At 45.7% G+C, this 288,358-nt stretch overlaps 3 protein-coding genes and 3 long non-coding RNA genes across 31 annotated transcripts; 4 read left to right on the forward strand and 2 right to left on the reverse strand.

Annotated features, from left to right (window-relative positions):
- Positions 1 to 14,349: 14,349 nt before the first annotated feature.
- Positions 14,350 to 22,035, reverse strand: vtg3 (vitellogenin 3, phosvitinless). The gene is made up of 28 exons (XM_011614957.2): positions 21,961 to 22,035; positions 21,721 to 21,741; positions 21,483 to 21,634; positions 21,097 to 21,348; positions 20,868 to 21,029; positions 20,642 to 20,790; positions 20,413 to 20,563; positions 20,105 to 20,262; positions 19,629 to 19,794; positions 19,431 to 19,556; positions 19,140 to 19,358; positions 18,841 to 19,058; positions 18,650 to 18,747; positions 18,446 to 18,570; positions 18,279 to 18,371; positions 18,089 to 18,208; positions 17,829 to 18,018; positions 17,629 to 17,716; positions 17,315 to 17,500; positions 17,111 to 17,231; positions 16,873 to 17,041; positions 16,578 to 16,684; positions 16,444 to 16,509; positions 16,145 to 16,345; positions 15,137 to 15,282; positions 14,907 to 15,045; positions 14,712 to 14,833; positions 14,350 to 14,578 (listed from the first exon to the last, which is right to left on the reverse strand). Exons 1-27 carry the CDS (start codon positions 21,998 to 22,000, stop codon positions 14,738 to 14,740), a joined length of 3,759 nt encoding a protein of 1,252 aa, XP_011613259.2. The 5' UTR covers positions 22,001 to 22,035; the 3' UTR covers positions 14,350 to 14,578; positions 14,712 to 14,737.
- Positions 22,036 to 22,868: 833 nt separating this feature from the next.
- adgrl4 (adhesion G protein-coupled receptor L4) lies at positions 22,869 to 31,009 on the reverse strand. The gene is made up of 16 exons (XM_003974271.3): positions 30,838 to 31,009; positions 30,451 to 30,600; positions 28,602 to 28,751; positions 28,143 to 28,292; positions 27,802 to 27,872; positions 27,239 to 27,418; positions 26,888 to 27,071; positions 26,677 to 26,790; positions 26,220 to 26,419; positions 25,050 to 25,229; positions 24,358 to 24,561; positions 24,057 to 24,277; positions 23,828 to 23,894; positions 23,617 to 23,708; positions 23,338 to 23,506; positions 22,869 to 23,256 (listed from the first exon to the last, which is right to left on the reverse strand). Exons 1-16 carry the CDS (start codon positions 30,881 to 30,883, stop codon positions 23,194 to 23,196), a joined length of 2,241 nt encoding a protein of 746 aa, XP_003974320.1. The 5' UTR covers positions 30,884 to 31,009; the 3' UTR covers positions 22,869 to 23,193.
- Positions 31,010 to 67,986: 36,977 nt separating this feature from the next.
- On the forward strand, positions 67,987 to 98,113 carry LOC105417949 (uncharacterized). Of its 2 annotated transcripts, none has more exons than XR_003886240.1 (4): positions 67,987 to 68,108; positions 83,692 to 83,957; positions 96,141 to 96,297; positions 96,379 to 98,113. It is a non-coding gene; the product is annotated as an uncharacterized lncRNA (long non-coding RNA). The 2 variants fall into 2 exon arrangements; XR_965392.2 differs by lacking the exons at positions 67,987 to 68,108; positions 83,692 to 83,957 and adding exons at positions 93,045 to 93,129; positions 93,333 to 93,444.
- Positions 98,114 to 114,644: 16,531 nt separating this feature from the next.
- On the forward strand, positions 114,645 to 191,597 carry adgrl2a (adhesion G protein-coupled receptor L2a). Of its 24 annotated transcripts, none has more exons than XM_029827956.1 (27): positions 114,645 to 115,287; positions 131,850 to 132,026; positions 145,929 to 146,142; positions 154,331 to 154,440; positions 159,129 to 159,143; positions 160,229 to 161,029; positions 169,459 to 169,758; positions 170,328 to 170,431; positions 170,602 to 170,787; positions 171,332 to 171,370; positions 173,380 to 173,563; positions 174,223 to 174,345; positions 174,612 to 174,817; positions 175,445 to 175,618; positions 175,693 to 175,902; positions 176,603 to 176,823; positions 177,322 to 177,388; positions 181,825 to 181,916; positions 182,915 to 182,959; positions 183,224 to 183,250; positions 183,979 to 184,147; positions 184,336 to 184,464; positions 184,890 to 184,986; positions 186,413 to 186,541; positions 187,273 to 187,324; positions 188,427 to 188,465; positions 189,047 to 189,123. In XM_029827956.1, the coding sequence occupies exons 2-26, from the start codon at positions 131,951 to 131,953 to the stop codon at positions 188,434 to 188,436; spliced, it is 3,780 nt and encodes a 1,259-aa protein (XP_029683816.1). In that variant the 5' UTR covers positions 114,645 to 115,287; positions 131,850 to 131,950; the 3' UTR covers positions 188,437 to 188,465; positions 189,047 to 189,123. The 24 variants fall into 24 exon arrangements, with proteins under 24 accessions (XP_029683816.1, XP_029683815.1, XP_029683817.1 ...); XM_029827957.1 differs by having other exon boundaries at positions 114,646 to 115,287; positions 187,273 to 187,290; positions 189,047 to 189,183; XM_029827955.1 differs by lacking the exon at positions 188,427 to 188,465 and having other exon boundaries at positions 189,047 to 189,254.
- Positions 191,598 to 195,591: 3,994 nt separating this feature from the next.
- On the forward strand, positions 195,592 to 221,054 carry LOC115247224 (uncharacterized). The gene is made up of 4 exons (XR_003886285.1): positions 195,592 to 195,647; positions 201,754 to 201,876; positions 202,019 to 202,115; positions 220,248 to 221,054. It is a non-coding gene; the product is annotated as an uncharacterized lncRNA (long non-coding RNA).
- A 23,026-nt stretch (positions 221,055 to 244,080) lies between these two features.
- Positions 244,081 to 246,597, forward strand: LOC115247355 (uncharacterized). 2 transcript variants are annotated; one of them, XR_003886427.1, is made up of 3 exons: positions 244,081 to 244,125; positions 246,110 to 246,272; positions 246,392 to 246,597. It is a non-coding gene; the product is annotated as an uncharacterized lncRNA (long non-coding RNA). The 2 variants fall into 2 exon arrangements; XR_003886428.1 differs by lacking the exon at positions 244,081 to 244,125 and adding an exon at positions 244,657 to 244,781.
- Positions 246,598 to 288,358: the final 41,761 nt, after the last annotated feature.

The raw sequence follows: 288,358 nt of genomic DNA on the forward strand, positions 1-288,358 counted from the left end.
AAAATGAAAGAAATGGAAAAAATGCGCGTGAAAGGAAACCAAATGAAGGAACGCTAAAAAAGAAAAAGCCGTTTCCCCGAGGACAAAAGGATAAAGCGCAAATAATTTACACATCAATGTTGCTTCCCACACCCTCTAATGTTGCATTTATGTCTCAAACTGGAAATCTATAAAAGCTATATTTATCTTCCCTATACAAGGCAAACGTGAAAGCTGCTGACGAATTATTCAAAGATCAAGTTATGTCTCAATGTAATCACTTCGAGAGGAAGAAATACTTTACGGAAACATGCCTGAGTCTTGACAGTTTATGGATTCAAAACAGTTCCTTAACTTTACTGCAGCCTCAACCGAGGTTGGTTGGTTGTTGGTTGGTGTCAATTATGTGAGACGGATCAATTTGGCACTGGTGAACCAGGGATGTCTGAGTAAATATATTTCAATATAAATTCTCCGAGCATTACCATTCTAACGTCTGCTGTGGATTGTATTGGGAAAATGGTTCTTGACTGGTGTCATCATTCCTCCAGGCATAAATTGCGTGCATGATGGCCTCCCAAATATTGATGAAATATTGGTACGTAAAGGCCACGGCTCAGGCAGGACCGCAGCCACTTTTTCTTTATTCTCCGCACAAAGCAATTTCAACTGAGTACACATCTAATAAATAATTGTGGAGTGGAGTGTGCCGGACCCACATCCCCATCTTTGGAAGGCAATTTGTAGCAGAGTGATTCAAGACAACGTGGGGCCAGAAGAAATCAATAATAAAAAAGGTAGAGTATAATGGTAAAGCTCCTCAAAACTTTTACATTGTGCTACGCTCTCTTGACGGTGCCAGACCCTGACACGCAGAATGAAAAGCTCCAGTTGTCTTCTCTGCTGGTGCTGAGATCACAGCAGCTCGTGTGCCCACATCATTTGCAAACAAATGCTGCTTTTCTTGTGTTTCTTCTGTGTTCTTCTACATGTTACACAGTGAGCACCAGCGTTCAACTCTTAGCTGGCCCTCACAACCTCAAAGATCTGTTTGAAAATAACACTTAATTTGAAGTTCATGGACAGAATTGTGCAGGGGAGTCCACCAGGCAGAAACTGCTTCCTCCGAGGATTGTGGGATCCCAGGTGAACCCGGCTCGAGTGTGACCCTTAAGGACTGGATTTGGTTCCCCTTAATGTAGAGTAAGAGGCAGTAGTTGCATCCTTTCAAGGATATAAATACAAGTGTGTGTGTGTGTGTGTCCTGTCCTCGCTTTCTCCATACCCTTCATATCGTGCTGCCTGTTTGCTGATGTAGCACCTTTGCACCCAGCAAAGCAGTGTCATCCACACATGCGGCCAGCATGTGCAGGAGAGAGCCAGGCCAGGGGAGGAGAAGATGGAGATTTGCTACTCCCTCCTCATCTCTAGGTGACACAGATTCTCCTCTGCACCTCCACATTCGACTAATGAGGTGATAAAGTGAAGGTTCGGAGCTTGAAAGCAGACGTGCAGCTGAGGCTCGCGTGCTCCCGTGACGCCGCTCCTCAAACCATAACCTTTTGCTTCACTGTGTCTTGAAAACAGGAGAGAAAGATGAGGCAATTTCTGCAACGCGGCTGCAATGTTTTTATCTGTCCTGGGTGGCGCAGCCGGCATACCGCCTATACCTTACATTTGCGAAGGAACTGGGAAATCTTTACCTCAATAAGCTCCAGAAAAATTCTAAATGAAACATGACTTCAATCAGTAGAGCACTTTTAGTGCTTTTGCTGCACGACTCCTGGAAGTAAAAGAGTGGGTTTCACTTTGACGTCCTTGTAATTTGAGATTCTTCTGTCTCTTTGTCTCCCGAGGTGTTAGTTCTGAGCAGCGTGTGAATTGGCAGGAGAGGCGCCAGCCAAGTAGATTTATCAGGTGAAATTCAATTCAGACAAGTTATGCTGCAGCCAAAATGACTTTTCTTTAGCAGACGCTTTGAACACTTTCAAAGCTGGGATAATTTCCGAGTCTTTCCCACTGCGGGCCGGAGATTCAGCTCCATGCTGAGACTGAGGAAATTTCAAAGTGAGCACGTTTGCAATATTCTAGTGAGAGCCGCACTTTTAATTAGAGTAAAACTTTGTAGCGCTGAATTGTGCTGTAAAGTGATGATCCGCTGTCCAAAACATAAAACAGACTAAATGCTCTGCGTTGTGCAACAGTTACGCTCTGTAATTTAGACAATGTCATTTCTGTCATGTCTCTCATTCACAACGTAGCTTCTCAAAGAATATCATGTAGCCGGAGGGTAAGGAAAGGTGTGGGATCTGGACAGCCAGTCCAGATTAGGGCGCTTTGTGTAAATAATGACTTTGTGCTAACAAGCTAATCTGTCAGTTGCTGGAAAAGCTCCGCGTTTCACCTTTCAGCGAACAGCTCGGCAGATTGCGTGCGGTGGTGACAGACAGCGGATCATATCCTCGTGGTTCCACCAGGGAGCAGGCTCGAGCATGTTAACCAAATCCTGGTATTAACAACAAGTAAGGTTGTTTAGAATTTGGCTACCGTGCGACAGAACCTACAGGCTGTGAATAACGTCAGCTAAACCTTAATGTGAAGCTGACTCGAAACAGGAAGAAGAAATCCAAGTGCTAAGACGTGTAGGTGGGCCTGGGCGCAGGAACCGAGATGACCTCGATTGATATTCCAGTTTCAGTTCCATCCCCAAAGGCAAGACCTCATAAATAATATGATAATACTATATTTGCAGTGCAGGTGAGAAACAAAGCTGGGTGACGCACGTTGAGCTGATTGTGTGTCCCATGTGTCCGGCACCATTTGGAAGCCAGGCGGCGTAGAACCGACAACAAGGTGGAGCGAGGAAAACTTGACAAGGGCAAGACGGGGGCTCAGAATTTCTGACAGAGACCAATGTTTCAACAGGAAGCAGACAAATGCAGAGACAGATTACCGAGGACTTGCGATCTGTCAGAGGATCACCTGTACCTCCCCTTCTTTCTGAAACGTCTTAAGCTGCTGCTGTCTTCAGCCAGCCTTTAAAAAAACAGCCCTGCTCCCTCCAGACAGGTATAAATGTGGCAACACTTAATTTGATATCTCTGCAAAGTGCCTGGATGCGAAAATGGTTTCTTCTCGCAGCAGCATGACTCCTGTGTGAGCGAAACGTAAGTGCTCATCTGGCTGTTTCTGCCGAACAGCCACAGCGGCATATTTTTGACATCTGTGTATCTATGCAGAGCAGATTTCCACCGTAATGGCATCTCATCCCATCGGGTTCACCGTAGGAGTGATGTAGATATCAACAGTATGTCAGAGACTGTTTCTTTTTTCACCCCGTGTCCTCTCTTTCACACTCACTCATGTCTTCCTCCTCCTTTCTCCAAATGTCACATTCACAGCTGGGGATATTTTTAGCAAGTCCTTCCATTTGCTGTCTTCAGAGATTTGGTTTTATCACCACGGCACAATACAGTGAGGCAATATCTATTTCTGAGCGCATAAAGTAGCATGAGCTGTAACATGATTAACATTTCTTAGTGGTATTTTTAACCTTATGGCTTCATGTATTTTTATATTATGGATTTCATTCATTTAAAAAACTACCAAACTTGGATCGTAGCACATTTTAGGATGGGAGTTAAAGTGGTGGTGTCTGCACTGGAGCTACTGAAACGGGATGCCCAGCGCTCCATGTGACCATCTGTTTGTTGTCATTGGTGTTTCAGCAAGAGGTTTATGACCTTTCTTTAAAGCTCAGTGTGCAGGCACATGGTCTTATGAACTCCTTAAGTGCATACTTGCTGTTGTTGACAGCTGTTGTTGTGATATAACTAGCTGCCTAAAGTCCCCACAACTCGTGTCTAATAGATACTTGATAAAATGGGCGGAGCCACAACACTTAAGGTAAACTTGGAGCATACTTGACCATCAGGCACACCTTCCCCCTTTTGGCAGCTCCTATCCAGTTTGGCACTCCTGATAGTTGGAACCGTGCAACAAAATTAGAATCTTTCACCTCCATCAGCTCCTTCCGACTTGCTGTAACAGTCTCTCCTAATGCTCATCTTAAGCAGCTCATCTTTCCTCTGCTGCTGAGTAGAGCTCAATGTAAACATGTTTTAACTAGATGTTCTGTGATTATCTATATCAATTATTGCTACTTGCGTATCTGCGCTCTTATCCACTTCCAACCTGTATTGCTACCTGTGTTTGTGTACCGTTATCTCTCTCTCTTTGTTATCTCTATATCTCTTATACCTCCATTCTTCCACCCCTTAGGAGGTATCTCTGTGCTTCCTAACAGGCTATTGCTAAGATAGGAATGCACTTTCTTGATGCTGATTTTTTGACAGATTGTGAACTTAGAATTGGAGCAGAACTCTGGAGGTGATTGGTGATATTTCATGAGAGACTGAGTATGCAGGGACTGAGCTGTTGAGAAAAACGGCATTTGCCTTTTGACCTACCCACCAAAGTTTATGGGATAGAGCCTGTGGGTGGAGCCTTCAAACACGGAGAAAAAGAGGGTGGCAAATCTCCATTTGATGACAATTGTTTGCTGCTGTGGCCTAATCAAATGCATTTGAAAGCTGCAGCTGCTTAAAGGAAGCCCAGCTAATTAGACATGTGGCCCACATCTCCACGCAACAATTAGCCGTCTGCTAACATGGTAACCCCCTTGATTAAAGACGAGAGACGTGCTCATAAGAGATTTCCAAGAGTACCTTCCTGCAGTCAAGATGGCCGACAAGAGGAAGATGGGAATCTAGCGGAAGTTCGCCAATTGTTGCTTGATCACTGAAATATGACCAAACTTCGACAAAAATAAAAGCAAAAAAGAAAACCCATGTATATTTTTAAATAACATAATTTTATGCATTTAAATGTTTATCGAAACGGTATAAAAATGTTAACTGTGTCGCCTCAGCTTTATAGGCCACTGTATAACTATGATTAAATACTGCAAATCATTGATGGTAGAACAGGTATTTGCTGGGTCTAAAGACATGTTCATTAGCAGGTTTAGCTCTTTAATGAATGCCATAATTACATTTTCCTATTGCCACTCTATTTTCAATTGTTTTTTTTATTTGTGGAACCCAATTAAACACAATTTCACACTATCATACTGGCAGTTATAACCTGACTCGCAGTTCTCTGATAATGTAAACGGCTGCACTGAGTCCAATCTCAAATCCAAAATTCTCAATCAAAAACAAGGGAAAAGCAGAGAACAAACAAATACATGAACACGCAACAATTAAAAACAAATAAATGAGGCCACCAGGCTCCCACTGGCTATTGTGACCTCATGATGGTGTGTGCTAGCGGGTGGTGGAGGGGGGGGCAAAAAAGGAACTGCTACTCTGGTGCTGCTACTCCTTCAGCCTCATCAGGACTTGTTCTGCAATGATTTTAGTCAATATCTGAAAAATAATCCTACCTTGTGATGTTGTCAAGACTGCACTTGTTTGTTTCATTTTTAAAAAACTAAATTGGTTTGCTTTCTTTGGGTAAGCTAACATTGGCCCGGACTATCGAGCCAAGAACAGAAACAGCCTCCACACAACACATTCATCAGTGCATCATGTTTGTAAATAGCACAATTTACATCTTAAAGACTGTTCCACATGAAATATAAGACTCATTCTCTCGCTCTCTGAACACAACATGCTCGTCGGCATGGATGCAGAATAATTCCCAAATAATAAACTTCAGCTTGGGACTTCTGGTATGGATTGGACATATGGTGGCACCCTTGTCGGCATCTTTACTGCAGTTGGGTCCCTCTCCAAATTTCAGTCCAAGCAGCTCTTCACAAATCCCCAGCTAGCATAAAACATTTTCACCAGCTGCCGGTTGTAGCGAGTGTTAATAGTTGCATGACAACTTGGGCTTAACTCAAACCTTTTAATAATAATAATAATAATAATAATAATAATAATAGCATGTATGAATCAACTGTTGGTCTTATTTCCTATTACATCGTAGTTTTAGTGATCAAAAGGTGCCCGCCATCTGTCGCTTCTCCCGGTAAGAGGGTGAATCAAGGCTGGATCCACTGCGTCATCTGATTTCTGCCAGCGTGTTGGGAATCTGCCTCGTTGTGTTGGTTATTATTGTCTGTCTCAGGTTCCTGATCACAACACACCTGTTCTGCCTCTGCTATCAGCACACCTGGCCCACATCAACTCCAAGAACTGCAGCATAAAAGCCTGGTCCTCCGCTACCTCCTTCACCAGTTGGTTGTTGAAGTCTCCTGGTAATTTTCTACTCATCTTTCAAGAACATTCTATGTGCTTTTGTCCTCTGGTTTATGGACTATAAGCCTTTAGCTCATGGATTATGTACTCTTGCCCCTTCTTACCTGCCATATTGTCATTCCACAGCCATCCATTCAGCCATTCTGTTGAGAATAGAACTGCTGTACGTGTGCAGTAGTCGTAGTACTATAGAATAAGACGCCGAGTTTCTGACCCAGCTCATCTCCACTTCCCATATTTAACTTTATTAACTGTAATAGTTCATTGTCAGGTCAGCAAAGGTGGTGGAAACTTTTATTCAATGAATTCCTGGTGCAACTTTTTTGACCCACTGAATCGGAGGGATTTTGGTGTAATTGCAACTGCAAGCAGAAGACACGGTTTTATTATATCTTGATATTTGTTAGATGTAAACACTATAGGCTTCTCTGGTAGTATTTCAGAGCACAAAAACAGTATATTTACACACATTTATTTATTGCCTCATAACTCCAGGGTGTTTGCGGCTTCTTAACTTAGAAGATGCCCTTCCGTCAACAAAAAGCAACACCAACGTTATTAAATGCTTAACACATTAGAGAGGCTGCTGTTTATCGCATAAATTTAGCCATAGACTTACAAAGAGCCATGACAACCGGGAAATCATTCTAACTACACGGTGCACACCAGTAGATGCACAATAGGCTCCCCGTGTACTGTCTGATATTATGACCGTTGGTGTTATCATCTAAAAGGGAATCATTTGATTCCTCTGAGGACCTCCAGGAGCCATGGAGCATGACAGGGCCTTGATATCCTCCATTGTGACAGCATTGGTCACATTGCCTGGCTTCGACTTCTCAATTCAGGTCAGTGCCGATGTGGCGCTTCGGTGTGAGAACACTGAGTACCCATCAGTATGCCTCACTTACTCCAGAGGTGGGTTGAGCAGCCCCGTAGACCCGGAGGAAAGAGGGAGAGTGTGTTATTGCAGGAAAAAGATACAGTCTGTCAATGACAAGTCTCAGAGAGGTACGAGGACGTATTGCCAGAGAGACATACTCTTGAAGCCTCCTGCCAAGTCTGTGATGTTTTTACTCTGGTGGCCTTCAACATGACTTCCTTCTCCTTAACCCAGACCTTCATTTTTGTTATCTACGTTTACAGGCAGCCTTTGCCAAGACAGGTAGTCTAACTCAGCCCAGCACCCTCAGATCGGCAGAGAGCAGAATTGAACCTTTTCATTTTTGGTTAAGAGCCTGGAACACACCCTGGACAGCTCACCAGTCTGTTACAGGATGCGCAAACTGACCCAGGAGAATTTTGAGTCTCCAATCAACCTGTTGTTCATGTCTTCAGAGCTCTAAAACCTTGCTAACCTCTAAGCAACAATGGTACAGCTACATTAAGAGCTACAGTGGGAGTTTTTCTATCCATTTTCACCAATTTAATAACATTCACTTACAGAGAAGTGTTGCGTTCAAGTGTCGGTTTTCATCTTCTGTTCTCCGACACCGTCATCATGAACATCATCTGTGTTTCCTGAATTGGATTGTGTTTCCCGAGACTTAAGAGTCATTAACTTTGTCTTTCCTTGCGTTTGGTTTCATTCGTTTATTTTTCACCCACAATGCAGCAGTTTTACAGCATTACAGAGTTCCTCATCCTTTCAGTAACCTCTTCCCCAAGAAATCTGCTCAGATCTCTGAGGTTGCACTGAAATTTCCATGTTGCGTCATTATGCAAACAGGAGATCAAAGGAAGGAGCGCTGTAAAATACAGCTGGATGGATTAGCATTCTAACGGCGAGGGCTCATTCGCTTAGAACTGGAGGGGCAGCGGGTTCCATGCATGCACAAGATGCAAAATTATACATTTGGAGGTCATGAACACCATCGCTATGAGGGGCGCATGCACTGAAATTAAATTGTAATTATCACGGTTATTTCCGCAGCAGTTACGGAAGAAGTGGTCGTGCTCCAGCGCTTGGTTCCAAGCGGCGTTAGACTCCCTTGAAGAGACATAAACTCTAATCAGCGAGGGTCAAAAGTGGAGCGCATGAGGCATTAAGCAAGAAATCCCCACGGGTCGGCTTTGCATACTTGAATAAACAGACCACTCAATTGAATAACTTTCCACCTTTGACTGATGCTTAAGTGTCACTCTTTCTTCCTCCGAGTGGGAACAAGTAGTTGACCCAGTGGTGAAACAAGAATGTTCCAGAAAAGTGACGTACCAACACGCAGATGTAAGGAAGAGAGTCCCACTCCACCTGTCTTCCCAGAAAATCTCTGCAAATTCCTCAGAGATCACATGAAGGCATCAAGCTGCCTGTTCGTTTGGAACTTTTCATTCCAGGATTACCTCAACAGAAAGGTATCAAACCAGCAACCTTCCGATCGTGGGAAAATTAAATCAAAGAGACCTTTTTGGGGTCAAACTCAATGTTCTGTGAGGGACAACAGCTTTTTTTCCCAGCAGCCTCCAATAAAGCTGGAAACCCACTGGCTGCTTGGCAACAGCACCACGTGACTTACTCCTGCGTTATCCATCTTTATGTACGGCCTATACCTCGCCGGCACGCAACCATGACAACATTCACCATAAATCTAAATTAGAGAGCTCACAACTGGCGGTGGAGCGACCGAGGTGTCCCCTTAAACTGGTATTATTCAGGTGCCCTGCGGTTGGGTTCCTCCATCACAGGCTAGAGGCGGATATGACAAGGTTACCATGTTGTAACCACCGTTTAGCAGAGAGAAATATTCCTGTTGTGAAGAAACCTTGACATTTCCTCTTCATCTTAACAACTGGAGGCGGGCAGGTAGCCACACGGCTATCATGTATGGCGTGGAGCACTCTTTGACACTTGAACGGGCGAGAGAAATGGATGAATAACAGGAGATTGCGCACGTCGGCCGTCCCCGTGGGAAGAGCACGGAGGGCATGTGGATAGCAGGGTGTGGAAGAACTGTGACATGCATGATAACAGCAGCACAAGCCAGGCTAGCTTTCACAACAAAGGGCTCTAATAAATAAACAGGATTTGAAGCAAAAATCAAAGTCTTTTGGTTTACAGCAGTTAGTACGTAAGTAAGAACGGTAACAACCAGAACAATCAATACGCTCAGTCAATATGTCCAGCCGACAGCAGGCGGGAGAAATATTCGCTGTGAAGGTTTAGACGTAAGGATGTTCTGAATGCTCTTGGATTCAATCTCAACCAGGAAGGGCTAGAAAAAAGCTTTGTTTTCTTTTATTCTGCTCAACGATGCCAAAGACATCCGTTTCAGGGCATCCTGTGACCTTCCAGCTGGGGCCGTCAGCATCAGCACACACACAACATACGGAAGACTTCTTCTTAGCTAACTTTCATTTCTATAAAGGGCATTTAAAGGGAACGAGATCAGAACAGATTATTGAGATCAATCCATCAATTTAAATAATCCATCTGATGCATTTACATGCTCTTCATTGATCCCTTGTCTGGAAAAACCTCATTTACTTGATTGGGTTAGTGTTCGGAATGTGCTCGGACCGGTGCTTTCAGTTGTCGGGAGGAGATTCGTTATCGTCAGGGACACAAGTGCAACCTCACTTCTCCTTCAAATGAGGAGCAGGCGGTCTCAGCTTCCCCTGCTTCATCATATACGTGGCTGGCTGCTAAGCGAGGATTGGTGGGAGAGAGTTGCTCCTTGCTGGGGCTGTGTGACGCATCTGAATAATTGGGAGAAGAAACTGTAGCTACCCAATAAAAATCATCCGATTATTGTGCGTGTAAACGCAGTCACTGATGAGACCCTGTAGATCAGTGGCAGGCGCCTCCTGCTGGGTGAATGCTGGAAGACACCAGACAAAGAATAAACCTCTTTGAATTAGGCACATTTAAAATCAGAGCTTCGATACAAAAAGGGAGCCTTTAAAACAGCTTCGATTCACACCGAAGAAATGTAGCCCAGACGTTTCAGGAAGTTTCGTCATGGTGGCAAAAACGTAATCAGTGGAAGAACATGCAGGAGCCACAGCGCGCTAGCTTGAGTATTTGTCAACAGACAAACATTTCATGAACTGCTGACGGCAACGGGTGAACTGTTTGGATTAGGCGAGTGGATTAGACGGCAAACAGCCCTTTATTCAGCTGGGGCCTGCATTTGCACATTTGCGTGCAGGATCCTTCGTAGTTTCCCACGTGACTGTTCTGTTTGCCCGGAGGCATTTAGGAAGATGAGGAGACACCCCCCCTCGCCGAGGCTATTAGCAACAAGTCTGCTCTTATGGAACATGAATCTACAGAATGATGTCAAATTAGATGAGTTTGTGCTCATCACGTTGCTGTGATCTCTGTTTAAGCGCCGACGGCAAAATGGAAGCAATACGAGCGCTAAGATTTAAAAAAAAGTGCCTGAAATGGACCTGAATTTCAAATGATTACGTAACTATCCATTCCACCGCTGGGATAACCACATATTAGCTAACCAAGAGCGTGAACATCAAACCCGTGTCACCTGTATGCGATAGAAACTGGGTGTTTATTCACGCCTCTGTGCGTATTTGTGTCGCGGTTTCTCGGCTTAATCCAGTTTCTGCGTGTGGCGCCCGTCCACCGCTGCTTCTGACCTCACGCCAGGAGTGACGTGGCAGCGAGGGCCACAGATTGAGTGCATCCTTCAGGATGTTGGAGAATTTTTGGCTGTATCAGAATGAAAACGCCGTCATTGCTTTTACATGGTGACAAAATGATTCCTTCTGCTGCTTCCTGCTGGAGCGGCGTTGTAAATGGAGCTGACGGTTGGAGGACCAGCTTGTGAGCGCATGAATACATTATATCATATATGCTTTATCAGTTTCAACTATAAATATTTACTGAAAGGTGCATATTGGTACAGCTTATAGCCGAGCCACAAGTGGAGCTGGCGGTTAGCCATCGATGACGCACGCCACATAGAGAGCACAATAGCTAATATTAGCAAGGAGACAGCCAGCAAAACAGTTTATCAGTATTTTTAGAGTTGCTAATGGGCTTTAAAACACTGTAATTCCTACCCATTACCTCCATTTGAACATGGGAAATGAGAAGAAAGAGTGCAGTTCCTCACCAAGGACCACTCTCCCTCAGTTTCATAGGTAATTGAAAATGTCATTTGAAACGGGGGAAGAAAAAAAGAAGGTGGATTCATTCCACGCAGGTTTCAAAGTAAACTCTCTGCAGAACTACGCTGCCGAGGAGAGCTGCGCGATTATTTAGAGATGAGCTCCTCTGCCGTGGAGATGTTTCAGTCACAGCTCCTTCGTGCATTTGGCGATCATTTATTCATTATGGACATGATGCTGTGAGCCGCATTAACGCGATCCACCATGAATATTTATTAGGACAAAGTAAGTTGGAGGAAGTCGCTAACTTTCAATTACAACTATGTGAACTATGTGTGCCTGTTACAGGGTTGGGGCTTTGACATTTATCGCATTTTTAGCATAACTTTTAGCATTCCCTGGGCTAAAAACGAGTCGAACTTGCGTCATGCTACATAAAACTGATGCTAAAGCTAGCAAAAACCGTTTGACTTTGTGATACATAAATACGAGGGATTAAATATTCCTACAGTTGCAGTTTTTCTATTTTTACTCCATCACACCTCCAATTTGCAAATGAGAAGCAAACGAATAACATGCCAACAAGTTAGCACTAGCGCCGTGTCATGTCATATGAGTATATTATGGTATTTGATCCACATAATAAAGATTCTTGCCTAAAGGGAGGAGAATAATGTGTTCGGAAACAATTTGGATAAATGTTGGACGTCTTTGAAAATAAGGAGGATTGTAAAAATCGAAACAATGACAACAGTGTCGTTGTGCCATCCCAATTCGAATAAACATAAATGGTGCCATTTCTCTGCTCCTGTCATGACTGAATACTGCAGATTTAACGACTTGCCTTTATAAATCTGTGTGGGAGCAGCTGAGCTGCGGGCAGTTAAACACTGAAAATGTGGCAGCTGCATGAGGAAGGAAGTGATGCCTGAGTTCAGCTTTAATAGCCGCGGACACAAATACACATTTAATGATGGTTGAGGAGGACGAGGAAGAGCGCAGGTTTTTAAACTTGTGATGTGTTTGGGTACAGTAAATCACAGTTAGTCTACACTCATGCCTCCTAAGTACACCCCATGCTTCTTTGCTACCCAGGGCCTTGACAAGCGTGGGGTTGCCATGGTGACCACTCGGCTTGGCCTGAAGGATCTTTGCCCTTCTGTTGACTACTTGTGGTGAACACAGTACGGTCTTTTTTATACATGGGCTGTGGAGATGATCCCAGCAGCACTTTCCTTCATTCATTTCCTGTACAGGATCAATAGCACCACCACCCCCTCCCCAGAAAATGTCTCGAGTGGCTTTTAAAAGACACTGGGATGTAGATATCAGCTGTGTTTTCACATTTTCATCAGTCTGGGACAATGCAACGGGCATTTTGTTCTTTGTAACTGAATTTCTGGGTAAAACGGATGGAGGGGGGGAGGAGCACGCCCCCCCCCCCGTCCGTACGGTCCCGGGAAGAGCAAGAGCGCCCCCTGCTGGCCCAAGACACACATGCTCTGTTACGCTGCCTCTGAATATTCTACACCCCCCATCGTGCTGAGCCACTGAGGCTAATTCAAACCACAACAAGGTGTTACCCCCACCCGCAACCGCCTAACCACAGTGTCTGCTGATCAAAACATTGAGTTCTGTTTTCCAGGGAAGTGTTTATCCCATCTGTTGCACAATGTTGCACAGTGGGACGCCACCAGCAACGCAGACACATTTGGGAAATGTCCCAACTCATGAATAAGCAGGCAAACACTCGGGTTCATTAATGCTCAGCCCATTTAGAAAAAGACAAAAGTAACGCATAAATCTACAATCTGAACCTTCGAGTACCATTGAAACCTTCTGAAAGTTGGCTGAGCAACACAAGTGGAGAATTAGCATGAATTAGCCAAAAGATACTGTGCAGGAAATGCATATTTAATGCTCCTCCCCTCTTGTTTTCCTGTTGGTGCAGCCGTTAGTGAGCCATTGTTGTGCCCTTTGTAATTAATTGAATATTCTTTCTTATATTTGGCTAAAATTAGCGGCACGAGAGAAGGGACAGTTGGCAACAGATATTAGCTCGTCAAAATGTCAATGACCCCTCGAACGACAGTGATGCCGGCTTTTCAACCTCCTGCCAAACACAACTAAGGCCCCCTACTGGCCACATGCAGAAATGCTGTTTTTCGGACCCTGCAGTGACCTTTTGTTTTGTGGCTCTGATGAGTTAAAAAAAAAAAATCACATATCTGCAGAATTGCTGCCATTATCTGTGCAGGGCCTGTGATCTGCCTAATGACCCCCGGTCACAGTCACAGAGGGGGAGGGGGCGGTAGGCTGTTCCTCCTCCTGATTACCTGATCAATTACTGAGTAATGTCTAAAACCTGCAGACGTCAGCCATCAACACAAGGTCAGAGAGTCCTGTTTCCTCCGTGACAGGGAGCCTGTCGGGGCTCTGGGTGGACGTGCCTGTCGGAGGCAGCAGGATATTAAACATAATGGTTCCGTTGTGATGGCGCTCATCCTGCTCAGCCTCTGGAGGCACTGACTTTCCTCTGCTATTCGACGCCAACTAGCTAAAAAAAATACACCCAGCCTGGCAGCGCAGAGGCCAGCTCCTGTTTCGGCAGGTTATCAGAGGGCACCCGGCGTGGCGGAGGCGCTGAACTTTACAGCGGCGTGTTTACTCTGTCCCCTGAAATCCGCAAACAGTTCTATCCAATGAGTCCAGCTAGCAAACACGGCAGGTCGCGCAGACCTTGTAAACAAAGGTGCGCCTACATTCAGCTGTCAATCATTTGTGTCCAGCCCTCCAGAGTCCTCCCTCCGTTTCTTCCACATTAGAGAAAATTAGATTTTGGTCAAGATAATGAGATGCAAATTGCTTCCTTCATATTTTCCAGTGTTATGAGATGATTTTGAAATGACTCCATCACCAGCTTTAATTATAGTGACGCTCTTCTGTGCTTCCTGCTCACATTTTCACAAACTGTGAAACCTCGTCACCACCGAATGAACCACGAAGAGCGGAACACAAAGGAAGTACAAATCACATGCTTCAACAGAGTGTTTATAGGAACAAATGATTTAGACAGGGCCGAACCACAGTCTTGCATTATGGGGGGGTATTAACATTCTTTCTGATGAATAAATCAAGGTTTCATCGGCTAATAACAATCTGGCCGTATCTGCTGGACAGGTGATGCCTGTTTCATGACGCTTTCTTTCATCGTAGATGAGGGGTTTAGGGTGCTCCGCTCCCATCTGGGCCCCGCTTTCTCCCTGCACGCACAAATCATGTTTCATGAGGCAAAACTTTCGCTGTTTTTCACCCGCCATCTGTTTCGCAGAAAAAGACGTGCGGGAAATTGCAAATTCTGAAAAAAAAGAAAAAAAGGAGGGAAACTGCACTGACCTTCGGCTGAGGCGGCTTGAATGTCGTCACGAGTCTTGGGTGCCATTTACAGACGCGTTTCTGAAGGTGCAGAAGTTGGAAGGCAGCAGAGGAAACGGAATAGCCTGGCGGAACACCGTGTACTGAAAGAAACAAGCCGGATTAGACCAGGTTGAACAGATCTGGTAGAAAGTTGGAGGCTGACTCATTTGGTACCTCTGGGAATTTAACTTTCACATCAACGCTGTCTGCCGAGGCAACCACCACCGAGGCGGACACTTCCTTTTGGGGATTCATCTCATTTTGTTGGGAGAATCCATAAAGGAATGTGATGCCGGGGATGTAGCTTCTTATCCTGCAAAAGGTTAAAAAAAAGGATTTACAAGGATGGAATTGTTGCGTTCCCTCAAATGGTTCTCTCCTCCGCTGTTCCGAGTCCTGCTCACCTCCTGCCCAACTCCGCCATGCTTACAGGGATCTCGCTCCAGTCCAAGCTGGCCTTGACGGTCGGCTTGGCGCCAGGCAGATGTGCAGTTTCAGCTGTCACTGACATTTTGTAGGACTGACATTCGGCGCCCCATCTAATGTTTGCCTAGGCCAAACGAATATCAACCGGGATCGATAACAAAGAGAGCCAGGCTTGTTTTTTAGCCTCAGCATGCAGGAGTTCATACAGCAAAGTCCCTTGCTGGTTTGTAGCTTCGTGGAGTCACGCAGTCGTTAAGAATTATGGCCTTTAGCCAAATGAACAATCAATTCAGGCTTCCTGTATTCACTTTACACACTTACTTGTACCTAAACTTCAAAGGAGCAAGCAACACTAGCTAAAACTGTGTGAGCAAAAAGTTTTGACTGGCTATAGCTGTATTAGCTCAGTTAGCTACTGAGGTTTATGAGCAGACAATGTGACAAAATTAAATCAAGACGTCATCACGATGACTATATTTTTAACCACACATTTAAAAGTAATCAAATATTCAAAAAATGCCATCAAATATTCAAGAACTGATCAAATCAGTCATTTCAGGAAAAGTTGACTTATGGTATAACAAATATAACATGGTGTAAAAGGCTCCATGCTAACGCACAACTGATGTTAATATTTAACATCAATCCCAAGCTAAGCTCTCCTTAATACAATGTGTAAGGATTTCCATCTCCGGTGAGTGAACAAAGCTTTGAAATTCTGGGCGTTTTCATGGTTGATTAATATGTTGTGTTGTTCATCTTGAAGAATAAGTGTTGTGTGATTAAAGCCCCTTTAACAGCTCTTCTCAGAGTCGCTCCTGCTGAGTTGATTGGCCCAGCTGGAAGCTGGAGCCTTTTAACCAATTGAACTAATTTGAAATAAAAGCAACTGCAGTCCAACAAACTTGGCGAAGTGAGACAAATATTATATTTCTGAAAACAAAACTATGTGAATGGCGTAATTCTGTCCGGCGGTGCTTCTTTACCTTTGTCTGGGAGGGAAGCCTCATGGTGGAGTCCATGCATACCCTCCAGTTGGCATTTTCTCCCACCTGAGACACGTTGAGCTGCATGTTGGGAAGGCTAGCCTCTGGGCGGTAGTAGAGGGCGGCCTCGTAACCCTCGGGCCTCTGACTGCCGCTCATAGCTAAAGCTTTGAAACTAAACAGCGGTTGGGGGGCTGCGTCCTGAAGGAGATGGAAAGAAGTCCGTCAACCTCAGTCAAGGAAATTGTGTATTTGATGGACTCTTGGGCGTTCCTCAGGAGCAGCTAATAGCGTACTACCGTTGGGACGTCAAGGGGGCTGCTGTGAGATCCTTGCTCCCTGGAAGAGGGCAATGTGGGGATTTCCTGAGAAGTACGAGGAGGGACTTTAATCACAGTTATAGCAACATTAAATTTAAAGGCTGAGGACGTACCCTGGAGTTCCTCACAGTGTCCAACACCTGGTGGGTACTCATTGACAATTTACTAGAGTGGAGGTCAAACTCAAGGTGGATTTTCTCAACAGGTTTCACGGCTTGAACTAATGAAAGAGCAGAAATGGTGACAGAAGAAGTACCGATATGGACATCTCCTCAGGGCAGAATAAGCTCAAATCTGATTATCAGCTAAACCTCACAATATCTGATTACAACTCGGGATGCCAAACGGTGCAGCTGCGCTATCAGAAGACCCAAATCAAAGTCTCGTGTTCAACACCGCCTTACGTACTTGGCACAGCTTTGATGGCCATGTGGGTGAATCCCAGGAAGTAGTACAGAGGGTATTCCTCGTGATAATATTGCCTCCTTAACTCCGAAACTGCGCACAGACCTAGCCCATAAACTTTGCTCTCAGCGCAGTATTTGTGGCTGGAATGCCAAGAGTTTGCTTTGAGCATCTATAGGGATGGAGAAAAAAGAAAATCACTAGATGATCAGCATCAATGTCCTAAACGTTGAGGCCGCACCTGCTCGTCCTCAGCCTCCAGCACCGTAGGGACCTCCTTGTTGGGCTCCAGAGCTACAGGGAAGAAGGGCGTCATTTGAGCTGGATCCTCAATGTTCCGGCTCACTGCATACACGTTCGAGCTGTGGACGTGACATGAAACAAGGATTTTCAGCATAAAATGAATGAATTGAATTTACAGTTTCAACTATCATTTTAAAAAAACCTTATTGAAGCGACTTCAAATTCTTCTTTGAAAAGAGGGAAGTCGATTTCGAACTTCTTCTTTTTGATGTTGACCTTAGCGGTAAACCTCCATGGGATGGAAACCGGAATTTTGCTCTTTAACTCGGAACCACACTGGAAAAGTTCTGTACTGATCCCATAGAAGAGCCAGAAATCTTTTGTGACCCTGTTAAAAAAGCAAAACAAAAAAACCCAAGTATGAATAAAAGAGAAAACATGCTAAAAAACAACAAACCAGCTGGTCGCTGTCAGCAAACATGTTTGTAGCATATTTAAAGGACAAACGGCCTTTACCCAATGAAACCGTCACTTTCCAGAGACACTTCAGAACTTAGAAGTTGGCCCAGGGTCTCTGTCAGGGGTGGGTTCACCACAGCCTTGGCTACAACAACACAACAGATATATCAGATTTAAGCTCAGCTTTTGGTTTGACCACAAACTCCTCAGCCTGTTTTTTAACCTGAATTCAAGAATTGTGCGATTGGGCTGCTCACCATTAACAGTGACTGCACTGACGGATTGATAGTATTTGCTGATCTCCAGCGGTAAACCCAGACTGGTCGCTTGAAAGTAGCGAGCCTCGAAGGTTAGGAAAGGCTTCACACGGTGCCAGGACCACCCCTCAAGTAACCTGTGGATCAGGTCCCATAGTGGGCTCTCTTTCCCCGCAGAAGGCTCTAAGGCCTACAGGAGCAAGGACAGGGAGTTAAGGGACTGTTTGATCCTCTGGGCGTGTCCCTCCCTCCCCCCTGACCTTGATGACTTTCAAGATTAAGTCTTTGTTAATGTTGAGGAAGAACCACTCTTGTCCGGACAGTCGAGAATAGGCAGTCAGGACGGGCTTGTCGGTGGGCAGATTCTCCAGGTTTTTAAGCTGACAACGGAAAAAACAACAATGGAAATTTAACTGTGTTCCAACGTTTTGAGCTTTCATGGATACTCACCACATTGAAAACGGATTTGAAGTCATTGAAGCCAAAATCTGCATGAGCATCGCTCCTGATCACCTCCATGATCCCTTCAGCCCGGACACCCAACTAGGAGGGAAAAGAAACATTCCGAGATTGGGCATCGAATGATTTCCATGAAGTGGCGACACGGGACAACGCACCTCCAGAAGCTCTAGAATTCTTCCGATGAATAAAAATTTGGATTTCATGATGATTTCGGTGGGGAAAACATTAGCGGCTCTTCGTAGCATGAACATCTCTGTAGCGGTGCCGATAAGGAAATCATCTGAATTCGTGACAAAAAGAGTTGTAATCGTTACAAACAGTCCTTCAAGACAAGTCCAAGAATTCCTGCAGGAGCACACCGTTGAACCAGTCCAGTCGCACCACCTTGCTGTAGCGATAGCTGAGGCGGCCAAATTTAGGTCCCAGGATTTTCACAGCCACATTGCAGACACTGGAACTAACATGGAAGTAACATAAATAAGTTTTATTTGGGACAAACGAAGGAACAAACCACAGCAAACTACAGCGATGGTGGCTAGCTCCTGCTCACAGGAAGTGGTTTTCTGGTGTGGTGGATGTTGCGAGGCTTTTCAAGTAGGAGTATGCTGGGCTGATGATGTTGAGGTTTCCCTCCTCCATCAGACGTGTGGTCACCGTGGACACCAGAGCCATCGACGGCTTGGTCTCAAACAGAATGACAAAAGCCAGCATTCGGATCTCGGCAGGGATGGTCTTGTCCAGGAACAGTTTCAAGGTGACATCCCGGACCTGAGCACAAGCACAGTACCGATTCATCTTCTCTTTATTTGTGATATAGCCTCATTTCACAGATACTCTCCGTTCTCTTACACTGTGAGGGTCCCTGACGGCGATGAGCCTCAGCGACTGCACAGCCGCGCTCAGCACGGAGGGGGGAAGCTCCACGGGGGAGGCCGCCACGCTGGGAAGGAAGCGCATGATGGTTTTGACGCTGCCTGGGTGACCCGCGTTCCCGAGAGCTTTGAGGACAGTGACCATTTTGTTCTCGTCGCCGCTCCTCAGGCTCTCCACGGCAACGTCGATCAGCGGCTGGTGCAAAAAATAAGAGTTGAGTTTCAATCCCTTCAATCCCCATACGTGTGAAGGGAGTTGCTCGTTTACCTGAACGGTGTTGATTGGACAAGATGTGACATAGGCACAATTTCTGTACACCAGAGAGCCGTAGGTGAGCATCGCAGTTTGCCAGAGAAAATCGCTGGATTTGCTGAAGGTCATATTCAGGAAGATCTAGTGGAGAGAGAAGGTGTCACAGAAGGTGGCATTTCTTAATGATACCGTCTATGCTTTACACTAGCTTACTTTGGCCATCTCTACCAGCTCAGGACTCGGCTGGAGATGGTTGATCGACAACAAAAGGGCCTGCACGGCTTCTGCTGTGCTTATATCCTGAGCGTGGAATCGATTTTGGAGGAACTTGAGGATCCTGGCATCATTGACCTCAGGGACAATGTCCAAAAACCAGTTTCTGATGGACAGAAACCAAAATTAGCACTGGAGACAGAGGGTGTCATCTTTACGCTTCGATTACAACCTTTCCTGAAAGCCATCAAAAAACAAATATTTTCATTATTTCATTTAAACGGATTCAAATGTTTATGGGGCACAACACATAATCCCACACACGCTGCTGGTCATTTCACAGGACGAGTCAAATGGACTCAAGGTCCCGCCCATGCAGTGATACATGAGCAGTACAGTAATGTGTAGTGTGCATGTGACCTCATGCATCGGTCCATCTGTGTTTTCATATCAACTAACGGACAAGCACTGCTGACCTTTGCAGAGTGTTTCCTGAAAACTGCTTCCACATAGTTTCTAGTCCTTCATACGGCATCACTCTGAGGAGTTGATAGAGCTTTATGTTGTTCTCCGTGGTCGCGCTGTTAATGGTGTATTTGTTCGCTTCAGCCAGCTGTTTGATCAACTCGATGGCCTGTTAGGAGGAAAAACTGCTTTAAAAGTTTATGTTTGGCATTTTGAATGACCCTGGGAAAAGAATTCAGCGGAAACTGATTGATATGACATCTTTCTGGGCTCATCCGGTTAAAATGTCCCTGCCACATGTGCTCGTTAGCTACGTCACCTTGGGTATCGGGTCGTTCAGGTTCTGCATGATCATGGGGAAGGTGGCTCCAGCGTCAACAAACTTGTACTTGAGGTCGCCCTTATGTTCCATCGGCCCCAGCGTGAATTCTCTCCCTTCATCGGTCACACCGAGCAATACCATCTCCTTCCTGTAGAGGGAGCCATTTAAAGCCGTTGTTAGTGGAGCCTCTGGAGCGACACGGTATGCAGATCTTTCCTGCTCTTACACTGCCTGCATCTTGAAATTGCCACCCTTGACGTTAAAAGGGGTGAAGAACTGTCGCTCCAGGCTGTGAGCTTTGGTAATGATTCCGCCGTCTGCTGTCGGCTTGACTGAGTAAAGATATCTCACTGTTGACATGACAGATTCTCCTTTCTGGATGAGAGCACACAGAGAAACAGCAGTGACGAAAACGCGCATGAGAGTTCAGCTCTGCGGTAGGATGAGCAGACCTGTTTGGAGACGTTGTCGAGCACAGCCATCGCTACCCCCGTGTACTTTGCTGCCTTGTCCCTGCAGTTATCGATGTCCACCACCTGGGTGACGCTCAGCTCTTTCGTCTCGTCGTTCATCTCAGTGACGTAGGTGCTTTGACACGTGCCGTGAATGCTGACCTGTCAAATTTGGCGACATCTTTAGACTTTTAATTATTGATAAAAAAGACTACTGTCGAGGACTCGCCTCCTCCAGCTGATAGATCCTCTCTTTGGTCTTGAGGGTCATGTGGAAGAAGCTCAGGATGCCCCTCACGATGTTTACCGCCATGTCAGACACCTCCGAAGAAGCGCGGATGTTGCTGATGTGCCCTCCAACGTAGTCGAACATGAAGGGCGTGGCGAGCTGAGCGCTGAGGTGCTGGGTGAGCTTTGAGGAGGCCGCAAAGTTGTTTTTGCCCGGGAAGCCGTTGAACTCCTCAAAGGCCAGCTTTGAGACCTGCGAAGGAAGATGTAAAGGTACCGTAGGATGACCTGGAGGTGCCAAAAGGTGGAGCACAGCAGGTCTCGGGTCGGGTCGTGAGCTTTTAAAAAGCCTTTCAAATCACAAGGAGGTTCGTGCGACCAAAGTACCTGAAGGACAAAGGTTTGTTCGGACGACCCTCTGATCCTCAGGTTGCATGTCAAGCGCATGCCAGACTCTGCCGTGTTCGACAAGCCGAGTCCAAATTTCACCGACCCCTCATATCTGTACTCGTAGATTTTCTTTGGGTTCAGACGGAGCGCTGCAAAATAGTCCCAGAATGAGGCGCTGGTAAATCGTTGCTTTGGGAAGGTTTCGAAAACGCTAATATGTGAAAGACGGACTCACCGTATGGGGCAGGTTGACAAGCTGAAAGACATAAAAAACAGGAAACAGGCTTCAGAATTTATAATAACACTGGCAACAGAGGAGTGATACTTATGCCCATTCCTGCAGACATTTTGGCCCAAACGGCTTAAAATCATTGCTACCGATTTAATTTCAATCGTACAGATCAATTCTGATCACAAAAACACACCAGTAATGTGTGAGAGACCCTCTGACTCTAGTAGGGAAGCAAAAACTTACTGGCCAAAGCCACCAGGCAGCACAGGAGGAGTCCCCTCATGGTGAAACTGAGAGGCTGATACCTCTGCGTTTGCCGTTTTTTAAGCTGCGTTCTGCTTGTTTGTTTGTTTAGGTAATCATTAGGGAAACAGATTACATCGATGGGACGGTTAAAGAATAAACATGTTCCCACTGAACCCAGTGGCAATGTTACCGCGACATTGTCACCGCGACAATGTCACCAAATGTGAGAGACAGCAAATGCTTTGTGAAGGGTCGAGGGCCACTTTGGAGCGCACAGAGAGCTGCATTCAGGGCTTGTTTGTTCCACGTTAAAACTAATTTCCATCCACTCAGAAAATGGTGGTAACACGTTTTGCGCAGCCGGATGAGAGGACGAGCCGAGGGGATTCACATTTGCTCTGCCAGCGAGAGTCAGTCCTGTGGACTCGAGGAAGAAGAAGGCAGCAGGCGTCTTCCCTGCTTCGGTTCTGCATGACATCGGATCAACGTCAATTCTTGAGGCCTTTTTGGTGTTTGATTGAATTTCGTATCATCTTTATTTTCCATACTGGAAAAGGATCAGGTTGTAACATCATACGTTGTCATTGCCAAACAATTATTTTTATTTTGTTTGTTTCTAATCATCAGTTTTGGATTAAATGGAGTTCATCTATGTGTCAACAGATCTGGACACAAACGTGCGTGATATGAATAAAAAGTCTATAGAAATTATGAGAATTTGTATTTTACATATTTACAGTCGCAGCTTCCTTGTCTGATTAATTTTAAACATGCGGTTCTCAAATCGACCACGAGATGGAGACATTTGTCCATGTATCTAAGAGAACCAGCAGAATAACTTTGAGTTCATTCTTCCTAAACTGAGATGTTGACAGAAATGTGCCAAAAATAAACCTGACGCCTTGTTTGATACATTTATTTTAATAATTTACAAATTAATTTTGAACACAAAAGGAAAAGAAGTACAGGCTTCGGAGCAGTTAGAATATCTGGCGTGTTAAATTGGAAATGCACACGTTCTGAATCTGCTGATGTTGACGCGGAACATAAAACAGACAGAACGTCTGAGCGCTGGCAGGCTTTGAGAAGGGAAACATGACAGTTAGGTGTTGTGTTTCAGAAGATTTCTGTACTAAACAATTCCTCCCGCACCTCCCAGAAATGAAAGCATGAGTCACTGGATGCTGCAGAAATCTGACGTGAAGATGTTCCGGCTCCGGCTGCGTTCATTCATCTCAGGCATTCAAAACAACACGGCACATTTTTGAAAAGCCTGTAGTACTCCTCCTGAATCTGGAACGACAGACGCAACAGCGAAGTTTAGCTGAAAAGGAATAAGTACAGGGGCCTGAGCAGAGCCTGGCTTGGTGTTACCTTTCTGGACAGCACGCAGAGGAAGATGAAGATGAACATCCCCTGGAAGGTGTTGCTGATGGTGAACAGGTAGGCGGTGAGGGTGGTCTCATGGAGGATGTGCAGCACTCCGAAGGTCCATGTGGCTCCCAGCACGAAGAGCAGGGCCATGGCACCGCGGGCGCACGACCTGCCGGGCGACCAGAAACAGCCAGGTAACGAAGATCCGCGCCCCCCACACGGCGCTGATCCACCTTTCCCTCCCTTTGACCTTCTCCAGAGGTGCATATCTAATCCTACCTGATGTTTTCGTAATGGCTGATTTCGGGTTTTTTCACAGCGGTGTGTCGGTACACTTTGTAGATGATCACTCCGAAAGCCAAGAGATTAACCTTTGGGGGGGAAACGTGACGAACAGACAACAACAACAGCAAAGGAGCTGATGAATATTAGCCGTCCGTAGTTGGTGATTTCAGTTCAGAATCAAAAGTCAGGAGCAGATAAATCTCACCAGAATGATCAAGCAGGCCGGCCCGATGAAGCTCCATATGAAGTGGTTCTCTGTGCTCAACCAGCAGCTGGAACCAACACAAAGCCTGTTTTTATTTGATGCCACACTTCACCTCCGTCGTTAGGCTAAGCTGACGATAGCTACCGCGACCCTCCCACATGACCATCCTCTCTAACTTTATTCGAAATACAAGTGGGATGAGATTCATCTCATTTATCTTTGCTCTTACACCTTATCGGTGCCATAATACTTGAAGCCGAGCGTCGCCGAGATGGCCACCACGACCGCCGGGCTGCCGTAGCCGAAGACGTAGAAGTTGCGGTGAAGGAAGCCTTTGTTGTAGATGACGCCGACCACGATGAGGTACAGGTGGATGCCCTCGATGCACATCCAGGCGAACGCCGCCAGGAAGAAGTAGTGCAGCAGCCCGGCGATGACCGAGCAGAAGAGCTGTGGAGGAAGAGAGAGCCATGTTCCTCCATGGTTCTTTGGCATCCGTGACCCCCCCCCCCCCCCGGTCGCCGGCTCACCTTGTGCGTGTTCATGTTGATCCCCACCAGGAAGATGAACTCGGCCATGAAGAGGCTGCAGCACAGGTTCTTGTGGATGGTGGTCCGGGTGCTCTGGATCTCGCTGAAGAACCAGAAGGTGAAGATGCACATGGACAGACAGATGAGGGAGATGATCATGCCCAGCTGGGTGATCCGGGTCAGGACCACGCGGTGGGCCCCCAGCTGAGGAGCAAATGGAACAGGAGGCGTTTTTAGCCGGAGGCTTCACGGTTTGCTGAAGGTTGACACAGGTTCTGGTCAGGAGGGGTCAGGAATCAGATTTGTTCCTTTTGTTGTTACGGCCTGATGTTCTGATCAAACCAGATTTTTATCAGGTTTCTGAGCCAAGAACCACCAGAGATGAACGTTCTCTTGGCTTCAGCTGCCTTTTAGAAGACAAAATTTAGCTCGTCGGGCGAATTCAAGTCATTTTTGATCTTATTTATGGTCGAGGACGCTCTAAAGAGTGAGGGAAAAAAGCGGGATAATTCCTGTTCCAGGACATCATCCGTCATCAGAAACTGAAATTAATTTCTGATGGAAGTTCTGAATCGTGGGACTGGACCAGTTTTCCCAGGACAGAACGTTGGATCACAACGTACGTTGGATCACAACGCACGGATAAACGCACGGCTTCAACAACGAGCTCGTCCCAGAGCTGCGTCACTCACGTTGGCTCGGCCGGAGGACATGAGGATGGCGAAGTGCGTGAGGTGGTCGCAGGAGCAGGTGGTGGCGTTGGCGCCCACGTGCATTGTCCGGCAGCCCCGAGTGGACCAGCGGCCCTGCAGGCTGTCGGGCTCGTACTCCCAGAAAGCACATTTGACGGCGTCGTCCTGGGCGTCCACGGGCTTCAGAGGAGAAGGGAAAAAAAGGTGGAGATGCTAATAATGTGCCGTCTTCTGTAACGCGCTGCACATTAGAGCGCCAACAGATGGCGCCGATGAAAAGCAATCAGGTTTAATGGGTCAGAAACGACGTTTTTGACACATTAGCTTCAGAGACGTTATCGTAGTCGCGCTTCTTTGCTATAGTGGCGTCGTGTTGCCGCGTGGGCCGCCCAAAATGTGCCGACACATCAGAAGCTCGCTAAAGAAATGCATCTATCTGTCTGTCTGTCTGTCTGTCTGTCTGTCTGTCTGTCTGTCTGTCTGTCTGTCTGTCTGTCTGTCTGTCTATCATTGTTGAAGGAGTCTAATTACAAGGCCTTACTGTGTATTAAGTATTAAATAAATCATATTAAGGACTTTAAATTTTAGTCTTGGTTGACTGAACGTGCAGTAATTTATAATTCTAAAGAATTTTATTCTGCGTCATTAATATTTAGAAAAAAATCCAAATCAACTTTTTGTCCTGACGTCGTCAGAAAAGGCGTCCACGTGGTGGAGCGGCCCGATATTTTCATGTTGTCTGAACATAACTCAACACCTCCTCGCTGGGCTGCGGCCTCCAGGGCCCAACAAAAATAATGATTTTGGGCTTCCTCATCCACTTTAATTGTCTCCAGCAGCGCATTAATTTCTCGGGTTATTTCTCGCTTTACTTGCTTTGCCATCCCTCCAACCTTCCGTCCGTTACCCTAAACGGGGAGGTCAGTCACAGACTCAAAATTTCCCCCCTGAAAACCCACAAAAAGCACTTAAAGCTCCTCCCAAGTGGATTTTAACCAAATTTGCCCCAAATGGAAATGCTAGCATGGAGTTTTGGCAAAGTCACCCTGGGAATAGAGTTTCCCTACAGTGAACGAGGCGGGAACGATGGGCTCGTTTTCCACGGAAAGACGATCTTGGGGAGGGCTTAATAACGTGATCCGGCCGGTCAGCGCTTTGTGTGATCTTTACCTCGCTGTGCCTCAGAGTGAAGGTGACATGGTCGAGCTGGTAGCTGTCAGCAGGTTTGACGGCGGCGGCCACCACGCGGGAGTTGACAGTGATTTCCCCTGTTCCCGCGTAGCGCGAGTAGTCGGTGACACCCGGGTCAGAGCTCGGCTTCAGGATGTCGCCGACGCTGTCATAGCGCACAAACACCACGGACACGCTCCCTGACGGACACGGGGAAGTTAGCCAAAGTCAGGCTTTACATACTTCAATGGAACTTTATTTAAAGTCAAACTTTGTCATTGACGATGCGCCCGTGACGCTAAATCTAAAGCAGAGTCCATCTACTTGCTTGGCCACTGCGTTTTCCACGGCCATGAGCACATGTCGCCAACGGCAACATATGGCTAAACAGAATCCGCCGTCCCGCCAAGCGCGCAGATGGTCGCGGCATTTGAAAAGGCTAATAAGGCCACTTTACCATTGCTGTCCTCTGCCGCTCGCAGTTTTGGACTTAGATTTATATGATCTCCTGCCATCGACGCAGACAGTTTGGCTTTGGGTTGGCGGGCATCAAACGTGTAGAGTTTCACTTCTGCGCTCGAAAACAGAGAGAAGAAACCCACAATTACCCAAAGGGTGACGCACAGGTGGGGGACAGGGTCGCACAAACGACTGGATTACTGTCTCACCCATGTCGGTGGCTTTGATTTGCAGCTCGGTTGGAGTTTTGTAGTTGTTGGCAAGCGTCAGCGCGCTCTCTTCGACAGCGTGCAGCAGCTTGGTGATGGTATGTTCCCGACGCTCCGCTTTCATTCGGTTCCAGGCCACCAGCTCATCCTTCTCCACCAAGTTGTTTACGGCGTTCACTAAATTCTGTCCAAAAGTCGGAGTGTGCATTGAAAAATACTCTGTGCCCAACAATACCGTGTGATTATTGCTAATTATATGGGTATTATGTGTTAATTACATGATAATTACATGGACTTGGCACTTTAAAAGGGTCTAAGTGGGATTACAACAAAGGGAGGAATAAAGATTACTGTGAGAGAGGTGTTGGTGGAAGATGGTTCCATGCTGGAGTCCGATCCCGTGGAGGCTAGCATCGCAGTGGATCGACTCAAGGCCTCGACGTACGCGATGACCTCCACCGAGGAGAGCTCGCTGTACGTCTGCTCGGCGATTTCCTTCAGGAGTCTCTGCGGTTCAGTGAAGTTTCTCATCTAAAGAATGTAAAAAATGTTGGTGTCACAGAAGGCGCTAGTACCATCCTGCAGCTATTAGCATCAGCAGCAGCACTATTCGTGAATACTACAGTTAGCATAAGGGGGTGGGCGACTGATGACATTCAAAGGAAATAAAGAACTTTTCCTCTTGTTTCCAGCTGCTCCTGGATCTCTGAACGAGCGTCTCCTTTGAAGAAAGTCCCTTTTCTCGGTGTTGCTACTTTCTACAATTAACACATTCTTTTGTCTTTACAGTCAAGAGGAGCCGCTTTAGTCCACTGCTCTCTCCATCCAACAGGGGGCAGCATCATCACATCTATTTTTACCTTCCCCAGTTTGAGTTGGGGGGATAGGGGACGGGGGGGACGGGGGTTACTCACATGCTCAAGTGTTCTGTCGATTGTCTCCGTGATGCAGCCGATGTTGTCGTGGCAGTATTTCTGCGGATTCTCTGGAAACAGCAATTAACAAAAGTTTCTGATTGCTCGGTTTATTTCCATAACTCCAGCAGGGGAAAGTATGCGACATTAAAGCCTCCGAGGTTGCAGAGGCGTAACATCACAATTTCCTTTCACAACGTGTCAGAATTCCAGATTGCACCTTGACGCGGAGTATTGCGTGATAGATTCTCCCCCGCAAAATGTCCAAAAAAAAAAAAAAAAAAGCAATAAAGAGCAATGTGTGAACGCGAGCGTGCGCTCTTCGCTATCCTCACACTGACCTTTACATCTTACGTCTGTGGTGGGAGAAAAGTGCTGAGTGCCTGAAGTTGGGATGTAATCACGCTGACAGGTGCAATAGAAGGATCCATTCGTATTGTGGCAGTGTGAGTTGGGTCCGCAGGGCGCCCCCAACTGGCATTCATCGATATCTGCAAGACGAAAAGTGAAAGTTCCCCTCTGATTAAATAAAAGTTGTTATCAAACCGGCACTCGGAAATAGATTCAAGCTTCAATCCTGGACTTAGTTTGCAATTAAAAGTCCCTTTGATGACCTACAGGCCCTTGAAGGCCCCTATAGTGAACCAGATGGTACTGCCCTGCGTAACCGAGCAACACAATGCTACTGTAGGTCACAATCAGGTAGGATACAGGAATACTGAGTGTAAATTATCCCGGGAGACTCACAGCAGTCACAGCTTGGGAGGTTTGGATGCTAAAGTGTGAGATGCTAACATTACCGATGCATTCGGTGCCGTCGTTGGGCTGGAACGAGCCCGTTCCCGTCGACACGTAGCCGGACACGCACGTGCAGAAGTAGCTCCCCTCGGTGTTGGTGCAGTTGCCCCGCTCCCCGCAGATATTCGTCACATTCTGACACTCGTTGTCGTCTGGTTGCACAAAAACCCAAAACAGTTAGCTTACGGAAGAAAAACACAGTGGAGCAAACGCTGGTCTTCCTCGGGGGACGTATTTCCAGTTCGGACGTATCTGTACTTATAGTTTAGAATTTAAATGTAACATTTAGTGTTACTCATGTAAAAACATAAATAACAAATGAATGCTAAAGGCCGTTTTTAAGTGTGTTTGTCCACTCTGTAGCATCATTCCAGCAGAAATAGAGGGGGGCATTTTTGAGGATGCACTTTAAAAATGTTACACACAGAACCTCCAATACCAAGAAAAGAAATAATTATTGCATATTTAACAGGCTAAATTGCAAAGACGGTGCTACAGAAGAGTTGCAGAACGGTTGCTTCAGTTGTTGTAACTTGGATAAAATTTGGAGCTTTGACTTTGCACGGATATTGACTGGATGTCGCCTCCAAGCTCAAACTAGGGTTTAAATATTCCTTAAGTTAGTATTGATCCTCGTGTGAACTTTAGCCGGCGCCGCTGGATCCTCTCTTGATTAAAAGCGTTTGATTTTGAACCTACTCCAAACACTTTTCCGGCTAACACGTAGCGGCTGTGAAGCAACCCTAGTTAACCCTAGCCACCAGTGGAGGTGACTCGCTACAGCGAAGGCTCTGTCTCCCAACACAGCTTCCGTCTCCGGCCTCTCCCTTTATCGGGAATGACCTATTAAGATTTTCCACTGTTTTGCTTTCTCACTTGCCGACGTCTGACAAACACTGTGTTCTTCCTCTGCGCAGTACCTTTAGCACAAAAGCTGTCTGGGAAGGGAAATCCTCCTCTGTGATGAGGGAGTGGGCTGCATCTGAAGGGGAAATACCTCCAGAACAAACAGCCTCTTCAACTGTCACAAACATCACACCCACTTTAACATCAGCTTAGATAGCTTGTTTGTAGCTAAGCTAACCACCCAAGCCATCTTTGGACATTGCGTGGTTTCTTCCAGGGGGAGTATCATAAGTTGGTCGTGATTTTGATTCTTTAGCTTTTAAAAACATTTACCAGCAGGATTGTTTTACTCTTGACGTCGCAGGAGATTTTAGCTGCGCTGCTAATGTGATAAGGATTAGTCAGGAAGCAAGGAGGGTTCCAGGAATTCAAAACAGCTCAGAAACACGACAGGAGGAACAATGCAGGCTGCAGGACAGACCGCTGCAAACGAAGTGTCCAGGCCAACCACAACAACCAATCACTACATGGCAAAATAACACAACTTTTATTCATTGGTTGTTTAACGGCTATATACGCTACTTTCTTCAGCAACGGCGATCCCGTAACAAAACGCTGTATTTCTGTATATTCTAATTTGATCAGTTTAACTTAGTTCTAGACTTTATAGACATGAAGATGTGTTGAATCTACATGATCAATTAAATATAAAACAGTCGGTATAGATTTTTTTTTTTTTTTAAAAGGGAGATTTAGGGCAATTGAATCCAGATCCAAAACAGAATTTTCAAGTAATTTTACTGACATTCACAGGCAAAAACACCATCGATTTAGTTGAATTGGTTGTTTAGGCCCCTCATGGGCTGAAATAGATCTCTTTTAAATATAATATAATAATATAATAATCAGTCTGATTAAAACGTGGGAGCAGCACATTTATTTAAGCTAAAACAGCCCAAATCTGGCAATGATCTTCACAGGCAGGTTTGTGGCGTTAATATTCACCGTTGCAAAACGTGGTGCCGTCGCCGGTGTAGCCGCGCCTGCAGAAGCAGGCGTCTTTGGATCCATTCTGGGCCTTGCATGTGGCGAGTTGGTGGCAGGAATCGCAAATGTCAGAGAGTGTGCACGGATCCATGAGACTGGAGAGCCATGCTGCGGGGACACACAAAGACAGCGCTTTTGTGACGCTAGCGTGACTAAACAGCTGCGCCTCCACAGAAAAACCACAGCTTTCATTCTGGGCTTGAGTGGACAAGCACATCAACCAATCACAGATTAGCTGTAAATATCTGCACTCGTAAATATATAATAACAATCGTCGTACGAAGAATTCCTTTGGGAACTAGAAGGCAGCCATGCTAGCGCGAGAGGACGGACGAGGTCACGTACCTGTTAAAAGTACAAGTTTCATTGGCGACTTGAGTAGAGACTCCATACTGGCGCTGTGTCGGGCTCACTTTTAGCCCGGAGCTGTGGGGGCCGGTTGCTGACGCGGGCCACTTCCTCGCATCACTTCTTCCTGTTTGCCTGGACCTGTCCCTTCCTGTCTGGATCTTTAATCTTCTTTCAAAGTCACGCAGCCGGGCCCACACCAGGACCCGGCCCTTCGTTTGCTGTGGTGATAAACCCCCCTACCTCCCCCACAAAAATGAACCTTTCAACAGAATCCACCCTCTTTTTTTGTGTTGAAAAGGCAAAAAAGTTACCTTGTTCCCGCTGTGATTTATGGCGCCATTTTGGAAGTCTCGGCACCATTGTTCTCACGGGGCACATAGAGTGGGCCAAATAAACAACCCAGACCCGCTCCGTGGAAGGATGACCCCCCTCCCTTCCGCAAAAGGACTCACACATTCCAGAGCTGTGCATCTTCGCCTGCTCCTGCAAACAATCCCTGATTATTCCACCTTGAAAGACTGAATCAAGTCCCTGAATCCCTGTTTTACAACCCTGATTCAAGGTTAAAGATGAACCACAAAGCATCACGGCCTCGTTCTTCCTGACTTTCGGTCCTTTCTGGTTTCACCTGCGACAGTCCGAAACTTCTAGTTTGTCTTCTATTATCGTCTCCAAACCTCAAAATAGGAGAATTAGTGAACGGGACGATTCAGATGTTCAGGGTGACAACACGAAAGGAGACGCCTCCATTATTTCTGTTCAAATTGGCCCCCGGTTCTGTGGAACGACCAGGCCGGTGAAGATTTTGCCTTTTTCCGGCTCTGCGATCTGTGGCGACGGCCTGAATTGCTCAGGCTAGGCATCTACCGGGATGCGTTGCGTTTAATAGCACGTTCGAATCGCGCTGTCCTGGGAAAGTGGCGTGAATATCTGGCTGTGACACTCTCCCAACAGTGGGAAGGAAGTGATGCTGTCAGGAACAAACCTGGACTGATTGCAGCCTCCTTAAAGATCAGGAAATCTTTGAGTTAGCGAGAAATTTCAAAGGCTTTTATTGTAACAAAACAAACCAAGCAAAAAAAAAAGAACCCAAAGGAAGAAGAGCTCTGCTGCTTTGGGGAAGTCGTTTTATGGAAATGTTCCCCTCCTTTTCTTTTCCTCTCTCATGGAGATGGAAATTCCGACTCTGCAGCAGAGAGAAGTTCCTGAACATCTCATCGGATGTCAAGAAGTGTTGCCAAGCTGTTCACGCAATCTCGGGATTTGCAGCCCGGTGTTACGGCTATTTTGAGCTCCGCCGCCTCTCTTTGTTCGGTCCTTCGGTCCCGTAAATGGTCCATGGTAGCAGCGCGCCGACTCTGCCCGGCCTGTAGGGGGCGATGTAGCGACGGGTCAGGAAGCTACAACAGCTGCACAAGTTCAATTTTGGTTGAAAATGAGTTTTTTTCTGGTTTTGTTTGTCAGCATTTGGTCACGGGAAGATAAGAGGATCAGGAATATCCTCTTATAACGTTGACAAACACCTCCGTTTCTTTCCCTGAAAATAAACATTCACTTGCAGGCAGAGAGAATAAAGTTTGTCCCGTTTGATTCACGTTCAGATATTATGTTTATGACGAGTAGAACAAACCAGGGAGAGAGAGAGAGAGAGAGAGAGAGAGAGAGAGAGAGAGAGAGAGAGAGAGAGAGAGAGAGAGATTAACACAATCAATAAAACCTCCAAAACAACTTTGCAGCTGAATCGGAATATTGGGGGTCTGACCCCCCCCCCCCCCCCCCCCCCCCAACTCTGAGCCGGTTTGGTGCGTTCGAACCCGAAACCCTGAGTCTTCCTCCACGTTGGTCCGCTGTGTCCTAAAAGCTCCCCCCAAAAAGTCCATCTTTGCCTTTTTATTCAATCAAACCTGGACCTGGACAACAAGTTCAGGAGGAGACTGAGCGTAAACAAGCTCATCAATCACACACCCCCCCACAACGCTAGACTGCAGCCTCTACCTACATAATCTGTGATGTAGTTAATGTGCTATGCTAATTGTGTTCTGCTGTTAGATTATAATAAAGATAGAGAGCCGGATTATTAGCTTTAGCTCCCCTGATCCAGGCTCAGAGCTGCAAACAAAAATAAAAAAAGGATCTCTTACAAATAACTGACAAAAGGAAAGATTAGAGAAGCGTTCATGTTTCTGTCAATGCTATTTGGCTGTGGGACGCTGTGAAGATTCCACAGTTCTTTTATGGGGAAGTCTTCGATGGTGATACATCTAGAAATCCAATCAGGGCGCCGTGATCAACGGCGGCTCTCCCCCTAACCTCGAAATCGATTCATAATTTTAAGTAGAACTTTGAAGTTTTGAGGGCAAACTGGGGAAAAGTCCTCAATTTGCAGATGAAAAGGTATTCTGGTCCTCCCCATGTTACACGTGCAGCACACACACACACACACACACACACACACACACACACACACTCTTTCAGAGGAACCCTTAAGCCAGTCAGGTTCTCCAACTATCTCGAGAGCCCGCAGCTCCGGGCGCCGTTGCGTGAAGAGATTTGTGGAACGCGGACGAACGTCCAATTCGACTGGAAAGAGAGACAGGGAGACACATTTCGAGGACGGTTTTTTTATTGACATCGGCAACAGCGTTTACGTCAGCGAGTCCAGCCGGATGGCAAACAAGCTGTTTATCAACTGAGGATCAATAAGCAGAATCAGCTTCTTCAAAACACCATTTCATCGGCAATAACATCACAACAAGCAAAATAACGAAAGTGGTTGGAAATAATCGTCCAAATTAGTGCACGTTACCTTCGATAAAAGTCTTCCTCTCACATATTAACCAAGCCGTGACGAGTTTCCATGTGAAATTTGTTTTGTTCCGTCTCAAAAGTGCGTCTCCGCTCCCAATCTGTAAAGCAAAAGACGCTATTTCTCCAAAGATCGGCCGCAATTTACAAATGAGTTTCCTTCACGCTCGACTGCCTCACGAAAAGGATCCGCTCCAGACTCCACACAGCCCAACGATCCTATCCATATTCCCGCCTTCTTGTGATTCCCGTCTCCTCCAACACAGATGGCTCAAATCTCCATTTTCTCGAGTGCAACAAGTCTCGCTGATTGGCCCTTTTTCCCTCTCCTCTACTGCAATGACCTCTTGTTAGGTTTCCAGCTGGAACAAAATGACACTGCGAGGAGCGTTTTCGAGCGGAACGGAGCCGGCCGAGGTGGCCGTGACACGTTCCCAACGCCAGACAGTAAATTCACGCCATTTCACTGATTTATTCGGCGGTTTTAAGCTATTTTACATGTGGCTTTGAAGCCGCGGGACTACGAATTACGAATCGCACTGCACGAACGCCGTCGCACATTCCGAAAAACTTTCCTCACCTATGACCTCATCCTCCACATCCCCACAACTGGATGCTAGAATGCTAAAAGCTACTTTGATGCATCCTGGCATGAAGTGATGTAACCTTTGGCATGATTGATTTACACGAAGCTAAAGGTGAAGCCATTAGTTTCAGCTACCAGATCCCTCCGTGGGGGCCCCATTCTGAATTCATAAAATTTCAAAACACCCTGATAATTTAATTTAAAATGCCCTTTTATAGGTTGGGTCACCTGCGGCGCCCCCTTCAAATTGAATAAAGAACAGTAATAGAAAACAGGATGTCAGGTGGGCTCCCCGCTTATAAAATCATTAACAAGAGTGCGCCTTTTCTCATAAAGGAGGCCATTTATTCCGGGCAGGAAATGTTATGAAAGTGAAGGGAGCAACTCAATTTATTTTTCATTAGGAATTAACTCGGGAGAATCACCGAGAGGGTTAATAGCTGCGCGTGTACATCAGCGGTCTGAGCTAATAGGGTGGAGGGACGGCCGCCACGCATGTTTTTAAATAACGCTCTCGCCTCGCGTGCCTCCGCGCGGCCTCGACAATCCAATAAACACTTAACTGAACGTGTGTTTAGGCTACGGATGCGGCAAGAATGCTTCCAACTGCAGCTTTCTACTGAGGTCCAGGAGGCAGGACCCCCCCCCGTCCGTCCGACCCCCCCCGAGTCCCACGCTGATCGCTTTGTTTGGCTAATATCAGAATAATGCAGCAGCCAGGTCAAATCCTCTCCATCTTTTAACAGACTTCCACTGAGCTCCCAGTGCTCCCAGCAGGCCTCCCACCACAGACCGCAGGAGGTAGAGGACCCTGCCTAATCCCTTCAGCGCCTTACCAAAATATCTATATTTCCTCGGCGAGGAGGTCCGAAGATTACAGCGACACGTGTCGGCGCACAATGGCTTATTATTTTACTCTTGAGGTGGAACTCTAATAGAGTCTAGCAGGAGCGGCTGCCAGGGCTACTTTTGATTTTAGGGTAAACATCCTAAACCCTCACTCTGGTGGAGCCACTCTTTCCTAAGAATATTTGGGAAGTCATTTTACACGCAAAACTAATTTATTAATGACTTTCTGGAGACTTTTAAAATAAAATCATTAGAGGTCGACAGTATATTTAACAAATGCTTCTTCTAGGCCTCTATGTCACACGATCAAGGGGGGTGCCCCAATGTGATTGGAGGATTGCTGCAGCCTGTTTCCTGCACTAAGGGTATCCCATAATGCAATGTGAAAAAGAATGTACAACCGATGCTCCCTGCACGACAAAAGGCTTCTGCCTGATTTTGTGTTGCAATGATCTCTGAGTTCAGATTCAGCTCTGCTCACTGCTGTCAAACGCCACCGCTCTTCCTGTCACATGTTGCCAGGCTCGCTCCCGCTCCGCATCGACGTCATCTTTGGAACTCGGAATTTTCACATTTTCTACCGATGTCAGTGGCAAAACGCGGTTTGATCCGACTAAAACATGCCAAAGCTAGAAAACGTGAAAAGCGGCTGTGAGATGACTTCAAAAAGTATCACTGACAGCAACAATGAGGCAGCGATCACGAGGAGGCCACCCGCCCCCCCCCTCCCGTTTACATTATTCACTGTATTTTACACACTGTCATCTGCATACATCACAATATACGATTCGACCGACTGTTAGCATGTTTTAGTCATGATATGTATTCATTAATCCCCATCACCCCCGGGAAGAAAATATACCATTCAGCATTAATAAATAGCATTAGCCGCACATACGGGCTGGTCGAGCGGGTTACCTAGCTTGTTAATTAGCATGCTGCCTCTCTGGTGAGGTTCACTGGGGGCTGGCTGTTTGAAGTGTTTTCCTTTACCAGCAGATGATGATCACGGCATTACAGCCGCTCCCTTCCTCGCTTTCCCCTGGAAGAACACCCACCAGAGAGGTTTCGCTAACAAGTTCCCAGGAATAAGCGCAACCTGTTTTCAGCTTCATTCCCCTCAACGAGGAGACACACTAACGTTAATTTGCTCTCGTGGACTTTCCCGCAGAGCCGCTAATTGTCTTGTGAAAGATTCCTCTTTAAAAATTCAGCATTGCTATCGTTAAGGATTTTCAGGAGGATGAAGAGTTTCTGTCCGTGTGTGATGCAGCGAGCTGCTGAGTAATAACGACTCAGTAAATTCGGATCGTTTGTCACGGTCGGGCCTCGCCGCGGTATAACGCACGGAAATTAACGCTAGTTGTTCAATAGCAACATTATTCCGCCATTACTCTTTATCCAGACAGGGCGAAACACGTTGAGGTTCAGTATTTAAGCCTGAAAGAGTTTACGTTCCGGGCTGCCAGGGAGCCCCGCGCTTCCCTTTGTTCTTTTGTTTTTGGTCGTATTAAACAGCCAACCGGCCTGTCGCGCTAACACAAGATGTCCTTTTCCAGACATTTAATAATTTCTATCTTAATTAGCAACTATTTCTGAGTTATAAAGGTTTTTTTTTCTGCTGAATGGAAAGGCCTTCTTGTGTCACAGTGATGCTTGCTGACACGTATCTGGACAGGACAGAACCTCTTTCAGCAGCAGAATGTGTCAGCACTCTTGGAAAGTTATCACTTTCACCAGATCAAAGACGCCCTCAGCAGATCAAAGACATTTAGCGCATCATTCATGCACGGCTGAGGGGTGAATGCACTCGGGCCAAACTGTACACAGCAAAGTTGCCCTCTGAAACAATTAACTGCTCCTGATTCAGCTCTCTGGGGCAATTTCAGGCTCGACTTGGTGTCCTTTTGTTTCCCTCTTTGCTGCAACAACACTTTGGACCGCGAATCACCGCTGCAATAAAGAAATGACGCCACCATTTTAACAAAACTGGGCAGAAAAATCCACAATATTGTATCGTCAAGACGGAGCAGAAATGAAGAATGAAGACGTCGTCTAATTTGAACAGAAAAACAAAGACACCATGAAAAGCCCACAGTTTAGCTGGTGTCCTCCAGGTTGTAATGATATATAAAACATTCGTTACAGCAACACCGTCGTAAGCCTGAGGCTTTTTACCCCGTCTTTACCCTCACGCCCAAGGCAACAATATCAAGCCACAACTTCCACTGTTTCAGGTTCAGGTGGACTGAAATAACTCTAAAAAAACTATAAAAAAAGAAAAGATCATCTTCTAATTAGCTGCAGCTGTGCACAACCTTGGCATGCTAATGGCTGCTACGCTAATGATATTAATGTTTCACCTTATTATTCAACAGCCGTAATTAAACACTTCCTCGCTATAAAAGCTCATTTTTAGACGTTGTTGCCAGTGTTTAAATATGTCAACAGGCAACATTTGTGGATGCAGTCGTGGAGGAAAAAACATTTTTACCATGAAAATGAAAAAGGGTTTAGTACAGAAACTTAATTTTTATGGTTTGTAATTTCACCTCCGGCTGAATGCTTGCAAAAAGAAACACAATCACGTCCGGATGAATGAAAATAAATGTTCGGATGTGTCTGTTGGGGTCACCTTTCTGGTGGCTGGTTATTTACCCTCATGTGTTTCACCTGTGTGTCCCCAACGCCCCTCCCCCCTCCTCTCCCTGTCAGACAGTCTTTTTGTCTCCCTCCTCTCCTGGTTTTGGAATATCAACGGACTGAATTTAAGATTCCCACCGTTAGCAGCTGTGGAAACTGGATGTGTCGGCTGACCTCTGGACCCCTGGTTTGATCAACTGTGCTTCACGTTCTTTGTTCTTGTCCCTGATCCTGGTCCCGCGTCTCCGGTTCCTGGTGACACTAAACTGGAAAACAGAAAACCCACTTCCCACTTCAGCCTCACAGTAATTATACCTTCTTAAAGTTCTGTTGAAATGGCCCGGAGATTTAAAAAAAGAACCAATGCTGCAGGAGCGTAAAAACCCTCTTTGTGACAAAATGACAACTGTTTTCATTCAGATGAACCCAGACAGGCAGAAAGGCAACCAAACTGGTCAATAATATTAATAATCGCCATTAAAATGTCTGTTTAAGCACCAGTATAAGATGATAAGGGATTTGACAATATTTGTTGTTGGTTTGTTTTAGGTTTTTAAAGCAAATTTGAAACCAAAAATTTGCTTTAGCAGCAGTGAAAAGCATCCTTGTGTGTTAATATGATGTAGAAACCCAATTTAATAGTCAACAACTATTTATAGATTCTAAATTTGAAAAGGCTGATTCACCTCAAGATGATTGTTCACACGGTGCGTTTGTGTGCAACATAACGGAACTAGCCAAAACATTCTGGGCCATGTGTTTATTTCAGTGGATGTTCACTCCCCAGTCAGACCAGCAGCCCCTACTGGTCTTTAATGGTGTTTGATGGTCCGGCACCATTAAAGATCCCGGACGGCTTGAAAAGTTTGGTTTGGCGCAACCACTTTGGCCAGATTTAAGCAGCCCGCTCACTGAGGACTCATTTAGCTCAAAGGTCATCCAGATGGCTTGTTTGTGTGTGTGTGTGTGTGTGTGGTGGTGGTGGTGGTGGTGGTGGTGGGGGGGGGTCGTCATTTTTGAAGGACTAAGTGTTCTGCAGTGAAATAGACCACTGGGAGACTCAAATGACTCAAAAGGCGATATCAGCAGGCACTTGCGGTTGAAGTTATTTATTTATTAATTTGAGGGCTGTATACTGACACATCTGAGTGGTCTAATTGCTGCGAATTGACACCGGTTACTGTCCATAATGGGAGCTCGGGAGTCTTTGCCGACCGCGGCTCGTTCAGACGCCCCCTCGCTGCAACTTAACTGCCCTTAAAATGTCTGATTGCGACGTGGGAGCTGTGGGCCGAGGCGGGATTATCACTCTTTGTTGTGTGACTGCGTCTATTATCCTGACCTCTATTCACAGCGGGCCCCGAGGAGTGTCGCTTCCAGCCACACGGCAAACTATCCCATCCCCGACACACAACAAGTGAGTTGAGATCTCTCCCTGGTCCCAATTCACCGGACGCCCCGGGCTCCGGCTCCAGCGCCCGGCCTGGCGCAGCGCTGCAGGTAAGACGACCGCTGCTTTATTGATTTAACGAAGATGAACTGGAGGCAGGTCCGTCTCCTGTTATGGCAGCGGATGTGATGGATTGTGTGCGTTGGAGGGTGATATTGTCACCTCGCTGGTGAAGTTTGTCAGCAGCTCCAGAGGAGCTATTGGCATGAAGCTGCTGCGTTTGGGCTGGAGTTTGATCCTCGCTGGGCCTGTGGGGAACCGTGTGTCTGCGTGTGTGTCGAGAAGCAAAATACTCCTTCTAGTAGCAAAGTGAGGACTTGTTGTCTGGTTCCCCCAAGTCTGAAGGACTGGTTAAGGGTGAAAACTCGGGGTTAATGCTGAGGTTGGAACTGGGTTTAGGTCAGGGTTCGGGTAGGGAAGTGGGTCAGGCATGATGTCCATGAAAGTTCTCACAAAGGTGTGTGTGTGTGTGTGTGTGTGTGTGTGTGTGGAAACATCTAAACATTTGATGTATTCAGCCACTTAATGATGTTTATCGAATCTTTTATATTATTCACATCATTTTTGGACATTTTTTTCGGGTTTCTTCAGCTTCAGACGTGCCTCTTTACATCATATCCACTTCAGAAATGGGCACCGTCACCCAAATGTAACGTTTCTGAATGAAGAGTCAGAATGTTGCTGCTGGATTGTCCTCCTGCTGCTCCCAGAGGTTGTGGGCTGAGGTCTGCAGGGCTCAGAATCCGGCTGCATAAATACATCTCCTTTCAATCAGGACTGATTAATGCATCGTATTTATTTTGGGGCTGCTCTGCTTACACAAACCTCAAGGTGCGTCTTTCCTGTTTTTCTTTTAGAGCAAAACTAGACAGAAAATGATGCATATGCTGCCTCCGAAGGGAAAGAGTCCTAAATGCTATTAACGGACAAATAAAGTGGACGTTCATTCTTCCAGCCTCTCTTGGCAGAACTTTCAGGCTCATAAATGAGAGAATTCCGTTCCTTTTTCTGTGTGCCCCGATTCACTGCAAATTGCTTAATGGTTTGAAACTCACTCCTGACAGCACCATTAGAGACTTCTGCTGGGATAATTTCCACCGAGGTCCATTAAAGATGTTTTGATGCGGCTTTTGCTGTGAGACGGGGGTCATCCTATGGATGTGCTCTGTCGGACAGACGTGCAGAGGAAATTATATGTGGGGAAAAAAGGTTTCAATTTGAATTTTAATTACAGAAGTACTTTTAGAAGCCTGAGAGATGAGGAATAAAAAACAAAGGTGTGTGTTAAAAGTGAGAAGTGGATGGTGGGGGGGTTGGTCCTGCCTCAGTTTTAGCTAGCTTTTGCACAGCGACCAGCAGTGATGATGCTCTGAGATTCTGAAGGAGATAACCTTTTTAGATTCACGTGGCGTGCTGTTATTGCCGAAGCGACGTACCAGAGCTGCTGCTTGGACTGTCTCATTCCTCCTCCCTCAGCCCACTACATCAGATGGTGATGATAGCAGCCTGCAAATCAATGAAACCACAAACCTCCCCGGTAATATTCCCTCGTACAGCTGGCTGGCTAATGCTGCTGTCACTACTTATTTTTCCATTACGTAAAAAGAAAATCTCAGAAATACGTCAACTGTCTGATTTTAATGTAAAGAGAATATAATCAACTGGGTGGTTTATTTTTGTTTTTAATAGCGTGGCTAAAGCTTGGAAGCTAGGCTAGTTTCGTCAAAAGTACCACATTGTTGCTGTTATAAAACAGATGGGTACAAATAAAAAAGCGGAACAAAAATGAAAATAAAGTAGTAAGTAAGAAGTAAAGCAGCTCCATCCTGGAATCGATTACGACAGGAAAAGCTAATGGCTCGTCCCCGTGTCCCATTGTCACATTTCTATCGCTATTTCTTATTTCAGATAAAGCCAGGGGGGTTGGGAAGTGGAATATTTGTTATATGATCATAAGATCAACAGCTTTTCTTGTTTGTTTTTTTTTGTTTGTTTTTTTTCTCCGTTGAGATGAAAAACTCTGGGACATGAGGACACTTGTGTCCTTCGTGTCTGTGAGACCATTAACCCCCAGACAAGCATCAACGACGGCTAAATGGACAAATCTGACACTCTAAAAGTCTCTGGAGCTCTCAGATTAATCGCCGCTCTCCTCTGCGTTGTTCCCCCGAACAATAAAAGATGCTATCGGATTAATAAGTTGCTGGTCGACAGTCGTCCTTACGGGCCGTCCATCCAGCCAGGGTCAGAGATGTCTCCTCAAAGTTCTGAAAAGAAGACCCGGTTTGTGACGACCACGCCAAAGTGTCACGAGATTAGCGCCGCGGCCGCCCTCTGTGACCTCTAGGCCAAGAGTGCCATTGCAATGTCACGCCGGCCCACTGGAAGATCTTTTTTCCCCTCATTTCGTCAGTATGAATCTTCATGGGTGTCAACTCCCCCCCCCCCCCCCGCTGAAAATCCTCTGCCCCTTCTGCTCTTGTTCCCCAGTCGGGACATCAACTGGATGGATTTTGAGTGTAGAGTTGTTGGGTTTTTTTTAATCACTTTTTGGTGCATTTCGTTGGGTTTTTTCTTGCCGCTGTTAACTTTAGTGGATCAACTTTATTGTTTGATCCGATCCAATATAAGTTTCCGCAAAGTAAAGGTTTTATTGGGTTTCCTGAAACATTTTACATAAAAAAAAAAAACCCAGACAAAAATCACTGAGGTTCTATCTGCTTCGATTTTCAGCATAATTGTCTTTTTAATAAAGGCCCAAACTTTGAGTGTTAATTTACAATCCGTCAGGCAAGATTGATCAAGCCTGATTGATTCTGCTGGGAGCCGATCCTCGCTCATTTTGACTGACAAGACGTTGGTGAAGTAAGACTAGACCAACAGAAGCAGTGTCAAAATGTCTCTCTGAGAACATCAACAGAACGTCTGTATTGAATCCATCTCAGGCCACACTATTCCCTCGCTCAAACCACAGAACTCAATCATAAAAAACAGGCATAAAAAGCCTCGGTCAGAAACTGACATCCCCATTTCTGAAGCTGTCAGGCCTCCTCAAGGTTTCCCCGCTCTGCCATTTGTAAATGGTTCCCCTAAGGAAGTGCGAAGTTTCTCGGAGTACCATGATTTCGCCGTCCGTGTAAGACAGGCCGAAGGCGTGTTTTACCATAGCTGAGGTGTCAAAGTGTACGCGGGTAAAGTGGAAGGGCTGGCGGAATACCACATGTCGACATCAAGTCTGACACAAATACAGAATCCTGGAAAAAAATTAAATCAATTTCTTTTCTTTCTAAACTTCCAGTCATATATTTCACATCACACCTGCATTTTATTCTGCCCGGTTACTATTTATGATATTCTAAAATTAATTTTCAGTGCTTTTCTTCAAGTCTAGGTCATGTTTTTATTCCCTGCATCATCCAGAGTTATATAGAAAATGTAGCTTCTACAAGAAACTAAACTTCACAACTAAAACTGGAAGAAATTGTGTTTAAATGGTTATTTTTAAGCCTCCTGTGATGTGTTGTATTTATTTCACCTGCCGTGGGTGGTAGAGCATAGCAACCGTACACAATAATGCTGTTAGAGTGAAACCCGCCCCTGTGCTGTAGTCAAAACATAAAAAAATGTATTGAGTATTAAGCTTTATAACTGCTCCAACAATCAGGCAGAATATTGTCCACTACAGCAGGTCTAGCACACTATTCAAGGTGTTTTTCTCCAGTTAAGTAGATACTTACATAAATACTGGTTTGGGTCCCCCTCCGTGGGGGTCAGGACGTTGCGCCGCCATGTTTTTACAGTGGCCTTCAGAGCACGAAGAGACCTGAATATAAACTTAAGCAGTAATGAGCTCATGCATTCATTCATTCTGCCACATCAATAAAAAAAAAGAAACTTTAAAATATATTGACGGCAGCAATCTTCTGGACTGGAGGTGGAAAGAATCCACTTTGTTCTGCTGCCGTCGTTGTGAAGGGAGAGAGCGGCGCTTCAGTCTTTCCAGTAATGAATGACAGGACTTTAATGTACATAATAACAGAAAAGGGCGCCCGGATTCTCCGTGTGGTGAACCCCCGTTTGATTCCAGCGATGTAAAGCCATGTTTGAGCTCTAACGCCTTGTCGCCGCTGCCGTGCTTTGCATATCTGAAACCTTCAGGAGAGTGAAAATGAGACGCCTTCCGTCCACCTTCCTGACCTGCTGAGGGCCCGATGGCTCGGATTAATTGTGGAGGTGTCACCAGCAACTGGGGGGACACAGGAAGCATATAATTCAACCTGTCAGACCTTTTCCATGTTTCGATATAGAGGGGTGGCCGTCCATCAAGGGCTGCGGCCCCCCCTTTGAAAAGGCCCTTTTCAGAAGCTCTCTATTCTGACACCTGCTTTCTACGCTTTCATGGCGGATTCCAGTTGGCTGTTTAAGGAGTCTTTAAAAGCATTCCCACCAAGCGTCGTGCTGCCGAGGATGCGGCGCTGCCTCGGTAAGGGCCGGAGCAACATGGCCGCCAGTCAGGAATTAACGATGAGCGTTGAACACGAGGATATTAGCTGCTTAGCGCACAGCCACGTAATATGCTACCTTGGCCCTGAGGCGGAATCGTGTCTGCACCCTGATAGGACCCCGGCTGTGTGTTCCGCAGAGATAGCCAAGCACGGTACCATGACCAAAACGCCGATAATGGAATCTGTGACATTTGATGTGTTAGTTTAATGCCCACTTTAAGACCCCCTCACTTTATTTTTCAATTGTGGATTTGCTCAACCTTGGCAGAGAGGGGCTTGGATTAGCCCCCCCTCGCATGGTTGATAGGTTCACCCGTCCTGAAATATGTCCTGATTCAGTGTTTTAAAAACTTTGAACCCTTCACAGAATTTGGGGGGTTGGGGTGGGATACGATTAACCAGTTATATTACAAAATAAATAAATAAAGAGGGAGCTGCTGCTGCTTTGTCCCTCTGCGGAAGAACCAAATTTGTTGATTGCAGACTGCAGCGAAAGTGTTTTTTATTTTTTTATTTTTTTTCATTGGTTAAAAACTTGCCTCATAAAAGCTGAATTCTAGGAGGTAAAGACACAACCAACAAATAGAACATGGTCAGGCGCCACTCAGGAGTTAAACCAAATCTCCTTTTATTTAGTCTCCTTTAGAAAATAAATGAAATCATGATGATATCGGCTGTGCATCAGGCCAGTCGAGCAGCCTTGATGATCGCAGCCATGAGGCAATGACAGACAACTAAATACAAAACCAAACAGATGAGATGTCTAAACGTTCCCCCGTTGACGGATTTCCTGATTGAAACCTTTTCTTTAGTCCTCAGTCTGGTTCTCTCTGGAGTTTATGAGCAAAGACTTAAAGAACCAAACTACAACCTGGATTCACAGGTTGAACGCGTTAAAATGACGAAAATAGGAAATTAAATTCTGAAACAAAAGGGAAAAATCCCGAAAGAACGCAAACTCAAACCAATCGCGCTGCTGCGCCGTCCTCTGTTCTATTGCGGGGAATGTTGACGCCATTTCCATCACAACTCAAAAACAACTTAAAGCCACCTTTCGTTTGCTTTATAAGACAAAGCAAACGTCAAAAGCGGCGCCTCTGCTGATGAGGAAACCAGCTGAAACGAACACAGGAAACACAAACAGGCCAATAGAAGCACCGTTAATAAACCGGCTCCCAAAACCTGCTGCTGTAGATTTCTGCGCCATTACGCTGCTTTCTTCCCCGAATCAACTTCAGAGCCTCTCCAAGTTCTGCCGCATGCCATGATTAATTCAGACGTAATGTATGTTAATGTATGGTAATCTGTGTTACTGATATGCTAATGATCACCTTACTCCCACAACCCAACTTTGTGGCGGCAACACGTTTATTTAAGGCGACGCTACAGAGACAAAATCATCCAAAGGAAAAAAAAACATGAGATTTCACTTAACGACTTTTGATCTTAAATACGTGGAACTGACGTTATGCTTCTGTTCATTCGACACGCGGCGTTTTCCTTTCCTTCGAAGCCGTGTCCATTATTTTCTCCTTCAAGCAAAGCAAAAAAACCAAACAAACCCTGATCACACAAGCATGTGTAAATACACATTTAAGTTAGGGATTTCAATGTGACCCGGCCTTTGCGCAAGCCAGAACATCCCCGAGCATTATGATCGCTATAGCAACAGCAGGTGGCACCAAGTCATCATAATAGGAGGTTGAGGCGAAAGCGTTCCCCATGAATTTCAGCATGAACAATTTGGTTAGGGAAGAAGGAAAAAGGGAAATCTGAGCAAATACACGGAGCGGATTTCAGTCCGTGTCCGTTTAACACGCTGACGGAGGAAGAGGCGGGGCTAACCGATGCGTTCGGAAGCAGCCGATGCTTCCTGGAATGCTGCGTTCGTTCAATGCAAAGGTGTTTGGAAGTACGGCGAGATGCAATCGCTGTGACTTATGTCTCAGAAGAAATGTCAGGACCGGAGCCAAGGCTTGTGTTTGCCGCAGATAAGATGTTTTGAACCTTGACCCCGGAGGCTCTCCGGGGGCCGCGTTAAGAGGCCCCGACGTTATCTGGTTGACATTCTTCGGCTGGAAGTAGAGTTAAAAAGACAAAACACTTATTGAACACTTATTTCAGTTCAGGGTCAAGTCAGGTTTTCTGAGCAAGGACACCTGCATGTGCGTAAAAAATCCACTTCAGGAATCATAATTATCAGGCCAAACTCTACCGTGAATATTTCATGATTCTATTTCGCCCTATTTGTCTTAGTTTGTGACGAGCGAGCGTCGGAAAACGGTTATCAATTATTCACTTTTGCTCAACAGGCTCATCAGAATTTAGGCGAAGCGGCGGGATGGCTGGTATTACAGGACAGGGCGCTGTTCGACACTTTTTTGTGTTGTCGTAATTAAGTTTTTTCCAGGCAATGAGAAAACACGGGATTTAATGAGGACACGACGCGAGATGTCTGATAACGCTGTTGGATCAGCGGAGCGGGAAGATTACGACAGGGTTCAAGGTGACACGGGCGGAGCTGAGTCTGTCTCGCTTCAGCATTTTGCTGGATGTTTATTAATTCTTGGACACGAAATAACGATTTGGCCCAAAAATCGGTCGCGCGAGAATTTCTTCGAATGAAGCAGTGGCCTAGTTTGAATATGTGGTTACTCTCCCATGTAAAATGCCTCAAATTTGCTTCAGGTTGTCTTGATTTTGCCAAAACTTTCCTCTTTTTTTTTTTTTTTTTCCTTCAAATTCTTGACAAACCGCTAATGATCTGGAAAACGCGAGCTTCCATTTGGACCCATAAACACACTGTGGCCATTGGCTCAGTTGTAAAAGATAATGACATGTTGGAATTAAATGAGCCCACTCACCATCGTGCTTAATCTGCCATCACAGCCCTTCTTGAAACAGGCATTAATCACGCCTGAGTCCGCCGGGTTCTTTTATTTGGAAAGGCCTCGGGAAAGGTGAGTGAGTTTGGACACTTCAGCCAGATTTGACCATAATACACAATGACCGCTAATTGCTAATTATGAAATTCTCTGATGAGCAGGCGTGTGGTAGGTTCTCTCCATTATTGTTTATTCCTCATTAAGGCTAGCTACTACGCTAATGATGCCATTGTATTCGCAGCCGGACAGCTCAGCCTCCGTCACGTGCACTTATACAGCGTGCGCTGAGCTGGATCTGGTGGCTGCACAGAGGTCGAACGCGTTGAAATGAAGCCTTAGTGCCGTTTCATTGTCGTAATTGAATTTAAACGATTGTTTGCTGAGAGGGCCATAAAGTCGCTCGGCAAACTGTCTCTAAAATGGAGCAATAACATCGAGCGAAGTCTGTAAAACAGTCAAGGACGCATAACAACAAATCTCTGAACAGCTCAAGTGGAGAAAAAAAAAAAAGAACCCCCACAAACCTGTTATTGTTTGCATAAAACTCTTTCACGGAGCAATTTGGCTTTAAATCAAGACGAGACCCAAGCAAATTCATGGGATGTGATTTTACAGCTTAGCCGTGTTGCTGCGGTCCCCGAGCGGTCACCCTCCAGGTACGCTAAAGACCGGCGCTCAGCAGGCCCGCTAACAACTTTAATAGTTGGGGTGTGGAAATACTGCTCGGCTACCAGCACTGATCATGATATCTGATGTGACTGCACGCTTAGAGCGCACAAACTGGCCGCCCTGAAGCGCAGAGCGTCACAGCAGGTGGCACGCGTTGTTACCGGGGGAGTCAGGGGGTCAGCTCGCACCCACCGGCCTGAACTCGGCGTTTCCTCTGCCAGACGGCAACTTCTAACCCAGTTATTGATTCAGTTTGCGTCCTTTATTTCATCAGCTTTACGAGCGTTGTGACCTGGGGTCTTCATCACACAGCCTCACCTACCTCCTTAGTGAGCAGCTTGGTTTCCGTGTGTAAAATTGAAACGTTTTATATCTTTTATGCTAAAATGACAACATCTGTTTGCAAAAAAGGGGTTGGAGGGTTTTAAATCCTTCATCAATTTTAGCAAATTGACGTTTCGACTGGAAATGACTTTAAGCAGCAGCTAAGAGGACAAACGTTTGCATCCAGGCATATTTTCAACACTTCCTATATGAGAGAGGTCCTTATCTGTCTAATAGGTGCAATATTTAACTCTTTAGCTCAAGCTTAGCACCATAGCATTTGATTCCCTCCACGGAATTTTCGGTTTTCCTTCCCCTTAACAACTGGTGACAATGGTAATCCTCCAGCCTCTCCTCCGCCATCCTGGCCCCTCACACTGACACCTGCATTGGAAGCCTCTCAAGGCCCGTGCGACACGTTTGATGTGCTGTCATCGGAAAGCGACGCCCGAGGTCCGAGGAAAAATTCTCAAGTGGTGCTCGAGTGGTGAAAGCTCCTCCCCAGGACCGGCTAGGCCAACCGGTGAGCCACGCTGCGTTGTGGCGCCAGCCACGTCTTGTCAGGCTGGTTTGTTGGCCCGAACAGTGGCGGCACCGCAGCAATGGCAGTGCCGTGACTCACAGGAACTTTACTATTATTGCTGAACGTATCTCCATGACGGAGAGTCCCTGAAAAGCAGCCGAGCTGCAGGTTAGTTTGACCCGTCGGTTGATGCTAATCCTGATTGGCTGACCAGAATGCGTGACATCATCTGTCTCTGGGAGGAAATGGGCAGACTGGGGCCCACTGAAGACGCTGAAACAGTTGTGTTTTTGGCCTCCGTGCAGCTTCACAACCTCCTCCCACCTTTAATCCCGCACAAAGCCGGATCAAATGAGGACCTTCTCGGGTCTGGATCTGAATTATATAGAATCCAAATTCAATTAGAGGGCGAATTCCTCTCGGCTTCCTCGCGAGGCACTTTTCACATCGCAGATGTGTGAGGTTCAGGATCGCCTCAATCACTTTAGTTCCCCCTGATCAATTTAATGCCTTCACATATAAGTACGTGAGCCCTGGCCCCTGGTTGTCATGGAAATGTGCGCGTGGCAGCAGTTGCGGGCGGGTCGGAAAGACAACATCAGTTTAACGCGTATCTGCGCAGGTTTTCCTTCACACTTTCTCTGCAAAAGTGAATTAAAGCACTTGGGGGCGTTTTTTGATTGTAACAGAAGTCTGTGTGAATAAAGTTTGATTGAATTGAATTATTAACTGGAGCCACATAGGCCCAATATTTTGTAGTCTGTTTCAAGATCATTTAAATATTAAATAATATATTTTCATTTAAATATAACAGACTTGCTGGAAAGTAGCATCCATCATCCCTCCCTCCATCCCTCCCTCCACCCACCCATCCATCCACCCATTCATCCATCCCTCCCTTCATCCATCATCCATCCCTCCCTCCACCCACTCATCCATCCATCCCTCCATCCATCCATCCACCCATCCATCCATCCATCCATCCATCCATCCACTGATCCATCCCTCCCTCCATCCATCCACCCACCCATCCGTCCATCCCTCCATCCATCCGTAGCTACAAACGTGCAGTTTAATTTTGCGGCTCTGTCATGTTTCCTCTCCATTTTTGTGTCGTCTGGAGTCTGATTGAATTCCTGCCACCAGCTCAACCGTCATAATCCCAAACACCTGCGCTCCGGAATACTTTTTCATTCCTGACATTCTAATTATCAGCGCATCAATCATTAAAATCTATTATTATTTCATGTGTATTTTTTGTGGACTTCCTCCCGCTGAAGGTTTTAGCCGCAGCGTTTGGAGGAGTTCCTGACAGAACCAGAGTTTGTGCCGCTCATTATGTTTCATTTTCCCGGCAGTGGATCACGCAGCATCCAAATGAACCGATACACTCCAGTTTAATCATAATTAAAGCTGTATCAAAGGCTTCTTTTTAGTAAATACGCAGTGCTAATTAAAATGTAAGATGTTTTCCCTCCTTCCAACTTATGTAATTATCAAATAGCATTTGAAAGAAAAACTTTATTGAATTGTGTATCTCACTTTAGGATTTGCAGATATTTTGCTTTTTCTCCTCATTTGAATGATTCTCTATAGAATTATCAATGTGGCTGCTCGAATTATTAGTGCTCGTTTTATCACTTATTCATAGCTTAATACATTAATATCATAGATGCAGCCAGCCGTGCTAAAACATTCATGCCAGGGTATTTCTTAATCATTGTGTGTAACGTTATACCATCTTCTGTCACACACAATGCAAAGATTGTGCGTCCGGGGAATTTTAGACCTCATGGCTTCTTTTCCATAAAAACCTCACGGTGAGATTCCTTACAGCTGGGAGAGCGGATCAGTGATGGATGACCGGCCGGCGGTGGCTTTTAAAGGCGCCTGCCTCCAGAACGACAGCAACCTGAAACGCCGCACCAGCTCCATTAAGACCAGGATTTGGGACGGGCGACACCTCCGCTAAATGAACCCGATAGGTTAATATTTGTTGGAGGGAGGCGACTCAGCTTTCCAGGTTTTCCAGAGTTTTCCATGAAGGTCAAATTTGAGGTGTGACTGGGCAGTTATCCCCCTCCATCAGGCTTAAACTTCAGCCTTACCTCCAGTTCTGGTGCACCTCTGAGTTTACCTAATTAATTCAACTATTAGTCTCTACCAAATAAACACACGTATATTTGCCCTTTTCTTCAGGAAAATGGTGCCAGGGTTCGGTTTCCGCGCGGCAGCACAGCTGGAAATGCAGCGTAGGCCTTACGGGGCTCTTTTCCCTAGCGCAGTGTGACAATAGCTCCTTCTCCTCGGCCATTCTTCTGGGTTGTATTTCATCCTTTCAAATCTATTTTTCCTCCCATTTTAACTACTGTTTAGTTGGCTATAACAGGTCCAAAGTGTTAAACTGGTCAATATCTGCAAGAGTTAGCTGTGATTTCAGTAGCCGCGGTGCCTAAATGTAGCTGAAAGGGCTGATAAATGTCAGGAGCAGCAACAGCTGTTACAGAGACATTTTTAGGGGTGACGGCATTCGCAAAGGGTGATAAAGATCGATCTCGTCCTTCTTTCCCCAAATCTGTCTTTCAGATACTCCAAGAATTGTGGAAAAGCTGCCGCAAGCATAGAACGTTCGGCTCTTTAGCTTTAATGATTTAAGTGGGGGATTTCAACATACTCGCAGTAAACTTATTGCATCAAAGGGTGTGTGTGTGTGTGTGTGTGTGTGTGTGTGTGTGTGTGTGACACACACAACTGATGCACAGGAGAAGATAAAACCTAATTTTCTAATAAAGCTGTTGTTCAGACTTCTGCCAGTGTTGCTTTTGTTAAGAATCGTGCACCTTCGGTCAATTTTAAGTGAAATTACACTTGTAACAGTGTCACTGCGTTCTTAGCTGTCGCTATACATTGTTAAGATATATGTTGTGTCCCGCCGCTGCGTGCGCCGCTGCTTATTGATGTCTGCCGATAACATCAAAACGAGGCTGATAAATCTCAAGTCTGTAAATCTGACAGAGCAACAAAGAGATGACAGAAGCAAATGAGTGACAGTACAACACGGCCCCTCTAAAAATGCAATGTTTTCATGGCAGAAGGCAGAAGTGTCAGTCAAACAGACTGATTTCCATGTTCACTGGGGGGTACGTTTTGGTATCAGTGATGCTGAGATGTGATTTTGATTATGACTGCTGCAGCACCGCCCTACTGAGATGATGTTCCTGGTGTTGCTGCTGCAGATATTTGAAATTAATTCAATAACAAAAGGAAATGACAGACAGACGAGAGCAGTAATTCGCTCATAAAGGTGTGACGCCAATAAAAACAAAAAAAAAAGTGTTAGCTCTTTACTCCTGAAGTAAACTTCTTCTAATAAGGCCGGCGGAGTTTGCTTGTGTGGCGCAGAAGTCGTGTTTATGGGAATAACGAAGGGGCAGTGGCATCCTCAGAGCCTTCCTCTGGATCGCAGCAGAGATCGCTTCTATTGCTACTGCGAAGACGCCCAATTAGCATGAAAAAATATGGCCTCTGAGCCGGGGGTTACTGCTCCCAGTGGCGTTCTCCAAACAACATCTTCACGGACAAATGCCTGTTCGCGGAAACACGTATGCCTCACAGCAAATTCGCCACGCTGCCCTCGCGTTGGCATCGCTCGCAGGTTTCCTCCGATCTTTGCAACGGCAGCATTAATGTAAAATAAAGCTAATAAACCACAATTCAGATGTTTAAAGGGCCGATTCATCGATTTTGGAAAAAAAAAAAAAAAAGGTCACTTTTTAAATCTGCGATGCCGCCGTGATCCCAGCCAGGACGATTCCGGTTGAACGTAGCATAGCATGTGTTCTGTGCGTAAACTGATGGACATTTGGTCTGGGAATGCTTCACACCTTGTATGAATTAGTACAGCTTTGCCTCCGCGCCTGTAATTACTGCCCCCATCTGAATGGGATTAGCAGGCTAGTGCGGAGCCATCCCAGTGGGGCCCAGCATGGGTCCTTTCAGCCGTGTATTTTCCAGCCGTGCCATTTGAGGAAAAAAAAAATGTATTACTGCCTTACAGCTCTGGTAAATGTCATGCCATTCTCTCCTGTGTGGGAGGAATCGCAGCCACAGTGGTGGCCGAGGAAGGACTCCAGCTCTGGAACAGTAGGAGGTCAGACATTGGTGAGAAAAAGAGATGGATGTGCAAACAATACAGAGAGGGATCGACTGTGAACGCAGCACAATCGGACACGGCGCCAAGAAGCAACATTAAAGCAACAGTAAATTCAAAATGAAAAGTCATTCGCCAGATTTCTTTGTCAGGGTCAATGTACAGTCTGACCATCATATTTAATACGTACTGACAATGATAGCGTTACGGGAGGGGTGATGAGCCCCCAGTACAGATGAGCCCCGCTGTCTTTCTTGCTCTCCCAGAACCTAAAAGATGTTACTGAACAGCAGCCGCACGCGTGTGTGTTATTGTTGTTGTCTCCAGGCAACAGATTGAATGTGACTGTTGTGCCATGTTGCTTGTACATCATCCTGAAGCGCGAGGTGCTCCGCAGCAGCCGCCATGAAATATTTCCAAGACATGAATCGCAGGAAGCAACGGTTAAAGAGGTAGCAAACGCAGATGTCTTACAGGAAAAACACATCTGTGTCCAAACGGCACGGCCCGGTACAGGCTGATATTTCAGCACAGGTGGGCGTCCATATGTACGATATCTGATTATTAGATTGGAAAATCCACCAGATTAAAGCTTTTTGAGTCGTGGGGATCATTTTAAAGCTCTTGTTCACGTGTCACGCATGCAGATAAACCCAACGGGGAGCGAACAGGGAAGATTGAGTGGCACCTAGTGGTGGGTGTCATGATTGCAGCCAATACTTGGAATTATTTAACGCTTGTATTCAGGCATGTTTGTCAGGGCTAGCATAGCTAGCTCTTTGTATAAATTTAAGGACTTTATTTGAGATAAACTCAGGTTTCGTCGGGCCAGGGCTGGACGAGCTTTGCTGCGTGGATGATGCACGTGTTTGTCACGCCACGCTGAGCCTGAGGGATGACTCCAGAACCAGAATGAACGAGCTGTTGGGCTTCACAACACGGACGAAAAGCAGCAGATTGCTGGAAAGCATTAACACTCGCTTTGACTGAAACGCAAGAGACGCGCACGCCCCGCCACTGCGCACGGCATCCCTATTGGTCAATCGGAATATGGAGTTGTGCAACCCGTGTTCCAGTTTTGAAGCTTAATCCGGAGACGATCAAATGAATTATCTTTATTCACTGAAGCAATTAGGCGAAGAAGGAGGTCCCCCATCTGTCGAGGGATTCGGAGTGTGTTTTTCCTCAAAAGTGGGCATTCATCATATCGCAGCTTGGTTTCCTGATCAGCTTAAAGTGTCCCCCAGGTGTTTCTTCTTTAAAGGCATTAATCATGGATGCTTATTAGCAACACATGACCTGCTGCTTCTCGCCTCCTCCATTCATCTCTTGTAGGAAGACTCCCCTTTGTGCCTGGTCAAATACTTACACCTGATCCCTGCGAACCCCGGCGATACCACCTAGCCTGCTCATCAGCACCCAAATGAGGCAAAAATGACCATTCTGGGATATGAGAAGTGGTCAAATATGTAACGTGTTTAGGGATCAGGAAAGCACAAACCTCCCTTGTGTTGTTGCTAAACGCAACTAGCCAAGCGCTAACCTGAAGGATTGTTCATTATTCCTAACGGTGTGTTCACTGACACGTTGTGTATTTACCAACCGGGTTATTTATTGCAATTAAAGCAACAACATGTCCCCGCAACAATCCATGAAATCCCTGGTGAGGAAATAATAACAGCCAAGTGTAAATGTTGATAATGTTAAATGTCAGCTTTTGCTCCTACGCTCATATCCTGCTTGATGCTAACCTAACGCCGACCATGGACAAAACCGACAAAAATAATAAAACACTGCAGCTTGAAATCTGCTGGTAGCGCGAGTGAGAAGGAAATAATACCGTCTGTTCTGTTCGGCGGCCTAATGGCTGGCATTGTTTTTTTTGAGCAGTAATCAAGTCGAGTGGAAGCCAAATTAAATCATTTCAGTAGGTGCTGGCTGTGTCGTGCTTTTAATCATTTATTTTTCTTTATATTCCGAACACTGAGCCCGCTGGAGGTGGACAAAAAGGGCTCAATCTCATAGTAACATCGCGCAATCTAATAACAGGTGGAATTAACAGCTCTCCAGCACAACAGACCACCGCAGGGTGGTTATTGCCTGATTTCCTGCAGCGTTCCTGTTTCTCACCTCTGCGATTGCACCTCATGTGATTAAGGAGATATTAAAAGTACTTTTGGTTTTTTATGACTTTTGAAGCGACGCGGCCGGTGAGAAGACGCCGCCGAAGACCTGAGTTCTGCCCCCTGGCCTCCCCCCGCTTTGACATGGAGCCGCCAGCCCGTCTGTTTGAGTCCCTGTTCGGGAGGGTTGAAACAAAGGTTGCGGAGCCTCGTCAATATTTTACAGCGTCCCTCCCTCCCCGGCCATAATTAGATAGATTACCTGTTAGCCACGCTTCCGTGTGCAGACATGGTTTAAAGCTGCTCCGTCCTGCCAGCAGACGGCACAGAAAGTCAGAAGGAATTACACGGTGTAAACGCAACAGCACTATTAGAGGCCGCAGCCGAAGCGGAAGGGGGAAAAAAAAAAAAAAAAAAAAGGAACTTCCTCATGTCAAGAGCTGATGAATTTTTTATTTGGGTGGAGTACAAAAGGTTTTGGTTAAAATTTTAAAGAGCTGACGGCTGACGGTGGCATTCAGATGTCGGAAGCATTCAGTCATTCCCGTTTCGGGCTGTCGCCGCGTACGGGGGCCCCGCCAGTGCCCATCTGCACCTGTCATGTGACGCTGTGACACCCCAGCTACTGTAACCCAGCAACACAGGCCGTGACCCCGCGTCTTCTCCGAATATAAGAGACAGAAAGGCCTAAAACACAGAAAACGGCCACAGAAGAACTGAAGGAACTCTGATTAGGATGCAAATCATGTGTGTTGTCTTTTAAAAGTCTGGAAGCCCTTTAATTTATATATTCACAATAATATTAAAACTAATGATGCTATTTGAATATTTACTCCAGGCTTTCATCCTTTTGAAAGAGGTTTAAATAATGTGTATGGATAACACACACTTCACTTCGTGAGATCAATTTGTTAGAATGCAGCATGAATTATGCACATTTTTGAATATAGTCACAGTTTAACAGTAAATTCCAGCCTTTAAAAGCGTGGCGCTAACCTCTGCAGCAGCCGTGCTCCTGAAGCTGAGCTGAATATGGAATATCCAGGGTTCTTTAAATGCACCACGGCCGGGTGACTGATCACCCTGCTCATCTGTTTCTTTTTATTTTTTATTTTTCGTAAGCGACGCCTAAAACATATTCATATCTCTGGCAGCGTGTAACAGTTACTCATGTTGCGCCGCGGTTTGCGATGCAAAACGTGCACGCTCACCCGTCACATGGGGTGGGGTCTCGGTGAGGTCACAGATTAAAAATTTAAACGTTGTGTGATGGAAATGCATTAACAGAGGAGGTGGAGGACGCTCCACGTTTACGGAGAACATTAATCAATAATCCACATAGTTCACAGATTTAACAAGGATCTGATTAAAAGCAGCTAATTTGCAGATCTTGTGATGCAATAGTTAAGGAGAACGGCCACGTACAGCAGTGGAGGTAATTAATCGCGTCTTGTTTTCCAATTACGCTATATTTAAACCACGTACGTGTGATGGTTCCCCTGTGGACAGAGGAACCATCTGTGTTGTCATTTTTTAAGTACTTATGACACCAGAGTGTCAGTGTTTCTATAGTTGGCCGTGCTGGATTCAGTGCAGCCTGGTTTCATACCGGCTGTCCTCTTTATATCGGACCATAACGGTCCGGCTCCATATGCAGGCCTGGCCATCTGCTGGGCACCTTCAGTGTCTGGGTATTATCTCTGTTTTATGGACATGTGGACGCTGTGCCTGGAGGTGAGCTGGTCCACATGCTGACTGGTCTTGGGTCTGATGGGGTTCCTCCAAGGATGGGAAGATGGGCCAAAGGCCGTCAATGGATAGACAGAGAAGAAATCTGTGTCCTGGAGGTATTCTTTTATTCTCTTAAGCTCTCCAGGACTCCCGGGATGTCCCTTTAGGCCCCTCCCCCTGCAGCACACGTCACGTGCGCTTGCTAATTGATTTTCACGCCAGCAGAAAAAACAACTCTTCTGCTTTTCCACCTGAATCACGTCCTCTGTCACCTTCTGGCACCTTCTTTTTTCTCCTGCAGCCCTGGGAGAAAGTACAAATTCTTCTGTTCTCGTAGACTCTAACAGCCTTAAAAGGGAACAGTTGGAGCTGAGTGTTGCACATCAGATGTTCCCAACCTGCATCACCAAGTAAATCAGAACTTGTTCTACTTTGTGTGCTCCTATCCTTCGGTCTTGGGTGTGCTGAGACAATAAAGACACTCCACTTGAGCATCCCAGTGTGTTTAGCCTGACCAGGTCCATGATGATCCGGTACTGGTAGGGGGCTCTGGACCACTGTGGACCATTACTGTGTTTGACTGCACACATTTCAGGTCACATTCAAGTTTACTGGGAGATCACATGATCAGCTCTGAAGCTCTGCTTTGCCTCGATGTTCTCAGTTTACGCTAACTCACCAACTTACGCGTCCTCCACACGGGCGTGTTGATCCGTATGAATGTGTACAGCACTTTGTCACCACGCGGCACAGAGACGGCGGCGTCCTCCTGCTGAAGGACGCTCCTGCAGATGAGTTGTGAAGGATAAACAGATTGAAGAAAACCAAGAGTGTAAAATGGAGGAAAAGCGTCTGTAGCCTGCAAGTAAAGTGCAGTCTGCTCTGTTCATATATACAGGATCTATTATTTATATTGTGTGTGCTCTTCTCATTTATTCATTCTTTATTTCTGCCTTGTTTGTCCTTGTTGAAATTTTTATCTTGCGGTGAGCGGCCGACCCCTTTCACCGTGGGCAGACGGTGGCAGTGAATGCACCATAAACTTTATCCTAATTGGTGTTTTCTAATGAGCCAGTGAATGATGACAGCGCGTCGCTCCCTGTAAATCCAGACGTGACGGAAAGACCGGAACCATGGATACGGAGCATTTTTTTGCTTGTTTACAAATAAAGAAACTCAAATAATCGACATGCTGACGGGATAAACAGCGATCATGTCAGTAGCCGTAATTAAGTTTTAATCTATAACGCCCCCGGTGGGGTGCGGTGGGGTAAATTAACCCTTGCCAATTAGACTTAGTATAGATAAGGCTCAGATATTTAAATCGCCAATTCCTGTCATCTGGCGTTTATCACGCAGTGACGCCGGACCCCGGCCTCGGGGTCCCCGATTGAATTCGATGGAGGTCAATTGTAAACGACAGGACGGGCGACTTTAAAAATAATGGGACAAGTGAAATCCTGATGCAACATTTCATCTTGCGGGCAGCAGATTAATCCTAATGAAAAAAGACGGCATGGCTGTACACGCCGCTCCCCCAACGAGGAGCGAACGCCTCCACACTTACTCCATCAGCATGCAAAGCAGCGGCGGCGGTCTTGCGGGACTCCGGCACTGAAGGGTGGAGGACAAGTACCTTTCTCAAATGTAGCTTTAGCTAAACCGCTCTCGGAGCGCAGAAGACAACTAAGACCCTGAGATATGCGGTGACACCACCGGGCTATCAGGAGGCTCCTTCTTTTTAATCAAAGGCCCGTCCATAATGTCCACAAGCCTCCGGCCTGATCATTTGCAGCGGTCTGCGCGGAACTGCCGGCGTGCTGAAAGCTCTCTCCCTGCCGCGGTTCTCTCTAGATCATCTTTGATTGACCCAATTAGGCAAGTCCGCCGGGCGATGCTCGCTGCTTGTTAGCGTTTCGCATCGACCTAATCATCGGACAGAGTACGTGAACAAGGTGCAGAGCAACCGTGACACAAGCCTCGCTTTCAAGTGCTAATGAAACTATAGGATGGCGAGTTGTTGGAGTTGCTGCCTTATTCTTCGACATTCTCCAAAGGAAAGACGTCGAGATGCGCTCTCATGGGTCGATTAGTGAGAAGAAATATTCATATATTTTGGCATATAATCTATATGTGATATAGGGAAAAGTCATACTTCTGGGGGGAGCTTTAGGCCGCAGATGAATTCTAACATGCAATACCATTAGTGACCACTGGGGAAACGTGAAGCACGTGAGTATTTTTCTCCATTTCCTGGTTGGAAACTGCATGCACGTCTACTTGCTGTGACATTAATTTAATTTTTCCTCCAACAAACATGCGGGCGCGTCAATCTTAATTTCCCCGGTGGCAGATTTAAGCGCACGTCAGCTCACATTTTTTTGCCACTTTCTTTAGAAAAAAAACTGGCAAAATCTGTGACATTCTCCCAAGATGTAATGAAGCAGTATTTTATGAGATGAGCTGGGAGGAAGTGGCAGCCGAGCGCAGCGCCGCCAACGCAGGTGAACTCCCCTGCGTGAGGGGTGGAGGGGAAAAAGGTAATTTGTGAGGAGACCGACCTGCCAGGGAGATGAAGAGTTCTCCTTTGTTGATTTTCCCCCCGTCAGGTGTCGTGAGAGAGCCGAGCTTACGGTGACACCTTGACTGGCAACTGGGGAGAGTCTCGTCCAATCTTAAAGCTTTGTGTGGGCTTAAAATAAACAATATATCATCACATTTTAAGGCAGCTATTTGTCATTTGAGGTTTTAGTTCCCCTCATCTCGGTGACATCATCGCCTCAGGGTTATCTTATAAAAAAAATAAATTAAGAAACACATGAGGCCTTCAGTAAATGTAATTCATTAACCTAAAACCAAATGTGGCACTTTAGCATTTAGTTTTCAATCATTTGCTTTATTTTTAGAAGTGATGAAGTTAAAAAATTTTAATCGAGCGATATGATCGTCAGGTTAAAGCCAAGAGATTTAATTGTACTAAGAAAAATGTTTTTTAAAGTCTTAAACTGGAATGTGCCACTATTCTCTCATCACTTTTTTATTGTTGGATGAAATTACAAACAAAAGTTTTGATTCCAGCAAATCCTTTGTCTGTTTGTTGTCATTTCTTAGAAACCCTTCGACGATCGGTGGAGATGAATATATTTTTTAGTTTAACCCACGGGGATTTAATCCAGTTGTAGAATTCCGCTGTAAATCTCGTTCCATTAGCGCTCTGGTGGTGTAAAAACTGTGGTCAGACCTCTGATCGTGGTTACGCAGAACGTATAGAAGAATGTTGTGGGTAGAAGGTTGAGCTCACTCCACTTTTCTAATTATTTCCTGTGTCTTTAGATTCCAATAACTCGGGCTTAGCAGCCGCTAACTGAGATGGCGGGAAAACCGGAGGCACCGTTTTATATGAAAGATGTTTGTGTGTAAAGTACTTTAAATACTACCCACGCACGTGCACGGAGGCTTACAGGCACTGTTTTAATACACCGCAGCCCCTCGGTAAGATGCAGTCAGCAGCACATGAGGATCCCCATCTGTCATGGAGACGGAGTCTGGCCGAGAGGTACTCGCACAGGTACAGGCGGTAAAATCAATAATCACAGTCTATATGCATGTTTAATACGCTGTCAGACCCATAATGCTCAGCTGGTCCCGCTCAGACCTAATTACCAGTCATAAAAGGCTTCCAGACGCAGATTCCTCTCACAGATCTGCTTTTTTTCTAGCTTGAACCACCTTTATGCAGCTCAGACTTCTGACAACGCTTCTTTTGTTGTTGTTGTTGTTGCTGCTCATGTGTTTTTCAAGCCTGTCTGCAATTTAAGGGGGTCCTTGTTTTCTCCGCTTGAACTTGGGGAAAATCGAAATTTTCCCGGCTAAACCGGCTCGCTCTTAACGCGCGCACAGTCTAACCAGACAGAAACCGCCACCGCTGTGTCAGTGGAAACATTCATTTCATCGCCGTTCGTCTCCGCCTCAGAGAGAAATTGCTCCATTTAGTACCCATAATGCCTTGTGTCAAATAAGTGACGCCCTCTCACAGTTGTCACAAGCGCTCTGTCTTGTGTCTCCCCTCGGACTGCATTAGTGTCAGCATGCACTCTGCTCTCCTCATTGTGTGTAATCACGGCTTTGTCTCTGGTGCCCTGACACACACCTCACTGCATGCAACTTCCGCACTCCCACCGCCAAATCTCCTGCCGTCCCCTGCGCCACTGAGCTGCGCTCGCCTCGCACCTAAAGGGATTGCTGTCACGGTGAAAAGGCCGGGCTCGCCATGCCTGACAACTCGCGTATTTGTGCGCGGTAATGCAAACGTTTCCCCACTGATATTGTCTTGTCACTTAAGGGTGACCCCCGCCAGCGCCCCATTAAGGGCCGGGCGTTCCCTTGGCCTCGGAGAAACGAGGCATTTCTGCAAACTTGCCCCCGCAGGACACTTTCAATACTTGTCCTTTTTGTTATCTACGCGCTATTGTGCACCGCACAAAGCCATTTTCGGCTTTATTCGTCCCCCGCTGCACCGTGTTGGCGCGACCCCACGAAGGAGGTGGGGAGTCGACCACTTTCTCACTAAAAAACTTAATGCGTTAATACGTTAAGATGATACCTGGGAATAATCTCCTGGGTTGTGTCATGAGTGGAAATGACCGGGATTAAATTGTTATAATAGTGCTCTGACGCCTTAAATCGCTTTAATTTCATTTCATCATTGGTTTTATTTATTTATTTATTTAAATTTTTACAAAATAAAGCCGGATTTTTTTGACTGAAGCCGTAAAAGTGATCAAACCTGAGTAGAAACCTTACTACACATCTATCGCTGTGAAGAAAACACACAAGTACGGCTAATTAATGCTAATACGTGGCCAAAACTGAAACAAGTCATATCTTTTCATTTGCACCGCGGCAACCACCTCGCGTGGTGTATGGCGCACACACACATCACAGGTTTATCTTCTGACGCGAGGGACCGTGTGTGCGCTGCACCCCGTCACCTGTCAACACCTCACCTTTGAAAGACTGTGTGTCAGCAATCACTGTCACCAGTCACATGGTTATGAATAAATTCTGCTGGAAACCATTTGAGCTTTTTCTGTACCATGGGTGGCAAATCTGTCAGGGGGAAAAAAAAAAACTTTTCACTTTTTATTTTTAGAGATGTTAAAAAATTACAGGCTAGCTTCGCCGCCCGCGGACGACGGCAGCCGCCGTTAATATCTGTCACTGCGGCGTTTAAGGCAAAGTGTTTCACAATGTCTTGAAGTTGTTTTTGCCCACCAGTCGAAAGTGCGGCCGGTGCACGAGCACGCTCTCATCACTGTAACACGTTCACCAAAGGTCAGACAGATTAATTGAATGTATTCCACTTTTTTCCCTGTGAGTGCTCTGAAACAGAGGCCTTGTCGCTGTTTTATGCAAAAGTTACGAGGATGTGTCGGATTAGAAAAAAAAAAGAGAAGTACTTCCTTTGAAACCTTGCTGCTTTCAAGGACACGGCGTACATAAAACATAAAATACCTCAGGGATAAGTCTCCCGCCCCGTCAGAACACCTTTTTAACAGTATATACAGTCAAGCATCCTGTTTCCTCCCCTTTATAATTAATTGTGAACACGATGATGCCTGCATACTTATGAGGGCGCAGTTTCAAAATAGGTAGAGGGGAGCGTGGGAGCCATATGGTGTTGTCTGACATGAAGAAATTAGGCCACCAATGCTGTCTGTTCATTGTCATCAACACGGCCACCTGCTTTGCTTCTGCAGCAGGTAAACTCCTCGCTCCTCTTCCCGTCTTCCACCTTCATGGAACAAGGATTAACGGAACGCTGTCACCACGCCGGGAAACCTGTTTTTACACTGAAATTAGCCTGGAAAGCTGAAACCAACGCGAACAGTTGCAGCTTCAGCGTAATGGTGTTTATGTCGGCCTGTCGGGTCCTGTCGGGTCCTGACCTTGTCTGGGCGTCCGCACCAAAACCTACGTAGAATGATGTCGCATTTTAATAAGGCACCCAACCACCTTTTTACCTATTTTAACAGAAGAAATTTAATGAGTTCCAAATCAGATTATTGTATAGTGCTGCCATTAAGACTATGGAATAGAATAGAATAAAATAGAATAGAATAGAATAGAATAGAATAGAATAGAATAGAATCAACCGCAGTGCCAAAATGAACACATAAATTGGCAAAATGTACAATTAAAATGACCAAAAATCAGCACTTTGGTACACTGCTGTTTTTTTAGGATGACTTAATTAGTTTTGTGCATTTAAGGGACTAAATGTACTTTTAAATTATATAATTAAAATTAGAATGGAAACAGTTCCAGGTAAAGTGGAAAAATATATAGTTGAGGTGCTAATTTATGAAATGCGGCTAAATATCCAAAACAAATGGAAAATATCCCAATCAAGTTGCAAAACATACATGTAAAATGGCAACGTATCCATTTAAAATGACAACATATACTTTTTTACATTCACTGATTTAATAACAAGGCCAAAAATACACATTGTAACTTCCAAGAAAGAAATCCAGTACAAATGATCAAATGTCCAGATAAAACAGTAAAATTCCACCATAAAGTGGCAGCAGAAGGTAAAAGTGGCAACATTTACAGTCACCAAAATACCTCCCTCACTCACAAGATCTATTTTTTTGCCTCCCCCTCCCCCCTCCCCCCTTCCTCTCGTAGATTCAATCATTTATTTGAATGGTGGTGGCGAGCGAGGAGACATATGGCGGCGGTAGAGCTCCCCGTCAGCAGACGGTTCCTCTGCTTAGGTCGCATTACAAGCTGCTGGGTTCCACTTAGAGGAGACACATTTAAAGCAGCAGCCCTCAGTGCTGCAGGAGCAACCTCAGGGGACAGACTACACACTCTTCCTCAGGCACTTCATTTCTCTCTCTCCCTCTCTTTTTGGTGTCTGAATTAATTTTTCATCGTTTAGCTGTAGACTCAGCGAGGCTCCGCGGTTTCACAGATTTTCGGGGCAGAGTCGCAGCCATTTGGCAGCGGCGGCGCCCAGCTGCTGCCGCTGGTACCAGATACCGATGTGGTCGATTGTCCGACCGCTTCGCCACAGTGAAAAGAATCAAAAATAAAAGACAGCGAATTTTATTTTCACTGCTGTTTTTTTTTTTGTGTGTGTGTGTGTGTGGTTCCAAAAACCAGTCAATTCATGGATGTTCATATAAACACATGCATCTCCCCCGCCGGGTATTTCCGAACCTCTTCCACCTTTCTTTGAGCCTGCCAAAGGTGAAAAGCCAAAGATGGACATTGACAAACGTCTCCGCCTGGATGAGACGCGTTAAAAGGTTTCCTCAGCTGAATTGGCTCCATCAGCTGTCAACAAGTCTTCCAGGCCTCCGCTTGAACCTTGAATGTGCCGAATTCCGCCCTTGTTCTGGTTTTCAGGGAGGTTTTTACTCGCCCTGCAGAGCCGGAGGAGGGATTAAAGATTGATGAGAGCTCTCAGAATCAGTTTATTGCTCCAGAGCTCCTTGCATGTGTTATGAGTGGGAAGATTGTGTTGCTGTTTTGCCTCATAGAAGTTCATGAAGCTGGCACAGCGCTGAAGTGTTTGACAATCAAGGTTGGATTGTTTATCCTTTATTTTTTCTCCTCTCCCTCTCTCACAAATAGCCTTTGGATTGCAGCAGAGCTGCGAGAAGGCAGCCTGGTATTCTGATGTGAAATCTGATGAAATGCTTGTTGAATCAGACGCTCCTGGATTTCCACAGACTTGCACATTTTGCCCGACTTTAAAATTGATAAGGGCCCAGCTCGCCTCGCTATTGCAGATAATACCTGGATGATCTTGAATAAATTCTCACTTTTGCCCCTCTGCTGGACTACATCTGTCTGAAGAGAACATGAAGCGTATCAGTTCAGCCCCAGTGGAGAAATATAATGCATTTCAATGCTGGATGTGGACCTACTTAGGTTTCAAGACGTCTTTGCTGTTTGGGATCTTTTATGAGAGAATTGGACACATAGAGAAGTTGCTGAGGCCTGACGGACAACTAGTCCAACACTGTCCAACAGTTAAAACGGTTCTGCTGGTTTTATTGAGTTTGTTTTAATTTCGCGCACAAATCATCCGCGCCGGGAATGCCGGGAATTCAATATAACATTGAAAAAGTGGTTGTTTAGCGGGAAAAGTTCTTATATTTAATTTATAAAAAGACAAAACGGGCAGAGACATTTATTTCTTTATTTTTTCGAAGTGGCCAAAATTTTATAGTAACTATAGATACGTTTTGTGCTGCTGCTGGAAATTTTCATTGAAATTAAAGGGTTACTCCCTTCAAAAATGACAAAAAAAAACAATTAAATCAGTTTTTAAAGCATTTCTTAAAAGTGCTCCTATTGATTTATGAGGAAAATGGAGCCGTGTTAATTGACCTCATTGTCAGTTGAGATTATGATCACAACAGCTTGAATTAAAACTAAAAATATTAAAACTTGAATTATCCAAGTTAAGTTTTAGAAACACACACACACACACACACACACACACACACACGCAAACTCATATCCATCACACCTTAATGGACGCACTGGAAGCCGAGCTGAGGTAGTGATTGGAATCTCCGCGGGGACAGATAAGAGGCCGTATTAGAGAGTGTTAATTTTTTGGTGTTGACTTTAATTTTTCAGCCATGTGTCGTAGACGCAGCACGACACCGCACTTCCGCTGATGAACGGTGGCACAAACTGTCATTCCAATTTGGCAACTGCTCACCGGCTACACCCAACTGCATGTATGAAGGGGTGGGGGGGCTGCTAACAACATGGGGGCTTTATTACCTGGGAAATTAATGATGTGGGAGACTAAGATGTAATGGTGGAACCATCTGCAAGAAATCATCTGAGACGCAACTATTTTTTCCTGCGCTTTTATGTTTGGGTGGAAGGTTCTGGCAACATAAATCAGCCACTTAAAGATGTTCAAGGCTTAAAAACAGTGAATGAAACGTTACTTTTCCCTTCGTACATTAATTAGTTGCGTCTTCACACTTTATTGTGTTTGAGGTTCTGGAAGAGAACCACAGTTGATGGTGTTCCTGGTGCGGGCCTGGTTTCTATGGAATGATTGAGCTGGGAGGTGGCTGATTGGCTGAGCGGGCGCGGCCAAGAACCAATGGGATTACCGCGCTCCACAGCCAATGGCGTGCGAGCAGGCACCCCCTGTTGCACAGCTGTAGAATTTGCCCTCCTGGCTCCGTCTCCAGCCGTGCCGGGGCGCTGCACGTTCCGCAGTTTTCAGAGATTAGAACCTGCGCAGCCGGGCCGGCGCGCTCGACTTTCGACGGCAGACTTGCTTCCCGGGCCCAGAGGATCCTGGATCTGGATTTAGCCGCCCGGCTGCTGTTGGCCGTGGTGTCTTTTCCCGGGAAGTCGGCATTGTGAGCTGGGAAAAAAGACCCTGGTGAATAAGATTCGCACGGCTGGAAACAAAAGCTTTGGTCTTTCACGGTGAAATTTGATAGGCTTATACAGATGGTGGCACTATCAGAATGGACACTGACACCAAAATTCGACCATATTTTGGGCTACACTCTATCCAAACAATTGTTAGGCCTTTAGCCGTTTTACTGTATGTCCTCCGGACAGATGATCCAAAGCTGAGAGGCCCTGTTGGAGCTTTCTGTCACGTGTCTCATGAGCGCATCCTCATCCGGACATCCTCGCCCTCTTGAATGGAGCCGCTAGCCCGATCGCTGCTCGACCCCGTAACGCTACTCGTCCCTTTGGCTGACGATGTGCGGAACCAGGAGGTTCCTCACATGAAGAGCTCTGACCTTTCTTTTGTGACACAATCAAATGGGGCCGCCTCGGTTCTGGGCTCTGAATAATTAATTTCTCCCCTCGGTCGGAGTGTTTGCTAAACAGTGGGGTCCTCCGCAGTTCACTTTTTCTGCACCACTGCCACCACACCCAGGGGGAAAGACGAGTGTGTGCTTTAGTCAGACTTAAGATGTGCCTTTCACAGACAGTCAGGAGATATATTTCCATTTTCTTCCCCTTCTTTGTAAGCCAACTGCACACAAAGGAAGGTGGCGAGCTAACTTTGCATAATTCCACGCTCGGATTCACGCTGTTTACAACTGAGGGATGATTTGTAGTCAGAACTAGTTGGAAATAGGCAACTTTTTCCCCTTTCCACCTCCAACACGAGGCTCCGTATCACAGTGGCGGGTGTATTTGTGTGCATGCGCCTGTTCCGATCCACTGAATTTTCTCCGCGATGCCACTTTACGTGCTAATGCTCCATTGACATGAGGTTAATTTTCCTAAATAGCCGTAATATAACGGTCGACTCTGGAGTGGATTGGTTTGCAGCAGGGCCCTAATCCCAACCGTTTGTCACTCTTGCCCCCCCCCTGCAAACCAATCTCCAGGGAGGGAGGGGGTCCTGAGAGAACGCCCCTTGCCACGTTTGCCTCGTAACAGCGCCACCTCCACCCGCTTCACGTGCCCACTTTCATCATCCGAATGGGAATAATATATTTTTGGCAGAGCCGTCCACATGACAGTCGCTTTGATGTTGAAGCTCCTGCAGAAATTATCAATGAGATGGGGAGGGGTGGTGGTGGGGGGGTGGAGTGATATTAATACAGCAGCACTTGTGAATTTCAGGCCTCTCTCTCTGTTTTAACATGAGGACGCAAACAGAAACACTGCGGCTGCTTTTTCCTGCCACCCTGCAGACGTGCGCATGGCCGTGCATGCAAGGGGGGCAGTGCAGGACTTCGTTAGAGGAGACCCCAAATCCTCCCGGCTCAATGGCCGTGAAGGCTTCATTTAGGCTCAGCCCCCCAGTGTTGAAGCATTAGCGGCCGTTCAGCCCCTCGCTGGGTCGGCACAAAAGCTGGCGGATCGCCTCCCAGAATAAATAACAACCTAACCTACTTCTGGCAGGGAACCATCCGATGATCAGACGCGTCTTTGCTGGAAAATGGCTGATTTTTTTGGGGGGGGTTTGGTTTCTCATCACGGGGCGGGAGGAGGATGATGACATCCCGTGGGTTTAATGGTATGGAAGGAAACAGGCCTGAGTGTGGAAATTAATGCAGATTCTGACACATTGTTTTGATTTATGGATAAGATGTTTCACATCCTGACGTGTTTTAAAGGGAGGAGGGGTTGGAGCCCGTGTTCGGGTCGGGCTGACAGAACATTTTTTGACTTGGTTAGTGGAGATTTGAGGAAACAAAAGGGGAGAAGGAGCTCCGGTCGCTTTGATCTGGTCAAACCCGGGGCATTTAAAGGCCTCGCCAGTGTCAAGAGCTGGTTCTGGTAGCCAAAACTAGCTCGCAGGCGGTGATGAACTGATGCAACAGTGAAAAAGCAGATTTTGATTGACCTACTTCTGCCTTTTTGGAAATATAAACACGAATCTCACTAAAAATAAATCAGAATGCTTCAGCAGAGAAAGCAATATGCTCCTTTTTGGCAAAACCAGGAGAGAAAAACTGCACTTGGCACATCTGCATATGAAAAATCGCAGCGTAATGAAGACATATTAGCCTGTAGAAGCGTTATTACGGGCGTGAGGAGGGGTTGGTGGATGTTTCTCATCGCGCTGTCTTCAGCGTTGCTCCCGGTCCTGATCTCATCTCTCTGGCATGAAGGGGGAGCTGTGGCTCCTCCTGTCCGACCAAGGTTACGGCTTCCCCCCCCCCCCACTTCTTCTTCTCTCTCACACTTCTCTCTGGCTCCGCTGTGCCACATTGATTTACGTGTATCTGTTGAGGGGAAAATAATCAATGCAAATTCCCCGGCAGTGCAGCCAACAAATAAGACATGTCTGATTCATCAAGCGGACATTGCTATAAAGACCTCTCTCCCCCCTTTGTCCGGGTTCTCCCTCCGTTCTCTCTCACCTCTGGGTTACTTCTCCTTTTTCTACTTTGTTCACCTTTCTGTGTTGAAAAACTCTTTGCCTGATTAGTTTAAGGAACCGTTCATGCCGTAGCACAACCTGGAACTGCTGCATAGCCGTTAAGCTAAGGTAGGTGCAAATACGGGCTGTATATTAGCTTCTCGGAATGTCCTCGTTTCCTATTTAATACGAAAGAAAAGACAGTTAAATAATATATGTAGCCTGGTGTTGAGAGAGATCCTCTGAATCATGTCTGTAGTGGAACAAAAGTCACCTGACACGTGTTTTTTTTTTTTTTTTTCCTGCCGGCTCCAGCTTGATCTTGGTCAAATGCTGCAGCTCCTAACAAGGGCAGAGGGGAGCCCGTGCATGTAAATGCACTACATGTGTGAGAGAAATAAAGGCAGCAGCTATTTGGAAATTCCTGTGTGATGAAAGGGAAAGAATATACCCCCAAAAAATGATTAATGTGGTGTTCAGGTACAGGGAAGATTGAGTGATGCTGTCATCTGGCCATATGGTACCAATTTATTCTGGCGAGCGCGAGGCAAACTCAGCGGAGGAGCCGTGCCTGCCTGCGCGACCGTGCACCTCCAGAAGTTTTCCAAAAGAGCAGGAAAGAATAACACACACTGTTGTTGTTTAGATTAGGAGCTTTAGCACCAAAGAGATGCCTGCACAGAATCCCTGTTTTTTATTCTAAAGCTGAGAGCTAACTGCTTCTGGCTTTTGTAGAGTGTGTGTGTGTGTGTGTGTGTGTGTGTGCATGTGTGTGTGTGTGTGTGTGTGTGTGTGTGTGTGGTTTCTTTTTTGGATATGAGTTATAGTCTAATCCATGCAGAAATGTGTGTGATTAATTTTAATCTGGCCCAGAACTCTCAGCCCACTATCATAAACACTTATTGTTGGCACATTATCTTATTACTATTTGTTTTTTAGGTTTTTAGAATCCCTGTTTTTTATTCTAAAGTTGAGAACTAACTGCTTCTGGCTTCTGGTGTGTGTGTGTGTGTGTGTGTGTGTGTGTGTGTTAAACTTACAGAGACTGTCCCCAGCACTATCTCTGACAGGATGGGTGGAAAAAAAAAAAAAAAATATATATATATATAAATATAATTGATGCATATCTTTTATTTTGGCAGTCACAAGATTTTTTGTTCATTTATTTATATTTTTTGGTTAAATATAGCCAGGTAGGAGACACAAATGCAGTCTGGATCTGACAAGCCTGTCGAATCAGGCTGGGGGCTGTGATTTGACATGGTTTGTTCATCCTCTGGCACATAAATGGGGTGTTTTTCCACCAGAAATGGTGATTCTACGACGTCTCGAACTAGAACCTGAGCGCATCACCATGTGGAATGCATTCACCACAGGAACCCTAAAACAGCTGCGTCCATTTTGGGATGGAACAGTGCTCTGTTTAATTGCACAATAACTTGTTCGGGTGGTGAGGGTGACACTCGCAGTCGCGTATTTGGAACCTGGACCGTCGCAGGTCGAGTCACGTGACTCCGCCACCTCCTGAAATGGTTCTCAAACCCGACTCGCAACTGCCTAATCTGACATCTCGAGTCAGACCCTAAGTGGAAATGAATGTTTTTGAAAATGCAGATGGCACCGGCAGAAGGGAAACAGGTTAGGGAGCTGGACCGCGGCCATTTTTTCTCCCCCGTTTTCACTACCTTGTTATTTGTTGCCTCACCCCTGCAGGGCATACTGACAGGAACAGATAAACCTCTTTATGGCCTGAACTGAATTGGCTCCTATTATCCAAGGTATGGAGTTGCTCAATGGTTGGAAATAAAAGACTTTATCCACTGCCCATCTGCCCACCTGTCACTCTCGCCGAGTTTCTCGGGATTCCATGCTGCTGTGGCTCATTTGTGCCTGTAATAGCAGCGTTTAGCTAGGCATGAGGGTGGAAAACAATGCTGCTATCTTTGGAGGAAAATACCTTTTTATTTAACCAAATGTGTCATTTGAGAAACAGCCCAAAAGTCACACCTACTGGGGGGGAGGGGAAAAAATGTAGTTAACACTTTATAAATGTTACATTTTCTTTAAAAAAGGATGCAAGCGCGAGTAAACGTAATTAAAAATCATGAGGCCTTCGGGCTGACACATGTCAGTTTGCTAAATGCTAAAGCGACGCACATCATGCTAACGCTGTAGTTTGGGGCTAGTTTTCGTTCAGACGATTCGTTCTCTGTCTTTCTGGAGTGAATTAAATTGTGCTGCCTGAACTGTGAAGACGCTCCCGTCTTGATTACGGCCACCAGAAAATGAATAATTAATTTGATTGGCTAATTTTTCTTTATCTTCATTAAATAGGCGCAAAAATGAAATATTGTGATTACACTAAACACAGATTATTTTCTTCATATTAATTTAGAGATTTTGTTTTAAGGATAAGTATCAATTTTTTCATAAATCAAAGGAAAATCTGTTTCTGAATAATAATACAACAGAAAATTTTGCACCGTTGTGATTTTCATGATTATTTATTGGGTACAAACAGGTGTGTTTATCATTTGTTGGAGACTATGTCTGTCTGTCTGTCTGTCTGTCTGTTAAAGACTAATGGGTCATAGTTAATTACAGCTTCAGAATTTGGATTCTCCGTGCTGCTGGTGTGTGTTGCAGCATGAATTTGGCCACCTTTTATTCCCAGACCAGCCAGTGTCAGCGAGCGCGAGTGTTGAAGAGTCGCTTTACTTTGATGCAGAGGAGGTGATTTTGTCATCAGGTGAAGGCTAAAGTGCCCTCTGATGGAATATCTGCTGAAATAATATTGAAAGTATTTATCAGCCCGAAAAAGGAAAAAATATATTCAAATATATTGAATACTTTTGTAATTTCTATTCAGTAGCTGATACAGTTTAAGCAAAATAAATAAATACATAGAACAACAATAATAATAATTAGACCTTTGATTTATCCAGTAGATTGGTGCATTCCTTCGCTGCAGGTGGTGCAATAATGTCTGAGATGAAGCCTCAGAAGAGTCGTATCTGCTCCAAAGTTGTCGTTTTTGCATTTCTGGGAATTTTTGCTATTTAACAGCATGTCGTAAATATTCCGGGTTTCATTCCGACGGATCTTCCATAAAATCTAAAACATTGAACACGTGGAATTTTTTACCTATGAGGTCATTTAGAGTGGGTACCTATGACCTTTCCTGCCCTCGGGTCACATCAGCAAACATCGATGGCAGTCAGCAGGATTATTGATTATCTGCTGATAAACTCCCAGTAAAGCTTCCCTGTAAACACGAGTAGAAAGAATGTGTGGATTTAGGATGAATAAAATATGAACAAATAAACAAAAATCACTTTCACAAGCTTTGTGAACCACACACACCCACACACACACACACACACGATGGCTGAGACCAGTTAGATTCCAGCTGTGCCAGTCGACTGGTTAGAGAAACATCAACGACGGGGCTCCAGATCCTGAAGAGCGGAGGGTCGGGCGCTGTGACAGGGAATCTCTCCCCTCAGCCAAGTGTATAATCAGCCTGTTTGTAATGGAACAAACGGAGCCAAAGATTACTGTCGTGCTATCTGCGGAGTTTTGGAGCGCTTTAAACAAGTTATCAGAGCCATCTGTTAGAGCCTCCAGGCCCGAACTGATGAATATGGCCGCAGAATGAGAGAGTCACAAGAGGCAACCACAATATTCCTTTTATTGGTTAAAAAAAAAAAAATCCTGCTTTATGGATGTCTAAAAAGCTAGCATGACTTCAGGTTGCGCTGTGTCTCCGTCTCCTCAGAGAAGAAGCCAAATATTTGATTAAAAGCTGCTCTGTATACGATCAGGCTGATATTTGTGAAGCATCTGGTGGCCTGTATGAGCTCTCATGTGAGCGCGCAAACGGCCAAATGTGATGGGTGGGGATGGAAAACAGCCCCCCACCAGGGCAGAAAGTGCTATTCTGCTCCAATCCAAGTTGTAGGGTCGCGTTTAAGACGCCGCAAAGTTACAGTTAGTTCACACTCGATGAATTACTGTATCATTTGTCGCCAGCGATTTTAAAACGCTCTCTAATCTTATTAGCATTTAGATGGGCATGCACCAGGGATATTGCACCAGGACACAATATAAAAGCGACACCCAATTCATTGACTCTGTGCAAAGCGCTCACAAATACGTCAATAAAAACATGGTAGCGTATTCTTATACCGCCCATCCCTGCCATTTGAATTATTTCAATTGAATTTAAGTGCAGTAACCCAGCCTCTAAAGCACCACAACAACATTCAGGGTGCTCACTGACTTTCTATTTTGGACTAATAATCCAGAAAACAGATTTCCCTTTCAGACCAGTAAGCTAAGCGTCATTGATAGTTAAAGGAAGACATTAGCATGAGTCTGTGCTTAATGACATTGTTTAATGGTGTGTTCACTTTGTTAATATGGCTGACAACACAGACACATTATGCCGGCAACTTTGAGTCGAGTGCGAGTTTGATATGAAGAGTCACTTTCTGGGATAAGTTCCCACATTTTAAAGTCAAGTTTCTCAAATGGCTTCCTGCCTGCAGGCTAGTCTAGGGGGCCGGTGGGGAGCGGTTGGCGCTAAACGCACGGGGCTAACTGCGAGGGAGCAATTACGCGGATTGCTCGTTAATTTCTTTCAGTGATGCAAAATCGTTCAAGTCAGCAGCGACACTGAATGATGTTGATGAGACCGTGCATTTGACAGGAAAATAAAAATAAAACCCAGCACCATCACACCTACATTCAGCCACTTTTCCACCACTCTGAACACTTACCCAGGGTAACAAATGCAACTGAAATGACCCACAGAAAAACAAAACTCCCCCACACCCCAAAATGTACCTGATAAAAGCTAGATGGTTGAGAGGTGGGACTTCAGCCCGCTAAATAACCAAAGTTTGATCGCCAAAGTTCCGAGGATGTTGACTTCATGTTCCTGAGCTCCTCCCCTTCTCCTCCTTCACCCAGCCTTTCCCCATCACCAGGAAGGCCCCCCCATGCCTGGTCCTGCTTTGGTTTTGTTTTTGGCGGTCTACATTGTTTCTGGTCAGGCTTTGAAATTCTCTAACGCCCCCTATGGACAAACCTGATTATAACCAGTGTTATTTAAAGTTTACCGGGACTGATGACAAATGAAAAGCTAACAGTAGCTAGCTAGTATCCGCCCTGCCTAAGAGTGAGGAGGTGGCTCTGATCCTATGGCAAACCTTCACGCTAACTCCAGTAATTAGGATAATCTCGGTAGGATGCATGCGCTGCTTATAGTTAATTATAATAAATACCCTCTTGGTCGTCCCCCGTGTGCACAGATCAAGTGTTTTGGACCGCGCTGCTAAGACCGAAGCGCCTCTCCTCGGACGCAGCCGCGGTCACCCTCTCTCCGCTGCTATTGTTTAACGCCTCTCGCTTGCTTATAGCTTCCTCACCGTGAGCCTTCGGACCTTTTTATTCCGAACCCCTTTCACATCGCACCGTGCTGCTCTCAGACTTGCGAGCGCATCAATTATTCACACCAATCGTTCCTCTCATCGTGTAGCTGCAGACTGCCTTTGATTGATAATATTGCACTCCGTCACATCTGCTCAGACGTTACGGGGAACCAGCTCTGCCCAAACTGCGGGTTCTCGCCAGAGAACGCTTCTGTCTCACGAATTGTTGGACTCTTTTCAGGCCTGCTTTTAATTTGAATCCTAATCTGAGACCACTGGTAGAAGCAGGTTCCTTTTTGCCTCACAGCCTTCACAGTTGCTTTAAAGGGTAGAGCATATATGCTTTATTTACAGCTAATTGCATATAATTAAGATAATCTGTGACTGTCAGGCTTGCTTGTGTCACTGCACAATCGCGGCATCGTAACCAGAAAATTGGTCCTGCAGGAAATCGTTCTCAGGGGAGCTTCCGGGCTGATGGTTCTCATGGCTTCATCCCCGCCTCTCATTCCATTGTGATGAGGACGGGCTTCCTCTGCGCCAGCTGTGGTTGAATGTTGAGATTTTCGGGGGAGACGGGCGTCGAGCGCGTTCTCCTCTGTCCTGTTAATGCTATTGCACCAGCACGCCCCGCGGTTGCTATCTGGCTAACGTAAGATTGTCATGTCAGCTCTATTAAATGATTTGCTGGTTGAACTCTAGAGTCTCAATATCAGCTATTTATTGTCCTTTCTTCAGATGAAACAGCAGCAGATTTGACTGGAGCCTCCAAATTACAATTCTTTGTCATCATGGCTGAAAATTAGCAGAAATTTCTCCCGATCAATTTGCCCCCCTCGCTAACTCCTAGCGCAAGATAACCAAACACGGGTAATTGGATATGAGAAATCATTTGCCACCGCTAATCATGGCGGAAGGTTGCCTGTTTGAGTGTGAGCTCGGAATATTCCGCTGGTGTAATGTAATCAGGAATGTCTCGTCTCCCAGACAGTTCAGTTCAATTAGTCCCTGGAACACTCGAGACTGAGCGTTGCGTGAAAAACCTCCTCCTCTGCTCAGCACCTGCAGGGCTTTTTAAGATGCTCTCTCGTAAAGAAATAAGTGGAGGTAAAAGAACAGGAAGTTGAGCGGAACAGCAAACAGGGGTTGAACCCCAAATAATAAATCTGGCCTCAATGGGGAGGATCCGCCCGTCCTTGTCTGTTTGATCACCTTGTTTCGGGTCTTCTTTTGTAAACAGGCATATACAGGAACAGCCAGGGGAGATGTGTGGTGCCTCCCCTGGGCCGGAATGGATGGCGGAGTGAAAAATTGCCCCCGAAATCTGACCAGCGAATCGTTTTACACGTGCTTTAATGTATTTCATAAATAATCCGCCCGAGAAGGTAATTAGTGCAGGTGTTTACACATATTTCTGCCATCGGGGTGCACGGCAGGATCGCAGTTGGCTGAGTGGGTTTTAGGTGATTAAATTAGGCCCAAGGTAACAGGAAGAAGGATGGGCCACAGTCGGGCAGGTACGAGCAACAACGCGTTGCTCAATCCATCATGGAAAAAAAAAAGGTTTGGGGAATTATGCGGGTTGAGACGATCTCCCATTCCTGGGCCCGGATGCCGTGTTTGCGTAATCAGGAAGGTGCGTGGAGGGATGATTTTATATTCAGGAAAGGTCAACGATAAAGAGACGTCTCTCGTGGGGAGGGGGGTCCCAGAGGACGAAAACTACCAATGAACCTGTTACGCAGCAAAATTCTTACAGCCTGTTTTGTCCTGACCTGCAAACAGGAGAGCAAATAATCTGGAGAGTTTTCAGCACGAGTGTGATTCCAGGCTCAGAATATGAGGAGACGATTAAAATCAGCCCTTGCTGCTCGCAGACGTCTGCAGAACCTTTACAGAGTCCATATACTGTCACGCTGACCCGGTTCGCTCAGCTCTTTTCCGGAACCAGTCAGTCCCTCACAGCCAGAACCGTTGTGAGCGGGTCGGTAGTTGAGTCCAGAGGAAGAGTTCCAGCTGATTGCATTGTTTCTGAGGCTGACGTCCATCTGCGTGAGATGTTTATGGGGCGTCCGGCCAAATATAACGACATCATCCAACGTCTGAGTGGAATCAGGGGTCAGATCTGTCAAACCCAGAGAACATTTGTGATACGCTTCTACAGTTTGTCTTGAGTCTTTTGGACCTTGAAGCACCTAGTGTGTGACAGGTTGGTCCAGGTGGACCTCAGGCTCAACTTCTGACCTTCCAGCCACACAACCACCATTTCCTGTGCTCAGATCTTTAGGTTCTAAAGATCATTAAATGGCGGCTGGTGATCGAGTACTGGTCAGTGCAGCAGGCTCGTGGGGCAACAATACGATCCGTCAAACCCTCGTCTCCAGTTCAGCCTCTCTGTGATTAAGTCTGGCAATAACCCACAGATAGCCCCCCCCCTTCCCCTGTTAGAGTTCAGACGCGGCTGGTGATGCCTCCTACGTTTTCCCCAACCGTGACAAAAGTCAGACGTCTGCCGGATGCACCTCGGACGACGTTCCTGAGACACGTTCCATCACTCGTGGTGCAAAAACGAAGCTCCGTTCTCTTACTGAGACCCCTTAAATTACCGCGTCACAAGTGCGGCCAAAGAGCCTCGTCCCTCCTCCCCAGCGGCCGCGGCCGCATCCGAGCAAACCTGCTGTGCTCCAGTCCGCCGGTAAAACTGCGGTGCAGAGCAGCACCTGTAATTCAAACTTATGTGACTCAAAAAGAACCCTCTGTAGTGTTTCACATTATCTCAAGCTGCTCCCCACCAACACACACACACACACACACACACACACACACACATACTAGCACGCCACCATTCTGATGTAGCGGCGATAATGTGAACATGCTCTCAGGGTGTCAAGAGCTGCCTTGCAGCTATGCGGCCTTGGGTTTGATTTGTTGCACAATTAGCTTGCACAATGAATGTTCTCCCTTTAAGTGCTGCGTGGGAGCTCTGAATCCCTTCACCTGGAAAGGGGAGGAAAAAAAAGTGCGAGGTGAAGTGTACACGATTCTACAAAAATAAATAAATAAATAAAATAATAATAATCGAGGCGTCTGGTTGAGATTAGAACAAGTTTTAGGATGGGCAACGACGAGTAGAGGAACGCAAACACTCAGCTGTGACCCGTCTGTGCGGCATGAAAGGAGACGGGGACCTTAATGCGTCTAATTTGGAGAGCGCAGCGACAAAATAGTCCTTAATGTGAAGAGGATTGCGTGGAGGAGATGGTTTAATAGGTAAAAATCAGTACAGGTGGTGGCAGCCAATGGGAAGGTGGAAACAAATGCTAAATAATGGTGCTAACTGTCGTCTCATCCGCGGTTCTGTTTGGCAGAGCTGCTCGCTCGCCCTCGCAGGGTCATTCGTTTCAAACGAAACATTATTTCTTTTCCTTCTTTTCAGGCTACGAGTGTTAGTAGCCGTTTGTTAGACCCAGCCAAACGCTCACACGGACGCCGTTGTTGTGATCTCCGCCGTGGCCGCCTCAGACCTCCGTGCTACAGCGCCTCAAACGGCCGCCGACATCCAGGAGCGCCGCGCGCCAAAATAAACACATTTCACAGCAAACTATCCTCCCGATCATAAACCTCGGCGGGAGTCCCCCGTGTCCGCTCGTCCGTTAATTTAATGTGACAGAACCGGGCCCGGTGAGCCGCGCACGCCTGCGTAAGTCACAGCGTGACGAGGACGGGGGACGGGGGACGGTGAGGTGATGAAGGCCGCGTTCATCCGTCGCTCACTGCAGATAATGAAATTAGGAGGGATGCTTTTCAGATTCAAATATTAACGTCATTGTTCAACTCTATTCAACGCTCCCGCCGGTTTCCTGGCGTCGCTCCTCAAAGCCCCGCCCCCTCCTTCGCTAATACCGACCTTCATGAGACGGATGGCTCTGGTTCTGCTGCTTTGTTTGGTTGAATCTCTTTATTTAAATGCGTCTACTGAAGGTGTCGTCAGTCGTCTGTCTATAGAGGCGTCTGGCAGAAGGTGCCTGAAAACAGACTTTGTGTGGATGACAGTCAGACGAACGGACGACTGCGGCTGTTTACAGGCGTGCGTCTCTGAAAAGAGGTTTTCAGTGAATGCAGTCTGAAGGCCGGCAAGCTTGATGGTTTGGGCTGGAAAACCAGTTTTGTTCTCATTGGGAAAGCCGCTCCCTTCCGACACAAAGGCACCAGGACCAAAGGCATCACCGTTTATCCAGATATGAAAGGTTAGACGTATATTTGCTCTTGATTAACGGAGCTTGAGGACGTCCAGCAGACAACTTTGTCCGTTCGACCTTTTTATCCCAACAACCAGGACACCAACACCCCCTTTTTGTCCATCTTGGTTGATTTTCTCTTTGTTTTTGCAGTTTTTACGGCCTCCTGTCGACACGGTTTGTTGTGAGTGAGACTGCGCGTTTTTGATTTAAAAGTAATTTGAAGTCTGATCAAAATTAAGGATAAATCAAAGTAAATGCGCTAAAACTCAAACGCGTGTCTGCTAGAAATCTGACATTTAACAAAACTCCTTAAATCTGCCGTTAATGCCGGTTGATCCATCGATTCTGCCTCCAGGACTTTAATTAAAATTGATCGCTTTGAAGTTAATCAGTGATTGTGTGACTGACAGGAAGGGAAGGACTTAGGAGGGAAAAATAATATAGATATACTTTGATATCAAACGCTGTTATCAAAGTGATTCCATGTCGTGTTTTCTCCTTTAAATGTGTCCATTTTTGCTTCAATATCGAGTGAAGCCAGTTCAGTGTTATTTTAGACCAACGAAATAATAGAGAATATGTTCTCACATTCATGTCTCAGCTTTCAGAGACTCTTAAATAACAGATCATCATCTGCTCAAAACAATCATTGAAGAAGGAGCAATAATCAAATATGAAATGAGAGAAATCGCCTTGGCGACGGTGGCATTTTCTCAGATCAAAAGTCACGGTTTGAAGAAACCCTCAATTTTCCCACAATCATGACTTTTCCCTCCGCCTGCATCGGTTTCTTCTAAGCAAAAATTACGGCCCAAACGTCTCTGATGATGATGATGATGATGATGGTGGCTGTTTCCTCTGTCTTCCACCGCTGGCACGATTCTAAACAGGCAGAGCTGCCATCCTTCCGAGGGTCTGGGGCTGAGAGAGCCACATTTACCTGGGTTTTCTGATCAATAATTAGCTAGTCTGGCACCACAGACGCCTCCTGCGGCTAACCTGTCCCATCAGTCACAACCGTGCGTGAGGTTGAAACGTACTTCACGAGAGCTGGGTATCAACGTCTTAATCTCTGCCGATCTGCTGCGGGTGGCGAACCGGAAGCGTACAGACGGGCCCCCTCCGGCCATGTGGCGCGGCGTCAGCTTCAGCTGTGCTCTTTATTTACAGGAGGAAGAGCGAGGCAGTCGTCTTCACGCTGCTCCGACAGTAACGTCTCTACATGGGGAGAGCAGCTGTCAGCGGGGATTTCTCTCCCCGGCTCCCCCCTCTCTCTCACACTCTCTTCTGGATCTGCTCTGCGGTGTCGTTAAGCACTTCTCTGAGCAGGCCACCATATTCAAAAATACTCCACAAAAGACGTCTCCACGTTTATCCCGGTCCCAACTGCCGGGGGGAAGATTGAATCGAACTCCAACCAGATTGTTGCGCGAGCTGGGAGATCTAAATATTCATCCTGGACTCAAAAACACAAATCTGGGTCTGGCTTAAATAGAAGAAAGCTGATTGAAGGCAGGTGCAGTGGAGACGGCAGGAGGTTCTGGGTTCTTTTCCAGCTCAGGTCTATACGGGGTTTGCACGTTCTCCCAGTGTCTGCGTGGATTTTCTCAGGAAAAGACCTTGAAACCTTGAGCAGGACCAGGCCCTCGTGTGTGTGTGTGTGTATGTGTGTGTGTCTGCTGATGGCTGGCTGGCTGGATAAGGAGGAAAGGAGGAGAAAGAAAGATGGGACAGAAAGAGGAGAGGAACTGGGATAGACTCCAGCGCCCCCAGTGACCCTGATTAGCAACAGGCACAAGAAGACGAGAACAGGTAGTGATTCCGTAGCTCTTCTGCATGATGGAACCAAGCGGATAGTTTGATTTACACGTGCGCGCCGTCGCTCCGAAGAACAACAACCATCAGAGAAGACGTGCCGGGAAACAGACACGCGGCGTCGTGTTTAAAATGAGATTTTGCTTCCTTCACATCTTCACCGTTTGATGACGATGGCGGAGCTTCCATATATAGAACAGCCAGCTGTGCATTGAAGACCCCCCAAACCCACACAAACCCACACAAACACACACACACACACAGTCGAGCAGGTGTACTTTAGAAATACATAAAAAAAACTTGAAAAAAATGAGCTGCTTCACAGGCAGATAGCTGCGTGTGGCGCTCAGCTGGGTCAGGCTGAGCAGAACAAAGTGCCGCTTAACGTCTCCCCTGCAGCCCTGAAATAATGACCCATCTTTGCACGCACGTGAACTCCAGCGTTCCTCTTTGGGGTTTCTTGTCTCTTTGCCTCGCCCGTTCTCCATCACATCTGTTTGGTGCGCGCCCATAATCTCACCTTTGTTATGTTGCTGTGCTTTGGCCACTCCGTGTGTGTAGCCTAGCTAAGGAGGAGAAAACTAAAAGAACAGTTAGAGTTCGTAACAAGCTTCCAGACGCGTGCAGGAATCATTTTAACCTCTCAATTTTGCGCTGTAACTCTTGTTGTCTGTTTGAAAGCACATTATGGAGCTATTTTCGCCTCGGTTGATGGGTGTGAGAGGAGCGCGTGCAATAGCTGCCACGAATGTCGTGGAAATGCGCGCTCTGTCACTTAGGCGGAGCTTTTACAGAAACACTTTTTTCAAAACATGCTTTTTTTTTGTCTTCTTCCTCCCGCTTGGCACGAACATCTCCATCCTCTTCCTCACTCGGCAGCGAGCTAGCAAATTGCAATTTGCAACTGCAGAGGGAGGCTGCAGCACGGGCTCATTAGATTTCTTTAAACACTCATTTCTTCCCGTGCACGAGCACGTTCTGGCGGACGATAAATATCAGCAGAATCAAAGCAAACATTTTTTCCCGCCTCCGCTGCTAAATACCTGTGAAAAAAAGCGGCCGATGCGTTCAGCTGAGTAAATATTTATTCTTGCTCTCATCAAGATAACGACGCGTTAGCGGTTCTCTTAGAGTCCAGTCGTGGTTTATCTCCATGGCAGGATGGTGCGCCCCCTCCCTCCCCTAAAAAAAACAAAAAAAAAACGTTAGCGTCTGCTTTTACATTCCGAGACTGACGACTGGATAGCCGCCCGCGCTTCATATTATATTACAGCTTCAACAAACCCCGTTTGTCTTTATTACTGGGCCCTAATCTCTCGTGACGGCTAATCGTGTAGCATGTTCCACAGGTCGCTTAAGTTCTTACTGTTGTTTTTGGGTCCCCTCCTCCTAAACATCCACCACTTCCGATCACTGAGTCACATCATTCAATGCAACTCTCCATGGCGGAAGTCGCCACACTCTCCCCCAGCGCTGGTTAGCCGGGCCGTGATTAATGTTTTCACGGTCTGGTCAAACTGTCGATATCTTCAGCAGCTGGGCCCATCTGTCATCTTTTTCCTGTGACACCCCCGAACGTGGCTCAGGTCCTATCAGGGAGGCCATCCATCAAAGCGGTAAACAGAGACGTCTCACATTAGCGGGCCCGAACACTTCTCATCATATACCATAACAGACAAGCAATCATCTGGTATTATGTCACGCCACAGGCTAATGTGAGATATTAAGGGGAATACACAGCACACCAGCTGCCGATCGGTCTGGGCAGCCGCGCTTAGCGTGAATTTAATATCATGGAGGCAGCAGACTTCTTTTTCTTCCCCAACTCCTTTCTTGATCCAAAGCTGCTGAAGAACGATGCCAATATGGATCCAAAATTTCTCCTCCCTCTTTTCTTTCTTAACCACATTTTGTGAATCAAAGGCCATTCGCTCCGAAGGGCTCGCCTGCGTATCGATTGGAGCCGGATGCTCTGCAGCATCAGAGGCGGGGGGGGGGGAGCACAGAGCTAAAGCAGATACCTGCAGCCTAAAAATAAACCCCCACCTCTGGACGCCGTGGCGCTGTTAGTCGATCATCCCGGCCTCGGCAGAGCGGCCTGGATCCCTCGTAGTTTGTGTAATTGATCGCCTTTTTCTGCCGCTCAGGTAAATGTTGGGGAGCTGAGGGCAGGGACTACATTCAGAGGAACACCCCCACCACGATACCACCCCTCCCCAATGCCGCCTCTTCCCTCCCTCCCCTGCGTGCGGCGCCGTGCCCCACTCACTCCTGGCGGGGATTCTGCTGACGCTGTGGAGGGAAGAATATGCGAGATGGAAATCAAGATATGGAGCTTCTGTCACTGCTGTTGTCAAGTGATGGAGATGAATGTTAAATATGTTTTCCACATTTGCTTGGCGAGGCCACGCTCACGTTCCGCTCCTCTGAAAAACCCAAAAACTCTTCTTTTTTTCCCCCTTCCTGGTTTCTTCCAGCAGCGGCGTGTTTTTCTATACCTTGGCCACTGAAGCGTATAATGTTCTCAGCAGTGGGGAATCTCCAGAATGACCTCGTTAAAGTGAGACCGAGGACGTGATAAAGGCAGCCCACCGGTGTCAACATCGACACTGCTGACACCGAGTCCGTTTACACGACCACGAGGATCCCACAACTGGGAGGAATCGGATTATTGTGTTGATGGGATCTGATGGGATTACAGGCACTTCCGAAACGCGTTAGTCAAGCAACCCTGGTGTCCAAGTTTCAGCCGGTTTGTCCGATTTCTTTTGAGGACATCCGTAGACAACGCGCCGCTGCCGTCCTTCGATTGGACGCCATGTTTACTGCCTTTTCTCTTCCTCTCCCTTCATGGTTACGTCATTTTTGTTTTACACGTGCGCAGGTGTGGGAATGGGGAGAATGTTAGTCCCCTTTTAGCCTTCCTTGATTGCTTGAAGAATCTGGTGACTCCCCAGGTTAACCCGTTTGGTGATTCCATTGGTGCTGTTTTAGCGTCACACGCCATCAGGCAAATCCTATAAAACAGATTTTTGGTGTTTCATGATGCATTTTTGATGTCCTAACCCTAACGGTAGGAAGTGAGCCCAAGTTTACTTACATTATTAATGTCGGAATGGCATTAAACCGGCATTAAAAAGCTAGATTGCTGCTTAATGTCAGTCTGTGAAGCCGGAGCGGCACCATTATTTCAGGGTGCGCAGTGTTATGAATAAAAGAACACCTCTGGTTTCCACTCACCCAAACAGGGTTGTGGGGGGTTGTCTCTCCCAGCAGTCACTGGGTGACAGGCAAGAATACACTCTGACAGGTCACCAGTCCATCACAGGACACACACGCATAGACACACACACACACACACACACACACACACACCAAGGAGCAAGTTAGTCTCTCACCAACCTGATGTGCACGTGTTCATCTGTGGGAGGAAACTGGAGCAACTGGAGACGGGCACAAGCCGAGGACCTCCTTATTCATAAATAATATTAACAGAGTATATAAATAAACAGAATTGCCTTATTTAAGATGGAGGACACCGAACTGTCAACAACTCTGGAGGAAAAAGCATTATGAGGCCTTAATGGGAAACAGAACTCTGCTGCAAAGCTGTATTTTTATTATTCCCACATTCCGATGAATCCCATCCGCTGCGGTCAAACCCTCAGTAACAGCAGGAAGCACGTGTATCAAAGGCTGGAGGAGAGGAGGCTGATGAACGGGGCAGTTACATGGAAATAGTTTCATTTCCTTTGGTGTAAACAAGTACCCCGTGAGGGTAATCTGCTGCTCCGGTCCAACACAACATTCCTCCCCGAGCCTCGTGTAACACCTCCTGCTCTCAGCCCTCGGCAGGGTTGTGTCGCCTTGGCTCACTGTTGCGTCCATGTCAAACAAGATTCAATCCGCGTTCGTATGTTAAAGAAACCGCTCCGAAACTCTCCGGGGGAGAGACCTCAGGCCTGGTTTTCAGAAGTTATCCTTCATCAACCTTTCGATGTTTCAGACGTGTCTTAACGGTGCCGACTCCGGCTGGAGCCGCGAGGTTCCCGCCGGAGCCTGAAGAGGATTCCTCGCTGCAGTAAAAATACATCAGCTGGTTTATTTTAATGTCTGTGCGTTCCTGGTTTTTAGGATCGGCCCTTTGTGTTCGGCTGGAGCCGAGGGTAGCGTGAAGCTCGCACCTCACCTGAACGCTTCTTTCTCTCCATCCCATCACAGGAAGACGCGGGAGGCCCTTCTCCACTCCCGCAGGTGGCGCGAATACTATCGCCACGCCTTCTGCCTCCTCCGAGATCCTCCTGCCGCTGATGTTGTTTGTACGACCCAGCGCGCTCGCCTCGCCCATTTGTTTCGCTCAAGTCACCGCGCCGGCTCCGCTCACTCCGCGTTCCTGCGCGTCTCGCTTCATATCTCAGCAGGCAAAGCGGGAGACAGGTCGCTGTGGGGTCCTGCTGCGAGGCCCGCTAAGATAAAGCGCGCTGCAGGTAAAAACATGCATGGACACTCGCCATTAAATCACTCCCCATGCTGTCCCTGAGATGGCGCTCTTAATTAGAAGGTCCTTGGATCTTTCTGTCTAAACTAAGGTTTTACTGCCACATTACGGCAGTAAATAATGCACTTCCCCGCCAGCCGGGGTGAACCATTGCAGGGCCGTGCGGTTTATTATGGATGCGGGCTGTAATTGACGCTATTTTAGTGCGGCTTTATGGCTTAATTTTGAACTTCCGTGTCGGCGATTAGCCCGTTACTTACCTGGACCTCCTCTCCAGACGATGGTCCGCTCTTCTTGGAGCCAAATGAGGTGGCTGCCAATTAGGGAGGACTTCCTGGTGCATTTCGACGTGCACTCACACCAGTCACGGCGCCCTGTGGCGCCTCGTTCAAAGGCTGGAGAACAGGTAGACCTCAAGGAGGCTCGCAAGTGTTTCAATGACCAGAGTAATGAGAGGGATCCCTTCAATCCAGCAGGCATGGGGGATTTTGGAGACTTTGTAATGATGTCTTGCTAAATGTTCTAAGCTGTGAGTTAAATTGATTCCAGTGGGCCTTTTTTTCCCCTTTAAAACTGGAACCTAACATTATATTACGGAGGCGAATATTTACCGCGTTCGTTAAGCTCTTAAGTTTTAACTTGATTTTCAGGTTAAGTGAATGAATGAGGTGGAAAATGAATCGGAATGAATCTCCATGACGATCCAAGAACTTCCTCCCTTTAACAACGTCAGCCATGCGCAGAAACAAAGACGTCCCCGCGATCCTGTGAGCGTGTTTCCCGGATCTGCGAGTGCGCCGCAGCGTATCAAAGTGGGCTTTGAATTCCAAATTTTCCTTATTATTCAAATTAAAATCGAGTCGGGGCAGATGGGAGCTCCACGCCGTAAATCTCGCAGCTCTACCTCTGTGATTGCTCAGGCCACCGTCGAATAAAGATTAGAAGAAAATCGCTAATCACAGCGGATGTCATTAGCATACCACCAATAACTGGGTGTGAAAGGGAAAAGAGGAATCGCCTTATGATGCCGGTTAAAGTAGGAATCAATGCCGTGTATGGATGCACACAGCTGCTTGACAAACAGACATATTCACTTCCAAGCATGGGTAAAGGAAGCGTCTAATAATGATGTTTTTTCCCCCTCCACTGTTTTTGTCTGAGTGACTCGCTGGAGCTCTTGATGCTAATATCACGCTCCCCCTCTCGCTTTTGATCAGCCTTTGCAGCTGGGCTGCCCTCCCTCACTTGGATGCATCAACAAAGCCTGAAGTGGCCACTCTAATCTGGTTAAGTATTGCCTGGTTGGGGAGAAATTAGCGGAATTCTTTTAACTTTTCAAACAAACATAATACAGTCGAACTTGCTGGAAGGGAATCAATTGCGTGAACTGAAAATAGTTTCGGGAGGGGGGGGTGGTTGGTTAGGAAGGGATCATTTCTTCTCTGGTATCTTCTTGTGCATCTATTCACCCGCCTGTGCCTGTGGAGTCACGCCGGAGTTGCATTTTGAGCCCAGAGAGCTGAATGAGGCAGAGGAGGATCTGTTGAAACGGGAAGAGGCTTCTTTTTTAAAATGATTAATTCAGAAACATTGATTCCCGTACATCCATACAATATGACTGAGAGTAATTATGGGAAATTGTGTCATTTCTGTGAGAGTGGTTGGTGCCAAATAAACGTCTGAACATACGTTTCTGTGATATCTGCTGAAATATGAGTTTTGGAACAACACACAGCCGTGTTTATTCGTTTAAGTGGATAAAATATTCATTATGTAGCTCCGCGCCGGATTTCTCGTTTAAAAACGCCCACCGAATATATGAAAAACCTTCAGATTTGTGCCGCTTTGATTTAGAGATCTTTTCAAGAGGACTGAAAAAAGAATTCTTTTCTTATCAGCTTGGCCAACAGATGGTTCGGAGGGACGGGGAGGGAAAAACCAAAATAAGCTGGGAATATGATCACAATGCAAACATTTTTAGTTGCATTGAGCACGTTCTCTCTTTGGATCTTTAGGCCAGATTGTCTCCATTTTTCAATGTGTCTAAACCCTTTGTTTGCGAGGGATCTTTCAGATCTGTCTTTCAGCTAATAAACTGCCGTTAGCCCCCCCGCTCATTAATAATGCTTCTGTCAGATGCTCATTCTCTGCCGTGAAAATAGAAAATACCATTAATTACAGTTGCTGTCACCCCCCTGACAGCTCCTGCAATTGTTCCAAAGCCTGAGTCCTGTTTCATTGTGTCCATACCTAGTGGCCACCTATTCTTTACTGTCTCAATGGGGATGTCCAGCATGCGAGCGTCACAAAAGCGGAGAGCTCCGAGCCTGCATTGCCAAGCTCCCGCCCCAGCAACGCATTTGTCATCCCGAGGAGCCACCGAGTTTGACGGGGATGGCTCAAAACATGGAACCACCTCGCGCTCTTAAGCAGAGATCAGGGAAGGGTATTAGTCAGGATGGAGTCGGGGCGCTTTTCTTCCTGGATTTGTTGCAGTTGTGCAGCACAGAGAAACATCCTCCCGAGGGAAGCGCCGGGATTTTCTTATTCAATTCATCGTCAGAGGGGGAAGAAAGAAAAATACCTGACGCCCGACTCCTCCAGCTGAGTGCGGAAGAATGCCCTCTCGTTTGGAGACATGAGGATCTTGTTACCAGTGAAATGCTTGAAAAATAAAAGTGTGGATGTGAGCAGGCACAGGGCTGGAACGCATCCACAGGCTGTTCCGAGGAGCCTCCAGTGAGCATCAGCAGAAAAGCCCACAATCGCACGCCCACTGTTTTCAGGTCAGACTTGATTTTACTCACGCAAGTCTGCGTAGATCCGCCGCTCAGGTCCAAACACGGAATTTCTTCCATAAAATTCCGATGACTTTGCAACGTGGACCATTGGCTCATCTGTGCCTGCGTTAATGTCAGAATTCTACGGCTGATTATGTCGTCTGTCTGGTCTCACGACAGAATTCCCGATCTAACCCTGATTCAGATTCAGGGGTTTTACATCATTTTTGGATTCTGCCATCAAAAATTCCAGAAATTCATCAACAAACAGGATCTGGATGCGTCTGCCACATCTCATGTTAGCACGATCTCACGCGACTTTGTAGCAAAACGGTATGAGCGGTTCTAAAAGGTGGCGTTTTCCAACCCTCTTCGTAGACTGATATAAGATAAAACTATATCCGGGGCTATAATATGCATGTCCTACCGTATCAGCTCTTTGGAGCAGATGGACCTGAACTACGTCAGACTGTAAATCGGATGCATACGATACTTTTCCTCAAAATACGATCATTTTAATCTGCCAGTGCGATAAATCAACCTTTCCCATCCAGTAACACTTCAGGGAGATAAAAACGGATGAGAATAAACGCAGAGTGTGTTGGGAAGAGGTGAAACTTTAAAGTTTAACTGTGGGGAAAAAAAAGGAAAACCGCTGCTGTTTGAAGACCTCTGTGACAGATAGAAATCTGTTGTACGTTAGCTGTTACAGGAAAAGTTTGACAGATTCATTGACTTCCCCGGCTGCAGCCAACAATAATGGATAAGCCACCGAGCGCTCGCCATAATATCCCCTCACATATTTCGGCGTGTGTGACACGGTAACGCGGACTTTAGTGAAAGTTTCACGTGACAGATCTGTAGATCTCCAGAAAATGGTACCAGGCCCCATGCGTGGATGTAATTAAACGGGGGCAAAGGCTGGGGATGATGCATCGTCCGGGAGAGTGGAGGTCCCGGCTTCCTGCGAACCCACGTTACCGGAGACAAATGACTTGCAGCCGTCGCCGGCGTCGCTTTGAAGTTAACGTGCCTCAGACTCGGGGAGGGGAGTGCGTCCTATCAGTGGTGGCCCGGCTAAGACAAATGGACAGTCATAATGCCCCCCACCCCACCTCTCCTACTGGTGGAGAATGAGCTTTATTAGAATATGATGCAGTGGATGTGAAATCTCGCAGCGTGATTCAGTTTCCAGCTTGTTCCCCACCACGCACACATCATCACTTTTCCCTTTTTCTCAGCCGCTTGGAGAAGTAGCCTGAACGAGTCTGAAGTCCATTATTCTTGGCTCTTTCAGGAGAAAAACAAAAGCCCTAAATTCGCCGATACCCTGCAAGTGCGGAGCACTCCGCGTAATTAAGATGGCCACGGCGCTCAGCGGGTTTAACTGGGAGGAAGACAGCGAGCATTTAGCTTGGCAGGTGGACGGTCTGTTGGGGCCAACGGGCAACAACTGCTGACGAGGAAAGCCTGAAATAGACGGAATTTGATTAAAACACCAATGTGATTGTTTCAAAGTCCGTCCAAATATTCGTCAGTTCCGCTTGACTGCCGATGTTTCTGTCGATGTGTTGAGAGGTAATTCTGAGTAAGGAAATAACAAAGAGCAGCTTTGCAAATATTCTACGTGTGAGTGTGTGTGTGTGTGTGTGTGTGTGTGTAGAACTGTCCTTTATCCAAAAGGACTTTCAGATCCTTCAACATTGCATACCTCTTATACTAAAGTAAAACATTTGTGCTCTACAGCCACACTCCACAGCCCCCCCGACACCCATTCACCCTCCCACCCTCGTCCTCCTCTTTGTCCCCCACTCTCGGGGCTGTAAATATGTTGGCTTTTATCACACACACTCTGGTCATTTTCCTTGAACACCAGTAAAGACCTGCAGAGCAGAGGAAATCGTTTACGGCTCCTCCAGCGGTCCGGGAAGGTCAGCGAAATGTAAACGAATTCATTTCCTTTTTTGACTTTGTCGTCCCCCCAGACCCCCGACGGGAGCTGCTAAAAATGAACAGATGAGCCTTTTGATCAGAGGTGGATAAAAGCCGAAGCTCTCTTTAAAAGCCTCCGTTTCACTCGCCTACGAGGGACGTTTGATACGAACGCTCGGGTATCGACTTCTTGTACCACCTGTCTGCTTTTGTGTCCATGTGCTGCCGAATTTGTCACATTCGAAATGTTTTGTGCAAGAAAAGACATGAAATATTTATATTATAATTACTTGGTAGCACAATTAGCAGCAAACAGTTAATCAGCATAAATCAACACGACAAATAGTGGGGAACGTTAGCTTGATTGGAGGGGAAAAGATGCAATTTCGGTTTTAATGAAAAAAATTGTTTGGGAACATTTTTTTTTGCTGAAACCGTATTCGTCATTTTTCCTGATGAAATGTTTGTCCTCCATCTTAGGGGTGTTTCAGAGTTAGGACTGAGACTACATCTGCTCGTCTGTAATATAACAGATTGTCTTAGCGGTTTACTCGTAAGTATCCCTGGTAATGAATAAAGAAATGGACGAGAGATCGTAAAATTTCAACGCAACACAACCGCTGCTAACGCTAATCTACATTGCTACAAATACATGAAACTCCACCAGCTAAAGTTAAATTTGAGGCGTTTCCTGTTGTGACACACGAATAACACGTTTCTTGAGTGTGTGTGTTTCACTGCTGCCTATAGAAACGTATTAGCCAGATATGATGGAGCATAAGTCCACGGTGTATTTAGAGTCATACACCTCCATCACCTGACAGGAGAATCAGCCTAATCAGCTCCTCTGATTATGTGGATTATGCTGCGCGGGGTCACATTTCCCCTCCTGTGTCAAATGGCCCGATGCTGTAATCCCGCCACATTGTGATGTGTCGGGATTACAGGCAACTTTAATCCAATTCATCCCGCACAGATTATACACTGATCATGTGAAAAGGGTTTAGGAAAATGCTTTCAGACGTAAAAGCCGGCTGCTGTTGGAGGTAGCAGAGGGCGATCTAGAGGCAAACGCTGCCATTTGGAGTCATGGCTATTTCTTTAGAAATAGTCTGACTGGGAAGAAAGTCGACTCTTTGCAGTCTAATTCTTTACATCCTGGAGATAGACCGTCCCCGATGGGTAGGTTGACAGGTGAATTAAGGTTATTACACTGAAAAATCATGAAAAGCCATCGCAGAGGATCGACCTTTGCCCATTTATCGTCTCGGTCACTGGCTGTTCTATCAGAGGTGCGGAACATTTTACCCTTAAAGTTGCAGCGAAGCCCCCAAACAGCAGCTGAGCATGAGATTGGATTTCACTAAGTGGAGATTTCCTCTCGGAGTCAGCCGGAGCTCGGATCAGGCCTCCTCCAAGAGCACGCTTAGTTAGCGCTTCCGTGCTCACATAAGTTTCCGTTACGAGCGACTTCTGAAGGAGGCTGAGCGCTGCGGATTACAAGGCGACGAGCGCCTCAGATATCATGAGTCAGGGGCTCTGAAGGGCCGCCGCGAGCGTCCGCGTCGGGACATCATCCGATATGACAACACTAACCTTTGGACTCAGACCGGTAGGTTCTGCCCTCCAATGCTGATGTCATGGTTTCACGATGCCGCGGCCTTGATACGCTGAGTCATCACCATCACGGGCGATGAAGAAAATGGTGAGTTTCACTTCCTGTTTGGAACTTTACGTATGATGGCCCATAACAGGAAAAAACTCCAGCAAGACCGGATTCAGAGGAGGGAGGGAGAAGAGACTCCGGCCAACAGGAATCGGATCTTTGGCGCTAAATTTCCAACACCCCTGACTGACTTTTGAAGCTGTAGTTCGATTCCTGCAGTCTGGCCACCAGCCGTGTCGATCAGCGTAACATTTTGACGCCATTGTTGACAGTTTCATTCATCATCGCTATATTTGAAGGGGAACGCTGAGGTTTCGTGCTGAAACGCGGTTACTGAAGCAGCGCTTAAAGAAATGACGGAACAAAGGAGCAAAAGCTTTTTTAGGATGAATCTTTAATAAGTGCTTCTCTAATTCCTAATGAAGATCAATAATGAGAAAGAGGTGGACCAGACAAGAACATATGCTAATGAATATGTATTTATATATAGAAACAGACCGTTTTTCTCTCTCTTGAACTAATTTCAGAATGATATGGTAATAAATGCAGTTTGTCTCTTCTGCTTTAAAATCGTCAGTGTTTTCTTTTTCCATTGAAGGGCTCAAACAATGAAGAAAAACAAGAGACATGAAGCAGTTCAAATTAGAATTGTGGTCTCTGTGGACCGAGTGTAAAATTGCTTTCACCTCCTCTGTGTTGACTGGCAGGCCAGGTTATTACCGGCGTTCCACCGTCAAAGCCCTCCTCTGTAAATCAACTTATAAACTGTGCAAATTAACAAATCGGTGCAGGATGGGAAAATTGTGTGGAGATGCTAAAGTGTGTGACGATTAAGCCGAAGCCAGCCAATAATCCAGCAAATAAGGTTAGCCTCAAATTTAATTCCGTGGCTGCTTCATGTTGTTTATTTAACGACACGGTTATCACGGCACAGAGAGCAGCGTGTAAATGCCGCCCGTCCGGTTTCCAAGTTCCGTCTGTCAGGACGTCCAGATGTGCAGCGGCTTCCTCTTGACTGGACAATTAAAATAAAAGTTCCCCATCCATCCCTCTTAGCGTGGCCCTAAACAAGCCGTTGCTCAGAAAATCATTTTGTTCTTATTGGCCTTTTGGGGATCATGTGTTTGGGTTTTAAGTTTCCGAGAGCGCTCTGCTGTGAAATCAGTGGGCGATGATGAATTTTCATAACTGTCTTTTGAAAGAACGCTATTTGTTCTTGTCAAATGTTTGCTTTTTTTGGGGTTTTTTTGCTCGCCAGCCACTGCACATTTGTTAATGACATCTTAGTTAAGAGTGGGCCCTTATTTACTTTTAGAATGTGGTTCTGCTTTGCGCTTCCCGCCGACGGCAAAACGAGAGGTTTGAAATCCGAAACGTTTACGTTTGGCGTCGTGTTGATGCCTGATGTTTGCTTCATTTTACCACTTCCGCTTCACTCCGTGCGCACCAGTTTGCTAAAAACTAAACATCAACCAGCGCGAACAGAGAGCACTTCTAATTGGCGCCGACGCTAACTTGTTAGTGACGGACGTCGGCTAGCGTAGATGAGCTCGATGAGGGACGGAGCAGATGGCGGGTGGATGGTTAGCGTTCTTACCTCCCTGCATGGTTAATTAAAGGCATTTTTATCTCAATCATTTACCAATTGAATGCATCTGGTGGAGACAACTGGGGCACCAGCTATCAAACGCTGAATGATTGAACACTGACTTGTTAAAAACATATAAAACAGTAACTCGCTAATAGCAGATTAAGTGACTTTAAAAAAATCAAAGAAACATTTAATTTATTAATTTTTTCCATGGTGTGGCGAACTGGTGGCTAATGCTATCACTAGCATTAACCTAAGCACTAATGCTACAATGCGCTACGTAGCTGATGGTATTGTTTAAGAGGGATTTCCAATTCATGTGCTGAAAATCCCGCGAATGTGCGCGGAGCTCAGCCTGCGACCGTCACTGTCGGCTGGAGTCATCACAGGTCACGTCATGTTTATCTCTCACAGGAAGCTGAGAAGTAATTAAGTCTTGGGAGGTGGAGATAATGTAAAAGAGCACGGGACAGGGGGTGGGGGGGGTCAATGCCTCATTGGATCGTTTGTTTTTGGTCAAGAAGTGACCCTCGTCCTGCTGAAATACGACCTGGATGGTTCGGGGGACTAACAGCTTGTCACCGTTATCCTCCAGGTCCTGTTCCTCCAGGATTAGTGGTTTTGGAGAAGCTGCTGCAGAAGTTGTGTCTCAGACTTTGTCCAATCAAGAGAGTCACAGGAAGGGAAGAAACCACTTGGCCAATCCTTTATCAGCCCATCAGCTCCACCGCGTGACAGAGGAAGACAGCCAGACGTTCCTCTTGGCGGTTATCAGTTTCTGGGCTCGGTCTGCGTCTAAGTGGCACTTTTTAGCCACTGATAGTGACCCGTGTGGCAGCCAGACGTGACTCGGCTGTCTCCGAGCTCTGTCGTTGTAGCGAGCAGCTTTAAACTGCCCAGCCCCAGTTTCACGGAGGAGTTAAGAGTTCCTAATTTCCCACCCTCACAAGCATCGTCCGTGTATCTGTACATCATTCTGATTGAAACAGAATGTAGATGTCCTTCACCTGGAGCCATTAAAAAGGGGCTGGGAAACCTGTGCGCTTGTACGGGGGGGAAGGGCTTCAGGTGTTAATGGACCCTCCTATTGGAGCCGTTGCTCTGTCTAGTGAGAGCTGTGTAGGTGTCGACAGCAAAGCGTCGCCTTCAGACCTGGAAATTCAGCAGGTGATGTCCGGCAACCAGCATAAATGTGGGTGCATTTCACACCGACGTTTCACTCTCAAAGTTTGGTCCGTTTAAAAATGGAACACTAAAAGTTAGTTTTGGTGAAAGTGTTTAATAATAATAATAATAATAATAATACATCTGTATTATTGATCCGGTTCACATCAGTCAGTGCGTTTATGTGCACAGCTGCAGTTGTACCCGTTTGATTGTCTCACATGTGCACAGGAGGGTCGTTAAGTGTTGTAATCATGTCACCGGAGGTGCCAGTTAATGTTGGGCTCTTGCTGTTCCTGCTATGACGTCCTGATCCACAATGGCAAGCTAGTACGTTAGCCAGGTGAGACCTTGGTCCCGTTCCAGTCGAGTTGGTCTGATGCAGGAAATAGACAGACTTTCAACCGCTCTAGCTGGGGTAAATTAATTTCAGTCGAGCTAGCATGCTAACATGCAACTGCAATTTCATTTGTAAACCCGCTAATGGTGGTTTTGGTGCAACATCAGACCTCAAACTCGCTCAAAATCTGCCATTTATTACTGGTTTTAATAATAAATTATGGTTTTAATCATTTTTAATAATGTCTTTTATTTAAATACATTTCGGCCCAACAGTTCAAAAATCAAACAAGCGATTTAGTCCCATAAAGGGCGGCAAAGTCAATCTTTTTCAATCCTCACTCTGCAAAAAAACTGCGTTTATTGTCTTTCACGGAGAGTTTGAGAACAACGTGACACCTCTGTGTCACGGACGCATCGTTCACGGTCTGATGAGGACATGACTATGCACAGCAGAGCCTTCAATCATTATTAATCACCTCACATCCACACGGCCAAGGTAGAGCAAGCGACAGCAGTTTCATCTGGGGTAACGCGCGATAACCGTTATGTGGTCATCATCCTCCAGCTCCATTTATACCTCCGACCATCTGCTCCACTGGAGGAGGACGGAGGGGCAGTCAGTAAAGGAAATGACTTGAAAAAGTGAGCCGGTGTCCACAGAACGAGGCTGCAAACCTGCTGGTTGGACACGGAGAAACATTTTTCTGCTTGTTTTTGTGTTTTTTGGGGGTTTTTTTCGTTGCTATGTCACGTCCCGAAGCCGCACGTTGCCAGGAAGCCACAACCCAACGACGTACACGCCGTTTTAACCACGCCGCCATCTTTGCTGCCAGTCAAGAAAGATTGGTTAGTTTTCCTGGGAACGACAGCAGTCTCCTTTGAGGCTTCTGGGAAAGTCGAGCGCAGGGTTTGTTTTAGAATCCGTGGCCGGCCCCTGTTTACATGAGGGTGAGAGCGTTTGTTTGCTCCCGAGGCCAGTCGAAACAAAAGTTTTGTCTTAAACTTTCTCAAAGGCACCAGGTCAAAATCATTGTATTTCTTTGCGAAAAATAGTGAGAAGAATTTTGGAGAGGAGGAAAAATAAGAATTAAACATTCATCCACCATGTCTGCCCAGTCCTGCCTCCCAGGTTTTCCACTTCTCTCTCTGAGAGGTAATTACGGCCACAGCGGTGGGAGAGAGTCGTGGCCCAGGGCCTCAGCCTTGGACCTGCCCTCTGGACCATCACCCAATCCTTCTCTTCCCTTCCTTCTTTAAACAGAACTATCCCATCTTGAGCCAAAGGGCAGCGTTTGTCAATGAAACATAAACGTCCCCCCACTGTTGACATGACACACGAAATCTCGGCCCTCATGGCTCTCGTTTCACTTTATTGCTCTTGACCGTCATATTTTCTTTTCCCCTCTGCATGTTTTCTTTTTAAAGTTGTTGGTAAAATTATACCCAGTTCAATAATGGGAGGTGGTTAGAAGCCCAGTAATATTACTAATGCGCCATTTCCTGATAGGCTGTAACTGAATTTCTTAATGAGATTATCCGTGTTTGTCTGACCACTCAGTGAAATGTAAATGTTATAATTTGCTATATGTTTTGAAGCAGTATGAAAACACTGCATTGATCTTTTCCTTCTGCTGCTTAAATGAACAGTTCTGGTCCTACTTTCTGCAAACCTTTCTTCCTTTTGCATTAAATCAACGAGGAAGGGCAAATAACATAAACAAACAGATTTAGTGACGTGGCGGGCTGCACCAAACCCAACCAGCTGCTCCAGAGGTGAAATAACATTAAAAAATGGCCGTTTTGTCATAATTAGAGTATATCTGAGTTGTAAAAATGACATAATGGAAAGAAATGTTTGCCCGTTTCTGCCCTAATTTAGTTGAAAATCCCTGATATTCTACAATATGCCTCTCCCCACAGAACCCGAGGTGCTATAATGTTGTTCTCCTCTCATGACTAGATCCTGGATCTCCAGATCTTAAACCAATAGATAGCTTATTAATAGAATTTATGTGGCCTATACCATCTTCTTGGGGATAGGCTGCCTAATTATCCTGCAAGCAGGGTGACACTGGTGTGCTTTATTAATGTTCCACTGTATTGCCAGGGACAACCAATAAATATGACACTGGGGATTCCACCAAATGAAAGAGGAATATTTCAGTCTTTTAATGAAGCCCTGTCAGTGAGCACCACATATGCCCTTACTTAAATATGCACACCATCCTTCAAAGACACATTATACAAATGATGGGTAAGCCATGGCAGCTGGCCTGCCTTTCACGCCCCCGTTCTCTGAACCGACTTGGCCCATTCCGAGTTGTAAATCCAACGATAAAACCGTGCATTCCTGCTCTAATATGATGTTATCGTCCAGAGGATGGACTTTGAATGCACCCCCAGATGAATGTGAAAAGTTTACATACGGGCGAAGAAAGTACCAGTGTTGGTTTGTCTCCACTTTCGTAGGTATCTAATGGAAAATCAAACACTATTATCAGTACATCAAACCATAAAAGACAAATGTGTTTGTGTGTGTGTGTGTGTGTGTGTGTGTGTGTGTGTGCGTGCTGCTTGGACTCTGCTTTCCTCGCTGCTTTATGTACTCCCTGAGGAGATGTTAGGCCTGTTGCAGAACGGTCATAAATCCAAAACTTATAGACTCTTTTTTTTTTTCTTTTTTCCTTTATCGCACAGGGACGTTGTCTGGTCGAAGATTGACCACAGCTCGGGGCCGGTCTGGATTGAGACCTCTTTGATGGGATCCACTGAGGACACAATAGACAGCAGCGTGTGACGAACGAGCCGCCTCCCATTCAATCACAATGCTCTCTTGACCGACTGAGACGGGCAAGTATGGTAGCATCTGCGCTATTCTCTACGTACTACTGGTGTCAGGATCGTCAGATCTGACTGCTCTGTCCCCTTTCTGCAGCCATCTTGTCTTGTAATCAGGCTCATTTAGCTCTGAAACACGAGGGAAACCAGCCTGCATCTGTGCCTGCTCACTGATGAGTAGGAGGAAATAACGTCCTTGCGAGCGTTTTCTTTTTTTTTTTTGGAGCATGCACGCTGCACAGGGAGCCCCGAGCACGGGTTGCATTTGCTGTACACTCCACTGCAAAATGAGACTAGTCAAGCCCTAATGTAACCAGCAAAAGCTGGATAAAAATCTATACAAACTCAATTATGAATCAATTTGAGTTTGTGTCAGACAGTCTGGTGCCAACAGAGTGGATTTTTTATTAACTTATGGTCTGGGAAGAATGAAACACTTTTCATTTGTGTACTTCAGTATGTTGCCCCGTGATTCAGAGGAAGGGTGTTCACACTTTGTCTTGCAGGAACTTCTCACTCTGGTCGAGCTGATGGTTCCATGTCCTCCTTGAAATCAAAACATCTTGTTTCCTCTTTCTTTTCTCCGACAGTCATGTTACAAAGATGTGCAGAGACCTCTTCATTTTCTCTTTGCAAGAGAGAAGGCAGCTCAACAGTTGATTGAGTAATTAAAATGAAATCCCACCCACACTGATTCATATTAACACACCGCTGTAGAACATTTGAATTGAGATGGGTTTCCACTGTGCACCCCACTGGCCTGCTCTAGCACGCTAAACTAGGTCAGGCGTTTGAATATTCATGATCCTCTGTGACAACTTCCCGCTATTCCGTGTCAGGACCTATGTTAATTCCCAGATTTGCACATTTGAGTCCACTTGAAACTCTTTACCTTCCCTCCCTAAGATTTGGAATGCTCTGAGAACCAATTAGATGACTGTGGCATGTCAGAAAAGAAAATATTTAGCTCCACGAGGCTCTTTGAAGCCTGCCGTTTGCTGTGCTGAGGTCTTGGCTTTGCCGGCCATATGGCTGCCGTTGCGGACAGTCACTCAGGCTCCAGCTGTGATATTTTAAGATGTTATTGATTTGAACCAAATAGTCAGGTGGCCAGTGGGATGTTTCCCAACATGCCTCGGCATTATGCTCCAGTCCTCGTATATCACCGGATAAGGTCGATGCCTAAATATGCTGAAATGTAGTGGCCAGTTGGACTCACACCTAATCAACATCACAATCCCATCTGTCAATCACAGTCCATCCTGTAGTTCTTATCTGCCAGCTGCCATCATTGTCACAGCGGTGTGAGACCCACTCCAGTGGAAAAAATAGCATAGGTGCATGCACAAGCAAAGTCCCATTGGTTCCATTAAAAGTTGCCCTACAGTCGTCCATCTTCTTTTGTCCCGAAGCCATAGATCTGCCACTCATCAGGAATACCTGGTTTGTCCCCAAAGGTCAACAAAGCACTGAAAAATAGTTGAGAGAACATTCTCCCGATATGTCTGCTAACGGCGCTGACCTCTCATTAGTAGGAAAGTGAGTAATAGCAGATCTAGTTATCAATTGTTATGTGTAAAACAGTTTTACACACTTTATCTTGGGAACCAAAACGAGCCTCTCGGTAGTCACTCGCTACAGTGCTGCCAAGAGCAGCATCATTAATTGGAAATGGTGCAGAATGCTTGGCATGGTCCTTCCCTAACAAGTTGACTGAGAACTGTGGTTTTTGCAGCCAAACTGCAGACGCGTTGTGCACAGAAACAGTCGGAAGGGAAGCAAACATGACGAAAACGTGCAGGGGTAAATGAGAAAGTATATTCAAACAACTGCGGGCCATCGGGAAATAAACTGTTTGCCGGCTCCACTTTCTTTCCTCAGTCTGTTATTTTCAGATTTTTCTTTTTCCCCCTCATTTGTTCAAAATTACAACCCCGCCGTTGATGTATTGCGACGATGATTATCTGCCGAGATTGGGCCTCTGGAGCTAAAAACTCCCGGGGGAGTCTCATCACTCCTGCTCGTAATAGACAAGAACAAAAGCAGCGTAAGGCGACGAGAGGCAAGAGTTCCATCGAGATACAACAAAGGACGCATTCAAACCTTAATCCACGCTACCATCACCACCCGTCTGCCCCTCCACATCGCAGCAGCTGTTGGACCCACTTTGCCGTGAAGATGGCTCGGCGCTCATCTCACTGGGAGAGCATCATTGAGGTGTATTGATCATAGCTTGCTATGCAGCTGTCATTAATGAATCAGGGCCTAATCAGAAGTTTTATGTCTGCTTCGCAGCTCTCTCCTTCCTCAGTTGCAGGAGATGCCCCCACCACCTTAGTGTGACACTGCTGCTCCACCTCCCTCTTGCTGAACGTAACATTAAAAGATTTATCTCTTAAATGAGAACCTGTAGTAAACAGGCTTAACAGTTTGGCAGCGTTCACGGTCATGGATGAATGAAATATTTGACAGCTAAGCCTTCGAATCTTCCTATCGCACTCTGGCAAAAGGCCTCTTGTTGCCTCCTTCAGGGCTCCTTCTTTTGTTAGTTGTACCGATCGCATTCTTCCGGCTTTTTGCCCGTGTTACAGGGGTGTGGCTGGGCTTTTGTCTCGGCCAACAGAGAGTTTATTATGTGATTGGCGAGGAGCTAATGCAATAACGCTCATCACGTGCCGCTACCAGGGCCAAGTCCAGCCACTCGTGCAGCGCTCTTCTTTCTCTCCTCTCTTCCTTTAGTCTCACAGAGGCAGTTTGCCATCTCTCCTGTGGTGACAGGTTCCCTCTGAGGTATTTAACCACTTGTCTTGCAAAACCCCTTTTAATTGAAATTACCCATTGGCTGATAAGCTTCTGGGGCCTTATCATGGAAGAGATATTGGTTAGGGTCTTTTCAAGCTGCTAGGTTTAACTGTGGCTTTCTTTACTCATTCTGTTACTAATTGTCTTCACTTCTCTCCTCCAGTGTGTCTCATTTTTCCCCCAGCTAGCCTACAAGACTCTTCCAAAGCAGAATCATATTTATGGCTCTTGTAAAATGGCCGTGTTGTCTCTTTTATGTACTCCAACAAATATCAAGATTAAGACAAGCTTTCAGTGTTGTGCCTGCGGATTCGTCTTGTAACCCGAAACGACCAGTAAAGATAAGGTGAGGCACTTTGAGACCAGCAGGGGGATGTCCCCTGAGAACAGTAACCAGGAGCCGGGACTGTTTTTCTGATTGTTTTGGGAATAGAAACTGTCAAGTAACCAAATTGGCTGGTGGTGAGGGGAGACATCATTTATTTTGGATGGCACAAAAATGGCACTAACTATAAAGTGCCCAAAAACCATTAGCTGTCATCCACATCCATCTGTGACCAACTAGACTTTAGCTTTTATATATAGAGAAAACATTTATCGCTTTTACTCCCTGTGTTCGTGTTCTGCAAGTGAGAATAAACGCGATGACTCTTTTAGATGGCGTGTAACGGTGTATTGAACGTGTTCTGACAACTAGAGCAGAGAACACATCATAGAAAAGAGGCTAAATGAATCACTACAACTGACATTCCTAGAGGGAACAGCCATTCTTACTGGCTGTAGTGCAGTCGACCCTAAGAAAAGTTCATGTCCTGTAAAAAGCAAGAACTCTGCAACAGTTCCGCAGGTGTAAAAAGTCCAATTCTGTGTTTGAGACAACATGCGCTTTAGCACAAAGGAATCAACAGAAATGCTTTTGGCTGTGATGTAAGGAAATTAGTTCTGTAAAGGTTGTGGGTGTCTGTTTATCTGCTCTGATATGATGTGGCAAGAAAATTTGTTTTTTCCCTCCGATAGGCAGACTGCGACTCCTCCCCTGTTGAGAGCTGTCAAAAGTCAGTTGTTATTGAAGCTAGCGCCTCTCTGCTGTCACTGGTCTTGTGTTTCTTCAAAATTAAATAGCTGTGCAGGGGTCTCGTCAATCAGCAGACCTTCAGATGTTTCAGGCACGCAAGCTAAGGTGCTGAGTGAGTACATTCAGGTAGTTTGTTCTGAAATGAAACCATCGCTGTTTTCTGAGAGAAAAATTCTGTTATCTAGTCAAGGACTTTTACAGTGTGGTGGTTTAAAAGAGGAAAACACATTGTACCACACTACACTGTTGAACAGACTGCTGAAGGAGGCTAATTTGTCTGAAGACAGGACTCCATGCAGTGTAGAGGTCTCATGGCATCATGAAGCTCATGAATACATGAATGTTTAGTAAAAGGTGGTGCAGCAAAGTCAGGAACTATTTTACTGTATGATATTCACATATTTCTGGGAGTAAAATAGGCTGTAGCCTGGGTTTGTTACTGCCTGTGGTAAAGTTATTGCTGAAACTCAGCCTACTGTGCAGTCATGACACGCGTCAGCAATCGAACAGTCGTTTTTGAAGAGTCTGTTTTAATCGCAACTCTTAGTTGATCAAATCAATGTGGCACTGCCGTCTGAATAATTCATCAGCAGTTATTAGACCCTTTCATTTACATGTAATAATTAGAACAACTGCTGCACAGACGCCTGCGTGAGAATAATGACGCTTTAGATGTCAAGTGCACACGATGGCCGGTCGATCTGTCAAACGTCGTGCTTCAAGGTATTCTAGTGCGATTTGCTGGCCAGAATTGTGTCAACAACGTTGACAGTCTTACCATGCCTCTAACATCAGCTAAACATTTACTGAGTCATCTCTAAGGTTGGTTGTACATTTTTATGTTGTCAAAATATTGACAGCAGTTCTAGAGGACGCAAGCACAAGCAGCCATTAAAATAGTTTATCAGGTGCAAGATATGGTAAAACTATCATCTGTTCACCTTTAAAATAAAAGATTTCATTATGCAATAATCATGCAGATCATGTTTCATTAAGTTCAGTGACCAAGGTACACTTTATGATTGGTAAAAGATTGATAATTGTTCATTTGGACTCTTTCTGATGTGTACCCTTACCGTATCAAATACTCTGAGTTGTAGAGAGAATACAGTCATACGAGAGGAGTCATAAAGGGAGGCACTCAAAACATCTATAGATGCAGTCAAAAAGAACATGCACACAATGGTACGACAGCATGAGCACTAATAGAAAAGGATGGCCCTGAAAGTAGTATCCTCGTCTGTGGGACAACGAGGAAGCAAAAATGGGACAGTCAAAATGAACAAGAAAAAAGAGAGCAATAGCTTACAGATGGCGGCGCGTGCGGGAGTCCCAGCAGTCCGGATAGGCGGGTGGGGGGTGACCTGAGAAACACCACATGGAGGCAGAAGGACCCAATGGAGCCACCTGAGCCTCAGCCTCTGGCTGAAACAGGAGCGCTTCACTGACAAGCCGTCACACAGACTCGTCGATGGAGCTTTCAGCAAACTCCTTCTTAACCCCCCCCCAACCCCGACACATGCCCAAACCCCAAACCATCGTGTGTCAGCACAGCCATAAGAGTAATTGCTGATTACACACAATTGTCTCGCCAAACCGGTCCCAGTCATGCATCGATTTGTGGAGTTTAATCCCACGTTTCTGTTTAAACCTTATTGCAAAACTGTCCCTTTCCTCCATCATATTTCCACATTCCTGAGATGAAAACTCACAGCTAATGCTTTCGTCTTGTGATGTGCTGATGGATAAGAGGACAGCATGTCATGGACGGGTTCTGGTGGAAAATTGCCCCTGTTACACCCACAGACAGTCAAGGCATCAGTCAAAGACTTTTCTTTAACAATCTTCCCAACAGAATCTTTTGAAACAATTTATAGTATATAGTATATATTCTACCAGCCAATTTGACCTGCTAGAGACTAGACTCGCCAATCGCCACCCAGGTCTACAGCACTTACATGCAGTAATGTCACAGCTTTCTTTAAAACTGAATTTGCATCCCAATTACTTAAAACCAAGCTTTGGGCCAAAGCTGGAGACACACCGCAGGACTCTGGACTGGTGCTGAGCTGCTCTGGTTTGCACCCATCTGCAGCTGGCACAAACGCCTGAGGGCTGCAATCTTGAACGGGCGAGTGTGTGAAAAGACCGTGAAGGAAACACACACCTCCCAGTCAGAGCCGACCGTGGTACAATTTGGCATCACGTCCAGCGGTCAGTAATGCATCTAGAAAATGTGTCGTGTCAACATGCGAACTACTGGGCCGGATCCGGTTGGATCACAACTGGCAGCTGTTCGTAATGCTGCTCAGACATTTACGGCGTCATGATTCATTATCACAGTAAGGAAAGTTATTTTTACTCACTAAAATACACCAGCAAAATGAGCACGACTTCCTGTCCCCTAACCAAAGTCAGCGTTTATTTTTCATTGTAACGCTAAAAAATGAGCTCATATGACGGGACACCAGCTGCTAACACAGCAGCCAAAACAGGCGTGATGCCTTGATTTCAGGTGACTTTTTAGTTGGATTAAAACTGCCCTTTCTTGTCCCTCGTGTGCGTTTGCAGCGCATATCGATATTTTTCTCTGAGTAAAAAACAGACACGCTTTGACACTCCCCTCAGCTTGAAGCAGATTCGTCTTCTTTGTGTTTTTGTTCGATGTCAGACCTCACAGTGCCACCTCCAGCCTTGGAATGTGGGGGTTGTTAAATCAACAAAAGCCATTCTAATCGTTGTAGTCAACAAACACAGTATAATCTGATGAATGTAAATTACAGCAGTATATAAATTAGTTGTTGCTGAACCTTATAGAAAATGAGTTCATGACACATCCACAATAAGCTTCAAACAATGGTTTTACTTTTGCTACCACACGAAGGGGAAGCGATGACGCGCTTGCACGGCCTTGTGCATTCAGACAGCGTGCGTCTGATTCCCTCATAATGTTGATCGCTCTACGAGTGGCCTTCAAATGTGTGACTTGCGGCTGTTTCTGAACATCACTTGAGAAGAAAATTGCACCTGCTTCACACTCCTGTGTCACTCACTTTCGACAAAAACTGGCAGAGGCGGCGAGGGCAGACGTAGAGAGGTGGGTGTTGAGGTCCTCCATCAGTACCAGGTGATGAGTTTACGCGTCCTCGCTCCCCGGGGGGCCCCCTGGGCCACGACCTCCCATCCATCCCCTTATGCTCTCACTCATTTCACTTTCATAAGGACCAGTAATGACTTCCCTCCAATGAAAGTGAGAGAGGAGCACAATGAGTCACTTGTTGGGGAGAAGTGGAATCTTCATCCTGCAACACCAATTGGACCTACTTTCAGAAAACACTGCAAGGGAAATATATAGCTTTCACCGAGGTCACGCGGGAGAGGTGCGACAACAAATTTTACATATTTTCCTGTCCACGTAGCCTCATACATGGCACTCAAGTGCTCTTGTGCTTTAATGTACTCGTACTGTACTTTCTTATATGCCGTTAGCGCAATGCTAAGAACCAATGGCTGTTTGCATTGTAATGTGCTTCAGAGCCTGTACACGGATTAGCGGCTCATTTCAGTGGTTGCACAGTTGGCCCTCGCGAGATCCCAAAGGACAGAGACAGCTGTGCGGGGGTGCTGTTAAGAGTGCGGTGTGCTCTGACGGGGGAGGGAAGGAGGGAGGCGGGGATGCTTATCTGACACCGAGGGGCAAATTTGAGATGGTCCAATACCAGCTTAAGCAACACACACCACTGCACTTAACTGAAATGGGACTGAGCAGCTGACTCCCGACTGAGGAGGAGTCTTATCGTATCGCTCTTCACTTTAAACAAACTACAAGTTTGCGAGGATTTACAAGGGCGTGATGATGCATGACCACAAGTGCCACTTTAAAAAAAAAATGAAAAGAGAGATGACCCTTGGAGATCCAGGTTACTTTTAAATTAGAATAAGGCTAATTTGAAAAGATAAACACAAATTGCGGTTTCTTTTCCTTCCATTAAGCGCCCAGAGAGTTGAGGCTCTGTTGTAATAAATACTCAAGAAACTGCTTACTTTAATTACATTCTGTCCGGACAAACAGCCTCGTGGTGATGCGATCCAGGTGGACCTTATTAGGAAAAATGTGAGAAAGATCTTGAGTGACATGGGGGGTGGCGGGGATGTATGGAGGTGATCTCACACCAGCCTCATCTGGAAAGAGACAGGAAGTACGCGCAGGGACCCGAATGCAAATAAATATTTCAGGAGAAGTTGGGTCCTCAGTCAAGTGCAGACAAGGTATCTTGACTCACAGCTTCTGAAGTGACAAGGTGTGAGTTCCCTGACTCGATGACCTGCACGTCAGCCTCTTTGGGCTTCCTGCATTTATTCTTTCTATTTGCTTTTAACTTGTCTTTGCAATATTTTTATGTTGTTTTTAAAATCGTGCTGCCGTGAGCTACTGCTGCGTTAGCCCTGAATTTTAATCAACCAATATAACAGCAACTAAAACAAACTTCTACCCAGCTTTAGCCTACATGTCTCTGGCTGCTGTTCCACGAATGTCGAACGATAGCAAATTTTCCCGGCAGAGGGTTAAGGTTTCATGCTAGCTGGTGGGCTGGATTTTGTTATTTCTAAGACGTCAAGTGTCAGCTCCAAAGCAAACACCGCAGACTCCAGGGCGGAAAGGAAAAAAGGAAACAAAGAACAAATCCAGAGTTCCGCGGCACAAGAAAACCTCCAGGAGTAAAACACTAGGGCGTGAGTCAGAGGCCCCCTTCCCTCTGGTGACTTTCCCAGGTGCTTAGAGAGCTTTACAAAAGTGGATTCAAAAGCTAACGGATCCTTGCCAACTGAGGTTATTTGTAATTTTGCAGACAAAGGCACCTGTTGCTGTGTTTTGTCAACTCTTTTATGTTGGACACCGAGAAGTTTTGGGGCATTTGCATTAGAAATAGGACTGGTGGTGAGCCTGGACTCCATCTCACACTAAGATGACTCTCTAATCCTATCTGGTATTATGGTGTCAGTGCTGGCGCTCCAAAGCTGCAGCAGCAGGTGACTCCTTTGTGGGGGAAGAGGGGTGTTTTAATTTTGTAGATCATTAAACCCTACTGAGGTCACCAGCCTCACTTTGTTTTTCTCCTCCGGCTGTGCTGACCTTAAGTTTGGGGGCTAGATTGTTTCAAAGCACTGGGTAGCTTTAGTCTATCATAATGATAAATAAAGCTAAACAGCATTAAGTTGCTGATTATTGCCCACCCACGCACGCATCAACACACACACACACACACACACTCACACTGCAGCACAGCCTCTTGTGATTTAATGCCGGGGAGTTTTGAGAAAAGCTTCATTGTTCTGAGCACAACAGCAAAGGCTTAATGAGTTCATTCCAAAGTGCTCGGCCTTTCTCCAAAATCTGAGCTGCTTCCAACACTGCCGACCTGTTGACCACATGATCATTGTCACCAAGACATTCGCTGGGTCTTAATGGTAAGACACGCAAGAATGTAGCGACGCTGAGCCTTTGCCACCTTGCAATGCTGGTGGGAAAGCCCAGTTCTGAGGGCAGCTTAAGTTTACTATGGCAAACTGGTGACCTGTGGGTTGACTGAAGCAATTTGGGGGGGAAAACTGGATTTAAGGCTTTTAGGGCATTTAGAGTAAAGGGCATCCAGATGCACGCGGGGCTAACGGCTAAAAAAACGAAAAGCTCAAAATCCTCCATCATTTACTTGTGAAATCACATCTTTTTCCATCACATTATCATTTCTCTGAGAGCCTGACTCTCAAGGACCTTTGTGACTTCAGTCTGAAAAAACCCCAGTCTGGAAAGAGAAGTTAGGCAGCGTCATTTGAGAATAAATGTATAAGTAATGTTTTAACTAAATTAAATTTCTTTTAAAGACTTGGCAGTAAGCGACAGGAGGTGGCCATTACACTCAAAGACCATCATTAGACATTTCTTGTGGAACCATGCGGGTAAATTCATTTTACACTTGGCCTTAGATAGGATGACGGGCTATTTTTGCTTTATAAATTAATGGTTCGCACCGATCTGGAGTCAGTAAAGAGTCACAAAGATGCAGATGTGCTCTGGTTGAGAGCCTGTCAGTTGACTGCGCCTGTATATAAAGTAGCATGTTCTTTCATTAGGAGCTATACAAACAAGGCTGTAAGAGCAAAAGGGAGCTGAAGAGAGCGCAGTTACACATCCTTAACCCCCTGAGAGAACAGCATGGAGCTGTCATTTGTGTCAGGTGTCATTATCGCGGCGGGTCTCGCTTCTTAAAGTAAAGTAATTACAAAGGAGGATAACGTCGCGGGAGGTGTGACTCCAATACAAAGCGTTTATTGCAAGCTGGCGCAAGATCATCTCTCGTGTCACTGACACTAAAGACGTACATGTCTTTTAATGTCACTGTGTAAAATCGAAACTAAAGAGTGCTGAGTCAGCGTTTTGTTTGAATCGGTTTTGAGGTTGTTGTTTTTTTTTTATTACTTCCCCTCTACGTTTTTGATCGCATCAATGTCACGGTCATACGATTCATGATCAATTTCAGCCATACGTCCTCCATATATGCAAGAAATTAGTTAGGAATTAGCACGTCTGACCCCAAGAACATGAACCTCAGGGAGAGAAGGAAAACCCAGACGGGCCCAGTTCGCGATAACCTTTCCCCTCCCGAGGGCGACGCTGGAGAGGTGCTCCATCCTTCCTCTTCTTACTCATCTCCTGGACCAGCTCTACAAAGAGATATGATATTAAAGCACTTCCTCATCAAGATTGAAAGGAGCACATTGTCTTTTTTTGTGCCTCCAAGCAGTCAATTATTTGACAAGTACACATAATGAACAATGCAAGACGAGTCAGAATTTAATCAAAAGGCGGGGGCCCGGCGCAGATGGGAAATGATTAACACAGTTAATCAAACATCCCAGTGTTAGGTTAAACACGGCCAGCCCGTCCCATCATCTGCGCAGAAGATGGGAGCTGTTGCGCATTACCATTTTTCCATTTCCTTTAGCCCACCAAGCATTTATTACATTTATTATGTTGACCCTTGTTTATTCTGCTGCTCTCACAAAGACATTTACGTCCGCGGCCTGCTCCTCCCTGATTCATTTCCCCTCTCTTGATGAGACTGTGATGTCGATAAATCTGAAGCGACGGTCAAACGCCGTCTAATCCAGGTGGTATTTATGCAAAGGTTGTTTGATTTTTTCCTCTTGCCGCGTTGCTATTGAGAGGACTTTTGACAAAACGCCCACGCCGAGTTGACAAACAAGGCCTCCGTTGAAAATCCAATACGTCCAGCGGGTCGAAGCGCGATATCTGTGAAATAGCGCCGACGCTGAGGCGCTGGTTTCTGATCTATAATCTGCTTTTGGATCCCGAAAACAGAACTTGGCTTCATTTAACAAAGTATCAAGTCTGACTATAAGCACTATGTACTGGTAAATTAAGACAAATTGTAGCTTCTGTGCTTGATTTCTTCCTTTTTTCAGTAAATAAGATGTAACCCAAAGCCTATATCACCATTTCACACTATATTTATTTCATATTGTAGAGTAAGAAGTGTCACTCTGAGCTGTGCACTAAGCATCCAGCAACCCCCCCCCCAAAAAAAACATAGAAAACAATCTCCAAGATACTTTCACACGTCCTATTTTGCAGACCGGTACAACCGTGCGTGGCAATGTTCGTTCCCCTCTCACGCAACAATAATTACCAGTGATTGCAAAGTATCTCTCGAGAAATTGGGACAGAGCAATTTACTTCATTGTCCTCAGAAATTGGAGCTGCCCCTAGTTTCCTTGTCTCTCTCTCCCCCCCTCACTAGATTCGTCTATTCTGCCTGGTGCCAGAACGAGACACATCACTAATCAGGCAAACTATTTAACCGGCTTGGACAGATTTCACTTGGACTAAACCACTGTGATAAACGGTCGCGCTCAATGTTTTTTTGGGTGCTGTCCCAAACCACCAATGGATAAATGCATGTTAAAGTATAGTAAGCACCTCTAAAGAGACTAAGCAACCTTCAGGAAGAAACTATTTAGTTATAACTCCAATTTTGGACCCTTTAGAACACACGGGAGTTAATAAGTTTAGGCATCAACGGTGATGGTAGCATAAATTTGGTAATTTTTAATGCTTTGGTGAGCAGCCCTCTGTGTTTAGAACCTTCCTGTGTCATAGAAAAAGGCTATATGTATTTAAAACTTATAATTGTGTTCCTTTATGCTGGCACAAAGCAGTTACTTTTAAATTAGAGGAATTAATCAGAACGCAAAATTAAAGGAATGTCCATCCGCAATGATGAATGCTTAAGTGAGATTTTGCTTCAATTAAAATTTCAGGCAATTATTCTGAAAGATTATTGACCTCTAAGTGGAATGGTGGGGTCACATGCTGCATTTTCTTCTGTCTTTGAGGGGTGGTATTCGTCTTCATTAGAGAGAACAATTGAAAGCGTTTTCCTCCCTGGCTGGAGGGTATTAGCACGGGAAGATTAGCCGCGGCACACTTCACTAATACAGCTGATTTCTATTATTGTCCATCCAGGTAAAGGCTGGATGCTTTTTTTCTACACGCTGACCTGCTCGTCTTCAGCCTTTCTCGTCCTTTTTTGGTGGGCGCCACTGCTCTGGTCTCAGAAGTTTCACCAACTTTTTCACGGTGTTTTCTCACCAATCCGATCCATCCTGCACAAACGTTAGCTGCCTTTAATTTTAGCCCCAGAAATGCATCGGTGTTCTGTGTCATTGACTAAAGTACAATAATTATGAATCAGGAGTAAATAAACGGACAAATCTTTGTCGCCATGGGTCAATATGTAATACTTATTGCACGGATCAGCTGATAACCCACAACCTGCCAAGATGTGCTGTCAGTATTTCTCAATATTAACCCCCACTTGGTTAGCTGCTGCATGTAGCAGTAGCATATTTCTTAGCGTGCATTGAAATACTATTGGGATTTACTTTAATTTAATCAATAGGTCTTAGAAAATGCTTTTGTAATTTTAATTGTATTGTAATATTTAATGTAAAAAAGGACCAGGTAAGACTGCATTAACCGGATTTTGTTGGATGGAGGTCCAAAATGGTCCGGATGAATTTTTGATAAGAGCTACTTTTTAAGATGACCAAGTCGATTGGTCAGACAAGCTTACTTTAATGTCATTGGGGGGGGGGGTTGAAGTGAGTGGCAAGTTTTTGAGTTAGTTTCTCGGCTCAGATCTCAGACTAAGACTATGTAGGTAGGTGACTCTTTTGGCTGTAGCGCGCCTGAACAGCAGCATATTAGAAAAGACTGGCAGACCTGTCTGTCAGTCAAGTGGTGAATGAGGTAGAGGACAGATGATTGGCTCAAATCCATCCATCCATCCATCCATCCATCCATCCATCCATCCATCCATCCATCCATCCATCCATCCATCCATCCACATTGCCCTAATGTTTGCCTGGGGATGGACCCCAGCACTCGCTCTGACCCGGATCAGAACTGCTGTGTATTCTTGACTGATCTAACTTAAAATACAACTTTGCCAAAATTCCGCCTACGAGCGACCCTTTTCTGACGCTCCCAGTTGGGTGAGAGCGTGTGGAGTATGTTGACAGGCCCAGGAGGAAACCCGGGCCCCGGGGAGTCTTCTGCTTGATGGGATCGTTTGGGGATGTATCGCCTTCCAATCCGGACAAAACAGATGAAAACAAATGCAGAAAGAAAAACTCTTTCTTGAGGTCTTCTTGGAAAAATGTGGGGAGGAAATATCACAGATGTTCTCCGCTGCTGACTAACAGTGTTTTGGAATAATCATGCATCACGTTGATGGATTACAACAGCGCTAAAATCGAGCCCGTTGTTTGGCGCCTGCTGTAGGACTCAAAAGAGGGATTTTTTTCCTTCAGTCACGTCTTCCACGCCTGCCGGGCTCATACTCGGTTTTACGGCAAACATGCCACATCTTTTCTGTGAGAAATGCGTCCACATTTACAGAACGCAGAACACAGCATGGCAAAGTGAAGCAAATTGGAGCCGTTGGCCTCTGCTGAACCATATTACTGGCGACCATATATCACTTTTTATAGGTCACAAGCAAAGCACATCTGTTTCCACTTGGCTAACTTTTCCCTACGAGATATTTGAATCGGGATTCTTCACCTCCACTCCTTTGCTCCCCCCTCCACCGCGCTTGTTTAAACCAGCTTGTGCCACGTACATCAAAACTCCTTTTTTTGGTGTCTTTCTGGACAGATTTGAGTACAGAATACAATCAGGGTTAGCAGAAAACTCTTGTTTACCCTGAAACACAGTTAGCTTTAAATGACTTGTTTACACAGTGCGGCCCTTTAACACTCAGCTTATTTGACAGTTGTGCAAGCCAGAGCCCTTCCACGCCGGGGCCGGACCCTGCTCGCTTTTTCTAATTTGATCTCAAAGCTCCTCATGTGTTTGACTTCTTTTTAATTGCTTCCTGTCTGCTGGGTCAATTATAAGTCCTGGGACTTTTCTAGCAGGGGACAGAATGCTTTTTTTTTTCTTTTTTATCCCCCTCGACCTGATTAAATAACAGAAATTCGAGGATGATGAGATCACTCATCGGGGGCTCGATCCGATGGCTTTTTCTCGATGGGTAGATATTTTGGTTTACTTTCAGGCCCGAGTTGATTGCCTGGGATTCTGTTCTCAGTTCTACTTAATGGAAAAGCGGGCAGAGACAAAGGCAGTCTTACTCTTTAATCCGCTATTGATTTTGGATCAGGTGCACTCCAGTGTAAACATCCCATTGGTATTGTGTTTAATACAAAATATGAGCTTTGAGGGGAAAAGGCTGGCGCGATTGAGCTGTCAGCAGGCAGTTGATCCCACCTAAAAATGTTCCATCAGCATCCCCGTCCACCACTGATAAAAGCACATGCTGACCCATCTTGACCAGTGTGACACCACCTTTCCATCAGCAACCAAACCTGAAACAAAATGAGGGCTTCAAACTTAAATTAAAAATGTCACTGGCTGGTGTCATTTGCCAAAGATGTGATTTGTTCTCTGACTTCAACATTTCCTTGAAAAGTTGTGTTTAAAATCTCTTTTGAAGGCCATTTATGCTGCTTTTCACTTTTAGATGTGTTTTCTGCTGCTTCAATTAATTTGATGATTAGCTGTTGGTCACTAGGGGTATCCAATAAAAGTTTATGGAATTTTCCACTATAAATAAGATTTTTACAGCCGCCTCTTTTCATGTCATTCACAGCCAGACTCGCATAATTTTTTGGTTCCAAAGATGGTAAGAATGCACTTTCATGGCACTTGACATTGTTTTCTAATTTCTCAAGTGCTGAAGACAGATAATGAATACTCCTGCAAAAGCCTTCAACATTTCAACAACATAAAGCAATAATTCAGATGGCTGTAGATGTTTAGTGAAACTTATACTTGATCTACAGGATCCCCTGGGAAATTGCTAAAAAATTTCCAAAAACCCTCTTTCCATCTTCATTTCCCCTTCCTCAGTTAGTCTTCTTATGTCCTGTTGCTGCCTCAAAATGGTCCAACAGTGTGAGGTCAGAACTTGGTTGCCCAGGGCTACATAAATATTAACCAAGTCTCCGCAGCATCGAGAGGCCAGCTTTGATTATGAGTCCGCTCCTGGAGTTTGATATCCAAGGAGACCAGTGAAGTCAGCTTGACAAAATTGATGAGAGAATACCAAGGGAGTCGGCAGAAGCCTCACTTCATTCGGAACAGATCGGGCTGTGGTGCGGGCGAGCCTCCACTGGTTCGCAGTTCACGTGTTCGAGATGGGCTTTGAACCGCCACTCGTGCGGGTAGGAGGGTCAACAATTAGCAACAAGCAAACTTTTTCGGCATGCTGTTTCTTGTGTTTGCAGGTTTGTCGGCAAAGCACCACTTAATCACGGGAGGGGTGACGACGGTAAACAGTAAACAGAAAGGAACTCCGGTGATGTTTGCGTCTGCAGCTCGGCTGTTAATAAAGGGACAAATGAAGGTCAAACCGGCTTCATGAACGAGTGATTGAGTGATCAGAGGCAGACACGGCTTGGTTAATTGTGCTCTGGAGCAAAACCTCTCCCTGTCATTGTTGAAAAAGGACGCTGATTTCTTGCTCTGACGGCAGTCCCGTGGCCGCTCATGTGTGCCCAAAATGTCAATCATGTGCAAATATTGTGGGAAGGGACCAATAATCTTTGTTAGCTCAACAATTGAAGGTTAAGCGGCAAGCTAGGAGGAAATGGGGAGGCATGTTTGATCTCCCCATGGATGACCGGTGCCTGACTGAAGCATGCGTTCTTCTTTTATCAAAACTGCTACTGACATCTTCACAACTCTGGCCTTTTTGTCCCGTTTTTTTTTTTTTGCACTTGATATTTTTTTTAAATGCCGCCATAGTTTCCGCCTGTGTTTTTGAACTGTCAAGTGTCATCAGGCAGGAGATTCCACTTAGCATTGGCTATTCAGGGAATGACTGCATTACACACACACACACACAGACACACACACACACACACACACACACACACATCCTTGTATTTATGTACTTGTATGGACTTTCATAGGCATAATACATCGTCCAATAAGCCCCGTATTCTACCTGATAACCAGTCCTTCAAAGTTGTGGGCAGCCGCCAAAATGTCCTCTTAATTTTGCTAGTAAAATGCAATATGTAGCAAGAAAAACAGGTGCCCCCAACATGGTCAGTGACACCAAATATGACTTCATCACTGTTGTAAATGATGTCTCTGTTTTCACCTGTTCTGAGATTCATCTCTGAGCTCTCACAGTAACTGTGTTGTGTGTTTAATAAGAAAGTGTTAGGTCAGTCTAATGCCCCCTGTTGACAGTCTGAGGAATCTGATTCAAAGAAATTTTTCCAAAATGGCCGTCGAAGCTGCTCAACGCTGCAGCCACATCACATGTTTTCAGTCCCGGCTTATAAATAAACATTTTTTTCCCAAGATATGGACGCATGCCACTGGGTGACCTTTTATTACATCTGTTTTCCCTTTTTTGTGCCTCAACCCCTCCCCCCAAAAAGCCTGTATTATTATGTAAAATTATGCTTATGAAAACATAAGTTTGCCCCTCTGATGCATTCACCTTCACCTGGATGACTCGGCTACACGTTCCCCCACAGTGGGTGAGAGACGGCTGTGATTGAAGCCAGGTGTGCACCCACGTCCTGCCTGATAATGTTTCGGAACAGAATTCCTCAGCCAGATCATAACACTGCAGCCTTCAGGAATAAACGCTTAACTGTTGGGGCCTGGGAGGTTTTTTTGTTTTTTTTTTCCTCGGATCAAATTAAGAAATCCTGATTGGAGATTTAAATATGGGAAAAACAAGGTTTGGGTTCCAATCTTCATTTGACTATTGGATATTATGGTCACAGTTGTTTTTCCATCAGCAGGGCCGTTCATAAAGATTTCTGGGACCAGCTGCCATGTGGTGGCACAAAGAGGCCAGAATTAATAGTATCTCCAATAATGTTGCATCAAATAAATTAAATAGTCATTTTTTATCAGTCACCATTTACTGGAGGTTAATTAAAACCAGATGTTAAAAAAAAACACCTTTAAGATAATATAAAATTTAGTCCTTTTCAGTTTTGTCTACCCAAAATCTCAAAATTCATGTTTTATTTCTGAATTATTTCTTCTCCCTGATTTTTTTTTTACTGTTTTAAGATTTGACCTTTATTTTATGTTTCTCAAAATTTTTACCCAATGAAAACAATTAATCAAAATTATGAATTCAGATTGAGAATAATGAGAGAAAATATGCACCTTGAATAAAGCAAATTCTTTGAATTATTCCAATCTACAATTATGTGAACTCATTTTTATGTTTAATTACCACACTGTGAACATTAAAGAAGACAAAAAAATAATATTTCAAAACAGAAAAAAAAATATTCTTGGGGCGATTGCAGTATTAATGAAAGAAGTAATCAATCATAAATCTCGAAGGGAAAATATTTGTCCTATTGTCAAATGTCCATATTCGTCAGGCATGTTGTTGCCCTGTGGGGGCAGTTGTGGGAGGGTGGTGGTGGTCTCCCCATGTTCCTTTTGATGATTGCTAGTAGTATTACAGTAGAAAAAGTGCTCTGCCATTGGTTGGATGGGCTGGGCTGCCTACTGTGACAGAGTATGGCTCTATACCCAAAAGGAAGCCAGTCGTGCGTCTCTAAGCAGAAAAGAGGGCAAAAAAAAGAAAAAGACTAGGGAGAAAAAGGGTGGATATCAGACAACTTCCTTCCCTTTTGGGTGACGTAGCCCAACCGTTTGTGGTGGTTAAAAACGTGAAATGAAAAAAGACCTTAACTTATTCCTGCCGGGCAGTAAGCCGACAGTCCGTGTGCGTGATCGGTGTTGCTCTGAGACAGAGTCCGGGTCAGCGCGGATGCGGAGCTCCATGTCGGGTTTTTAGAGGAGTCCGGCGCCCAGACGGGCTCTCGCTGTCAGGCTGCTCTCTCCGCCGCACTCGAGCGACCGAAGCGCCGCGTCGCTCCGCGCCGCCGCCGCCGCTGCTCCCCTCCAACTATCTGAACACAGGACGGGGGATCCTCTCCAGTCCGGGCCGCTGAAACTTGTCCCGGTCAGTCTCATCCAAGGAGATCTTGAGTTCTGAGTGGAGAATCTTCTCCACCACCCCCCACCCCCCATCCCTTCCACCCCCCACCCACCACCACTCACTACACCACCCTCCCCACTTGATGAAGACAGTGAGAGCCCCGCTCCCGTGCGTCCCCCTCAGTCACTCAGTCTGGTTGTGGGCTCCTCGAAGCTCCGCGTCCTTCTCGCTCGCTGTCGCCGCTGCCGAGAGACGCGCACCGGAGAGCGGCGTTATTAGTCGGACCGAGCAGAAGAGCAACAGCTTCACCATGGAAGTGTGTGTCCTGCGCGGGGGTGCGCACGGGCTGATAGCGGGACCGGTCGCCTGATAACCAGCCTTCTGTCCCAGATCAGGAGAGCATGTCTCACGGCTGCAGGAGGTTCGCTGCAGAGGACTTCCAGCCCGACCGTCGTGCAAAAAACTGACATTAAAAATATTCTTCTTTCTCCAAGTCACATCTCTGCTTCACTTCAAACAGCCCGATTTGCGTCACTGCTTCTCCACAAAGGTAAGTGGAGCTTTTTCTTTTATTTTCTTTCCATTGTAACATGAAATCAAACCCTAAAGGGGTGCGCGGACAAGCGTGGCAACTTTTCTTTATTTTCTTTGTTTCTCCAGATCTCGGATTTGCTTTAGAGGGCACAGGCGGACTCAAGTGCGCACTTAAAAAATAAAACTGAGGTTTTTTAGAGGGTAAAAAAAAAACACTTTAAATGTATTTTGTAGTGAAATATCAAAACCTAAAGCGATGCCTCGAAAGTTTTGATTTGGCATAAACCATAAAAAAGTAGTACCACTGAATTTAGCCAGAAGCAGCAAAGCTCAATTTAACTGGAATGTGTGTTTCCAGATTTGATGTGGAGTTGTTAAAGGTGCTGGTCACCGAGGTTCTTTGAAATCCACTGGTTTAAATGGTGATTTATGCTGGGAGCTGTGACCTGAGGAGCGATGTTGGTGTGATTCCTGAGACCATTCACTGGCTAATCCATTATAATTGGGACTTGTGCTGTTGGTCGGGACAAAAGAATAAGAAAAGAAAAGGGGGGGAAATGCCGAAATAGTCAAGCTTCAGCTTCCACTGTAATAATGTAGAGTTGGCCTTTGATGGAGAAATCAGCATTAGTGTCTGTGTGTGTGTGTGTGTGTTTGCATGCATTTATGTGTGTGGGAAACGTGCACAAAAGTAGACGGGTTTGGTTGTTTGTACTTGTAACGTGGTTGGCACAGAGTGGCAGTAAAATTAGATCCTCTTACTGCACATTTATTATTCAGGCCGAGTGTTTGAACGCGTCTCGTCAACCATGCGTTAAAGCGCAACAAGCGCGCACATCGCGCCGCTCCTGTGCTCTCCCGGCCCGGACAGAGCTGCGCGGCGCGGCGGGCGAAGCCTGGAACTCGGGCTGCAATCGGCGGTCGATCACTGGTTGTGATAAATTTATCCTCACGCTTCACCTGAGCTTCACCGCTGCCGCGCCTTTGCGCATCTGTTCTCATAAAATAAACGCTGTTACAAATTCCTGCCTGGATCAGAGTCCGCGAACGCGTCTCCCTCCTCTAACTGACATTTGTTGCGTTTAAATGATGGAGGTTTGAATGGGCTGAGCATTGTCTGATGCTGAGGCTGCGGGTGATAAAAATGCAAATAATCAAACACATTTAAATTGGCTCCATCGCTGTCCCATCATACACGACAATGGCGCGTTCAGGTCCCCTATGAGCGGGGTGCACTTGCTGATAAACACTGAATTTTCTGTAATGAGCAAACACACACTTTCATCATTCTCTAGGAGCTGCAGCCTTGTGTCCAAGCTCTCAATTCTGGTTGGCGCATAAAAAAAAAAAAAAGTTGGAATTATTACAAGTACGAATTCCAGCTGTTTGAAAGGAGTGTATTAGCATATCAAAGTGGTCAGGAGCCTTCCACCATTCAAGGAGCCGTATATTTTTCTCTTCCTCTGTGTTTTTGGCTAAACCTGAAAGGCTCGGGGAAACTGAAAGACTTGTGTGCACTCCCCCCATTCCTTGTAAGCGGCTCCACATCCCGTGTAGAACATCATCTGGTTTTCACAGGAAAGCAGCAACTCTTTAACGCGCGCCTTTGCTATGTTTTTAATTAAATAGCCTAGAGAGGATTAAATATATATATATTCTCTTTTTCTCCCTTCAAAAAAACCCTGAATTCGGATGAAAGAAGGGAACCATCTTCTCGGCTGTGTCAGCTCCAGTGTTCTATTATCATTTTCTTTTTCTTCCCACCTTTTTTCCAGGGCTATTTTCTCATTTTGTCTCATAGTGCCAGTGTGTTCGGCTTCAAAGAAGCATGGCGGCTCTTGATACGGCGGTGCACCGCTGCCCGTTGTGTCTTCTGGCAGATCAGTGCAGCCCAGCACGCTCAGGGTTTGAGCGCCTACATTTCCTCCAACTCCTCGGGCTCGTAATTCTCACAATAAGTGAGCCGGGCAGGGCGGGCGCGAAGGAAAACGCCTGATTTGTTGACACGATGGGCCGCTGCTTCGGCTCCTGCTCGTCCACATCAGACACTTGATAGGGACATTAAACGCGGCGTGGTGCAGCTTTCAGGGCCCCCCCTCAAGTTTTTTAAAATTCTACTAACACACCAGGCACGTCCTCTCCTCCTCTGTGGAGTGACGGTGGCCACGGTTCCTCTTCTGGTGTCTCTCGCTCTGACTGGAGTCTTTGTCTGAGCGCCGACGGACGAGTCCATGGTGGGTTTAAAGGTCGTGGCTAATTCCTTGGTCTTCTGTTACCGCGGCTATCGTCGAACTGATCCGACTATTTGCCCGTTTCCCAACTCCGGCCGCGTTAAAATTGCTGCTAAGGGGGGAAAAAATCTGCGTTTCAGTAGAAATGTCGTTTATATTTACGACCCATCACTTGACTGGAATGTAAACGGTGAGGTCAGACTTTATTTTTTCCTATGCTAGAGCTGCTACGTGAGGCCGCGCTGTGGCGATAACTGCTCGCCATTAGCAGCATGAAACAAGGCCGCAAAGGCGCGTTACGGCCCCCTTTTAAAGCTGATTTTATTTTACGATCAGCAATCAGCGAAATGTTGGGCGCCGCCGCGTGGCCCACCCCACCGTTCTGAAGAAAGGTTCCACTTGCTATAAAGGCCTCTAGACTGGGGGGGGGGGCTGAAAATGGCAGGTGAAACTTTCCGCCTGCCTGAATAATTTCCAAATGTAACGTCGGCAAGGACAGCGACGCAGGAACGTGAGAGCCGCCTGAAAGGCCGGAGGCTAGAAGCAACGCAGATATTAGCCGATGGCTGTCAGAGGATCACGGATCAGCTCCTCGGCAGCGTCTCTGAGCTCATCTGGCGCCTTCTATTCTTCACGTGGCTCTTTTTGTGTCGCAGGAAGAGGAAGGTTCAAGTAGCAACCGTGAAAACGACCGGGAACAGCGATCTGGGTGTTCAATCGCAGCTTCTGCTCGTTACGCCATCTTTGAAAGGGACGGTGTGTGCTGGTGTGTGTTCTCGCCACGTAAATGAGGGGAATGGATTTTTATAAGCACTGCAGTTAAAGGAAAAAAAAAAATCAATGTTACATTGCGAATTTACAGAAATTGCCAGTGCTACGAGTGGCTCTTATTCCTCGGATAATTGTGGAGATTAAAAAAGAAAGTGGAAAAATGTCATTTAAATTTTTAGCTTTGATGATAAAAGCAGGGTTTCTCACTTTGAGGTTTTTCATTTGGTTCTTTTAAGGAAACCTAAGTAAATAACACACACTCACACACACACATACTGACCCCGCCCTGTCCTTGTGCCGTACGTGAACGGGACCCGTCCCTTATCTTTGTGCAGCTGCGAGACTATTTTGGAAAATATTCAATTTCTGTGACAGAGGAGAACCAGGAGGGAAAAGGCTCCCAGCAAACAGCAGTTATTGCTGCTGTTTGCCATAGCAGCCAAGAGCAAGGCCTGGCATGGGGGGGGGTGTCTGAGGACGTCTGCCAGGGGAAGCAGTAATGTCTCAGCTGGATTATAGAAGACAGCAGCACATCCACGCTTAAAGAGCCCTTTTTTCCCCAAGATGGAGCTGTTATTTAAGGATGGTGAAGGAAAACACGTCAATTCCCCTCTTTCGGCTTCTGTTGTCCTTGACCCATTGAAACTGGAATCATTTTGACCCTTTGCATTTTTCTTCTGCTGCTGCTTGTTGTTTGATGTCTGAAGTCGGTGATGTGTTTTCCGTAGATGTGTTTTCCATAGCAAAGCTCTCGTGGTGAATTACCGTCACCCATGAAACGACCAGCTTTCATCGGTGCTAAACCGAAGATACAAATGGAGTCCGCGCAAAATCAAACTTGGGATTCTGCACTCGAACACGTCATCAAAGCGCGCTTTGATCTCTCAGCCTTATGTCATGTGACTGGTAGTTTGGGATGATCAAAGGCTGCGAACAGAAAAGTCAAAGAAAATGCGAGCGGAGCAGATGATCTGCTGTTTAAAGCAGCGTCCACTTGGACCAGATCCAGACAGACGCTCCATCGAATAACTGCGCAAAGCGCGCACGTTCTCGCCCGTTGCGCACGTCAGCCTGTCTGGTCTGGTTTGGACGTGGGAGGCTGGATAAACGCTATTTTATTGTACAGTATTTAGTTGGGCCGTGTGGAAGCTTTGTTCTCGCAGTTTGGCTGCCAAGTCAGATGGAGTCGAGCGTCTGGTCTGGGAGTTTCAGATGAATATCACAGGCATGCTAAGTTGCTAAAAACTAAGCTAATCAACAGAATAACTGTCTGTTCACTTGCTACCGTGCCAGAGACATCAAACGCAGAGCGGCCCGCAAAAAAACAATCAAATTATCTTTTAATGATTGCTCACGCTGACAGATACGCGGGGACGCGTCGGGTTTGTTTGGAGGAGGACGTTTGTGGACTCTGGAGAAAATTCTTCCATTATCTGCGCAGATATCCATCATCATTTGGAATGAAAACAATTTTACCTTTACGTTGTGGTTCTCTGGCTTTGAAGAGAACATTCAGTCCAGCATTATTCTATTATTGTGCCGCAGTTAATCACGAATCCTGCTGCTTTTATCTCCGCGCCATGTGTGGTCCACAAAAAAAAAACAAAAAAAACCCTTGTTCCTTCACAGGCTGAAGTTTTGGTGCGGACATTTGCTCCCCTCCCTCCCGTCTTGCTCTGCATAGATAATGTCTCTGCAAATGATTTAACCGCCCTCGTCGAGGCACCTTCCAGTAATTGAACAAGCAGAAGACTGGGTTCTTTACAGGAAAACAATGGTCATATCGTCTCAGATCTTCCTCTCCGAGACTCGCCCAACTGCCCACCCAGGATTGGACTATGAGGACCGCTTTAATGGTTTTGAGCTGAAGAAAGGAATCAGGTTAGCTTTGTCTTTAAGAAACGAAACAATACAAAACGATAAGTACAGAAGTGATTTTAAAGATGCTGGTGCCTTTCTGTGGGCACGGTTAGCAGAATGTCTTGCACGACTGGCACACGTCTTGCTGTATCCACCAGGGGGGTAAAGTGCTGCCTCGGGGTGCCGTTTGCTTGACTTGTCAAGCATCTAAAAGAGGCTTGCTAATAATTAAGGATAAATCGGTTTGGACAGAAATGCTGCCAGCGCTGCAAAATGTGCAGCAATTATACAAACTACTACAATAATGTTTCGGTTGCGATGTTAATAAGAAATAACTGGCTCAATAACGAAATGTTCTGTTCTGTGCTCGAGACAGCCTGACATGAGATCTCAGCTTGTTGCTTCAGGTGGGAATGTGGTTTGTGTCTACACGGCGGAGCAGGAGCCAGCTCTGATTGTGTTTTTGTTCGGCAGAATTGACCTTGTGTGTCAGAGCGAGGTTTTCTACGCCTTGTTTCATACGGAGCACCATTCCGGCGAATTGGCCTTAGGAGCCACTCTTGACAGAGATGCATTGTTTCAGGCGGCCAATAAAGCGGCACACTGAGTGGATACATCTGTGGACCTCATCCCGACTACTGTGCGGTGCTAGCAACAACACGGCAACTGTCACCGCTGCACCTGCTCCGCGCGGAGCCTTTTCCCCCTTCGGCGCCCACGGAGACTGCATCACTCCGCTCCCTGACAAGCCGTAGGCGCCGAGGCCCAGCTCAGGTCAGCCAGGAAGAGGGGGGAAAAAAACGTGATAACAGGATAAAAAAAATGTCAGACCTTAAAAAGAAACATTAAAATTCCTGCCCAGGGGGATTTTGGGAGCTCGGGTCTGGCATTGCAGATGGGTTCAAAAGTAGAACCTGATGTATGTATTTGTCCGGCCGCACTGACAGCGTGCCAGCAGGTTGTCTCCTCCTAATATTGTGAATGATGAGCAGAGATAAACGGAGCCGGCTCCTCTGGGCACTCAGGCCGACCCTGCTCGTGTATTCAGGCCATTCAGAAGTTGATCTGATCAGCTAAGAAGAGATTCTGGAGCATTAAAGGATTTTACTTCTCGTGGGCTCGCGGCCGCTGCCGAAAGTGATGGGGCGGATGGAGCAGCCGGTTCTATTGGGTTAGAGCGGATGCTGAAAAAGGGTTGTTGGGGGGGAAACAAAAGCGGCGCAACGTGGCCGCGTTCCTGCCCAACTCGACTCGGGGGCGCGAAAAGCAAAGCAGAGGCGGGAGGCGCGGGGCTGAGCGAGGCGAGTGCAGCTAGCCTGGGATTAACGCAGGGGAAGATTGAGCGACTGCGGCCGCTGACGGCTCTTCGCAGCCTGGATTGTACAGCTGTGCCAAGCCTGGCATCCACCTCTCCCTGCTGGATCCAACTCCTCCTCCGCTGCTGGGGCTTAGCTAATGAACATCTTAACTATGGCTGATAAGTAGAGCTCCCTGATCTATATGCACGTGTGTGTGTGTGTGTGTGTGTGTGTGTGTGTGTGTGTGTGTGTGTGGATGGAGACGTCCTATTATTTATGTATGCCCAATGAAAATCTGACACCTTAATGCATCTTTGTATTTGATATTTTTGGCATTTGCGCAGGACAGATACATACACGGCCTGCCATATAATAATAATTCATCACACCTCCCTCCAAATGAGGTGTGAGGCAGTTCCGCTGGTGTGAATTCTGCTGTAAATCACACATGCCTGGGACGCCTTATCCATTAGATCGACTTGTTTTCACGTTAAGGAAGGGGGGGGGGGGGGGGGGGGTGACAGCGGCACATAAAGCTCTTTATCAGTAAATATCAATACCTGATTTTTTTCTCCTTTCAGCCAATCAGTCTTATTCTTAGAGAGGCCTATAAAAGCCACCGGTTTAGTGGTGAGAAAAGGAGCAGGTTTACGCCTACTAGTAGGAAGCTGGAATACCAGGATACCAGGTTAAAGGAACATAAACTTCCTTTTTGGGGTTAGTTGGGTATTTGCACGGTGTTGAGTGGAGCAAATGATTGCAAGGTTAAATGCAGCCCAGCCATAAGGAGCTGGCCTAATGCATAGATCCTCGAATACGGCGCCTGGCAGTGGGCGCCGCGGTTATAGCTTCAGCATCGTCATGCGATGAGTGCTCCTCTTAGGTCATTGACGAAAATTTCGGCAGCGGTAGTGGGAAGGGGGGGGGGGGGGGGGGCTGTAAAGAGGACGGTCAACTGTGTAACGGGATGAAAAAAGCTGCCGCGGGTTTTTTTCTTTTTTTTTTGTCAATGCAGTGGTGCCGGTAGCATTTATCACCCTGAGCTGATTGCTCCTGAACGTGGAGCGAGCTGAGGGGACGCGGCTCCCGCAGCCATTACCATCAGAAACAGGTCCACTAGTGCCTCGCGTGGGCGAAGAGCTGCAGCTCAGAGAGGCCAGGACCTGCCTAAAGGATGGAAAAGATTGTCATTGCCTGCCTGTTAATATCCACTCTGTTTGTGGATGGTGGTGGTGGGGGTATTTGAGATATTTTGGCAGGAGTTAAAAATACCTGCCCACGATGAACCCCCGGGAGGGACGCCTTTAAACGGCGGCGTCCGAATATCGACACCCAAAACTGAGATCATCAGCTGGAGATGATGTTCTCAGGATGTAGCAGACGCCGCGACGCCCACGCGCGCTCTCGCTCCTGCCAGAGAGGGCAGCGTTCTCACCTGAGAAAGGCTCCTGTGCATAATAAAGGCTGAGCAGAGGAAGGTGGGGGGCACACACACTGATACAGCTATCAGCGGAGGTTCAGAAATATTCTGGAAGCAGAGATGGCCTCGCTGCCGCACTACACTTTAACAAAAGTTCAAAATTTTGGCGCCGAGTCGGAGTTGTGTAATGAGGCCGTTATAATGCGAGTCACACAACTGGAGCGTGCGACAATAGCCCCAAACACAGGCGCTAAATGATGCCGGGAAGGCCGCTATTTATAGGACAGACAGGCCTTTTCTTTGATTAGTTTGAAAAAAGGCCTTGGTATCTCCGTATGAGCTGCATTTCTAAATGCGACCCATGCATGACTCAGCTTTTCCTGCAGATCGTTCTAGAATGAAGCGATCGATAACGTTGTAGTCTATCAATTTTTATCAATGCGAGAAATGTTTCCTTGCATGCGGCTTCATGAATTATGTGGCCCTAGGTTCAAAGGTGCGATTGCCCCCCCCCCCCCCCCTCTCTTATTGTAAGACAAATTGGGCAATCTTAGAGTTTGTTCGTGACTCTGGCCTTTGGTATTCAGAGCAGGTGGGACTTATGACAGGCAGATCATTTCCTGGAGTGATTCTTTCTTCACAGCCAGCCTGACAGCCTCCTGTTTTTCCTGTATTTTCTGCAGCTTTCTGTCTCTTCGTGTCTCCAGATTCCCCCGACTTTGGACCCCCCCAACCGTGTTTGGTTATCGCCAAAGAGCAAACACAAATTAAACACACACAAGGTGCAGAGGCGCTGATTGCAGCACATCCTGTCCTGCTGTTGGTGGCGGTGGGCGATAAAATGAGCCATTTACATATTTTTTTAAAAAAAGATCTTTTTTCTTATCCATGCCAGGTAGGGCAGAGCACATCCCTCACAAGCGGCCATTTGTCCTGAAACAAACCCGTTTTTAATCTCGTAATGTAGTCCCTTACACACACTGGTGAAGCCCCTCTGGGCACCTTTTGTTTTTGCTGTAGCATCAAAATTAGCTCTGATATTTTACCAGCAGCGAGCGGCACTTGAGTGTCACTTGCTGTTACAGTAGCTGGTGGGTGTCGTAATAGGCGTGAATGCTGAGTAATGCTTCCGTTAGCTGCTGTAGCCTGCTGCTAACTGCTTTGAGTTGCTCCAAAACTCTGGTGGGTGACACGCTAGATAACACGTTATGGAGTTGTGGCCTGACTACCTTTGCATACTAACTGGCTCTTCTTGCACACAGGGGCTGTAGCAATTCAGCAACCAAGCAGCATCAAAAAAATTGCAAAGGAATAAAATAAATCAGGTGCACTGTCTGTATAGTTCCTAAAATCTCCATGGGGTATCAGTGGTTTTGGTCCCTTTTATTTGTATCGAGTCTACATTGAGAAATATCCTGTTCTTTGTTTTACCTCCTTGTTTGATGTATGCAACTCTGCATATGGACTGACAATTGTTACCCCCAGTTTGGTCTAAGAGGTGACCCCTACATGACTTATGCAGGCACAGCAGGGAAGTAACGGCCCAGGTGGATTGGTCGATTCCCTCACTTCCTTATTTAAACTGAAACTTCTCTCACATAAAAGAAAACCCTCCCGAAAACACCCTCTCTCTCTCTCTCTCTGGGTGTGTGTGCATGTGTATTTCTGTGTGTGTGTGTGTGTGTGTGTGGGTGGGGGGGGGGGGAGCTCATTCTCATCTCAAAGAGGCTGAACCGTTGTGCTGCGAGCTGGTAGGAATGAGATCCTTATGGCACCTTAGTTATTAAGAGAGGGGTGGAATGAGCTAGTCCGAGCTTGTTTGCATCACAATCCCACACAAGGTGCTGATGTTATGCTAATGAGCAGCGTGTAGAAGGCTCAGCCCCAAAACCGTCCTCTCTCTTTCACCGAGCCGGGTGAGGCCAAGGAGGAGTGACACTGAAACTTAATGATGTCGCCTGAAAATCCAGAGACACTCAAACAGCTCTATCTTTTCAGCGGCCCTGGATTAATGTGACATTTAGATACTGGCTGTTTTTGTCCCCTTCCCTCCCTCCTGTCCCTCGTAGGTTTAATTACCAGCAGTCACAGACGTGTTTGCTTTAAAATCCAGCATTCTTCTGGTCAAACTAAGAGTTTCAGGGAGGCTCAGACTTGGGGTTGACGAGTGACGACACCCTGATGTTCCTGATGTTGTTCCATGTTTCAGGTTGAGGCAAGCTTGCTACCCCCCCTCCGTCATCCTTTTTAGATTGAAAGTAGATCCGGCGGCACTGGGATAAAGTCGGCCTGGATGAATCCCACTTGTCGAGATTATACGCATCTGCAGCCTTGGTTTTATTTTTTCCACCAGGAGGCTGAGTCGTCCTTTATTTTGGCTGTGATTGTTATTCCTCCGAGACGCAAACGGGTTAAGAGCCTCAATTAGCCGCCAAGCGGAGGTGCACCAGTGTCTCTAATAGGGAAAATGATCATCCTTCAAATAGCAAAATCCGCTGTTCCAGAAATAGACGGAAAATGGGATCCTGTTGATGCAGAGTTCTGGAAAAACATGTGAAGTTCAGGTGAATCCGGGTCTTTTTGGAACGCTTAACAAAGCAAAGCAAGGAAATGAGCTTCCTTTGACTCACACATTCATCCGCCCCAACACACACTGATTCAGGATCAGTGTGTGCCCCTCATCTTCTCTGTTACCTTCCGTGTTCTGTGTTGCCCGCCTCCCCCCCGCCGCCTAAAAAATTAATCATCCCTGTTTAATAACGGCCGCCGATCACGGTGCATTATTGATGCTGAAGGTCCTTAATAGAAGGTTGGTGCGGGGGTTTTTCAACCATTCAGCTGTTCATTTCGAGGGGGGGGGGGGGGGGGGATGGGTGGAGGGTCACAAAAGCCGCTTACTGGTGCATGTCGAAGTAAATGCAGCAGCCTCTAATCACGCTCCGAAAACATTTGGCTTCTGACGGGCGCTCGGTCCCTTTCAGGCCAAAAAAGGATGTGAAATGCATGATTCCAAAATATTACTTTTGTCATGTAGCAAAGCAAAAGAGACAAATCTTAACTGTTACTTTTCTGTATAGTTGTTTGCATTTTAGGTCAAACTTTGTGAGAAATTCCGCACCTTGGGTAGTAAGAATGAGGAGCCGAGGCCACGGCAGATCAAACCCCCGGTTTGATTTCACCCGTCACGGTAAACTGGATCACGCAGCAGATATTTCTTTTATCGTGTCCTCATTTATTCTCCGAGTGAAAGTATTTGTGTGCACAAACTAATTGGATTGGGATTCAGGACTGGGGAGAGCGAGCACATCCCGCGTTGCATGCAGTCGGTGTGTTCCAAGGTGAACCGCGTCATGTCAAGGACTCCGGACTTGATTGGCAAGCGCTATCGGTGTGATAGTGCCCATATAATGGCAGGTCTCCACTTCCAGACCTTTCTATTTATCTCGCCGTATTAATGTCAGCCTATTAATTCCTAAGCGGTGGAAAAATTTGGCAAAGACCCCGTTTAACGGCCCAGGCCGGACCGTTCTTATCTCGGCGGACCTGAAAGGAATTGTTTCGCGCTATCGGCGGGCGGAAATGACATTTTGAAATTTCATTTGAGATAATCCACTTCACTGTCCAGTAAAACATCAAACTTACAACTGAGGAATATGCGGGGGTCCGGCATTAAAAGTTCCTACTGCAGGTGAAGGCATCTCTCAACGCTAATCGGATTTTTGTTGCATTGCAAAAGTGATTACGAGGATTGGGAGTTAATATACGTCCTGGCGGAAGGCCAGGTACCGTAAAGACAGAAATCACATGGGGGGGGATAAAACATGTTGACATTTTTAAATCCGCGGATGTGCGCCGATAAAACATCTCGTTAAAAAGACACCCGGACACCTTTCTCTGCGCTCCCGTTTCTGCCCCCGTAAACGTGTTGATTAGAGGTTCTGCTCGGGATCGCCTCCTCTGGTCGCCATATGTCTTGACCGTAGGGGAGCGCAGCTATCGATTAATTGGGTGTCCCATAAAAATGATGGGTGGGAGCCCGGCGAGCGGTTCGCTCCTGTAGCAGCATCACTTGCCTTAGAGGGAGGTGGAGACTCTTTTAACCTGACAAAAATATGGTTTTTCCTTTGTTATATAACGTTTTTTTTAATGATTATATAAGCGATCACCAGTGTCCTTCCCACAAACACCGCTCTACCCCCCTTCCCCCTCCCTGAGCAGAGGAGCAGTCCTGTTGTGCAGCATTTGACCGGGATTTTTGGGTGGGGGGGGGAGCTCTTGTCAGGGTCAGGGCTCGGGTTTTGGGGCAGGAACAGTCACGCGGCGTTTGGTCGGGTGTCATTCAGCTCCCCCGGCCCCACCCTCCCTCACGGCCCCGGCGCTGCACTCAATCATTCCCCCAACCGTGGGGTCAGTCTGATTCCACGCTGGCCCATATCTGACTCAGTGGGGGCTCCAGACTCATCCCGTCGACAGCCCAATCTGTCCCCTCTGGAGTGCGAATTTTCTGATTTATGCTTGCAAATTGCACATCTTCAGCGGTGCCGTTTCTGTCGGGAATATATTTCCCGTGCAGCTGACGCCGAGCGTCCTGAGCCCGTCCCCCAGGTACTCCACTATTATCCAATAGAGATAAGAGCTTCCTATATGAATCCATGTGTCAGGGCACTTTTGGGGAAACCATATAGAAACCAACTGTGGACCCCCACCCCTCCCCATTAAACCTGGATGGGTCCAGATTTCCTCATCACATCTGTCCTGTCCTCTCCTTCCTTGTGATGTTCCCTCACAATTAACATCCAAACTCTTTCTTGCAGTTTACTGAAAACTCGGGGGCTAATTCAGGGGTCAAGCAAGACTTGCAAGCTGTCAATCTTTCATTGTAACTAGAGTCTCTCTCCCTCCCCTCCTTGTGCACCCGGGTCCTTTATTCTCCCCTCTGCCCCCCCCACCCCCACCCCCCCACTTCTCCCAGACCTCGTTTATCCAATGGCCCGGCTCTTCTTCTATTCTCCTGTGGCCCTCTAACAGCCAGCGAGGGACAAACGGGACCTTTGTCTGCATTCTTTCACATCTGTCTCTTGTTTTCAGACCTCCAGTGAATTCAAATTTTAAACTGTCGTTTTCAATCACCCCCCCTTCCCCCTCCTCCCCCCTAATAATCCCCAGTGATTAAAAAAAAAAAAATCCTGATCTATTACAATTGTAGAATTAATATTGGACATTTCTGTGGGAAGGAATGGAAATATTCATATCTGACAGAAAAAACTGATGAAAAAAATATGAAAAACTTCCATCGACCTCAGAAACAATCAGATGTGAAGCAATTTTAAAAAAAACTATTCAAACAATGTTGTAGTATACTAGTGCTTTTATTTAGTTCCACTAAATGTGAGCTGGCTGACACTATTTCTTTTACAATATCTTGCGAGCTAGCTGCTTGCTCATCACTGTGACGCTGGGTTATGGGGGGGGGGGGGTTAGGGTTAGGCCATATTTCTTTTATCATACAAGAATGTGGGCTACTGTTGGATGTAGCATGCAGTTTGAGGAGGGTCTTGCATATTTCTATTGGAAAATGCTCGAACGCTTCCTCAAATTTAGTTTTTTTCCCCCTGCCCTCTGCTTTGAACCCAACGAACATTCCCGGCAGGGTTAAATTTTAAAGTCATGTTACAGAATATCTTATTTTGATGCGGTCGGCAGCTCGGAGGGAGACCAGTTTAGCAGGAGCTGCGCAATCAGGCGCAAACGTTGGTTTAGTTTCAACTTTTCTCCTGATCTCACTTGTGAAACCATTAACTTTTGTTCCCGCAGAGCTGCCGTTCACCATTTCAGTCACTCAATTGTCAGTTATAAAGCGTTTTGTTATATCGCGACTCAGGCGAGAGCACATATGCTGGGAGCCTAAGGGCCCACGCCCCTGTGGCTTCCCCATTTCTCTGAGTGCTTCAACATCTGTCTGCGGTGACGTTGCTATTTAGCGAAAACAGTGTGACGCCTGTTGACAATGTTGGCAATCTGTGCTCAATAATCATAGAAAATTGCTTCTGATCGTTTTGTCTCGCGAGTTTGAAGCCCCGCCCCTGTCGACGAGGATACTCTCACACAAGGAAAAGTTCAATCCAAGCCAAACGTCTCGTTTTTTTCCCTTCTCCCTGTGTTTGCTGTGAAAATCCTGCCCAACTCGAGAGCCATTTAAAAATGAAAACAGCTAAGGTGGGGCCGCTATTTCTAGTTGTGAGGCAGGATGAGAGCGGCGGCCCCCTGCCGAGAGGGGAAACCTCAGCACGTTTAATGAGGAGAACGGCAGTCAGGCAGTCTTCCTCCAGTCTGCGCCTTTGGTGTCTCAGCATGATTCCCAGCATGATACAAAATATATTAAAGTATAGGACCGTTATCATCGGTTTGCAGAATGCCCGTCTCCGTGTACGAGGGACCTACCATCGGAATTTTTCCGTGGTAGGGGGTCTCATCTGCCTCGGAGGCAAAACAGTTTAAAGGCGTGTTGTCTTTGTACTCACTGTCTTACAGACTGTCTTCTTTTTATGCTAAGCTACGATGACAGCCGGGCAAGAATAATCGTGTTGATTCAGCACTGTTATGTCAGACTTATAATTTTCTGTTTACATATGTAAACACAAGCACCCGCGGAGGTTTTTGGCCTGGCCCAGATGTACTGTAATTCCCGGTCTTCTGAGATGTCCCGCATTTAATTTGTAAAAGGGAAGAAAAACAGTCATGGGCCTATATGGTGCAGCACTTAGCACAGGAAGTTTGATTCCAGCTAAATTCTTTGTGTGTTTCTGGGTACTCTGGTCCACAAATATACCACTAAAATGTGTAATGTGCCAGCCTGGTGAACTATCCAGGTAGATTCCAGCACTTCCTGTGACCAGAAAAAGCAACAGCTACCAGAAGCCAAACAGATGGATATAATCTTTCTTGATATATTAGGCAGACAATATTTAACCCACTGGATCAGTTTGGACAACTAAATAATTCAATTAAAGTCAGAGTAAGGCGAAACACCAACTGGAAATGTAATTTAAGGAGTGTTTTTCTTTTGAGGTGGTTAGCGGAGCGGCTAGAGCCTCGGTTTTACAGTGGCTCTCGGCATGTCCCACGGTGACTGCGTTTTTGACTCTGCATGCATCACACGGGTCACAATGTGAACCGGAGGCAAAGCGGGTTGATATGTGAGGCTTGAGGGAGGTGGGGGAATAAAAAAACATCACTTCCAACAGCAGAAGCGGCAATAAATTCTAAACAATGTCTCCATCTTCTGACTACAATACCATATATGTATTGTCATTACGTTAATGTACTAAAGGCCTGCTAACATAGCTAATCATCATCAAGTCATCAGCACTCAGATGTCGCCATACTGAAACGTGCGCGTTAGTCGTGTTCAGCTCATTAACTGGGTTGAACAGTAAGACATTTGTGGACGCAGATGAAGATCCTTAAGTCCCACAATGCTGTAATGTGGAGAAAATCTTCTTAAGGCTGCGTTATCCCCTACGAACCTTTGGTGTAGGCCGATTATTTGCGGCTGGTGTCCAATATGTTTGGTCTCAGCGATCCACTTTCATTTGTCCGAGGCCGCGGCTGCACATTATTCCATTGAACCAAGTGCACTGCGGCTGCCTGCGCGCTCCTCCTGTTAACCTCCTCTAAATGGCTCTGAAATTAGAGGTCTCAGGTGAGGCGTAATGTCATAGCAGATGAGCTGATTATGGCAGGCTTAATTATAACTTAGTTGCCCATAATGTGCGCGCTCCGTGCACTTTCTCGGGGAGAGAAATATTGCGCCTGTCTGAGATCCCAGACAGACTAGATCAAAGGGTGTTCAGATGCTGGATTTCCTCTCGCTGAGGCGGACTCGCGCTGCAGAATTCCCCGCCATCTTTCAGTCGACTTCTCTCGTTAGCGGCTAATTCAACAGATAGCATTGCATCCCGTGAATCCTTAGGCTGCGGACAAAAAACACTTTCTAATGGGGTCCTGTGTGTCTTGTTGCCAGAGTGATTCCATATCCCAGGGTGCATGTGCTAATGGTTCATAGGAGTGAGAGTACTCAGCTTAGGCCGGCAGTGTAAACACGCAGACAAAAGGGAGCCGTTAGTTGTGTGAAACACATGCCTGAGCGTGCAGGTAGGCATTAGGTTTCACCCTACACCGTTGTATCGATGACAGGGAGGAGGCCATTTGCTTTTGTAGAGAAAGAGCGAAAACAAACATTCAAACAGACTCGTAGGGGGCAGACAGGTATGGATGAGGTGGGGAGAAGGGAGACCTGTTTTGAAGAGATGCGGTGGGGTTGAGGTGGGGGGGAGATAAAGTGGTTCTTGGTCGGTCACAACACAGAGAAGTGACCATTTGTCGGCGTTTCTTTATTTGTTTTTCTTGGGCCGGGGGCGGGGGCGGGAAAACAGATCAGTCAAATCCAAGCAGTTGCTCCACGAGTGCTGCAATTTCCCTCCAGTGAGTGGCAAATTCCGCGTAAATAACACCAAAATGTGGCAATTTTTTCTAAAACGGCCCCCGAGAAAATGAGCCCGAGCTGCAGTGTAGCACATTGGTTTCAGTTTTGGAAGACGCGTGTTGCATTCTGAACAAAAGAAGGGAAAAAAAGTCGTGGCTCCCCTCCACGGCGATGTTATTACGATGACCTAGTTATGTAAACACGTTTTAAATGATTACTGGAGCGACTTAAAGGTTTAAATTCTCTACAGCAGCTTGAGAACATCTGAACTGACAGTCCGCTGATAAGGTTAGCATCAGTGGCTAGAAGTCCAGGGAGGGTGGCTGAGGGTGGGCTTTATCTACTCCCTGGTTCCATCCAGCTTCACATGCCTGCCGGTGAAGTTTTGACCACGCTGTTACCATTAAGGGATTTCCCTGCTCAGGATTACTGACCTTCTCGGCTCCTTTTTGTCACATTTGTGCAGCTGGACATTTCCTCCCTGACCCAAGCCTCTGTCGCTCTCCCCTGCAGGTAGACCCAACGATGAGCATCTCTGAGGGCGGCCGACTCGGACTTCTTTAACCAGGGCCTCCTCCGTCACATCGCGAATCTGCCGCATCGAGCCGGGCGCCATGGCGGGCTCCCTACGGATGCTGCACACCCTCTGCTGGTTCCTCATCACGTTAGCCCACGTTCACTCGACCGAAGGTAAGAGTCCAGGCTTGGTTCCCCCCTCCATTCGGCTCTCCTAGCCTAATGTAGTAACACGATCCGGTGCGATGAGATCGTGACTCACGCCAGAGCTGCTCCTCTGAGCGCAGGCGGCGCTCGTAAGTGATGCAGTGGCGAGGACAGTCGGCGCAGGAGGACGCGGGATAATCTTAAGTGGTTTCATTAGTTGGTAAATTGTGATTTGTCTGAGATTTTCTGCTTGAAAGCGCCAGTTGCTCCCAGTGGCATCGGCGCTGGATCCATTTGTAAATTCTCCGCTAAAACGTTCCGTCTCACACAGATTTCACACGGTGCGTTTTAATCATGCCGCATGTTCGCATTGGACGGAATCGCTCTCTGCTGTATCGTAATTAGGAGATCTCATGCGATGTTTCCTTAACATGTCAGGGCTTAACCACAAGAATTATGACTGACTGGATTTACAATCAATCACAGCTGGTTTCTGATGACTTAGATTTTATTTTGGAAGTTGAAACTCAGTTTTACTGGTTTATTTTTAAGTTGTTGTGCTCTTTCTGAGTGTTTTTTTCGGGGGGGGGGCAAATATGAAGCCACAAGTATCAACTTTTAGCCACTTTTGGTCTCAACGGACCGACGGAACCCGGGGGGCGCCGCCCGTGACCTCAAACCATCTGCGATGATTTGACTTCTGTAAATGGTATTGTGAGATAAGCGGTTGCAATTCCGAGGTTTAGGTGTTTAAAAGGGGGCAGGAAAGAGAGCCGCGACCCCTGGCTTCTGCCCATGAAACGTGTCTGAGAGGAGGGAGGGGGGTGTTGGGAGAAGTGGATGAGGAAGGGTGAAGCTGTGCATGCTGACAGGCAAATCCACATGATTTAGAGGTGACACCCGAGGAGTCATAAACGGCGGATCCTTCATACGAGGGGGAGGATGAAGCAAATGCAAAACAAAGCGGCGGCGCCATTTATTGATGACATTATTAACTGACATCTTCCTCCTGCCGGTGCCGATCTGCCCTCACCTCCTTCCCATTTCTCATCTCTCGGTGGAGATCAGCCCAGAAACAGATCATTACAAACAACATCCCCAAGTAAATACGCTTCATTAAACCACGTCTACGCCCTAATATCTTTTTAATGCATTTTTATAATTGAATGCTGTAAATAGTTTAAAGTTAGGGTTTTTTTCCACCCTTTCCCCTCTTTTGTTTTACATTTGAAAGATAAACGTACAGTAGCTGTTTCATGCCTGGGCTCTGTGTAGTTTGGACAAAACTAAATAAAAAGCTTTCATTTATACTTGTCTGGATTTAGAAGGGATTTAAATGACTAGTTGTTCTCTCCGCTATTAAGAATTTGGCTCAAACCCTTTTTTTGGGTGCAGGACTGTACAAGAATGTTTTTAATTACTTGATTTGTTGGTGATGTTGTGCACCACCTTCACCCAGTCTGAGACATCAGAACCACGATAAGATCTATAGACAGAGAGGAAGATGAAGCGAAGATATTCCGGTGGCTAATTGTTCTGATGCGCTGTCATTGTTTGGGTCTGCGGTCGAGCCTCGCTGGAACACAGATGCTGCAGTCGATATGGGCGTCGATACGTAGAAGATGATATGAATCTGATTATCATGGAGGACTTTGCCTGTGCCACAGACTGATCCCGAGCGGCAGTGGCTCTAACAAAAGTCAATATTTCTTCCAAATTCTGTCCGGAATGTTCATTTAAGCAGCACAAACAAAAACTTTTCTCCATTTTTCAGACAATGTTCAATCTTTCCACGTCCACATGAGTGTTTCCCAGACAGCATATTGATTTTTTCCTTTTTTTTTACTAATTGATCCAGAAGCACTTATTAAGGACTTGACCCTTATTAAGGTCACATGTAGCGATCTGCTGCATCACTGGGCCTGATTTCGTGACTAGAAAACATCATTATCAGATTTCTGGAGTAATCCGCTTAATTAATTGATCATGTAAACAGCATAATTATCGGATTAACACACCTAGATTGGTTCCCAGTACTCCAGTGTCTCTGTGCATGTGTAACTGTTAATCCGATTTATTTCGCTCTTTTACTTCTGTGCACGTATTTGAAAAAAGAAGAAAACATCCTAGATGATAAAAACTCAAGAAGTCACTGAGGAGCCACTTCTGGTTCGTGACCTCTTGAGTCTTACATCGCTACCTACTCTGAAAGAAATGAGATAAATGGACTGGAAATTGATTATCACATTTCTGAAGTGCATGTAAACGCATCAGATCAGATTCTTACAATCATCACATTACTCCCAGTTATCGGATTTTCCAATATTGCAATTAGCCTAAATAAATCACACATTCAAAGACAGGTGTGGTAGTTAACCTAGAGGTAAATATTACAGAATAAATAACATTAATTAATATACTGGACAGCTTCAGTGTAGTTTCCCAGCAACCCACGTTGAAACTGACGATAGAATTGATCGTTAGCTTCAAAACTCATCATCTTCATTTTCAGGGAGGTTGCTTGTGTGAAGCTGAGGAAGAATTTGAATCAAGAGGGAGGAAATTTAAAGCAATGTTGATAATTCTCATTTTACCTGCATTATGCTGAACTTTAAAATCGTGCCGGCTGTTTCATTTTGACAAACACGAATCGAACCAAACAATGCTGAGCCCGCCACGAGGATCATACATGAAAGGGGTTAAACGGCAGTCTTTGATGAGACTGGACCTCACAACTCCGGTATTTTTATGATTTACAGGCTGAATTTCAGTGGCTGAGCTAAAGCCAACACGTCCGACAGGCCGCCTGTTCCCTGTGCACACCCTGAAACCACACTTGTTTTTCCCTCAGAGCTTGAAATGTTTGAAGTACTTGAGATTCCTCAAGGGCAATACGGAAGGGCACCTATAAAAGTCCTCTTTTTGTGCGATGTGAAAGGCAAAGAAACAAGACTTACAGCCTTCATCTCATGCTGAAAGGAGCGAATTAGACAATTGAGGTGTTCTGAAATATAATTACTGCAAGTAAAAGCCTGAGGCACGCTGTGAGACCAAACCTGCAAGGACAGGATACGCCTCCTTCCAGCTGCTGTGCCGCCGCCTTTTCAGTTTTTACCCTTTTGTGTGGCTAATAAAGCCTCAGAACTGTTTAAACGATTAAACAATGACAGCTCCTGTTTTATTTTGCGGCACTGGAAACTGTTGGGAATTGATATTTTGCAATATTTCAATGGATCGAAAGAAGAGAGTGAAGTTGCGTCACCACACTCTGTCCCCACCACTCTTGATTTGGCAGTTAAGGTACAGTGGGATATCTCTCCCTCGCCACTCCAAGAGAAGCCTCGGCCAGTTTTTACAGCGTCCAACTAATTTTACGTGGGAGTTTCCTCAAAACCAGTTAAGTGTAAAAGGTCCAGTCGTTGCTTTGTCTCCTGGGTCTTTTGTAAACAGCTTCTGTTGGTTCTGCGCTCCTGCCTCCTTCTTGATGTCATCCCGCATGTTTGCTCGCGGTCTGTGGAATCTGGCGTCCCGCGGAGCCAGGCGGGCGCGGGGGCTCGCGTTGGAAGGCCCCGCCGTGCCGTCGTGTCTCTTTCATCGCCATCCCGGCTTGGCCAGTAAGGAGATAAGGAGACAATGGCTTGTGAAAGCAAGCAGCAGCAAGGTGTATCCACGGCCCCCGGGTCTCCTCCCTGCCGAGCACTTCAAATCCTCATTAGGATTTCCAGCAAAGGAAGGAGGGATTTTCTGGATTAGGGCTTTGTCGCTGCTGGCTCCAGGTTGCTGTTTGTCATGCAAGAGTACGGCAGAGCTCTCGACATCCTGTCATCTCCTTTTCTCCCAACCCAAACACAGCCCCTCCTTCACCTGGTTTAAAAGAAAAAACTAAACATGTCACCAAAACGTATGAACGTTGATTAATTATCTCCCTGTCCTTGCCACTGGTTTTTGCCGCCGTTCCTTCGGCCCATTTGAGGTGTCTATGCACAGGGGCCTGCTGAACTGGCATTCTTCTTAATGGCTGTTTATGCACGAATAACCTTGCGTAGCATCATTAGTTTGTTGTGTGGCTGTCACGGGAAAATCGGCCTCCACAACAATATATCAGACAGCAGCGACGTCTCCTTGTTTCCACTCTGTCTCCTCTACATGTGCTTTTTATCAAACAAGGTCATTTTTCAGTTTGTCACATCTTCTCGGCCTGATCAAAATATGGTCAACAACAGAGAAATGCGTTCTCTTTGACCTCTGCTGATCCCAGTCACCAAAGTTCTGCCCCCAAGATCCAGCCCAGGCTTGACTGCTCTCTTTAATGAGCCCATTTTTACTGTAAACTATCACAACTGTTATTTGCTGTCCGCATTTGTTCCCGCGGATTGAGAACGACGTAACTAAAAACATTTGCGATAACCTGATGAATCTGACGAGGCTTGTAAGGTCGTGTCGGTGTCTTTAATTAAGGCGCGGATCCCACAGACTTCCACACATAACAACAGACCTGACTTCTAACACGGTCCTTAATTGGGTTTCAGACTTTTCTCGGAGAACGACGAACCTACCTTTTGCTTCTATTATCCTTTCGGGATAATAGACATTCACACGGGTCCTGCGAGATCATGTCTGGGTGGGATTTTATGCACCCTGGATGAGTCATCTACCCTCATGTCCTTATCTGATACAAGCTCTACCGCCGTGCTTTGTCTCGTTTTGTTCTGGAGTCAGGTAAAAACACAGACTCCTAACAAGAATGCCAAAACAATATACGAAAGACAATGTGACTTCTTCCTCTGCCTCGATCCCTAACACAGACACACAAACACACTTATCTGTCTCCGGTGCAGTGGTCTACAACCGAAGGGCGATTATGCTCGGAACATTTCAAGCTTCTGTTGTTTATGTCTGATCCCCGTGTTGTTGGCATCGTCGTATTTGTCAGAGATGTGTCTGCTTTTGGGGTTTTTTTGCACTCTTTACTTGCTTTTAACTCTGCATCAGATGTCAAATGAATTCTAAAGGCCTGGGCATATAGATCAAAAGGCAAATACAGCGGAGACTGAAAAAGCTTTCTGGTTCTTTAATAATTTTATGTTGCTGCAGTCGGTGGACTAGACGCAGGCCTGGAGCGAGTATTGCTGATGAAGGGCTGTTGGGGAAGGGGGCAGATGAGGAGAGTGGTTCTGATTATCCAGCATAGATGGTGTTTCAAACAGGAAGCGGCATGCGCGCCTTGTTCCAGACGTGAATCCGCTCAGCTAGTCAAAGGGCACGAGTAGCTTGGTTTCCCATTTGCTACTGTACAGGGGAATTTTAGGGTGATTAAACCGCGGCGCGCAGGTCGCGGGAGGGCAGCGTTGCTTGCAATATCGACTTATTTGCTTAAAATTATCTGGTGTTAACCGTCACGTCTGCTGTCAAGCCTCTTTGCCTGTATTTATAAACCTGGGCGATTTCAGTTCGACTCCCACGGCCTACGAGTTGAGCAACAAGAGCGACTCAGGACTGGATTCCTTCGAGCGTTCTTCAGAGCCGTGGTATTTATGAAAGCATTGACTCGTGCCTCCACGTTAGCACAAACGTAAACAACAACAATCTGCAGGTGTTGGAGAGGTATGTAATCACCTTTCTTTGTGAGGACGCCGCTGAAAGGCGCGTTGAGTGAAGCGCAGCAGAGTGTGGTTGTGGTTTGGATGCCATGTAAGGAAACCTGATTGCAGAACATGTAATGACAGATTCTGTGAAGAAAACGTAATCCAAAGGCTTATGATTTTACAGAAAACGCTCCGTTCTCAAGACCGAGATGCCAGATCCTCCCGCGTGCCCTTAGTGGAATCCTCTTTGTCCTCTTCCTTTCAGTCCTGATTTAGAGCAGCTATAAATCCTGGAGAGGCACCCATAAAAGAAGGGTGGTGAAACTACGCCCATAAATATAAAGGATTTAGAACCAGAGCCTTCTGAAGGCACTGTGAGTACTCATTTGTGGAGCTTGTTAAGTCGGTACAAAGTTTGGATTAACCAACATCCCGTTCCACCAAAGACAGGTTTATAAAACTGCTCTGAATTAGTGATTGAGTTATTTGGCCCAATTAGCCCCTTTTCCGCCTACAATTCCAAGAACTTTATATACAGTAATTAAATAAATAAATTCCGAGTGCCTTTCATTTAGCTCCACCAGCTTGTTGGCTATTGTTCCACGATTCGACTCGGTCATTTCGAGTAGCTGACTCAAAGTCCAGCTGACTCATTTCCTCCACAAACGCGCTCAAAAGAGTCTGGACCTCATCCGTCCACCTCTCTGATTTTGCTCCATTTGACTTCACAATCAAAACACTAACAAAGCAAAACTTGATGAAATGAAATTAAGTGTGTTCCACCAGTCACATTCCAGAGTGAAATTCCAGGGAATCTGAAAAGTCCTACCTTCCTACTCAGCGCTCTTTTCAGGGAGAGTTTGGGTTTGAGGGAAAGATTTGTCCCCGGATCATTTCAGCTGAACCACACTAAGGTTTTTCCAAATCCCAGGTAAATGATGGAAGTTCCTGCAGTTGACAAGGGGCTGTTGGAGCAGTGTTTATTTAAAAATTCCGACTTACTCAAATGCAACACGCTGCAGATAAACCAAAAAAGTCGCACTCAAGAAGGACCAGGGGGAAAAGTACAGACACACACACACACACACACACACACACACACACGCGCGTACACAAAAACAAAAAATATAGTCATCCATTTGGGGATGACTGTAATTTAGTCTTAATCTTCCAACATTTACTGAAGAAGAACAATAAATACGTTCCTGAACTATTTCACCATTTTAAAGACAACTGTTGAAATTGCTGCCATCGTCTCTTTCCATTGTAGTAATCAGATGAGTAAACACAACCCTGAGTGATGCTGGTGAACAGACAAAAGCCTGACAGGCCTGTTTATGGCGTGCACAAAAGCAGCACGGCGTCACCCAACAGCCCTCCTAACCCAGCCTGCATCAAGCGGGCAGTCTTGCCTGAATAAGAGCTGCGAAGAATTCAGCTGGAGCGGCGCTCGCCGTCAGGGCATGACTAGCTGGTCGGTCGGGGAATTTAAATGCCAGGTGGGGGTCAGCCGAAGCAGCGCCTGAATAATGTGGCACAAATGCATACACATGAGAGCCGAGTCTCGGGGAGAGGAGTCGCTGCCGTGGCCTGCTCCAGGAAATGCACTCTGGGAATGCAAACCAAGCAGATGGACTCCTCTCATTTGTGTGGACTGCCACTGGTGACCCACTGGGAAATGTTTCCTTATTGCTAAGAGGAGCATCAATTGCTTCATTGGAGCAGAGAAGCAAGTCCGGACTACTCAATATATCTGATTCCAGTTTTATTTCCTTCCTTCCTGTCTATCATTTGTAAAGAACGCGACAGAAATTGCACCGGGAAGTGCAGCAAAACATGGATCTACTGCAGCATGGAGAGGCTTTGACTGCAACATGAACACACTAGGACCAGTGAGTGGTGTCTGAAATATTGCCGGGGCAGAAATAAAGGACTTCAATCGGTTCTCAGTCAAAGCGCAATTAATCAAAGTGAGCGTGTTGTGCTGATAAACACTTTCCATCACCTCAATGAGCAAAATCTGAGATGATGTAATATTTGTCTGTGAATAAAGCAAAACATGTAGGACAAAATGAACTGTCTCATGGTCACCAGAAACATTTCATCTACACAAGATGTCCTTGGGTTTTTGTGACCTAAAAATACACTCCCCCAATTTCACTCTCTCTCTCTCTCTCTCTCACACACACACACACACACACACACACACACACACACACACACACACACACACACACAAACATTGAGCATGTGGCCCCAGGGCTAACCGATATTAGACAGCGGGATGACATTGGGCGCTTGTGCAGCGGGCCGACATGTGCAGATGATGTGAAGTCAATAATGCATCATGAAAAAGGGGATTTATGACCTTGATGAGCCCCATAGAGCTTAATTAGGCCTTAAGGTTGATTTACATACAAGGGTGGGAGGAATTTGTTGAGAGTGTGCGTGTCCCTGCGTTGATGTTAAGGATCCCCTCACGTGCCTGCAACTTGATATTGGTTGAAAATATCTCTCAAACGTCGCTGCCGTCCACACACGATGAAATGCTCTGCTGCTGCTGGTGCAGCCATGACAGTTCCTGTGCAGATGTGTGTCTCCAAGTGCCAGCAGAGGATGAGCAGTTTAAAAAGGAGGCAAATGTCTGTAAAGAAAGCCAGTGTAACAGCCAAGTAAAGGGAAGGAGGAATCTGCAAGTCCTTTTTTATCATGCACTCCATTCAGGCAGAAATCACAGGATCTTCTTCAGAGTCATGTACCTATATCAAAGATGCTCCTGATAGCCCCCCCCCCCCGCTGTTGCTATGGAAGTAGCAGAGATGTAAATGAACTCGAGTGAATTGGATGGTGGGGAATACAAATGAGGTCGGCATGCTCGTCTCCCTGCTGCTCTTTGCCTCTTCTTCCCCAGCAGCTCTCTCTTCCTGCCTCTGCACACGGAGGTTTGAAAACCCGGCATTAGCCGGCATTCATCATATTTTAACTGTGCATAATATGGCATTGGACTCTTTTTTAAAAATGCCTTCAGATGTTCTTCACTTCAGATCTCTTTGGCGAGGCATTTTTCTGCAAGCCTGATGTTGTATAATAAAAACTCCGTCCTTTTTCCATTCTTCCAATGCTCGGAATGTTGGATGTTGGATGGATGGATTCATATTGGAAATGCTGCCTTCCTCTACAGAGTTTCTCGACTTTGTTCTGTGGCGTCTTTGACCTACATATGAGCTATGATGCTGAATCATTATCAGATTGCGATTCAATCGCGGCGCTCCACCCGCCTGAAACGCTGCCGTTTGCTGATGTATACCATATTTTCTTTCATCTTCTCCCCTACACGGACGCGACTTTTTAAGAATACACCATGTTGTCGAGGAAATCTCTGGATTACCGAATCAGCACTGTGGGGAGAGACGTGACTTTAAGGTTCTCCTTAACACATTTCATTAGCTTGTGCCTCCAAGAAGAAAGGTTATGAGGGGCGGGGAGGCGAAACCTGACAAATTCAAGCTGTGTCTCCTGCGGCTCGGCGCTAATGCTATAGACCATACCTTTTCTTTCACCCCAAATCCCCCCAGCAAGCGACCTTGTCGGCTCAGGAGTGCAGAATAATGGTACGCCGGGCGGAGATGCTAGCTCATTTACAAGCAGCTGTTCAGCTCTCACCGGAACGACGGGGAAAATCAAAGGGCCGCGCTAACGGCAGTAGACAAGCATCAGGAGCGTCCTCGTCACACTCCCCATTGGTTCTCGACAGAGAAATTATCTGGTTTCACATCAAAATAATCTGAAGACCTCTTTTGTTGGCTGGCCACAATGATGGCGGCGTGAGTGGCTGAATGGGTCTTTTGATCAGTCGCCGCTTTGCCCCCAGACTAACTGTGGAAGCATGTGTAACTCTGGCTACAAAGCGTCATTTTAATACCTAAAACCATTTCCGAGCGAGGTAGTCTTGATGGAAACAGAATAGTTCCTCTGCTACAATCGGTGCTTCGGAAAAAAAAAAAGAGATGCGTTTATTTTAATTGAAAGAGAGTCCTTTGTTGGTGTCATTTAACGCACCCTCAGATCAGAGGCTGCATTTCATAGCTGTTCTTTTTACATTCTCCACGGTGGTCGTAGGCATTCCGCCCCCCTCGGGGTCTGACCGTGTTAATGTCTGATTTATAAACTGCAGGATAGAAGGTCCCAACATGGCTGATGAAGATCCTAATGACTCCTCATTTCTGTGAAATTGGAAGACATTTTGTTCATTACCTATGCTTCAGTGGCACTCATATCCTTCCAGATGGTCACTTTCCAATTGATTGGGCTCATCTGTGGAGAAAAAAAATGAATTAAAACATTACAGCACCGGTGAGACGGCGCATAATGGGTTTTCTTTACGTAAGGGAGTTTTCTCACACATCTCCGGCAGCTTCGGCTCGGGCCCGGATGTAATCGCGAAGGTTACATGGTAGTAAATGCCAGCCAGGGAAGCTTTAAATAGAAGTTTCTCATCGGTGCAATAAAGTGTTATAACCCATGGAAATGGAGGTCTTGTTCACCTATAAAAATCAATTACGAGCGTCCGAATGCTACACTTGTGTAAGGAGCATGTGTCAGAAGGTTGAGTGATCGCGTGCTTTTATTTCACCTTCCTGCTTGAACGTCAGGACTGTAAAACATCCATTATTTTCAATTCTTCCAATAAATGTGGCTCCTGTGGTGGCGACAACTCGGTGCCCTGCTGTTATATAAAGACGCGGCTACGTTCTCCATTTGGTGGGTGAACGGGAGAAAAAAAAAATAAACGAAGCCAACAGGGCCACGATGGGGATCTGACCAGCAATGTTCTCCACATGGTCACAGGATTCTTCTCCCCACATAATATTGTCCTCCTTGATGCCTTCCTGGTGTTTAATTAGGACATAGAAGGCTAAGCTCCTCCTCCTGGACATGGAATGGACGCGTTTCTCTCGGTGAAGTCGCCGTGATGCCTTCAAGTACACCATCAACGCAGAGTTACGGTTATCAAATGCGCCTCGTGTTTCGTGCTTCTGGCTTTGTGAATCCAACCAGAAGAAGGAAAAAAAAAATCCCCTCTGCGATTCGCCGGCCTGTTTTTGCATCGACGCCTCTGTGATGTCATTTGTCATTTTGCCGTCCGCTCAGTCGTAAAGAGAGTACTTGAAACTCAATATAGCAACAAGTGTTTTTAGCCTCTCCAGTAAACTGTTGAGCTCGTACCAGACACGGCCTGACAAGTGTCCTATGGAGCCAATATTTCACCGCCGAGTGCATATTGATATTCGTGTTCACCGTCACCATATGTCAAGTCAAGAACCCGCGTATTAGGAATCGCCCGAATAATTATGCTAATGTCTTTGCGAGGAACGCAATGATTACTTTTCTGGCTCATTTGAATAATGAAATTATTTAGCTAAGTGAGACAGTAAGCGTTTGATTTCTTTTATTTCGTGTTGTATTCGGTAATCATTCTTCTGTAATTGAAATGCATTGTTGTGCCGGCGTGTGAATGATGGTGTTTTGTCTTCATGCAAAAAGAGAGAAATGGGATTTATTTGAAGTGCGCGTGCAAACGCAGAATTTTACATTAAAGGAAGGGGACTCTGAATGCATCAAACAGGGGAAGATTGCTGTATGTCACCCCGGCAGCGTAAATTACATTTTTAGCTTGTTTATTGCTCCGTGACATGAATAATGTAGCTGGATATTCATCGCAAAAAGGGACAGAACTAAAAAAAAAAAAGCAAGTTGAATTGAGAAAGTAATTCAGCCTCAGGCCCAATCAACGTTTCTGAGACCATGTGTGACCCAGCGATTGGTATGTACAAAAAAAAGTCCAACCCAAAAACGCACCTGCAGGATTTTAAAGAGCTTTAAATCTGAGAATGCGTCGCTGTCGTCAGCGGATCTGGAAACGATCCCGGTGCCGTCCTGTTTTCGTACTCGCGCCAAAGAAACTGGCTAAATCGTAAAAGCAGCGGCGGAGCTGTGAAGGCTCTGCGGAGTGATTTAAGTGCTCCGAGCGTCGGCGGAGGTTTCAGCTATCCAGGATCAAACGTGTCCAAAAGGAAACTGCTCCCCCGCGGCCACGAGGGAGCGCACAGGAACGTGTTGCACCCAACCGTACGTGACTGCCGGCCGATCGATTCGTGGGAATCCTCCTTGACCTCTGGTGAGACTCAGACGCTTCACAAAAAACGCGTCAGTGGATCTCTTGATGGAGGAGATGTGAGGGAAGTCGTGGTTTAATGCCAAAGACTGTATATTATCAGATAGGAATTCAGGCCTGGCTGTCAAGTTCATTTCCATGTTTTAACCCCCCCCCCCCCCACACACACACACACACACACACCTCCCCGGTTGCCAGTTGGACCCATTCTCCTGAGCCATCTGATAAATTGTTCATCACTATAAGCGTTTCTTTGGACGCGAGCAGCAAAAATGAAATGTGAGTAAGTCGCTCTGCCTAAAAAGACAGCTTGTGTAAGTAACACTGGCCAGCTGCTCTCCTCCGTGCACATACATCCTTTGTTTACCCAGGCACACAGTCGCCCCATCGCTGCTGAGACGGAAGATCAGGCAACGCAACCTGACATTTATCTTCCTTTGTAAAAAAATAAATAAATAAATAAAAAAAAGTCCGGCCGTATTTCCCGACAAGCAAGGCGAGAACAGAATGTTAATCCTCCCCCTGCCACTGTAGCACAGCATTTTAATCAAAGATAATTGTTCGGGTACCTAATTGATGATGCATCCAACTCGGTGAAATGAAATCAGCCTTTCTAGTCCAATTTAGAGTAGCTGGAGTCGATGTCTTTAAGTAAACAGTTGCAACTATCACTTTAGAAATACACTCAACCATCCATTTGAATGGATGTTCCCAGTCACCAGTGCCCAACTCTTTTAATTATTTATTATTTTATCATACGCTGCACTAAAACTTATCCTGGAAACTTATGGCAGAGTTAGCCATGAGGCCCATCCATAAAACCTCAACTGTGCTTTTCTTTTCTTCTGGAAGAAAATTAATGTAATATTTTTAAGACAATTGTTTTTGCTCCACCTGTGAAAAATTGGTCAAAACCCAATAAAGTGACAGACAAGCTAACGGTAACTGTCGAGTAGGTAGCTTGACCAGCCATCCATTTAGTCTGCTGTTACCTTTGCAGGTTCTGTATTTTGATCTTTTTGGTTCAGCTCCTCTAATGACATTTTTTCACGAGCCCTGCTGCGTCGCTCTTCGAGGATGTCACGCTACTTTACCAGCTAGATGTAGCGATCCACCTCCACATTCCAGTTCAGAGCTGGGTGTATTATTCCAAAATAATCCATGCTGTGCTGAGCTGAACTGTGTCACTTAGTGGAAACACAGCGTGCTGCTCGATATCAAACTGGTCTGAAACTGTTTAAACTGGGCCACCCGGATCAACCCTGCAGAAATGCTCATGCAGTTATTGTTTGGCGTCGATAGCGATTTAGCTAACGCCCTCTATATACATTGTATGTGTGAACTGTATGCTTCTAGATTAAATCTTTTTTTTTTTTAATTTTTCTATTCGCATTCACGTCACACAAAGCCACAATATTGATTTCTACTACAGCACAGCACCCATCTCCCACACAAAACACACAGAAAAAAAAACAACATTTAAATTGTCTGATACTGGAGCGCTGTGCACTGCAGTGGATTAAATTACCCTAATGCTGTACAGATGCTTGTCGTAGTTTTTTGTTCTGGTTGAAAAGCCAGTTTTGTGAAACCACAAGTCCCCGCTGAAAGAGTAAGTGATGACAGCATATTAGAGTTAAACAACTGTGGCGTTCTGAGAAGAAAAAAAAAACAGAATTTGAATGGAATAATTGTGTTTTACTCTCACTCTCATCAGCTGTTGAGCTTGGCTTTTTGAGCCGTGCTGACGCGTGCACACACAGGCCTGCACGCACACACGTGCTCACACACACACACACACACACACTTTCAGGGGCGCTCCAGACGTTTTAGCTGACAAACTACACTTTAATGACGATTATTGATTTTCCTCCGCACCAGTTAGGCACAGGGATGACATACTAGCGCCATTAGCTCAGAGTTTGCGGTTGAGATGTGAAATATTCCCTCGGTGTTGTCTGTCAGGCCAGTTGCACCATTCATGGGTTGCAATTCACACCCCGACTCCCCTGCTGAAGCCCTGCTACGTGTCAGCGTAAAGAGCTGGACTTTTTTGTGGTTCGTTCTTCTGCTATCATGTTTTTTTTTGTTTGTTTTTCATCCTCTTCATCAACACCTCCACACATCTGACTGACTCGCTCCCTATCTCTGCCCTTCCCCACCCCCTAGGGTTCAGCAGAGCCGCCCTGCCTTTCGGATTAGTGCGACGAGAGCTGTCCTGTGAGGGTTACCCCATCGACCTGCGGTGTCCAGGAAGTGATGTCATAATGATTGAGAGTGCCAACTACGGCCGAACAGATGACAAAATCTGCGATGCCGACCCTTTCCAGATGGAGAACATCAACTGTTATCTCCCAGATGCCTACAAGATCATGTCACAGAGGTAAAAAGATATTAACTTCTAACCCTGAGATTAAATACTAATATCAAATGTCAAGAGAAACTATTTCATTTTGTCCGGTTTCCAAAAAAAAAAAAAATTCTAGCTGATGTTGTAGACATAAAATGGCATAATAGTTTTCCATCAGCATCAATTACCAAGCGCAAATTAGCATAAACAGCTAAACCCAAACAAAACGTGATTAAAGACAATAAAATAAACGCAGATTTCCGGATCCAAATGAAATCAGGTGCTATTTAGAGCAGCCGCCCAAAAAATTGCCGCTCACATCTCGTTCATCAGAGAAAAATCAACCGTGTTACGGCAACACCCACACACACGGGTGGGACGGGGTCCCTCTGCTAACACCTTATGCACAAGAGCATAAATATGTGACCAGCTGTCATGTCAGGACTGAGCGGCCATGATGAGAGAGAGGGAGAGAGAGGGAGAGAGAGGGAGAGAAGGACTGAAAGGTGCCGATCGCTGCCATGTTTGCCACACGCTCTGGGAAACTAAAGAAATAAAAGAAATAAAGGATCAACTAAAACAGAGGAGCCTGACTGGATGAAGCCGGATAGCCGATGCACAACCATCGGCCCCGCGTGTTCTGCCGCCCTCAGACGAGTCAGGAAAATTATGATCAAAAATAAATAAATAAGAGAGAAACAGTCGGCTGAATCGCAAAGACGGGAGCAGCAGGAACCACCTGACAACAGCCCCCGTGACGGTGGCGATGCCCCCCAGGATGCAGATTCCTCCCTCATATGCACATCATGAAAGCACCAGAGGGCCCCACCCAGACGCCACCAGACCTGGTTACATGGGGACAGAGAAGTGTGTGTTCCTAGAGAAATGTGTGTGTGAGATGTTCGTACAATGTCTGTCTGTCTGTCTGTCTGTCTGTCTGTCTGTCTGTCTGTCTGTCTGTCTGTCTGTCCGTCCGTCCGTCCTGACCAGATGACAAACACCCAAGTTTGCACAAGGGACTAATTAGTGATTAGTTCTATATAGTTTTATTTTTTTGTTCATTATTTGAAGAGAATACAGGAAGCAAAGAAAGTGGTGATCAAACATTGCCATTTCCTGTCAGGGGGAATCATCATGAAAAAAGAATGGTTTTGTTAGAAGCTGAGAAAGCCCTCGACTGAAATCTGACTTTTACCAGCATAGTGAGGACATTTCTACCAGTCCTCACATTTTTAAAGACTCGGTTCCGAGATTAAGCTCAGCTGTGGTGATGTCACCATCAAAAACACTTTAAATGCCCTTTAAGTTCTTTAAACGCCCAACTGGACCTTTACGATCTTTATGTTTGACCTGAAGTCATTAAGTCCTCAACATCCTGGTGTGGTGATCAGGTAATAATCATGTGACTCTTAACATGAAGGCAGGAGCTCATTTTAAAACTTTTTTTTTTTTTTTATGGCAAATGTAACTTTAAACACATTTAACAGGATCACATCTTTTATTTGTTTTACACAATATAAGTTAGATATTATATTATATATTTTCATGGTCTAACCACCATGATTAACCTTAAAGATGATGGGTCTGGGTCCTTAAAGGCCAGGACTAGGGTTAGGGTTAGGTTTAGGGGTTAGGGGCTGGGTTAGGGTTAAAGATAGGGGTTAGGAGCTGGGTTAGGGGTTAGGGGCTTGGTTAGGGTTAAGGTTAGGGGCTGGGTTAGGGTTAAGGTTAGGGGCTGGGTTAGGGTAGGGGGTTAGGGTTAGGGTAAGAGGTTAGGGTAAGGAGTTAAGGTTAGGGGCTGGGTTAGGGGTTAGGGTTAGGGTAAGGGGTTAAGGTTAGGGGCTGGGTTAGGGGTTAGGGTAAGGGGTTAAGGTTAGGGGCTGGGTTATCCATGTTGTTATATAGTCCTTAGAGAGACACATAAATATATGCGGCCTCTTTACTTTTTAAATCTTCCGAATGGATGTGGTCCTGAAGTGTGAAGAATTTGATGGAGGCTTCGATTGGATCCTGTTGGCACCGGGAGATGTTTTTATATCCGGCTGGCATTATTATATTCATGAGCACAATGATTTTATGAAAATAGCCGTAGGACTGTTGTGGCTCAATTAGAACATTCAGCTGCAAGCAATTAGTCGACTCAAGTGGGTGATAATCTGCAGAGGAATTCTTCATGTGGACACCTCCCCGGCAGATGTGGAACTGCGTGGCGGTACCGTTTGGGAAAATTAATTCATTGATAATAATATTCAGCGAGGTGCCAGTTCTTTTCGCCGTTTTCGTTTTAATTATTGTGTTTTTCATCAGGGCTGATTACAATGATAATGCCTGCGGCCACCAGGAGGAGATCCAGCGGGTGAAGTTGTGACTTGGTCGGATCGGATTGTTGTAGCGGCCGTCTGGCGGGTATCGATCGGAACCCGAGCCCTCGCTGCGGCAGTGAGCAGTAGTGAAAATGACAGCGACGTATTGCGAGTTATCGTCTGCGTAGAAGCGAACGTGCGCAGGCAGGCCGCGTGCATGAGTGGCTCACGTTTTATTGAATTCCCGTTGACTAATGAGCTTCATGGTGAGTATTCGATAACAAGGTCATTGATCGCTGTAAGGGAACATGGCGGAGGTCGCCATGTGCCCGCGGATCACGGCTTTTCCGAGGAGAATATCATTGACTGAATAATCACAGCAGATTGCTCCATAATAGAGGCAGTGAAATGAAATACGTCCTGACAGCCATAGGATGCTTTAAAAAAAATCCTCTCGGTTGCCGTTTTGCTTGACTACACGCTAGCTGTTTGCTAGTAAACCACGCGAACACAGATTTTTATCCAGTTGGTTTCTAAATATATGTATATATACGTATATGTTTTTTAGCAGGCCAAGCTAAAATATTGACAGCTAACTTGTTCTGTCTTATGGGTTCTTTAATATCTGAATGTAATCGTCTGTGGTTTTCGAGTCCTCTTCAATAAACGCGAGGCAGCCGTGGAGACAAAATGATGCTGCTTTCACTATTTATATCGGTGACAGGACTGCTTGCGAGGCTCTCCGAGGAGCGCCATTGTTGCCGCCTGACAGCACACTGCCTTGTTCCCTCTCTCTCTGTATACACAGTGTTAGTGTTTATTTAAAGCACAACAGATTAAGATTTCATAAAGATCCTGATTCAGCTCGGGCGTTTCGGAGGGGTGTGCACAAGTTCATGAGGCGTGAAACTGCTCTCTACTCAACGCTATATCGGTGATGATGTGATAGAGTAAATGCGCGGCAAAAAGATAATTAGGAGGCTGGAATGATCATTAGCCAAATGACTAGTCATAGAAACAAATAACTCTCAAGGAATTAAATTCAATAAATTAAAAGCAAATTCGCACATCAAAGGAGAACGCGCGTTGGTCGGCGGATAAAACACATTACCGCTACCGCTTATTTGTTCTCGTAGTCGAACAAATCTATATTGGACCGGATCTGACAGCTAACAGTGGATGGCCAATAGCTACGCTAATGGGAATTAGTCTGTTCAATTAAATAAAAACCCAAAGATTTCAAAGAGAACCTGGAGTTCAAGGTTGACTTACAGTAACATAGAGAAGAGACCGCTGCAGCGCTAGCGCATAAAGCACGCTATATGAATGCTAACAAAACAAGAACATTTCTATTAAAATGTTCCTGAGGTGTGAAAAGACAGTTGCATATGGCGTGAAAAAGAAACACACATTATTCAGAGATGTATGCGAGGCTGCTCGACGCAGAATGGAGGATTCCATCAGGCTACTTCATTCGCCTGGATTAGCCAAACCCAAACTCCCTCTTTGTAAACCTGTGTCTCTCTCAACATTTGCGTCAGTTACTCATGGTGTTATTTGGTCGTTTACCCAAACTTCTCAAGCTCTCCTGGTGATGAGGACACGACCTTTTCCAGCCTCAGTCCGACCCTTTGATAAAATTCTTAAGCTACTCCTGAGTAGCAATTGGCACCATGCGGGCTTAATGCGTTAGCGCTGCATTCGGCCTTCCGGTAAAGGTCACCTTTGGAGCGGTATAATGTCACAACAGTATTTCCACCGTCCGGAGCAGCTCGGCATTCTTCTGCTGCTCTCAAAATCAATAAGTGAGCTGGACGGATGTGAGTCAGACGGCCCTCCCGCAGACCCCCGAGAACCCGGGATGCTTTTGTCGAGCCTCGCCGGCAGCTCCAGTAAATATAGCATAAGCGCAGACATATGACAGTAATTACGAGTTTTATCCGGCTGTTGGTCCAGTTGAAAGCAGGATGTTAAACGTCTAACGACCTATTTCCTGAAACATTAATAGGCCACCCTCTTAAAAATGCTAATATTAGATGATTATACACGCAGTTTGCCGGCATGTGTTTCCCCCCTTACGACAGATTGTTTCTTTTGCTGCCATTTTGCGGCCCTGAAAATGATTTAATCTTTCATTTTTGGGCCTGTCTGCCATCACCAGGCGCGCCTCTTGAGAGAGAGGTCTGCTTTGATAATTGTGCCATGAACCTCATCAGCATTTCAGATGAAATGAAGCTAGACGGGTCACTTTGAGTTTAAGAGACACTAATTTGATTGAAATTCAAACTGGGAGCGCCAGGAAGTAGATTGCGCCGTCTCGGTAACGCGCCCCTCTCACTCATGTCACTTTCCCCCTCCAGCCGCACAGCAATTGTTCCGGCTGCTGATGCTCTTATTTTGTTTTATTGCGGATTCCCAGCGGCTCCATTCATGGCCGCGATCGAGTGTTGATAGATGGGAAATCAAGCAGTGGGAGCTAAACAATTTAGCATTTAGCAATTAATAAGCACCCCTGCGACTGTTATAGTTAGTAGACGCCATTGTGCGTCTCCATACTGGCACAATCCATCCTGACATCCTGATTTAAAAGGAAAAAAAAAACATTGGCGCAGCGATATGAGGAGTCAGTTGAGCTTTTTTTTTTGTTTCTATGCTAAATACAGTTTAATCATGCATTTATGCAGCGAGGGAAAATAAATTGTGAAGGCTAATCTGCGCTGCAGCATTGATTGAAATGAAACAGTATCTGTTCATAAAGATGGATTAGCGAACAACGATCCTGGTTTCTTTTATCATTTTAGAAAAGCTTTACTTCAAAATCGTGCTTTTTCTCATGGAAATGGAGTTTTTCAACCGTCAATTTATCATTAATTCAGCATAAAATCTCTGCGTCCAATTATTCCTCTGGCGTGATTCATGATGGCAGCAGAAAAGGTTAAGGTGATACTTGGTATCGGGAGCGCTATCAGCTACACCTTGTTGGTGTCTTAAGGCTGAGAGAGATTTGCATCAAATCCAAGCAGCATTTTCTGGAACACACTAATTATGGCGATGCCTGTTTCTCCCCCGAAAGGTCAGAGATGTGATGGGATCACACTCGATTGATTAGCCAGCTGGGAGGGAAAATTAATGTAATCAAATAGGAGAGAAAGTTTGGGTACAAGAAAAGAAAATGACTTTTTTTTTTACACCTTCAAAGTGTCATGTAGATGTTGAAAAGTAATGATTACTTTTTTTTTTACTTCAGGCTCTCGCTCCAATTTGCCAAATATCAGGACTCGCTCAGGTGGGTCCGGAGCGATCGCTAACGCTAACGTTGTGATGGAATTTCACACGCTGCGACAAAAATTCCCGCGTCAGGATTTAGTGGGCTGAAATTGCTGGTCTGGGTGTGAAGCAGCAGGACATTATATGGTGAAATGTAGCTCAACGGCCATCAGGAGTCGAGCAGTGGAGCCACAAATGGTGAAAAGTAAGAAACAAAGGTGATTCATTATTCTAAGAAAATGATTTTAAATTCCATCGTGGTCAACGCTCTAATGAGTGCAACTTTTGCCTCAAAGTTCCTCGTCTCCAACGCCTTTAACAGATGGCTAATTACTCCGTTGTATCATGCAATAAAATAAATTAGCTCCCCTTCCGCCCAGTAAAATCCTATGGTATTTATAGAAATTGAATGTTTCACTCAGGAGGAAAGAGAAAAAAGAAATGCTGCGGCTTAATATTCATATTGTACATGATTAATTACTATATAGCCCCAGACTATCAAAAGATAGTCAGAGATATCATATTTCACATGTATTTAATTAGCGTGCACATTGAGACCTGTGCCCTGGAAGGCCCAAACGCTCAGCTTTTTTACAGGAGAAATTCAGCTCTCGCTGAAGATGACAGTGAGGCCGACGCACGGAAGAAGTCATTAGGGCCGCCTCGATTGGTCTCAGGAGATGAGAAAGAATCTTAGTCCAACAATCACACAGAGATGTATCTGTATCTCTCTCTCTCTCTCTCTCTCTCTCTCTCTCTCTCTCTCTCTCTCTCTCTCTCTCTCTCTCTCTCTATATATATATATATATACATATATATATATATATATATGTGTGTGTGTGTGTGTATATATATACACATATATATACATATATATATACACATATATATATACACATATATATACATATATATATATACAATGGTAATGAGGAATCAGTCAAGAATAAATATATATACACATATATATACATATATATATACATATACATATATATATGTATATATATATATCAACATCGACATATACATATACATATATATCAACATATACATATATATATATATATATCAACATCGACAGTTGTTTTATTCACTCCTCGCCGCCTTTTTGTTGTGTTTCCCTTGGTTACATCCTCTTCTTTAATGTCTTTGTCTGGCAGATCGTCTCATTAGTGCCGTGAGTTTTACTTTTGATATCCCTCCGATTCACACGGCGAACATAAAGCCAAGTTTCATCTCGCCGTCTGGGAATATGTGAGATGAAGCACTGTGGTTTATGTCGCCTAGACACACTATTCTCTATGCATGGACAATGGGGGCAGAATTATCAAAGTGACGGTATAATGTGGAGACGGGGTGGCGGGATGGTGATGGCGGCTCAATCATCGGCAGGAGCCCAAGAAATCCTCTTGTATTTTCCTGGGAAAATGCGTTTTTCATCACGTCTTTACTGCACAGGCTCTGTCCGGGGAGCAGGACGAGGCGGTAGCGTTGAAGAACTGCCTCTGAGCTCCAGAGAGAAAAGTTTAATTAAATCCCGGCCGTTATTGTGATTTCGCCTTTTATTGAAATTACGGAGGCCATTTTTGAAGTGGTTGAATATTTGTGAGTGTAGCAGAAACCACAATACGTACAATGTGTGTGTGTGTGTGTGTGTGTGTTTGTGTGTTTAGTGCTGTGCACACTAGCATTGAGCCTCCCTTTGCGGTTTCCCCGAACTGCCCGATATTATAGCAACAATGTTTGGCAACAGCGCGGCGATTGCCTCTGCAACCCAGAACAATAGCCCGAGCCGAAGCGCGCTACAATGCGAGCGAGAAACACATTTTTCAATGATCTGCTGTGAAATGGGCGCGCGGCTTTAAGGAGAAACAAATTTGTCTGTGGTCTCTGCTAAATCAGCAGAACAGAGTTATCGATCGGGCTCCTCGCGTTGCCAATAGCGCGTTCGGTCCCCACGGTAGCCGAGATGGTTCACGTGAGGTATTGATGTCGTTATCATGATTTCAGTATAGCCAGAAGGTGGCCACCTGAAATTCCCCAGACCTCAGAGCAGCCCACCGAGTACAAATGTCTGCTCTCCAGATGTTAGAAAAAAAAACAAGTCATAGATTTTCTAGGTTAGCATTCTGTGCTTAAAAAGCCCACCTGCTAAAGCTAAATCCAATGGAATCAGTAACCCGCAGGCTATTTTTTTCTATGCACACTGGCCCCAGAGGTCCACTTGTAATTCATTGTGAATGCAACTTTTTTTTTTTTACGCACGGGCATTTATCTCCTAGATCACACTGTACGCGGCGGCGAGCTCATTTGCAAGGACAGGGCTCAGCAAGCTTCAGGTGCCTGAGAAGTTAATACGCCGCTGCATTTTAGAAAAGCTGCAGATTTCTTTCAGCGGCAAATACACATTCAGATTATCTTGATAAATATGTTCACAATGGGAAACCACAGAGGAATTCTGTACAGCGCGTGCAGTCCGCAAGGGAGTGGTGAATGGATAAAAATGCTAAAATGCTAATAGATTTAGATAGCTGGTACATGTTAGCGAAAACATCCCCGCTGTAGAATCGCTTTGACTCTTTATTTCGCTTGGAAAAACCAGCACAGATGTCTCCTCGTTGCTAAATTCTTGATTTTTCCCCTGTCAGGTGCAACAACCGGACCCAGTGTATCGTGATCACGGGTTCTGATGTCTTCCCTGACCCCTGCCCAGGAACCTACAAATACCTGGAGGTCCAGTATGAGTGTGTGCCCTACAGTAAGTCTGACCCTTCTGTCATTAAATGAGACCTTCGCCCCCTCCCCTGCCACCCTTTACTCACCCATCCACCCACTCGTCCGTCCCTCCTCTCCGGCCTCCCTCTGTCACACCACATCCATTCCCGTGTCCAGTTGTCATGTGCGACACGTTCCAGCATCCCTTCCTCTTTCTTCCTCTATCTGTGTCACACCATGAACCTTTCATGAAATATGACCCGTGAAGCCTCCTGACCCTCATCTGTCCCACCTTTATTATTGATGTGCTCGCCGTGCTTCCCGAGGACCAGCCTGGTTATGAGATAGCAGAACTGAGACAGGAAGTCGCGCCGACTCTCCCAGCTAGCGAGCGAGTGTTTTTATAAAGTCCATCAGGTGCGAAGAACCCAGCTCACCTCGGTGGATTAATTAACGCACGTCCGTATAACAGGTGTTGGGAATATGCTAACAGATGTATCGTTACGAAACGCAGCTGAATGGCGCCTTTCAAAAGTCAACACAGGAATATTTCATCCAAAGAGATAGTGTTAACATTTTGTCTGCTCCCTGGGAGCTCAAATATTCAACGCCATTCTGCTCCCCAACAATCTTTAGATTGGCCTTTGTCCTTTAGGCTGCCATGTTCATTTGCCTTTTATGAGGGAAAAATCCCCCGTGTAACCTTTTCAGCCTGATTAACGACAAAGGTTTGGATGATTCGGCAGTCACTGATTAGGTGGACCTCCCAGGAATCTGAAACTTTACCCATATATGAATAATCCATCTTTAATATGTGTGTTTTAATTTTTGGTGAACAATATAAAAGCTGACCTATATTTCCCAGCCCTTCTCATTAGCCATAGACTCAGTACCCCTTCACATGGAATAAGAATGCATTAGTGAACATTATTAGATGGTGAAAGTCATTCCAACCCAAAGGTTAGCCTCTCTTAGTGGCTTACCTGTGATTAAAAATAGAATAGTCGACATTCGCTGTGTGATTTCTGCCACATTCGAGCGAGCCCAGCCCCCGCAGCTTCTCTCTGAAGCACCTAACAGCTTGCTTTTTTTGTTTTGTTTTCTCTGCTCCTTGTTTTATTCGCCTCATAGTTAAGTGAATTATTGATCCGATGTCTTGCCGCGTTACCTCAATCCTTAATAGCGGGATTAGCCTCAAGGTGCACTCGTGTCCACCTGCTGTTATGACTGTCTCCCTTCTCACTCCGAGACCACTGTAGAGGGGAGGAAGTAAAGAAAGAACAGCAGCAGCAGGATTCTCAGGAAAGAAACAGTTGGAACTTCACTCTGAGCCTCCATAAATGTCTGTAGCCCAATCTTTTTGCTTCTCAAGGTCCATGCCCCACCAGAATGGGAGCAAGAACACAGAATGTGTCCTATCGCAACTGCCCCGGTAAGTGCATGCTGCCCTCCCGGTCCGCTCCAGCCCACTCAAAGCCCGGTCCAGCCTTTCCCTCCCTCGATCCTTGTGGTAAAACTGTGCTAGATTTGCTAGACCAGTTCCGTTTTTTTGGTTTTTTCTCCCTTTTAAACACCTTCCATCCCCTCTCCCCAAAGCAAAAGTGCCCCTCCGCCCCCGTGTCTGTAATTTGGATTGTTCTGTAAAGTCAAACCAGAACCAAGAGGAACAATCACAGGGAGAAGGTTGACAGAGCCGAACCTTGCTGGAACAGATGGGATGGCGAAGACGTTCCAAAAGTTTCCCGTTTCCCCGAGGGAACGCCTCCCAGACCAAACACTTGAGTTTGGTGATTAAAACGCCGCAGTGATTCAGGAGCTTAGGACCGCCGGGATTTTCTTGGATCCCAGAGTTGAGAAGTTATTTTGCAAGGAAACGTATTAAATCCACATTAAGCCGCTCAGCGTCAGGGCGGCAGACAGCGTCCTCGTTTGGACGCGTGACCTCTGAACCCTCAAACGTCCCCTCCATATTGAATTCTGCTGTTTATTATAACGTTCGAGTCTTTGCACTGACACAAACAATGTGGCATTCATGAAGGCGAGTGGCTTCGGGATCTTGGGCAGATCCACATGTTCTGTATTTTCATCCTTTCGGCTCTGTAATTCGGCTCTTTTCATGAGCAGGTCCTCATTAGCATTATATTCCTGTTCCAGCCAAGGATGCAAATTGGCCTTCACGTGCCACAAAATTGGCTCCAATCAGGCGACCTAAAAGCCGAGACTCTGCCGGCGCCGCGATTTTGAAGACGCACAGCATTTAAACAAGAGCGGCGGCGCGGGTTGGTTGAGCCGTTTAGCTAAAACAACACAAGCTGTTGATGTTTGTTGTTTAATCGCTGGGTGCGCTCTGTTGCCGAGTGACTGGCACCTGACATCCATCCATCCTCATCTGACTGAACAAATGATCAACAGCCATTAGAAATTCATGAGCGCTAGCAGAGGTTAGCATCTTTGGGGTTGAGTCAGGTTGGGGTGTTCTCCTTTTCTTCTCGTATTGTTGTTTAATGTTTAATATTAATAAAAAAAAAGACTGACTCTTTCTTTTCCCTTGTGCAATCTGCAGGAAACCTCCTCGGCTCTCTGACTCACTCTCTCCAATTTCTGAACACGCTCCTTTTTTCTACATTTCTGCTAATGCCATCAGGGGCTCCCATCACACGTTCCCTACTTCCTTTCCAGGTTTTCTTCGCACCGTCTTTGTCTGTTCCCTTCACGCCTTCTCTGTTTCATGCGGCCGAGGCGAGCCGGACTGATGTTGACTCCTGATTTGACGGCTTCCTGTCTGTGCTGCAACACCTTTGAATTCCTCCTGCAGACTGATGTGCATTTATGGATCCTTATTAATCCTGTCTGTTGCTTTTTCCCTCCCTTTGTTTGTGTGTTGCCAATGAGATTAAGGTCAGACAGAAACTCTCACATGAACAAAAGTCACTTACATTTGCAACACATTTAAGGAAATTGCTACTTTAACTTTTTTTATTTAATATATTAAGTATATGAGTTTATATTTTGCAAATTGGAAAGCACCCACAATGCCGCAGTATTGCATATGAATTCCATTAAGAGCCACAAATATTTATGTATTTAGCATCACATGCTAATGCCATTAGCCAGTGAGCGTTCACTTGAAGTATTCATAGACTATCTCACTGCATTGAAAGCCTGTGTAGACATACAAAATGTGACCTCTTAAAGCAAATCTGGGCTCAGACTTCTGGAATCTCAGAGACCAATTTGTCTCTCCTCACAATCAGAGGAGAAATTTGCTCCTGGACTTTGGTCAGTCCTGATTATCCGGTGCTGTCAGCAGCTCGCGGGTCCATTTTTAAACCCCACAGCAAATCGCTCGACGACTCATTAATATTTAACATGTCTGACATTTAGGATTTAAAATAGGACTGACTGCCTGCGTGTCTTCACGAAGGGAGCGGTGTCGCGCGGTTATCTTCCCATCTCCAGGCTCAGAGGTTGTTTTAGAAGATTGGAAAGTGGAATTTGTGTTCAGTCTGTCTCCATTTTTGCAAAACAGTCAGTCAATATGAGCGTTTATTACTGCTGCAGTGTGAAACAATATAAATGAGGTTTTATCCTCTTGGAAATCGTCTGAATTAGCTTCACTTACTGTAATTGAATCACAGTTTCTCGCGGCTTGCGGAAATTGCAATTACCTTTAGTTTTGGATTTAATTAAGAAGATATTCCCTCACAGTGGAATTGATCAACTAAACCAGAGAGCCCCATTCTAACCTGAAGTGAGCCGTTCCTTCAGAGTCAGGAAGGTCAGGGTTATGACCTCTGCTCTGACCTTGGCTTTAAACTTAATGGAGTAAAAAAAAAAAAAAAAAACTCAATGATTTCAAATTGTGCTCTTGCAGTTAAAGGGATCCTTTTATAAAATCTGTCCTGGATTACTCAGATTTATGGGCAAGATTTCTGCACAGTTGCCTTCAGAGTGCCTTCGCTGTTTGTTGCTGTTTATTTCTTATTTTGAGAATTGACTTCATTCATTGCAAGATTAAATATTGCAATTTTAATAAAACAGTCTTAGAGGACAACAGTCTGCCTCTGCTGTTACTGTCCAAAATGTGACAAGTTTCATCAATTTAGTGTACAAAGTTAAGATTGAAGTTTTTTTAATATTTACATTACTTTTCTGTCAGAAGAGGTGGGCAATATGGAATTAGAATAATACATATTTAACAAACAAAGAAAAGGTTTGGAGCTGTAGTTGTTGGCATCTAAGACAATGAGCTTTGGATAAATCCCCTGCCATGGTAATGCATGTAATGTATATGATAGTGTAATATCATATTGGCCGGCCCAGATCTAAATGGCCTTGTTCTGTGATGGTGGGTGGATAAAAAGGGACCAATATTTGGGACTTTCCAAAAGCCGATTGGGAGTTTAACACTTTCAGATGTAGTTCTGACACAGCTATTTAGTTTGGGGGTTTGAACGTGGAAGTCTTCCCTTTGCATCTGATACCAAATCCATCCACCACCGTGTTCAAGGCCCATTTTTTGGACTGAACCGTTTCCAATGCTTTAATCCTGCCCTTCCTCCAACAGGACCAGCACGTCTGCCGCCTTACCTGATCTCCAACTTCCTGTTTGTCCATGTCTCATAACATGTTTCTGTATATGTAAATCACAGTGATGAGCGTTAATTCATATTGATCTCTTTTTCCCCCTCTTTGCACCCCTTTCATTCTCTCTTCCAACGCTTAAAATAGAAGTGGAGCAAAAAGGTAAATAACAGACATGATCCAAATCCTAGCTCCTTGTTTTGTGGCATCTGGCTGTGAACTGCCTATTTCTCCCATGTTGGCCGCGACTAACACGTCATAGACGGTATCTTCAGAACCGCCCCCCCAGCCCCCCTCACTGTAATGTTAATGGACAGTGTAGTGCAACAAGAGACGTTAGGCTGGCTATGGAAAAGACAAGATGCACGCAGCCAAAACACGTAAATGCCGATGCTTTGGCTGGAGTCCACGGGGGCTTCCTCTCTCAATTCTCCCCAGAGTTCTTTTGCTACTCAGCAGAAAATCAAATTGCCTGCCTTCCGAACCCTCGTCCATAGCATGCCATGGAAACAGTCCCTTGCCCCCCTTCTTTTTTCTTTCTTTCTTCAAGCTATTGATTTCTACTCTTCTTTTCTCTCAGAGCCCCCCCTTCACACCCTTTCCCACCACTTGCTATATGTCCTGTATTCCTGATCGTAATGACCAAAAACACCTCAAGAGACTCGCAACGAGATGTTAGCTACTTCTCTAAAGAGAAGTTAATGGTTGTGACGGTTGCACTCTTTTGCTAGTCCTCTCAGGTCCACGTACAGCCAGTACCCTTTAGCAGACGCCGCTGACTCCTGCTCTCTCATAACCTCTCCGTCTGTTGCCGAGTGACGTTAGTTGGCTGCATTATTCTTATTATTTTTGTTCACAGGACCGATTGTTGCGTTAAATTTAGTTTTTGTTACGTTACTTTTTTCGTCATTTGTACTCTACTCCTAACAGTAAATGTCTGTGGGGCCAAGCTTCTTTTTGTTACCCACAAAATTTACATATCTGTTTTGTTCAATAACTTTTTTTTCTTTTTCCTTTCTATGCACCACACTAAAATCCGTAAACTGCTTGTGAATATTGGCTCTATAGCTTTTAGTTGTGTTGTGGCCACTCTGCAGCGTGTATCTGTCCCCACTTCTCATGTATAACCTCTTAATAAAAAGAAGCCATTAGAGATTTTGTGGATGTCACATGTTACTTTGTGCGGCTTGTTTTTTCACATGTTAACCCGAAGATGTTTTCTTATTCTATTCTTCTCTCACTACTAGTTTTTCTTTGTCCCGGGACTCTGAAAGCTGTCGGAGATCCTTCCTTTCTATTCGAAGCGGAGCAACAAGCTGGCGCCTGGTGCAAAGACCCCCTTCAAGCTGGCGACAAAATTTACTTCATGCCTTGGACTCCATATAGGACAGACACTCTGATCGAGTACTCCTCCCTGGATGACTTCCAAAACGGCCGGCAAACCATCACCTACAAGCTTCCTCACCGGGTAGATGGGACCGGATTCGTGGTCTACGACGGGGCCGTGTTTTTCAACAAGGAGCGCACCCGCAACATCGTCAAGTTTGACCTGCGGACGCGGATCAAGAGTGGTGAGGCCATCATCAACAACGCCAACTACCACGATACGTCGCCCTACAAGTGGGGCGGCAAGACAGACATCGACCTGGCGGTCGATGAAAACGGCCTGTGGGTGATCTACGCCACGGAGCAGAACAACGGCATGATGGTCATCAGCCAGCTGAACCCCTACACGCTCCGCTTTGAGGCGACCTGGGACACGGCCTACGACAAACGTTCTGCCTCCAATGCCTTCATGGTTTGCGGAGTACTCTATGTGGTGCGCTCCACCTACGAAGATAACGAGAGCGAAGTCAGCAAGAGCCTGATTGATTACATTTACAATACCAAACAGAACCGTGGGGAATATGTTGATATCCACTTTCCCAACCAGTACCAGTACATCACGGCTGTGGATTATAATCCGCGAGATAACCAGCTCTATGTGTGGAATAATTTTTACATTCTGAAATACAATCTGGACTTTGGGCCACCTGATCCTGCTCACGGTAAGAGACCACTCACCCCCCCGTCATTTGTTTAGCAGACAGCTTTATTAAAATGATAACGCCACAGCCTTGATTTGAGCTGTCATCAAAAGAAATTTATGTGTTGGTCCTCGTCTATGCAAGTGCCACAGCTGACTGATTTTTAATTTAGAATCTAATATGTGCTAGATATGTCACGGCAGCTTTGGAGTGTAGGAAACCATCTCTGGGGGTGAAGTGAGTGGAGCTCTGTGGTAAACAACACCTCGAAGCCAGTTACCATATCATAAGGGATCAGCATCGAGGGGATTTGTGAAGGTTTACCATCCGGGCGTTCCCAGAGTCCCCGGTGCCAAGGCTCAAGGGACCCCCGCTAGCATAGCCCTTTTTTTTAGAGAGCAGTGCAGACGCTGAAAGATATTTTTTCTCTTCTCGAAACATGCATGCCCGGACAGGTGCAAAATCTGGCCACGGGCAAGGATAGATCATTCCCCAAGCGATTTTGATATTCCAAAACTCTATTGGCCATTTAAAAAATACTTACCTCTGTGGATAGACTGGAAGGTTCGAATACTGGAGATTGTAAAAGCGAAGGAGAGGGATCAGTCATCCCGGGTCACATCAGCAGTCTGTGTTTTTAATTTATCTGTCAGAAGCTGAGCAGAGGCTAGCCGAGGCCTGTGATAGCCTTACAATGAGAATATAATAGCAGTAATTATGCTAATCCCTTCCGCAACTACAGCCTCGAGTCCGCGTAATTCTCCGTGTAGCCAGTGATGCGCCACAGAGGTCAAGCAACTTTTCCACAGATTATCCAAGAGCTCAATATTTATTACGCTGTTTGCACGTCCACTCATGTATCGATATGACACGAGCTAGGCCGGCTAAATTGGGTTCAACTGGTGGTGCAGCATCAATTCAGCCAGGCTAAAGAGAGCCCCGCTCCAATTAACAACGCAGTCCAGTTTGAACGAAAGAATTTTACACTTTTAGATCCTCATCCTTTAAAAAGTATTCTTACCTCCCCAGTTAACTGAAGGTAGGTCTGGAAATAAGAATAAATAAATGATTGTTATGGTGGTTTCAGTCTGATATCCTAATTCAAAAGGCCGCAGAGTAGCAGATGATGTAATTACCTGTAAATTTACCTGCTCCTTCTGGTATTAATGCATTTCCACTTCGGTGTTTGGTCACCTTAATAACATATCGACAGATCAGATAATCAAATTTGAAGCTACATCTCCAACAGCTGCTGGTTCATCCTGAGTGACAGCGACCTATCAGAGGTAGTTTAGGCGTGCATACTTAAAAACACGTCCTGCTTGTGTGGTTTGGGTGTTTGGTGCCTGGCACCTTTGTATTCCGCCTCTAAAAGTTCTGCAGTTACACTTTTGTCATTTCTCTTTACTGACAAATGAGACGCGCTGGCTCGCCTGCTGACTAATGTATGTGGAATGGCAGTCGATGAGCGTGAGGGAGAATGGTCCAGGATGATCATCAAGATGTCAATAAACTTGTCCTCCCACACGGCTGAGGTTGACACATAAATGATGGCACTTTTTTCTGGCTGTCACTGGGGTGTCCTCTCCACGATATCTTGATGCTCATTCCAGGCTCCGCTTCACTAAGCACCCAAACATGCTACGCTTTTTTGCTGTTGGACATGGAAGGTAGGTTATATATTTGTTTTTTTTCAGTAGCTCCTGGTTAAAATCTATATATATATAGATTTTTTTTTTACAAAGTTCAGTGAAAAGCTCTATTAGGTTGAGAATGTCATGCATATGAGAGGGAGATGTAATTGTGGGCAGTGATATTGACAGCGTGCCACTTTGCAGCAAGTGTCCCACTTCTTTTTTTTTTAAACCATATTTCAAGTGCACAAACAACTCTGTCACATAATTCACTCTGTCATGGAATGCAGTCACATCAAAGTGATGCTGAGACCCTGCGTGGCAGACGGCTGGGTTGTTGTCAAGTCTAATAATGTCGCTCGTGTCGAGGCAAGATCATCTCTTGTAGGATTATGGGGGAGTGGATGGGGTCACATCCAACAAGCAGCTCCGCTGGAAGTGGACAAGACACGAAATGGGTCAGTAAGTCCCTTACTTGGCTACGACCGACGCTGCTGTAATCCACTCATTTAACCGTGGCTCCGTGCCGGCCATCCTTCATGGGCACAACAGCTCATAAATAAAAAGACACGTTCTTCTATGGCATGTGTGTAAATGAGACCATTTAAATGAGTTATTCCCAAAGAAAACTCATAATGCAGCCGTTTATTCATGCCAGGCTCTGAGATGTGGCCTCTAACCACTGGGTCGGCATCAAAAGCTGTTTTTTAAAAAAAAAAAACACACACAACTGTGCACAAACAGACTGTGCTCACTGCCTTGATGAGACACAGGTGAGCCTTTTATGCATCCCTTGTCTCAAAATTAGATTTCAAACAACTTTCATCCCGCAGCCTCTAGCATTGCCGTTTACTCCCACACAGATACGGGCCTCCCCTTTAATTCTCCAAATGTCAAAACATTTGCATTAAGCTCAACCTTATTCAAATGATGCAATTTGCCAACGGGTATCTTAAGGAAGACAACGGCCCAATTTGTTTGAAATGATAAGGTGTTGCTACCCGACTCGCCAATTAGCTGGCGTGGGTCGAGATTTGGTCGAAACAGCGGCCCTTCGTCTTTATGGAAATACCTGATCTTGGTGAGCGGCCGCCCCAGAGAGATCCGCTCTTATAGTCCGACGGATATACAGCTGCCTAATAAGCACCGCCATCATTCACGGTGGTTACCGAGAGGTCGGATCGCACGTGGCAACATTTCAGAGTGCGATAGCGGCGGTGGCCCCGCCCTCATATCAGCACTGCTACAGTAGGGGGGTGGGGGTGGCGTCAAAGGGGCAGTTTTATTTGTTTTCTCTGCAAATGCCAGCACATTTTTCCTCCTCCTCTGTGTTTCTGACTGTCACCTGTTCCGTCTTCAGCCTCTTCTTGCTCCCGCCTTGGTCGTCCTCTGGCCCACATCTGGGTATTTGCGTCTCCTTTGGCTTTTCTCCGGAAGTCAGGCTAAAGCCGCGGTCAGACTGTTCAAATCATGCCCGAGGATTTAAGTAAATCCTCAGCTGTGCATTCTGTTGTGAGTGTAAACAACCACACACGCAAAACAACAGCAAAGCAAAAAAAAAAACATGATGCATGTTACATTTTATGCACGTTTTATGCTACCGGGGAGTAGCTGTAGTTTCACACATTTTTATCGATTTCAACAACAGCCGGGATCTGGTCTGAACCGTGTGAGTGAAAGCTGCTGTTGTAAGTGGCTTGTCTTGGGTTCTTTGTCAAGTTGTCAAGCTCTTTTCACAGGATCTGAACTCCTCTCGCTTGTTGTCAGACTGATACTGACTGTGAAGCCAGTCATTGAGGCAGAAGCGAGGGCAACAAAAGAATAACGTCGTGCAGATGAGCCACGTGTTTTCAGAAGCTCACTGTCAGGACCCAAATGGGTTTTTCCGCGACTGCATCCGCAAATGTGTCCAGATGTTTGTCGCTGGAGATATTTTTGGAATTCATTCTTTGCTGCAGAAGTAATAAGGACCAAGTCTGATGAAAGACTAAAGAACTTTTTGTGTTTGTCTTTTCCAAACTGCGAAAAAGTGTTGAGGAAACATCATTTTTTTTAAAAATATACATTTCCCAAACACAGCCTTTATGATGCTAAGCTAAAGCTAGGCTACTACCGACTTGCAATTTGACTAAGATAATAAACTGTGTAGGGAAATAAACTGCCCATCCTTTATTGTTGCACCACAGGATCTGCCCATTCCTCCTATAGGGCTTTTTTAACCACCGGTTTATGGTTGCGCTGTGATGTTATTCTGAGTTATGACCCACCAGCTCGCTCTTGGTGGCATTCTGAGCCGAGTCTACCTTTGGTGATAAAAAAGGGCAGAAATCCCACCACGGTGATTTACGGACTCATTCAAGATGTTTCTGAGATTACGGCGTGTGGTAATAACGGGTCGGTATCTGGTGGCCGGAAAAGGCCGCGCAGCAGGAGGTCCTGGGGGTCACCTGTTTCCTCTGAAACGCGATCGCGAGCGATCTCGGTGGTTTGTCTGACGTCTGACGCGAGCGGACAGTTGCTTCCAGACGTGGCGGAACATTTTGTCCCACGCCCGACAAATGGAGCGCCGGCCATGGTGGCCTCATAACCAGGGGTATTTACCGTCTCCTTACTGAGCGCCGAAGAACACGGCTCACACGGGGAGATTTATCTCCACGGGCCTGATCATCGCGCCTGTGTCGCGCCGACATGTTGCTACATCTGTTTGGGAGCGTTGCCATGTGTGAACACCTCCGAAATAGACATCATGCACCGTGCGGTGTTAAATATCAGTGAGTCTGGCACACGCAGAGTTAATGTTTGAAATTTGAGGCACGTACAGTACAGAGAATGCTACAAGGGAGGGGGGGGTAAAGGCTGGAGTCTGGCAGCTGCTCTGTCTGTTCCCTATACTTTAGTGTCATTCTTTGCGTGCGCTTGAACGCGCGGGTATGCTAACTCTCATGCATGCGCCTGTATGAATCATCATGTTTGTATGGCGGGGGCAAGAGTAATATCGCATGCGGCAGTAAATAATATAATCCTGCTATTACTTTTTTCCCCAAGACATGGATGTGTACTGTACACACCATCACAAGGACACGACTCGTGGGAAATTATACAAATTTTCGCTCAGCTTTCTTCATATTTATTACCGATATACTAGCAATCACATGCCGCAGTCCCCTGCACTACAGTACAGACGTGTAATCCAATTTCCGTTTTTGTATTATTGTTATTATTGGTAGATATCAAAGTGCATTGCCGGCATATTATAAATCATCAGACGGTTTCCCACTGAAGAACAGCTTCATTTCCATATGAACTTCAAAGTGAGGCGGATGCATCCAGAGAGGACTGAGCGAGGTGCCCGGGCGAGGCAGAGATGTTTCCTCTGCTGAATTAGGAAAGGAAATCATTTTGGGGCTTTTTCCCCTGGCACATTGATTCCGTTATACTGCTTCTTTACTGCTTGGAAACCTGAAGGGACATTCAGTCATACACCCCATTCACCAGATTATTCTCTTGCTAGCGCAAAGACCAAGACCTGGACGCCCCTAAAGCAGCTTTGTTACATTTAGAGCTTTCTAATTACCACCCAGGACCCACATATCACAACTTCTCAAGACAGCTCCACAACAGCGAGAGATAAGGTAGGGAACAAGCGAGGTCCTTTAAAAAATAAAATTAGCTGAATTAGCTGAAACCAATCATAAATGTGCGTTATTTAGCTTTTCCTGGCAAAACAATAGGTACCTGATAATGTGCATAAAACATTACCCTGATGCGTTGCCAATTCATTAGCCATAATATAAAAGACACACACTGTCCGGTTTCATTTATTCCCCTGGTATGAGCACCGGGTGCCAGTAAAGAGGCTGCTCTCCTTTCCCAAATCGCTGTCCCGTCACCTGTCATTAATTCCAGAGCTACAACCCCAAAGCTAATGACAGAACTGCTGCACATACTGTGTAATTGCACCAATGCGAGGGCGTCGAATCGCACGGAGGGGTTATGAATAAGTCCATCCCAACTGTTGGCGGCACTTTGGAGAATATCGCTCCATGTGCTTGTGCCGTATGACAGCTAATTGAAGGTTCCCACTGGGCTGAGTGCAGCAGGGACGTAACAATCAACGATGCTGTCAGGGTCGTGCTACACGGTCTACGTGTGAGATTTGCTTCTATTGTTACAATCAAAAGGAACTTTGCCGAAGGTGGCGCACCGTGTCAGGATTGTGTTTGCATCAGTGAAATGCTGAAAATAGGGTATAATTCTTATCTCAGAGTGCAGCTAACATATTGAGCTAGGAACCTAATAGCATCCGGTATATTGTTGAAAGGGACTGGTGCAAGTGTGTCTGGAGTTTCTTTTAAGATTAAAATAGCAAATATCAGAGTATCATGCTATATTTTATTGCTCTTTGAGAGGAGGCTTTTTAATGCTGTGTCAGGCAGCCCCAGCATACAAATCAATCCCCCCCGACATCTGTGACAGCCGTCCACAGTGTCCACTTTAATGTCTATGTGACTTCTCTTCTCTCATCTTTCATTGGGTCAAATTAAAATAAGCCACGGCATAAATGTAATGAGATTACAGTGTTTCTGGCAGGATTATGGGCCAGCACGTTATGTACACAGGAATACCGGTGGTCAGAGAGGCCGCTTTGTTTATGCACGGCTCTCTCCGGGAAGACCGCACTCACATTAGCAACCTTTTCACGCGCCAAAGAGGATTAGCTTGCTCCATAAACATGAAATGAAACCCGCGGACAGGATTATTTTAGCCTCTTCACTTGTGTTCTTTTCATAATAGGTCTGGTTAATAAAGCACTTTAGTCCGCAACCATATGATAAGAAATTCCAGCTACTTGGGCGACGCACTCATTAGCACCAGCGCCTCTTCCCTGAAGCTAAAACCATCTTTTGCGCTTTGGGCCATTCTATACCCAATGCAACCTTTTAGGTGAGCCAAAAGCATTAGCCAGCATTAAGCTTAGCACCACGCCGGTTTGGAAAACGAGAGCAGAAAACTTTTACATGATTTATTTGTTCTTGTCAGGGCTCAGTATCACTTGACAAGAAGGATTTTCGAACCAGGGCTGGAAACAAGACACAGTTGTTAGTTAACATGCTAAAGGAATGCGCTGGAATTGCAGCAGATGCTACTTTGATTTATTGGCCAGGAGGTCGTGAGCTCTTTATCTTAAATCACGCTGCCAGACAGCAGTTCGTTTTCATTTTATTTCTGTCTGGGCTGTAAAACTCCCCACCCACGGTGCCGGGGATTGTATCATTATCAGCTTTCATACCTTGGAAATAAGAAACCTGCACACAGTCCGAATTTTTCTCGGGAACGCTCATTCCGCACAGAGCCGACCCGACAGGCCGCGCGGCAGAATTACACACCGCTGAACATGAAGCAGAATTTCTTGTGTCTCTGCCCTTCCCTGAGAGTCATAAAAAACAATGGTTATAGCAATGAAAGGGTACTGGTGCAGAAGCGAGTCGGGCATTTCTGCCAGCCGCCTAAACGCTGGTGCCGAAAGGACGCTAAGCACCGGTTGTCTGCTGGCCACCGTGACAGGCTTTGTGGATGAGAAATTTCACTGTGTTGAATAAAAGCATGCAGGTGAAGGGAGAGGAGGAGGACGAGGAGGAGGACGAGGAGGTTAAGTCAGCCAGTCGGCCGAATCTGCCTCCAGCACCGTGTCCGTGCACTGTCACCTCCTGTGTGCATGTATATTGAGATCTATACTGCCATTAACAGGCAGGATGACACAGGTTCGTCTCCTGTAGTCAATAGAACAGTGTTTCTCCTTTTTTCTGCTGTAATCCCCGACCGCCCCCCCCCTCCGCCCTTCATCTCCCTCCATCCTGTCTTCGACTCGCTGCTCCCTCGGATGTTTTCACTGCACAGAACGACTGTGTTCGGCAGCACTTCTTCACATTGTCTGCACGCTCTGCAGGCAGGCTAATGGAGGAAATCAAAGTACTCAAATGCGATTTGATTCGGCGTATGCATTGCATTACAATCAGAGCCCCTTTGGCTGCGGCTTTTCATCCTTTTAGGTTTAACCCAATGCTTGACTCTGCTCCCACGTTTTGTGAGGGGTCATGCCTTCCCTTTGTACTGAAAGATTTGAACTAAAGACCCTTTGTCTTAAAAACATGCGAGACTCTTAAAAAAAACCTGATTACACGTCGCTGCAGCATGTGAAAAAAACGTCTCCCGTCTCTGTGGCCCAAATGTCTGGAGTATTTTCTCATATACCGGGAGAGAACCATATTTTTCTGCCCGCGGCGCAGCGTGAGCTAGTGCACACCTGCTCTAGTTGGAGTCGTAGTGAACACAGAAATGTAAAGTGAGTGCTCAGGCACCATGACAGCATCTAGACGTTCCGTGTTGCCCTAGTGAAATTTAATCATCCGTGCCACCGAAATCTCCCAGGCAAGAATGATTGCCAGGCAGGAGGATGTCACTGTAATTATTGTCTTGTTCGCTGCAGACTGAGTGCCGGGGATAAGCTGCAGTCAACAGGAAGCACGCCTGTTGCAAACCAAGCGCGCGCAACAGGAGATTTGAAAGTAGAAGCCAAACGTGGTTCAACCTGCTTGAGATTAATAGAAATGTTATTTAAGGTGATACATGGGGATATTTGCAAACAAGGGCACTGACGAATGTTGATATAGGCAGCATCGCGCCCAGCAGGGCCGCGGCGCTAATGAGCCAAACCCGCAACCGAGGCTGCGGATCTAACTGTCGCTGTCAGCTTATGTGTTACAGGGTTCCCAGTACAAAGCTCCATCAAAACATGATGCCTGTGTCTCTCCGCAGCTCCGCCGCTGTCACAAGCCACCACTTCCCCTCAGCCTCAGAGAACCACGCCAACCACCACAACAACCACCACGGCGCACAGGGGCGTGGCCAACGCCACCACCACAACAGGGCTCAAAGAGGGCAGCAGGGGAGCGCCCAAAGCGCCTCCTGTGGTTCCAAAGACGACTCCTCCTCCACCTCTGGAGTCCTTCCCTTTGCTCGAGCGCTTCTGCAAGGCCACCGAGGAAAGAGACATCATGTGGCCTCAGACCCCGCGGGGGATGCTGGTGGAGCGACCTTGCCCCAAAGGAACACGAGGTAAACAGTGCGCACCTTCACCTCGGGGCGACGAGCGGGTTGATTATAACACGACAGCTCTGGGGCTTATCCGATCCTTCTGACACGCGTGCATCCAAGGACTTTTCCTTCTTTCGTTTTTTAAAGGGCAGTGGAAGCGTGTCAGGGAATTCACGGCATTAATGGCTTTCAGCTGTGTTGTTTCAGGTCAAAAACGGGATTGAGCAACCTTTCATGGTTGTGTCACAGAGCGACGGGCTCAGCTGGTTGTCCTGCAGCATTGTGGGAAAGTGCAGCCCTCGTTTGGTTGCCCGTGCAACCCTGTTAGTGCTCAGAATTCCCAGGGTTAGTTAGGACGGGAGAAGGATGCAGACAGCAGCAGCAATCTGGGCACATTTCCTTAAAACATGTAAATATGCAGACGTACTGCGGGCACATATTTGTATAGAAGTCATACATTTGTTTGTTTGTAAATGCCCTGTTTGCATGCGGGGTCCATTTATTATATTCCTGCTTGTGTTGCCCTGTAAAGAAAATTTGATGAGACTTGAATCTGAAAGGGACTATTTTCTTTTTGTTTTCCATATCAGGCACTGCTTCCTATTTATGTGTGCTTTCCAGTGGGACCTGGAACCCCAAGGGCCCCGATCTGAGCAACTGTACCTCCCACTGGGTCAACCAAGTAGCCCAAAAGGTTTGTCTTAGTGTTGTTCTTCTGAGCAGAGGTAGAAAAATAAAACAAATGTTTGCCTCCCTCCCTACGCGGATGTGCTACGCTTCAGCGTTGTCTAACCGAACTGTTGTATTAACAAAGGCATTAATGAAGAGGTGTCGATGAGTCACAGTTTTCACCCCGCCCTACAGATCCGCAGTGGTGAAAATGCGGCTAACTTGGCCAACGAGTTAGCCAAACACACCAAAGGCCCCATCTTTGCCGGGGACGTCAGCTCCTCCGTGCGCCTGATGGAGCAGCTGGTGGACATCCTGGATGCTCAGCTGCAGGAGCTCAGACCCAGCGAGAAAGACTCCGCGGGGCGGAGCTTCAACAAGGTAGCGCGGCTCGCCGGTCCCGCTCGTGCTCAGCCATGACTCTCGTTTCTCTCATCTCGTTTTCGAGCGCAGGGAAGCTGTGACGCAGACCGAACTGAAACAGCTGTATTGGCAGCCATGTGTGCGTATGTACACGATGTGAAGTATTAACATGACAGTGCTCGTGTGATGTGCCAGGGCACCGGGAGGAAAACAAGACAGGGGGGCTTATTTTTAAGACGTATTAAGATCGATTTGTCAACGGCACATCATGGAGCTGGCTCCCACTGAAACACTGCGATGGGCTGGCAATTATTCCTGCCGCCTCTAATTGAAAAGTCTCATCACCGTGTTCGGAAATCTCTTGCAAATTTGACACTTTTTTTTCCTTTTAGAGGCCTTTTTAAGATTAGCATTCCCGTTTGAGCCCGTTAGATGAATGAGGCTCCGGGTCAGCGACATGCCTGCGGAGTCACGATAGCACAAAGCGCTGATGAACCTGACGTGCAAATGACGTGTCTCTATTTTTGATCTCTTCTTCTCTCCCTTCTGATAAAACAAAAAGCTTCAAAAGCGAGAAAGGACATGCAGGGCATACATGAAGGTACCGGAGCAATGCTTCTGCCTGTTTTGCTTGCTGCCACACCCCCCACCCCCACCCCCAAGCTCCTGTGCAACTGTGTGTCACCCCGCCCGAGATAAGCAGCATGCGCCCTCTTCACTGTCACCTGCTCCCTCTTCCCTCCTTTTTTTTTTATATTTTATTCCAGATCTTTTCAGTATTTTCCTAAGACCCCCCCATCCTCCCAAAATCTAAAATGTTTATTTCATTGACACATTGGTGTCAAAGGCACACTTAGACTAGAAGAATTCTTTTAATCAACATGCATTTTCACCGTATTTATTACAGTAAAATGTCAGACGTCAGGCTGAGCACGATGCTTGAAAACGGCCTCCAAAACAACCTTTGGAGATGGGTCTGAAAGTATTTTATTTCTTTATTTTTTTTTAATTTCTGGTCAAGAGTTTCATGAAAAAGGGGTATGAAGATAAATGTGTTGCACAGCCCTTTTCACTAAGAGTAAACCGCCCTAAAGACATCGAATAAGAAATAAATATAATAAACAGCCTTCAAAATAGAGTAGTAGTGAATTAGCCCTGAAGCTCTGCGTGCTTTGGATGTTTTCCTCTCTTCAGTCTGTGAAGCAACATGTTACAAAAGCAACATCTTGCAAAATCCTAAATTTGAGCATTGGCAGGACCCACTCCCGAATAGCACATCAAGCAGAGTTGACTTTATTCAAATCTCTTATTTTTTCCAAGGACCATCACCTGACCTTTAGCCGCGTGCAAGGCGGATTTGTGGCTCTCTTCTCACAAGGACATGGGCTTTAGGTCATAGATACCATTTGTTTCATAAATTACAGTTGAAATATTCAGCTCTGTCTGTTAATAGGGTTGGTTGGGTCAGACCATTTTTTTTAACCCCCTTCTTTCTCCCGTCGTAGGGTGTCCAGGTGGGTCATCAATTGTTTGGGTAGTGCATTAGATCTGTCAACCATTAGGGAGATGCGTGTCCTCTAGCTGCCACCAAAGTCACCCCCCGCCATTAAGACCTTTCCTTTGGGAGGGTGTTAAATTGGATCAAGCTAATTAGCCAGTCAACCGCTGTATGCTCGTTAAAAACCAAGGAGGGGAAAAAAGGGCAACAAAGAGACGTATGTAAAATATAGAATTGCTATTTTTAGAACGCGCAGATTTACTGTTTGTTAAGTTGGAGAGCTTGGATTGATGAAAATGAGCATTTAATTGTAGTAGCAACAACACAGGAGCATCTGGAGAGGACAGTGACTCCGCTTTATCTGATACCTGCCATACTTGATGCAATATCGCTACATCTGCCCCCCCCCCCCACCCCCGACCCTTTCGCCGGCCGTTGCCCCATTGATTACCTGATTAGACCCATCGATTCGATTTTTCCTTTCACCGGATTTATCTGCTGTTTGTCCTGACCTCTACTCCTGGCACAAAGTGAAGAGATGATTACCTGAGTAGCAGTACTTTCACAGGATCTCTCCTTTTTTTGCTATAATCCACACGTTTGTTCGTCCTTCCCAAACTTTTTCGCAGCAGGGTGATGAAAGTAAAGTCAAATTAACTCAAAGTTCAAAGTTTAGAGGGAAAAAAAAACCTCCGCAAGAGCCAAAGAGTTTTAACTGAGGATGGTTTTTGGTGCCGTGGCTTTCATCGGGCCATCTTTTAATATCCTGATCGGTACAAGCGTGGCCCAACCTTGAAAAAGAAACAGAATCCACTCTGCCCCCGATGCCGCTCCTTCTCCTTCCCCCCACTGTGGTTCCTCAACCATGATCAAAGGAACTGCAAAAGGAATGCGTCTCTACAACTAAAGTTAATTGATTGTCCTTTAAGCTTCCGCATCCATTTATTGTAACCCCAACAGATGCTCAAGTCCGCATTTCATCCTCTTCATTCACTCTTTGCATGTCACTGCTTGATGCTCCCTAACTCGTTTTCTTCCATCGTTGAGTGAGTTCACTCACTTGTTTATTGGTGTTCCGCTTGACTGCATTGGTCTCATGTGATCTGACGCAGGCCATAGTGGACACAGTGGATAACCTCCTGCGGCCGGAGGCCTTGAAATCCTGGCAGGACATGAACAGCACCGAGCAGACGCACGCAGCCACCATGTTGCTGGACACCCTGGAAGAAGGCGCCTTTGTCCTCGCTGACAATCTCATGGAACCTGCAATTGTCAAAGTACCCGCTGAAAATATAAGTGAGTCGGCACAGGCGGATAAAAGACGAGCGTGCGGGATTGTTTCCTGATTAGCACAGTTAGCTTGATTACTTGCAATTCACTGAGAAAACAAGGCCACCGCGGAAAAAAAATGACTGTTTTCCATAAGTGCTTAAACCTCGGGGGAACAGATAACAACACGTATTAGGTTTAATGGTCGCTTCCTGACAAATGATAAATATCGGACAATTAAATAGACTGGATCCTCTGATTGCACGCGCTTAGTTTTACAAATGTACATGTCGAAACCCTGTAACTCTATATGTTAACGTGAACATTAGCCTGCCGGGAAGTCGGTGTTTATTCAGAGCCTCCATTTTTCTGCCGCCATATAAGGGAAGCTTCTCCTGCTCCTGTTGTTTTATTTACTTTACTTAGTCTTGCCGGGCTGAAGTAATCACACCGTGATTGACATTCATATTGTAAGTCGCTGTCACAAAGATTTACTGTCCCAGTCTCTGATACATCCCATCATCTCTGGCGACATTTTGGCTTGTTTGGAAATGTCAGACCCCCAGCATTAGTATGCCGCAATGTTTTCGTCTGCACGCCTTCAAGTCCGCTTGTAACAAAAAATTGACCCGTGTTTTTTTCCCCGTCTCGTTGTTCCGAACTGTCTGTTGTCCACCGACTCGCAGTCCTTGATGTGTACGTGCTCAGCACGGATGGCCAGGTCCAGGACTTCAAGTTCCCACAGTCCAACGAGGACGGCATCTCCATCCATCTGTCGGCCAACACGGTCAAGCTCAACAGTCGAAACGGTGAGCCGCATTTAAGGCGCCGAGGGCAGGAAATAGGAACTTTCTCAAGCTAGCGCTCCTAACTTTAAAAGGCTAGGTACATATTTAATGTCTCAGACGAGCTTTTAGTCTAAAACACAAGAGAGGTTTTTTATATTCAAGGTCTTTGATCTGGGTTGAGAAAAGAGGGGAAACATTTTTATTCTTGTTGCTTCTGTAAACACATTAAATTAATGTTTTTTCCGACATGACGTGTGCATATTTTTCTCACTTCTTGACATCCGCAGGAGTCGCCAAGCTTGTTTTTGTGCTTTACAAGAATCTGAGCCAGTTCCTCACTGCCGAGAACGCTACCATCAAGATGGCCAACGAAGCATACGGCCGCAACATGTCTGTGGCCGTCAACTCAGACATCATCGCTGCCTCCATCAACAAAGAGTCCAGCCGCGTCTTCATTAATGACCCAGTGATTTTTACCCTGAAGCACATTAATGTGAGTCTTCCTGCTGGAGCGGGCGGGAAGAAGTCATATAAAAAATCACCAGGAGGGAACTCGCAGACTAGACAGAGACCTGCGATTTTAATTGTAAATGTACGGCTGGGTCAGCCCGCAGTTTATTTCAGTCACTGAACATCAAATTAAAGGAGTCTTTAGAACCTAAGTGAATTCTTAATGAAAAGTAATTCTTTAATCAACATTGGGATACAAATGATACCCATTGTCTTTTATAGTTGGGGAAATTAACTCCTAGATTAGCCGTACAATCTGGAATGAAATTATTCCAATTATCTTTTGTCTTTTAAAGTTGTCACTAGACTTCCCAGAGGGTCGCGGGCGACTCCATTCTTAATCGGAGAAACTGTGCAACTCCAAAGAGTCACAGTCAAACAATTACGCCTCTCTGTTACTCAGCCTGCGTACGGCCGACTCTGCTTCGGCGGGCTTGGCGAGCACACGCCAAATGAGATACAACATATGAATCGCAGCGTAAGAGCCGCGAGGTGTGGAAAAATACTTTGTATGAGTCGGGGGTAAATGGCCTCTGTGTTCTACATGTACTTCAATTTCAGGCAGTCAATTATTTGGACACTTAACCACCATATCTCTTGTTATCTGCAGATGGAACGCTACTTCAACTCCAATTGCTCCTTCTGGAATTACTCTGAGAGGAGTATGATGGGCTACTGGTCCACCCAAGGCTGCAAACTCCTTGAATCCAACAAAACGCACACGACCTGCTCCTGCAACCATCTCACCAACTTCGCCGTCCTGATGGCGCAGCGGGAAATCTCAGTATGTGCTTCTGCTCCCAATGCATGTCTGCAATCGGGTCACATGGGGTGACGCTCACCTTTAACTCCTCTTAGGGGAACAACATCGGGCACGAGCTGCTCCTGACCATCATCACTCGAGTCGGAATCGTGGTGTCCCTCGTCTGCCTCACCATCAGCATCTTCACCTTTTGCTTCTTCCGGGGCCTGCAGAGCGACCGCAACACCATCCACAAGAACCTGTGCATCAACCTGTTCATCGCCGAGTTGATATTCCTGATCGGCATCGATATGACGGAACCCACGGTGAGCCCGCACAATTCCGCCCCGTCGGCTCGGTTTTGATCCGTTCCCTTTCGCTTCGTCTGCCCTCTGAAAAACAGAACAAATGAGCCTTTCAGAGTGAAATGGATGACACTTTAAGCATTGTTTGTTTCTAACCTTCCCTGCTTGTCTGCAACATGACATGAGTGGGACAGCGCCATTAATATAGATTACTAAGAGGCCAAGTCTTTTGCTTGACAGGCCCTTTTTCCTCTTTCACTTAAATCCCCAGTTGCCATGGCAGAGCCCGCATCGGCACCATTTCTCTTTCCTACCTTTCCCCTCTCCGTCTCTGCAGGCGAGCACATACAGATGCATACAGCTGGAAATAATGGCCTCAAACGCTGGGATGTATGATTAAATCCTCGTCTAACCTTAAAATTTGAATGCCATTTAAATTTTTACTCTGCTGATGGATGAGAGCCCATGTCGTGAATGAATATTCATTATCTCTTCTTTTTCGCCGGCTGCTCCGCTGAAACGTGCAAATGCGTGAGGCGGCGGTCGTGATTGTCTTCTTTTCAGTGGGATTTCATAAAAGATTGGGCGGATAAAAAAACTCAAATAAAATAAACGTACTCTAGAGATACTCTTTGTCATATTCGGCTCACCATCTTTTGACAACGAAATCATGTTATCTCGGTGTGCTGTTGCTTGACTGTCTCTTTTGTTTCAACCTTAGATTGGATGCGCCATCATTGCTGGGATCCTTCACTTCTTCTTCCTGGCATCCTTCTCTTGGATGTGTCTTGAGGGGGTCCAGCTGTACCTCATGCTGGTGGAGGTCTTTGAGAGCGAATACTCCCGGAAGAAGTACTACTATGTCTCTGGTTACCTCTTCCCTGCCATTGTGGTTGCCGTCTCCACGGCTATCGACTACAAGAGCTATGGGACCAAGAAAGCGTGAGTGGCCTGAACCACCGTGTCTTCTTTTGCAAAGAGTCTGAGCCTTATAGACTTCACTCTGGATCCTGGTCCTTTTTTGTCAGACTTGGAAAGCTCTTAAATTTTTTACTTCATTTGAAAGAGGCCGACGGGCTCGACACTGTGGTTTCGGGGGGGGTGCGGCTACATTAAAGCGCTTCTGCTTAAACACCCTCCTGTGACCTCTTGTTAGTAAATGCTCTCTTAAAAGGAAGAGGGGCATTTAGAAAAAACAGCCTTTCACGTAAATTAATGGCTGCATCTCAACAAAGACTCAGCTTGAAAGGGGGGTACTCTGGGTCTTGCGTGTGTTATTCAGAACTGTACTAATGTTCAACCCCTAAATGAAGTCTAACTAGTGACTATACCATCATTAGCGAAGCCGTTTAAAAGATCATTCCCTTCAATTAATATTTGTGCCCAAAGCAAATAGTGGCTCTCTCGCCGTGTTAAAACATGCTCCTTCTTCTGTCACAGGTGCTGGCTGAGTGTGGACAATCATTTCATATGGAGCTTTATAGGACCCGTCACCTTTATCATCATGGTAAGCTATTTTATTTCCTTTTGAATGGTGAGAGTGACAGAGGGAGGAAGGGACTGAGAGTCTGTGATGAAAGAGATGATGGAGGGAGATAGAGGAAGGGAGATGCTTGAACCGCAGGAAAAGACTGCTGCATTTTCTTTTTCCCTCCTCAGTCGACACAGTTGTGACAGGTTAATTTTGAGCCAGAAGACATAATTCCCAGCTTCCCGCCGTCCTCTCTGCCTCTCGGTATCCGGGTTTGAAAGGGTACTTTAACCTTTATGTAACCCTGCTGAAATATCACGTTACAGACTTTTCGCAAGTTTCTTTATGATAAACGAAGCCAGAAATGGGTTTAAACTGGCCTTGAGCTGGGCATTCTTCTGTGTATTCTGGAGGCCTCTGCTATTTATTTTATTTTTTGGGTAAACAGGAGATGAAGCTACATTGCACGAGCGCTCCTTTGGTCAGGGGCCTGCAGGGTGGAGGGCACACCACATATCTCGGTGACATATGTCCCATTGAAGCGTGCAATTATTTACTGGCCACGACATTATTATCTCTAGCTGCATCAGTGAGCCCCAGAGGAATAAGACCTAACAGAGTCTCTCCTCCCAGCAAAAATCAAATTAAAAAAAATATGATCGAGCAGGTGGCATTTCCCAGATAGTTCCTATAAGTCCACCTCATCTTGTACTGCCCTCGCACACACCCAGAGATGAGGAAGAGCTCTCTGAACCTGTCTGACAGGGAGGGCCGCTGGTATTTGCTCGGCACTGTGTTCATTATCCAGCATAATGTATCTACCGATCTGGTGACCTCTGCTGAACAACAAACCGACACACACTTAAAAAAGCAAAAGAGGCGAGAGGACACAGGTGTCAAATTGCAGCGAGTTCCTGTGCACCTCTGACAGCCCACCAGTAGCTATAGAGATATACAGAACCCCCTCTGTCTGCATGGTAAGTGAATAAATAAGAGAGGAATGCGCTACACGTCTCCCTGATATGATATAATGAGCATTTAAAACTGGAGTGGCGTGAACCTGGCGGATGAATTTCAATAAACAGCAATTTTTCCATCAACCATTGTAGTAACAACTGATACCAAAATGTATTTCCCAGGTTAAGGAAAACGTCCTGGTAATCTGTGTGGTTTACGTTTCCACCGCCCTGAGGAATTAATTCAAATCAGGCTGCGGACGTATACGGAGGGTCACGACGGCCGGACCCACTGGGACTGTTGTGGTCATTAGGCTTCTGCTAATCTTGCTTAAGACTCTTCACACATATTTGCTTCAGAATGCGTCCTGCATTTAGCTCGGCAAGCATGTTGGCTAGCCTTCCACAGACGTGGTCGTTTCCAGTCGTGGGCTCGAAGTCCTGCTGGGTGTCTTTCACAGCAAATATGCTCAAAATAACCTAGACCTCGTTGTCGATCCTCGTCTGCGTCGTCTCTACTTTTGCTTCGATTCCAACTTGTATGCCGGCGTATCGCTGCCATAATGGGGTTAAAAGTCAAACCGATTTCTAACTGCAATTTAACGAGACGTTCTGTGTCCCTGAAGACCAAGCAATGTCTAGAAATTTGATTTTTTGCAATTATTCAACAATTGTTCAACCTCATTCTCCTAAAGTTTCCACATTTTTGGCAAAATGCCCTTTTTTTGCTCATGATGCCCCTATATCCTGAGCAATATAAAAACCTTCTTGCCAGTTTTTTTTTCTCCCGGTAATTTTGTTGGAAATATGATCGTGTTTTTCGAAATCCCTGGCAAATTAGAAAGTTTCCTGGAAAAAGGCGCTAATGAAGCTCTTTGATGTGTCCGCGGGGGACTCAGCATTTGTTTTGCATGTGCAGACTAATAATTGAAGAAAAGCTAACATCGCGAGACACGCGTGTCTCCGTGTGCCGGCAAATGCCCTGTCTGCCATGCTGGAATAAGTTTCCATTCTCCTAAATTGGGCCCTCATTGGTCTCCAATTCGTATTTCTTCTATTATAATTTGCCTGAAAAATACATCGCGCGGTGGAAAACGATGATCGGGATCCCGGCGGTGGTGACCGGGGAAGCAGAATCGTGACCCTATGAGGAGCTAATGTATTGTAGCTGAGCAAACGTGTGACAGGAATGAGGTTTCACAGAGCTGCGCTCGGGCGTCGCGGCCCGCTCCTCACATTCCGCGCAACAATTGACTCAGGAAAGACAAAGTAGTGGGGAGAGGGGCATCTCGGGGGAACGCTCCGGAGCAAGGTTTGTCTACACCATCCGTGACCCTGCCTTCTGAACAAATTGGCTGTGTCCTTGTCAGTGGGGGGAAGAGCGAGAAAAGGCACGAGAGGAAGAGAAAAGAGAGAAAACAGAGCCGCGGTGGCTCGTGTCGAGGCCCTCGCCTGCTGAACAACCGTGTTTGTGCCAAGTACCACCGGTTTAGTTCTAGTGTGGTCATGCTTTTCCCCCTTTTCACTGTTTCCTTTCTCTCTTTTCATGTTTTGTTTAGTATTGCTGTTTCTTTCCCCCCCCTTCCCCCGTTGAAACAGGCTCTAAATATTGACAGACAGCCGAGTGGAAGGCATTTAGATCTTTGTTCTCAGGCAGAGTTCGCCCTGTCTCTAGGCACAGAGGGTATTAGCTCCATGGAGGGGGAACACGGAAGTAATAAGTGGTGGAGGGGAACCATTAGTATGCTTGAGATAACTTCAACACAAGGCCTCTTGGATCATGACACGTCGCAAGCAGTTCTTATCATCTGGACTGCTCCATCTGCACCTTTAATATTTTATCCCCAGCAGTTCATTGGGAGTTCAGTGTGTACACACACACTCATACACAGCCCACTTCACCCCCCAAAAAAAAGCTTTCTCCCCAGTCCCAGTGTGCATGGTGAGGTGCTTCTGCATGGCTTACAGTGATGATTCAGAGAGGGAGAGACAGAGTGAAAGATAGAAGCAAAGCTGACCGACCGTGTGTGTGTGTGTGTGTGTGTGTGTGTGTGTGAGAGAGAGAGAGAGAGAGTGTTGAGGGGGGGGGGGCTCTGCCCAGGAACGGCTACGAAAGCATGTCGACGGGGGGTGGGGGGCGCTCAGTGTGCTGCTAGGTTACTTTATCGTGTCCCTGTCCTCTGTCTCATTGAATCCATGTCAGCACTCAAGACCGGTCAGCCCCCCCCCCACCACCACCGCCACCACCGCCGTCCCTCCCCTCGCCACGTCTGACTCATGCAGCTGATGAAAATAATGGCTGTGAAACAAAACGTGGTTTTAGTGCTGCCCGATATAAAAGGGGGTTGATAGCATGTGGGGGGGTCGTGCATTGATCTCCGCCAGTCTTCTGGTAGCAGCACGCCGCCGGAGCAGAACACAGAGACGTTTCTGTTGGGGGGGGGGGGGGCGGTCCAGCTTGTGCAGGTCGCCCATTCAGTTGGTGTCACACTGACAACGTGCCTCCCTTTGTTTGTTTGTTTGTGTGTGTGTGTGTGTGTGTGTGTGTGTGTGTGTGTGTGTGTGTGTGTGTGTGTGTGTGTGTGTGCGATAACGCCGAAAACGCTCCCTTTTCAAGGCTCACCTTGGAAACGCTGTCTCCAACGCCGCGCCCGCCCTCAGAGATGCCCATTTAATTTTTGATTCTTCCGACATTATTTGTACACGGCAGCACAAACACTCTCCTGCCTGTGCACCCCCACCCCCACCTTTGACTGGTTTAGCTGGGGAATAAATGGTTCTGGACTAAATTATTCTGAGCAGCACCCTCGCTCGGCCCATCCAGCTTTTGTGCCTTCAAATGACGGTATTGATTTTTAAGGTACCTTCAGAAATGCACCGCATTGTATCCTTGTCTCAACCTGATATGTGCCACCAGCTCCTGCAAGATTTAATACACTAAAACAAGCCGGCCGAGCGAGCCCCGTCTCCCTCTCCCCGTCTCCCTCTCCCCGTCTCCCTCTCCCCGTCTCCCTCTCCCCTTTCACTCCCCTCTTTCTTTTCATCCTTCCACACAGAAAAGAGATCGAAGAGAATGTAGCTTGTTCCCTCAGCCTTTTGGAGCTGCTTAAAGCTTATAATATTTCACGATGTCTATAAAATGATATGCGATTGTTTTGTACAACAGGAGGGTTTCTTATTTCTCCTGCCTCATTTCATTCCTCTCTGACTCCTCCAGACTCCGTCTTGTGTGGCCCGTCCTGTCCCCCCCCCCCCCACCCCCACAGTGATGGATTTTAATGCATTTCCATGGCCTTATTGATATAGAATGACACTAAATTTGGCGCCAGTCGGCCCGTCCGAAAGACGGCAACGATAGATGTTTATTGGGTTAGTCTGTGGACATGCGGGGATGTGAAGGCTCTGCTCTTCTCATACTTATGGAGAAATTAACAGTGTTTTTCCTCCCTCTCTCCCTCTGTGCGCTGCACTCGTCTATCTTGGTGTATTAACGCTGCCGTTACTCTGTTTTGACAGCTCAATCTCATCTTCCTGGTCATCACAATGTACAAAATGGTCAAGCACTCCACCACCCTGAAACCAGACTCTAGTCGCCTGGAGAATATAAAGTAAGTAAAGGGTCGTGTCCCAAACCCCTGCATTCTCCTCCCTACCAGCAGCACCGCTCCTGTTGCTACGACCCCCACAGAGCGACGAACAGGTTTTTTTCTTCTTCAAATATGTCTTTGTCTGACGGCTGAGCTTAATTTTAGCCCTTCTTGGAACAATTTGCTATCAGCGAAGGAGATTTTGGCTTGACTTTGCAGACCCTGTGAGTCACGGCTCCGTCCTCTGCTGCTTCGCTCCAGGCCACCGGCCGCAGAATTGCACTGGCGTGACACGCATCACTCCGAGGCTGCGACTCAACCACGCCCCGTTAGCTCTGCCGGGGCACGGCGTAACAGCTACCATGTGTGTTTGCTGCTGGAACATGTCAAAGCTGCGTTTTTACCGCCCCTCCCCCCCTTTTTTTTGTTTCGTCTTAATAGATCCCAGATAATAAGAATTTCCCTCCTTCCAACAGCCGCTACTTGCTAACGCCGATTGAGGCTCAGCTTTTATGGCGCACTTTTATGATCTCTTCTGGATTCCTTTTGACTTTTTATCAGGCTAATATCATTTTCTTGCTCATCCCCTGGCCGCTGCTACATAAAGCAAGCCCTCCGCCGCGGCCTGGTTTTTCCGGGGGTGGTCGAGCCGCTGTTTTGAACCTCTGTTTGTTATTGTGTGCAACATTCCTGTGCTGCGGTTTGACTGCAATCAGGACGGGTAGTCAGAACAGGGGTTTATTTAGACTCCCTGATTTATTTCAGACTGCTCACGTATCAACAAAACCGCAGCAGAACACATGTATTGAACACGGTGACATCGATTCCCCCCCCCCCCCAAAAAAAAACGCATCTTTTGTTTGGCTTTGCTGAAACTGGCTGTTTACTCGTAACCCTGACTGTTGACTTGTAGCAAGGTGACCCAGTTTGTTACCTGCATGCAGCAAACCTAACACACGCCCTCTCTTTTCTCCTCCCCGCTGTCACCCTCCTCTTCTTCTCTCTCTCCCACCTTCCAGTAATTATCATGTTTGTGACGGCTACTATAACACAGATTTGCCCGGGTAAGCTTCCTCCACGCATCCCTGCCACCAACACACGTCCAAATGCGCTAAGGCCATTTTTTTTTTGTTGTTCTAATTGAATCATCAGCAGTACAAACGTACAAGTCTCTGTTGTTTAATTCTTCTGTTTCCAAAACTGTCGCCTCTAATGATTTCTCATGGCTCAGAGTTGGAGATCTGCCGCCCGTGTGCCCACTAACTCGCACTCGTCTGTGCTCTGATCTAATCGTGTTCCTCTCTCCCTGCTTATCTTTTGCTTTCTAGCTATGAAGATAATAAACAGTTTATCAAGTAAGGACACGTTGCCCAGAAGTCCCCCTTCTCCAGCCTGTTGTTGATTCTCTCCTTTTGTCTTTGTTTTATTCTTTCCTTTTCTCTGCTGGTCCACCGCAGCTGCAGAGCCCCCCGTCCTTTGTGAATGTTCTTTTCGCACCATGTCCGTCACCTTGAGATCCAGTTTTGTTGTCGTTATGTCTCGGCGCTCTGAAGTGTGGCCGCTGCTCGTCTGTGAAGGCGCGGCAGGACCTTCACGGACGACTCAGCGGGGGATTCTTCCTTCATCCTAGCACTTCCTGTGCTCTAAAAACATAGCGTTACATGTCTTGTTATTGTTACAATGTTTTTTTTCTTGTTGTGCTGCTCATTATTTACATATTGCAGCATAAAATTGGGGTTTCTTCCATCTTGGATTCTTCAACAGCACAACAGCTGGTTTGAGGATGGAAAGGGTGCAGGTTCCGTTGTTTAGCACTAAAACACACACCAGGGAACCTAAAAATGCTCCAAAATTGCTTATTAATCCTCTACCAGTTGTGTTATTGTGCTCCTGACCCCCTCCATATCGACCTACACCCTTAAAGGGGAGGGGAATGTGGGAAATGGGGTGTGGCGATGGCAAAACCTAGCGTTTCAGAGTGACGGTGACTACAAAAGAAACTCATCCTCCTCTCACTTTGCCTAATGGCTCCTACTCTAGAGGTGACCTCATGCCTGCGTGTGTTTGTGGTTGTGTCCTTCAGGTCCTGGGTCATGGGCGCCTTCGCCCTGCTGTGTCTGCTGGGCCTCACGTGGTCCTTCGGCCTTTTCTTCATAAACGAGGCCTCCATCGTGATGGCGTACCTCTTCACTATCTTCAACACCTTTCAAGGAATGTTTATCTTCATCTTCCACTGCCTCCTCCAGAAAAAAGTACGTTTTTTATTTTGTTTGTCCTTACAGACGGTGGTAATTCTGTCAAGTTGAATCTTTCCTGACTATCGCTGAACCTCTGCACGGGCATGAAGAGTTTACAGAGCCCAAAAAAGCAAAAAAACATCCTCGCTCAAAGATTTTAGAGTCCGCAGACGTGTAAACACCCGGCCGTTCTGCTCATGCAGGTCCGCAAAGAGTACAGCAAGTGCTTCCGCCACACGTACTGCTGCGGCGGGCTGCCGGCGGAGAGCTCGCATGGTTCTGTGAAGACCTCCACCACACGGACCAGCGCCCGCTACTCCTCTGGTACTCAGGTAGAGAAGCCGCTTCACTCCTCAGGTGTCCAGAGGGTCCTCGATGGTCCCGTGAGAAGCTCCAACGGCATCGTTGGAACGTCACATTTGGCTAGCAGGAGGAAACACCGTCCTGCTGTACTGCATGAGCGCCTTTTTCTTCTCTTCTGCCCTTGTTAGCACTTGCTTTTATGCCTCATCTCACTAACGTCACAAGCATGAGCGCTGTGCGCTTTAAAGTCGGAATTTTGAAGTCAAAGAAAAAAAAAGGGCTCCAACGATTTTTCGGCAGCGCCTAAAGATGCGCTTCCTCCCATCTGGTGTATCCGTGTGTGCGTTGATCTGTTGGTCTGCGCGCTCAAACATACCAACAGAAGATAAAGCGAAGTGGAAGCTGCGTGGGCTTCTTTAAAGTCCTAATTACTTATCCCTTGTTGACCTGACAGAGTCGTATCAGGAGAATGTGGAATGACACCGTAAGAAAGCAATCTGAGTCCTCCTTTATCTCAGGTGACATCAACAGCACCTCCACCCTTAACCAAGGTCAGTTCACACCTCATTTCTTTCCGCCTTCACACCTACCAGACTCACACATTTCATCCCCCAGCTAAAAGTCTTGCGTCTGGTTCCATGGTTCCTCTGCAATGAAAGTACTCAGCTAGAAATGTCAGTTCTGTGCAAAACTAGAAAGAGAGCAATGGGGAAGGGGGGGTGATCTGGGCCTTCAGTCCAGACTTTCTGTTCTGCCAAGGAAGGATTACAAAAATCCTCCCTCAAATAGTGCGCTATCATTCTGGCCAGTAATGCTGCTCTCAAATAGAGGCAAGGCTCTGAGAGTGTTTTTCTCTTTTTTACTTCTTATTTAAGTGCTTGGCTGCCTAAAGTTCAAACCCAGACTCGGGGGAAACAGACAAATCTTAAGCCAGACAAGGGGGTTGCTTCAGAAAAATCTTGACACGCAGAGGGAGGCCATTTGTTGCCCGGCGTCGAAGGTGACTTACAAGGAGCGGCGGGGGAGGGGCAGAGGCATTTCTTATTTAGGTTGAGCACAGATATGACGATGAGCAGATGATGTTCAACTCTGGCTGACCCGCACTGCTCGCCATGTTGCCGGGCTTCTGGCTACATCTGAAAGGGCGTTCCGAGCATGCGAGCAGAAAGGGCGAGTTTACACTCAGGTAGTTTGGCTTTGCTCGCTCCGCTAACCTCCTGCGACTCCTGACGCCGCTGCTCCTTTCTTCCTCTCTTCTTTCTCCTTTTTTTTTACCCTTTTGCTGTGACTTCCCACAAGGCAAACCCCTGTACACAACTGTGTTCCTCTGAGATCCAGGAAGCCCCCCCAACCCTTCCTCTGGGTATTAATGTAAAGATTGGTTATTGATCACTTTAGGGCATAGCAGCCCGCCCCCCCCCCCCCCCCCCCCCCCCCCCCCCCGTCAAACCAGTGCACTAAAGTGGGGCTGTATCTCCAAAAAGCACTTACCTGTCATTAACAACATCCCCAGAGGCTTCCAAAAATGACAGATGGCATTTAACTCTGGTGATAAATGGCAGCGGAAGTACTTCAGATCCCGCAGGCTGGGAAGGGAAAAAGGAGATGAAAGTAAGATGGGGAAGGGAGCAGCGGCCAAATTTGAGTCTAAATAAAGATTTTGATTTTGATACTTGGAAAAAATAAATGCAGCTCTTTGTCTGAGAGGAGATGTTATACTTGGGCCTGGCTCAAACAGCGAAACACAAACGTAGAGAAGGAGCGGACGGGGATATTTACTCACAATAATGAATACAGCAGTGGATGGATGCTGGATGGATGGAGTAATGAGCTCAGGGGGCTGAAATGAGCGCATAAATTAACAGGTTATGAGGACCACACACACTATAACCTCGTTTAAATGTTAAGGTCACTTGCTGACAAATGTCCTTCCTCCTTCTTCCAAACTGATCCTCCTCTTCTGTCTCGCCACTCCAGGAATGACCGGGAATTATCTACTAACAAACCCTCTTCTCCGACCACAAGGCACTAACAACCCTTATAACACCTTACTGGCCGAGACGGTCGTGTGTAACACCCCGACGGCTCCAGTCTTTAACTCGCCAGGTGTGCTTCCTTCACACATTTGTTGCACTTTTTCTTCCTCTTCTTCTCCTCTGTCTTCTTCTGCATTTCCCTCTCATTGCCTCCGAAATATCAGCATTGAAGCTAAACACTGGAGACGCCGTGAAATCGTGTGTCCCGCCGCGTTAAGATAAAATAAAAAGACAAATTAAAAAGATCCTACATGATTTGCATTATCAGCAGATGAAAAGAAAGTTTTAAAAAATGGATTTCCTGATCACAATTATACCATTTTCACAACTCTGAAACACCCCTCACAGCGTTAAAAGAAAAATACTGAAAAAAACCCAACAGATTTGTATAGAATGATAGTAAATCCCAACTTCAGTGCATTGAGAGTGTGTGTGAGGGGAAGGGGGGGCTTAACGTTCTCCACACACACACGCTGTGCTCCCACATTCTTTTATCTGAAGGGGACATGAGTGATTAAGATAGGAAAGTGACGCTACATGCATGTTCTCCCCTGCGATAAGACAAGACATAATATAAACCACATGATTAATCGGCTTCCCGTGCAGACATCAATAACTACCCAAGTCAACGGCGTGTTTGCCTGAAGTTGTCTCTGTCTAAACAGATTTGATAGATGATCTCGATGGGACGACCCCAGCGCCGAGTCTGCTGTTATTATGTGTGTGTTTTCTTCTTCTCTTTCTCAAATTGGAATGTTTTGTCATGTTTTTTTGTGCTTGTTTCCTTCTGCTTCCCTCTAGTCACCTACAGAGAGACAAGTATGGGAGTAAAACTTAACTTTGCCTATCAAATGTAAATTTTTTTCAGCATGCTTATTAAAAAAAAAAAACATTGCGAACCCTCGGCACAATCACTGGTTTACTTTAGGCCATGAACACACACTCAGTGAGCAAGTGGTTCACAAAACTACCCGCCCAAATTCAAGTTCAATCTGGAAAGAAATAAGCCGCATGTGAGCTAATCAGTCAGGACCTGACAGCTTTACGGCCTTTGCCCATTACTCTGCTTCCCTCCCCTCTTTCATTTGTGCTTTTAACCAACCGTTTTTGTTTTGTTTTCTCCCCTCCTGCTGTTAAGGGACAACATCAAAGAGACTTCTGTTTTCTTTTCTTTTTTCTTTTTTGCGTTTGGCAGCATCGGTGTCCAGTCGTACCCCCCCACCCCCCTCCTCACGGCTCCCCAGACGACACCAGTCTGGACTGAATTGCCTCCTAGCTGGGCTAAACACCTGAACACTGCAGCGGCAGCTGTTCTCATTTCTCCGAGTATTTTAACACTGCAGAATCTCACACTTATTACAGTTTTTGACCCCAAAAAAAGTCTCTGAATCATCTCTGGCCTGATACATGCATTACGTTTCAGTTTTGTAAAGCTAGCAGAGCACGTTTTGCTCCTCCGTATCTCCACTTTCAATCATAAGATAAATCGTATTTATCTTTTAGCCGCTGTTTGTCCGCGACCTCATTGCCTTGAGAAATTCCTAACATGGCTGCCTGTGACCTCAGCAGAGGTTCTGCTTTTTGTCCCGACCTGTTGGGCAGCGACCACGGTCTCGCTGGGAACTGTCATTGTGACGGATGCCAAGCGCCGAGCTGCAGGCTAGCACTGACCTTTGCTTTCGGGTACACGAGCTGCTCGCCAATGGACCAAACGTGTACCAACACACACCAAAAAGAGATTTGTTTTTATTTCATTTTATTTTATTTTTTACAAAAAGTAGCTGCGGGCATTTCAAATCACAGACCACGAAGCTGTTTAATGCTCATTCGTCTCGTTTGCTGAACCCTTGCTCTCGCTAAGTTGCAGTTCAGACTCTTCTGTTACATTTGGTTGTTCCTTTGAGTGATTGTTCCTCATGTTACAATAAACCATTTTACTTTCTTTTGTACATCAGCTGCTCTTAGACCAGATAGCCTGAGCAGACAAACATGATGTGAGTTGTGAGTCTTTTCACCTGCTGTGTGTGGTGACGGTGGAGTGCTGCTTGTGGGCTCCCCCCCATGTAGTGAGATATTTAAAAATAAATATGGCTGCCCTGTTCATAAGAGACTTTTCCCTTTCTGTCTGTCATTTTCACATCTTTCTTTTCCCCCTCAAACCCGTTAGTTGCTAGAAAACCTGTAAGTGTCGTAGCTTGCCCGTCTGTGGCTCCATCCCTTGCTCGGTATGTCGTGATGGTGATTACTGCCGCTGATTGCCCTTTTTTAATGTTGTTTGGGATCTTTTCCTGTGCTTTGTCGCTTTTGTGGCGGCAATATTTCACAATTAAAGCAACTTTCAAAATGGAAAGTTAATCTGTGGGGAAATCCTTCCCCATGAGGAGTACTGTCCAGTCATGCATGCTTATATGCTGTGTGTCAAAGATTGTGCCGAACTAACCGATTGACGGCATGGCTTACCTTGACTTGAGTCTTTTATGTGAAAATGCATCCTAAACAGCATTAAAGCTATTTTTGAAGTTGTCGCTGCTTTTCTCTAATGCCGTCTCCCATCACGTGTTCCTTTTCTTTCCAGGGCATTCACTGAACAATGCGATGAGGGATACGAGTGCAATGGATACTCTGCCGCTAAATGGTAATTTTAATAATAGCTACTCACTTCGCAACGGGGACTTTGGCGACAGTGTGCAGGTAGTGGACTGTGGCCTGAGTCTGGATGACGCTGCCTTTGAGAAAATGATCATCTCCGAGTTAGTACACAACAACCTGCGTGCCTGTAACAAGAGCAGCCAACAGCAGCAGCACCCCAGCTTACATCACCCTCCCCACCATCACCGGCCCCCGCAGTACCACCAGCACGCGGAGCGGGCTCCGCCAAAGGTGACAGTTTTAGGTGGCAGCAGCAGCGAGGACGACGCCATCGTCGCTGACGCTTCGTCTCTGGTGCATGTCGCCGACACGGTGGGCCTGGAGCTGCACCATCAGCAGGAGCTGGAGGCGCCTCTCATCCCCCAACGGACTCACTCTCTTCTGTACCCCCCCCAGAGGAAGGTGAGGACCGATGGGGGAGTTGAAACATTTGTCGACGAACTGACGCCCACCACCAACCCAGAGGATAGTCCCCAGTCCCCGAACAGAGACTCTTTGTACACTAGTATGCCTAATCTGAGAGACTCTCCCTCCCCCGAGAGCAACCCTGAAGTGGTGGAGGACCTGTCCCCCTCCAAGAGGAGCGAGAGTGAGGACATTTATTACAAGAGCATGCCCAACCTAGGTGGCGGCAACCAGCTCCAAGCCTATTACCAGATAGGCCGAGGGACCAGCGACGGCTACATTATTCCTATTTCGACAGAGGGTTGCATCCCTGAAGGCGACGTCCGGGAAGGACAGATGCAGTTAGTGACAAGCCTTTAAATGTATTTAAATCATCCTCCACCCTTTTGGATCCCATAAAACACCACTGAAAGGAAGGGTCTCGACACCCCACCATAAATACTCACCATTTCCAGAGCCCCCTTGAGCTGCATAGCTGTTCGTTTGTTGCCCCCCTCCCTTAGGCTAACAGACTTGGCGTAGGTTGACCCAAGTTTCTCTGAGACTGTACATAAAATGCAGAGTGGAATTTCCCTTCTAAGAGACAAGCCAACAATGTATTTAAACGTGCTGCTGCTGTTGGGCGTACGAGGAAACGTTTAAGGTAGAAAGAAAAAAACATTGACAGGACAAAAAAATTATGGCAAACTTTTACCGGCTCCATCAGATCGGCTCCTTCCCAGTCAAAAGGCTGTACATACACCCCCCCTCCCCCACAACATCCTTGTTGAGGTTCTTTTATCGTAATTTAAACAGGAACAGGACACAGGACTCTGATTGTAAAATGTTCCTGACCGGACTTTGAGAAAAGGAATATAAGGTTCTGGTTGCCCGCGCTCTCCATCGCCACGATGTTTGGATTGTATGACCACTCGCAATCAAGCCCCCGGCCTTATATTTTCTCAAATGTACATTGAACTGTTGTCAAGACAAATGGCTGAAATATATATTTTGTTGTATTTCTAGTGTAAAATACAAAATCCTGGAAGACCGTAAGTACGAAGAAACGTTTTAATTGCAAAGTTTAACATTTGAGAGGCTATGGTGTAAAAGTTGCACATACAGTGACGCGGTGTGTTCATGGTCCCGACACAAAACAATCATGGTAGTTTCAAATGTAAGGGAGGATTCTGCTACTTTTCCCACACGTAAACAGTGTTTTTTTTCTTCTTTCTATGCTTTAGGTCCAGAGATCCATTGAACGCGTTAATTTTTGCCAAAGTATCTTTACTTTAGTAGAATGGGAATGTAAACAAAAAAACAAAACAAAGGAGAAAAAAAGCATCTGAAGTGATTTACGCATCACACAGTCTTTTTCTGTGTAATTTAATAATCCACAATAATCCAGATAGACGTTTTTAACGTGACAGCAATGAGAAAGAAAAGCAACTCGCCGTCATGATAAACAGTGATCATAAATGTTGTTCTTCCATCCATAGGTTTGGACATTTTATTTATTTCAATCTTTGCAACAAAAATAAAAGAAAACAAACAAAAAAAAACCGGACAAATCGATGGGAAACATGTGAATATTTTCCAGCACTGGTATACATGCTGTACTGTAGCTCATCTTTTCTATGTGTTACCAAGGGGCTCATCACTTAAGACTGATGTAAAGTTCAACACTTGTTTAACAAAATCAAATAAATGTGAGATTTTTGGTGAAATCGCCAGTTGCTTTTTAACAGTTTTTTTTGTTTTTGCTACTTTTTGAGCAAATAGGTTGAATTATTTTGCTATTGAGAAAAGTACACCTTTGACTCAGGTTATAAAAGTAAGTCCCGAGACCTTGAAAGGTAAAAAGATTGTTTTCTGGGGAATTTATTTGCTTTCTTCTGCTTTTTTCTTCTTTTTTTTCTCAATTCTCCTTCGGTCGCTGCAGAGTAGAGCAAACTCATTTCACCATTATGTGTTAGAGAAGCCAAATCTTTCTATGTGATTCAAAAATGAGCAACTCAGGTAGGAAAATTGCATTGTAAATGTTCCTCTGTGTGGTTGTAACTCAAATAAAGGTTCCAAAAATAACACTGGTTCACAGCATTGTCCACTTAGTATATTATTGAATGGAAAATAATGGTCCTGTGCCATTAGAAAGAATCCTTTGTAAAAGAACCCTTGTAAGCTAGTAGCTTTAATAATAGTGGAACCGAGTCCATGGACCTAACAAGGGGTGAAAGGTACCATGGCTGCATTTGTAGAAATCCATATTTTACACCTAATATGTTCTAGTGTGACACATATTTGCTCTAATTAATGTCCCAATCCTGCTGAAGCCCACCTTCGGTCCTCGTGCGCTTCACGCCTCAGGTGGTGCAGATTTTCTAAAGCATTTTAAAGCACAAGTTGAGGCAGAGTGACAGCTCTTAGTGGGGGGGGGGGGGGCTGCAAATTATGCTCTCTACCATTTGGCATCGAAGGAAATGAGTCAGAGCTTAACAAGAATCCACTTTATGTGAGCATAACGCTGCGTGGGCAACGCGTTGTTTTGATGTTTTGCACAATTATGTGACATTTGGTGCAATTATAAGAGGCTGCAAATTACGAGGGGGATTATGTTCTTTGTTTTTTTTTTAGGTTTTTTTTTTTCCATTGCGAACGTTTGTGCAAACCGCTTTAAATGTCAGCTAGAAAACAAGTGTTGAGGTTAACTGTTGAAAATGGCAGGCGCAAATTGATGCGTAATAAAATGGTAAGGAAAACGCTATCAACTGTGTATGTTGACCCGGAACCCTAAATGCAAATTATATGTGAACATATTCTCTTTGGCAGCCGTTAACGGTGGATTGTTAGCTGAAATGAACAATGCTGTCCAACCCCCCCCTCCCAATGCAGTTTATTTATCCTAACACACCGACCTCGGACGTGAACAAACTCCACTGGTAAGTTGCTTTGTTTTCATTATTAAGGGCAGGGAAACGTGATCTCTAATCGACTGTTTGTTTGGACAGGGAATGTGGACCGCACTGCCTCCGGCTTTGCGTGTGGCCTCCTCACAGCGAAACAGCCTCTCTGGCTCCTCTTCTCGTGCTGTGGGAGAGACTCACCCTTTTGTCAAACACTGATTTAGAAGTAGGCCAGGAGCCGAGGGGCTCGGGGCCCGCTCGTGCCCGCTGAGGCGCAAGTCGGGACGCGGAAGCTAGATACTCACGTCAGCAAAAAAGAAAAACAGGCTGGAACTACAAAAGTCGGATGTGTCGGAAGCGTGAGAGTAATGTGTGGCCAAACAGAGTCACGAAGGCAGAGAAAGAGGTGCGACACAGCTGAGCCTCTGAGGATCGTGATGCAAGAGCACATAAGAGATTCCTGTGATGCTGGTGAGACTTCCTGTGTCCCTACTACGGCTGTCCTGTCTGGGGACAACAAATGAGGGCAAATCATTTTTCAAACATCTTGGTAGTGGGTAGGACGCAAGAATACACCTGGACAGGCCGTCAGTCCAGAGGTGTCTCACAAACTACTGGCAGGACCGAAAGCGTTAAACCACATTTTAAACAGGGCAGCTTGCTGATGGTTGGGGCCTGTTTTTTATGTTTGTTGGTGTTTCTCAAAGTTCAGTTTATAAAGTTCTCTTCCAACTCTTTGGGGTGCTCTCCGAGGTTATCAATAGCAGCTCCTCTGAACGGTAAACATCACTGATCATATCATCAACGATCATGAAAGAGAACGTGCACCGGCCAAGGAAAGCCTCTCAAGCCACAACCACTAACTGGCAGGCCAAAGTAACTTCATGAAGTCTCAAAGTCAAAGGTGACCCCTTGACCTCTCGCTCTTTTCTTCCTCCAGATTCCTTTGTCCTGTCCCCTACTTCAAATGTACAGATTGGCGGCCCATGGGCGACTTAGATCCGCTCCCGTCGAGGTGAAAAATCCAATTAACCTGCAGCTCCAGCTCCCTTCATTATAATTCCCTCCCATAATTATGAAATTACCAGATGCAGGATTTCAAATGGAAAAAGTATGAGAGAGATTGACTCAGAAAAGAGGATGAAATAAACCACTGGCTGCCAATGCGCAGAGCTCCCATTTACCTCGAGGGGAAACTGCTAATTCTTCGTACCGGGTTTGAAGGTGAGACCTGCCAAAGCCTTGTAGTCAGAGTAAGAAATGCGGAAACAAAAACACAGCATGGTGGGAAGGATGAGGAATTAGCCTTTGAGAGTGATGGATCGGCTTGTGTATCGTGGTAAAAATACACCAATATCTTGTAGCATTACAGCAACAGAGTTAGCACGCTGGGGTCCCTGTGTGAGCTGTGATGATGGAAGCCTATTCTTCTAAAGGTCAGCACCTACTTTAAAAAGTTTAGACAAAACCCCACCAAGCACCAGTGTGGTATTTAGTACTTGGGCTTGGTATTTGGACTTGGTATTTTGCTGGGAACAATAAGGGTTTGTTGTTTTTTTGGGTCCGACAAAGTAATTTTTAAGGGCAAAACTGGAACTGTGGAATCTCCCACTGCCTTTGAGCTTTAGCGGGAAGCATAAATAACTCGTTTTCAATGGAGTCCACGAGAACAACAACCTATTATCTGGCTTGAAATCTCACATTAGCCTCCATGTTACTTAATCGGCACGTAAATTAAGTAACAAGCTAGTAGTCACATCTTCTGAAGCACAAGTGGTTGAGTGTTTCCATACAGGGGGGTGTTTGATGTTGCCTTCTGCAGGTGTAGAGGCAAGAGAGGGATTTATTATTTATCCTTGAGATGTACACACACAGAGAGGTCATTCTGGGTTCTTGCAATGGCAAATATTAGATATCCCTTTAACTCAATACTGGGTATTCATGGGTATCCCTTTAATGAGGAGCAGCTAAAATAGCTTTAAATATTCATGGAGCATCATCGTACATGAACAGCGGACTTCAGAGTCCACATGTTTTACCCTCATGGGCCAGGTGCAGATGTTTGGAGGTCGCTATTTTTAAGATTTAAAAAAGAGACAGCGATTCATCTCCGCAAGAACCTCTTGATGTCGGAATGGAAGTCCAGCTACAACCAATCATAAGCTAAATTACTTACATCATCTTTCTTTTTTAGATTCCACATATATATAAATATATATATATATACAGTATATACTTGCTAATTCATACACCTGGATGAGAAATGATTAAACGTGATTAAAGGGGCGTGAAGATCGTTGGGGTCGTCTCATCAAAATGCCACGGAGCCATTTGCTGTGGGATAAAGGGCATCGATGCAGCAGGCGATGGACGCCGCGCTGGCTTTACTATTGATAGGTGGAGGGGAAGGAGTTGCAACCTCGGGTGGAGACGCACACCGCGAGAAAACATTGATTCTGAGTTTCCTTGCTGGTGGCGAAGCCACACCGAGCGCATCTGCATTTGCTCTGTAGTCTCTCCTTGAGATCCTGGAAATCATCTCCAGGAGAACCTTGGCTTGCCCCCCGCCACGTGGTCCCAGGCTCCCAGTAACCAGCACATGGGCTGTTTCCGAAACCACACACTCGTTCCCTGTTCACTACCCACAACATGGGGGACCTGGATTGCGTGAACTACGTAGTGCTCTCAATTTAAAGTTAGTATTCGGACAACGGAGTCATTTACGGCGCACGTAATGTGACGTCATGGTGTCGCATAATAATTACGAACCGGTCGCCGGGAAAAGAATTTGCGTCAGTTCGTTGCTGAACAGAACGTTGACGGGGTGCGGAGACACATTAAAAACATAAATCTGAAAGTTGTGCCGGTATTGATCGTCATGGGGGGAGCACAGGTGAAAAACGAGCGGAGGGGAACGCAGCACGCCGAGAACTCGATGCGCGCTGAACTGCGGGTCAGTTTCAATATAGCGTGAGTGAAGTGTTGCGAGATCTAATCTGATTTCGTTTTATTAAAATGAAAATGAATCAATTGCACTTTTTCTTTTTTTGGGGGGTCCGGATGGGGGGGGGGGGCAACAGATTCCTTCAGCCCAGCAGCTGCAGAGGCTGATTTGGTTAATATGACGCAGCTGATCGAAGGTCTGCGGAGCTCATTTAAATAATCAATGGGAACTAGTGTAGAAACAGGAAGCAGGTTCAAACCAGGACGGCGTCCTGAACGTTCGCCCCGAGTCTTCAGGTGAGGACGCCGGTCGGATCCTCGCTGCAGAGCTGAGACGCTTTTAGTTTGGGGTCTTTGCTTAAGCCACTGAGGCCTGAAGACGTTGATCTGCAGATCTGAAGGGCCGATTTGCTGCAGCAGCGTTATAGGAAATGACTAAAAGCAGGATTCAATAATTCAATATTTCCTCCAGTAATTCCAGCCTCCTCTCTGCTTTGTTCTGGTAAAGGTCAGATTCTGACAGATTTTGCCACCGCCAAGCAGCAATGGGGACATTTGAGGGATTATTCAACCATATTCGGAAGCGTTTGTGGATTAAGAAGTCATTACTTCACTAAATCAGCGGAGACATCCAAAGGATTGTTAATGAAACTCCTGGAATCAATCAACAGAACATTTCCCGGGCCGATGAAATTTCAAGCGTGACCTTTGGAGGCTTCCTCCTTAAACAATCTCATGTCTGACAATCGGACGTCTTGCCAATCATGGAAACGACGTCTCGGATCCGATTGCGCCCTCCGACCAGCATTATGTTGACTGAAAGGGAGAAGACAAGCAATTAAGGACATCAGATATGTTTCATATCGCCCGCCATCAAAAATAGATCCGAGTGATCAGGTGATCTAATGCGAGCTGCGCGTCCTCCCATCCTGGCCATTTTTCTGTTAATACAGGGCTTAAATTGCTTTCAGCTTATTTGTGATAATCGGAGTATTGACACTCGGAGCGCTGAATGGCGCCTTTCACACGGCCGAGCCGGAGCCCTGGAAAATAGACTTTTGATTTCAATGTATTTCAATAACGTTGGAGGAAATGGATTAGGCCGGCGCTGCTGCCTGATTGATTGGTTTCAGCCTTTATACTGGGCACAAGGCAGGCCGCCGCCGCCACCACCGATGTCTTTAAATGACCGATTCTGGGCTGACTTTGCGTTTTGCTTTAAGCCGACAGCCATGGCGCCATAATTACAGTCGCTGCCCATTGGCTTGTCTGTCAGGCGGTATTTTCTCCCCTGAACACGTCCTGTTGCACTAAAGCAGAGCTGGGGGCATCCAGACAGATGTTGAATGGTTGTTTTGTCTTTAGAGGCTTTTGTTTCTTTTTTTTTGGGGGGGGGGGGGGTTGATTCGAAGGTAATATCAACTAGGAGCCACATTATACAGTAGCTCACTAATGGCGTCGGGCCGCCTGGCAGCTCTGTGGAATTAGATCATCAGTAAGAGCCACCACGGATCGTTCTGGTCTCCAGTTGTGGAGGTTCCTTGCCCGGGCTATTTTAAAGCCATGTGCCGTATTAGCCAGCTCAGAAACATGCTGCTAGCCGCGCCGCGGCGTCAAAGTCTGATGGACAGTCAGGCTCTTCTTTTTTTCACTTTTCCACAGCATGTCGAAATCTCACGCTTTATCGTCCGCGGGCTCTTTCTTTAAACGGGGAGGGGCGAGTTGAACCGAGGCCGCCGACGTGGCGCACACGTGTAATTTGGATAAAAGTGTCAATTTTGTTGTCTGCGCCTGTAATGCTCTGCGCCCTGAGCTGCACCGCCTGCGTTCATTTCCTGTTTGTCTGAGTTCACAGTGTTCCTCACCCGGTGTCAGTCACGTCCTCGCCCCCCCCCCCGCCGCCATCGTCGCCCGGGGGACCCCGGCGAGGCTGCCGGAAATGTATTCTCTTAGCAGTACACTGGGTCACCCGCTCGATGGTGGCACGGGGGTCAGGGTTGGCTGGCGAGGGTGCCCGCTGTCACTGCTGCTGCGGTATTTAAAGCTCCCCGGATTCACGGCTGCTCCCCGAATCCAACGGGAGTAAGAAAAAGATGGAGAGACAGATGAGGGAGGAGGCACAAGGCAGTAAAGTCTGACCCCCGCATCTCCTTGGCAGGATTCCTGTTTAAAACTGGCCTGGAGGACAACACAAAGGCCCACTTGATTAAACAGCACTGCAGATTATCAGGGTCCTCCGTACATATTTGCTCGGATGCATTAATCAAGAGTGGCTCGACTCCTCTGACGAAGAAGCGGCCTGATTAGGCAGCATTGAAATGCGGCTCGTGTTTGCCGTTCCTGGCATGAGCTGGTTTACATGCGACTCGCCGGCTGAAAGTGATATAACAACACCACCAATTGTGCAGCACAATAGGAAATCAGGGAGCAATCAGAGCGCTTTATTTACTTTAAACTCGGCACCTTTCACCAAAACATGATTTGATTAATGCCTTCATTTAGCATCTGTGGCGAATCAGGAGATGGAAAAGACGTAAAAGGGGGGAGGGGGTATCAGAGGCTAGTCTGCCAGTCTTTGTGCGCTTAAAAGAAATTGTTCAAATTGCTGCCACTCAGTAAATGACACGGCATTATTCACTTTAATCGATCACTGTGTTTTCTGTTAGCATCCCGGCACCTTACGAGCTAACGTTGAGGGATTTATGCTTCTTGCTTTCATTCAAATAATCGTGATATATCCGGAGACGTGAATGACAGCACCGTTAGCTTTAGCCAAGGGACGCGCCAGGTCCCTTCTCGTTTCATTACATTACTCTCAGCATTCCATAAAAATCTCTGATGGGACATTTCAGACAGTTTAGTATGCAGAAAAAGCAGCATCCTGTTTAAATCTGGGGGAAAAAAAGTAACAATGTCGACATAATTGACACCGATTCATAAGCAGACACATGCTAGTTGCTGTTCCAAACGGAGACTGATAATAAAAAGGTATCATTTGAGCTCATCCTGTAATTAAACTCATGAATATATATTGGTTTGTTTGTTTTCTTCTTCAGTTTTTCACCTCTGCATCTAATCAACACCCTCAGCTGCGACCGGCTGACTGCAGAAAGTGCTGACTGTTCAAGGTTTCATCTCCCTGCGCGTAAAAAAACAGGAGTTTATGAGCAAATCCAATCTCTGGAGATAAAACCTGACAGGCTGAGATGAGTGTCACTCTCGGTACCGGCGGACGGTGATCGTTTAAAACGCGCCACATGGGACCGCTGCGCTAGGAGCCGCGGAGATAAGGACTAATTGGGGTCACGCGCTCGGTGCTTAATTCCCCAGCTTTTACACTATCATGTACATGGTATGATGAGTCTGCTCCGAGTCATTCCGGAGAATCCATTACATCATTGTGGCTGACAGCAGTCAATTAATATTAGCGGCTGCCCTGTGCCCGCCACTTGGCCGTCGTGAAATTGTTTGCAAGTGGAAGTATTAGAATTAGGTTATTAATCTTGTCACTGAGCTTGCAGGTGACAGGGTGCTCCCACAACTCATTAGGACTCATTAACGCCAGGCGGAGCGCATGAGGAGAAAAGTTACTCATCCCCGGGTTGAACGGGACGTACTGTTAGTGTTCGTCTAGCCCGGAGAATGACCTCGACCCCCCTATCTGTTCAGTGTGTGAGTGGTTCCGCCTGTGTCCTCTCCTGCATCGCAGCGTTCCTCTGAGGCCGTCTCTGTCGCCTCAGTGTCAGAGACTTCCAGATCCACAGCACCACACAGCTAACCGGTTAGCTAACTGGTTAGCTGGCTAAATCATTTAAAATGGTACAAAAAAGGGACATTGGCCAGTAAACTTGGTAGCCAGGACCCAGACAGGAAAAAGACAAAGGCTAATAGCAGGAGGACAGGAAAGGGTTTGGTTTGAGTGTTGAGTAGAGCTGCTGGCACAAACCTCATGGAACGAATCTTCCACGAGGTTCTGAAAGGAAGAAAAGTCACAAGGAAAGTCCAAGCAAGGAAATCCCAGATACCTGGTACGTACAGTATTTATAGCAAAACTGCGTTGGGATAAGTGACTTTTGTTGTTGCCATCATGCTTATTTTGGTGCACAGTGTACCCCTCCAACTGTTCATTTACCAATTTGATTAGGCTCCCAACCCTGTAGAATGTCAAAATGACATTCTAGGGGCTGATCAAAGATTCTCTGCAGGCCATTGTCACAGAAAAATGAGTTCATCAAAGAAATGTCCTAAAGGTTCAAAGAAATCTTTATGTGGCTTTAGCGTCCTTGTTACGGCTAATGAAGAAACCGCAGCATTTGTAACGGCAGTCGGGCTAAAATAACTTTCTGTGGTTTTGAAACATTTTTGTGCAGAAGTGAAAGGACAGGAGCATTTTGCTTTGATGTGGATGGAAACAAAGCAGCCAAATTGATTTTATTTTGTTAAATACTAACAAACAGCACTACAGCAGTATAGTTTTGACGAGTTGCTGGAAAAACAATCAAACAGTCTCAAAAATCAGACCTTTTCACTCATTATCACCAGAGGAGAGCTAATAGCATCCATGCTAACCACAGTATTCAGCGTAGTTTAACTGGAGCTACTCGTCACAATTCATCATGTGATTACGACTGGGGACAAAGTCACTGACTGCTAACATATGTCGCTGGCATGTATTTTAATTGTGTGCACGCGCTTGTGCATGTGTTTGTGCGTGTGTTTGTGCGTGTGAGAAGAGAGGGAGAGAGAGCTGTCGCAGGACACAAATGAGAGATGAGAGTAAAGGATCAGGTCACCGTGAACCCACAGAGGAAATGGGGGGAGGCTAATGTGGAAATGAAGTGTCAGTGTGTTTCACCTTCATTAGTCAGAGTCACCACATGTTCTCACCTGGCCTGAGCGTCGTTAACCATCTCGGCTTCTGTCTGGCATAATGACAAAGGGCGCTAAACGGGGAGAGAACTGGGGGCGACGGCCTTCGCTAGCCGAGAACGCGGCCCCACGACGTTCGTTTATTATTCCGCTTGTTACTGTTCCCGACGTTTTCGATCTGATAGCTGCACGAGGCTTGTTAGTCACACGGGTTGAAACGATTCATTAATTCATTGAATGATTGATTATTTCGCTGAAACAGGTCCTGCCTGGTGAAGTGGTCGCTGCCTCAGAAGACGTTCAGACCGCTTCCAACTTTTAAAACTGACGAGTTCAACATCGTGACCGGATCGGTTTGGATGTTCGAGGCGACGACCTTCTCAAAGTCTCTCGTTCCTCTCAGTGCTAACGTTGAAGTCAACATTTGTCGTATCAAAGCGACTTTGTGTCTCCTACTCTGCCGCTGGTTTGGAAAATTCACCTTCACGTTGATTTTGGTAGTAGATCTATATTTGCAAGCTAAAATAAGCTTTCCACTGGACCTGGTGGAAAGCACTTCTAAAATCAACCAGCATGCTAACAATTTAGCCGCCTCAGCATCATCGGAGGTCATAGCTATGGGTTTATGGCCATGACCTTTGCTCATAGCCATAAACCCAAGAGTTTGTCTGGGAAAACTCGCCGAACTTTGCTGACTGATCAGCACCCAGATCCCAGATTGTTCACGCATAACCTATTCATCACTTTTAGAACGCGCTTCTCTCAATCGCAACACAATAAGTTAGACATAAGGACGAAAGGAATGGAGCCAATAACTCAAGCGCCTGACTGCAGGAGCCTGGTACAAGCAAATATCCCAATAAAGCGTGCATCAAGTCAATAAGACAACATTGAGATACACGACGGCGCGTTTAATGATGAGCCCTTCATTTTGTTCATATATTTGTCCTTTTTATGGCAGTTTTATTGCTGCAGCTGTTGTTTTCGGCGCAGCTCGTGTTAGGGAGCGAGGCAGCTTCCTCCCCCGTCATTGGCAACACTGTCGCCGCGGTGATTGATAATCTCTGTGAATCATTTGCAAAATGTTCAGTCTCTAAAGTCCAGAGTGAGAGAATCCCCCTCGGTTTTTCTGGTTCTGAGGTTTGAGGATGCGGCCTCTTTCGCGATGACATTTGTGTGGATGCTAGCCTCGTCCTTGAGCCGCGGGCTGCCTTTATTTGCATTACCGCATCGATAAATCACCTGACACCTTTACAGTTGCCGCCACGGACTACAGAGAATAGCTTTTTCTGGAGGAACGCGGTACCTCTGTGTACATAACCACGCGCGGCGCCATTCATCATTAGGCGGTAATTTAAGTAAACGAGGGCGGTGATAAATCTAAAAACGTGTGAGCGGGGAAAAGTTTAGCGTCAGCTCTGTAGCGTTCACGCTAGCACGCAGCTACTGTTTAGATAAACGCACACTTTAACCTCCTTCCTCTCATCGTAGCTAACACTGATCTCTTCCCTCTTGTTTCCTCTTTTCTGTTGAGGAAATTCCTCGCTCCGACCATTCCGCCCTCCTCCGAGGTGCGCCCCGGATGAAACGGCGCGGGCACCTCAATGAGGCTCCGCGGGACCGGCGGCTATCTGACTCGCTCTTGCAAGATTGACAAGTGAGCATTATTCTTCACAGGAAAATGGCAGGCCGTCCCTGATGTGATATGGAGGCGTGTGGAGGGCTGCTCTCTGTCTGCCTTTCTGGGGGTCTTTCTTCTCTTCTTCTACCCTTTTTTTTAAACACCTCTGCTCTTCCAGCAGGCCTCCGAGCACTTAAATGATCAGAATTCTGCAACATGGCTGTCTGCCCTCGTGCTGTCAAATTTGGACGGATACGTTTCAGCAGGCGAGAGAGGTAGACATTGACGATACACATATTCTACACACACACACACACACACACACATGCACGCAGGCAGCTGCCCATGAGTCCTGTGTCGTTTCTCTAGACAGACTCACGCCTCTCGGCGCACCCGCCAGTTGAGCCGGGCTGAAGAGTGGAAAAATGTGCTCCTCAGCGGAGATGCAGTCAGTCAGACAGCTGTCCAAAACCAGCGGCTATCTGTTCAGTCGGAGACCAGAGGGCAAAAGGCCAGATTGTTTTTATTCCGCTCTCAAGTTTCAGCTGTGAGATTTGAAGGGAATATCCTCTCTGGCAGAAGGGCGGGCCTCCGTTTTACTGCATTTACCCGCAAAAATGCTCCGTGTTGTCAACGAGAAAAGAAGAGGGGGAAAAATATAGGGTTTCATTGTTTCCAGAGTCGGCTATTTTTGTACATATTTATTATTAGACCGCGTCGTGAGCGTGTTGTCACACTCAACTGGATCCACTCATAAAAGTTGCTGAGGTTCTCACACGCCACGTGCTCCTTTTACCTTATAGCTAAGCTAGCGTGCATCTTTTTACTCTCAAATGTAGCATTAAACGTGGCGCTCCGGTGATCCGAAGGTTGGACGTTAATCCCTCTCCTCTATGTTGCGCACATCCAAGGGTCCTTGAGCCGGATCCCTAATGCCGCCACGCGACGGTTCCTGACCGCCGTTTGGGTTTAGCTTAGCACAGATGTCACTGTCAACGCAGACTGATTAAAGCTGATAAAGACTAAATAAGCCACAGGCAGTCGTCGTTATTGACAGCATCATGGCGCGCCTCTAGTGAGCCAGACATTCCCCATTTCAAGGAAGAAAGCACAATTTAGTGAGCCGGTCAAGGTCTGCGAACGCGCCTGCCTGCCGGCTCAGAGGGGAGTGTGGCTTCCTCTTGTGCATTATTGCTCATCATTTGAATAAAACGTGCTTATGTTACTATGCTAAATAGTGGGCTGCTCGGGAAGCCATTATAAAGTGGCGAGGACGCGTCTAGATTTGGAGCTGTTGGAAGATTAACGCAGATTAATAACCCGACTCTGAAAAATGAGTCAGCACAGACGTGTGGAGGCTGCACAAGCAGGTCACCGTTCAATATTTAATCACTTTCCCCCGAGTGGCACGGCTGCACACTGGGCAGAGGATGTAGCCCCTTATTTGGGAGCGACTTCAACAAGCGCCGGCGTGATAGATAAACTCAGCGAGGCGCGCTGCTGTCTCAGGGAACGGTTTCATTTGCAGAGCCTATAAGTCCTGTTTGTCTCCAGTCGGGGAAGGAAGACGGTGTTGCACAGACGAGCGGGACACGAGCGTATCTGCCTGCCTGCTCGTATATTCATCAGCCTGGACAGAACCAAGGGATGATAACTAGATACGCTGGGTGAATGCGGGGCCGCTGCCAGCACCGATCGATCTGGCAATGCTATCGTTGGGTGATTTATCTGCAGGCAGCTACTTTTGTCTTTTTAAAAAACAAAAAGATGACTATGATACCTTATTGATATCTCCAGCGTCTTCCGTGTCCATCGCGGCCGATTTTGAAATTTTGACAAATGCAGCGTTAACCCGAGACGGTGGATTGCATTTCACCTCATTAATCTTTAAACTTGTATTTTCATCTAATCGCCACAATAATTAACAGAATCTCTGCAGTAAAGTGGCCGATTTGTGCCGCAGGAGGTTCCCGCGCTTAATGGGTTAAAGCAGGTCTTTACCAGGACAAGCCCCCCTGGAGAAAACGCTCAGGAATTGCCCCAGAGCAATCTCCCCAAATCTAGACATTAAGTATTTTTGTGGTCAGCAGAACATTTGTCGGCCGAGCCTGAGCGATGTCAGAAGCCGCCTTCCTCTCTGCTCGCAAACAGACTGTGAAAAATTGACATATTGGTCACAAATAGTTTCATCTCCTGGAGAAATCCAATATCCCCGGGATATCTCTGGGAATCATCTGTTTCGCCACGAGCACGGGATTCTGAGGAGACCTCGGTGTCCCGGAGCAGGATGTGTAAGCATTATGATGGCTGTGATACACAACATTGGCATTCGGGAAGCGCCGTGTTCCTTCGATTTTCACAGGGGTGAAATTGAGCAAATCAAATATACTGTATCGAGACAGTAATCTAAATCCTCAGAGTCCTTTTCAAACTATTTGGATATGAGATGCATCGCTAACTTTCCGCAGAAGTGCCTCCACATGTCACGCTGTTGACTTTGACCTTATTGAAACCGTCTAAAGGGAAAGATTAAGTTTCGTTTTGCTGGGAAAGTTCAATTTTGCCGGGTGAGATGCTTTGAAGTTGAAATATTAGCGGTTCGGCATGTTTTAGTCTTAAATATACAAAGGTTACATTTTCTTTGCATGTGGCTAATGCAGCCAAATGTTTATGTTGCAGCTCTACCGTAATGATTGTTGGCAGGGCCGAGGATAGGGAACAGCTGTAGACCCTCACGTGTGCCCAACCAGGAAAGAAGGAGCGATTTGTGGGAAACCTTTGCAAACGGAGAAGCTCCTTGTTCTGACGGCTGCAGAAACGTCCTTTAAAGATTTGCAATTCCCGGATTGGCCACAGGGGAGCCGAGGGCTGACAATGCTCATCTCCTGATTCGCTCAGAAAGTGCGCGGCACACGGAGGAAGGAAAGTTTGAAAGCCATCAGAGGCCACACTGATGTAAGAGGCAAAGCATTTTGGGAAGCGTTACCCATCCGCAGACCTAACTTTGCACCATCACTGAGAGAAGCAGCCACAGGAGATGAGGCTTCTAAATTTAGGGGAACTAGGAAAGACCTCGATCCATAAAAATGGTGTTTTTATCACTTTTTCTCTCAAGTTTCTCCACAGCTTACTTCCTTCTTTGAAGAAGATCAAAGACTTGCTGTTAATTAATATTGTGTTCAGAGACGTAGTTTACCTGCATATGAAAAGAGGCGAAGAATTATCCTGGTTTGCATAAAGGTCCAGTGGATTCTGTTGCGTAGCCGTGTTCAGGGCAACAAAAACATGTTTTTTAGTGTTGCTAAGGCTCGATGAGGAAGAAACATGCCAACCCCACACAGAAAGGTCTCCAGCCCAAAATCCAACCCACCGTCCTTTTGCAGCAACTCGGCTAACAACAATCTTCCTCACGCTGAAACTCAAAACTGTTTCTAACTTAATTCAACAACACAAGTCCCAGTTCTCAACCTATCAAATCCTCTGCGTCCCGTTAGTCTTGGTCCACTTATCAAAAACCTTCTCAGTCTTGTTTCATATATCTTCAATCAATATCCAGGTTAAAACCGATCCTATCACAGGCTCACCTGGAGTTATCTATGCTTTCATTCTGTCTGGCACCTCCAGAAATCCCTCTCTAGCCTCCAACTAGCATGGAGGCTTCTCAACAGTTTGCACAGTCATCGCGCCGACCTCCCTTCAATGGCTTCCTGTCACAGTGAGTTATTGACCACATACCAGCCAACGCACAGCCGGAGCTCCTACAGTGGGGTCTTTCTGGCTGTTAATTCCAGGTTCCATAATTCCAGGTTGAAGACTAAAGATGACTGGGTTGTACGCAATCAAGGCCGCTGACAGTTTGGTTTCACCACAAAGATTTAGGAGTTTATAAGGTAAAAGACAAATGTAGTCGCCTGAAGAACGGATGGATGGGGAAACAAACACCTCAAATAACATCTGCATGAAAAGAACCATGTTCCTGATAGTTTGGCCTCGCCATAACCGGCAAGCAAACTTTTCACCTTAACACTTGTATGGATTTTTGAGGAAAATGTGACATCAGCGCCCATCAACGTGGCGTTGGGTGTTCTTGCTGCATAGCTGTAATGTGTGAATGCAGTAATGCGCATGTAAAGAGACAGAACACTGCACAGGCAGGCACATCATATTTTTTTACACACCATTAACACATGCTGAGAATGTGTTTTAGCGTGCAGAGATTCACATTCATCACCAAGACTGTGTCATCTCCTGACTCGCACGACCCATGTGCACCAGCCTGTACCTCACAGAGGCAACAGCAAGGGGAAGGTATGTGCTGGATACAGTAGATATCATCAATTTACAGCTGTGGATCTCCCCTGCTGGGCTTGCATATGCAGCGTGAATGCGTTCGCAGTCGGGAAATCTTTCACAGTCCATAAATGCAGAAGCAGAGAAACAAACATGTTCAGTACCCACAATTTCCACCAGTGGCTAATAGAGTCTTAGCCGCACAGCTCTTTCTTTCCTCCTCCATATGTCTCACTCCTTCTTTCCATATGGTATATGTCACAGTCCCATTTCCATGTCCTGGCGCCACTTATACTCAAGGCAAACACAGGGTGGTGTGTGTTGATGATTGTCAGCAGCGGCCATTTATCATCTGTCAAACTTCTGTCCTCCGAGGAGGTAAATACACCCAGTGAATTATGGTTGTTTTAGTCTGCGAGCAGAATCCCACATGACAGGCAGCAGAAGGCCGTGACAAAACCATTTAGGAGGAAATAGTTTATCATAGCCGTGGTAAACATTGTCCATCACGTGCGAGAAGAGTGCCGGCTTTTAAACTTTGAGGGGGGCGAGCTTGGGTGGAAGGTATCGGGGAGCCGAAGAGGTGGCACCAAAGATGTAACTCAATGTGATGGAAGGGGGGGAAAAACAACAAAATCATTGTGTTTTTCCCGTTCCTCTTTGGTTCGATATCCATACCTGTCCATCACGGTCCATCTGTCTGCAAAGTAAAGACAGAGTATGGTTCGGATTGTAATTAATATCAAACTGAAAAGCTGTGTTTTGCCCGTCAGTGGGTGTTGTGTTTGTGCTGCTTCGGTACGGTAAGTTTGGACGTGGCGTGAATCACTCAGACTTTTCTTTTTTTGTTTCTGATGTTCCCAAGACTTTATATAAACTATAGTGCAAATATTACCATGGAGGGGGTCACATATCAAATCATTCCAGCCCACCTTGCTGTTGTATAAGTTAAACCGGGTATATTTTGAGTCTGGTGAACCTTAGAACAATGACCCAGTGTTTGTCTCAGACGTGTTAGCTACATTCCTGGCGCAGCGCGAGTCTTTGAGCGGTCGGGCCAGATGGAAGGCGTTTTGAAAAGCAGTGCAGTGTGGGGGCAGTAAGGCCATTTCCAAACATCATCCAGGAAACAGGAACAATCATTAACAGATATGACCTGTTGGAGGGAAACTGCTGCAAAAAAACGAAAGGCCTGCGAACACCCAGCGAGGCTCTTCTGGAAGCATCGACTCTTCTGAAGTGAGGGTACGTCATGCAGGGCGTTTTGGCAACTGCGGTGGGGAGAAATAAAATCTTGGAAGCCGGGGAAAAACCTGAGAGTGTATCCATCAGCTGTTGTTGGCAACATCTGTATGCTGGGAAGTGCAGTCTGACATTCAGTCTGTTCTCACAAAAGGTTGCCGATTATACGCTGGAATGCAAAATGACAAGCGCACGATAGCGCTCGTCCAGGTCTCCTGTTCAGGACGCCTGAACTCTCCAGCTCAAATGAGTTTCTCTCACCTGCAGACCTTCCTTTATTTGGACACAACCTTAAGCGGACTCGCGGTGCCTTTTGCTTAGGTAAAAGTGTGAAATTTGCTTCTTTCTTTGGTGACAGCGCCCATAATAACGTGCTGGAAATTGCCCCGTGCACTGTCAACGTCTGAAATGATATTTCAGATGAAGGGATCATTAATGACGGTGGAAGTTAATCAGGAGGTGACCCGTAAATGTGCCCGTATCGGTGGGAGTGTCTGCCTGGCTAAATGCAAATGGCGTGCTCAGGCACTTTATATTCCATTTTCAGAATAGGACCACTCATGCATTAAAGAATATCTTGTTACACTTCTTATTGAGGTGTCGCGGCTGAGGATTGCAGCCAGCTCGGAAAAACACGTTTGAGCAGAATTCTGCAATCTAGTTCACCTGCTTTAAAAGGTTTTCATAGTTGTTATGTCACATCGATCGTGATTAATCTAAAATATGTGGGGTTTTGGGGGGGACTAAGGTCTTTTGTAAGAGCACACACAAGCATGCATAATTTCATAGTTCTATCTTTCAATAGGCATCATACATCACCCAACTCCTGACCTTGACCTTGACCCTGACCCTGACCTTAACCCAAACCATATCTCAACCCTCAAAGTCCTTTGAAGTTGTAATAACCAGCCAAAATGGTCCAACTTACCAAAAAAGAAGAATCCATATTTTGATCCTAAATATGTAGCAAGTACAAGGACACACAAGCACACAAGTATGCACAGCGTGTGTGTGTGTGTGTGTGTGTGTGTGTGTGTGTGTGTGTGTGTGTGTGTGTGTGTGTGTGTGTTCTATTATGGACCCAAAATCATCTCGTCTCAGGGTTCAACTGAAGAGGAACTTTCAAAATAAGCCACGAAAATCTGATCCGCTGATTCCGTGTCAGATCTCACCGATCTAAGTCAGAAGGTGCTTAAGTTAAAAGCCTCCGACCCCTCTAAGCCTCAAACTTCTGTGTAGCATTAGAACATCACAGATGGTGTTGAAAAACGGACCGCTGACTCGATCTGCTTCAGCAGACCTTGGTTAATAATTGGTTCCAGCCCGTTCTCACACCAGCTCATCACATACCAACATTTTGTCACATGCTGCTCTCGGCTTCCCGTGCACATGGTCTTTGTTAAGCGTCGGGTCCAGAAACCACACGGTCGGGATTGAGGATAGATCAGCGCTGTTTTGTTAAGTGGAAGCACACAAAAAACACATGGCTGAGTTCAGAAAATGAAACTCGTGTGTGTGTGTGTGTGTGTGTGTGTGTGTGTGTGTGTGTGTGTCAGCTCCGCCACAGCCTCAGCCCCCCACCCCCGATCTGAATTAGCTAATCACCCCGGACCTGTTGAAGGATTCCAGATATTAAGTTGGATATTTAGAAGGTCTGATTTTTTTTGCCTTCATAATTTGTAAATGTTTGTTTTTTGGCATTTGCTCGTTTGCAAAGGTTTAACTGGATTGGATGAGAGTCTGGTTGATTCAGAAAATTAAACGTTTCTCTGATTGTGGTGATTTTATTCATCTTTTAAGACCTGTATGGTTTTAATATGTAACTGTCAGTAACTGACTGTTCACAGTAGATGGATGATGTACTGGTTCCAGAAATGGACGTTTTACATGGGCAGCCTTCGGGAAGTTCATTCCAGACTCAGATTGGGCCTCTGGGAGATTTTCTGCTGTTTTTTTACTGGAAAAGAGGCTGAGCTGTTCTGTGTCTGCCTGTATTACACTTACACAACAAGAAATCTAACAGTGAAAGTCTGGTTTCATCATTAGATTCACTCAAACTGTTGTGGGAGATCCTTCTGTGCTCCTGTTTAAAACGGTAGAAATGGGGAGGAATCAGTGACAGAAACCTCATCTGGTAAGTATTTGGGAATTTGGTCCAACCTTATAAATAAACATGGCAATTCATTCATATCTGACGCGCCATATCTTCACTGATGTCTCGTTTCATAACAACACCAAAAAGAATTTTGTTGTAATCAGTTTTTGGTCCAAGGCCTGATTTAATTGATCTAATCGCATCTGCCCTCAGCTCATTTAAAATCCCCCCTCCAGCCCAAGAACGTGTAATGAAATAAAGTTCATTTAGTCTCCTGTTTGTTTTCTGCTGGTTCACCTGGGAAATAGATTGTGAGTGAGAAATCACCATCAGCAGACGGGATGAGGAGCTTTATCCTTGAGGGTAGCTTCACTCATGAGTCTTACGCAGTCTTTACTTCCAGGGATAGGCCTTATATTGTAAACCCTCCCCCCACCCCAATCCACACACGCACACACACACACACACACACACCCCCACACACACACACACACACATAAAAGGCACTGAACAAGACCCCTGGAGTGGTCGATCTAGCTGATATGGTGACCCGGCCAACCTCAAGCTTTAAAGTACTCTTGAGTGGAAGCTCAAACATGTTCTAAAAGTGGCCCTAAAGGCCCCCTGAGAATGCAGTGGGTTTTTTTTTTGGTATTTTGGCAAAGTTTTTAACCAGGTTTTCCCAGATTCTGCAGAGAAACGCTGCAGTTTTTAAACTCCTTTTAGTTGAATTCAAATCAAACCTGCGACGCCCCAGAAATGTGCAGCTTGAAATTAGGTGCTTTTAATGACGAAAGAACATTTAAGTATCTTGAAGAAGAAGGAAAACCTATCGAGGAGGTATTAAATTACAAGTACTTGGATTTTATCTTAAAGCAGGAGCTTTTATTCAAAGATGGCTAGATCGCCCATTTTCGACAACGAGGATGTGCTTTTCTCCAGTACGTCATCCAAACCTCTCCAGTCCTTGGACACAGTTCTTCATGCAGCACTGAGATTTTTTTGAGTGCTTGCAGATATGCACGTTGGCTGACCCCTAATTTAAGGCTCTTTTAGCCTTGATTCCTTCTTATTCGTGGGCTTTATTACAAAAATAAACAAGCAGTTGCTGTACCTTGCTTTCTTGAACAAACTTGTTTTATCAGTTCTTTGGTTAAGGACTGATTTGTAAAAAGAGTTTTCAACTATGCTGGCCCCTTGGCACGGAATACTCGATTGTCTACAGAAACTCTCTGAAGTTATTCCACTTGGAGCTATCCGTTCTATGCCGAGGGACTACCAGCATGAGGCCACTGAACAGTGCGTGTGTTTTAAATTCTAAATTGTTGTTTGTTATTGTGTTAGGACTTCTGCACTATACTATTGCACCTCAAACACTGTTTGTTTTACCCTCTACTGCCACGTCCAGGTCACTGCTCTACCGTAAAGGAATCTGCTGCTTGACCTCTCAGCCAGGTCACCCTTGTAAATGAGGTCCTGATTTAAAAGAGCTTTTAACTGGTTAAATAAAGCTTGGCTAAACAGAATAGATACACAAAAGGGGAGACCATCCACAGTTGAAGAAAAAATAGAACTTTGTTCTCGTTCCCTTGTGCCCAACAAAACTTTCTTCTCATCTCTCTGTATGATTGGTTGGAAATTTGGGGGAGATGTGGTCAATGCTGCCATAGAACAGCAATAAATAGCTTAATGGACAGCTGGCTGGAGGTACCAGGTGATGCACAAATTTGTACAACACGTCTCATAAAACATTTAAAGACATGGAAATGGGTACTGATTCTTGGAAAGAGGTATTTGGAATGTTGTGCACGGATTGTTGGTGCAGTTGTGCTCGCTCGCAGATTGCTTACGGCCACTTGACTTCAGGGCGGACTGCTTTGGGTAGAACCAGCCTGCTTTGGGTAGAACCAGCCTGCTTTGGGTAGAACCAGCCTGCTTTAGGTGGAACCAGCTTTGCTTTGGCCCCACTCTGGAGAAAGGCCACCCTGAGCTTGGTGTGACAAACAGTTGAAAGCTAGCAGAATAGCAGAATTGCTGTACAGTTAAAATATTAAAATAACAGTAGAGTAGACATTTGGCTCTTCTGTTTCATGCTGATAGATGGACAATTTTGTCCCTTCGTAAAGATGTTTCTTTAATCTGCCTACGAGTACACAGACAAGCAGGTAGAAACAACAGTTGTTGCCACTCTACAAAGAAAACTGTGGTGAAACAGTTTTTTCCCTCAATGTTCCTCTGCCCAAATAAAAGCTCTCTAGATTGAAATTGTATTTGTCAGCATATTTTTTCAGGATCTCATGACATGAAAGGGAAGTGGTTGAAGATAAACAATTTTGCCGACGTCGCTGGGCGCGATGTTCGTAACGCGAAAATGGGCTGTTTATTTTAGGCTGGCGTGTTCGCCAACCGCTAATCAGACAGTTAGCAAGGAATCGCTCATGGTTTTAAATTTATTTTGGTGCCTTCAGTTGATGATATCAAGTTGAAGTTACATATGAAGCGCCAATACTCAAATAAAAAACAGAAAAATAAAAAACCTGGGCAGAGTACCTCGATGCTCTTCGCGCAATCAAAGCTTTTTCATCTCCTCTCTGTAAACACTGGCAGAGTGAGCCTCGCACTGATTAAGAGGAGTCTGCAGTTTTAACGGAGACTTTCAGCGGCTGCCAAAAGTTTGCCGACGATCAAACAAGGCATCTTGTTTTTTTTCCTCCATGTTGCTATTTAACAGCCATTGACTTAAATTAGCCCGTAAGTCCTGGTGATCGGCCCAGGCCTTTGATTTTATTAGTCAAGTATATGTGGATGGTACGATCTTCGTGCTAAGGCTTGGCTGCCAGCCAGTGTGGATGTTCCATCCCAGATTGATTATGGATGCTGCTTTGCTGTGGATGCACAGGATGCTAGTCAGGATGCTACCAGTTTAACCTAGGCAGGATACTTTTATTGAGTTCACTGTACTTAAAGAAAACCACCAACATATCTGCTAAGCTAACTGTTATTTGGGATGAGATAACACTAAATGAATTGAGGGTCTCATTACTTCTCATTAGCCTGATGTTCCGGGGTATGAAAGCACATTTTTTAAAAGTGCAGGCAGGTTCAGATGGATGACTTGATTTCAGACTAATAGCCTCTTACCTGGAATGATGAGTGTCTTAATCAGTCAAGGTCTTGTTGATGAAAGCTTAAGGCTCCACCACAAACTTGAGGATAATTTATCTAGAGAGGCTGATCGAAGCTCCAAATCCGGGGTCTCTGCCAGCACCGCTCTTGGGGAGAGTGGGGATTTATGGTTGAAAATGTAGACGTCCTGGTCAAATGCAATAAAAGTCGACAGATTTTTTTTTTTTATCAATGCATGATGAAGAGGCGCTGCAGAACTTGTGTTGTCAGCAGGAAGAGGTGGAACGCCGCCAAGCTGTCGCTCCATCCTGAAAAATGTTCCTATGAAAGGATCAATAGATCTTTGATAAGGCTAACACAATGTTGCATCTTTCAAGCCCTGCGCTCTTCGCATACATCAAGGGCGTCCGTGTGCGAGCTGACCCTGCCCACTGTGATGATGACTGAGGTGCTGGAGCCTTTCAGGAAAGACTCTTGAAGCTATGAATATTTACGGCCCTGGAAAGCCCTTTTTTTTCTTCTTTTGTTGATAAGTTTCACGTGAATGCAATAGTTTATGCCTGTTGAAGGCCTCCTCTTCCCTTTTTTTCCTCCCAATACATTTTCTTTTTAAGGTGCTGTGGTTATTGCTGTCACCTCAGAGCATCAGGGTTCAGGGCTTGAATCCACTGGGAGGCCTGTGGGAGCAGGTAGGAGTGACCACTTTTACGTGACTATAAATGTGGGTGACTCTCCATTTTTGGGAGCATGTTCCTCATCTTGATTGCACAATGACCTCATCTCTGCTCTTCTTCGCTTCCTTTATCATCTCCTAACCCTCCATGCCAAACGGACATCATCATCATGCAGGATTTAACTTCTTTATCAAGCTATTGTCCCTTATTCTAGAAAATTAATTTAGAATTTGTCGTTTTAATTATCATCTCTAATATCTGCCAACATTTTTTTTTTTTTCGATATTTGCATATAAATGTCTGCTTTACAACAATGAAAATGCAGCTGCAGCTGTGGATGTTGTTGCTCCCCAGCAGCAAGAGATCGCAGAAATAGATTATTATATATAAATAGATTATTATAAATATAAATAGATTAAATTATGTTAAACTAAGGTTTTGCATAATGGTAGATATGAATCTGTTATTCGCTCAAATATCCTTCTCTGTAATGAGGATGTTTTTTTGTCTCAACAAGAATCTCGAATAAAAACACATGTGAATGCACACAAATAGCACACGCTGCTGCGAGGCCCTTTGCCTGGAACCATTCCAGGTATATGGGTCTCCCAGGAGTGTGTAGATCCAGCCGAGATGACTGATGACCGCGGCGGCCACAGAAGCCGCACTGACATGTCCTTGTTTGTTAAAGTCACTGCTGCAGCCCCCCTCGTAAAAGCCAAAAATTGGTAAATAAGTGCAGTGAAGCATTGAAGATAAATGGCTCCCATCATGGAAATTCATTTATCTCTTCAGCCGCTGATTTAGGTAATTCTATCTGGAGAAAAGGGCCACCACGGTGTTCTGAGGAGCCAATCTACATTTGCACGCCATTGGCATCCAGCCTCTTTACTAGAGACTAGTACTTCAAAAACTGTGAAAACGTGTTATAAATAAGAAGCAGGTGCTTTGTTCTTTGTTGTCACGTTCATTTTAGAGAATAAGGAACAGGGATGTGAGTAGATTAAGGTTAAGGTGTTGTGGGAGGATTAGATTTAGTTTAACGCGGAGTTGAGTCGGGCTTAGAGAGAGGATTAGTGCCTCGGATTTCCAAGCTTCTGTCCCACGTGTCCCTGTGTGTGATTTTAAGGTAAATCAGAGGATGATTCCATCCTCTGATTTACCTTTATTTACAGTCAATTCAACCTAACTCTATATTCATCACACCTATAAGATATAAACTTCAGGACCAAAGGAAACCCGTCGTCTCTAAAGAAGCTTTTACAGCTTCAGCACTTTTAAACAATCATTTTTTGGGTTTAAAGATAATGTTTTGGGTTTCTTTTGGTTTAGATGCAGGCGGCAAGTGCGGCTTTTATTTGCTCGGACGTTAAAACGTCCTGCAGATGTTGGTTTCACTGATCATTTGATGTCAGGCAGCGTGTGTCGTAAAATAGATGTTTCGGTGCACCAGCGTGCTAAAACAACATGTGTTCCTAATAGACTTCAGACCGGATGGTTGCATTTTGAAGAGAAAAAAAATGAAATAGATTAAAACACGTTTATTTTAATGTTGCTTTTGCCAGCTTTATTGAGAACGGTTCCTACTTTCATCTCACTCCTGCCAAAAGAGTTTTCAAGTTTTACAGCTGAGACCAGCAGGGATGTTTGCATGTTGGCTTAATTTGAGATGAATATCGTTAACACTTGTGTTTTAACACTGTAATCACACTCAAAGGACTGGTGACAATGGCATTAAAGAGTTTAACCACTAAACATGAAGTAAACACAAATAAGGACAAATTTTACAGTTTAAGAGCAGGAAATTTGCAATTTACGATGAATTCACAGAATGTTTTGTGTTTTTTGGCGTGTTTTAACTGTCCATTGGACTTATGGAGATAGTTTGGATTTTAAAAGAAATCCAGCTTGTTTAAACTCGGAAAGCCCACCTTTGGATTTATATTTCTGTTGCTCGCATTCTGTGTTTCTCTCATTGAACTAAATCAGTAGGGAACGTCAATATCAGTCCGATTGAGGTGATTCAAAAAAGACCAACAGTGAGGATGGAGACAAGTGCCAAAGACTGGGAATGGTTACTCAGTAAGTCCTGAGGATCCATAATCCTCTCCTGGGCTTTGATCTTCTCGGAATATCGAGCGTTCCACCACCGTCTGATGCCGCCGCTCCTCAGACAGTCAGCAGTTCTGCATGTGCGTAGGATTCCGCCTCATCCTTCATTTCTGACAGCTTAATCTGTGCGTTAACTGCTGGACAGCGCCTGACTCCGGCTGTTTGCACTTGTCATCGATTGTGACACTATCAGAGTCCGGCAGTCTGCATCAGGTGCTGCAGCGTGCTTCATAAAAAATTCAGAACGTTCTAGCAGGCAGTCGTAGCCTGAGGCTCTCAAGGTTTATCTTTGGAACAGTCTGACAACACTGGTCACACTGCATCTTGCGTCCTTAAGCAACAGCAAGGTCAAGAGATTTGTTTTCTCCTTGACGGACCGAAAAAAAAGGGAAGAAAACCAAGTCACTCCATTTTTTTAATGAATGATAAGGCTGACAACTCTCCGTGTGTATTATTAAATATCACCTTCACAATGAAATGGAAGAGCAATGGAGCAAGACATGTTCTTAAGCAGAGGCTGGAAAGTATATGAAGGCAACAATAGACGTATTTAATACAATCAGATGCCACTAGAACGGAAGAAATGATTCATAACTTCGGCACGTAATGCAATGAAATGTTATTGGATGTATAAAATTCCAATACACATGCATAATGTTTAATAGTATCTCTCCGGTCGTGTTTATGCGCACCTAATAATTCCTGCTTTAACCCTTTCACTCCCCACCTGCCAGACCTGTTATGACAGAATCTGATTACCTGCTGAATCCACTAAGTAAGCAGCTTATGGGAGAAACGCGCCACCAGTTTTCTGCCTGTAATCTACTTATCAATCAGAAATGGAATAAATCTGCACAGAGAAAACAAAAAGCCATATTGGTTCTCGGGAGAGACAAAAAAATGATAAAGCAATATTGTTTGTCATGCATTTTTTAAAAGTTTAGGAAACGAGGGGATTTTTATTTCCCCCCCCCCAGTTTGCCACCTCCACACTTCTTTTTCCTTCTTTTTTTCTCTCTGTTGAATTTTGATTAAAAGTTTCCTCCTCTCCTTTTTCCCTCTGGCTCTTAATTATCCGACGCGCCTCCATTTTGCCGAAACATCAACTGCTGCCTGTTTATGTTATCTTTCCTTATTATTAACAGTAAAAACACCCTTTTTTGAAATTGTATCCTGAGAATGTGTTGTTTTCATCACCTTAAAGAGGCCGAAATGAAGGATAATATGAGGCGCCAGCGTCACCTGACACCTTTTGAGCTTCTTTAAAGAGTAAAAAAGTCAAATCCAGAGGAGTCAACAGACAGCACGACCCTACTGTACTTTATTTAACCAAGTCCATCTGTCCAGGAGGCCGTGGCAAGAAATCAATGGGACTCAGAGAGGCAGTGAGGGGGTTGATCACCTTTCGTCCACTGCAGTCTTGCTCTAATCGATGACGTTGACGTTGGCTCAGGTGCTGGGAAAGATTGATCGGGAGGAGATGTAATTGGTCTCATTTGACGCTGGAGAGGGTCAGATTAACAGAGCCACAACATTCGTGGCCAGCAGAAACGGAGTGATTACATTATTGTGATCCAACATCGGCTTTGTTCGACGGGACCCAGCGAAAATTAGAATCTCTCATTATCGACGCAAATTACACGTTACAGAAAGAGAAAAAGAAACGATTCTGAAATTAAAGGTTTACAAAGTTGTAACGCTCAGATTTGGTCCTTTGGTTCAATCGTTCCGAGTGAGAGCTGGTTTTGTTTGCAAAGGTCAGGGAGTCGAATATTGGATTTTTGGGGGGCCGCAGTAATTACGATTGTGACTGAACAAATCGGGACCTTCTTCACACAAATTTGTCCTGCTTCTGAGGAGCCGACGGGTCCTTCTGTCTCTGAGCTCATTTTGTCAAGGTCAAAGTCAAGGTGGATTATGCTCACAAAGTTAAAACGCAATTAACCTCCGACGGTGACATTAGCGAGACTTTGTGAACACTGTAAACATAACTTTGTCGAAGTCGGGGGGCCCTTTCTGGGAGGCTGCCAGACAAAACCAGATAGTTTAAGGGAATGTTCCGTGTTAATGGTTGTAGGCTTCTCGAAAAACAATTGATTTTATCGTCGGGGTTTTTTTTTTAGTAAGCCTTTTTTCAGTCCGGCCGACTTTGTGCATCTGGATTTCCTCGGATTGATTGTGATTGATGAGGCCTGCTGACTTTTCTGGGCCTGTTTGATAGACCTGTTTGTCTCAGACACAAACATTTCACGTCTGAGGGGCTCAGCATTGATCGGAAGGTGTTCCTGGTTGGGTTGAGCAAGTCAGGAAAGTCACTTGGAGCTAATTCAAAGAAGTTACAGGTCCCAGGGTCAACAGAACATGAGCGGACAGGCTGCTGTCCAAGACGCGAGCTCCTGCCGCTAATGCTGAACTCTACAGTTTGTTAAAGTTACGAGGCGGGAGGTCAGGGTTTACTGGCAATTGTGCCTTTCAAGATGAAAAAACCAGCACCGGTCGCCATAAACATTTCATGAGACAGTAGTGCTGCTGCATACAGGAACCAAAAAAAAAGAACCAAACCAGGAATAAAGGAACCTCTGAACAATTCTCTTTGCTTTTTCTTGCTGTGCTAAACTTTGCAGCCGATCTTTACAGTTGAATTGCCGGTCGCTCAGCAGATTTAGTCGTAACTTGAATTTGTCCCTCTGTTTTCCTGGAACGTCTCTAATTTTGCGCTTGGGTACAAATTCGACATTGACTTTGTAATTTTCTTTCTAATTCCCTCTTTCCTCAGGCAAAGTGTGTTTGCACTTGCACTGCCACCCCTCTTGTTCACTCTCTCTCTCTCTAAGGTTCCCTTCCTCGCTCGCTCTGTCAGGAACGCTCTTCGTCCCCTCGCTGTCTGTGCAGACACCCAGCTAATTAAACAAAGCACGCCAACTTGATTAAACAAGTAAATTGTGCTAGTCTGTGTGTGCGCGATCATTCGGATAACTAAGAGTTTCCTGAAGAACATTAACTGTGATGGATGTCAGACGCCCAACTTTGGAATGGCTGCGTCTGGCGGATGAGATTTCCCGTCGTGACGGAGTGGGAAAATGTGCCACAGAGTTCTGAGGCCTCTGAGGGTACGGATAAATACGGAAGAGCTGTCTGATCCAAATCCATTACATAACAAAATGAATTCACTGTACATCACATCTTTCTCCTGCCCTGTCCTTTATTTCCTGTGTTTTAAATCAGTCCGTCCATGCTGACGTCCTCCGCCTGGTGCAGAATCAGGCGTGAGGAGGACGTGGCGCATCGCGGAGAATTCACAGGCATGAGGAACAAACCCAGTGTCTCGCGGAGCTACGTGCGATGTGAGAAACCAGCTGGCATCACAGGGACAGAGACAATCACACGGCCTTTAAGGCTTACTGAACAATTCAGTTATCAAGACAAAAAGAATGATTGTGAGTTCTGTGGCTGTTAGCGAGCAGGTAAGTCCAGGATCAGGCCGCACAGTGAGACTTTTACCATGGTCATGTCACATAGATGCTGCCGCTTTCCAGTCCGCACGACAAGCTTGACCTCGATCAGGACGGCCCTGCGTGAGGGCCGCTCTGCCTGATACTGGCACAATTATGGGCAGAAAAAGCCTGGTCCTTTTGAGGTAGGTTAACAAATGTGGATACCTCAAAATCAAGAGCTCGCTTTGCCTACACGAAGGTGGCTAATGTACCGTTGCCATGGAGACAGTTATCCTATTGGTCATCATTAAGATTTACATCATTAGGGAACTCAAATTGGGCTTTTTTCAGGGCATTTTACAATGTCAAGGCAATATATCGGTGTTTTTCGGCTATACGATGCTACATCGGCCTGAATCTGTGCAGTTTGAGCCCGGCATTAAAGATATAGAGGAAGACTGGACTGAGGTTTCACTGGTCAGAGCTTTTCTGTCATCAGCTGTCTCAGGTGAGAGGGAGTCTGACTGAACTGAAGAGTGAAATGTTGAGCAGTGAGTGACCTTAAAGCTAGGGTTAAGCTAGGTCAAAAGAGAAGACTACACAATCATGGTGGCCGTCGCAGAAATGATAAAGATAATTATCCCAACTTCTCAGGACCGGCAGAATTGCCCCGAAGTGAATTGATCTTAGTCAGATTTTGAGGAACACCAATGAACGACTCTGACATTTGGCCTTCATGGTGGACGTTATTAGCCACCTCTCGGTGTAATTTTCCACTCCAGGCTTCCAAACCTGCCCGTCTTCTCCCTTTTTTTCCCCATATTAAAATTCATCAGATGTGAAATTAAAGCCGTGGCCAGCGCGGCACTAAGAGCTGCTGCCACATCTGAATGTGCTGCCGTGTGCATAACCCCCGACGCATTTGCATTCAACCTACATTGTTAGTTTCAAAACAGACTCCTGCAAAAACCTGGAAAACTGGATGTGAACAGCGCCTCCATACCCCCCACCCCCCCCATCCCACCTCGCTGCCGCGTGACATCAGATGCCCGACTGTAGAGAAGCACTTCCAGCCAGCACATTAGAGAAGATGGTGTCATATAGTATCAATAATTTACCATGGTCCTCGGAGGAGGATAAAAATTGAAATGGGCTTTGATAGTAAAAAGGCTCACCGCCCCTAAATTAAATAATAATCACACTGACACCCTGAAAAAACACTTAGATGACCAGTAACAGCCACTACTGACAAGAATATTAACGTTAAATCATTATTGGAGACTTCTCTTCTCTCATCTCTGAGCTTATTTCTCCTCTCTTCATAGCAATCCTGCACTTCTATTTTTGGCTGAACACACTAATTTGGCTTTTAATTATGATTCTAGAGATCATTTCAGCTGGTTTGACCTGTTGCTTTTCTTTATTTCTTTACAGACCACACCTGGAGGATTATAGCGCAGTAGAGCTAGCCGTGGCTGGTTTGGTTGGACACACAGGGTGACGGGGGCATGTTTTCAGAAATCCGTTTCAGGCCCCGGGGAGGTCAGGAACAGGTCTGGTAATATTACATTAACCCGCGGATAGCCTGATCTTAACCAGGCTCCAGAAGAGAGAGACACCCCCGAGCTCAGAGAGGTCAACGACTGACCTGGTGGTTATGCGTCAGTAAAGAAAGGTTTGATCTTACGTCATTTCTGAGCGGAGACCTGATTAAAGACCGTCTTTGTTATGTAATTAGCTGGAAGAGAAGAGGGCGGCGGCGCCACGCCGGTGAACAGCAGCTGGCCTGAGGTTCTCTAATTGCCCGATCGGATTCTTTCCAGGCTTCATTTTACGCTGCTCAGCCGGAGAGGCACAGATGTTTGCTGGTGGGCGCCGCGGACAACGCTGCACCTCTACCACCGTGACACCTCTGCGTCTCTCTCTGTTTAAGGGGGGACACAGGAACAATGCACGTTCATCCTTGACTCAGCTTGTCTTCATTTATGGCTAATTTAGTCATCCAATACTATTCCACTGGTTTTCAATAAGGTTTTAATTTTAACCTCAAGTGTTGTTTTTTGAAAGAAATATATAACTACATTTATTAAATTGTAAAAAAACATATTATTTTTCATACACAAACATTAAAGATTTCCCATTTCGGAACGCACAACAAATTATGGGCTCCTGTTTCATGTTGCTTTTTGAAGCAGGCAAACAAGGAGCTGTTGTCCTCACTTGTGCTGTAAAACCACAGAACCAGGAAGCTTCAGGGCTCTTCATAAATGGGGGGGGCATGTATATGTCCTCAGCAGCTTGGCAACGCCATAGATGCAAATTTAGACAAAATGCAGTTTCCACAACTGTCTCTTTTCCTTCTATCTTTCTTTCTTTCTTTCATTAATCATACGGTTGTCCTTGAACCGCGGTTTGAAGGCTTGGATTCCAAAGCCTGAAAGAGTCTAAGTGTTTCAGAGAACAGTGTTTTTGCCATCCTGCTGTATCCTACAATTACAGTTTACAGCATTTTTTTTCCAAAACTAAGTCGTCTTCTGAGTCAACTCCTCCTTTAAATAACATCCATCAGCCCACCTGCTCTTACTGTAAGCATGAATGTGCCTTGGGATATTTCTTAGCGCACTTGCGTGTGCAGTAGATGGTTAAAGGAGGTGGGGGGGGGGCGCGTCCACGTGTTCTCTCCCGTGTGCGTGGTGGCCGCGCGGGAGACGTGCAGGTGTTGCCTTCTGATGGAAGGACCCTGATGCAGTCACCATTTGCAGTCCATCATCAGAATAATTCTTCTCAATTTGAGCAGCGTCAGTGTTTATTTCAACATTTTCACCCCACACACACACACACACACACACACACACAGAGGCCGCACCTGCTCCACAGAAATCATCTGCACACCTGCACCAGCACCTCCAGTCCTGCCCACACCTCCCAGTGGATGATGATGTGGCTCCTCTTCTATTCTCTTTGCTCATTTACATTTGACTCACAGCTTGTGGGAACTCAGACACATTTTGGTGACCCCCCCCCCCCCACACACACACACACACAACACACACACACACACACATGTCTTTGTAGCTTTTGCTGATATTAAAAAAGAGAAAGCAGCTGGGTCTATGCAGAATAATGAGGTCAAAGAAATTCTAATAAGTCTGTGGGACGAGACGAGTGCGAGAAGGGCAAGAGGAATGAGAAATGAGAGACAAAAAGAATAAAAGAAAGGCTGTACTCTAGGACAAATAAAGATGTGGGGGGAAAAAAAACGCCATGGCCGTCCAGCCCGTCCGCTCCACCATCGCTCACTTTGAATCTCCTGAAGTCCAATCGGGCCGATTTCATTTAGGCTGTTCAAAGTGAAAGTTTGACTGACAGAACAAATGACGGCTCGAGTCGCACATTTAATTTCATAGCACTTAAGAAAATAATTTGGTTTTGAATTCTATCAGAATGAAAACAGGGCGCCGTTTGACTGGCCACGCGAGGCTTGTGGGAGATATTCCTTGTACATGGGAGGCTGTTTACGCTGGTGAGTTCCAGGAAATGCAGGCGTTCACACATTCACTGAACCAAGTTCATGATACACAGCCTAATGCAATTCTGCTTGGCCAAACAATTACTGCGCTCATGCTAATGTGCTAATTTGTGCAGAGTAAAATCAAATTAGTGGAACGTTATACATTTTAAATAGATAATTTGATCATTTCCTTTTTAAAACCATTGCGTCACACTAATGTAATGAACAATATAATGCCCCAACTCAAGGAGAGGTTGTATAATTTTATTAACTGCAATAAAGTAAATTAATTGCAATCAATTTATAATAGTTGCAGTTTTATAATTTGTGGAATTCAGTAAAGTCACAGTAAAGAGCTTAACAACATCTGACATGGACCTTTTAGTGTAACAATGTGTTCTCACCACTGAAACACTGTAAAGTGTGTGATGCGTGCCTGAGATTGGGCCCACCGTCCTTCAGACGTCAGACAGCTGTGCCGCCTTTTGGGCCGATCCTTCACTCAAAGGTTTGCCCCTCAAAATGTTGATTCCATCTGAGGCAAGAGTGCAAATTTACCCTGTGCAGTCCCAGCGAACGCTGTTGAGGTTAAGAAGGAGGTTGAGGATGTTAGATCCATCCCTGCTTGGGAAAATAAGCATTAACCCGGAAGGCAGCAGGAGAAGGCGGGCACGTATCCAGACGCTTGCCATGTCCTTTGGCATGCACAGGAGGCTGCGTGACCTCCGCCCACGGTGAGCCCGACAGATGTTTCAAAGATGCAGATTACTTTTAAACATTGCATAAAGGCTAATGCTAACTAGCTAATATCCATTGTGCACTCCATATATTTTCAACTTTACAGAGTATATAGCATGTCCGATTATTTGATATCGTGGGTAAAACATTCATGTCGTCTGTAACGAGTATAGGAAACTCACAAATAAATGAAATGCAGAGGCTGCCTCTGGTTAATTTTTTAAATTAAAAAGCCTGAATCCCAGGCTGCACATCTCTAAAATGGGATCTCTAAATGATTTAAACACATATTTTCGGGTCATCGCATTAAGTGTGAAATAAAGACAAACAAAATAACAAAATGAAACAAAACTCCAGAAACTCCTATTTTTAGTTGTTTTTGTTTATCAAGATATTAATATTTGTGTTATCCAACCTGTGTAAATCATTTATGCGTGTATTCTTTTCTTTTAATTAGTTGTCCTCGGAATTAATAATGTTGGATTTTCACGTTTTTAGGGCAGACGTTTGTTTTCCAGCGGGAGCAAGTATCCCAGAGTTCCACCGGGCAAGAAAGTTGGCGGCGTTTTCTAACCTGTGCGATTAAAAAACAATGTTTGCACATATTAGGGCCAAATTCTGTTGACTGGAGAGATAAACCCACGTATAGTTTAGATTATTGGTTTTAAACTTTTGAGTTCACAAGTTTTAGTACGGGAGTTGTTTATTTAACTCGTCGAACCTCGAGGGCGTGGCCTCCGCCATTAGCTTTGTGTTGCGTTAAGGTAACCTTGGAGAAATTAACAGCTTCAGGACGGACTGGACCGGGACGCTTCCAATCTACACGAAGGGACAACAAACAAGACAACGACGGATCACAAGTGCAGACGCGCAGCAGCTCGGGCTACGTGCGCCATTGAGTGCGCGTTCGTGAGGAGGTCGCTCTATGGCCTGGTCGCCATCCTGCATCTACAGTGGGAGGTTCTGTGAGTACTGCGACATTGAACGTGACACGAGTAGTAGAGCACGCGACTCTGCCAAACACCGCTGAACCCACCATCTTTAGCTGAGAGCCACCTGATTATTGAGGGCCACGTCTTTGGAAACGCTAGGATCACAGGTTACCTGCGCACATATATGTTTGTCATGGTGGGGGTGGTACTGAATGGGCCCCACATCAAAAATGGTACATTTCCCTTCAGTTGTGTGAGTCCTAAGAAGAAACCGTACAAGTCTTGTAATTTGGTGATATGGGAATTAGAAGTTTGCCGTCATCACACACAACGAGGATGTTGGTGTGAGATATACAACGCTATTGTTTGAAGCACTGTCACACAACAGTGGGGAAAACATTAAATACACATGAGAATCGGGAAGACACTGAAGAGACAGCAGTTTGACATGTTTACTTGCTTATAACACAGTCAAGGTTTTGCTACCTTTAGAGCTAAATTATACAAATAGAGAAAACATCAAAGTCTATTAGAATGTGAGCGCCAACACTGAATTTTTCCTAGTCTGTCCCATTTGGGTGTAAAACTTATTTTGGCAAACCTTTAGGGTTGGTTCCGAAACTTTTTCAAATGATAATGCATCATAAGGTTTTTTTTAATTGTTATTTGTTACATTTGCAGCTGCTTGTTTGAGTTGCTCAAGAAGATGCTTTGCTTAGCACAGATGAAACACCGAAAGCCATTATACCACAGCTGCAGGAGTAAAACACGACATCCACCTGCATCCACTAATTTGAGAAATATGCCGCACTTAATTACGTTTGGGTCAAACACCCTGTACACCTTATTTTTTAATTAGCTTGGTCTTCTAATGCTGCATCAAGATCCGTAGTGGACTCAGTGGTAAACACAACCTGCATGCTATTAAAAGCTACAGCTACCCATTATTCTTGTATAAATTATGAATAAATACATCTGCAATATTTATTTATTGATTTTATTAAAAACAAAATCTGTCTTTTTTTTAAGTTTTCTTGATTTAAAAAAGAAGAAAGAAATCTGCTTCCATAGTTTGATCATAAATATTTGCATTTTAATGCTAAACCAGATGCACTGAACCCAGGATGTAATAAACACACCATGTGGTGCTGCTTATGATAAATCAGAGGTAAGGAAAAATAAGTTCCTTGACCATCAGGATGTAGAATTTATCAAATGGAATATCAGCCCACATATGCTTTGAATTGTTGGGACAGTCTCCTGGTCCCTATCTTCAGCCACGCTTCCCTGTGGTCTTGTTTTTCAATGGCAAATATGGTTTCCAAATGTCGGCTGGTTCTCTGAAGAGGGAATCAAAACATCAGTGGAGAACCGGAGGGATGAGCACGCAGATACATCAGCTTCATGTCTGTCAGCTGGTTCTAATACAGATGTTTTCTGCTTTGCTGGAGCACTTCTGCACAGGGAAGACTTTAAAAAAAAAGTTGCTTATGGGAATGTTTCTCCAGAACATTCCACAGTATTTTAGGCTGTTTACAGACTCCTTGTTTAGTTTGCTTTTGAACTCTAAAGAAAACTGTTTTCCAGTATCAGCCTCATGCTCTGTTATGAAGGAATTCTTAATTCTTTAAGAGCAAATAATTCGACAGTTTGACCTAAACAATTGAAAGAGTTTAACAGACCATTGTCCGTAATCTTTGAGGAAAACAATTAGCTTCTTTGATACATTTTTTATGGCGACAATATGAAGTATTGATGGATATTCAATTTCCCCACGGGGATGAATAAAGTTCATCTTAATCTTAATAAAGTTAAAACCATAATAATCAATTAGGTCAAAGTTGATGACTGACACGTATGAACAAATAACAAATAACATAATTATTCAAACTTTTGGTATTGTTAATAATGTTGAATGTCACTCACGAGCCTGTTGTTGTTATTATTAGTATTATTAATTAATAATACTAATAATAATAATAGTGTTGCTATTGTCAAACTGTTTTAAACCTGCATATTGTTAAAAACAAACAAGATTTTTTTGGTTAAATAAAGTATCATAAATAAAAAACGAATTACATTTAGTTTTATAATATTTTTTAAAGTTAGATTAATAACCTGAATAATTTAGGATAAATATAGTATGAAATAAAATATAAAAGCAATATAAAAATATTTTAAAATAAATGTAAATATTTCAGTAATAGACACGCTCTCTTAAACACATTTCCAACGCTATAGCTAACCCCACATTAACTGTAATGTCTTACTCTTATCTCAGGCTAATCCCAAATCATAAACTTTAATCTTTAGCGTAAAATTTAAGACACGCACACACACGCACACAGACACACACACACATGCGCACAGTATCAGCTGTGATAAAACACAGCTCTTCACTTGTTTTTGCTACCTTGTTTTGGTTTTCAAGAGACAGCGTAAACCCACACAGCAGCACCGGCTCTACAGCCACTCTAAGGCTGCTGCGCGTGCATAAAATTTACCATGAATTTCCATCCCTTCCTCCTTTGGGGAAACAAGAGATTCATGAACAATTCATTTGGCTGTAAGTCTCTTTCACTAAATGCCCTTTTTAATGCCACAGGTGTACATTTGAGTGTAAATCCAGCGATATTTATGGCACCTCCTTTAGAAGGAAATACGTTTTGTCGTCTTGGGGGAGCTCTGGTTATCTCCCGGTGTTGAACGAGAGCCTCGCCATAATATATCCAGCTGCCGTGTGGATGGAACACTGAGTTTTCCACAGCTGCACGCCTGCATCTTGCTGGAATTGCAAAGTAGTTTTCTCCGAGACTCCTTCCCCTTCACAGCCAATTTGAATTGCAGCTTCAGCCGCCTAATGCAAAAATAAAGCAATACACTCCACCAGTTGGATGGAGGGGGGTGTAAAAATAAAATAAAATCCAATGCTCATTTGTGACACATTTGAGTTTGATATTCACAAGTCGGTCCTGGTCAGCTCCAGGCCACCTGTTAAATCAGCCTGGTGTGCCAGTGCCTGCACCCGGCTCGCTGCTGAAGTCTACCCAATATGACTGCTATTCAGATTCTAAATGGCTGTGAGTGTGTATATTTGTCACGGGCCCTTATCTTCACCCGCTGTGAGCTGAGGATACACACACATGTATGCTTTTCCCCTCACTCACACACACACACGCACACACACACACACACACACACACTGACGTGGAACATGAGCCAGTTTAGATTCACCAAGCAGTTACTGTATGTTCCCGATTGAGGGGATTTTCAAACCAAACGGAAGACAATACAAAACTATTGTGCTTTTGTTTTCCGTTTTCTACCGTCTTAAACTGATTTCACGTCTGTGTGTGCACTTTTGCATGATTGCTGGACCAATTTGAACAACTTTTGTTAAGCGTATCAGTATATTGTTTATAATTCAGCACCAATCGTGGCAAATTGATTCCCAAGTGATTGGATTTGATGCTTTTGGGGCACATCCTGAGGTTCTGTGAGTACACTCAGCACGCTTACATTCCCAGTTTTATTGAGCTTTGCTCCACATTCAAATTTGGCTTCTCATCGGATTTTAGTCACTGTCCCAGTTTACATTCAATAGTGGAAAAAGTGGAATAATTGCCGGGGGGATGTCCTCCTCTGCAACAGTAGGCAGCGATGCCTGGCTTTTCGGTGGCTTAACACGGCCCTTTTCTGGTTGACAGGTGGTAGATCGGCATTTTGAACAGCATAAAGATGGATAATCGTTGCTTTGTTCGTATTGTACGTAATTTAGCTGCTACGTTTTGCCCAGATAAGCTGCCGTCCCTTATTGCCTTCTTCTTTTGTCCAGTCGCATTATCTGTTTGTCAGATAAGGAGGACTCCAATAATAGTCAGACTAACGCGTTTACATGCACTTCAGTTGTCCAGTGATAGTTGGATTAAGGCAATAATTAGTTTTGTCCAACTGCCATGGAAACGTTGAGGAAGGCATCTCGCTGTGACTGCGGCAGTGGGAAGAACTGGAACGCACCTTCGTCCGCCGTCTGCATGCACAACCGCGCCGTCCCCTGACCCGGGAGTGTCTGGGAGCCGTGTCAAGGTTCAGCGGCGCTCAGCGACAGAGCCAGACTCAGCTGTTAATCTCCCTCACCGATCTCCTCAGACACACACACTCTGTCACCGATCCCCCGCGGCGGCGGCCTCGCCGCCCCTCCTCCCCTCGCCAACACTGACAGGTGAATGGACTGGATAAGTCCTATATCGCGCCATCTTCTTCAGATCAGTCACCACGAGGGTTTTGCTACAGCGTCTGCGTCTGTCAAGGTCACTTTTTCACACAGTTCAGCGCCACCGACACTGGCGCCATTGTTCCTGGAAGAAAGAGGCCGGCTTTCATCAAGGCCTCTCTGCAGAGCGTCTGAGCAAACACGTTATATTTGGAGATGGCCAAGCGCTGAAATATTTTATTTATTCAAACACCAGCTGGGAAGAAATGCACATGAGCGAAAGGATCCTAACACTAATGAATACGGTTCATTCCTTGGGATATTGAAACATGCCATTTTTGTTGCACCTACTCGGGATTTTCCGCTGACCCCTTCTGAGACGGCGAGAGAGACGACCCTCCATCAATATTCACGGGGGGGGCTGCTGTCCCATGCGGCACCAATCTGCACAAGATCTGACTTCCTGTCTTTAAGCAGGACGCTGATGCATCAGCACTGTTTACCCTGGGAGTTTGTTGTTCTCCCAGCCTGTTGACTCCAGGCAAACTGCATAAATCACAACAACACGGAGCTGAACTACAGACCGCTGCTGCTGCTGCTGCTGCTGCTGCTGGACACAAACAACCTTCTCAGGCTGTAGGAAGGAGACACGAGGGCTGAAGCCGCCGTCAATATGTAATAAATATATTCATGCTGCAGACATTAGTGATGCAAGAAAATGAGATAATGAGGTTTTGTTTGTGTGCAACGAATAATAATATTAAGTTTTCATGTTTGTTCGTATTTTTCTGTATGATATGTGTAAAAGTAACACTTAAGTATTTAAATCATTTTAAAATAATGTCTGCATATTTCTTCTCAAAAATTTAACATGAATATATAAATATAACATGAGTAATTTCATGGAGTAGTGATCGTTGATTTACGTCACAAGTACAAAACAAGAGATTTTTTTTTAAATTTAAACAATATTTTCAGCCATCAGTTTCCTTATAAAGTTGGAAATGACACATTCTTTTTATTCTTATTTACACACCACACTAATCAACTTTGACCAGACTGAAGAATGAAGATTTGAGTAGATGCATTCATTATCTTTACATTATCTTCACTTTAGAATTATTCCCATTGTTTCAAACATTTCACGAGAAAAGGTAAAAAAATAAATAAACCCAGCTTCATGGGCAAGAGTTTACATATTTTTATGATGTATTGCAAACAGAAAATACGTGATTATTTAACACTTTTGCTTTGGTATTTTAAAAACCAACCAATATAATTAACACTGAAATAATTTTTAAAGAATGAGATGATAAGATAATATTTTTTTTTAATTTGAAATTTCAAATCTGATCAAATTCCTCTTCTGCAAATGTTTTGGTTTCTGTTTTTTTTTCCCAAGTCCACCAGAAGGAAACCGCACCAGCCCAGTCCGGTCCTCCGCTGGAGGAGGTAACAGAGATGCTGCTGGAAATGAATAAATCCATTAAACCCAGATACATACTGGGCGGGAACCAAAGCAATAAAAGCCCTGGTCCCACACGGTCCCTGATCAATTCTTAATAATTAACTCCTTGGAAAAAAAACAACATTCCAGCAAAGGATCCAGAATCAAAGTTAATAATCAACAGAAGTAATTTAACAGCAGCGGGTCCCCAGCAGATCCCACAAGTTAAACGGATGTGGCGACCTGTGACACGCAAACTTTCAACTCCCAAGACTTTTTTTCTTACTGCGTCCCAGAGACGGAGGAACTAAAGGGCATTGCGGCCGTTTTATTAATCCATTACATCACTCGCACCCTGTGGGATGGCTACTTCGGGGTTAATAATTCCAGAAATATGAGCAAAACGGACACGGACGGAAACGTCCCTGAAAGACAACAGCAGAGAAAAACAGGCGCGGCCGGGGTTTGCCTTTAATAAACTAATAAATTATGGGGCCCCGCATTTTTATTACCTTAGAAATGGAATTAAAGTATAAATTCCTCCCTTTTAACTTTTGATATGTTCTCTCATTAAGAAAAGGCTGAAATTGCACCTCCTGCTGCTCGGTGCTCTCCGAGCAATTGTTCTTTTACAGTCTTGTGCTTTCAAGGCAAGAGTGTAATCAAAATCCTGAGCATGGTAATTAGATACAATGGCTTTCCCTGCCCCTGTGCGGGCATCCGCCAAGCCCAGCACGCAGCGGAGAGCCCGCGTAAACATATTGTTGTCTGCACTGAAGGAAGCCCAGTAATCTGGTATGTACAGTGTGGAGCGTATGGTGCCCCCCCCCCCCCCCCCCCCCCCCCCCCACCAACCGTCTGAGAACCAGGCCTGAAGTTCTCATAAGTTCCCCAAAATGGAGTCCGGAGGTGATTATTTTGCTGGATTTTTTGGAGGGAAAAGTGACGGACCGTTGATTGACGCGCCGAGTCGCCGAGAATCAGATAGAGGGCAAAAACAATAACATCAGCTCGGGTTTGGAAGATCCTATCTGAGCTTTGGAAATATCTCATGCGGTTTAAATCTGCGGCCACGCTCGCAGCAGATACAAAGTATTATTTTACAGTCTAATGTGCAATAGCTAAGCCCCCCCCCATTTATTCTTTAGTTTTAGAGGAAAAATAAAGACGCGATGTCCTCCCTTACGTTCTCACCAGCTTTCAAAGCTGCGTTTGTCCAGGTCTTTTTTTCAGATGGAGAGCTGACCCGATGGCACGTGCATGAACTGGATTGGACTTTTTAGACTTGTTTTACCAGTTGAGACGCACGGCCGGACCCCTGATTATGCCCTTCGCATCTGCAACAACTGCTGAATTAAAACCAACCGTGATGTTGCAGCGGTCCATCTTTTCGGCAGTTTTAATGGGTTAACAGTTTAGAAAAGCAGTTGTGAAATTGATTAAAAGTCTGCGCATCGTTGTGTCGCGAAGGGGTCGACAGCCGAGGACGACTGCGTCCCTCAGCATGCGCCTTCAGCTACGTTGAATTTGTTCCTTCGGTTTCAGACTTTAAGCTCTGATAAGCAACAATGCGTATTGAACATTAAGAGTTGATATTGCAGATTAACCCAGGAAGCAGAGCGTGTTTTACCTGGAGACTGAATTTCTTCTAGCGTGTGTTTGTGTGTGTGCGTGTGTGTTTGTGTTTGTGTGTGTGTGTGTGTGTGTGTGTGTGTGTGTGTGTGTGCGCGTGTGTGTGTGTGTGTGTGCGTGCGTGCACGTTCACCTTCTGGACACTCCTGTTGTGAGAAAAATGAACTGACTCCAGGTTTGTTACCAATTAAGCGAAGAGGCCTGGTGTGGCCGGGGAGCGCTGCTAAATGCTACTAAAGTCGGGGAATCTTCTAATGATTTGATAATGACCCCGCGCATTAGCAGAAGTAGTTCACACAGGACGCTAGCGCTCAACAAATCCAGACATTTTCCCCCCGTTGGATCAACTGCTACTCTTTTTCTGTGAAGTGTGAGGGGTTCAGTCTTGGGTGGGGGGGGGACTGGTCATGTTCTGCATTTCTATGCTTTATGAGACAACGTTGGACATCCTGCAGCCTGTCTAATTTGTTTGTGCTCCCCTGCACAAACACTTTGTAAGGGATTACCAGTTCCTCCGCGCACACGGCGCCGCGGCGTGCACACCCGAATCAGAAAGAATTAAGCCACGGTGAGGCGCGCATCGATTAAGTGCTAATCTGAAGCAGCTGAGTGCATTGGACAGCATCCACGGTAAACTGTGGAAGACAAAACTGCAGCAGACAGTCACTGTATACCCACAATGCACCCTGGGAAAAATACATTTGAGGCGCAAACAGCCACGCACGTACATACACACCTAAAGACGTGGAATAATACAGCAAAACAGCTTTATTACTGTGTTTGCAGGTAGAATTAATTTCTTCTGCTGTCCATGAATTCTCCGCCGGGGCATTCTTCGGGCCTCCAACACAGCCATTTTTTAAAATTCATACCTCCACTCATGCAGCTTTTCTTCGGGTCTTCCTGGGGGGTGAAATACTCTGAAAGCCTCTCCGCGTGCCTCTCGTCACTCGCATGCTCGATCGAGGTCGGGCGAGCAGCTCAGCTCGGAGACCTCGTGCGGATTTTAGCTCCAGAAGCTGAGGAACGTACGGAATCGACGGCCGCCCTCAGCAAAGCATGGAAGATACAAACCGACAAGGCAAACAAATGACAATTACAGACGCTGATAATGTTAATTAAGCGTCGCGGAGCACCACTGCGATGTCACGGCTAATAAAGACCTTTCCATTAATGAGGAGTACAACATGATTATGGACAGAGACAAGGAGTCCTCTGATCACTTGTCACTGCTGATGGTTCTTGCTCGCACGTTCCGGCATCGGCGTCAGCACTTTACGTCCCCCCGGGGGTTGTTAGCACAAAAGACGGTAGAGAGATTTATGGTAGCTGTGATGGTCCGCTGTTTCTCCTTAAGCGGAGTGTCGTGCTATCCGACCGAAACCTTGTTTAGGCCTAATTTCCTTTATTTTCTGCCTGTAAAAATGCAACACAAATGAAAAATAGCTGCACTGAAATGGAAAAAAAAAAAAAAAAGGGATTCCACACCAGCAGTTCTCAGTACGCTGCACGCATCCCGAGCAAATAGTGACACGCAGACAATGTTCTGTTAACAAATGGGTGCAATTTCTTCTCGGTTCTATAATGAGCACATATTTCAGCAGAGTACTTCAAACTGAGGAGGAGAAGTCAGTTGTCATCCTTTGTGGACTCTAACTATGGCGGCAAGCAAATGGGCTCTCTCTTATAATGAGATGTTAGCCTGAGCATCACATAGAGCTTTTAATCGTCCGTAACATGCTCCGCGGGAAGATAAAGTGAGATAACAAGCTAAGTGTTGAAGTTCAAAGGGAGCCTCACAGAGAGAAGCGCGCTGTGACGCCGGGCGAGCGCGCTCCGGAGCGGAGCTGCCACGGTGACCACGTGAGGCGCCACTCTTCAAAACGGGACGGCGCACGCATTTGGAATATTTGATTCGACATTTGCAGCACCGGCGTGATGCTAAAAGCGAGAACCTTCAGGCCTTGGTTTGCAGAAGGATCTCCTCTTTTCCACTCCACAAATCCCCCTGCCGTGGCACCAACTCAAATATCGACACTCTGCAAGATATTATATCAAATTTAGAAATGCGGGTCGTGCGATCCGCACTATTTTGAGTACACCATAAGAGGAGTTTCCGCTCCATGTATTGACAGCAAATTAATGGACTCCTGTAGCACTCAGCACTCAGCCCGTGAGTGGCACCCCATTGATTTCAAGGTGTACTCTTGCCCATACATGGCTTTCTGAATAACCCTTTAAGGTGCAGGAAGAGTGCTCAGACAGTCCACCGCAAGAATGAAGCTCCGTTCGGATAAATATTTCAACACTTGGACTTTGCTTATTGATTAGGGCAGTAATTTCCACACATGCCACCCCGGGGAGACAGGCACTAATGATGCTGGTTCCACCATGTCCAGCCAAGGCTTTCCCACAAAGATGTTCTTCTAAGGCCGGAGCCTGTGAATTATGGGATAAAACATTAACAGCTTCAGAAAGTGTTGCGCATGTGTCTTTTATTTATTTTTATTTTTTTTAAATCCTGCCACGGATGAAGTCTGGTGTCTCTCATCAGCGGGCCCCACAGAGGGTAATGGCGTCTCTGGTTTGAAGCCAAACGGCCCAGTGGAAGATGAAAACCAAAGTTTTCACCACTTCCCGACTGGAACAAACAATATATTTCTCCTCACATACAGAGGAAAAACTGTCAGAAATGATCAGCATATTGTGTCCGTTAAGTCCAACACAGTCAGTTTAGAACTTTTTATTTGTTTGTCTAAAGTGGTCAAATAAATAATTTGACTTTTATTTATCTGTAATTAAAGTGCTGCTCTTTTTTTTTAACTTTGGAATTTTTTTTCTGTGAGGGGAGATATGAGTTCTTTCTGACAGGAAGTAAAACCAAATGTAAATACATACTTAGAAATTAAAGATTTAAAATATAAATAAAAACAATTTATTTTTAGAATAAATCTATTTTTAAAATCATTTATATTGTATCTACTTTTGACAAATTTTGGACACATATTTAAGCAGTAAATTTAGTTTAACCTCAAATTTCCAAGTTCACTATTTGGCATAAACATCTTAAATTAACTTCATATGTTGTCATTATTAAAATTCTGGCACTTTGCTGTGTTCAGGCTTTTTTTTCCACTGAATGCTGATTATTTTCCTTTCTTTTATACCCTCACAAGATTATTTAAAGAATAAAAACAACAGAAACGGATATAATCCTCGGCTCCTGTGTGAGACGGTGCTGATTAGAATATAACAGTGAATCATCTCCCTCTTGTATAAATGCTATTAAATGGCATATTGACTTAAACCCTGGACCTCATATTAGCTGAAATCATTTCCTATTCTCTCGGAGCCCTCGGCATTGCTGGTAGGGCTGCAGTGTTTTTCGCTTCCCTTCTTTGCCCCGAGCCCTCCGACGGCGAGCCACTTTCCTCGCCTCTGGCGAGTCTCAATCCCAGCTGTTTGCACGCACGGCTCTGCCTTCGCCACTCTGAAAGGGAGCGGCGCTGGATTTGTGTGTCCCCCACGGGCTCCATAAAGAGTAAAATATCTCATGAAGACACCCGCCGCACGCTGCGAGGATAGCAGTTTAATATATGTTGCATTGTCTGGCATCCTCTGGGGTGATGAGGTGATGAGCACTAGTTTCCCACCTGTGGGGCAATAGCTACAATTTGTGCTAACACCAAGGCGAGGCGGCCCAGCCTGCATAGCAGGAGAGAAGGGAGAGGGGGGTGAGGCCTGCTGCTACTCAGACGTGCTAATTACCTCTCCGGTAAAGTGTACAGTGACTTCCACCCTCTCTCCCCTTGGCCTGGCGCCTCACACCATCACCATAATGAGAACATGAGTTTTTTATTCTGAATAGCTAAATATCTCCTTAAGTGATCGATAATGTGCATCATCATAAATCACATCTGGGATTGCCTGAAATCCTTCCAGAAGTCAATACCGCGCGCCACAGACGACTTTTGAGAGCGACTAATGGTGAGATATAGCTGCCTTTGGGGAGATATGAGGAATATTCATGCATATGTATAGCGCAAAGTTTCTCACCCGCGAGCCGAAGCCAGGCTGGGTCTGGGTGCTCGTCAGGCACTTCTGGGGCCGTTGTGTGGCATCGGGCCCAGCAGGAAGAGCCGCGTTACCGGCGTCTGGCGGTGCGTTTGGCCGTGAAAATGCGCCATTAATTCTTAATGCAATTAGGTCTGAGTCAACAAGAGAAATTAAGAGCGATCTTTATTTAGCAGAGCGAGACGGCGCTAATGCAGTTTTTGATACTTAGCCGACATTTTGGGGAATTAAAAAAAAAGGAAAAAAAAGTGTACAGGTTTTGTTTATATTCATTATCGTATTATCGGCGTTGTTCGTGGTTGCTATGATTTCCTACAATATGAGTGATTTTGTACGGCTGATCAAGTAACGAGTGGCCTCGACTAAAGGCTCCTTGAACAAAGGCTCTCCAGCAGCACTGCACGCCATCTGCAATCACTATTCCTTTTTCCATGGAGATAAACAGCAATTTGCTCCATGCAAATCCTTCACTTTTGGTCTAAGTGATGTCAAACAGGGGCGAAAAATGTTTTTTATATGACAACAGATTAATGTCGGTCTGATTTGACGATAAAATCGGCTAGAACTAGTCAGGTTTACTAGATAGAAGAGGGAGGGCTTCATGAATAGAAATATCAAATACAGTTTCAAAAGCTCCTTTAAATTCAAGTGTTATCATTGTTTTTTTTGTAAATCATTTAAAAACATTTTAATCCAAATAACCCCCTTCTGCTGTTTTATCTTTGGGACATTTACATAAAAGTTTTTATTTCCCATATCTGTTGTGCAAATCCTTCGAAAACCTCCGGCGGCTCCGTCTCTTTTGGTATGCGCGCTGCAGTTGGATGGACCTGGGAATACAGCTGCGGAGGCACCTGCAGCTCCATTTGCAAAGCTCGCATTCCTAAATCTCCCAGGATACGTCTCAAGCTCCTGATTGGACACCTGTCAGCTCCCGCGATTCAGCAGGCATTATTAAATTGCAGCTAATGATTGGTAAATTTCAGCCAATCGCGCGGATTGACAAGAGGACTCCATAAAGAGTGAAAGCGCGTGTCAGCCCGGCTGTGGAGAAGCCGGTAAATTAGTGTCTGTATGGATAAAGCATTTGATCCTGATTAGTGTATGCAAAATGTCAGCATCTTTTGAGGAATGCTGACAACAGGCAGAACATCCTCTAAGAACAGTCAAAAGTTTGTGTATGGGCGAGTATTTTGTGGGTGTCTAGGGAAAAAAAAACTGTGTCTACACGTGTGTGTGTGTGTGTGTGTGTGTGTGTGTGAGAGAGAGAGAGAGGGAGGGAGGGAGAGGGTGCGTGGGTGTGTGTTGTGTCAAAGGCCTGCGCGAGAGTCGGTTCTCTGAGTGTGTGCATGCCTCACAAGTGTGTGTGTGTGTGTGTGTGTGTGTGTGTGTGTGTGTTCTCCACCGTCCCAGAGGGAGGGTGCTGAATAACAGGCCCTTTTTGACAGCCTGGGACGCTGCGAGCTGTCAGCCCCCACCCCACCCCTCCTCACTGAGACTGAGAAGGGTTAGGAGAGGAAACGAATAGGAAGGAGAGAGCGAGGGAGAGAGAATCGGGGGTGGAGGGGTTCGGGCTTCGCGTGTTTAGACTAATAGGAGGCCAACGTTCAGCTTCTCCTCCAGCAAGAACAGACAGTTGAAATCTCTGGGCAGTTAGCACAGCGCTGCCTCTCAAAGATTTCCTGTCAGATAACGTCTATAAGAGGGGAAGGGGCTTTCAATAGCGTAGGGAAGGAGAGGAAAAGTGGACGGAAGGGGCGAGGAAAAGAAAATACCAGCACCTGTAAAAATGGTCTGCCTTCATGAGGTGTGAGCTGCCAGGACGGAGCTTCTAAATTTGGTCAGTCAAAACAGGTTTTTACAGCAGAGGAATCAGATATCATCAGCGGCCCCCCACGCTATCAGGGATTATCCAGATAAGGCGGGACTGACGCATAACCTTCACGTGTCTGAATCCAATAATTAACGCAGCCGTCACATGTTCATTAAGCACAAAATCTGCGGCGGCTTTCGGTCGATTCGGGTTTTCTCCTCTTAGTTCAGCACCGATGCACCACAGCCTGATCAGAGATCCAATATTACAGCTGAATAAGGAGTGTGTGTGTGTGTGTGTGTGTGTGTGTGTGTGTGTGTGTGTGTGTGTGTGTGTGTGTGTGTACATTTACTACGTATTGAGTACAGAAATACTCATTCTGCGTGCAAAATGGGGCCGTGTTTGAAACGTGAGGCCATCTTGGCTGGTCTCCCCAAACCACAAAAGGCATGTTTGAGAGTTAAGACTTGGTTTTAAAGCTGAGGTCAGGATCATTGGGTTGGTTAGGGTGGTTAAAATAGGGAGCTGGGTAATTGGTTAAGTCTGGCAGTGTGTGTGAGTGTGTGTGTAAACACTGGTATCCTCCTGCTGGGACTCAACATCTCTGACGAGTAGAAAATAACTAAATTTAGGTGTCAGCAAAGCAAATCCAATAAACTTGTAACAGAGCGCACGGATGAGTGGCGCATGCACACATCTCTGTGCATAGAGGACGCCGCTCGTTCCTCATTTTGCATTGGCTGCAGATGATTCTGACTTAATAGAAAGGAGTCCAGGAGCGGGAGGCGGTTCCGGGAGGGGCCGTGCTGAACGTTGCATGTATAAATAAGAGCTAGCTTTTAACTGACGCCTGCACGGCCAGAAGCTGTCGCGTCTGTTTTATTAGCCAATAAAACATAAACCTCCCGCACGTTTCCATATGTATCCTCTTTATTTACATGTGAGGGAACAAATATTGCATTTGCTCCACCGCTGCACCTTCTGTTTGCTCTCTCTCACACTGAGCTTAAAGTCCATCATGAGGAACCTTTTTTTTTTTTTTTTAATTACATCCTGTTATGAAAATCTAAGATTTAAATACCAGCATCCAACAGTGCTGCTGCTTGTTCTATAGATAATTTTGGTATTTAAGCGGCAGTTAAGTGGTTGGATGGACGGATGGATGGATGGAATTATTAAATGTGAGGGGAAAATGTCAGAATTACCATAACCTGCTAATTGGAACTGTTATGTCTGGCTTTCCAAGCACTCATAATGGCTGCTTTTCTCTCCATAATACGAAATATCAACATTGCATTTCTGTTTTCCCAAATCCAAAAGCAATCCCATGGAATTCCGCTAACTGGTAAATCCATTTCACCTTATTAGCGATTAGCATGGTGCTGGGGGTGAATGTCTCATGACCACCATATCCAGCAGCTTTAGCACAGCGTTGGAGGGCTGACTAAACTTTTGTGCCAAATAACGTTTCAGATTAATTTGAAACTAAATTAATCTGATGTGAAGATTAGAGTGAGATGTAATGAAGCCATTTTCTTCCTCTTGCTGACCTTCACCTGTGACCAGGAATGTCTCTAGACGTTCGTCTTGCAGTCGGACCTCCTCAGGCAAGAGCAGCAGTAAAGTCGGATTGGGGATTTTTTTTCTGTCCGTCTGGATCGGAACTATTTATACGAAGCTCGCCAGTGCAAAATCATAAAAACAACCGCAAAAAGTGAATGTTTGCAGGGGCTGGGAGATCAGTGTTGCTTTTTTCTTTTAAACAAAGTTTCTAGAAGGAGAGATTACATCAATGTTTTATCAAAATTTCCAAAACTTGTGATCACGCATGTGTTTCTTTATCGTTTCCAAATAATCACAATCTAAAATGTCCTCAAAAAAATGTTGACACTAGCGGTTCAGCAAGTAGCAGCAAATCGAACCGTTCCAATAAAACAGGCCATTGATGAACCACTAATTCCTGATTCCAGGGGCAGCTTCTCCATTTTTACGTTTTCTTTTATTTTAAAAAACACATATCAGATGTAGTGTTTGGACTGTGGCAGGAGAGGCAACGGAAAATAGCCAAAACAGAAAACAATTGACCCCCAACACCCTCTCAGCTCGGCGCCGACGTGCTCCGTGGGCAGCCACTTCCTTAGCTTCCTGTTAGCACGCGCAGGAATGCATCTACGCTTATTGAATTGTCGAGCGAGGGACCCTTGCCTGGGGGTTAATGCAACAATTTAGTGTGGACTGCCTGTGGATGTGTTGTCGTGATTTGTTTGGTGAGTTGTCAGCCTGCAGGGTTTGGCGCTCTCTCACCTCCCTGTTAAGTGGGAAGATGTAGTGAGTTCTGGAGGAGCTCCATCATTTGCCTCCCACTGTATCTGTGTTTAATAAGTCACCGGAAAGAAAAGATGGCTTCATGCATCACGGCGTTGCTTCCTCGCAACGCGCTCGCGGTTTCTTTGGGATGCTAATCCCACATAAGCACATTAATAACTGCAAAACTACTCTGAATGAAAAAATTAAGTGAAAGTGCTGCGAAAAAACCTAGAAATTCTCTGGATTCTCTTTGGCAAGTGTGGGGGGGGGGGGGGGGAATACATGTCAGGCTAAAAACAGCCTCGTGGTTTCCCCTCAGAGCCCATCACGTCCGTTCATGACACATTTTACGTCTGTTGCGACCTCTGTTTTCTTTATGCCACAAGTGTCACGAGGCTACAGTGACATCTTGTATAATGAGGGTTATATTTAGGTGCGTCTGTGTACTGCCTCGTCTGGGGCGCCAGTTACAACACGTCAAAAAAAGAGCCAAACCCCTCCTTTTTTCCCAAATGCCCAGCTAGACACAAATTATCCCCGCTGGCATTTCTTCGGCTGCTGTTGGAGCATCGCCGAGCCGCTTTGGCGCTTAATGGTCAGGTGGAGTTTTGTGTATTTACCGACAAACTCCATGGAAGTTTTCCTTCCTGTTTCACAGGAATACCCCAAAAAACCCCAACAGTTTCATCCACTTCCCCGTTCCGGTGGTTTTAACTCGATTAAAACACTTCCCTTCACCGCCGTGTCACTGTTGTCCCCATCAAGAGGAGCTGAACGTAAAAAAGAACGCTGTCTATTGCCAGTTCCGATTGTGCCGAAACACAATGTTATCGTCTTAACACAGTTTTGTGGAACATTTTGGCAAAAAAAAAAGGTGTTTTTTGGTTTTTCAACATTTTTTTCCCTGATCTGGACTCGACACGGCTGTCTGCTGGGCTGCGAGGCAGCTGTTGGGAGACTCGCCACCTGGTGAGCAGCTTTGAAGCACACTTTGAGGATTAAATTATTCATTCAGAATGGCGACATGTATCCAGCTCGCCTCACACTGTGAAGAGGATTTTACCTCCCGTGGCTCAGCTTTACTGGACAGTCTTCCGCCACATGCGGCTTCCCATCCTCTACATGAAAAACACTCCACAAAAGTTCAGGCAGAACAAGACGCCCAGATTACGACGATTCTTGACTTGATAGAGATGTGCGAGGCGTGAAACGTGTTATGATCGGCGGCCTGTCAGATCTGGGAACGGCGGCATCCACAGAAAGGCCTGGGCTGGAGTCCTGCCTCGATGGAAATTAGGCAGGATATCCATCATAAATAAAATGAATAAAGGAGCCGTTATTTTGAATTTAAGGCAGCATTTTGAAGATAACCCCCCCCCCCCCCCCCCACAAAGGTTTGAGGCTACAAATTGAAAAAGAGATGTAGATTTTATTAATGCTGTGGGTGATTGACAGGAAATTAAAATGGGCCTGGACGGGAAAATAAGGAGGGAAGGGCATTGAGTTTTATTGCTGAATGTGTTTGGTCTTTTCTTCACTGGATGCTCGTAAATATGTGTGTCTATAGTTTAAAAAAGCCTTTTTTTGGTTCTTATCACAGTCTGAAACCCTGTGGAGTGAGAAATAATCATCCTTAAATCAAATAAGGAAAAGTTTAAAAGATGTTTTATTGATTTATTCTAACAGTGTGCTGCGCGCTCTCTGGTGCACGTGAATTGTTTGACAGTCGTGTGCAACACGCCACATATGAGATCCTAACATGTTATCACATGTCCAACCGCTGCTGGACCGTCCAAACCCCATAATCCCTTTATGTGAGGAGCATCTCTGCTTCAGAGCAGTCTGGCTCTTTTTCACGCGATCCATCTGATTTTATCTCCACTAACATGCGTGAGCGAATCATTGGAAGCGTCTGAGCCCCGTGGATGTGTAATAATCATCCCGCCCGGCTCCATACACCACCATCTTTCTTATCGAGCTCCAGCGGCTAATTTGCCACCATGTTAGCGGGAGTCTCTCACTTTCTGACCTGCTCTTCCTTCCTTGGCAGTACGCTCCGACTAAACATCTGATTTCGAGTGGAACACACTTTTGTTGTGGCTTCATGAGGAGTTTTACTGTTGTATGAGGTAAAAATGAACCCCACAGTTGCCCATCATTATTAAAAAAAATGCCCCAGATGTCTCATATATGCTGTAGTCTCTCAGGTAATGTAGAGGAACCTTGAGGGTTCTTCCATGTAGCACACGTTTAATAGCATTCCATATTTAGACTTTCTTTAACTGGATCCGAGGGACTTAAAAGACTGATGGAGTCCCAACTGCTCTAAGATGAGACTCAGCTGCAATCAGAAAAAGAAGATGATCCAGTGAAGAACAGCCGGTTCCGTCTCCCCAGCTCTTGACAGCACCAGAGAGTTCTTCACTTGAGCTAATTAGAATGTCAGAGCTGAGGAACGGGCCAAAGTGGAGAACCCTTGGATCTAAAGCGCAGTGAGACAGCACCTGTTGCTCTTCCAGGATGGTCTGAAAATTGACACGTGAACCATCACATGCTTCAAGGTTCCTGCAGTGCTCGTGTCACATCTACTCACACCCGTCCAGAAGCTTTTTATCACCAATTCAGATCAGCTCCAAACTGACGGAATAAGCTGGACTTTCCGCCAGTCTCCTCCTGTGCTGCCATCTTCTTTAAAGAGGATCGAGATTTTGTTTTGGAAACGTTTGGAGCCACTCGGGTGAATTCTGCTGGAACGTCCAAAGACAAATGTCCAAGATGAGGCTATCTGAGCTCTTCGGGAAGCAGAAGAACTAGATTTCTCTCAGCCAAGGTTGGACAGTTGGACTACCTCCCAGATAGTCTCCAAATGTCCAATCATCAGTCACCCCGAGTCTCTCAAGGTTTCAGAATTTACAAAAACAAAAATGGAATGGACATCACTTCAGTGTCGTCACTTCAGTGTTCACTAACCAGTCAAGATTCTGGGCTGGTTTTCAGTCTTAGCACAAAGGTTAGCTTTCTTTAGCCACCATGACCGAGTCCTGAAGAGGGCGAAGCCGAAGCGACTTAGGGTTCAATGTATATATTATAGTTTATTTAATATGTTCACCTGTTTGTGTAGCTTGTTCTTTTTAGAGCACAAAAAAAATCAGTTAGCTAACGTGTTCATGAACAGGAAGTCAAATGGGCCCAGAATACCCATATAATCCAGGGGAGGACTTCATAAAGAGGTTTACAGTCATTACAATTAGCTCCCATCTGCCAGTTTATGACACAGTTATAAATATAATATCAGATGGCGAGTATGGGAGCGTGCATTCTGCAGCAGATTCACTGGAGTCGCTAACGTTTTTCTCCTGTTTGCAGAACGACTCCATTAATTCCATTAAGTCGCAGACTCGCGTTTAAGTCGCCACGCCGCCGCGCTGGAAATCCTCACCCTCTTCTTTCCCCACGCAGTTATCCGTTGTCTCTTCTAATTCGAGTCTCACAGCCTGTAAGCTGGTGCAGATTAGTCGACTTATTCGTAACAGAGGGTGTCTGTTGTCGATTGCCGAGCTTATCCGCCGTGATTAATTCTAAATTTGTACGACTACCAAAGCAAACAAAGGTCGTTCTTTTAAAGAGTTCCGAGCATTAAGAGATACGCGCAATATGTCATCGGCCGTGTGCGTTAGTGGAATGTTTATGTTCCAACGCAACGGAAACTTGGTAAAAGGATTCAACAGTTGTTGTTTGGACCCAACGTTTAAAGAGAGTTTTGGTTGTACGGTGGATGAAAGCTCCCAAAGCTACGCTAGAAATAATTCAATCTAGGGTGCACGTTCGTGCATCTTATTAGGACTGAAGTTCAGGCGTGCTTGTCAGGGCCACGTGAAGCTGTGCACCAGAGTTGGTTTCAGGATGCACAAATTATTGGAAATGGAATAGAAATCAGTGTGAGTCTTTAACGACTGTAGCTGCATGAACCTGGGAGTGTGTTAACCACATGTTGATGCTCTGCTTTGGTTCTGGACATGAGCTGACACCTCCACCCCCCAGGGCGAGATCTGCTCTCCACCCAAAACGGTGAGGCGCAGCTCCCTCTGAAGGGGGCGTGGAGGGTGGGTGGGGGGGGAGCGGGCCCGTTCAGGAGGTCAGCTCTGAGCTGTTGACATCGCTCCCCGGCTGCCCACGGTTCTGGGCAGAACCTCATTATCACGGGGTCCGCTCGGAGCGGGGTGGGCTTCGTTAGGAAGCAGCTGTCAGTGCTGAGGGGGCGAAGGCAGAGGGGAGAAGCGGAGCAAGTGCGATTGGTTCACAGCGGCGCTCAGGGGCAGCTGGCTGCCACGTTATAGTGTGTGTGTTTCCTGGACTCTGTGTGTGTGTGGGTGTGTGTGTGTGTGTGTGGGTGTGGGTGTGGGTGTGTGTATGAATTGCAAGTTTTTAGCGTCTCATTGCTCAGATGTTTCATGTCCGAACATGAGCTGTCTTTGAGGCACGTTTGATTCCAGCATCAAAGCATAAAAGCGAGCGCTTAGTGTAAACATATAAAACATTTAATACTCTCGCCTTAAATGTGAGTTAGTTTAGGATAAAAATGGAGCCGAAGACAAAGAAAGAACAAAAATAGAAGGCCGATTTCTTCATTTTTCGAGCGTTTAAAGTAGGGATGAGGATGAAAGTGCAGGGCTCTTTATGTGTGTTGCGCTCTATCAGTGACCGGAGCTAATGAGCCGGCACGCGCTAGCTGGGATTCAGGCTCGGAAAACTGCTGTTCTGGTTTCGAATTAGAATCCTGGGAATTCCAAAAATAAAAAAAATAAAAAAATCTGGTGTCTGGGAAAAAAACAGAGCAATCCTCTGTGGCACAGCAGTCATTAACTTGTGGGATTTACTGAAATACGATATCCTGTTGAGAAAAAGTTTCCACTCTGATGAGAGCAGTTCTTCCAACTTTACCAATTTTCTGCCCAGCAGAAGCCACGCGAGTCGGGCGGAGGAGCCGCCAATGCTTTCCTATTAGGAAATGTAATGGATATTAAATGATGATGTACAGAGGCGGCGTCTGTGCCGCGGTGGGGCGAATTAAAGCGAGGGGCTAGAGGGATGTAGAAATATTGGAGATGATATGGTTTTATTCAAAGAAAGGTGAGGCGATTACGTAACATGATTCAGACATTTTATGGTTTAAAGGGATTGGGGGCTCCGGAGATTGGGCAGATCATCCAATCACAAGGGCCGCTGTCCCGACGCTTCCTCGCGTCCACGTGGCGAGGAGTCCTTGGGCGAGTCGCTGTGCCGTGGAATGGGCTGAGTCAGGTAGGGTATTTGTCACATAAAATCAATGCCCAATGAAAGATGCCGGACATATTTTACACCTCCCTCTCCACTTTGTCAGTTTCATGCATTTAAAATCTCCCGATAATCACAAACGAGGAGTCGGGGAGCTGCAAAGCTAAATTCCTATATTGGAGGCTAAAGTTAGATGCCTCTGTCTCACCTTGTTCTCTAACTTGCTGCAAACACCAGATGCCAAAATTCCAGGAAATATTTAAATGCTAAAAACACCAAAGTTCCATGAATGTCCCCGAACACATTTACATAAGTTTATGATTGGCAGGCGGCGCGAGACGAGATGTACTCCTCACAGGCTCCTCCAGATACTCCAGTTCAGCGTGTCCTTATTTCACAGTAAAACTTTAACTCGCCTGTGAACAAGACGTTCTCTGTCTGTCCAAACGGCTCCCAGAGGTCAGGGGCCTGTTTTGTCCTCTACTGTGTGTGGGATCAAACTGGAGTTTTCTTTCCCCCACGGTCAGCTTTGTGTAAAAATGCTAAAATAAAACCCCCCTTTGTTGCGCGCGTCACCTGCTTCAGGCTCTTTCACTTTAAAAGGTGAAACAAAATTTGAACATTGAGTCTCCTGATATGAGAAGTTCTTTTTTTTTTCTACTCAGATGATTACCCAGGTACAAGATGCTCAACCATCATGATGCTTAATAGAAATTTTTAGGCTTGACTAGCATTTCAATCACTGCTAGCCTGCTACGCCACAGACAATTTTGTAAAACTTTCAAATAATAAGGAATCCAAGCTCCGGTGGTCATTTAGCTAGCTTTCTAAAAATCCTGCTGCGTGTCAAAACTTTTGCTAGCCTGACACAGTTTCCCTTCGCCTCCCCATCTTTCAGAACGGATCATTAGCTTCCATGTGCTCCCGTTGGTTAGCTACGTTGTTTTAGCAAAGCCGATGTGATGTGATGGGGGAAGGGGGGGCTCCGGAGACTAATTAAACATACTCAAATCTGAAAATCCGTTCAAACACTTCTTGTTTTCAGCGCACAGAGGCGGTGACCCAGGGTTTCATTTAATGTTTCTAAGTATCTATTAATGTTCCGTGGGTTCTGTTTAGAGGTAGGGGAGGCGCAGGAGCAAGCGCTGATGGATGGGAAACATTAGAGGCCCGGCAGGCACTGGACGCTAATATAAAACAGTCATACGGCTATTGTTTTTATTTATCTTTTTGCATATTTTATTACATTTCCCTACGGTGGAATGCGTTTCCGCGAAACCATTTGTTTCCAGTTGCTCTCCAAAACCGCTCTGCGGCTGTCTGTCTCCATGTTATTTGCTTTTTTTCCCCTTTAGTGCCACATGTGATTGTGCAGCTGATGAATGACATTTGCGCTGTTTATCGCCGCATCGTCGTGCGCGGGAGGCTCCCGGCTAGCCACACCCGCGCGATATTTGTGAAAAGAAGGTGGCATTTCGTCCTCTCTCTGCACCATTCGGCTCCCCTCATGAGACAAACGTAGGATTTTCATAGCAAAAGGAAGCACTAAGCAGGCTGAATGCAATCTATTGAAAAGGTGATATGCAAGTGACCTTTAGCGTTCACGGCTCCTTTATCCTTTCTTTCTTTTGACCCAGGAGTTGCTGTAACCACACATAAACATCGCAGATCCTCCAGAGGATGCCAGATATTGGAAGCATCCAGCGGAGCTGCCAGTGACGACACCGATGTTAGGGTTAGGGTGTATTTGCATTTATATTATATAACCCGACCATTACGGGCCGGAATCCCATCAGTCTGTGCGAGCGGAATGACAAAGACGTGACCGCATCTCCAAGAATAATACGGCCTGTGATCAGAGATTGTTTAGCTCTGTGCTAGCAAATCAACGGAGAATGAAAGTCAATATATAAGAAAATAGCGCTGGTTTATTTTAAACACCCGCAATAAGAGTTGATTTGAATATTATCCGTCCATTGTCACGACAGCAGCCCTCTTCAACAAATTGGCATAATAATAATCTCGCCGTCGCCGGGATGAACCCTGGGAGAGGACAAAGTGCAGCATTTGAGATAAGATGCGCTCAGAAGCACTTTAATGTTTTCGCTAATCAAATTCCGAGACTTTGCCAGCCCAGTCATTAATTCTACATCGGCTTCCATTGTCAATCGCAGCCACGTCAGACACAAAACCCCCAAACGAAGGGCTGAGGAGCAATCAATAATAAACTGCCGAAATAGGTTTTATGAGAGGAATGTCTTTGGAATGAGATCACTGTTGCCGCGTTTGACACACTTCATTTCATCCTCATCTGTCAAGTTTGGCCTCTGATGACGGCGGATGCGTGTGGCTTAATGGATGAGTCGTGACAATTTTTAAAGTTTGAACGCCGTGTGAGTCGAGAAGCTTCTTTTGAGGAGGGAGCACAGAACTCTCCTCATCGCTCCTCTTTTAGCCATCCAGACTGGAGCCAAAGAGCTCATTTCTGTCTAATTTGCCATCATGAGTAAAATGTTTCAGACTGAAGAGCGAGTGGAGATGCAACCAAGTCATGAATCATTCCCGCTCGTTGACTATTGCACTCTTCCTGGAACGGCCCCCTCACAGAGGACATGGCCACCAAGTAATTATCAGCCACGTCCAAAAACTTTTGCAGCTTTTGTATTTAATTGTCAGTCATGGATGCTGATCCAATCCAAATACCAGATATCCGCATGTTCCTGGACCAGCACTAGGGACGCACACACCGGCTCGTTCTCACTCAGACGGGAAAAAACACGTATTGTGCAGCCTTGACTTTTTAAGAAAACTAATGAGGATATTAGGCGTGAATATTGTTGTTTGCTAATCAGATCCAGGAGGCAGCATTTACGCATAATCTGGGTTTAATTAAGAATAATTAGCTTCCACGGGGGTCCAAATTTAGAACACAAAGCCTCACCGAGGATGAGTACGGAAGTATGTGGGCTACGCCAAAACATCCATCCAACATTTAGTGTGACTGGAGCGATCTCCTCACCTGGAAAAGTGCGATATTTCTTTGCATGTGACTGAAGCCTCATCAGTACGCGCAGTGATCCTGAGACAGGTTAACCCCGGGGCTGTCGAACCACTGCAGTTTTTAATCACAGGGCCTCTGTGGATTCATTTAGATTAATCACGATTCATTTCCATTCATTATTCATCCTGTGCTGCTTTCCTGGACCATAAAGACCCATGACAGAAGCAGCTGTAGATACTTGAGGCCTGTTTCACATTTAAACTATAAAACAACATACAACTATAGTGACGAGAGGTCAAACTTTTAATTAAAAAGTAGTTGTGACTCCTGAGATGCAGCTTGCTAAACCTCTGTCGAGCTCGTGTCCCGGGCGATATTGACCAGTCTGCTGTATTTGGGAGCCGCACGTCAATTGTGAGAGGTCGACCCTACGGCGTTCCATGAGGGAGGGAGGGGGGGCATCGCCATTTTCCTTTCTGCCGAAAACTAGCAGCATAGCCGCGGGTGGAAAAGTGCTAAATGGTGCGTTTTAATTGTGTTTATTATTGTTATTTTTTAACTTTATTTATTTTTAACTTTTATTTGTATTACCAGCCCTCAGTGCTTTAGCCGAAAGTGTGTTTTCTTTCCTTCTAAATCTTGATTAAACTGCTGAACCACAGCAAACACAGATTATAAGAAAGTCATTTCGTTAAAGGTTCGTTTAAACAAACAACAAAAAAAAGCAGCGCGTTTCAGGATCGCACAAGACCGGAATAGAAACAGAACCTCTCACACTCGCGTTGTTACATTAGAAGCACAGCGGCGAACATGGCAGTTACGTTGCCGTCGTCGTCTTCATCCTCGTTACGCCTCTTGGCGAGCAAAACTGTCTCTGACATGAAAATCAAATCACGGAACTGCGATAAATGCTTCATTAGCGCCGCTTTCATCGAACCCGAAATACGCAACCCAGTGAGTCATCACGTGTGAACTTGCACGTGTCACTCATCCACGCTTGGCGCTTCACGCTACCGTTACGGCCTCCCAGTGTAAGTGATCAGGGATAAAAACTGCATCCAGCTCTCTGCCTGCGCATGGATCACACCCTCAACATCTGGCCTCCATCGGCCTAATTATTGCGAGTAATGAGATGCTAATTCCAACGGCTCATGCGCCATGCATGAGCCGCCAGATTCATGTGAAACTGAACTTTATGACAAAACTAATAAATAAAACATTTTACTGGTGGTAAACATTAAACAAAATGGGGGAGAGACGCGGGGCGAGATGATTAACTGTGCCTTTACACCATCATGCTTGTGCCTGAAAGATGGTTTCTTCTGCCCGACTGTTTACTGGTTTATGAGGAGAGTGATGGGCCATTTCATTACCTCCGTACTAATTAATGCACAAAATTAAGCAGCCTTTGATCAATTGTTGGAGGCCGCTGTTTTCAGGGATTTCATTATTTAACTGCTAAATATGCAGCGAAGGACCGAAGCGGAAATGCGGGAAAACTTTAAGATGGAAGGATTACCGCTGTTGGATTCCAGCTTCTGTCTGTTGTCAGTAGCTTTACGCCTAAAAAAGGGAATTGTTGCTGGTAAAACCGGAATGCAACCTTTTAAGTGGAGCTCCCGCCAAATGCAGACCAGGGGGACGAGGCAGAGCTCTGTACCTCATCTTGACCCCTGTTGCTAACTTGTTAGCTCGCTACTGACTATTGCTATGAGTTGTGATATCATAGATGACAACGGCCCGACTGTAACGAGATGAAAAGGTGAAAATCGGCACCTGCGGCAGCACATGAGACAACAGTGAATCGAGCCCACTCTCGTATGAGGACGGAGACGCTAGCTTTGAGCAAAAGTGTAAAAATCTTCCCCTCTAACTGGACATGCATCGTCCAGGCACCTCTGGCCTGCGTGAAGAGGAGATCTCTGGAGACCGGTCCCACATAAATCACTTAACGGCTGCAGTTTGGCTAAATCCACCCTGCATTAGCTAAATCTTTCCTTATCTTCGATAGTGTCTGTGAAATTGTATATCGGAGGTGGTGGCGAGGTGAGACGAATGGTCAAACGGCGGAATCGCAGCAGCAGCGCTGTAAACAACCCCCCTTTTGTGAGCGGTGGCATTTAGAAAACGCAGATAATGCAGCACAGTGTTCACGATAAAGCGCTCCGGCAGGAAGGGCGGCCCGGCCGTGATCATACAGAAGAGCAGCAGCCAGCAGGCCTGTGTGTTCCCGCTGCTCTTGTTATTGGCTGGCTGGCTGTGAAGTTTTCATAGAGCTTTTTATACCAGACCCCCAGCGGGTCAGGATCCCTTTCATGGTGGATCTGGTGGCGGAGTGGCCTGCTGCAGTTTATTTAACTTTTCAACGGCCACTTCGGAGCTGGCAGCGCACCCCCGCTCCGTGTTTTCGGAGGGAAATGCCACCGCGCCCTTCACACTGCGAAGGTGGACGTACGCGGTGGCGAGAGAGCGGCGCTCACTTCGCAATTACTCTCTCCTTTCTGCTGTCAGAGCCGCCAGAGAGGCAAATCTCTTCCAGCCTACCAGGAAACAGATTTCCTCTCAGCAGAATTTGAATGGAGCTCTTGACTCTGCCGGGCGGCTGGTTTCTGACTTCATCACAACCAGATCGAAAGGACGGCCCAACGGCGGCGGTAGAAGTTCTCTGATTCTGAAATGAACAGAGCAGCTTTTGTATTCGCTGCGTATTCCAATAGGATTCAGGATTCCCAAAGTTACTGGGAAGGATCTGGGGAAGGGAGCAGGCGTACGAATGATGTGTAGTCCGAGGCAGAGATCAATGTTATAATATAATATTTTTTTTTAAAAACGGAGTTACGTTTTCTGGGATTTTCACTGCTAAGTTGTTCATTTCACCCCATTTCTCTGAGGGGAGCATAACAGATCAGACTTGATCCCATCCAGGCTTTAGGAAGGTTTCAGGTGATGATTGTGGATTCCTAAACAGATCCAGGTGAGTTATTACTTCGTCAGGTTTTTCCATCGTTGGGCCCCATTAAGACACACCAGGCTCCGAACACTCCAGTCCAAAAGGGTTTGGCCACAGGCCCGTCTGTAGCCTCTGTAAAGCCATTCTGACAGATATTTAGCGGCTGGTGGCGTACGTCTGCCTCTGGCCCTGACATATGCTTAATGCACGGAGCAGTCGTAATGCACCTGCAGCGGCCATGTGGCCTTCGCCCGGTTGGAAAATAATGGGCCGGGCCTGGCAGAGTCAAGCGTGCGCGATCGCTGCCTCGAGAACACCGGGGACGACTGGCGACTCCGGTCAGAGGTGATTATCCATCTGCGCTCTTCTGCCACTCAGCATGTCAGGTTTCACTTCAGTGGGTTGAGTGTCTGCGATGTGCAGTTTGGACACGAGGCGGGCTGCTTCACCTGTCCTGCGCCGGCCTCGTTCTTCTCTTCTCCACGCTCCGCAAATGGCCGGAGTCGATTGGAAAATGGTTCATATCACCTCTGACTGGAGTAATCATAGTTTAAATGCTCATTTAGTTGTTCTCAATTGACCGTTACATACTACAGGATGTCTTTCTTGGCATGTTTGCGCAATTTATGGAACATTTGTTGGACTGACTTAGTTCCAAACCACAACAGGAACTACTGTAATGGAGGGCCGTGCACCTATAAATGTAAACATCAGGTGAAATGCAACAATCTGCTCCTCCTATTAGACACAGTGGGCTGTTACAGCTTCTGGAGACAAATGCGGGGTGGCCAGGGAGCCCAAGTGCATAAATGTTAATGCTTCTTGTCTATTAAACAGTTAGCATCATCATCATGCTATAATTAAGGTGCGTGGATATTAGATGTGACTAAATGCGACTGCCGGGGCAGCTTTATGGTGGTGTAAATGCAGGAAATGAAAGTAAAACAGCCATTACGGGAAGGTTCCCCGAGGAGCTTTTCTGTGCCCGACTTTGAGTGATTCATCAGCAAACGTCGCCGTATTCTTCTGAAGGCAACATTATCCTCGTGAAGCTGCAAGGAGTCTTAAAGACCAACTCCCAGTCTGAATTATTCTCTTCTTACTGGGGTCTCTGGCACTCAATCTCCAGCTCTGTCAATCGCGGGGATTCGAATCTATGCGACAAATGTAAAACAAGGACAACTGTCAGCCGTGAGCTGGTTACCGCCTGCACACTGAGGCATAATGATGCATAGCCATCACGCTTAAGCCCAGTCCAGGGTCTACATATGGAGAAGGTGTCAGACGCGGCAAAGAAAATTATGCAGTCCACCGGTTTGCTGTCTAGCGTGGCATCTCGGCAACACGAGCCTTCCTCCGAACGGAGGGATGACATGTTTGTGATGGAGCGCACACCTAGGAATACAGATTTGTCCTTTACCCCCGACTAGCCTACTGAGGAGGGTCTACTCTGAATGACCGATTTGAAATTTCTGACGCATTTTTCACTGGACGGACGATCAAAACGATTTCTTCACCGTTCAGTTATTGCGAACCGACGTACTGTAGAACAAAAGGAGCAATTAAAAAAATAGCAAAAACAGTTAGCAACGCAAGAAGCTGGATTCGTTCTCAAAAACGTCTCTTTTTTGAGGAAATGTAACGATCAATGAATCTGCTGTTTAACACAAATCTGGCAGTACTGAATCCAGGACTGTGAAAGCAATACTGGTAGTTAAGCTGTTAGCCGCCCTAAGAACTGTGCTCATATGTTCCTTTGATCTAATAGCGTGGTAATACTCAGCCCTGACGATGAGCAAACAATGTGTTATCCATAAACTGACAAAAGCGTCTTAAAAGGAAAGCTTTTATACATTCTAGAGTCCCACATGAATAAGTGTGACTTTTGAGACGAAGAGGAAAATAACCTGTAATAATTTGTCCCTCCAGTCATGTGGAGATACTGCTCTGGTGTTCCACTATTTGTCACTGTCAGCCTCCAGACTGGGGATATGAGAAGGCGGCAGAGAGAACGGGAGCAGTGGGGGGGTGGGGGGTTGGAGTGGCAGTGAGAGGAAGGAGAGTGTGAAGAAAACGCTGAATTATGTGATTAAGAATAATGAGTAAAAAATTGCATAAAGCCTTCTCCCAAATCACATATCAACTCGGCGGCTGGCATTATCCCTGAAGCATCTCATCAGTCCTGGACCCGGTCCCCCATCGTTCCGCAGTGCAAGTACACGTGCGCCCACCCACACACGCGTACACAGCCACAGCATCCCATTAGCGGTTAACACAGCAGCCAATGTCTTCCTCTCGGTCTCATTTTGTCCCTCTCTTCCTCTTTCTCCCACCTACTCTTCCCTCCTCTGTATTTAGAGAGAGGTCCCGAACGTCCACGGCTGCTGCCGCTCTGGTGGGCGCGGCCGGCCAGGCCCCCTTATCGCCAAACCGATGTTTGAAGAGGCACCTCGATCACAACTTGGAGGGAACATCCAATGCACATTAATCAGAAGGATTTGGGCTTTATTTGCTCTGCACTTGTTCTGCCTGGCCACAGTGCACAGCAGTGACAGCAGGGTCGACTGTATCGACCCTGACGCCACTGGCTCCCCCAGTGTCACCTATTGGTTGTGTTTTTGGTTCATTTTGACACATTTAAATACAAACGCTTGGCAGAATATCTCCAATTCTGATTGATGTTGGATAAATTAGGGATGTGCAAAGACGCCGTGCCGTCTCCGGGTGTATTCTCATCATCGTTTTGGCCCCTTTTAACACTAATCCTTGTCAAATTGGCGGTCAGCACCTGACAGAAAAGCACCCTGTGTGTCCATCACTGTCAGTAAGAGTGTGAATTGTTTAGGAGGCGCATCGCAGCAAAAGAGTGATGTGGGAGGAAGGAGGGAATACACAACAGCAGGATAAAAGTGAAGGTTTGGCAACGGTGACCACTGGGTCATCAAACTGCTCCCAAATGTCGCCGTTTGTGTCCTCTGTTGGACAGCTGACCTCCTGAAGGACGTGTTTCTGTCTCTCACCCAGTGAGTGCGGCTATAGACCCCAATTAGCAGGAGCAGATGGATGGATAAATGGAGGGATGCATGGACGGGAGAAGTCATACTTCCCCCGGTACATCTGTGTGTTGTATGTATTATTTTTCCTCTTATTTGTTTTTACTTGTCTTTTCAGTCTCCGATAGCATTTATTCACATGTCATACTGCAACAATTCTGTTCTTCAAAGTAGTTTGTGAGGCGAATCAACATTTATTAGGTGTTACATCACACAGAATTGCCTTTTGTTGACTCAAATCAAGTTGAAAGTTTATGGTGAATTATCGCAGCATATCTGCAGTTGTAAAATTGTGGATATTCCTCGTCTCTGACATTTATCCAGCTTCATTTACTCCAGTTTCAGACAGAGAGGCCTTCAGCAATGTGACTGATGGTTTTTGGAAGGAGAACAAATGAAAAAATCATTGATAACGTTGCATGACTTGCACGATTACGCTAAATCAGATCGGAATAACAGTTATTTTCTCATGAAACATAGACGTAATCTCACACAGTGAATCAAATCATTTCAATAAAATCAAAATTCAAACTTCCAGACCCCCGCAGGTCCCACTTCAGAAAGCAGCTTTAAACTGTAACAGGTTTACCGTTGGTGGAAAATATAATAAATATAAACGCTGAAGCAATTTTACTCTGTCAAAACCCCAAATGTTAGCCGCAGATTTACAACAGCAAGCCAATACGCAATAAATAGAGTACAAACATTGTAAATGAAGAGAAGAATGGTGTTTCACTTCAACATGATTGACTTAAAGTCTCACAAAATAACCTAAAATAATCTGCCAATGGAATTAAAAACACAAATATGTGAGAGAAGAACGGTGGAGTCGCTGTGAGTTTAACTTAAGGGTAATAATGCTGGCACTTAAAGGGTAATAAACGGTGCGTGTCAGAGGACACACGTCTTCATCTCAGCGTGACAGAAAGCTGGAATCATCCACTCTGAAGCCCAATCTGTGTTCTCCCCTTGCGTGTTTCATATTTCTTCCCCCCATTTTGTTTCCGTCCATCTCTCCTCTGCCAAACCAATCACCTGGGAGGACATCACTATTTCACAGTGTGAAAAAGAGAGGACGACAATATCTGTCAGTTTCTTCTCTCGCCCTCCACATCCTTTCATTTTTCTCTTTTTTTTCTCCTTGTGAGGGGTGTTTGTTGCGGCGTACTCTGCCAGTATTGCTTACAGATGTAATATAAAGAGTGGTTCATAATTAAGTTGAGGTTATTATTATTATTGTTATTATTTTGGAACATGAAAGGTTTGGGAATATTCCTGCTGTTGCCTGTAAGGGTGACATCAGGTCTAAATGTGAGTATTCCCCTGCTTCTCTCCCAGTCACTGCTGGGAACGACCCCAGCTGCCCCAGTGACCCCAACAAGGAATAAGTGTCAGATGATGGATGGATGTTGTTTATCATCGAAATCTGACTTGCTGCCAGGATGGCGGCGCTCTAATGGCAGCGTTTTGTTTGCTTTGAACATGGGATTCAAACCTGAAGGTCATGGATCGGAATATTCTTTAAAGCATCTTTTGTGCAGGCGAGAACAGTGCGTGAGGTTTTCATTCTCCCTTAGAAATGTGGCTGCGGATTTTCAGCTGTATTTACCAAACAGCTTTGTTGCATTGACCCCTCCCAGTTCAGCAACGTTTGAAAAATAAATTTAAAAAAAAAGCTCTGAAGAAATGTAACTATTTAATGACAAATTGATAGATCCAGTGTGTTTTCTAGGGGATTTTTTTTTGTCCTGCATTCCAACGCAAATGTGAAATTTATGTTCACAAGATGAGCGATTACAGCCTCCTGGTGCAATCAATGCAGACAAAGTGTTTTTTTTCCCAGCTGAATATAAATATGAACGTTTATGAAAAACATCACTGGTAGGGGAAAAAAAGCATATTTTTGATTATTCTGGTTTCCGAGTTTAATTCCTCCCAGTGTTAAAGTCAACAGTCTATATGAGAAATGTCTCTTGAAGACCTTTTTCTCTAAAGCACCCATGTTTTGTTTGCCAGCACATTTAAGGCAAATTTCCAGGCCGAAACCTACGTCAAGAATATAAGAATACATTACTGAGGCAGATCTTAAAATAAATAAATGCTCTGGGCACAAATCCTGAAGATGTTATCACCAGTGACATTGAATATTACACCTAAAAAGGCAAAGATACCAATACTGGGTTTTGAGGAACACACACACACACACACAGGCGCATACACACGGACATACACACATCTTTGTATTTTGGCCTTTGTGGGGACTTTCATAGATATATGACATTAGCCAGCTCCGTACCCCTTAAGCAGAGGGGACCAGCCAAAATGGTCCTGCTTTGCAACAATGTCCTCACTTTGTTAGTAGAATTAGTCTGTTGTTCCCCGATATGTCGCTAATGCAAGGAGACACACACACACACACACACACACACACACACACACAAACGCGTGTGTGTGACACTGCACCCTGACAAAGAACAAAAAGGAGGTTTGGATTGGGAGCCCCCCTGCAGAGAAACCATTACCAGGTGTTCCTTTGGCAGAATTGTCTTGAGTCGAGTGACAGGAATTGGAAGAAACCCTCAAAAGCATCGAAGCTTTTTTTCTTTCGTCTCTTTTTTTTTTTTGCTGTTGAACATTTCTTCCCGGCAGTATGAAATCCCGAAAATGAGAAATGTGAGCGCTCCTTTTTTATTTTTAATGTTTCATTATCATTTATGTTTGCGAGGCGGCCTCAAACCGACTCTTTTCTGCGCTTCCCCATACATGGCGTGGTGTGCTCGTGCAACGAGGGTAAAACAAAACAGTTTAATCACGCTACAAACCCTAATGCAGCGTTGCACAGCAGCGGGCCCCGTCAGGGGAGCCCAGGCCTCCCAACTGTGTCTCACATGAGCAGTCCAGTAAAATTAGTTGATGATTGATCCCATTCTAGTGGGAATTTAACGTCCCTTTCTTCTTCCTCCCTTTTCTTACTCCTAAACAGATATTGTATTCAAATAGAAGAGCAGTCATTGACTTGGTAATCCCCGCGCCTCTGTAGCTGACAAAGAGGAGAAGTCAAGTGTTGTTTGTCTGCGCGCCACGCTTATCTCCTCCAGTCCCTGCAGGTTGGCCTTGTCAATGCCTGTAGCTTGGAGCTACGCGTAGCTGTCTCAGATATTAAAGAGCGCTATCTCTGAGGTGGCCATTTGGGGAGACAGGTCTCACTTTTTTCCTTTTTTAGACCGCCCCCCCACAAAGACCCTTGGCCTTAATATTATTGGGTGTTTTTGACCCCGTCAGACTGAATGCACTTTTGAAAGAATCAGTTTATCTCTCTGTATATGGATTTCACTCAATCACTTTGTGGGGATTTCTTAAACTTGTTTTTTATATCACACTGTGACACAAGCTTACTGTCTTTATTTCTTTCTTTTTAAAAATCTATTTATGTTTGTCCCAGCAGCTCTGCATGTGCCCATTAAGCTGTAATTAAATTACAAGTCCCAAATTTAATCTCTGTTTGCTTAAGTCCAGTGGTCTGTTATGTACTTATTAAGGTAAATTGTCTCTGAAAATGATTCTAATCGAGGTTTTGGGATCATGTCAGCAAGACTCCTGCTGGGTGGAACTGTCTAATTACACTAAAGTGCATCTTGATGGGAGGGGTAGCCCCTCACACCTGCTTCATCCAATCAGCAGACACGACAGTCAAGCAGGCATCCCAGCCAATCACTTGAGGGGCAGATCAAAGCAATGAAAGGGGAGATCAAAAGGAGACGGATACTCGGCAAAGGTAGCTCATTGTACTTTTGCTGGAACTGACCTTGTTTCCGTTGATGCTAGTCAACCAGAATATGATTGTGGGACAGATAGAATGTCCTACCAGACATCCAAGGTGGAGGAGGAGCATCCAGCAATCGATAATCACTAAGAAAATTCAAAAACCCGATTTACTTTGATATTTTATGCAATCCATCTTGCTGTTTGCAGGGGATATACATGCACTGTACGGTGCCCTACACAAATGAATCTTCTGAAAGTCTTTGTCCAGGACAGTTTTGGTTTACTTACTGTTGTCTTTCCTCAGGAAATTGAGTGGAAATCCTCCTTCAAGGTGGGTCATTACCCAAGCCGGGCGGAGTGATTTCATGGCAGCAGATTGGAAAATGGCCCTTTGTAGCACCTCCATTTACATAGGGAAATGCTGATGGTTGGCAAGAACAAACGCCATCGTGGACGGAACCGTGCTGCCTGTTGTCTCTCCCTGACACTTGATAGTAGTGCACGTACAATTATGCATAATGCACTAATGGCGGTTTCTCGTAGCTGTCAGAAGAGCTGCGGCTAAAGTGTTTCCTTTGCAGATAACTTGATGCTCATGCCGCCACGTTTTGAGTTGTGCTGACAGCAGCACCCTTGACAACAAAATAGCATCATATCAGCTGAATTCCCGTGTTGGCCATCCTCGCTGTTATTGGATGAAAAACTTTCAAATTGCTCCTTTGAAAATGATTATTAAAGTTTTTGGTGTCTTGCAGAAATAAAAAGGTAGAAATATCAATTTTGAAAAAGACAGCGCGGCGTGTTAAACACCTGCAATTATTAAAGTTTCATCCGCGGTGGCTGTAAAATAAAAAAGGTGATGCTTCTCCTACTTTTAGGAGCAAAGCAGACATGAAGTATTTATGGAGATCTATATTTCATGCTGTCTGGTCCGTGCGGATTACTGCGGGACACATTAATGGGCAGAAGCAGCCATTACAACAACAAGCTGATGAAAAATTCATCATGTTTTCTTGCTTAACTCTGTTAACTGTGTCAGAATGTATTTAGCGACAGCAAAATTTACAGTTTAAATAAAAAGAAAAAGGCCAGACGTGAGTTATCACATGGGCTTAATGCACACTCTAATGTCGTTTTATTCATCAGCGTCATTAAAAGTGAAACACGGGCTTCTTAATGTTGCAGAAGCCAACGACACAGCGGCGTTAGATCATTTCACAAATCCCCAGTGCCAGTTTTAAACCAACAAAAGTCTAATTCATGTCAAGTATTTTCATTTATTGAATAATTTAAGTGGGTTATCAATGTCGGGGAAAGGCGTTGAGAAACACATTTTTAGTGAAATATATTTAATTTAGTGTGTGCAATAACTGGTTTCTGCTGAACATTTTCAGCCTGACATCGCTGCTCACAAGTTCTGCTTTGCCGAATCTCAAAGTTGTTGAGAATAAAGTCAAACTTTAATTTCATTTCAAGGTTGTTTTTTTTTCCTGCAGTTTAGCTCGGTGCCCTTGATACAAACTATCTTTTGAAGAAAATAAGAAATTCATGTCTCTTGTCATTAATTATATCAATTATATGAGTCCCCCCCCCCCTTCAGTGTAGTCAGCTCTCACACCAAGAGCGCCTTGAGTGGCATTGAGACAAAGTTTTTGAATTAGAAGCAGCATTTTTTTTCACTCAGAAGCCATTTGTAGAGAGATTGCATTTATTCTGTGCCCCCCTTCAAGTCCTTGCGGCACAATTCTGGGGCTGTGACGTTTCTTGATAGTCTCTAGGCGTCTGTTCGCAGTTCTGAAGGTTTTTTTTCCCACAGCTAAACACTAGTTACTTGGATCGAATGTGTACAGTAAGTCACACTTTGCACTTTACAGAAGGAGAAAATAACCGAAGGTGAATCATCGACTGGCAGGAGGCGGCTCGCCCGACAAAAAAGTGATTGGATTTCAGAAGCCCTCCTCCAAACGTCGAAGCCACGTTGCTTTTTAATTTAAAATTATCTCGGTTTTTCCCTCCCTCTGTGTGTAATAAAGACGAGGGTCAGCGTGTGCCCCCCCATGTTCTGGCTCTCCCCCCTTCAGTGGCATCAGTTACCCGTCTGCCAGGCATCAGGCGTCGTCCATTCGCTCCCGACGACATCCCACTGTTCTCGACGTTGACTGGCAGGTCGAGCAGCGAGCACGGGCAGGAAATCAATAGCGGAGGACCTCCAGACAGTACAGGGGGAGTCTTCAAGGAACTGGCCTGCTGGACACTGCCAATCACCAAACACAAAATGTAAGGCCAGTCAGCCATGAACAGATGCTATCTCCAGGCAGAAAAGGCGGCTCAGAACATAGATGGGTTTACGTTGGGGGAGGAAAAGTTTCCAACAGAAGGATAGAAAGTTTTCTGCAAATTTATTTGCATCACTTAAGCTCATTCATATGCTAAAACTCAAGTGGAGTCGAGGACCTGTGGGATTTGGTATTACCAAATGTCGGCTCTCTATCTTAGCATGCAGTTGCACCAGGTCTGACAGTCTAAGCATGACGGAGCAAGCTTATTAGCATCAAGTAAGCCATTTCTAACCAGTGAAAGACATAGATGCTCACAAAGAATATACAGCCTTCACCCTCGAGCCTCTTAGAAATATGGCCTGAGGGACCCTTGAGGCTTAGTGGAGTTATGGATTGGTCCTGCATGGAGACGGTTTTTGCAAATAGTTTTTAAAGGATGCTCTGTTGGGTTCTGTTGGCCCGCCACCAAAACCAGCATTCCAACAGAAATGGTTGCCGTAAATCAGAAAAAAAGGGTGCACTTTTCTTAAATACGGGTCTTCGCGACCGTTCATCGTTCAAGCCAAGATCATATTGTTGTCCTTCAGGCGCCGCGTGGTACTTGTGTTTCACTGCCCTTGCAGTTTTATCCTCGGCGCCCGCCTCACAATCAGCGACCTTAAGAACTCGGTCATCTATCTCACTGGTCATAGTCTATTGAGATGATTCATTGTGCGCAAGACTCAAGGGGGTGAACTTGTTGAGATAACAGAACAAAGATCACAGCACAGTTTTACACGTTGGTAACATAATACACCTTCACCATGCATTGGCCTCCCCTCAGAGCCTGACTGGTTATACATTTGAATGCCTTTCAGCTCCATCACCTTGGGCTACCGCCACGCACCTGCCTTTCACATATAGCCAGACACAAAATAAAGCCTCATCGCATTTCTGTGGCAATTAACTTCCCTGTGCAACAGTGACGGCAAGTAAAGGCACGCTCTCCCGGATCCTGACAGAAACGTGCCACACCACATCAAAATGCCAGGCACATTCTTTCTTGCAAGCATCGGGCACAAATGCATGAGCAACCCTGCGCACGTGTCACAACAATATAGCCGCGCTCCTTGTGAACTGTGTTGTTGCTGACAATCGCGGCCTGCTACCGGCTGCCCGTCTTTTTACGATCTATTTCGAGAATGTGCTCCTATTGCCCCAAGAGGCGCCGCACCTCAAGGCTGTGGATGTTTGGGAAATGGGCCGCAATAAAATGGGGGGGCAATAGTGGGTAAGGTTAATGAGACGGCGGCACCTGAAACTGTCCTTGCTTCACTATCAACAGCTCAGGTTTGCTTCTAGAACAATAGGGCAGGTGAGGCCAGCAGAGGTTTCTGGCCGTTCCTGATGGTGTTTTGCTCAGGACTTTGCAATAACCTGTAATCTTAATCCCAAACCCAACATACTAAGACATAGCCTGCAGTATTCACACATTTTGTAAAAAGCCTTCAAGAGCCCCTACATCAAAGGAAGGATCCTAATCCTTTGGCGGCACTTGACCAAGCTTCATCATGTGATGGCGTGGGAGGGAGAATATGTTGCTCCTTCAAATCGTCTTTTACCATCTGGGAGAATTCTGCAATGGTTTGGCTCTACACCCATCGCAGTGTTTACCGACTGATTCATCCCGCTGCTGTCTAAATAAACACCATTTCCCAGCATCATCATGCAATTGAACTCCAAAAAAGAGTCGGATCCCTTCTCTGAAGGACAGTCCAGGCTTCACCACATGTATCGTCACATATCAGAGATTTTCTTTTTGACGAAAAGAATAAATTTACAGATTTTTTTTTCTGATTAACTGTTTGTTCTGAGAAGCATACATAAAGTGTTGTGAAGGCTCCCCAAACAATGCATTCCAAACAATCCGAAGGCAGGATTGGGGTTCTGCATCCCTTACATTCTCGGCTGGTAAAGGGGAAGAGCCAGAAGGTTCTGCTTCATTTTAAGAAAGTTATGTTTCTGCTCAGAATCTATGATACAACCTGTAGTGGTCTGTTACTTTGTTGCATCTGATTTCCAGAATATCAAAAAAATTATATGAGGAACATGACTTTGAGGCTGGGTCATGCATTAGAATCCCCTTTTTTTGGTATATTTATTCGTCTCAGGAGGCCGATCATTAAAAAGAGACCGCGTGTGGTGAGGCAGTTTGTTGTTTTACTTTTATAAATAGCCTTTTAGCGTGATCAGTTTTAGCAACAGTATCTTAGTGCAATGACAGGTTTTGTGTTTATGGTGATTATCATTATTATCAGGCCAAAATCATTTAACTTGTCAAAAATGCACTAATGCTGCCATCTCTGCATGACTACACATGTCTAGACGTCCTCATTTTAAACGCTTTTCCTGCTTGTTTTGGATTCAGCTTAATTCAACTACGTCAGGGATGGAAGTTCTCCGCCAATAGTGAACTATATCAATCTTTGCTGGTTGCTATATTTTGCTGGCTGCAGATTTCACAAATTGGTAAAACATTTCACAGCATGATTTGCTCCATTTACCTGTGATTAGTGTTTTTATTTGTGACTCAAACTGGCAGCTGTGTAATCAGAGCTATTTCATGCACAAATAAAGCTCTGTGGCAGGATCTGTGAACACACGCAGATGAGGGCAGAACGCATATGTGGAGAAGTCATGCAATAATATTTAGATTAAAAATGCACGCACACACATAATAATGCTGTGTATCTTTCCAGGATAAATAATTCATTCTTTGTTGACCCACCTACAAGGAAGCAAGCAACTGTACATCTGTAAAACATGGAAACTAACGATACATGTGGTTTGATTACGGGTCAATCAGATTAATCACAGGGTGGCTCCGGATTCGTCGTGGTTAATCACAGTTCAATAACATGCCAGATAATTCCAATTTCTCTCTTCGTCCTCGAGTTAATGGAAAAATAAAGCTCAGTGTTGAGCTGGTATATGGAGCCTGGAGCTCTTCAGGAGTGTCAAAAGTCTTCCTTTCGCTCTAAAACTCAAATCTCCAATGTTGATTTTGACAGCAGTAACTCATAGAAAGAGTATTCCAGACACCAGAGGTCAGGAAGAAAAGGCTCTGCAGACAATACAGCCCTTCTTTATCTGAAGCAAGGGCACCGTCATCGGCTCCCAGAACTGTGCTGACAGGTGAGGGACTCCTCGTTCAGCAGGACTGCTGACAGGACGGCAGTTTCGGCGCGCTGGCCTAAAGACTTCCCTCGCCTTCGCTGGGATGTCACGGGTCAAGCAGAAGAAAACGCTTAACTGCTTGTTATTCTTTTCTGCTGTCACCCGGAAAGGATTTGGTGAGAGACAGATGAGTCCTCTGTGGATGAATACCAAATCATTTAAGACGTGCTGATGCTTCCGTCAGTGCATGTGGCACCGCCGCCCTCCTTTAAGAAATATTAAAGCAAGTATTAAAATTTAAGTTTTTGTCAAGACAAATTTAAGGGTTGATCTAAAAACATGTCTCCCTTGATCCTAACCCTCATGCTAGCTTTAGCTAATTCATTGGCTAGCATATGTATTTGTCCCAATATGTCCAAACAGTTAAACACCTTTAAAAATACTGTTTTTGTAAATATTTTCCACATCTTCAATGGTCATATATATTAATAAGCCAGTGAAAAAGCATTGATTTATACAGCGGAGGCCGAGCTCCGTGCTGCGCGATAGCCGACCCCCCTGCTGTTCCTCACGAGCAGGACTCTCGCTGTGTACCAGTGATTGCAACATATCCTCCTGATTACTGTCAGCGAATGTCATTACAGTGGGTGTGTTTTTGTGTGCGCGTGATTGGCCCAGCACCAACCGCGGGGTCGCCTCTTCGTGCTCCGCCAAAATATGCAAAGTGCTTCAAAGTTAACCTCCACCTTAATCGCAACACTGCCGCCACCTCCGCTGTTTTGCATTTGTGGGCATAATTGGACGCAGATGCGGGGGCCCGTCACAGAGGTCCCGGAAAACACATTAGCATCGTAAAAGCCAGAAAGTCCAGGACTGTGGTGGATGCTCACTTTTCAAATAATTGAATAGTCTTCCTGTGTCCAGGAAGAAGCAAAGCTCTTTGATTCATGAGCACATGCTGCCGTGGACACTTAGCAAAGGCGGCTCTGAGAGAAGCCTTCTTTATTTGTTTGAGGAGAAGAGGGTTTAGTGTTGATCCATCCTCTGATGCGCTGGAAGGTCCTCCTTTCTGCATGTTTACGACAGTCAGATCCACCTTTCCCTTCATTTTAATATCAAACATTTCCCTCCCTGCTAACATTTGTGCTTTCCTCTTGTTGCCAGAGTGTTTATCTGTGTTTATCTGTGCTCCTGCTATCACCTGTGTGATTCTAATTGTGGTCTAAACTGGTTCTTTTTTGTTGTAATAGTTAATTAAACAAATACACGTAGTGTCTAAACTCTTTTCCTAAATAACTGCATGATAATTAGCTTGATAATGAAATGGGCAGCAGTTTGAAAACAGCATTTCTGATAACAGCAACAACGGCAGCATGTACACAGAGCTTTGGTAAAAGGAAATGTTTGCCAGATCCCTGTTAAGTTAATTGCTTGATTAGCATTGAATTCAACAGCTCTGTAATTAGTGTATATATTGTCGTGAGCTTTTGCTTTAAGTTAGCATTGCTTGCAGTCTATGTTTATGTTTACTCAAATACAGGCACACACCAAAGAGTTTATATAAAATACTGTTAAACTACAGAATATTTTCACAGTCTCATTACAAAATCCCAATGTCAATTATGTTCCCTCCGCCTAGAGACGTCCCTCACTCAGTGGTTATTAAGCTCAAGTGTTTTCATCCACTCGAGTCAGTGAACCAACTTTATATGGAATTTATTTGATGATCAAGTGCAGAAAATGGAGATTTTAAGTGACCAAAAGTGACCTATTTGTGGATGGGAACGTTTTCATCTAATGTGCTTCTGGATCAGTTTGTCCACATTTGTGTACATTTAGATGCGTCTCTGCGGCCTTGATGGCTGATTACGCTGTGTGCACTCTGTTCTCCATTTAAAGAGCGTATCTGACAGACTTGCAGCTCTCAGGTATGGACTCATCACTCATCACATTTCTTCTGACATTAACTTTTTTGTCAATGTCTCTGTCTCCAGTCGGTCTGATGGCTTAAAGATTTGAAAGGCACTTTTTATTTGCACGCTTTTAACTCCGCCCAGCCGGGGTAATGGAACTGGTTGCGTGCAAGCAATTAATGCAACCGCGATGCTAAAAGTGGTGCTTTGTCATACGCTGGTGATACATAATCATTATATGGGATGTAGCGCTCCCAAACTGCAGTTGTGCTCTTAGGTTAAGAGATGCTGTTTCCAGTAATACCAGTATTTTCCTTCAGTTATCTGTGCCTTCATCTGCGGTTGAAGTGATACTCAAAAAACCGCATCATAAAAGCAAACTTTAAAACAAATAACCATGTTTGAATCTCATGTTTGTGTGTACAGTCACTCAACTTTCTGGATGCCTTTTCTAAGCAACGGCGCCACTAATTTATCGTACCTCTAATTTTAAGTCTCTGGACTCTACCTCCTGTCTACTCTTGCCCTTAATATGAAGGAATTTCAATTGCAATGAAGCCCTTAGGCTGACAGCCATGAGATTAGTATGAATGTATTACCCCCTTGGGTGCCATAGCCTGTAATAAGTTCCCCATTAATTGTATCCGTTGGGTAAAATTTGTTTAGGCCTTAATTACATATCATTAAAATTGGTCCTGATTCTCTGAGATTTGAGCTGCAGAATAAGTCTTCATACTTTTGGATTTTTTTTTTTTTTTGCCTTTGGTCATTCTATAAACTTCGGTGAGTCTGCTGCTGTTCCGCTCTGCTTTCTCGCACCAATGGAGCCACTTCCTGCCCCTAAAACTGGACTTCATCTGCGTGGTATTTCTGTGCCTTGGCTTCACAAAACATGGAAATATGCTTTGCAGATTGTTTGAGACAGGACGAAATGTCAGGGTCTGTCTGAAAAAGGCTTTCCTAAATGCACAGGTGGCCATCTGCCACAACTGAAGTCAACCTAATGCTAATTTGTAAGATCTGTAGAGAACATATAGATTTGGAAATGTTTGGAAATGGCAGGCAAAAAGAGCAGTTGAGCCAACTCTCCACTGTAGAGGCCTGATGTGGGGTCCCAGTGGGACTGAAAATGAAAAAGTCCTGATTTTACTGTATCCAAGGAAGCTCTAATGTTTACCCAACACTGTTTTAATTCATATAGCTCTGCTAATCCTGCAGTTATAAAGGCCCTGGCCCTGGTCCTGCTCAAGGTTTCTCCCTGTTAACATGGAGCCTACGATGGGCTGCTCAAACTCACAAACGAGGACACACAAGGAAGCCATGAATCTTAGTCAAACCCTGATCCTGACTATGATTTTACCCATTTAGTAATTTTATTTTTTACTAAATTTGTTATGATGGTTTTGGGTTACGTGTCCTCAAGCCAAGCATTTATAAAAACTACAACTTGCAGCACTGCTGAAACTCTCTGAGGATTGTTCTGCATTTTTCAAAGATCTTTGGTTGAATTACGGTTGTCTTTAAATCTTTCCCCGAACTTTCCAAAATGCCTTAACGTCACATCCAATAATGGAATTTGCAACCTGAATTATGCTGCTGCTCACCCACATCACATCATCTACAGAATGCTGGAAATGGAACGTCTTTTCTCTTGAAGGTCATGACTGAGGGCTTTATAGTTTTACTGCGCTCTCTTGAGGAGACCACCCCGTGTGAAATGGAGCTTTTTTGTGAAACATTATCCATGTAGTGGAAAATGATTGCTTAAGCTGATGTAACCTAAATATAACACACATCCACACACCCTTCTCTGCCTGTTATTACTATCACTGCCACTGCTATTACGACCACGATCATTACACCAACTACTAATTTTTCTATTAACTTCTACTGATACTATTACTACAATTAATTCTCCACTTTTGATACTACCACTATTATTACTCCTGTTGCAATTACTACTCTACTACTCCTCCTATTCCATTGTTATTACCAGTGAAGTTCAGCGAAAAGCCGAACCCAACGTGACATTCTAGTGTGGCCACGTGCATTTTCATGAAAAGTCTCATCAGAGGGCCTCCGTTCCAGATCCCCGCTCCTCTGTCGAGCGGAGGACAAACTGGCACAGGAAACCTCCTATGCAACAAGCCATCACTGTTATGGCTCATGTTCAAATCCATGAAACTTCTGCGGATTGGACCCGCCTTGGCTATGGAACTGAAACCTGGTGGATACCAGGAGTACCAAGAGAGACCAAGTGGAACATTCAGGCACCGGATACTCTGCTACATGTGGTCAAGCTCCCTGACAACACTGAGTAGGAGCTGAGTTCTAGAAGTGGAACAGTCTTGACCATTGTGTCCAGCTTCATTCCCCCACACGGACCACCTGTAGAGTGTTCCTGGAAATGCTTTGTGCCTTATTACAGAAGAGTGCGGCCATTGTGTTTTGTTATCCAGCTGGTTTTGAGGAGGAGGAACACTCAGTCACTAGTTTCCAACACAGCAAAGGGGTCATTCTCTGGTATGGTGTGGTCTCCGGTTATAAACCTGGCAATGGCCATATTTTGAGCAAACTTGTGCAAGATGCCAGGAGGCTCACCGGACTCCCGGGACCATCGGGGCTTTTACAACGAGGTAAATCTAAGTCAATTCCAGCTGTGGTGAGCCTGATACCACAGACCTGGTTCTGCTGTTTGTAAGAGCAGCTGGTCCCTCTTTTGTGTTCACGGAGCAAAACTGTGTTTTCCACTGTTTTTAACACGTTCCCTCTGACTGAATTTAATTGTGGGATTAGAGGTCTGAACATGCCTGTGCTGGAATATGTGATTGATGCCCCCGCCTGAAAAAGACGTCCTCCAAAAGTAGTTGACACTGATTTCTTTCCATTATTTACATGAACTGGCTCAACACTTTAGAGGTTGTTCAGCAACTCTTTTTTCATGGGGTTTTATTGACGGATTTTGCCTAATGATGTCTCTGAGGGGGGCGGTCATGTTTGTAAGCAGCTAAAGGGCGGCCGCTCGACTATAGCGGGGGACGTTTATTATTTATTTTTTAACTTTTAGGGATCATTAGAGGTATAATAATAGTGCAACTTTTCTGAAGAGGCACCAAGCCAATGGTAATTTGTCAAATAAGTTTTCATATTGCCATACAAGATTAATTTCCATATCCCATCGTATTTCCCTGAAGACCATTTCCCTTCAGTAAGCAAGACGCAGGTCATAAAGACACCCACTGAAGCAGGCAAAATGTCCTTATTTAAAACTTTTATTGTGTTTTAAGAGCACATATTATGTCAAAAAAGTAGGTCTTAAACAAACACAAAAGGACTCTTGGCTGTAAGATTGACAGATTGAGATTCTTACAGATTCAAGAGTCAAGGCCTCCTCATTTCTCTTGTTTTGGCCATGACAGCACACAGAAACCACCCTATTCAAACAAATGTGCACAAAGCTACTTGTTAACTTGAGAGTTAAAGGCTACAAAGACACCACGAGTGTTGTAAAGGGCGTGGAAGAGAAATTCTGTATCTTTTATAAGGTCTATAACATTCCTTTTGAACAGTTCATGCAGCCATTATAAAAGTCTCCTCACAGATCAAGCATAAGCATCAAGAAATGACCCTCTTTTTAGCTTTATACCTCCCCTCAAACTACTTTTCAGCAGACTTCCCCCCCCCCCCATTTACAAATGACTTTTCTAAAATTGTCACTAAATATGCCCTCCAGGGGTGTCCATCAAAGTCCCATGCGAAAACAACTCAGACAACAAATATGGCTAAATTTGCAATGACAGGAGGGGCAGCAGTTAAAAAAAAGACTTTATTATCCTAGAGAGTGTGTGACACTGCCTTCAGTGATGCAGCTTAGGTCATTGAATGAATTTACAGGAAAGTCAATACATGCTCCAAACTTCCAATACAATTTATTTATTACCAGTCTGAAGTGTGTGGTGTTGCACTGTCGGCGGTGCTTTCAGGAGATTGCATCAGTTTGGCTGCGTGTAAAGCGAACGGGGCGTTTGCTGAGTCAATTGTGGAGAAAGAGATGAGGAAGGATGCAAAGCAACATCTGCTGGACACCCCCCCCCCCCCCCCCCCCATCTTCAACTGATGGAAGGTTGAAGCGAAGTTGTACGTTGGAACTGCGGCACGTTAATGCCGTCCGTGGATTTCGCAAATGGAGTCCGTCTGAGCTGCCGAGTGTGGGTCCAAGCAGTGATCGGAGTACACCAATAATAATCCCATCACATTTCATTCAGAATGTGAGCGAAATCAGCAGTGACAGAAACCGGAATTGTCACTTCCTCCCACTTTAAAACTGTGGCAGAGATGCACCTGCACACAAATACTCAACACGATTTCCTCTTGCTACTTACCCAAAGTTTGGAATTACCCATTATTTACCCAACCCTTTGGCCTTCTGTCCGTGTTCCATTCACTAATGAGTCAAAGTTCCACCATTTCTCCCCACACCAGGTGAAGCTAACGTGATTTCTCCTTGTGTACCCGTGCAGACGGCTCTCATTCATATTCACGTCACAATCATACCATCGCATGCTTTTTATAGACGACCCGCATTTGTACATAAAAACACTTAAAAGGGGGGGATCCGGAACTGGATGTTGTGTGGGTTTTTTGTGCCGTATTAAAGCGGGTGTTTTTCAACATAAATGAGCTTTCCCGCATGCGGTTTCGTCCGGCAGCTCCAGCTTCCTTTAGGTTTTCAGTTCAACAAATCATTTTTAGATTCTTGGCCGCTGTTCCAAACACTTTGGATCCCTCTCTGCCTCACAGACTTAAAAATGACTATTCCATAAGTGTGAATGAAAGAGACCCGTTCCCTCTGAAGACTGGGATAAGAGGAGAAGGGCGGAGCCTGTGGAAGGGAGCGGGCTCACGCCATTCCAGCCCTGGAAATAATAAGTTTAAACGCGGCTGCATGGGAAATGCATTTGGGCGACCGCAAGTTCACGAGTAAACAATGGATTTTATGAACCCCGCGGCGCGGTGCCTCGGGAGAGGAAGGCGGGGTCGGAGTTCGCGTTCTTTACATCTGTGTAATACATCAATTTTAAAGTCAATACTGTAAAAGCCTGAAGGGGCCATCACGGACAGCAGAGAGGCGAACACACTCATCCTGCAGCCGCTTTACTGTCAGATTGAAAACCCAGACTGGAAATATGTTCCTTGTGAGAACAATTAAAACTTCTGTCAGCTCTCAGCTTTAAGTGGAAAAGAATCAGCATGAAATCGGAGACAAAACATGAAACACAGACAAGGTCAAAGAAGGATTTAATGCGGTTGTAATGCCATAAACCAATCAACGTGATTTATGAAGATTTTTTAATCAGGATCTGATCTTCTGTCAACACTTTCACTGTTTGGTCTGCGTATTTCATTTTACACAAACATGACCAGATGCAGAAATGTTCTTCCTGGACTTGTTGCTGCTCGTCTGCGGGCTCCTGGGCTCGAAAGTGAGAGAAACTCCTACTGTGTCCCCGACCATCCTGTCGTTTCCCAGAATACCTCACTGCATTTCAACCGCCTCTGTCCTTTCACTTCGCAGTGGGAGGTCGGGGAGTCGATGGTGGTGGTGGTGGTGGTGGGGAGGGGAAGCCTTTTTGTGGTTCGCTTCAACTATGGCGCAATTCCCAGATCTTATCAGAACGCCGCGGCTTCAAACAATGGAAAATACACGTGTTTGCGAGCGGGTTCATGTCATAGAACCACCTCTCTCCATCGCTTCTCACAGAAACCTGCAGTCAGTATATTCCCACCGTCGTGGAATAATGAATTCCTGTAGCAGTTGCTCAATCCATCTTAGTTGCATTCATTAGAGGGAAAAGTCCCACTGTCTCGAAGACATTAGTCCTCTACCTACACTAACTGTTATGGCCCAGAAATTTTTAATTATCTTCTATAATAACTGACTGCAGCTGCAGAAATGTGCTGTCATGCTGGAATTTAATGATATTATAATATGGCAGCAGTGCAGGCGCTCCGGATGAGATGATCCGCTATAGGCTTCAATCCGAGGGCCTCGCAGCATGATGGGGAAACTTCTGCTGCTGCAGACGCCCGTGACCTCCACTGGGAAGTGTAATGGGAGCTTCTAAGACAGGAGCAATGATTTCTAATGCAAGATGTATAGCTAAATATATCTGTTGGCTCGCTGATACGGCCAAAGGCGTGTTCTTGCTGCTGCATGGCAGATTTGTGCACAAACTAACATGAAAGTACATCATGTTCTGCTGTCTTGATCTTTAAATGTATTTAGATTAGTGTTTAGTTCCAGGCCTTAGATTTTACAGTTAGTCCAGTGCGTTTTTAGTATAACATTTACAGTTACCCTGTAGAGTATTTGTGTTCAAATGGGGGAAAAAACCCTTTGGTTTTCAGACACAATTCGCCAGATCATTTTTGAGGGACGAACGTCCAAAAAGGATGCTGAGAGGGCCTCCTTTTCATATGCAAATGAAGCAACAAGGTTGCGTTAAAAATACAAACAGTCTGAGGAACGTTAACAGAGAAAGAAAATGTGGTCGGTGTTGCTAGGCGACACTGGCAGCTAAACCGTTGCAAAGAGCCTCACGCAGGACACGGTGCTTGTCGAGCCGTAGGTGCCGAACTGATCAGCAAAAGAAAGTCTGGAACTCAGACGCGCTGGTCGACCTGTTCAGATTGTTTTCCACGGTTAGGATGCATCTTTCATATATTCCCCTTTTTAGGATGAACAGTCATTGTAAAATTCGGTGGTAAACCTGTAGAAAATCTTTTATAAAATCCTAGGAGTGGAGCACAAAGTGTTGTGGTTAGACAGTTGGTGTAATCTGATCTTGGGAAAAGGGGGAACCTTGGTTCTCTCTTTCTTGTGGAACACTCTTTCATCTGTCTTGACAAGACAAAAGTCACACTCACTCTATTATAGTCTTTAGGATCTTTCCACACATTCTCTCTGTCTCTGTGAAGGCAGCAAATGTGCTAATGAGTGAAATCCCACAGATGGTCAGTCATTGTTAAAGCGCTTCAGTCAGACAAAGACTTCAGCTCTCGTTTAACGCGACACCAATTCTTCTGTCGCTCAGAGTAATTTGAAGAATGAAATATGCTAACGTGAATAAAAGCCTGACAGGTCCGCGTGTTCATCAAGGATGGGAATATTTAGCAGGGATTGAATTCATATGGTGACACATTTACTTGACGGCGAGTCTTTGATTCGGCTCCTTTGTAAGTTCGGGTTGCAGCAACCGCGGCAACAGAGGTTGATCCCATATTTGCTGTTACATTCTGCCGGTTAATGATGCGGCGGCAGAGGGACCGAGCGGGCTCCGCACTTTATTTTTATCTTTTTGTGCTCCTCGGTTCGGAAGGGAAGAAGCGCATCACAGTGTTGATGAAAGCGGAGGAACTCAAAAGACAAGCTCCCAAGTTTTGGTAATATGCCGCTGGGGTTTTTTGGGTCATTTTTAACCAGGTGCGGATACTGGCAACTCAGAATGTATTCCACCTTGAAAATGGATACTCAGCTTAGCTTTTGTGTGACTTTTCTCCCCCATCAGCGACCATTAGCTCGATCACACGTTCCCCGAGCTGTTCCTTGACAAACCGAGATATTTATTTCATTTGTCTCCCCTCAAACATGGGGCCACTTGCTCTGTGCACCTGTGCCATCCACTATAGGCTCTGCTGCTTATGTTAATGTGCATTGCAGTTGTCCTTCAAGGGGTGGGAAGAAAAGAGTTTATTTTGTAGTCATGTCACATTACTGTTCTTTCAGAACCGAGGTTAGCTGCTGACAGTTGCAATTAAGTGTAAAATAACATGCTGTTCCTACCCTGTCAAAGCAAAGAGCTGGGGCAGAATGCCTACGCCAGAGAATGGCTAGAGGGATGGCTCTCCTCCGCACTCCCGTTTTTATTGGAGATGGTAGAAAGTGCTGGCAAAAAAAAGTTAGGTTTTTTGCTTCTCTGCTGCTTACCTTGTTATTCTTCTCCACACAGCCTCCATGTGTCACGACACGGTTGGAAACCTATCTGACACAAAAGCTGGGATTTAATGGAAAAGTGTAATGGGAGGTTTAAAGGGCTCCCTAAAAAAAAAAAAAACTAAAAAGGGCATCGCTTCGGAATTTTCAGAGGGGGCGTCTCTATGCGCTCCTCCGGTCGGGGTCAGGTCCCGCGTTTTGGAATGCCGCCCTTGGTGACGACGGAGGCCGCTTATGTCGGCACTCTGGACACTGTGAAAGTGAGAGGTGATTTCGGAGAAAGAGGAGACGGCGACGGAGTCACAGCGCTAACCCTATTTAATCTCTGCTGGCAGTTCCAGTTTCCAGCTGAGAAAGATATTTCTCACTCATGCCTTAAAATCCCAAATCACACTGTTCTCTTAATAAACCTATTGGCAGCCACACTGGCGCTGTGCAGCGGGAGCGATAGCTCGACCAGGCTGGGTTCCTGATGTCAGCAGCCACTTTCTTTCCTCCTAATATTTACTGTCATCATTAAAACTCCTCGTGAGACGCTGGGTGTTCTGTGGTATTTACAAATCATTTGGTCATTTTTCTTTAATGGAGGGGGGGGGGCAAGACAAGACGCAGGAAAGCCAAGTCTTAGAACCTATTGTGTCAGATTCTTTTGAGACGGAGTGTGCACAGCTCAACCGAATGTGCTATCTGTTGCAGGTGGGTACATGAATGAGTGCATTGTTGAGTCTGTCTTTGTGCAGATAAACTGACAGCAATGCCATCAAACACTTTCCCTTTATTTATTATCCTCCGGCAGAGTCTTCCTAAATTTTGTGCCAACTCTTAACGTTTTTTCCTCAGTAAGGTTGAAGGTTTATCTCGAGATCCCAGAGATATTTCAGTGAATGGACGGCAGTTCAAACTGCAAATGGAACCATATTTTGTATTGCAGTTCATGCTGTTTAGCCTGTTTAGAGTCTCCAGCGCTACTCCATGCGCAGATTGGGGCAGGACAACAGGACGGCTTCAGCGTTCATCCACATCTGCTGTGGAGGTGTTTGGTTCGCTTCTTTATTCCTTCATCAAGAGCGCCAACAATGCCTCCGAGACACAAAATGACAACCTCTTTTGTCAGGAGCGACGGGATGACATTTGAGTTCCGTCGAACAATGTTAAAATAAGCGTTACTGTGAAATAGTGAGTACCATTACCCAAGTGGACATGTTATAAGCGTGTGTGTGTGTGTGTGTGTGTGTGTGTGTGTTGTACCTGGGACACACTGAGCGTAAAGCAGTCCCTGACCAGCACCACGCTGCGTCAGCCCTAATGCCTATTTTGACAGCCAGCCCATTTTCGAAGCAGAATACCCGTATTGATCCCTGTGTTACAAATAAATAAATATGTCGACTACACAGCAACAAGCCGCCCTTGGCGATACGCCGAGCGCCTGCAGAAAGCAGCAGCTGTGGAGGTGGAAGGGCTGCGCTCTTGCAGCAGGGGAGCAGAGAAGTCAGAAAGGGTTCTGCATTGTTGATCCGCTGTGACATTGATAGACAGCAGCAGAAAGAAAGCTGATAGCCATGTTTGGCGTGCTGCTTTTTAAGGGACGGACGTGACTGCCGATCCAAAGTTGACTGAGCATGAATTCAGCAGGAGATCACCCCAAGTGGTTGAGCTGTGTGTGAGGGGGGCTGACGCTCATGTAGGACTCGCTTGACTTTTCCATCTTTTCCACCATTATAATTCCTCACTCCAGCTTCTTGTTTGTGCCAGGTTTATACGCTTTCCTTCATGCATCACCTCTGTCAGGACATAAATACATATGTTGTGTGTGCATGTGTGTGTGTGTGGAAGGGGGGGGGGGGGGGGTCGCCCTGCCGCAGAGTTCTTAGCTTTGTGTTAAATCAGAGCTAAAACAAAATCAAACACATTTTGCCATCTCAGGTCTCTGGTTAGTCTCTCTTCTCAAAGTGCCACTTGACACACTTTGGGGGGGGGGGCAGCTTATTCCAAGGAAAATATTGTTAGCCCAGATTTCTTTCAGAAAAAGCCTCCGACATGAATTTAGAGAGCAACTGGAGCAATAGCAAAGCAGCGGCCGTTTGAAAGGGTGCCACTGCAGAGCAAACTCGGCATATGCTTAACATCACTACAAGGATGTTGTTGTTTGCTGTCAGGGCCAAAAGGCTGTCAAACATCTTTAGGTATTTTTTAGGGTACGTTTGGTCACTTGTTGGTAAATCTTGCCAGTAAAAGTGGTGGCAAGGCGATAACTCAAAACCTGCGATTTGAATTCCTGCGTAGGTGTATTTTTTAATCCTTTTCCTTATGATTATTCACTTGGATTAATATTGAGAAAAATATTGCTTTGGCCCCCCCCTCCATAGTCTATAATCTTGCACTTTTTAAGTATTAAAAAGTGTACTTTAAATTCCAGGGTATGTTTCTAAATGTGTCTACAACAATGAACGTCTTGGTGAAAGAAATCCTTCAGAAAGTCTGTTTTCTTCCCCAGGAGCCACCATAGATCCTCTAATGCTCAGAAAGGAAGGAGGAGGAGGAGTACATGTTTTTCTTTTGTCTTCTGGATTTTCTGTATTATACTGGTAGTCCATTAAAATTTCGTAATGCTAACGATAACGTTTTACACTGGAGGCCAGTCATTTCCTGTCTGCAGTCTGAATGATGGAACATTCACATTTTATCTGAAGCTCCTATGTTGCCGTGTCAGAGCGTGTCGCCTCCGGTGCTGCCGCGCTCGCTCGGAGGGGTGGACGGGGTCGTCCCAGGGTGGCAGGCCTGTGAGCGGGTTGATGACGAACCATAAAACGATGTCCGAAGAGCATCATAAAGTCAGGGGGAAATAAAGACAGAGTGCCTCCTCCCTGAGTGAGTTGCATTTGGTAACATTTGCCCCGAGTTATTGGACTAATTAATTCAAGAACAAACGTCCCCAAAGGCTGCAATTAATGATAAATTTATTAGACATGATGGTACCCCAGAGGTCTGGGTCTCATCGAGGCGTCCACGCTCCTGGTGGTGTTACTTACCCAGCTGTCACTTGGAATAAAGGAAGAAAGGGAACGCAGCGTCGGAGCAGAAAAACAGGTTTGTCTGTTCGGGCCTTGTAAATTCATTTTTCAAGGCGACATCGGAGTTCCAGATCATTCCTGAGCTGAGCGCCAACACTCGCCACTTGACACGATTGTTACATACAGACCAGAGGTTGATGTGTGTGTTTTATAATGAGTCTGTCAGAAGGAAACTCTCCGGAGATTGGACATCTTCCATGCTAACAGGGACTGTCAATGCTGGGAAACCGGGGCGATTCAGTGACCTGCTTTCGTGCTGACTCTTTCAGATTGGAACAGCTGCACCCAGGTCCTTTACAATTTAGTTAAAATAACCCCCCCGAGCACGGTCACCCTCACCTCGGCGTGAAAGGAGGGAACACCAGCCGATGTAAAAGCATCCGCCGGCCAGAGAGGGGAGAGAAATCAGACTGGAATCTCAAACCGACCAGGTTTCCTGCTGGGCAGCCTCACCAGTTTCACTTCAGTCGACAATAATAATGGTGACTCGAATAACGGCAGAAGAGGTGGAGTCAGGGGCAGCGTTGTGTTTAGAAAAAACTCGCCCTGATGATTTTTCTTTTCATCCCATCTAAAGACTAAAGAGCATATCGTTTTTTCCTAAGATCTGGATGTATTTCTTTAGTTCTTTCCGATTTCATCCTGCACACAGCCTGTTACATCACTTCTGTGTGTGTGTGTGTGTGTGTGTGTGTGTGTGTGTGTGTGTGTGTGTGTGTGTGTGTGTGTACTTATGAGCGTGATATGGTGAATACCTCATGAGAAGAGTTCATTTGTTTGCAACTACAGAGTTCTGTGAGGCCAGAAGGTAGCAAATGCTTTGATGGTCCTTCTTTAGCCTCATGGGTTGGGGGGGGGGGGTCATGCATCCTTCCATTCTGCAGGAAGGGTCCCACGTGATCAGGCCAGAGAACTAGATGATGACCTCCTGACACCCAGAAGATGGGCTCAGTTGTTCCTCTGACTCCTGCTTAGCTCCAGTGGCTCTGTTAATTAGTTTGGTACTGGTTTCAATGCCTTGCTCACACACCAGTATGCACACACATCATGAACTTGTGTGGATTGCGTATCCCTGCATGTGTTTGTTCTTTTAGGCGCACGGTAGCTATGGTTACAAAAAAAAAACCCAGAAGAGATCTGACCCTACAAACACTTGTGGAGGATGTGCACGCCAAACAACCAGGATGATGTTTCCATAGCTTATGCAGGGAAACTGAACTGGGCTGGAAGACGACGTTGGATCAGTCAGCCAAGATGATTCCACAAACGTTACTTTGCACAGTTTTTAGCTCAAAAACACACATCTGGTTCCCATAGTGACATATACAAACACACACCCACAAAGAAACTATAGCATGTATGTTTTTGCACAGGGAGATTCATAAAAGCCTAAATTCCAAAGTGAAAAAGATTGCTAGAAGCTAATGCTAAAGGGTCTGACCGATGATTGTAATGGTCTCTGCCTGGTAACTGAGTTAAATCAGTTTCCTACAGGGGTCCTTGTCTTCTAGAAGCATTGGTAGATATTGACGTGTGCACACAACTGATATTGGACATGATTAACTGTCCTCCTTATTGATATATGCTGCATTTGACACGTGTCCACACTTTCCGTCTCTCCCAGTGATTTTTGGCCAGATGAAATTTCCCATAGTGGAAATTCTCTAATCCAAATTCCAGATCGTCCAACCCAGTTCAACAGGACTCCCCTCCCTCTTTTCTCCTTCCTTTGCAAACGGGGTCTTTTTTTGTGGGACGCGTCCCGGGCTAAATCGGGACGGTCAGTCTGGTTGAGGAGAAAGTGGTTTTGGTTTGGCGGGTCAGGGAGCCGGCGGAGGGCGCGCCGGGGCAATTTATGGGCCTAGCACGCACGTGTGCCCGTTAATGCACTGGGTGCTCGTTCCCAGCCTTTTGGTGAAATTCAATGAGGCACAGCTGTGCCACAGTTCTAAAATTGAGACTTTCTGGCTGTCAGTGGTCGATGAAAGCCTGAATAGTTGCTGAAGTCGATTCAAACCTGACCCCAAAAGGCCGACTTTTGTGATTCTGTCTTTGGGGCTTTTGTTTGTACCTGTCGCCTTTTTGTCTGACAAATCCAGAAGGATTGCTGACGGTAACAGGTGTTCAACAAAAAGAACATTTCTCCCACTGATTGGGACACGTTGCGATGCACCTCATTGAAACACCCCCCCCCCCCCACCCCGTTTTTAATTGCACGGAAAAAGCCATGTTTTTTTCCCACACTGAGGCTCCAGTTTACTTTCCATCAGCTCAAATCTTAGGCTGAAATGAAGCTAGCGCATTCAGACGGCAGAACCAAATCTGTATCGCGGGCCTTTTTGTGTTTGCAGAGCAACAAAACAGCAGCAGAACAAAGAGCACTGTGATTAGGGCTCAGGGTTGCTCTCGCTGGAGGATTTTAATTGGCAGAGGAAAAAGGCCGAAGACACGGAGGAGAAACTCGTACCAGATTCCCCCGAACCAACATCTGGGTCTGGAGCACCATCGGCAATCTGAGGTCCTAATGAGGGAAGTTTTTGGTTTTTCGGGGTTGTTTGGGTTTGTTTGTTTTGTTTTTGCAGGAGGGGGTCATTGCAGTCATTGCAGCCAAACGTCCTGCTGGCCACCTGGTTGCCCTGCTCGAGGACCTTTTTTTTTTCTATTTACTCCTTAACTACAATGAAGCAAAGCAAAAAACACTGTCACAATAGTGCCACAAGAAGCTTAATTAGGTTTTACCAAAAAAAAGGGCCGCTCCGCCATCGACACAGGCAGCGGCGTCCCTTGCCTGCCGTTTATTTTGAAAGTAATCACCCTTCGCCCAGGTGCAGAGGAGGGAGAAGATATTCATGACTTTGTTGTTTTTTTTTAAAAAAAAAACCTAAACCCTATAAATTTCTACCACCCTTTGCTTTCAGTCCAAGCGTCCTTGATGATAAGGGTATCATTTTAATGTCTTTTCTCTCCATTTCAGTTGTTTTCTCTCGCCCATTATCTCCACTCTGCTCTGCCTCCCCCCCCCTCCCCAAACACAATGTTAACAAGCTCCTTCTCTGGCCTATCTGCTGCTGGTGAGACAGCTCTACAGAGGGACAAGGTGAGGGGGCAGAGTGTGTTTTTTTGTACCATTATCCATCTCATTGTGTCCCCACACGGGTGCACGTGCACATATGACCACATCACGACAGTAACAATAATCATGGGATTTGATTGCCAGCTATTTGGCTCTCTGTAATTGATGACTCCAATATTTACCTGCGCCTTGTAAACATTCATTATAAGGTTCCTTTCTAGAAAGGTGAGCTGGGGAAGAGAACAGGACTAGTCCAGCCTGCAGGGACCAGCTGTCAGTTTGACTAATGGCAGAAATGAATAAAATCTCATAATTGCTTTAGGAAAAAAGGGACAGTCTCCACCTTATCTGGAGCCAATATGCATTTTAAAAATTTTTGGCGGGTTTATTAAATTCCACCCCACCTCGCTAACTCCATCGCCCGGCCCCCACCGTGATACATTAGAGACAGGAGCAAGTTCTCAAATTTCAAATTTAATTTTCTACTCACCGTACACACAGGCCCCATAATCTGATTGGGACATTATTGTGTTTCTATTGACATTAGCATTGTTATTATTTTGTACTGTGTAAATATCAGGAACGTGGGGAGCGTACCTGGCTGCTTTGCCAGGAAAGAATTATTTTGCATTTTTATTTTGTTTTAACGACCTGATGCATTATGTCATCACGAGAGGCTGTGTGCAGCATTACTCAACCTTAACTAGCTTACACTGGCTAACTGACGATTTCATTCACTGACATGCGCCACCCGGCCACTTCGGGGACAGGGCACCAAAACGGTGTATCAACGTGATATATCAAATTTGGGAGAGCCACTGCAGGCCATGTAATGCTTTTAGAGTGCACGTGTGTCCGAGCGCCGGCGAAGTTTCCTGCGATGTGTTTTGTGCTAGGAACAAGCTGCAGAGCAGTGAAGTGCAAAGCTCTCAGCCGGATAAGGTATTCAAAGAGAGAGGGATGGAGGGAGAGATTAATGGCAGCAGGGATGGAGGGAGAGAGGGACCGATACGGGGCGAGCCAGCGCAGTGATGTACAGCGTGGGCTCGCTTAGACAAGTCGACTCCTCTGCACCATTAGGCCTAACGGTGAGCAGACTGGGGAAGGCTGCAGAAGGAGAAGAGAGCATTACTATCAAATAAACATCTTGTATGGGTCCGCTGCATCTTTACACATCCATTTGTCTCTTCTTGACTTTATCAGGTGTGGCTTTAGCCCCTCTTTCCAGCCAAGCCATCCTCTAGCATCCTTTTTCCCCCCCTTTTTTGTGCAATTCTTTAAGTGGGCAGTGAAGCATATTTGTGTGTCACGGGGGCAGACAACTGATCATGTCCATTCGTCATGCTGTCAAGTTAATTACCAGACTCCAAAGGAGAATGAGATTACCCCCCTCCATTTCCAACGGACACTCGCACCTCGCTCTGGCAAACACACACACACGGACCAGTTCACCCCCACCCCACACACACACGCGCGCGCACACACATGCATGTGTTTAAGTGTCACAGGGAAATATTGATCGCACCATTCTAACAACTTACTGGAGCAGTGAACAGGATCAGGAATATGGAGAGGAATTACACAAGGTCAGGGAAAAATGTCCTCATATATTCTACAGTGGACTAACGCAGTGACCCTGAGGCGCTCGGGTCCGCTTGTCTCGTCGTTTCCTTTTTTTCACTACGCTAGCTGAGCAGGGATTTCTCGTGCAATCCAACTTTGTTCTGCGCTGAGAAGTTTGCTCCCACACTTGTTTAATCAAAGAAAACACTTTTAAAAGTGGACTGATCATTAGTGGATAACAAGCTGAAGTACTCTGGGCAGTGAAGACCGTTTCCTCCATGAGGGACGAGTGAAACAGTCGGACGCAGGATGACCTCTCTTCTCTCCAGGTGAGTCGTCTGCGTCTCCGTATGTTTGAAGTGAGGCATAACTCAAACAAGGCGGGTTAGGGCTTAAATGAAAGCGTTTGGAACCTCTAAAGACTCGGTAGTCTTAGGATTCGTCTATGAAGAGCCCACACGCTGCCGATCTGTCATCAGGATGCAGGCAGAGGGGAAGACAACCCTTGCTAGGTCTCTCAGCCCCCAGAATAATTTCATGAGGGAAAACTTCCTTTATCCTCAGACGTCATAGGGATGCAAAAGTGTCTTCTAGTAGTTCTGAAAGATTAGATGACCTTATTGAGCCAAGAAAAATAATAGTCGTATGTCAAACAACTTGCATGTGTCCATGAGTGAAGCTTCCTTCCTCATTAGAACGTGATTAAATGCTGACTCACCCTCCCCCTGTCTCACTCTGACAGTCAGGATTTTCATCTAAGCGTCCACAGATGCGTCCTCCTGCAGAGCTGACTTTAAAAGTCATGGAACTATTTCCCGTCCCCGGGACTTTTATAAAGTCAGTCGCTGAGTAGCTAACGCTCCGTGACGGCATCCAGCTGGCCGACGTTGCGCCAGGGCGGCCCTGGCGACATCACAGCAAGCTGCTAGTGACCGGCTAGCCAGTCGCAGGCCGCAGATGTCAGGCAGATGAGCGCGAGGGTGAAAACTCGCCGCTCGTAGAGCCGCCCTTTTACCCCGTCCGCTTCCTTCAGGCGAGGCAGGTTGAGCCTTCGAAGAGGTGTCAAACACGCCTTTCAGCGAGATAACTTTGCATCGTGTGAGGAGATGACAAGTCAGTGGGATGGGTGGAGAAATTAAATACACCACCACGAGGTCCCCCACTCCTCCCCCCACCACTACTTCCTCATGCTGTCAATTAGTCTCAATCAATCTAGTCATTTCTGTTTAGAACCATTACAATGACTCAAGCCTGCCGGCTTGTCCGTCAGTGCATAATAAAAAACCACAATGTATGTTATCTCAACACTTCTGTCAGCGACTGGCAGCAGAAGCCTCCCCTAATTGCGCCGCCGCACCGGACAAAACGAGCACTGTTTCGTGCGATCGAGGCTGGGGAGGAATACTAAAACACACTAAAACACACTAAAACCTCCGGCTACTTTTGGATCGCCATGACATTCTACCGCTTCAAACCTCACCAAAACCTTCTGAATTAAAATGTTGCCTTGTCTTTCAAACTTCAGAGGGTTAGTGGGGGTAGTTGGGAAGGTTAGGGTAAGGAGCGGAAGAGTGTATTATATCTATGAAAGTCCTCAGAAAGATAGGAGTACAAGGATGCATGCGTGCCTGCGTGTGAGACCGAGGCCATGAAGGCCATCTTCTTCAACGGGGATGCCATAAATATGGCACACGGTCGTAATAAAAGGTGCCAGCTTGCTTGGCTAAATACTAAAGTGACGTGGGAGTGACGCTGTCAATCTTCGCCTTCCGCTGAGAGTCAATTAGGTGATAAACAGGACAGTATGTCTTTGGCAGCGTAGAGGAGGAGGATCGGCTGTCCGTTAATGTCCTCGGGCAAGGTAACCTGACGGTACAGCTCCACCGTCAGGGATGGAGAACTATGTGCGACTGGCCGTGCCACTTTAGAGGAAAGGTTAGGCGTGTTAACTGTGTGTCAGTGTGTGTGATGTCTGGGCGTGAGTGGCTGCACAGATACCTGATCTAAAGAATCCACGTGTAATTATGCGCTTCCAAGCAAACAAAATGGAAATCGCTTGCGATGGTAAAGAAAATGATCATGATGGAGGCAACTGGGACGGAAATGGTGGAGAATATTGATAAGCTATTGTTCTGCATAAATACCTGAAAATTTACTGCTCCGAATGTGTGCGCACGTGTTCAACAGTATAGAGTAAACACGCTAGAATACAAAATTATGCACATGTATGTTTCTTTTGTTATTATCCTGTATGAGGCCGTGAATATTTGTATTCATTGCTTTTGTTAGCGAGACAAAGTCATCATTCACGCACACACACACAATATGGGGTGTAGGTCTGTAGGAAGCATGATTATGGCAGCCATTAAGTATGCAGAATGTATATGATACACAAACAGCATCCTTTGGATTATCAGCAGCGCTCCATGTCCGTGTGGTTAGCAGCGTTCCGAGAACATTCCATATATTTGGCCTGCATAGTAAATCCAGCCTGGCCCAGCTGAGGGAGTTATGGCACGCATAGTGAGCACGAAGACATTCAGGTCGAACACCAGCAGCAGCGTATTTGTATAATTAACTGTGTCAATATAATGAGCAGATAATAAAATATCCTCTTCATGTTGAAGATGAAGAATATTACCCTAATTATTTTAAAATTAGTCTTGTGTGTGTGTGTGTGTGTGTGTATATATACAGTATATACAGTATGTTCCCATTGAGAAGGAGAAAACATCAAGAAAACATCAAGAAGACACTGTGCTAGTCCAGCTGTTCAAGGCTAACCAAATAACGGGTTAGTATTGTCAGGGTTTTTAACCCCGAAGACGGGAATTATTCTTGAAACACGCTGAATGCGCCTACACAACCTTTGCCGCGTGCACACGCAGACATTTCCATCTGAGTTGCGTTTGCATGGCATTTGACCTATTTTCTTAAGCGTACCCTGCGTGTAGGGGGTGAAAATGTAATAACAACCAGCACAGAACTGGTGTCACTGTATTGCATTTAGATCCGTGCTGGTAAGAAAGGAGCTGTCTTTCGGCACGCGCGCACCATGAAATTCAAGTGGCGGCGGAGTGACATTGTCAGTTTGTTTTCTCCACCTTGTCTGTCGGTTGAGGTGCGTAAGTGTTGGGGCGGGGGGGCTGCGGAGGTCATTGAGGGATGCGCAGAGTGAATAACCTTCCCTGGTAACAGCTGTCAGAGCCGCCGGAGCACAGTGGAGGAGAGAATAGCAGCACGTAGCGCCGAGAGGGGCGGGCGACACAGGCGGTGGGCGTGGCCGGACTGTCTGCCGAGCTCAACCGCCGGGCTCAAGCGCGTGTGATGGGTGGCCACACCGAGCTTCTTGACGGGGGTCTCGGGACCCAGGGAGCTCATTGTTTAACACACTGCTCATCTCTTTTATTCCCCCGAATGCAGATTCCACGCACAGCAGTGCACCACATGCAGGCTCAACAGCGGGCCGGGGCGCAGCCTTTGTCAAGGTGTCATCCAGCAACGCAGCATCTCAGCATGGTTCAACAGCGGCCACGACAGGGGATGCGGACCCCATGAAGGGGATTAGCACCGCACCCATTGTCTGCAGGAACACTGCTGCTGGATTTGGCTGCATGGTTATTCAACGACTGTATTTCTATTCTCCGGCAGTTGACAGGGACGCTCAGCGGCCCCGCGGTTGTTCCGCTGCAGTATCAGAATGTGTCGGTGTCACGGCCCCGGCAGAGGCCCTTATTATCTCCGCTGACATAATGAGGAAAGGTGCGATGGCGAATTCTGTTACCGCTGTCTGCTGCCTGACCTGCGGGTTAGAGTGTTTTAACGGGTTAGGCAGAAGCTTGCTTCTCATGTATAATTTACTGTTGATTCTGTTAACACTGAAAGGAAAGCATGTTGACCGGGACTTAACCTACGATGGTTTGGTCGGATTTGATGTTATGAATACAAAATCGAGTGCTTCTTCGTCTCTAATTCTTTTAGGGGCGGGCACGGTTGGTGTTGTTTTACTTGTCATTTAAATCTAATTGTGTTTCTGCTGGACAGATGAATGCCGCTGAAATGGCATCATAGAAGCAAGTGATTAAGAGTTAATTAATAAAACAACACCTAAAGTGACAGGTAAGGAAAAAAAATAACAAAGAAAAGCCCCTTCAATGAGCTGAAATTAATGTTTATATGATCGCACGTAAAACAAGGGGACTCAAATATTTCATCATTTAAGGTCTAAATATCTTGATTTTATGAAGGTTTCGTGTGGTTTTTCACCTTTAATTCAGATCTTTCTTCTAGCTAAATAAGCCAGAGATTTATGGCAAAAACACACAGGTTTTGCCCCTAGTTTCCTGTCCAGGATTGTCCAAATCCTCGGCCTTTGGGGCCGCGCTCTGCAAACTCAATTAGCAAACCCAGCCTCTCTAACTCAATCATCACATCTTAGCAGATAAAGCTCATGCTGCACGAAATCCTTAGCTCTTGCCTCATTATTTTCACACAATAAACAATGAGACTTTTTTATAGTTCCCCCCTTCACATAGAAACACTTTCACACGCAAACAAATTACGAGACAGTTCCGTAGTCATGCTAGCGCTGCCAGAGCGTGCTCCGATGTTGATGATACCGTAAACAAAACTCCATCCGGACTTAAGGCGGAATTACAGACATGTGCTTCGCTGCCCCGGTCTGAATTTGAGTCTTGTTTCTTTCTTTCAGTTCTGTTTATCCAAAGATTTACCACATACCTTAGCATAAGACAGTGAACGCAAGAGACAGGGAAATCCTCTAAAGCACAGCTCAGAAGTGATTTACCGATGACAAAACAATCCCAGGATGAATGATTCACATTGTACCGCCGTATCCACGGTCCTGTTACTGGCTGTTGTTGACCACGTTGCCGTTGCAACAGATTGAGTTGCAGATGTTTGCGCTGGCTTTTGGGCAGCCGTTGCAGGGAGGTCTCACTCTCCCGCTTCAGCGAGGAGCCGTCACCGTGCAGGCCCCAACCGCTGCTGAACACTCGTCGACATGGGGAGGATCAGTCCTCCGGTCACGAGATGACATGCAGCTGTGCAGTCTTGCACGCATTTTATCATTAAAGAGAAGATTTTCTGCTTCTCTTTTATATTTTTTTGTCAACTCGTCCAGTTGAAACCCTGGTGCAACATGCTACAACAAAGGATGATTGTTGAATTCATGTTGTTTCACCTCCTGGTATTGTGGTAGATTTAGAAAAAGAAAAAAAATTGTGTTCAAAATGACAGCATTTACAGACGTTTGTTCTTTTATTTATTTATTTTTTAACTGGGATTTGGTGCAGAAGCTGAACAGGCTCCTGAAAGATACGGAACAGAGCAGAACAAAGGGAAAATCCCCTTTCAGATCGCACAGCCGCAGGGTTGCGCTTGAATCTGCACTCTCAACCTGCTAAACAGCCAAAATCGCTGTTTGTTTGCGTTCCCGCTACCTGCCCGTCAGAATGTTTGAACCCGGGGGAGGTGCCGCGCTCCTCCTGAGGAAACAACAGCAATTTTAAAAAATAATCCGACATCCATCTGCACACTCTCCTATTCAAATCGAAGCCCAAAATCAACATTGTTGGTCGAGTTGGGCTCGGTTTGTGTTTTCCGAGAGGGCGGCGTGGATGCGGCGCATGGGGCCAGGCAGGAAGCACTTTCTTCTGCGTCTGTTTTGGCAGGCGCGGTGGCGCGTGGGTGGTGACCAGACGTGGCAGAAATCTGCGAGAGGTGTCTCACGTCGGGTAGGTCACTTCCAATTCACCGGATCGCCGCGTTGCTTTACAATCAGCCCTGTAATTAAGGGGAACCAACCCAGAAATTATCAATCAGCGAATTAGTGAGACGCTGCAAAACAAACCCAGCTCCTGATTAGAGCCCACTGGCTGCCCCCACAAGATGCTGCAGCCTTCCAATTCAGAGGTTTGTGAATGTTGTCCAACAATGGAACAATGTCCATCTGTGGCCACACAGATAATTAAAAATATTTCTCACCATTATGTTCACGTGTGCTGCTTCTTTTCCCGCCCGTTTCAGACCTGTTAAACCTAAATTCCCCCTCAATTTAAAGGGTTTGTATCTGCGGTCTGTCAACCCTCCAGGTCCGTTCTGCAGCCGTGCGTGCGGCAGCGCAATAAATATGTCAGATAATATGTAACCAGCTATTAACTCTGCGATGACCAGGAAAGAGGGCGAGCAATCCGGTGGTGGAAATCCCTGATTAGTGGTTTCCTTCTGTTTGGAAAATTGTAGCCTAGGAAAATGCTTATGGCGTGAAAAAGGGGGCACGCACTTGTACCGTTCCACTATCGTGGTTTTAAGAAAACAAAAAGGAAATGCAGCATTTAGGAAACACCAACATGGTTTCTTGACACTCATAGTTTTTCATCCACTACATTTTTAAATGCCTCTAATGCATTTTCCATTCTAGCTTTATTTTCTTTGGAATATGATTTGCTTGAAAGCGGACCTCTATTTCCCATCCACACATTTCCTTTGCCACCTCTGGGCATGGGAGCATCAAAATGCATAACAAGCCCCCGATAGTGTCAACAGCCTGCAGCTCATCTCTAAAGTAAATGCTGGCCAGACAGAATTAAAGCCAGGGCCCTGTGTTTTCCCTGGCAAACCGTTTTCAAGCTCTCTCCATCAGAGAGAGGTTATTGTGAGAGACGGAGGGACAATAAGGACGAGAAGGCAGCTTGGCAGGGGCGGCAGATGACAACACATCAGGCCCGGCTTCAGCGTTGATGTGAAGATTTGGTCAGGAGAACTTTAATTGTTTTTCTTTGCTCAATCCGTAATCGCAGTCCTTGTGACTTCTCCAAGGTTTTTTTAAAAAAAAAATATTTTGGAAGCGACCTGCCCGTCAGAGCCGGATCCAAACGGAGATGCAACAGGAGCGTGGTGCTCTGCTGGCGGCAGGTGGGTGTTGGAATGAGACTGGAGCCACCAGATCACAGAGCCTGGATCCTCTGGCAAGCAGCACAGTGTGAAATTTAGAGAATTTCTTCGATTGCTGCTGCAGCTGCGTCAGGGAGGAGCTCCGAGAGGAGAATAGGCTGGATGAGGGAGCAGAATTTAGATGTGATCTCTCGGGCAGCTTGGGTGCAAAAAACAACAATGGCGAGGAAACAGCAGGCGTTTTTCTTTTTCTGGGAATTCAGAGGGAACATTTTTACACTGAAGCGGACGCTCTTTCCTGTAATGTTAGTGACAGCATTCGTGTCATTTGTAATGCAAACGCAGAGGTTTCAGTTATTTTCTGTTGCATTGGCCATTGAAAGAAGCATCATTTTGATTATTGAGGAACTACCTGTGACAGAAGGAATCTGCTGAACACCGACAATGAGGGACGGGCACAACGTGGCACATTTGGGTTGATTTGGATTAAATAAAGCAGACAGATCTGATCTCAACTAACACAGGGACTTTATCTGATACTTGGTGTATGGGCAGGAATGGTGGATATTTTCAGACTTGCGCGGTTCTTAGTTTCCATGGCTCAAAGACGCACTTATGTGCTGCATGTGACACTCTAACAGGCCGCTGTCCACTGTAATCTGGCCTCCGGGACATTATTTAGAGGTTCTGTCTCTCTGCCGCCATGATTTGTAAAAGTAAGCAGGGAGCAGATAGAATTTCAAAACACAGGCGCACCGCCGGGCCCTCGCTGCACCTAACTCGCAGCAGACCCCACGTTTTATTTACAGATCGCAGTCACATACCATTTCGTCGCCCGCCATTGTTGGGACGAAAAACAATCAGCGAGAACT

Source organism: Takifugu rubripes, chromosome 20 (assembly GCF_901000725.2).
Source record: "Takifugu rubripes chromosome 20, fTakRub1.2, whole genome shotgun sequence".
Taxonomy (NCBI): domain Eukaryota; kingdom Metazoa; phylum Chordata; class Actinopteri; order Tetraodontiformes; family Tetraodontidae; genus Takifugu; species Takifugu rubripes.

Coding starts and splice junctions, on each gene's coding strand:
- vtg3 (XM_011614957.2), bottom strand. CDS start 22,000: ATGAGGGGACTCCTCCTGTGCTGCCTGGTGGCTTTGGCCA. Junction 17,717..17,828: donor CAGTGCAGTCACTGTTAATG/GTGAGCAGCCCA, acceptor GTGTTGTTGTAG/CCAAGGCTGTGGTGAACCCA. Junction 15,283..16,144: donor GGCTTCCCTCCCAGACAAAG/GTAAAGAAGCAC, acceptor CGTTTGGCCTAG/GCAAACATTAGATGGGGCGC.
- adgrl4 (XM_003974271.3), bottom strand. CDS start 30,883: ATGGAGTCTCTACTCAAGTCGCCAATGAAACTTGTACTTTTAACAG. Junction 28,293..28,601: donor CGACGGCACCGAATGCATCG/GTAATGTTAGCA, acceptor TTCGTCTTGCAG/ATATCGATGAATGCCAGTTG. Junction 25,230..26,219: donor TCACTCTGAGGCACAGCGAG/GTAAAGATCACA, acceptor TCTCCTCTGAAG/CCCGTGGACGCCCAGGACGA.
- adgrl2a (XM_029827938.1), top strand. CDS start 131,951: ATGGCGGGCTCCCTACGGATGCTGCACACCCTCTGCTGGTTCCTCATC. Junction 173,564..174,222: donor AGTACCCGCTGAAAATATAA/GTGAGTCGGCAC, acceptor ACCGACTCGCAG/TCCTTGATGTGTACGTGCTC. Junction 175,903..176,602: donor TCGATATGACGGAACCCACG/GTGAGCCCGCAC, acceptor TTTCAACCTTAG/ATTGGATGCGCCATCATTGC.